This window comes from Phyllobates terribilis, unplaced genomic scaffold (genome assembly GCF_046119375.1).
Source record: "Phyllobates terribilis strain yellow unplaced genomic scaffold, ASM4611937v1 Scaffold_5__5_contigs__length_657084704, whole genome shotgun sequence".
Taxonomy (NCBI): Eukaryota; Metazoa; Chordata; class Amphibia; order Anura; family Dendrobatidae; genus Phyllobates; species Phyllobates terribilis.
In genome coordinates this window covers 50,235,193-50,438,304 of record NW_027362765.1, presented here as the reverse complement: position 1 = coordinate 50,438,304, position 203,112 = coordinate 50,235,193, and the positions used below count along the sequence as shown (strand labels likewise).

Here is a 203,112-nt window from a genome sequence, read left to right as displayed (position 1 = left end):
AAAATTACGGTACGCAATCCTTACCCACTGCCATTGATTCCTGATCTGTTTAACCAGTTATTGGGGGCCAAGTGGTTCTCTAAAATTGACCTTAAGGGGGCATACAATCTGTTGCGCATGAAGGAGGGTGATGAATGGAAGACTGCTTTTAACACTCCTGTGGGTCATTTTGAGAATCTGGTTATGCCTTTTGGTCTTACTAATGCTCCTGCATTTTTTCAGAATCTGATTAATGACATCCTTAGACCTTTGATCGGTAAAAATGTGGTTGTGTATTTGGATGACATTTTGATTTATTCGCCAGATCTGGAGTCTCATTGGCGGAGCGTGCGTGAGGTATTACAGTTATTAATGGACAATTCGCTTTTTGCTAAGCTGGAGAAATGTGAGTTCGCTGTACAGAGAATTAGTTTTTTGGGCTACATTATCTCCAGCAAAGGTTTTGAGATGGATCCGGTTAAGGTTCAGGCTGTGCAGGAATGGCCTAGGCCTATTGGTTTGAAATCGATACAGAGGTTTTTGGGTTTCGCCAATTACTATAGAAAATTCATAAAAAATTTTTCTAGTATTGTCAAACCTCTGACTGATCTCACCAGGAAAGGTGCTGATGCGGTTCAGTGGTCTTCTGAGGCCATTGAAGCTTTTGTGTATCTCAAGGAGAGGTTCACCTCTGCTCCCATCCTTATGCAGCCTGATGTTACTAGGCCGTTTTTGGTTGAGGTTGATGCTTCCTCTGTGGGGGTTGGCGCAGTATTGTCTCAGGATAACGGGGATGGATTACATCCCTGTGCCTTTTTTTCAAAAAAATTTTCGGAGACTGAATTGAATTACGATATTGGTAATCGGGAATTATTGGCTATTAAACTCGCATTTGAACACTGGCGCCACTTCTTGGAAGGTGCGGAATTTCCCGTTCAGGTTCTTACGGATCATAAAAATCTGATATATCTTGACGCTGCCAAGCGCCTGAATGCCCGTCAGGCTAGGTGGGCACTGTTTTTCTCGCGGTTTAATTTCTCCGTTACTTACATCCCTGGTACTAAGAATGTTAAGGCGGATGCCTTGTCTCGCAGTTTTTCTCCCATAGTTGGTGCTGAGAAAGAGGAAAACATCTTACAAGAAGGTGTTGTGATAGCTGCTTTAGACTCCGTTTTGGAAGATGAGATTCTTAAAGCTCAGGAGAATGCCCCATCTAACACTCCTCATGGGAGGTTGTTTGTGCCTGGGACCTTTAGGAGAGATTTGTTTGTTGAGTGTCACGAATCTCGGTTGGCAGGTCATCCCGGAATCTCTGAGACCAAGAGACTGGTGGGTCGCAGTTTTTGGTGGCCTGGATGGCAGAAGGAAGTCATTAAGTGGGTACGCCAATGTACTGTATGTGCTAGATCTAAGTCCTCACATACTCCTGCTGCGGGGTTGCTTTGTCCTTTGGAGGTCCCCAGTGCTCCTTGGACACATTTGGCTATGGACTTTATAACTGACCTTCCCCCCTCTGAGGGTTTTACTGTCATCTGGGTGGTCGTGGACCGTTTTAGCAAGATGTGTCACTTGGTTCCCTTCATCAAACTGCCCTGCGCTAAAACTCTCGCTAAGGCCTTTGTCAAGGAAATTGTCAGACTTCATGGCGTTCCTACTGACATTGTTTCTGATAGGGGTCCTCAGTTCGTGGCTCGTTTTTGGCGTGCCTTTTGTGACAGGTTGGGAATTCATTTGTCGTTTTCGTCCGGATATCATCCTGAATCTAATGGCCAGACAGAAAGGAAAAACCAGGATGTTGAGCAGTTCTTGCGTTGTTTTGTGGCAGACAATCAAGAGGGGTGGTCTGAGTTTCTGCCACTTGCCGAATTTGCTCTGAACAATCATACATCTTCTTCTGCTGGTTGTTCGCCTTTTTTTTGTTGTTCTGGGAGACATCCGTCGTTTGGGTCGTTCTCCAAGTTGGGATCTGCCGTGCCTGAGGAGGAGAATTTTTCCGGTGATTTGGAAAGAGTTTGGACGGATGTGCGTGGTAATCTTCAGGAGGCCAACAGAAAATCTAAAGACTACTTTGATAGGAAACGACAGGAGGTTTTGTTCGCTGTTGGTGACATGGTTTGGTTGTCCTCTAGGAATCTGCGGTTGAGGATTCCTTCTAAGAAATTGGGTCCCAAGTTTGTAGGGCCCTTTAAGGTGCTTCAGGTTGTCAACCAATCTGCTGTTAGGTTGGAGGTTCCTACCTCCTGGAGAATTAATCCGGTCTTTCATGTCTCTCTGTTAAAAAAAGCTGTTGTGACGGATGGTGACGCCTCTGCCTCTGTTCCTCCGGTGGTGGAGGACGGGGAATATGAAATTTCTCGCATCCTTGACTCTAGACGGTATAGAGGTAGTTTGCAGTATCTTGTGGCCTGGAAAGGTTTCGGACCCGAGGATAACTCTTGGGTGAGGTCAGATGATGTTTCCGCGTCCAGACTTATCAGAGCGTTTCACAGGAGATTTCCTGATAAGCCTGGTCCTAGGGGATCCGGAGGATCCTCTTAGAAGGGGGGGTACTGTTAGAACCTTGCTGTTAGGTTTTTTTTCCTTTGCTGGTCACATGACCTTGTTGGCCTATTTAATCCTGCTCCGCCCTTCTGGCTTTGCTGGACTTCATTGTATATCTACTTTCTAGCTAGCCTGTGCTCTGTGTCTTGCTCTGTTAGTTTGCTTGGTTTACTGACCTCTATGTTCTATATATTTTGTTTGTTCGTCTGTCTGCTACTATTTCTGTTAGGAGGTGTCCCATATTCCTCCCAGTCCTTAGTACTTGTAGGGATTCCTCCCCCACATCTATAGGTCTTCGTACAGACTAGCTTAGGACTTTAGCAGGTCTGATCGCAGGATCAGGTTCCCTGTTACATCGTAGGGATTCAGCTGAGTTCTATCGTAGGGACAGATCTCCTCTCTTTCCTTAGCTCTGGTAGCAGAACATAACACCTGCACAGTAACAGGACCTCCCATGGAAAACAGTTTCCTAAAAAGTAAATTATATTACAAAAGTAATAGTGTCCCTAATTGGACTCTAAAGTAATAATGTTCCCCACCATAAACTAATAAAGTATGTTCTTCAATCTGGCCCCCAAACAGTAATTATGTCCCTTGTCCAGCCTGGCCCCCCCATATATCCATCCTGCCCCACCTCACCCGCATATATATATATTCATCCTGCTACCCACCCCCCCATATATCATTTCTGGCCCCCATATGTCAAGCCTGGCCCCTCCACATATTTATCCTGGCCCATGTGTATCCAGCCTGCCCCCCCATATATCTATCCTGGCCCCCATATGTCCAGTCTGCCCCCTCATATATGCATCCTGGCCTCCATGTGTCCAGCCTGCCCCCCCACCATATATCCATCCTGGCCTCCATGTGTCCAGCCTGCCCCCTCATATATCCATCCTGGCCTTTCATGTGTTCATCTTCCCCCCTCATATATTCATCCTGGCCTCCATGTGCCCAGCTTGCCCCCTATATATCCATCCTGGCCTCCATGTATCCAGCATGCCCCCCCATATATCCATCCTGGCCTCCATGTGTCCAGCCTGCCCCCTACATATCCATCCTGGCCTCCATGTATCCAGCCTGCCCCCCCATATATCCATTCTGGCCTCCATGTGTCCAGCCTGGCCTCCATGTGTCCAGCCTGCCCCCCTATATATCCATCCTGACCTCCATGTGTCCAGCCTGCCCCCCATATATCGATCCTGGCCCCCATGTGTCCAGCCTGCCCCCCTTCAAATATCCATCCTGTCCCCCCATATATATCTATCCCGGCCCCCATGTGACCAGCCTCCCTCCCCCTCCATGTATTCAGCCTGCCCCCCCCATATATCCATCCAAGCCCCTATGTGTCCAACCTGCCTCCCCATAAATCCATCCAGGCCCCCATGTGTCCAGCCTGCCCCCCCATATACCCATCCTGCCCCCTCATATACCCAGCCAGGCCCCCCTCCCATGTGTCCAGCCAGGCCTCCCTCTCATGTGTCCAGCCAGGCCTCCCTCTCATGTGTCCATCCAGGCCCCCCTCCCATGTGTCCAGCCAGGCCCCCCTCCCATGCGACCAGCCGGGCCCCCCTCCCATGCGACCAGCCGGGCCCCCCTCTCATGTGTCCAGCCGGGCCCCCCTCTCATGTGTCCAGCCGGGCACCCCTCCCATGTGTCCAGTCAAGCTCCCTCCCATGTGTCCAGCCAGGCCCCTTTCCCATGTGTCCAGCCAGGCCCCTTTCCCATGTGTCCAGCCAGGCCCCCTTCCCATGTGTCCAGCCAGGCCCCCTTCCCATGTGTCCAGCCAGGCCCCCCCCATGTGTCCGGCCAGGCCACCCCTTATGTGTCCGGCCAGGCCACCCCTTATGTGTCCAGCCAGGCCACCCCTTATGTCTCCAGCTAGGCCCCCCTTATGTGTCCAGCCAAGCCCTCCTCCCATGTGTCCAGCCGGACCCCCCTCCCATGTGTCCAGCCGGGCCCCCCTCCCATGTGTCCAGCCAGGCCCCCCTCCCATGTGTCCAGCCAGGCCCCCCTTATGTGTCCATCCAGGCCCCCCTTATGTATCCAGCCAGGCCCCCCTTATGTGTCCAGCCTGCCCCCCCTTATGTGTCCAGCCAGGCCCCCCTCATGTGTCCAACCAGCCCCCCTTCCCATGTGTCCAGCCAGGCCCCCCCTTATGTTTCCAGCCAGGCCCCCCTTATGTGTCCATCCAGCCCCCCTTATGTGTCCAGTCAGGCATCCCTTATGTGTCCAGCCAGGCCCCCCTCCCATGTGTCCAGCCAGGCCCCCATCCCATTCTGCATTCACACACACACACAAAAAAATGCAGATTGGGCGTCTGCATTCCCATGTTGTTTCCCAGGCCTATGCTCCACCTGAAAACTAAAATCCTGTAGGACTAGGAACCACCTAGTTACTCAGGCATTGTTTCCCTTCTCTTGCATCCAAGAAATGCCCTGACCTGCTCGAGAGAGGCTGTGGCAGTTCTGGATTGCCTCCACCTTATTTATTTGTGGTTTAATTTTACCTCTACCAACCATGTAGCCCAAATACTTGGCTTCCTCCATCCCCATAGCACATTTCTTTGGGTTGATGGTAAGCCCGCCTTCCTTAGGGCATCAAGTACAGCTTGAACTTTGCCAAGATGACTTCCCCAGTCCTGGCTGAATATGACGATGTCATCTAGGTAGGCCGTTGCATACTTTCTATGGGGTGCTAAGATCTGGTCCATGGCTCTCTGGAAAGTGGCCAGAGCTCTCTGCAACCCAAACGGCATCCTGACGTACTGATGACATCCATCTGGTGTTGAGAAGGCCGTCTTCTCCTTGGCCTCTTTGAACAGGGGAATTTGCCTGTATCCTTTGGTGAGGTCCAGGATGGTGATGTACCGAGCAGGTCCTTGCCTCACAATAAGATTATCAACCCTAGGCATCGGGTAGGTGTTGAACTTCGAGATCTCATTCAGCGGCCCGTAGTCATTGCAAAACTGCCATTCTCCATCTGGTTTCAGCAACAAACACTATGGGACTGGACCAGCCACTCTTGGACTCTTCTATAACTCCCAGGCTAACCATCCGCTTCACCTCTTTCGAGATCACCTCTCGGTGGGCTTCAGGAATCCGATACAGCTTTAAGTTTACCCGGACATGAGACTCCGTAATAACCTGATGCTCTATGATCTGAGTACAATCCGGTAGTTCTGAGAACAACTCTCTTTTCCGACGTAGCAACTCTCTGCACTGTTGCTTTTGAGCACGTGACAGAAACTCTGCCACCTTGAGCTCTTTCTCGTTGGCTTCAGACTCAGCCACCAAACACGCAGCTTCCATGGGCTCTCTGTCTCGCCTTGGCTTAATCAAGTTGACGTGGTACACCTGGTAGGGCTTCCTCCTCCCTGGTTGGTGGACTTTATAGTTGACGTTGCCAACCTTTTCAACTATTTCATAGGGGAGGCTGCCACTTGGCCAGGAATTTGCTCTCCACTGTAGGTACCAGCACCAGCTCGACGATCTATTGTACACCCTAGATTGTGCCTATTGTGCTTTGAGGAAGTATTCTTTCATGGTGGGCATCACCTCAGCAATTCTCTCTTGCATCTGGGCCACGTGTTCGATTACAATCCTGTAGGGTGTAGACTCCACCTCCCAGGTCTCCTTCGCTACATTCAGGAGTCCACAGGGGTGTTGGCCATACAACAGTTCAAAAGGGGAGTATCCAGTAGAGGACTGTGGTACTTTTCTGATGCAGAACAGAAGGTATGGCAATAGGCAGTCCCAATCTCGGCCATCCTTCTCTACGACCTTCTTTAACATGGCCTTCAAGGTTTAATTGAACCTTTCCACCAAAGTCGTCTGTCTGTGGATGGTAGACTGAGGTCCATAGTTGTGTAATTTTCAGGGTTTTGCACAACTCCCTCATCGCCTTTGACATAAATGGGGTCTCTTGATCCGTTAAGATCTCTTTAGGCAACCCCATACTAGAAAATATATGAACCAACTCCCGGCCTATACACTTGGCGGAGGAGTTTCGTAGGGGTATGGCCTCTGGATATCATGTTGCGTAGTCCAGGACCACCAGGATATATTAATGCCCTCTAGTGGACTTGACCAGGGGTCCCACTAGATCCATGGCTATGCAATCAAATGGCACCTTAATGACAGGCAACGGCACTAAGGGGCTACAAAAGTGAGTCACCGGGGAGGTCAGCTGGCAGGTGGGACAGGACCTAGAACAATTAACGATTTCTTGGTGACAGCCAGGCCAATAGCACCTCTGGAGGATTCACTCCTGTGTTTTTTCTACCCCCAGATGACCACCTAACACATGTGCATGGGCCAGGTCTAGCGTCTGTATGTCCGTGGCACCAGTAACTGCTCAATGAGATCCTCTTTCAGCTTGGTGACTAGGTATAGCAACTCCCCATTGACAGCAAAATAAGGGTATCGAGTGTCACCCCCGGCTCTTGAGCAACACCATTAAGTACAGACACATTGTTAAAAGTCCCTGAGTTGGGCAGTTCCAGAGTTTCACTTGGACATCTCCAGCTCAGGGACCTTGACGTCAGGATATGCTACCTCATCCTCATCGCCCACAAGCACACCATGGGAAACTCATCCATTACAGCCTGCGGAAAGATTTATTCAGGGGTGATCTGACTGTTGTCCGAGCAACCAGGTGTCCCCCTGGGCTTTCCCTCACATGTCTCAGAATAATGCAAAGTCCTGTCCGATTATTATAGGGTGCAACAAGTCCTTGACGACCCCCACTTCCTGACATGTGATGCCACAGTCCATGTTTACATCCACCCGGGCCACAGGTTAGTTTTTAGCGTCCCCATGGATACATCGGACACCCACCACCTTCCCAGGGACCAGCCGATAAGGAAGTGTGTGCGGTTTTTGTCAGGGTCACCAAACTTCCTGAGTCCAACAGTCCAGTCATTCGCACCTTGTTTATGGACACTGAGCACGCCAGGTTGAAGAACAGCGTTGCAGGTGGGTTATGCCAAATAGGAGCAACGTCGGCCAAACTTGCAATTCATCGGCTAAGAGTTCATGGAACATCGGGGGGGCTATAGGGCCAGGGGCATGACACCTCCAACAGAGGATGGAATGGGATTGAATACCCGGCTGTGGCTCAGATGCCTCCTGGGACTTTGGACACCCCCCAGGGTGGATTTAGACCCCTTCTTTTGGGGGCCATCCCCCCTTTGGAAACCTTAGAAAGGTGACCTTACCCCTGCTTGACCACCCAGGGACCACTCAACCACCCGGTACCTCTCCACTAGGCCCACCAGTTCATCTGCATTTTGGGGATCTCCCTGGGCAACCCAGGACTGAATCGGCTTCGGCAGAAAGTGGATAAAACGATCCATGACCATTCTCTCGACCATCTGGGCTGGGGAACAAGTCTCTGGCTGCAGCCACTTCTGTACCAGGTGCAGATCAAACATTTGTGACCGAGGAGGTTTGTCCCTGTGAAAGTCCTAGAGGTGGACTCGTTGTGCCCTGACTGCCAGTGTTACGCCCAGCCACCCCAGGATTTCAGCCTTTTTTATTTTTTAAATCAAAAGTTTTTTTTATTGATTTTTACAAAGATTTTCACAAAGGTACAAATAAAAGAAACAACAACAACCAGACAAACATTGGAGAAACACAGTTCTCCACCCCCCAACCTTAAGAAGCATTAAACATGAGTTATTTATACATCTTGGCTCTGCAAAACCTGCATTATTAGATGAACAAATATTTGAATAAGTAACAATAGTCATCAAACCAATTACATATAACTTGTGGAAGTACTAATAACATTTTTATTAATTTTTTAAGAAGTTTCATTTGAGGCCTCATATAAGCGTAACTCAAAGCAAGCCGAGGCAAAATCTACACAGTTCCCTACATGTCAAACCAGAGCCATTAATCCATAGACCCCATATCTTGTCAAATTTAGAGAAAGCATCTCTTTTTAGGTATATGCCTTTTTCCAAATTTACTAGCCAGTTAACTTTATCAATAAATTGTGATATCATAGGCTCCTGATCTGCTATCCATTTTTGGGCTATCAATTTTCTTGCCATATATAGCATACGTGCCGCTGCATCATGTAGTCAGATCTTCAACATATCCCAGTATACATACTAATGGTGAAAGTGCTATGTCAATTGAATAAACCCTGTTAATCATTGCTACAACACTCTTCCAAAAGGACACCAAGTTAGGACAGTTCCACATCATATGAAGCATACCTGCTATGTTAGTTTTCCATCTAAGACAGTTGGGACTTGAACGAAATCCTATGTTAAATAAGAATTGAGGTGTCCCGTATACCTGGTTTATCACATATATATGGGACAGTCTATGGGACTAAAGACAGTTGTGGAACTCTTTCCAGTATATCTGACCAGTGATTTTCCTCTATGGGTCCCATTACACGCTCCCATTTCTCTTTTGATCGCATCGGCTGGTTTGTCAATATAATGTCTAAGAGAATGTTATAAGGAAATGAGATCAGTCCACGAGAGCTTAGATTAGCTATTCTCTGTATTATTGAGTTTCAGGGTATCCCCCCTTCCAGAACAATGCCTTCCGCCCAATATGTGTGCCTAAATTGCAACTATTTATTGAGTTCAGAGGGAGGTAACCCATATTCGTTTTGCAGCTGTGAGAATTCCTTAATCACATCACCTATCAGCACTTGATTAAATCTGTTTAAACTCTTCGAGCTCCAGGAGCCAAATCCCACCAGTTGGTATAGATTTGGAAGCCATGGAGTGTTTAATAATGAAGTAAATTGCAAAACACCTTCTATTCCTTGTAATTTTTTCACTGTCCCCCAAAATTTGTGACATAACAGCATAGTCGGTATTTTGCCTCCAAGTGTCGCAAACTTATGCGCCTCCAATACCTCATGGAGTTTATCTGGTTGGAAATAATGCTGTAGCAACATACACTGAGCTCCCCCTCCCCCCAGGGTCGTCCCATCCCCGAATATGTTGAAGCTGAGACGCCACATATATACTCATGGGTTAGGTACCGCAAGTCCTCCCATTAGTTTTGTTTCTTTGCAATGTTTCCAGTTTAATTCTCGGAGTCTGTTTGCCCCATATTAATTTTCTAAACTCCTGACTGACTTTAAAGAAAAATCTCTGATTTATCCATATTGGGCAGTTGTGTAGAACATACAGCAATTGTGGCATCCAGATCATTTTGACCAGGTGAGAACGGTAACTTAGACCAGGCGCCTAGTTTACCTCTAAATGTAATTAAGACTGGGTCAAGATTCAACTTCTCATAATCTGATATTTTTGCCGATATGCAGTATTGATGCCTAAATATTTAAACTCTGATACCACTTGTAAATCCGAATTAAAGGGGTTGTCTACTACTTTGACATTGATGCCCTATCAATTTATGATCGGCCGGGGTCCCACACGCGGCACCCCTGCCAAATAGTTGTTATCGGTGCCGGCGGCGGCCGCCGGCCGGAAGTCCTTTCCTGCCGGTCTTGGCCGTCAAGTTGTAGTGGCCAGCGCTTGTTAGGCTATGTGCGCATGGTCAGGATTTAAAGCAGAAATTTCCTGTGTGTTTCCGCATCTCCTTGGCAGGAAAAACGCATGCAGATTTTCCGCACGTTTTTTTCAAGCATTTTTTGAAGCGTTTTTGTACATCAATTAATGCTTTTTGGAGCTAAATAAAGTTATTTGGTGGGACATTGCTTTAAACCTTGGATTACCATCAGAACTGGGGTGAGTATATAATTTAAATGATTAAAGAATGTGTCTGTTGTATTTCAAATAAAGTGTTTACTCTGTGTCTGTGTGTTTATTTAACTCTTTACTTTAATTAGGTTTGGTCATGAAAAGGTCTGATTGACACCTTGTCATGACCAAACAAAAGAGCTAGGTTTCATCTAGTCCTATTCACCCAATCTTCGTTAGCATTTCTATTCATGTAATTTATGCGGCAGCTGTTAGCTGGTATTTTTAACCTGGGAAGGTGCCATTTGCAAACATGGTCCCTGGCCATTAATAACAGCTCACAGCTGGTTCGGTAGCCACTACGTCCCCCCACAACAAGCAGCGCTTTGGACACAGCGTAGTGTTCTAATGCCGCACTTTTGTGAATCCACCGCATATAATGACACTTCAATCGGTCAAAATCTGCAGCGGAGACTACCGTGTTCGCTACAGAAATTGACATGCTGCGGGTGAGTTTGTGTACGTGGCCATGGTCAGGAGCTGCTGCAGGTTTGACGCTGTGTGTTTATACAGCGTCAAACCCGCAGCGTTCAGATGTTACAGCATAATGGGTGGGATCTCTAGAAATCCCATATCCACTATGCATGCATCTGAGGCTGCAAATCACCCGTGGACACTGACATGCGGGGCGTCTTTCAGGACCTCAGCATGTCAAATTCTCTTGTGGAGTCGCTAGTCTCTGCAACAGAAATTTAACCATTGGAAAGTATGGAAAGCGGTAAATATGCATGGTTCAGTGAACACACGTGGATTTACCTACGTTCAATAGAATGCAACGTTTTGGAAGCAGGAAAAATATGCGTCCAAAGCACTGCTACGTTGGGATCATGGGTACAGAGCCTAAAATAAAATAAAAAAATGGTGTGGGCTCCTGCATCATTTTTATAACCAGCAGAGGGAAAGCAAACTACTGGGTTTACACCCCGCAGTATACCGCTGGTCACCGGGCAGAAAACATCGCCGGGTACCAGGAGGACACCGGGAGCCGTTGGACAGGTGAGTATAAAGGTTTTTTTTTATATCTTTACTTTATCTTTTCTTTTTTTTACACAGCGTAGTAGCTGGCTTGGCTGGGAAGACTACTGCTCCTCCCAGCCACGCCGCTCCCGCTGTTATCAGCGGGAGCGGTGATCGGATGAGAGGGGTTATAGTCCTCTACTCCAACCAGGGTACCACCCGCAGCACGTTTCCGCCACTAATTTGCGGCCATTGGCTTTAATTGAAATGCCGCAAATCCACATATACCTGCGGTTTTGCTGCGGTTCAATTCAAGTCAATGGGTGCGAATTTGCAGCGGAAACTCCTGCACAATGGTCATGCTGTGGTTTTTACCACAATAGTAATCCAGAGCGGAAATTTCCGCATGATGTGTACAGCACATCCGGACTATCATTGCTATGCCTGGCAGACCTATTAACAAGCGTTTTCGCAGTGTTTCCGCAGCGGTTTTAAATGCATCAAAAACGCTTTGTGTCCTCATAACCTTACTGCCCATCCGCCTTCCATTCAATTGAGTGGGAGGCGGATGTGCAGTACCCGGCGCATCGATAACAGCTGATCGGCAGAGGTGCCGTGGGGGGACCCCGGCCGCTCATACATTGATGCCCTAGCCTAAGGATAGGGTATCAATATCAAAGTAGTGGACAACTTCTTTAATGTAGTGGGAAGCATTCTCATCTGTATTATCCAATGGAAGTATGACTGATTTGCTCCAGTTTATCTTCAGACCAGAGTATTTTGCAACTGTTTCTGTCATTTCCATTGCTATAGGAAGGGGCTCAGAAGTTTTAGCCAGAAATAATGAAGTGTCGTCAGCGTATTAAGTGACCTTCTCTTCACTATTCCCTCTACGAAACCCAACCATTCCAGGATGTACCCTGATAACCGATGGGCACCCCTGCCGCATACCTCTACTCAGTCCAAAAGCCGGGAAGAGGTGTCCATTTACCCGTATTCTAGCCACCGGCCTACCATACAGAAATTTAACCCATGAAATAAAGCTAGGTCCTATACCAAACTTTTACAACAGCACCCATAAATATTCCCACTCAACAGGATTGAATACCTTAGCGGCATCCAGAGAACATACAGCCCTGTCCCCATCACCATCCACCGGCAATTGAAGATTAAGAAACAATCTCCGGATATTAACAGCTGTAGCTCTAGCAGGCATGAAGCCTGACTGATCAGTATGAATTACTGTAGAAATTACTATATCCAATCTAGACGCCAGAACCTTCACAATAATTTTAACATCAGTTAACAATAAAGATATGGGCCCTTTCCAACATCAGGGAAGGAGACCTCACTCGTCTCCTCTCCAAATCACACCTCAACACTTGTGCACTCGACCCCATTTCATCCCACCTCCTCCCCAACCTCACCCCCACACTCATCCCATCCCTAACCCATCTCTTCAACCTATCACTAACTTTTGGTACGTTCCCCGCTGCCTTCAAACATGCAACAATCACGCCCATCCTCAAAAAGCCATCCCTCGACCAAACCGTCTTGTCCAGCTACCGCCCCATATCGCTGCTCCCATTTTCCTCCAAACTGCTTGAGCAACACATTCCCGCTGAACTTTCCTCTCACTTCTTATCTGACTCTCTGACAACCAACAATCTGGCTTCCGCCCCCACCATTCCACCGAAACTGCCCTTACCAAAATTACTAATGACTTACTTAAAGCCAAAGCTAACAGACAATTCTCTGTACTCCTTCTTCTTGACCTGTCCTCTGCCTTTGGCACAGTTGAACACTGCATCCTACTACAGATCCTCTCTTCCTTTGGCGTCAAAGACCTTGCCCTATCTTGGATCTCCTCACACCTTTCAAACTGCACATTTAGCGTCTCCCACTCCCACATTACCTCCTCATCCTGCATCCTCTCTGTTGGAGTTCTTCAAGGCTCTGTCCTACGACCTCTACTCTTCTCAATCTATACCCTTGGCCTGGGACAGCTCATAAAATCCCATGACTTCCAGTGCCATCTGTATGCTGACGACACCCAGATCTATCGCTCTGGCCCAGATGTCACCTCTCTGCTGTCCAGAATCCCAGCATGTTTATCAGCCATATCCTCCTTCTTCTCCTCTCACTTCCTCAAGCTTAATGTGGACAAAACTGAACTCATCATCTTTCGTATCTTCCCCACCTGATCTTTCTATCACAATAAATGACATCGCACTTTCCCCTGTACCGGCAGTCCGCTGCCTCAGAGTAACCCTTGACTCTGCCCTGTCCTTCAAACCTCACATCCATGCTCTCGCCACCTCCTGTCACCTCCAGCTCAAAAATATTTCCAGAATCCGTCCTTTCCTCAACCCTCAATCTACTAATCTGCTTGTGCATGCCCTCATCATCTCCCGCCTCGACTACTGCAACATCCTCCTCTGTGGCCTACCTGCTAACACTCTCACACCCCTCCAGTTCATCCTCAACTCTGCTGCGCGACTGGTTCATCTCTCGCCTCGCTACTCCTCTGCTAAGCCCCTTTGCAAATCGCTTCACTGGCTCCCAATTACCCAGCATATCCAGTTCAAACTACTAACACTGACCTACAAAGCCATCCATAACCTTTCTTCTCTGTACATCCCTGAACTAATCTTCCGATATATTCCCTTACGTAATCTTCGGTCCTCCCAGACCTCCTTCTCTCCTCCACACTTATTTGCTCATCACCTCCAAGATTTCTCCCAAATATCTCCCATCCTATGGAATTCTGTGCCTTAACATGTCCGATTATCCACCACACTTGGATCCTTCAGACGAAACCTGAAAACCCATCTCTTCAAACAAGCTTACAGCCTGCCATAACCTTGCTTGCTGCCACCTTAACAACACCGGAGCTACTGCAACCCCTCCAACCTACTGTCTCCTTCCCCGTTCCTGTAGAATGTAAGCCCGCAAGGGCAGGGTCCTCTTCCCTCTGTACCAGTCTATAATTGTTAGTTTGTTTACTATAAGTGATATCTGTATTTGGTATATAACCCTTTCTTATGTACAGCACCATGGAATCAATGGCGCTATATAAATAAATAATAATAATATGAGTCAGGGATTAAAGGGTCTTTACCTGGCTTAGGTATAGTTACATAGTTACATAGTTAGTAAAGCCGAATAAAGACTTGCGTCCATCAAGTTCGACCTGTTAGTTCTGTAATTGCTAAAGTTGATCCAGAGGAGGGCAAAAACCCCAAATGATTTACCAATCTTCACCTGAGGAAAAATTCCCTCCCGACTCTGAAACCAGCAGTCAGAATAAATCCCTGTATCAACCTACTATTTTATTCTATTTTTAAGTATATGCAGAAATCTGCCTGGTATCTAGAAAAGCATCCAGTCCCCGCTTGAACTGGTTTAGTGAATCCGACATTACCGTCTCCTCACTCAGTGAATTCCATATTCTCACTGCTCTTACCGTAAAGAACCCCTTCCTATGCTGGTGCTGAAACCTTTTCTCTTCCAGTCTTAGTGAATGCCCTCTTGTTACCGTAATATCCCTCCTTTTGAACAAATCCCGGGCAAGGTCTCTATACTGTCCCCTAACATATTTGTACACATTTATTATGTCCCCCCTCAACCTTCTCTTTTCCAGGCTGAATAGTCCTAGTTTTGCCAACCTCTCTGGGTATTGCAGTCCCTCCATTCCCTTTATTAATTTTGTTGCCCTCCTTTGTACCTTTTCAAGCTCATTTATATCCTTTCTATATATTGGGGCCCATAACTGAGCACAGTATTCCAAGTGTGGTCTGACCAGTGCTTTGTACAGTGGAAGAACAATGTTCTCATCCTTTGCAGCTATACCTCTTCTGATACATCCCATTACCCTGTTTGCCCTTACAGCAGCGGCCTGACTTTGGGCACTCCAATTTAGTTTGCTATCAATCAAGATGCCCAAGTCCTTCTCCATCTCTGAATTCCCCAATGATTTCCCATTCAGTGAGTACTGGTGACTTCCATTTTTCCTTCCCATATGTATGACCTTACATTTCTCCTCGTTAAACCTCATTTGCCATTTAATGCTCCACCTACCCAGCTTATCCAAATCCCTCTGTAGGTCTTCACTATCCTCTTTTGTATTAATTGTTTTTCATAACTTTGTGTCATCTGCAAATATTGATATTTTACTATTTATCCCGTTGACTATGTCGTTAATAAAGATATTAAATAACATTGGGCCTAGTACAGACCCCTGTGGTACCCCACTAGTGACGCTTACCCAATCTGAGTATATTCCATTTATAACCACCCTCTGCCTTCTATCCTTTAGCCAGTTAGCTACCCACTTGCAGACATTTTCCCCCAGCCCCATCATTCTCATTTTGTATACCAACCTATTATGTGGCACGCTATCGAACGCTTTTGAGAAGTCGAGATACACGATATCCACTGGTTCCCCCTGATCTACTCGAGAGCTAACCTCCTCGTAGAAGTCAATCAGGTTTGTTTGGCAGGAGCGATTCCTCATGAATCCATGTTGGTTCGGGGTTAATAGATTATTAGCATCAAGATGCTCCATGATTGCCTCATTAATAAAGCCTTCAAAAATTTTGCCCACAACGGACGTCAGACTCACCGGCCGATAGTTTCCGGTGTTACTTTTTGCTCCCTTTTTGAATATTGGCACTACATTCGCCTGTCGCCAATCAAGTGGTACAGACCTAGTCTCAACAGAGTCCTTAAATATAAGATATAACGGTCTGTCTATCACATTACTTAGTTCCCTTAGTACCCGTGGGTGTATGCCATCAGGTCCTGGTGATTTGTTTATTTTAATGTTACTGAGGCGTTTCTGTACCCCAGCTTGGGTTAGATTTGTCATACTTAGTGGAGGATTAAGCTTGTCACTTCTCATTTCGCCTGTTAGTTCTTTTTCCTTTGTGAAAGTTGACGAAAAAAAATTATTTAATAGATTAGCTTTATCCTCATCTTTCTCTATGATTTTGCCTTCATCACTTTTTATCGGTCCAATATTATTCGATTTAATCCTTTTACTATTTATATACGTAAAGAACAGTTTGGGATTTGATCTACTTTCCCTAGCAATACGTCTCTCTGTTTCCTCCTTTGCTATTTTTATTTGTTTTTTGCAGGTTCTCGTTTTTTCCTTGTAACACATTAGTGCCTCCTTGCTGTTTTCCTGTTTTAATCTCTTGAATGCCTCTTTTTTGCTATTTAACGCCCCTTTTACGTTCTTATTCAACCATATTGGTTTCCTCTTATTTCTGGCCCTTTTATTCCCATACGGTATATACCTCTCGCACTGAGTATTCAGAATTCTTTTGAAGGTTTCCCATTTACTATTCGTATTTCCTTGATTAAGAACTTTGTCCCAGTCTATAAGTTGAAGGTTTTCTTTCAGCTGATCAAACTTCGCCCTCCTAAAGTTTAATGTTTTAGTTGTTCCCTTATTGATAACCCTACTGAAGGGCATTTTGAAATTGATAATATTATGATCACTATTACCTAGGTGCCCCCCTATCTGTACCTCAGTTATTCTATCAGGCCTATTAGTCAATATTAAGTCCAACACTGCCTTCCCTCTCGTTGGTTCCTGCACTAGTTGGGAGAGATAATTATCCTTGATATTTGTCAAGAACCTTTTTCCTTTCTGCGATCTACAGGTTTCTGTTTCCCAGTCAATATCCGGGTAGTTGAAATCCCCCATTACAATCACCTCATTATGTTTTGCTACTTTGTCTATTTGTCCTAATAGCAGTTTCTCATTCTCCTCTGTTATATTGGGTGGCTTATAGCAGACCCCCAGTAATATTTTATTATTATTTTTTGCCCCCTCTATCTCTACCCACATGGACTCGACCCCCTCTTCTCCCTCCCTTAGTCTGGGCTTTAGACGTGACTTTACATATAAGCAGACTCCTCCGCCCTTCCCCTGTTTCCGGTCCCTTCTAAATAAACTATAATCTGTTAAAATTACCGCCCAGTCGTAGCTATCGTCTAGCCAAGTCTCTGTTATACCTACGATGTCATACCTCTCCTCCGATATAAGCGCCCGCAGCTCATCCGCCTTATTGGTCAGGCTTCTTGCGTTGGTCAGCATGCAAGATAAAACTTTGGGGTTATTTAGCATCCTATTCTTCTCTAACGATCTAACTGTACTATCCCCTCCCCCCTCTCCACCCTCATTATATTCACTTCTCCCCTTCCCCCTTGCTTGCCTCACATCCCACCTATTTCCTTGGTTTCCCCCCGTCTCTAGTTTAAAAACTCTTCCAACCTATTAGCCATCTTCTTCCCCAGCACCGCTGCACCCTCCCCATTGAGGTGCAGCCCGTCCCTACGGTAGAGCCTGTAGCCGACAGCGAAGTCGGCCCAGTTCTCCATGAACCCAAACCCTTCTGCCTTGCACCAACTCTTTAGCCACTTATTCACCTCCCTAACCTCCCGTTGGCGCTCCTGTGTGGCTCGCGGGATTGGTAGTATTTCTGAGAAAACTACCTTGGAGGTCCTTGCCCTAAGCTTCCTACCTAGATCCCTGAAATCATTTTTAAGGACCCTCCATCTACCACTCACTTTGTCATTGGTGCCAATGTGGACCATGACCGCTGGGTCTTCGCCAGCCCCACCCAGTAACCTGTCAACCCGATCCGCGATGTGCCGGACTCGAGCGCCAGGGAGGCAGCACACCGTTCCGCGATCCCGGTCTTTGTGACAGATTGCCCTGTCTGTCCCCCTAATAATAGAGTCACCCACTACCAGGACCTGTCTAGCCTGCCCTACACTTCCCCCCTCCCCCTCATTACTGGAGCATACACTCCCCCGGCGGTCAGAGGATCTGTCGTGCTCCAATAATGCCGGTTCTGAACCAGCCTTCCTATACTTCTTCCCTCTATCCCTTCTAACTGTTACCCAGCTCCCTGCCTGTTTAGCCTGCGCTTCCCCACTAAGCTCCACCCCCAGTGTTGACCCATTGAGTGTCTGCTCGGTGAGCAGCAAACTCCGTTCCATGTTGTCGATGCTCCTCAGTACCGCTATCTGAGCACTTAGATCCAGGATTTGGGCTTCCAAGTGCACGATATGCTCACATCTCTCGCAGCAGTATGGATCCCTGAGCGGTAGCTCAGGGAATGCATACATTGCGCAAGATGTACACTGCACGGCTCCGGCCAACATGGACGTCATTCTAAATATGGGGATACAGTCAGTATATATGTACAAGTACAAAACACAATTATTTATATATAGGTGTATGGACGGGGATCAATTAGGGATGTGCAAGTGTATCGATTAGATATCGGCGCGGGATCAGTTAAGTATGGACGGGGGATCAATTAAGTATCAATTAAGTATGGACGGGGGATCAGCTGAGTGGGTCAGGTGGATTAATTAAGTATGGACGGTGTGTCAATTAACTATGGACTGGGATCAATAAGTATGGACTGGGGAAATAATTAATTGTGAACTAGGGAATCAATCAATTAATTATGGACAGGGGGTTTAATTAAATAGGATGGGGGGTAAAGCAAATAAATAGGTATGGACGGTGGGTCAATTAACTAAGGACTGGGGATCAATAAGTATCAATAATATCAATAAATATGGACTGGGGAAATAATTAATTGTGGTCTGGGGAATCAATCAATTAATTATGGACAGGGGTTAATTAAATATGGTGGGGGATAAGGCAAATAGATAGGGACTGGGGATGAGTAAAAGTGGACAAGGGGAATCTATTAAATAGGACAAGGGGGATCAATCAATTATGGGCTGGGGGGGTCAATCATTTAAATGTGGTCAGGGGGATCACTTTAATATGGACGGGGGGTGGTCGGGGATCAATTAAATGAGGACGGGGGGGTCAATTTAATGTGGTCAGAGGGATCAGTTAAATATGGACGGGGGTGTTCAGGGGAATCAATTTAAATATGGACGGGGGTGATCAATTAAATATGGACGGGGGGGTAATCAATTAAATATGGACTAGAGAATACAATACAATTACAATACAGATACAAATACAATACAGTACAGTACACACTTGGGTTCAGTAGGGCCGCTTATCGCGGCCTCCTGCCCCTCACTCACCTCCTCTAGGGACGCTGCACGCTATCACAGCGCGCTTGTCCCTCCGCTCGCCTCTTACCGGTCCTCCTGATCACCTCCTGGTCACCACCACCTGGCACCCTCCGCTGGCCGGCACTGCACGCTGCCACAGCGCTCTCTTGCGCTCGTCCCTCCGGTCGCCTCCTACTGGTCCTCCCGGTCCGCTCGGTCACCTCCGCCTGGCTCTCCTCCCTTCCCCTGGCTCTCCTCCCTAGTATGACTACTATCACTGCCTCTTGCATTGAATGGGGTAGGGTTCCCCTCCTCACCGCTTCCTCGAAGGTAGCCAGTAAGTGGGGAAGTAGAATATTTCCAAATTTCTTATATATTTCTATGGGAAGCCCGTCTAGTCCTGGCGATTTGTTATTAGCCATAGAGGCTACTGCCATTTGTAACTCCTCCAGCTGTAGGGGTCTATTTAAAAATTCTTGATCTTTGCTGCTGAATGTCTGTAGTTTGATTTCCCTCAAGTAGGATAAGATCTGTTCTCTATTATATTGCAGTTTGGATGTATATAGATCTTTATAAAATTCTAGCAGAGTGTTTGAGATCTGGTCAGTCTGGTTTACTACCACTCCTTCCTTGTCCTTCAAAGCACCAATAAAAGAACTCCCCATCTGGGCTCTTGCTATCACGGCCAGTAAGTGTCCTGCCTTCTCCCCCTCCTCAAAGAAGTGTGTCTTGGCAAACATGCGTTTATTTTTAGCTTTTTCCTTGATATGTGTGGTGTACGCTTCTTGTGCCTCTCCCCACTCCATCAGGTCCTCTTTTACACCGGTTAGTACAAATTTCTCTTCTGTAGATCTAACTATCCCGTAAAAACTCCCTGAACTGTTTTGTCTTAGTTTTGGATCGGTTAATGACCTGTATTGACTCCTCGTAACCACGCCTTCATGGCATCCCATAATGTGTTTTGCGACACTCGTTTGTCGTTTTCCTTAAAATAATGTTCTAAGGTAGATGTGATCAGTGGAATATCAATAATTTGAAGCCAGAATGGATTCATGGCCCACATAGTCAGAGAATCCAGCGGCCTGGGTGGAAAACAATGAGTACTCAGCAAGGGTGAATGATCTGATAGCGCTCTGGGCAAATAGTCCACTGTTCTTACCAAGGGGGAAATATGTTCTGTGCCCAATACCATATCAATACGTGATAATGTTTTATGTGTCTTAGAATAGCAAGAAAATTGTCTAATGTTAGGATATTTGAGACACCAGATGTCCACTAATGATAGTTCTGATAGTATTTCTCCAAACTTAGTTATGGGGGTAGTTTTTGTAGCAGTGTCTGGTTTATATCTATCCCAATATGGATAAACAACATTATTGAAATCTCCCATGCAAAGGACTGGAACTCCCGGTATTTTATTTATTAATGAAGCAATATTTTTCAAAGTAATGTTGTTATATGGAGGAGGAACATAGACTGCCACAAGTAGAATTTCTTTTGTGAATATTTTACAGTGGATGCCCACAAATCTGCCTTCTCCATCTATCTTGGAATCAATGTATTCAAACGGGATAGTCCTATGTACTAGGATGCTAACCCACCTAGAATATGTGGAGAAGGTAGAGAGGAAGCTGTGGCCTATCCATGAATATTTCATGCCCACAACACTCTTTTTCCCAAAGTGCGTTTCCTGCAGACACACCACTGCAGGCAGGTGATCCCGGATATGCTCCATAACCGCCGCTCTCTTTAAGGAGCCCCCAGACCTCTGACATTCCATGAAAGGAATTTTACTTTATCAGCCATTATATCTAGTTATATAGGGATTGAAAAATACAGATGACTTGTAAGGTATCCCACCTTTCTCTTCCCTTTTATAACCCTCTTTACAGTATTTTCACTTAGTCGGCTTGACCGCTAGTATTTGCAGAACCAGATAACAAGTTATAGAAAGAAAAACCCAACACAGACATTTAAACAAGTCAACATTAATCCATCCATTCAATCTGGAGGAAGAAAGGCACCAGTCTATCCTGTAGCCGTATACAAGGCAAGCGAACAATCAACCTAAAATGAAAATGGTTAAACACTTCCTGGGGGCTTGCAATATTCGGATATAGCTCAGGATAGTTGTGTCCACTGGGCTGTGGGCTAGGCAGTAAAGGATATGACCCCAATATTCAATCGGGAAACTCCGATGGTATATATCTTTAATTATCCAGGTTCAAAGTTACTGATTTTGACGGATCCTCTGCTCATTCAGATCAATCCAATGGAGTCCGTCTTTCAGATGTTCAAAAAAGAAAGTCTCTCCCAGAGCCGTCACTCTAAGTTTCGCAGGGTAAATCATGGAGTATGAGGTTTGCAGACTACGCAGCCTTCTTTTTACCTCAAGAAACTGCGCCCGGGGGTGTGGCCTGCAAGACAAGGTGGCAGCAGCTTAACTGCATAGCTCCAGCCAGCCAGGATTAAAACTAGCACAAAGCAGCACACAGCATCGTCCTACAGCCTATTACCTAACACCCGGTGGCGGCAGAACACCCAGGGCCCATGATGACCAGGGGAAGGTCTCAAAAAAGAGGATCCCCGGCGAGATTGGAGGCTTTCTTCCAGAGGGGACAATCAACAAGAACAGTGAGTAAGATGGCACCTGCTTCCCCTGCAACTTATTCACACTCCTCCAGAAGCTCAGGGGGAGGGGAAGCAGAGAATGTGAAACACAGCAGCAGGGATAATGAGCCCACAGCACCAATGACAAGAGCAGATATGCAAGAATTTCTGGCTGCAATTCGCTCCTCCATGAGGAAAGATATGCAGGCAATGTTGCAGGAGATAAAAGGGGAGATTACTTCCATTGGGGATCGCACTTCCCACATTGAAAACAAGATGGAAGAATATGCCAGAGTGATCAATGCCTTGGTAGATGAAAATGAGGCACTCAGGGAAGAGATGTCTCGGGTCACTCATAAAGTTTATGACTTAGAAGATAGATCCAGACGTAACAATGTGAGGCTTAAGCCCCCGTCTCACATAGCAAGATCGCTAACAAGATCGCTGCTGAGTCACGGTTTTGGTGACGCAACAGCGACCTCACCAGCGATGTCGCTATGTGTGACACTTTGCAGCGATCAGGCCCCTGCTGTGAGGTCGCTGATCGCTGCAAAATGTCCTGGACCATTTTTTGGTCTTTGCCCTCCCGCTGGTCAGCACACATCGCTGTGTGTGACCAGCGGGACCAACGATCAGGCTGGTAACCATGATAAACAGCGGGTAACTAGGGGCACATGCGCACTTAGTAACCCGCTGTTTATCATGGTTACCACTCTGCTACGGTGAGCGGTAACCTCCCGCTCACCGTAGCAGAGTGGTAACCATGATAAACAGCGGGTTACTAGGGGCACGTGTGCCCCTAGTAACCCGCTGTTTATCATGGTTACCACTCTGCTACGGTGAGCGGTAACCTCCTGCTCACCGTAGCAGAGTGGTAACCATGATAAACAGCGGGTTACTAGGTGCGCGTGTGCCCCTAGTAACCCGCTGTTTATCATGGTTACCAGCCTGCTCCTGCTTGAGCAGGCTGGTAACCAGGAGCAGGACATCGTGGAAAGATTCTTTCCACAATGTCGCTGCTCCCCTGATCGCTGGTGAGCCTGCCTGTTTGACAGCTCACCAGCGATCACATAGCGACGCAGCAACGATCCCTGACAGGTCGTATCGTTGTCGGGATCGTTGTAGCGTCGCTAAGTGTGACAGGGCCTTTAGGGGAATCCCTGAAGAAGTGCCAGATAAGGATCTCTCGGAGTTCATGAGACGTTTCTTGGTGGCTGTATTACCTGAGGTTGCCCCTAATGAATTACTGGTGGACAGGATTCATAGAACACCGAAGCCCAGACAAAAAAATTGGATTTTTGTATGCGACTTATAACAATTTCCTCCTTTATGTGTAATTATGAGTATACAATTTCTCTCGTTGAATGTGAAAGGGTTAAATTCACCTGCCAAACGCTCTATGTTGTGGAGGGAGGTGATGAAATCGAAGGCTGACATTGTGTGTCTGCAAGATACGCATTTATTGGCAGCTGATAATCATAGATTGCATCAGGCACAATTCCCCTATATATTCTTTGCAAATGCCCAGACTAAGACAGTAGGAATCTGTATTATGATAAAAAAATCGGTGGCCTTCCAGAACATTCAGATGTGTACAGACCCCATGGGTAGATACTTGGTGTTGGTGTGTACATTGAATGGGACCCCTCATACGATTTCAGCACTATACGCCCAAAATTCTGCCCAGCTCCCATTTGAGCGAAAAGTCCTCTCTACCATTTCAACACTTAAACAAGGGGAGGTTATTGTATGGGGGGATTTTAAAATGCCAATGGATGGTACTTTAGACTGCTCATCTAGATCGGGTCGCCCTCGGAGAGAATTGGGCTAGTTGGTCCATGAATTTGGTCTGCACGATTTTTGGAGATACTCTCACGCCAGTGAAAGGGACTATACTTTTCATTCTCTCCGACATGGGTCATATAGTAGGATTGACTTATTCCTAGTAGACAATAGAGCTCTCAATAGATGTATATCTGCGGAGGTTGGAACGATTACGTGGTCTGACCACGCACCGATCTACCTACGTGTACACCTTGCGCACCAATTCAACCCAACACCACACTGGCGACTAAACGCCTCTCTATTATTGAATGACTCTATAATGACAAAAGCAACAGCAGAATTGACATCTTATTTTGAATTAAACGACAATGGCAGTTTCCAACGAGACTTTATGGACAGCGCACAAAGCGGTGATACGGGGAGTCTTCTTACAACAAGCGTCACAATTGAAAAGAAAGAGGGATCAACACAGGACTGACCTCCTAACTGAGTTGAAAAAGCTATAAATATTAAATAAACCTCCCCCTCCACCGGCTACCACTGAGGCAAGATATCAGCTCCGATTTGCTCTGATCTGCTGGCAGTATATGAATATAACCTCTGCAAGTTCCAACTTAGTCACTATGCCATGGAAGATAGGCCGGGAGCCGTTTTGGCCAGGCGGGTCAAGAAAAGGGCGGCTAAATGCAGAATAGATCATCTACGGGACTCGAAAGAGTTGATAGCCAGAAGTCCGAAGGACATAGCTGCAGTCTTTGCTGCATACTATAAATCTTTATATAACTTAACAGATGATGTTGATACCCCACAGCCACAACAGTCAGATATTGATCAATATTTGAGTGATTTGAAGCTCCCGAAGGTTTCCCGGGAACAGTTACAATTATTGAATGCCCCCTTCACAGAAGTAGAATTGAAAGATGTTATTGATTCATCCAAATGTCATAAGACCCCTGGCCCAGACGGCATAGCTAACGAGTACTATCGTGGTTTCCAAAAAATTCTTACCCCATACCTTATCAGGTTATACAATACCTGGAGAGACTCAGGAAAGGTAGCAGTACCTAATTTGGAGGCTACGATCGTCACATTGCCTAAGCCTGGAAAGACCCCTGATTCTCCAGGTAATTTTAGACCAATAGCACTTTTGAATAGTGATGTAAAGATCTTTACCAAGCTCTTGGCTGTTAGACTAAATCGTGTCGTTCCTTCCCTGATATCCTCGGATCAAGTTGGTTTTGTAGCTGGTAGGGAAGCTAAAGATGGTACGAGGAGGATGTTGGATCTGATTAAAGTGGCAGAGTTGAGCGGCCTCCCCAGTGCACTCCTGTCGCTAGATGCTGAGAAAGTGTTTGATAGGGTGCACTGGGGATACCTTAAAAGTGTTTTGCTTAAATTTGGACTAAAAGGACCTATTCTGTCTGCGATTAACGCATTGTACTCCACTCCTTCCGCTAAGGTTTTGACGTCTGGTTTCTTCTCTGAATCCTTCCCCATAACAAACGGGACACGGCAGGGCTGCCCCTTATCTCCAGTCATATTTGCTTTATGTATGGAGCCCTTGGCTGAAAAGATTAGAAATAACTCAGAGATTTCGGGCATCTTGGTGGGGGGGGTCCTCCCACAAAATCGATCTATATGCAGACGATGTGGTTATCCCATGCACTGATCTGGACAGGTCCTTCTCTGCCATTATGTCTAATCTCAAAATGTTTACAAACATCTCGTATTATAAACTGAATGCAGCTAAGACGGTTGTCCTGCCGATTCTTGTTCCGTTGTCACTTAGGCAAAGACTGGAAGGAGCATACCCTTTTCAGTGGGCGCAGGAAGGAATGACGTATTTGGGTATCACCTTAACCCTTTCAAAACAATTGGTGGAAGTAAATTTTACTAGAATCATAAATACGGTGCAGGAGGAGCTGGCGGTATTACAAAACGTTGTTGCATCGTGGATAGCCAGGATAAATATTTTTAAAATGAAGGTCCTTCCAAAAATGTTATACTATTTTAGGTGTATCCCAATTAAAATCCCTTCTAAAATCATAAATACCCTTCAAAGACTGGCTAATAATTACGTTTGGGACAATAGGAGACCGAGGGTGTCTAGTAGACTTCTGTATTATCCATATGACATGGGAGGGATGGGCATGCCCAGTCTCATAGCCTACTATAGAGCAGCGGTCTTGATGGGAATCAGGGACTGGTGGAACATGGACAGCGGCCACAAATGGTTGCAAATAGAGTCCTTACTTGCCCGAAACCATTCTACCAGATTGATATTGGAGACAGAAGTAGTTAAGCGAATCACTATGGTCACCGAGTTACCAACATGGGAGGCTACTATGCATTGTTGGAGGAATTTGGCATCCAAACTGCTGTTACTCCCCAGGACTGAGATCTCTTTACGAGCTCTAGAATATCATATTCCATATATTAACCTTCAACGTTGGGTGACAGCTGGAGTTCAATCGCTAGCAGACCTGTTGGAGGACAATGTAATAATTCCTTTTGATAAACTAGTTATGAGATTCCCGGACCTACGGCCCTTGTTTTACCAGTATTTGCAAATAAGGCATTTACTCCACTCTACACAGACATCCCCCTTTTTTATTCTACCTAAGGATAAAAGAGCTATGGGTTACTTTCTCCACTCTAAGACTGGTTCTAAGGGGGTTTCTATACTTTATAGGGCTTTAAACGACCCAGATCTGGACGATAAATTGACGTATATGACTTGTTGAGAACGGGATCTAAGAATTTCGACGGACCCTCAGGACTGGCGGGATGGTTTGGATGAGGTCCAGCGAGTTTCGTCGTGTTTAAACCACCTAGTGCAGCTTAAAAAGACGCACATGAGATGGTACTACTACCCGGCACAGATGGTACACTTCGGGTCTGAATCATCATCTTTATGTTGGAGAGGATGCAATGGGGAAGGCTCGTTGGGCCACATGTGGTGGTTTTGTCCAAAACTTCAATCACTATGGGGGGCATTGGATAGTTTGATATGGGATGTACTGGGGACTCACCTAGAGATGACACCTAGTATGGGAATACTTCATGTAGGATGAATGGATGTCCCCTGGGAAATTAGAGGAATTTTGTCACATATTCTGATCGCAGTTAAATCAGCTATCGCGGCTAAATGGAAAGGAGTGGGCATCCCTACGGTGGGGGAGATAGTAACCAGACTGAACACGAACTGTCAATATGAAAGGGCTCTGGCACACACACTCAAGGCAAAGAAAACTGATAAAATATGGGAACCTTTGTTAAACAGCCCATTGTCTATACATGGGGAACGTTGAGGAAGCGGGATATTTTGTGTGCCGTTCTGAGTTTGGGTGACGCACGGGACGATTCTGGGCCCCTCTCCCTACCTTGCACCTCCGATCTTGCAATAGTGTAAATATGAGCCATGCGATATTCACAGCACTTACGGATATAAATTATTTCTCACAACCATCTAATATATGGGGAAATTAATGTAATTAATCCATTCTTTTTTCTTTTGTTTTCTTTTATGTATATGTATTTTCCTTTTATTTTATTTTTATACTGTTCATTTTGTACATTTTGTAAGCCCAGAGGTTGGGGCACAGTTTTGGGCATCTGTTGGCCCTATAGATTGTATGTTCTGATTTTTATGCAAAATTCAATAAACACATTGTTTAAAAAAAAAGAAACTGCGCCCTACGTTTTGAAACTTCAATGGAGTTATCTGGAAAAAGGAGATTCTTTGGCCGTTAATAGAGATGTCTCTTTTATCAGATGTCTCCTTAAGATTGGCATCTCTGTCTTTGTAGTGCAGCAGCTTTATTAATACTGGACATGGAGGAGCCCCTGATGGTAGTGGCTGGGTTGGCACCCTGTGCGCCCTTTCCACTGCAAAGAAGGTAGACAGGTAATCTGTCCCAAACAAAGAACGTAACCATGTCTCAAAGTACTCATTCAGATTATTGCTCTGTTTTTTCAGGGACACCAATCACTCATATTATTTCGCCTGAGTATGTTCTCCAAATCATGTTTTAGCTAATAGGGCCATAATCTGTTGGTCATGTCTCTGGCTGTCCCAGATTATCTGAGGCTGTTTATCTTTCAGATCACGCATTCTCCCCTCTGCTGCTGTAGTGCGGTCATTAACCTTTTGTAGCACTTGCCTCATATAAGAAAGTTCCTCTTTGATCTCTCCCATGACTGTTAAGTGAGGCTAAAGCAGATCCATACTGTGTTACAGCCATATACACATCCTTTATCGTGGGCTCATGAATGTGCTGATCTGTATTATGGTGGGAAGCAGTGATTTCTGGCTGAGGCTGCGGGGCACAGAAACTTTCAGAGTCATTTTCATCAGTGTTATTGAATTCCTTCGAGAGCGCAGAGAAATGATTAGACACCCCCATGATTTGTATATGTGCCTCATTGCCAGTGCAGGCTCCTGTGACTGAAACTGTAACAAAGCCAGCCAGCCTCAGTGCTGTGCCTGCAGCCACTGACTGCCCTGTTCTGATACCTATTGCAGAGGAGCCTGCGCCATCATGGATGCCTCCATTCCCTCCTGCCATGATCGCTCCTCCTATGCACACCGGTAAGTGATAGGACGTGTATAGACGGGCTTATACCGCTTTTTAGTTAGGGGCCCAGTGGATCCTCGCGCAGGCTACTTATCCCAGGAGTTCTTCTAACATACTTCCACTCACATGTCAGGCCAGGCTACGCCCCCAGGATCTGTCTTAAGTTTGCTATACTCTTTAGCGTCTTGCAGGGCCAGATGAAAGTATGCCTTCTGTGGCTCCCCTGTCAGATATGGCGCTAGAGCATTTAGCAAATGTGCACTGTGCCTTCAAGAATCTGCAAGTGTATGTGCACTAAGCATGCAGCCAGGAAACATGCACAGCAAGCAGAGGACAAGGAACACACTGCACACAGCAAGCAGAGGACAAGGAACACACTGCACACAGCAAGCAGAGGACAAGGAACACACTGCACACAGCAAGCAGAGGACAAGGAACACACTGCACACAGCAAGCAGAGGACAAGGAACACACTGCACACAGCAAGCAGAGGACAAGGAACACACTGCACAGCCTGGGGAGGTGAGTAAGTCAGTGTCCCTGCATGGTAGGGCATGGGAAGGACACAAGCGGTGGTGTTACATGGGATTATAAATACTTTTTAGAGTAAGTTGTTACAATTGTGCAATCATAATTATAAGCTTTAGTTGGAGACACCAAAGTATTTATTATTAGGGAATGTAGAAGAATTTACACTGGACACACATGGTAAAACTGCGGTAGGACATTTATTGTTTCTTGCACATGAACTGATAACATTTAGATGGATTCAAATGAACCCTCCTACAAAACGTGATTAACAAATTCATTACTACAGGACTGTATGAGAAGGTGATTTATTCTAAAAGAAATGCTAGAGATAAGAATTAGAGAATTCGGGCACTGTGGCTGGATACTTCAGGCCTGGCCTTCAGCGTGTTAGTACGAGACGGGGTCTTTGTCCCTGGAGCTTCTCTACTCTTTATAATGAGACTCACTGATCTTGTTGATATACAGAGCGTTTGAGTAAAATAGAAACTGCCTAAATACGAGGACCTTGTCTGATCTACATGTCATTGTATAAAGAACTATGGATATACCGCTATTCTTCTATATAAAATATGTGATGTTGCTGTAGCCCTAATATTTCCGTACATGAGGTCTCTGAATAGATAATCTTACCCCAGCATTACAAATTTAGATAAGGAGGTGCAGAGAGGGAGACATTTTATTTTAATTGGAATGGATAAAGGCCCCGTCACACTTAGCGACGCTGCAACGATCCCGACAACGATACGACCTGTCAGGGATCGTTGCTGCGTCGCTATGTGGTCGCTGGTGAGCTGTCAAACAGGCAGGCTCATCAACGATCAGGGGAGCAGCGACATCGTGGAAAGAATCTTTCCACGATGTCCTGCTCCTTGTTACGAGCCTGCTGAAGCAGGAGAAGGCTGGTAACTATGGTAAACATCACGTTACTAGGGGCACACGCGCTCCTAGTAACCCGTTGTTTATCATGGCTACCACTCTGCTACAGTGAGCGGGAGGTTACTGCTCACTTTAGCAGGCTCGTAACCATGATAAACAACGGGTTACTAGGTGCTCGTGTGCCCCTAGTAACCCGATGTTTACCATAGTTACCAGCCTGATCGCTGCTCGCGCTGGTCACACACAGCGATGTGTGCTGACCAGCGGGAGAGCAACGACTAAAAAATGGTCCAGGACACTTTGCAGCGATCAGCGACCTCACAGCAGGGGCCTGATCGTTGCAAAGTGTCACACATAGCGATATCGCTGGTGAGGTCACTGTTGCGTCACCAAAAACGTGACACAGCAGCGATCTCGCTATGTGAGACGGGGGCTTTACACCAAATGTTCCAACAAAGAAGGAATGGATCGTACATGTAAATAGTAATTTAGAATATGAACATGTTTATTATTGTAGTATAGAAAAGTTAAAGACTTTGTTGACACATGGAGATTGTGGATTGAAAAAGACTGATGAATGGCAGATCGCTCAGATTGGGAGTTAGGAAGAAGAGAGAGGAGGAAATATTGGGTATTTTTGGAAGGTTTAAGGGGAGGTGCTGCAATACTCTTGTCCATATAGTGAATATATAAATATGTAACTGAGAAATATTCAAATGAATATTGCATTTAATTTTTTTTTTAACATAACAGATGTATATTAATAACTTCATATGTTTTAATTCAAATGCAAGTTCTATCTTACTTTCTCATTTACTTCTTTGTCGTTTACATCTTTGTTGTTACTTTGAAACTCTGTTACAGTATGTGTACAGTTTGTCAAAATATATGATTTTCAAGTAAAACATTTCCCACCTTCTAGGTATGAGAATGGCTTCTCCCTTTGTGAGATATTTGATGTTTAGTAAGACTCCTTTTGTTGGTAAAACATTTCCCACATTCTGAACATGAAAAAGGCTTCTCTCCTGTGTGAGTTCTCTGATGTTTAACAAGATGTGATTTCTGTGCAAAACATTTCCCACATTCTGAACATGAAAATGGCTTCTCTCCTGTGTGAGTTCTCTGATGTGTAACAAGATGTGATTTATCTGTAAAAGATTTACAACATTCTGAACATGAAAATGGCTTCGCACCTTTGTGAGATCTCTGATGTTTAACAAGATGTGATTTATATCCAAAACATTTCCCACATTCTGAACATGAAAATGGCTTCTCACCTGTGTGAGATCTCTGATGTGTAACAAGATGTGATTTATGTGCAAAACATTTCCCACATTCTGAACATGAATACGGCTTCTCTCCTGTGTGAGTTCTCTGATGTGTAACAAATTGTGATTTATATCCAAAACATTTCCCACATTCTGAACATGAAAATGGCTTTTCACCTCTGTGAGATCTCTGATGTGTAACAAGATGTGATTTATGTGCAAAACATTTCCCACATTCTGAACATGAATACGGCTTCTCTCCTGTGTGAGTTCTCTGATGTGTAACAAATTGTGATTTATATGCAAAACATTTCCCACATTCTGAACATGAAAATGGCTTCGCACCTTTGTGAGATCTCTGATGTTTAACAAGATGTGATTTATATCCAAAACATTTCCCACATTCTGAACATGAAAATGGCTTCTCACCTGTGTGAGATCTCTGATGTGTAACAAGATGTGATTTATGTGCAAAACATTTCCCACATTCTGAACATGAATACGGCTTCTCTCCTGTGTGAGTTCTCTGATGTGTAACAAATTGTGATTTATATCCAAAACATTTCCCACATTCTGAACATGAAAATGGCTTTTCACCTCTGTGAGATCTCTGATGTGTAACAAGATGTGATTTATGTGCAAAACATTTCCCACATTCTAAACATGAAAACGGCTTCTCCCCTGTGTGAGTTCTCTGATGTGTAACAAGATGTGCTTTATGTGCAAAACATTTACCACATTCTGAACATGAAAACGGCTTCTCCACTGTGTGAACTCTTTTTTCACTACAAAGCTCTAATTTCTGGTTAAAATATTTCCAATACTCTGTATTAGACTGTATAGACTGCAGCATAGACTGTATTTCTGGAATCGTGGCATAAACGTCAGTTATATCTTGAGTGATATTAAGGTCATCTGATTTAAAAATTGAAGATGTCACTTGTCCCTCTGATCTCTTGATGCAGTCACCTGCCACGAATAAAGAATATTTTTAATAAATTATGCTAAATTATATTTTTATTACATTTATGTAGCAAATTATGTAGCAAAATTAAATTATTTACCAAGACAAAAACAATTAACAATTTAAGGCTATGTGCCCACGATGCAGAAATGAAGCAGAACATTTCTGCAGCATTTCTGCATCTCCCTGGCAGAAAAAAACGCATGCAGATTGTGCATGCGTTTTTCCTGCAGAATACATGCGGATCCACATGCGGATTCACATGCGTTTCTGCATGCAGATTGACAAGCGCTTTCCAGGCAATAGCATCACTTGGAAAGTGCTTGACAACTAGGTCACACTGTATAAATCCATGCAAACAGCATGGATTTATACAGTGTGAACCGTAAAAATTAAAACAAATAAAGCTATACTCACCCCGGAGGCCCCGGCGTGGCTGCAGAGCTCGTTACTGTCTGGTTCCTGGCTGCCGGCATCTCGCGAGACAGAGCGGTGAAGGGCCTGCGGTCACATGACTGTGACGTCACCGCAGGTCCTCAAGCGATGCCGGCATTCAGAGACAAGCCGCCGGACAGGTGAATATAAACTTTATTTGTTATTTTATTCTTTTTTTACAGGTACAATGGTACCCAGGTCTGGATGAGAGTCTCCTCTCCTCCAGAACTGGGTACCATCCGCACATAGAGACGCATAGAAGCCGCTTGTACAAATGTACAGTCGCGGTTTCTATGCGTCTCAATGCAAGTCAATGGCGGGAGTTAAGCTGCGCTTCCGCAAAATTAAATGACATGCTGCGGACTTTTGTACGCAGCATAAACGCTGCGGAAAAATCCGCAGCATGTGCATAGAACATGCGGAATCCCCTTGGGGACTATGGGGTGCGGATTACCTAGCGTTTAACAAGCGTTTCCGCTGCGGAAATTCCGCAGCATAAACGCTTGAAAAACGCTACGTGGGCACACAGTCTAATAGTAGACCTTGAAAAAAACATGGCTTCCATGAATCAATCCAGCAAAATCTGTGGTCCCAAAGCCAAATTTTTCCTCGCTTCTGAGTCCTGCTATGTGCCCAAATACTGCTACCATCCACATTTTTAAAATTGTTGTAGCAGGAAGAAGCCACTTAAAAATGTATGGTGGTCATGTCTACAGAAGCACAAGCCGGGCATCACTTATTGGGCACTAATATGGCATGTATACTATTTTCAATCTCCAGCACTCACTGCGTACTAGTTTCCAGAGATTACCTCTGGAGTCAAAATAGTCACTACTCTTAAAGATGAATTCCATGAGGGTAATACAGTCACTTTCTGCGGTTTTCAACTGTCCTGTTTTTCCACCGCTCTAACACCTTAGGTGATCTACAAATGATTCCTGTAAACTATTCGAGCAAAATCTGAATTCCCATAGCCAAATTGCGCTCCTTACCCTCTGAGTCCTGCCATGTACCTAAACAGTATGATACTGTCCTATTCAGGAGAAGTTGCAAAATATATTGTGGGGTCAATTTTTTTCCATTTCCCCTTGTAAAATTGAAAAAATTGGGCTAAAATCAACAATTTAATTAATTTTTTTTTACATTTCTGAATTCCAATTTTTGTTAATTATTGTGATACACCTCAAAGATTAAATTTCCTGAACGCTTCATAGTTTTAAGGTTGAAGGTAGACTTCAGTCCATCGAGTTCAAGCTATTGCCTAACATGTTGAGCCAGAGGAAGGCAAAATCCCAAAGGGCAGACACCAATGGTTCCATATTAAGGGAAAAATTCCTTCCCGACTCCACATACAGCAATCAGACTAGTTCCTTGGATCAACGTCTCATCACAGAATCTAGTATTCATAATCTGTAATATTATATTTTTCAAAAAATGCATCCACAGCCTTCTTGAATTTTAGCAATCAACCATTACAACATCATGTGTCTGAGAGTTCCTTGCTCTTACAGTAAAGGATCTGATCTGTGATTATGATTAAACCTTCTTTCCTCTAGACACAGGGGATGCCCCCTCATCCCCATTGCAGGTCCAGGTGTAAAAAGATCATTAGAAAGATCTCTGTACTGTTCCCTCATATATTTGTACATTATAATAAGATCAACTCTAAGCCTTCATTTTTCCAACCTGAATAACCTTAAGTATAATAACCAGTCTTAGTATTGTAGTCCACCCATTCCCTTAATAACCTTGGTTGCTCTTCTCTGCAACCGCTCTAGTTCAGCTATGTCCATCTTATTCACCGGAGACCAACATTTTCTGCAGTATTTTAAGTGAGGGATCACTAGTGACTTGTATAGAGGTAAAACTATGTTTTCGTCATGAATATCTATGCCTCTCTTAATGCATCATATTATTTTATTTGCCTTGGCAGCAGCTGCCAATGTAGTTTCTGATACTGAGGAGTGCAATTTTCGAAAATATTGTCCATCCAAATAACTCCAAAAGATTTGGTCCCCCAAAAAATAGGGTTTGTAAATTTCCTTGAACACATAATTGGTTGTTTAAGCCTTTTGAAGTCCTAAAAATATAAAAGGGTTTGAAAAATGCTGCCGATGTAAAGAAGAAATACGCTAAATGCTATTTATGAAATATTTTTTGTGGTGCCATTATTTGCTTTAAGAGCATACAAAATCAGTGTGAGAACTTTTTTAATTCTTCAAACTTTTTGGCTAATTTCAGATGTTTTCATAAAGAAACTCAAAAAATTACCAATAACTAGGAATGAGCGAACTCAAACTGTAAAATCTGGGGTCTGTACCGGACACTTACCGAACCCCGAACGCGGACTTTTGACAGGATGTCCGGTTTACTGTTCGGGTTTGTATGCCTAATAAAGTTTGCTGAAAGGCTCCAGCACAGCCAATCAACAAGCTTTTAGGGTGTGGGCACTTCCAGAACCATCACAGCCATGCCAATATTTTGCCGGCGCACAACATGAGTGTATAAATGCCAAATCACGGGTGCAGCTCTGCTTAGTGTAGGGACATGACGCAGCTGCAGCGAGGGACAGTGTTAGGTAGCACACTCTGCCACAAATCCGCTGTGTGTACTCGGCACTTGTCTCAGTGGGAGAACTGTGCCAAAAATCTGCTGTGTGTACTCTACAACCGATATCTGTGGGAGTACTGTGTCAAAAGAGATTGTGTTTACTCTGCAACCTTGCCTGTGGGAGTACTGTGCCAAAAGCCACTGTGTGTATTCTGCAACCCCGCCTGTGGGAATACTAAGTCAAAATACGCTAGGTATACTCTGCAACCTCGCCTGTGGGAGTACTGTGCCAAAAGCCGCTGTGTCTACTCTGCAACCCCGCCTGTGGGAGTACTGTGCATTTAACACCTTCACGACATATGACGTATAGATATGTCGTATGCTGTGTCTCTCCCTTTGATGCGGGCTCCAGCACATCCATATTGATAGAAAAATAAAAAAGTTTTGGCTCTGGGAAGAAGGGGAGCAAAAAAGGAAGAACGAAAAATGGCCCGGGGTGAAGGGTGTGGTAGATTGGCTCACTCGGCTGCACATAGAGGTAGACACAGGAACACTGTCTCTTTAAATCTTCCGCTGGTTTATTAAGAGTACTGCATAAACCACAGCAATGTTAGCAAAACAAACACAGCCTTCCTGGCCTAACAAGAAAAACAAATCATAGTGTACAGCACAGTCTGTGTTGCTACGGGAAACCGCCCACTTCAGCAACAAACAACACAAGGTTTAGCTTTCTTCACATGACAATACAACTCCAGAGTTTTCACCTCCAGGCCCACTCACACACACTTCTCTACACATCTGGGTATTTATCCTCTGGACTCCTCCCACTGTACAGTTGTTCAATCTTCCTAGCACTAAACATGGCAGATTAACCAGTCAGCAATTTGTGTGCTGGATCATTTTTCCTAGGTTTATATTACTGAAGCTAACAACCTCAGTGCTATACATCTCTTCTCTAGTACTTTGCCAATGAGTTTGTCAAAAGAGGTTAAGCTGCTGTGTTTACTGGGAGTACTGTGCCAAAAGCCACTGCTGGTACTCTGCAACCCTGCCTGTGGGAGTACTGTGCCAAAAAGCTGCTGTGTGTACTTTGCAGCCATGTCTGTATGAGCAGTGTGCATAAAAAATAATTCTGCTCTGCAGCCATCTCTTTGCCATTTGTAGGCCAAACAAATAATTTTACTGTACCGCTGTGTCTATGCGAGTGGTGCGGCAAAACAATAAATCTACTCTTCCACCATCTCTTTGCAAGTAGTGTGCATAAAAACCATTTCCAAATATGAGGAGAGCATCAAATAGGGAACGTGGACATGGTGGTGTAGCTGCTAATTGTGATAGTAGTATAGCTGCTTCAGGGAGAAGACTTGATCTTTCTGTGCCTGCTACTTACCCAAATATAACTCCTTCCTCTGGTGCATGCAGGCAACAGGACTTTATGCATATGGCCGAATACCATTGCTCAAATTGTGAGGCCACAAGATGTTAAAAAGGTGTTAGACTGGATTGCTGAGAGTGCCTCCAATTCCTTTGCAATATCTTTCACCCAGTTCACTGCAGAAAATGCAGAGTTGGCACCTGAAGACTATGGTCAGCCGGCATCTACCTCACCCCCTTACAAATCAACCAAGCAGTCTGAGCCCCAAGTCATGCAGCAGTCTCTTGTGCTCTTTGATGACTCCACTGGCTGAGGTTCCCATCAACCTGCCCAGAACTGGAAGAGACTGAGTGCACTGATGCACTTATTAGGTTGGAGAATGAGTACGTGGGAGGGCTAGTGAACATGGTCAGTGGACCATCGCAGCACATGTCGGAGGATGACGAAACAGTTGCCAACGGCAGCGTCTTTCTTCAGTGTGCTGATCGGCAAGGAGGGAAGGGGTGAGCAGTGGGTGGAAGATAATGAGTGTGATGATGAGGTCATAGACCCCATATGGAGCGGAGGCCATCCTAGTGACGTGCGCAGTTCGGAGGAAAAGGAGGTGACCACGTTCCTCTAGCAGCACAGCAAAAGAAGGAGCAGGGTGCAAAAACACAGCGGGCAGCCCCAGCTACTACATCAGCTGCTATTGGCCACCGTGCAGCCGAAATCAGCACAACAAAAGAGCTCCCTGGCATGGCATTTATTCAGGGAAAGTGCGGACAACAAGCAACAGGTGCTTTGCACGATGTGCAGTCAGCCTGAAGCGAGGCATAAACCTTCTGAACTTGAGCACCACCTGCATGACAAGGCATATGAATTCCAAGCAAAAGGTGTAGTGGAGTACACACATTAAAAAGCAGGACAGATCTGAGCCTCCTCCTGCTCCCTCTTCTGCTTCTGTCTCGGCCTCTTCCTCCCACTAACGATCAACAGGGCCACTTACCTGGCCGCAAAGAGAGAATGTGACAGCACCACCACTTGGGTCACTGAACATCTCCACACCGTCCCATGGAAGTGTTCAACGTTCCATCCCCCAAACCCTTGAGAAAGAGGAAAAACCCTCGAGAAAGAGGAAATACTCCCCTAGCCACTCACGAGTCATGGTCCTGAATGACAGCATTTCCAAGTTACTGGACCTTGAAATGCTACCATTCTGGCTGGCGGAGAAAGATAGTTTAAAAAAACCACTAAGTAAATGTAGTGGCGGCTGGGAGAGAGGCGAAAGATGTTCTAGCCAATGAGAATTGCTGGATGTTTCTCTGTCGAGGTTGCCTCCTCCTCCGCTTCCTCCACCGCCATCTCATCCAGTCACCGTAAGACCTGCACCACCAACTTCAGCACAGCCAGGGTAAACAACAGCAGGCTGTTATTAAACTCCTCTGTTTGGGCAGGGCTGTGGAGTTGGAGTTGTGGAGTTGGAATAAAATGGACCAACTCCTAAAATATATAATAAATTGGGTGCAGTAGTTCAATGCAGTTTGTGTGAAATATTTTTTCATAAGAATTTGGGAAAGTTTTGAAATGTCCTAAAAATGTCTGTCCTATTCCTGATCTAATGCTATGTGCCCACGATGCAGAAATGCTGCATATTTTTTCCGCTTCTCCCTGGCAGCAAACACACATGCGGTTTTTACATGCGTTTTTCCCGCCAGGTAGAAGCGTTTGACAAGCATTTTTGCATGCATTTCTGCATGCAGGTTATCAAGCGCTTATCCAAGCGATTTTAGCATCACTTGGAAAGTGCTTGACAACTTGTTCACACTATATAAATCCATGCAACCAAGAATAAGAATGGTAAAAAATAACGATTATACTTACCTTCCGATGTCCTCCCGGTGTTTTCTCCGCTACGTCCGGTGTCTTGGGCGGCTCGCGGTGGTGTGAAAAACCTGCGGTGACGTCATTGAGTCATGTGACACGTCACATGACTCAATGACGTCATGGCAGGTCCTTCACAACACCGCGACCCATACAGCAGACCAGATGGAGGGGAGAAAACACAGGGAGGACATCGGAAGGTAAGTATAATCTTTATTTTTTATTTTAAATTCTTTTTTTAACAGGTTCTATGGTACCCTGGTCTGGATAAGAGTCTCCTCTCCTACAGACCTGGGTACCATCCGCACATTGAACCGTGTGATATCCGCATGTGCAGATGCAGTGATGCGGATGTCATGCGGTCCAATGCAAGTCAATGGCGGCGATTACGCTGCATGTCCGCAAAATTAATGGACATGCTGCGGATTTTTCCGCAATGATAATCCGCAGTGGAAATTTCCGCAGCATGTGCACAGCAAATGCGGATTATCATTGGGGACCATGGGGCACGTGTTACCAAGCGTTTTTTAAGTGTTTTCGCTGCGAAAATTCCACGGCAAAAACGCTTGAAAAACGCACAGTGGGCACGCAGCCTAAGGGTCTAGACTTTTAGCTGAGATTAATCTGTGCTACAGTAAATTTATCACTTCAACATGAGCCATGTATGAGGGAGTTGGAATCGTGGAGTCAGAATTGGAGTCAGTGTCATGGAAATTGAGGAGTCGGAGGTTTGGCTTACCGACTCCACAGCCCTGTGTTTGGGGAACAAATCCCACACCACACAGGGACTGTGGACGGGGATCAAACAGCAGACAGATGAGTGGTTGGTGCTTGTGAACCTCAAGCCCGGTCTAGTGGTGTCTGTTAATGGGTGAAATCTTGTTGCAGCTCAGGGCCTAGTCAGTTTGACGCACATCCCTTGCCTGGTGCATGTGCTGAATTTGGAGGTGCAGAGCTTCCTGAAAAACTACCCATATATGTCAGAGCTGCTGCTGAAAGTTCGGGCAATGCTTTTGCCATTCTCACCCTCCTGCTGCTCACCTGTCTGCACTGCAGCGTCTCTTCTGCCTTCCCGCTCACCGGCTGATATGCAATGTACGCACAAGGTTGGACTCCACCTTGAATATGCTGGAGAGACTGTGTGAGCAGCAGCAGGCAATAGTGGAGTTTCAGCTGTAGCACACACAGGTGAGTCGCTTTGCAAAACACCACTTCACCACCAATGACTGGGCCTCCATGCAGGACGTGTATGCAGTGTTGCGCTGCTTTGAATATTCCACCAATATGGTGCTGGTGATGCCAACATCAGCGTTACTATACCACTTACATGTCTGCTGAAAAAAACAATTCAGGCAAGGCACTGATAATTTGGCTTGTTCAGTTTTGAAGACTGTCCATTTGTTTGGTAGAAAATTTATCTTCAAAAAGATCTTTAATAGGACTGATTGAACCAACGATTTTAATACAGTGGCGGAGAAAGAGGCCTTGCGGAACAAGTCACACAGAACAGAGTGAGTATCCAACTTCATTATTAACTAGATGAACTAAATTATCTAAAACGACAATCTTACTAAGCTATATCTTGCTCTTAAACAATTGAGGAACTTGAAGGAAATTGTGATAAAGCCTTCTGATAAAGTGTCATTCTAGGTATGGGAAGGACCCAGCGTACGACGATGGGAAAAGGGGGGAAGTGCAACAACTAGGGAAAGGGAGAATGGAGACCCCTAGGTAGATCTCACAACACCCCGACTCCCCTATCTTCCCTAAATAGGTTCCGCACCTATCGCTGAGCAGGATACCTAATCCCTGGCTGACCCTAGAGATAGGCCCTAGGTGGTGAGGGGGAGGGGTAAGCACTATTCAGCCCCACTGCAACTAAAGACAAACAAGGTAAACAGACAAGGGGATACACTTAGCTGTGAGAAGAAGACACCAGAGAGATCACGACTACAATCCACAAAGGAACTCCCAAGAAGAAACTAGCCGACTGCTAGAACTCCAAGCCTGAACAGAGGAATATACTTCTATCACCAGCGATTCTTTGGAGAAACTGGGTGTTATTTAAAGGTCCAGCAAGGGTGTGTTAATTAGCAGCAGAAAGTGGAGATCACCGCTGGGTCCTAGAGAGTGAGGGATGATGAAAGGATCAAGAAAGTGTCTGCAATGCCAAGTGCAGCGACCTTCTACCAAAACTGACACACCTGTGACATAAAGAAGGCAATGTGGTCATTTGGCCAATCGTTATGTATGAACACGAAATGTTCAAACAGTTACATAATCCAATGTGTTATAAAAAAAACGTATGTATAACCCACTGTCACGATACAGAGGCCAACTGCTTGCCATACTTGATATAGCTAAGGAAAAGGGGACACTTACTAAACATCAGATTGATGAACTTCCCATCAAAGAACTCACCATTGCAACTATTTATTTATTACCAAAAATACACAAGGATCCGCAGAATCCCACTGGGTGGCCGATAATATCAGGTAATAACAACTTATGTGAACCCATCTGCAAACTGATTTTCATTTGGTGGAAAACCTTTTGTCTTTCATTAAAAATACAATGTCTTGCTCAAATTGGATGTTAATCATTTGGAACCTGATATGCTTCTCGTAACTTGCGATGTGGAATCGTTGTACTCCATCAGGCACGAACAGGGATTACAAGTGGTAAGAACCTTTTGCCATATGAACAACTTTGATGTGGAGAAAAGTAATTTGATCTCAGATTTATTGTCATTTGCCCTCACACATAATTTCTCTCTCTTTAAACATTTATTTTACCTCCAACTCTGGGGAACCGCCATGGGGGCTGCGTGTGCACTCTCCTACGCATATTTATTTTGGAGGTTATGGGAGTGGGAAATTTTTCTTAACCACTTCACGCCAGAGCCTGTTTTCGCCTTCGCGACCAGGCCAATTTTTACAATTCTGACCACTGTCACTTTATGAAGTAATTACTCTGGAATGCTTCAACAGATTCCCCTGATTCTGAGATTGTTTTTTCGTGACTTATTGTACTTCATGATAGTGGTAAAATTTCTTCGATATCACTTGCATTTATTTGAGAAAAAATCAGAAATTTGGCGAAAATTTTGAAAATTTTGCAATTTTCAAACTTTGAATTTTCATGCCCTTAAATCAGAGAGATATGTCACACTAAATAGTTAATAAATAAAATTTCCCACATGTCTACTTTACATCAGCACAATTTTGGAACCAACCTTTTTTTTTGTTAGGAAGTTCTAAGGGTTAAAAGTTGACCAGCGATTTCTCATTTTTCCAACAAAATTTGCAAAAACATTTTTTTAGGGACCACATCTTATTTGAAGTGACTTTGAGGGGCCTTTATGACAGAAAATACCCAAAAGTGACACCATTCTAAAAACTGCACCCCTCAAGGTGCTCAAAACCACATTCAAGAAGTTTATTAACCCTTCAGGTTCTTCACGGAAATTTTGGGAATGTGGAAGAAAACAATGAACATCTAACTTTTTTTCACAAAAATGTTACTTTAGACACAATTTTTTTATTTTCACAAGGGTAACAGGAAAAAATGGACTACACAATTTGTAGTGCAATTTCTCTTGAGCGCGCTGATACCCCATATGTGGAGGAAAACCACTGTTTGGGCGCACGGCAGGGTTCGGAAGGGAAGGAGCGCCATTTGACTTTTTGAATGTAAAATTTGCTTGAATAATTAGCGGATGCCATGTAGCATTTGGGGAGCTCCTGATGTGCCTAAACAGTGGAAACCCCCCACAAGTGACACCATTTTGGAAACTAGACCCTTTAGGGAACTTATCTAGATGTGTGGTGAGCACCTTGAACCCCCAGGTGCTTCACAGAAGTTTATAATATTGAGGCGTAAAAATATAATTTTCACATTTTTCCCGCAAAAATGTTTTTCATCCCCTAATTTTGCATTATCATAAGGGTAACAGGATAAATTGCACCATGAAATTTGTTGCGCAATTTCTCATTACAAGGAATCTTCCGTCATGGGTTCCGTCTTAATCACGTTGTCAGTCGGCTTTTTGTCTCTGACATGCCAGGTCCTATCCTGTTTTCCTGCCTGTTTTCCAGTTCTGTGTCTGAACTGTGGTCTGTTCTTGTGAACACGCTTCTTGCCTGTTCTTTCACCTTCTAGGGGCCGTATTCCTAGATCTGCCTGTCTGTGCCTTGCGGTATCTGTTCCCGTCTGAACAGAGTCCTGTTTGTGTTCCTGCCTTGCTGTTTCTGTTCCCGTTCCTCTGTTCCCTGTTGTCTGTGCCTCGTTTCTACTTTAACCTTGTCTCCCTTTTCCCTCTGTCTGTTTTCTGCATCTTTCTGCAGAGTCGAACTCGCTCCTAGCCTGTTCCTTCCGCCTTCTAGGGGCCGATTACCTAGACCCGCTCCTGTATCTTGTCTGTCCTGTCTGAACACGCTCCTTGCCTGTTCGTCCCGCCTCTCTCGGGGCCGTATTCCCAGACCCGCTCCTGTATCCCGCTGCAGTGTCGGTCTCTTCCGTACACTCAGTTCCAGTCTGAACTCTCTCCTATCCTTTACCTGTTTTGCCTCTATGTCCGTTCCTTTCCTTTTTCTGCAGAGTCTGAACTCGTACCTAACTCCTGCTTGCTGTCTCTGTACTCCCGTTTGTGAGTTTGTGGTCCACTTGCTACTTCACTGCAAATACCCTGTGGGTATCTGGCTCTGCCTTTCCCTTCCTGTCTGTTCCGTGTGAACAGTGCCCTGTCCGTCCTGCTCTGACTCCTTGCTCACTGCTCCGGCAGCCTTGCTCCGCTTTGACCCCTTTGCTCACTGCTCCGGCAGCCTTGCTCCGCTCTGACCCTTTTGCTCACTGCTCCGGCAGTCCTGTCCTGCCCTGCTTCTGCCCGCTGCTCCGGCAGTCCTGTCCTGCCCTGCTTCTGCCCGCTGCTCCGGCAGTCCTGTCCTGCCCTGCTTCTGCCCGCCGCTCCGGCAGTCCTGTCCTGCCCTGCTTGTGCTCACTGCTCCTGCAGCCCCGTCCTGCTCTGTTCTTGCCCACCGCTTCGGGCGTTCCCTCTCTGCTGTGGTTGTCTACCGCATCTGCGGTTCTGTGACCCAGTCTGTACTGGGTCTTAACCTTTCTGTGCTCCAGCCCGTCCTTTCGGCCAGTACCTCCCTGCCTGCATACTCGCCTGTATCCACCCATCTGCATACCTGCCGTGTTTGCTTACATCCACCAGTCTGTGCCAGCCTAACCTGCCTGTTCCAGTAATCCCAGTGTGGGTCAACCCCCGTGTCCGGAGTTTGACCTGGAGTAGCACCTGGTCCCTCTGCCCGGTTTCTCCCTGGTGCACTGGCGTCGTATGCCGTCGTGCCACCTTGGTCGGATCGGCCAGATACTTAGTCACGCCCCTCCAGGCACTCTCCGGTCCATGGTCCAGTGGAACCACAACACCCGCACACGCCAGTCAGTCCGGGCGTGTGCATAACACACGTATTTCAGAGATTTACACGGAAACTCTGGTGTAAGTGCTCAGCGCAGAGCCATACTGCGATCTTTGGGAGACATAATAAACAAATCAGTAGCAGGTGAAGAATTGGTTTTATTTATTTTTTACGCCGTTCCTCGTGTGGTATAACTGATAAGATTACTTTATTCTTCGGATCGGTGCGATTACAGCGATACCAGATTTATATCGGGTTTTTATGATTGACAGCTGTCACACACTAAAAGACGCTTTTTTTTGCAAAATCTAGTTTTTGCATCGCCATATTTTGAGATCTATAATTTTTCCATATTTCGGCCGACAGAGTCATGTGATGGCTTGTTTTTTGCGGGACAAGTTGACGTTTTTATTGGTACCATTTTTGGGTACGTGACATTTTTTGATCGCTTTCTATTCCGTTTTTTGGGAGGTAAAATGAACAAAAAACAACAATTCAGGAATTGTTTTTTGAGGGTTTTTTTATGCCGTTCTGCGTGTGGTAAAAGTGATAAGGCAGCGTTATTCTTCGGGTTAGTACATTTACAGTGATACTACACTTACTGTATTTTTTTTAATGTTTTGGCGCTTTTACACAAAACAATTTCATAGAAAACACATTTTTTTTACATCGCTTTATTCTGAGAGCTATAACTTTTTTATTTTTCGGCTGATGGAGCTGTATGGCGGCTTTTCTTTTGCGGAACAAGATGACGTTTTCAGCAGTACCATTTTTATTTCTATTTTGCTTTTTGATCACATTTTATTCCACTTTTTGTTTGGCAATATGATGAAAAAGCATAGTTTTTTGCTCCGTTTTTTATTTATTTTTTTACGGTGTGCACAGAAGGAGTTAATTAGTGTGACAGTTTTATAGATCGGGTTGTTTCGGACGCGGCGATACCACATATGTGTACTTTTTTTTTTGTTGCATAAATATAAGGATTTATTGGTTTAATATTTATTTATTTTTATTTATTTTGTGATTTTTTTTTTAACAGTTTGAAAACATTTTTTAGACTTTTTTTTACATTTTTACTTAGTCCTGTATGGGACATTAATTTTTATTTTTCTAATCACTGTTCTCATGCAATGCAATATACATGTATTGCATTGCATGAGAGCTTAGCTGACAGTTTCATACTGTCTGTGTCTTCTGCTAGGCTTCAGCTGCAGGCTGAAGTCTAGCAGGACACCGTACATTGCAGACCCGGAGGCGGTCATGTGACCTACGGCAGCCATGACAAAAGCAGGTCCTGTCAGACATCAGGGGGCCATTGGAGAGGAAAGTGGACAAACCCCTCTCCTCTCACTATCTTCTAAATGCCGCGATCACTATAGATCGCGGCATATAGAAGATAGCAAAGGGTTAACATCATTGGGACCTGATCCAATCAGGTCCCGATGATGTCCCCTGTCAGAGCTGTCGCTCTGCACCGCACCCACAGCGCTTGCAGGACCACCGACCGTTTATAAACGTCGGTGCTGCACAGAGCCCAGCAAGCGCCAATGTTTATGTACAGTGGGCGGTCGGGAAGCAGTTAAGGACCCCATTCCAGTAATGCAACATGTACAATTTTGGGGCTGCAACACTGGCGATGTATAGATGATTTGGCAGGGTTCAATGGCAGATTTTGGGGATTTTTTTGCATCTCTAAATAACAATGATCAAATTTGAAACTTCCTTATCAAGCTAGTTCAACATTGATTCCTTGGATATTTATATCCAGGTGGGCGGTATGGGATCATTACAAATCGACATCCACCAGAAACCAACATCAGCCAATTCTCTTCTCTATTATTACTCATCTCCTCCTCAACATCTCATCTTAATATCCCAACAGGCCAATTTCTAAGAGCACCACGCATCTGCTCTAATTAGGTGAGCTATCATAATCAGGAAATTATACTGTTTAAAAATTTTCATGAAAGAGGTTACAGTAAGCGATGTCTTTATAACTCTATGGACAGTGCACGAAAAACAAGAAGGGTGGATCTTTTTCAATTCAAGAAAAGAATCTAAATACCACCAACGCTGATACACGTGTCATCCTTAATTATAACTCCCAACATAACGGAGTTCAAGTACTCCAAAGACATTGGTCTGTTTTATTATGTGATGATACTCTAAAAAAGTAGTTACCACCATCTCCATCTGTCTCCTATAGGTGACACATCATGCAGTAAATTACTAACGGTGTGATTAATCTCTATGAATATAAATATGCAGTCTATCATTACCTCTTGACAAAGCTAGGTGCGAAACGCGCGGTTCTCTCATGGCCTGGTGAGATTGCATTACGCCACTGGGATTGTTTACACTTCCCATTTATGGATTCTATTTTTTGGATCACTCTATAATCTCCTATCTTAACCTATTTGGTCTCTGCATAAACATTTTTTCATGATGCTCTTCTAACAATGGTATCTGTCCTCAATATCACGACTATAAATTATATATTATATTTTATATTATTATTGTATTCACTATTGTATTTACTTAACATTTACTTAATTGCAATTTACATATACAGTACAGACCAAAAGTTTGGACGCACCTTCTCATTTAAAGATTTTTCTGTATTTTCATGACTATGAAAATTGTACATTCACACTGAAGGCATCAAAACTATGAATTAACACATGTGGAATTATATAGTTAACAAAAAAGTGTGAAACAACTGAAAATATGTCTTATATTCTAGGTTATTCAAAGTAGCCCCTTTTGCTTTGATGACTGCTTTGCACACTCTTGGCATTTTCTTGATGAGCTTCAAGAGGTAGTCACCGGAAATGGTTTTCACTTCACAGGTGTGCCCTGTCAGGTTTAATAAGTGGGATTTCTTGCATTATAAATGGGGTTGGGACCATCAGTTGTGTTGTGCAGAAGTCTGGTGGATACACAGCTGATAGTCCTACTGAATAGACTGTTAGAATTTGTATTATGGCAAGAAAAAAGCAGCTAAGTAAAGAAAAACGAGTGGCCATCATTACTTTAAGAAATGAAGGTCACTCAGTCCGAAAAATTGGGCAAACTTTGAAAGTGTCCCCAAGTGCAGTTGCAAAAACCATCAAGCGCTACAAAGAAACTGGCTCACATGAGGACCACCCCAGGAAAGGAAGACCAAGAGTCACCTCTGCTTCTGAGGATAAATTTATCCGAGTCACCAGCCTCAGAAATCGCAGGTTAACAGCAGCTCAGATTAGAGACCAGGTCAATGCAACACACAGTTCTAGCAGCAGACACATCTCTTCAACAACTGTTAAGAAGAGACTTTGTGCAGCAAGCCTTCATGGTAAAATAGCTGCTAGGAAACCACTGCTAAGGACAGGCAACAAGCAGAAGAGACTTGTTTGGTCTAAAGAACACAAGGAATGGACATTAGACCAGTGGAAATCTGTGCTTTGGTCTGATGAGTCCAAATTTGAGATCTTTGGTTCCAACCACCATGTCTTTGTGCGACGCAGAAAAGGTGAACGGATGGACTCTACATGCCTGGTTCCCACCGTGAAGCATGGAGGAGGAGGTGTGATGGTGTGGGGGTGCTTTGCTGGTGACACTGTTGGGGATTTATTCAAAATAGAAGGCATACTGAACCAGCATGGCTACCACAGCATCTTGCAGCGGCATGCTATTCCATCCGGTTTGCGTTTAGTTGGACCATCATTTATTTTTCAACAGGACAATGACCCCAAACACACCTCCAGGCTGTGTAAGGGCTATTTGACCAAGAAGGAGAGTGATGGGGTGCTACGCCAGATGACCTGGCCTCTACAGTCACCAGACCTGAACCCAATCGAGATGGCTTGGGGTGAGCTGGACCGCAGAGTGAAGGTAAAAGGGCCAACAAGTGCTAAGTATCTCTGGGAACTCCTTCAAGATTGTTGGAAGACCATTTCCGGTGACTACCTCTTGAAGCTCATCAAGAGAATGCCAAGAGTGTGCAAAGCAGTCATCAAAGCAAAAGGTGGCTACTTTGAAGAACCTAGAATATAAGACATATTTTCAGTTGTTTCACACTTTTTTGTTAAGTATATAATTCCACATGTGTTAATTCATAGTTTTGATGCCTTCAGTGTGAATGTACAATTTTCATAGTCATGAAAATACAGAAAAATCTTTAAATGAGAAGGTGTGTCCAAACTTTTGGTCTGTACTGTAGATGTATTCTGAAACTTTGTATCATGCTTGTCACTATTGACATTTACTCACCAGCTATGTATGTCTTGTGCCTCATACTTTTTACCAATTTTTAATTTATTTTTTAATAGCTGTATACCCACAGTTTTTTTTTAGAACTACTTCACATCTATGTTACATAGAGTCAACCAACTTCTGGCACCTGTCAACTGTTATTCCAGCCCAGGATGCTTTGACTACATCCCACAATTTTTGGCATTTGTTGTCTTTGCCTCAGAAATGGCATTTTTAATGTCACCTCACAAGTGTTCTACCGGAGTAATGTCTGGGGATTTGGCTGGCCACTCCATAACTTCAATTTTGTTGGACCAAGATTTTGCTCATTTACTGGTGTGTTTAGGATCATTGTCTTGTTGAAACCCCCATTTCAAGGGCATATCCTCTTCAGCGTAAGGCAACATGACCTCTTCAAGTATTTTAATATATGTAAACTGGTTCATGATCCCTGGTATGCGGTAAATAGGTCTGGCACCATAGTTAAGAGAAACATGCCCATGTCATGATGCTTCTCCACCATGCTTCACTGTCTTCAGAGTGTACTGTGGCTTGAATGCAGAGTTTGGGGGTCATCTGACAAACTGTCTGCGGCCCTTGGACCCAAAAAGAACAATTTTACTTTCATCAGTCCACAAAACGTTTCTCCATTTCTCTTTAGGTCAGTTGATGTGTTCTTTTGCAAATTGTATCCGCTTCAGTACATGTCTTTAACCGTGGAACTTTGCGGGGACTTCTTGCTAAGAGATTAGCTTCACACAGGCGTCTTCTAACTGTCACAGTACTCACAGGTAACTTGAGACTGTCTTTGATCATCCTGATGCTGATCATTGGCTTTGCCATTCTGACTATTCTTAAATCCATTCGAATGGTAGTCTTCTGTTTTCTTTCACCTCTCTCTGGTTTTGCTTTCAATTTTAAAACATTGGAGATCATTTTAACTGAACAGCCTATCATTGTCTGCACTTCTTTATAAGTTTTGCCCTCTCCAAACAACTTTTTAATCAAAGTACGCTGTTTTTGTGAACAATGCCTCGAACGACCCATATTTCTCAGGCGTTCAAGGAGAAATGCATGTACAACATGTGCTGGCTTCACCGTTAAATAAGGGCCGCCTGATTCACACCTGTTTCTTCACAGAATGATTGACTTCACTAATTGAACTCCACACTGCTATTATTTTGAGCACGCCCCCTTTCAATTAATTATTTAAATAAACAGACTCAAAAACATGCAGATCATGAATGCTGAGTCTGTTGGTTTTTTTAGAATCTACTGCACCAACTGGTAAATTGTTTAACATGTGGTTATACAATTTATACCAAAAACCGTGATTAATTTGGTTAGTCATATTGGACTGCTATTATTTTGAACACTACTGTAATATCTGGTCCTTCCACGAAATCCTTCTCTCCTCCACAATTGTACGTTCCTCATCCAATCGCCTGCAATACTTCTCCCGGGTATCCCCATCCTGTAGAATTCTGGGGCCCAACACATCCGATTATCCCCTACATTTGGAACTTTGAAGCCAAACTTAAAAACCCATGTCTTCAGAACAGCTTACAGCCTGCAATGACCCCGCTGCCACCTCATCGAAACCAGAGGTACTGCAAGCCCCGAACCTACTGCCTCTTTCCCCTTAATCCTGCAGAATGTAAGGCCGCAAGGGTAGGGTCCTCTCCCCTCTGTACTTGTCTCTCACTATTAGTTTGTTCATTGTAATTTCTATTTGTGTTTTGTATGCAACCTCTCTTCATGTACAACACCATGGAATCAATGGTGCTCTAAAAATAAATAATAATATATTCCCCCGCATGATGTTCCAACCAGTCTTCACCTCTGCCCTCCTTCCGGTCTATACATAGCAGAAAGCTGCAGCACTTGTCACCTGTGTTTTGTCATGAGCATCATCAGAGATGTGCGGCAATGGTCTGCTGACCATTTGCACTTCACCTCCCATGTACTCATCCTCCAACAGAACAAGTGGTTGGGCATCAGTCCACTCAATCTCTTCAAATTGTGGGACAAGGCCAGGTGGATGACTCACGGGACCACAGCCAGCAGAGTCATCAAAAAGCAGAAGTGATTGCTGCATGACTTGGGGCTCAGACTGCTTGCCTGATGCGCAAGGGGGTGAGGAGGAAGACAAATACCCATGGGCCACAGGTTCAAACTCTGTGCTTTCAGCAGGGGACCGGGTGGAAGACAAATTAAAGGGACTGAAGCTACCCTCAGCCATCCAATCTAAAATCACCACTACTTGTTCTGGCCTCACCTTTCATCCAACGGTACTTGAGCCTACAAAATAACAATGAAACGTCCTATCGCCTGCTTTCACAAGAGGAAGGTGTTTCATTTGGGCGCGTAGTATACACAGATCGACCACGTCCTCTCTCTCCCTGCAGAAGCTACATCACCACCACAGGCAACATGGGCACATCTCCTATTTGATGCTCGGCTCATTGTTTTTAACCCAAAAAATTGCAGAGTATTATATGGCCCGTATACAGAGAGAGCGCGTCCAGCAAATTATTACACTGCCAGTTATCAGAGTACCCCCCAAAAAATCAATTAAAGCAAAACACAAAAACAGTGTTGGCAACATCCTCCTTCTTTTCCACCTACACCTCCTCCTCAACCTCCTGCTCCACTTGGACGTCCGCCTTCTGGTTCAAGATTATAATTTTTTCTTTTTTTATTCTATGTTATTTTAAGTCATTTCCCTATCCACATTTGTTTGCAGGGCATTTGTCCTGCCCTTACCACCATTTGGTTTCCTTTTGTAGACCTCCAGCCCTTACTATCAGCATTTTACAGTCAATTTAAAGCACCAAACTTCGGGTCCCCATTGACTTCTATTGAGTTCGGATCCAGGGTCAATTTCGGACCCGAAGCGAACTTTTAACTGTAGCTCAGCTGAAGCCGACGAACCCAAGCATCCACGGATGCACTCATCCCTACCACTAACTAAAAGTACAATGTATCGTAGAAAAAAACAAACCAACTTAAAATCACTTGGATCAGGTTAAGTATTTTAAAGTTATTTGCTATATAGAGGAACACATGTCAGATTTGAAATAAGGGGTAAAAAACTGGCAATGGCAGAAAGCTATTAACTGAGAGTAGTTCACACACGCGGGGAGCTGCAGGTCATAACGCATGCGCAGTGAAGCTGTGAACTACACAGCCTCACTGAGCACGCGCGGGGACCCGAAGCCGGACATATAAAGCTGCGCATGCACTCCACAAATGTCAGCGCTCGCCGGGAACAAATTGCAAATACGTGGGCGGCACCAGCAGTGACAGAATAGGACGCCCGCCTCTGACTGAATATGAGGCTCACACCCCTATGACTGAAAATGAGTAGGTAGGGTGTAAGTAATAAAATGTTATAGAATCATTATAATACCACCAATTTTAATGAGAAAAGCTTGTTAGTGATGAACATTGCATCACTAACAAAGCAATGGGGGCAGTGTAGAGAGGACATGACAGGTTCCTTTTAAGTACACATCCACAGGTTGGGGGGGGGGCAGCGCTCAGGTCTCAATGTTTGAGCATTTAATGAATTTGTCCTCTTGTCTTGTGAGTCAACAACCACAGTGTCCACACAAAGCTTAATCAGCATATTTAGCAAACATTCATTGTTTCCAAACCCAAGACGAGATAACAATCAGGGTTATACAAATACTGGTCTGTTCTTATTGACCAGGCACATAAATACACATACATTCACAAGTCAACAGAAGCACAATAGTGTATTTCTCTTGGATTAACAAATCTAAACGTCTGGCTTATTAGGATTATAGGCTATATCGTCACAGCTTCTTATGACGATATTGAAGTCGAAGCTTCTTCACCTTTTTTCGAGGTACCATTTCAGACTTGTGTAACATGTGTCGCAAGGTGCTTGCATGGACATCTGTGACCTCACTATTACGAAACATACGAGCCACCTACACTGCAGCTATTATGGAATGTAGGAACAAGTTGTATTTTGTAGTATACTGGAAGAAAAAGATTTTCCACCACTAAGACCAAAACAGTAACAATGCAGTGACAAGAATCTGCATAACTAATCATATGCTAAATAGTCGCAAGTCAAATTTATGTATGAGATAGCCAAGATGATTGTCTATAAAATGATGATAGTCTCACGTTTGAAGCAGTCATGAGTGGTGAGATATGGAGCCTGAAATTCAAAGTTCAAAACATTGTTATCCTGTTGCTAGTCACTGTATATATTCAGGGGTGCAACATGGGAGATATTTATATTTATGTGGCAGAATAATGATACTTTTATTTCTAAGGGCACGGTGTCGAGAAGTGCTGCTGCACACGGAGAAGATGGAAGTCTGCAGAGGCTAGCTCTGAGTGTGAAATCTCACCATGCTGTCTGTACTGCATAGAGACAAAAAGGATGGAAATGACAGAGAAGATGTCACCTATGAGGTACCTGAATGTAAATGTTTATTTGTGATCTTGCCTGCATCTCATCAGTACTGTAGTTCCTGTATGGTATGCAGTGTGATGGCAACAACTTCCAACATTTCCTTACCATTGTTAAGGATATACTGGGAATTATAGGTTCAAGCAATAAAATTATATATGGGGCAGACCTGACATTACCGTTGACTGCTGTTCTAAGCTTGGTGCTACACATATGTACTGATGGTGGTTCGGGCGCTGCATTCATGTACTGATGATGGTTCTGGCGCCACATACATGTGCTGATAGTGCTTCTGATCTTGTACATATGTAACAAACCATAATGTGCTTCATGGCTCTGTTAAACTTAAAAATCCTAAGAGATTTGAGATTATGAGGAGGATTTGGCAAGTTTCTGCTGCAAAAACATAGTTTAAGTTAGCGTGTGTCATACAGATTTTTTTTGGCAGCAGAACTTGGTTCTGGTGATGTATTCATGTTCTGATGGTGGTTCTAGTTATGTATTCATTTAAGTACCCCATTAAATTATTTTTTTGGCCCTTGGCATTGTTTCAGTATGGCAATGTGGAGCAAAAAATGTTGTACACCCCTGAATTAGAGTATGTGACATGGTAGTACTAGGCAATCCAAACTTTCGTAGGTAACAATATTTTCTGTTTGAGTTTGTTTAAGAAATATTAGACATTTAGAGAGAACTTTTCAACATAGTGCACTAAACCCGAGTTGCAATCATTTATGATGAACCATTGGAGCTATTATAAGTCCTGAATAGAAAGGTAGAAAAATTATTAGTGCTCCCCATTTTAGGAGAGAATGTTTAGTAATTTTCATTCCTTAGGATTGAAAACATGTCATGATAAAGGGAAACTCTGTTGTTATTGTACAGAAATTCACATTTGGCCAAGATTATCACATTCAATTTATTCTACTACTAAGTGGGAATTTTTATTTTCTGGCCTTGTAGATTCAACAATGGATGGCTCCAGTAAAATTTGTTATATAAATGCTCAAACTAATAGGGACAGTTTAGGGTGGAGGATAGGGATGAGCAAGCACTAAAATGCTTGAATGCTTATTACTCGAATCGAGCAATTCCCAATGCACGGATGATCGTTTCGAGTAACGAGTATAATGGGAGCCAATGGAAAATCTGAGCATTTTTCCAGCAGGCCCTACAAGGAGGTCTGGGGGGGAGCAATGATAATGTTGAAATGGATGGAAAAAGTGCTGAATGGAAGGAGAACAGCATGGGGAAGCCGCGTGTAAGTATCTCTGACTCCCAGATTGCTGCTGAGAACAATGGTGTCACAGAAATCAAAGAGGAGTTACAGGGAAAAAAAAGTTTGTTAAGAAACATTCTTTCCTGTATAATGCTTTGTATATAGGGCAAATTTTAAAAAGGATTTTAAAAATAATAATTTATTTAAACCATAATTGAAATTTTTATTAAAAAAAATTGTCATGTATTGGTACTCCTAGACTCATAAAGACTATGCACTAAGTGCAAAGCCTGCCAAAAATTACAACCAGGGTCCATAGACCCTTGAAGGCACCAACTCTAGTGCATCATTCAAAAATTGTGAACAAAGTGTAGTTGTGGTACTCCTACACTCATCACGCAGTGCAAAGACAAGCAAAAATTATAAGCAAACTCATCCATACACCCTTGAAGGCAACAACTGCAGGGCCTTATTAAAATATTAAGAAAGTGTAGTTGATGTGCTCCTACATTCATAAAGGCTCTGCACAAACTGAAAAGCCAGGAAAAAATTATAAGGAGGGTCATCCATAGACCATTGAAGGCAAAAACTGGAGGGCCTCATTAAAATATTGAAGATTAAAAACACTTTGTGCTGCTGTCATCTGGTGGTGTGGAAAAGTCGGGGCTAATCCAGGCTTTGTTCACCTTTAGTGAGCCTGTCAGCATTCTTTGTTGACAGGCGAAAGCGCCTATCTGTTATGACACCACACCCCCGGCGGCACTAAAAGTCAGCTCAGACACGACGCCAGTGGCAGGGCAACAACACCTCGAAGGCATAGAGGGACAGCTCATGCAGGTGTCCAGCTTTGAGACCCAATAGGTGAAAGTCTCAGAGGAATTAGGGAGTATGCTGGTTTGGTCGGCCAGGTATTGCTTTACCACAGTTAAAAACTTTTCTCTCCTTGTCAAAAATACTTGGTCTTTAGACCCTGGATGCTGGGAGGATGTCATGAAATTGGCCCAGGCCTTTGAAAATATACCCTAGCCTCTGGTACCTGGTGTGTGTCTCCCTCCCTTCTCCTCCTTGGTTGGGCAAGGAAGCTAGCCACCGGCTGCTAGCGTTGTCTGATGGGAATTTTTCCACATACTTTCCACAATGGCCTTCTGATATAGCACCATTTTAGTAGACCTCTTCAGGAAGGAGAGATGCAAAGTTCTCCTTGTAGTGTGGGTCTAGCAGGGTGAACAAACAGTATTGTTTTTTGGCCAAGATGAATACAATAGAGGGTCACAAAAAAGTCAGTACATAAATTCAGCCATATGAGCCACGCTCCCTACAGCCAACACTTTCCTGTCTCCATCATGATGATGACTCTCCTTCTCTCCCTCTTACTCTTCATTCCCCTCCTAAGCTCATCCACGTAGGAGAGACGGGACAAAGCTTGTGTGGGTACTAGCCTCTGTTGCACTAGCAGCCGGCACCCCTTCCTCCTCCTCCTCAACCTCCAGCTCCTCATTGTTACCAAATCCGCGCTGAGCAGATGAGCGTCATGCCAGGTGTGGGAAAGACTTAGTGCTACACAAAGGGAAGAGGGAAAGGGAGCCCAGACTCTAGGGAAAGGGGGAAGAGGATACCTCATAGTCTGGGCTTGTGTCACCCTGTCTCAACTACAGTCCCTATATTGGCTCTTCACCAATCGCCGCCCGCGTGCCTTGCCCTGACTTTCCCTGGCGTATGGCTAAGGCTAGGGAAGGGAGGAGATGAACACTAGTCGATCTCCACTAAACTCTATAGACAACAAGGGTAGACAAACAGGGGGGATTGCTTAGCTTTAGACAACTCCAGACAAATGCGCATATGGCCTCAAGCTTCAGAGAGGACGAAGTACTGCTCTTGCTAAAGCCTCACAAGTAGTAATGAATATCCCCGGAACCTCCTTCTCAGACACACCAGGTATTTATACACCCAGGCCATGGAGCTAATTAGCCAGAGGGAGGTAGCAACTGGGTCCTAGAGACAACCATCCTCTATGAAGATGTCTGTAATGCCAAACGTAGAGATCTCCTGCAACCAGCTGCAGGGCGACTGTCACCTCTGACACACCCGTGACAGTATCCCCCTCTAAGAGTGGCCTCCGGACACTCAGGACCGGGTTTCTCAGGAAAAGAGAAGTGAAATGAGCAAACCAATCTGGGAGCGTTCACCTCTGATGCTGAAACGCACATCCTCTCCTCTGGACTATAGTCTTTCTAGAGCACCAAGTATTGTAGAGAACGACGTTGGAGACGAGAATCTACAATCCTCGAAATCTGGAACTCCAGATTACCGTCAACCATTACTGGGGGTGGTGGTAGAGGTGAGGGCTTAAGAGGTTCCACATATTTTTTAAGTAAGGATCTATGGAACACGTTGTGGAGGGCCTGAGGAAGTTCAAGATGAAACGCTGCTGGGTTAATGACGGCGGTTATTTTAAAGGGACCAATAAATCTAGGTCCCAGCTTCCAAGAAGGAGCTTTCAATCTTATATTCTGGGTAGACAACCACATAGTCATTCACATTCAGGTCCAGACGTGGCAAGCGTTTTCTGTCAGCCATCCATTTATACCTGTCTCCCATGGTTTTTAAATTACTCAGCACACCCTGCCATACCGAGGAGAGCGACAAAGCAAACCGTTCCTCCTCAGGAACTCCTGAAGCTCCTCCCCCACTAAAAGGACCAATATGTGGGTGGTAACCGTATGCACCGAAGAATGGTGACGGTGACCTTCCAGTGGATTCTTGACTATGAAGTGAACCTTGGGTTCAGGCTGGGCAGGCCTACCTGCATAGACCCGTATATTGGCGACCTGAAGCCGCTGATGCTGCTATTGTACCTCACCGCGCAGGTCATCCACATCCAGAGACAGCCTGTGCAGCCGCTCTGCAAGCTCTGCAACTGAACCTATACCAAGGGAAAAAGGAAAAAAAAAGGTCCATGCCCAAAAACACAGAGTAAAAACACAACAAAATGTCAGGTTTTTTTTTTTCCCTTTTCAAAACATGCTCGGCCGGCAATAAAGTCACACCAGGTGTGGGAAAGACTTTAGGGAAAGGGGGAATAGGAGACTTCCTAGTCTGGTCTAGTGTCACCCTGTCTCAACTACCGTCCCTATATTCACCAATCGCTGCCCGCGTGCCTTGTCCTGACTTTCCCTGGCGTATGGCTAAGGCTAGGGAAGGGAGGAGATGAGCACTAGTCGATCTCCACTAAACTCTATAGACAACAAGGGTAGACAGGGGGGGGGGGTTGCTTAGGTTTAGATGACTCCAAACGGCTTCAAGTTCCAGAGAGGACGAAGTGCTGCTCTTGCTAAAGCCTCACAAGTAGTTATGAATATCGCCGACACCTCCATCTCAGACACATCAGGTATTTACACGCCCAGACCAGGGAGCTAATTAACCAGAAGGAGGTAGCCGCTGGGTCCCGGCAACCAGCTGCAGGGCGACTGTGTCACCTGTGACACACCCATGACAATGAGATTAGGCTGGGCTAGGTAGTATCTCCTTGTTTCATGTCTTCCTCCAAATCCACCTGGTCCACATGCATAGCTTCATGTTTAATTGTGAGCAGTGACTGTTTTAAGTAGACACAGAAGCGAGATCATTGCGCTGATTATGGCGTCATCGCCGCTCACCATCTTTGTGGACTCCACAAAGTCTCGGGGAACAGCACAAATGTCAGACATCCATGCCCACTCATCAGTTGGTATGTGTGGAGACTGACCAGAATAGCCATGGGCGTGTTTGAGCTAGTATTCCACAACTGGCCTCTGCTGCTCACAAAGGCTTGCCAGCATGAGCAATGTGGAGTTTCAGCGTGTGGTCACATCGCACACTAGTCGGTGAGCTGTCACTTGCATGCGCTGCTGCAGCACCGCCAGAGCAGCAGCAACTGTGGCTGATCTGTGGAAATGGGTGCTGACGCGGCGTACCTTGAGCAGAAGCTCTGGAAAATCTGGGTAGGTTTTCAAAAACCGCTGAACTACCAAGTTGAGCATGTGGGCCAAGCATCGTACGTGCATGAGCTTGTCAGGCTTCACAGCCGCCACCAGGTTTTGGCCATTATCACACACGACCATGACTTGTTGTAGCCAGGGCTGTGGAGCCAAACCTCCGACTCCTCAATTTCCATGACACCGACTCCACGACGCCTTCATACATGGCTCATGTTTAAGTGTATTACAGATTAATCTCAGCTAAAAGTCTAGACCCTTATATCAGGAATAGGACAGACATTTATAGGACATTTCATAACTTTCCCAAATTCTTATGAAAAAATATTCCCCAAAAACTGCATTGAACTACTGTACCCAAATTATTATATATTTTAGGAGTTGGTATAAAATTTTATACCGACTCCGACTCCACAGCCCTGGTTGTAGCTTCAGTGGCGAAAGACACACATCTGTCTGATCGGTTATTCCTTTCAATATCCCTGCTGTGGTGTGCAGTTTGTCTCCTAGACAAATTATCTTCAGCAGAGCCTGTAGCCATTTCGCTGAAGCAGTGCTGCAGAGCTTCCTGCTGATGTGGACGATGTGCTCGGAGATGAAAGATGAGGAGGAGGAGGAGGGGGTGCAGGAACAGGTGTAGGAGGTGGAGGAAACCCTAACAGAAGTAGGGCCAGCAATCCTCGGTGTCGGTAGAACATCTGTCGTGCCAGGGTGGGACTCAGCCCCAGCCTTCACAATGTTCACCCAGTGTGCCTTCAGAGAAATGTAGCGTCCCTAGCCACAAGTACTTGTCCACGTGTTGGTCATTACGTGGACAATCCCAGTAAGTGAGTTGGTATAGGCACGGGTGATGTTCCTGGATACATGTTAAGCGCATACCGCTAGGTCCAGAAAGGGGCAAGACAGATTTCATGAATTCTTTGGAATCCTGGGGGAACCGTTACTCAGGGCGACCATATGCTGCAGCTCTCTCAGGCACAAAAGGGGTTTGACTCCCAGACACACTTGACACGAGTCCTCATGAACAGTTGAACAATAGCATTTAATGAAGACGCACGGCCTGTGCAGTTTAAGTCTCTTGAGAAACAGGCTCCAACAAGTTTCTTCTTAAAGGCACATTAATAAACAGTCCTTCTTAGTAGCACAGTACAGCACAGATCAAGTCTCTTTAGCAGCACACTTCTATGCACTCACAAAAACAGGCTTTTCCTTCACAAAGGCACAGTAGTACACAGCATTCTTTATCCTGCATTGAGGTGGAGGGGGAGGGTTTGATGAGAGTTTCATTCCAGTCCTTATCTTCCTTCCCAATGATACCCTGCACTGCTACTTCAGGAAGTCTAACCTGTGCTCAGCTTCACTCTTGACTTGAATCCTGATCACTTGCTGGCACTTCTGTAAGATACAGATCACACACACACACACACACACACCACTTCTCCCTTCGGCTGCAGCCAGACTAATAAACAAGTTCCCCATAATACACCTGGGGCTTTGCTAACCACTCCCTGTCTCCTGTGACTGTGTTAACCCCTCTAGTTGCTGGATGCTTCTGAAGCACAACATTTCCTGTGTCCTGTGATTGTGGTAATTCTTATAGTTGCTGGATGATTTTGAAGCAACAGCACTACTTCTGCATGGCACACACGTGCTGGCACAAGGTGTATACGACACACCGGAAGAAACAGTGGCGGCTGGGGACAGAGTGCCGATGGAAGCCTGCTGCCATGAGTCGGTGGAAATCCTCTGTGTCCACAAGCCTAAATGGCAACATTTCCATGGCAACAGTTCTGGAAATGTGCCCATTTAGCGTCTGGGACTGTGGGTGGGAACTTTTTTTTTCATTCCAATGCCTGGGGTGAGGACAGCTAAATGCTGTGCTGGGAAAAGAATTCGGAAGTGCCTGATGATGTGCAAGGACAGGTGCAGGGCGGGAGGTCATTGACAGGGCATTGTGAAGCACCTAGCACATGGGAAGAGGTGGTGATGTCACCTGCTGACACCAATTGTGGACCCAAGCGTTCAGTCCAGCGAGTCGGGTGCTTAGATGATATGTGCCTGATCATGCTGGTAGTGGTTTGGCTTCTAGTGGTCAGGCTTCTGCTGATCTTGGCATTGCACAGGTTGCAAATGACCATTTTTTAGTCTTAGACCTCTCTTTAAAAAATTCCCAGACTGGGGAACACCTAACTCTTTGATGAAGAAATTCACAAGTGTCCATGCTCTGCGAAAATAGTTGCCTGCCCTCTCCCTCTTGTCACCCCACTGCCTCTTCTTGTTTGGTTGCAGCTGATCCCTCCCTCTCAGCGCTGCCAGCCTTGCTCTGCATGCAAGCTTTCAAGGTTGTGTCAGTGACATCCACCACCTTGTCTTTTATCGCTGCACACTGGTCCTCCAGACTTAACAACAACCTGACTCATCATCCATCTACCTAGATGAAAAAAAAATTGCCGTTCCCCACCGTCATCTTCTTGTGACCATGGCTTTTCTAAGTTTTCTGCATCACTTAACAGCATTATGTCCTCCTGTTCCTCTTGGAATATGCAGGGTGAGAGGCCACAATCAAGAAATTATGTTGTAAAGAGTTCCTCGGATTGTCCTTGTGTGGAGTCACGGGTCTCCTGGGACTTGACTGGTGGGAGGAAGGAGGATCAGGGTGAGGATTAAGTGATACAGACTCTTGGCTGGTGAAACTGGACCATGTGGAAGACTAGGAGTGCTGCCAAGCCTTCTGGAAGCAATATTTGTTATCCAACTGACCTCCTGTTCGCACTGGTGTGGCTTCAGATGTGGTTTCCCGTGCTTCCCTGCAATATGGGACAGGAAGCTATGTGTCGTGCATGGGCGTGTTTTTTGTACTCCAGCAATAGGCGCAGTCGCACCTGCACCACGTCCTCGGCATCTGCGTACATCATTATCAGCGCTTACACTTCCCCGTCTTTTACCACACACCTTACGCATTTTATAATTGCTAGGTCTCTGGAAACCAAGTTTCCTTGATTAATTGAAATTACATTTTTTTTACTAAAAAAAATGTGGTCACCTGTAGCAGGTCAAGCTTTTTAAAAATTTCAAACAACCATAATTTCACAAAAAACAGGTTAAGCTGTATGGATGACAATACAATAAATGTTTTCACCAAAAAAACAATTGATCACCTGCAGCAGCTATATACTTAGCAATGGACAGCAATGTCCTAAACCCTGCCTAGAGGTTGTATTCAGCCACTCTCCCTGCTCCTGCAGCTGCCCCTAGGCCAAATGTAGAATGTATTGCATAGAAACAGCAAAGCACCGGATTAGCCCTTACAAAGACTTTTAATATGATGGTTCAGCATCAGCATCAACAGTATCACCACTAGAGGGCTCTTATTTCTGAACCCGTGCACACACAGGCCTGGTCTCACGCAAGATGTGATAAATACTAAGTGCAACACAAAGGGAAAAGGAGCCCAGACTCTAGGGAAAGAGGGGAGTGGAGATCTCCTAGGCTGGTCTAGTGTCACCCTGTCTCCCCTAATGACCCTATATTGACTCTTCACCAATCGCCGCATGCATACCTAGCCCTGTCTTTCCCTGGCGTATGGCTAAGGCTAGGGACGGGAGGAGATGAGCACCAGTCGATCCCCACTGAACACTAAAGACAACAAGGGAGGACAAACGGGTAAATTGCTTAGCTTTAGATGACTCCAGACAAATGCGCACATGTCCTCAAGCTCCAGAGAGGAAGAAGTACTGCTCTTGCTAGAGACAGCCTCTAAGATGTCTGTAATGCCTAACATAGAGATCTCCTGCAACCAACTGCAGGACGACTGTCTGTAACTTCTGACACACCCGTGACACCTGGACAACTACTCTCTCCCTCCAATCACAACTGTCTCTGAACTGTGCAATGGAGTCAGTGTGCCGAGCGTGGAGGTACCTGTCCTTTCACAACTTCTAATGAGGTAATGTAGCCAGCCAATCACACTAATGCCACTATCAAGATGGCTATGGCATTACAGTGACTGGCAGGAAATTCCCGCATGTTTCTTGGCTGTGTAACAGGCACCAAACATGCAAGGCGAGAATACGAGCTTCAAATCCGGGCACCAGCTGATGCTCGCCGAGGGCCGAGCACATCTGAGCACCCAGATACTTGGGCGATATCCAAGTATCACTGTTAGAACCCTCCTGTTTGTTTTTTTCATCTTGTGTTTTGCGGTCACGTGACCATCTGCCTTTATATTCCAGCTCCGCCCTTTTGGCTGTGCTGGACTTCAGTGTTTGACTGTTTCTCTAGCCAGGTGCTTCGGTGCCTTCTCTGTCAGTTCGCTTGGTCCTTCTGGACCTCTAGTACCTTTTTGTCAGTTTGTCTTTTTGTGTTCTGCAACAACTTCTCTGTTTAGGAGGTGTCCCATTTTTATCCCAGTCCTTAGTTCTTTTAGGGAACAATCCCGTTATGCTATAGGTCTTCGTTCAGACTAGCCGAGGACTAAGGTGGGTCTGTTCGCTAGGAACAGGCAGCCCGCTACATCGTAGGGATTCAGCTTAGTCTTACTGTAGGGACAGCTTTCCCCTATCTTTCCTTAGTACTTGTTGCAGATCATAACAATCACAGGGCATGTTTGCTTATCATTAGTGGAGGAGCATGTAGTCGAATAGTGGCAATGGTCCCCTTTAATTGTGATGTGGTTGGACTACACCGCCGATAAAACAGTGACAGCCAGTGACTTTTCTACTTTTCTGCATTTAGTGGTTACTACTCACGTGGGCGGTCATCTGTAAGAATCTCCTCTTTACACCGCTCATCATCCCTCACATATGTCTCTGTAGTATTAATATGGGTCAGATCTTTACCCTGAAACAAATATTGTAAAAGTCACAGACAAATGGAGAAGTCCCATCTATGATCAGTTCTAATCCTGCCATCTCCACCGTTCTCATTACACAAGTATAAAACATATAACACCGGTGGATAAAACAAGACTGAACACAAGACCTTCACAGAAGTCTACACATCATAAGGGAGATCTCATGACACCTTCTCTCCATCTACCTGATGATCCTGAGGAACATCGGGATCTTCCTGTTTACAGTCCTGTGGAAGAAGAGGACGGGGACATCTCTCTCGTGTTGTCCTCTTACTGGATAGAACTGGAGGAAACACATAAAGGGACTGAATTCATTCTTTACATACAGATAATTATAGGCTGTGTGTATTTAGTCCTGTCTATTACCTGGTGATGTGAGGGGCTGGGGAACCTCCATCATGACATTCTTGTACAGGTGTTTGTGTCCTTCTAAATACTCCCACTCCTCCATGGAGAAATAGATGGTGACATCCTGACACCTTATAGGAACCTGACACATACAATGATATTGTCATCACCTTGATCCCTTCATAGTGTTACTGTATAATGTCCCATCATTCCCAGCAGTGTCACCTCTCCAGTCAGCAGCTCAATCATCTTGTAGGTGAGTTCTAGGATCTTCTGGTCATTGATGTCCTCATGTATCAGGGGGTGAGGTGGAGGCCCTGTGATTGGGCTCAGGGGTCTTCCCCATCCCTCAGGCACAGGGTCCTGACAGCTCTCACTAGAGGTCTTCTTCACTACTGTGTAATCCTGGTTATGGAGAGACACATTAATAAATCTCACTACAGACATTTCCAGAGTCCTCACCTCTCCAGTTCTGTCCATCTGTTATTCCCATAGATAAGAATGATGTAATGTGACGTCATCAGAATCTCTCACCTCTCCAGTAAGCCGGAAGAGGATCTCTAGGGTGAGGTGTAATATCCTCTCTGCCATCTTGTCCCTGACACTATCCATCCTTGATGGGTCAATCAGGAAAATTCTCTTATATAAAAGATCTCCACTGAGAATATTCACTATTGTAGGGACCTGAATGGGAAGAAGATGATGATGTTACATCATAAAGCTCCCATGTAATAACACAATTACAGGAGATAATAAAGGAACATATGAGCAGACAGAACATGTAGATGTTGTATTCTCAGATTGTATAAACTGGAATGTCATAAACATCACCCACTTGCTGCACTCGTGACTTGGATGTGATTGTACAGGGGAACTCCACTTCTCACAATCACTTGTCCATTCCACTACCACAATAGGTTGAAAATGAGCTAAGCACACCCCACAGTCATCTCACTTCCACACCACACTTCTCGCAGCCATCACTTGCCATTTTGATAGGCCACCAAGATGCCTGCCCTGGGTGGCACATTTGCTCACATGCATAGCTAACTTTCGAAAGCACCTGATAGGCACTTCTTGCACTTTGGCATACACTAGCTAAAAGCCAAGCTATACTTTTCCTCTTTGATGTGGGTGTGTTTAGAACAGCAAGCAACAAACCTATTAAACTTTAGATCTAATATATAAAAAATAAAGTACAGTGCTTAAAAAAATTACAAATAAATGAAAGATTTACACACAAGGGAAAAAAAAGTACAAAAATAAACGGGTTTAATACAGAAACGTCTTATGGATTCAGATCTTCACCCTGAAACAAATATTGTAAAAGTCACAGACAGATGGAGAAGTCACATCTATGATCAGCTCTAATCCGGTCATCTCCACCGTCCTCATTACACAAGTATAAAACATACAGGGTTGTCCAAAAGTAGGTGGACAGAAAGTGTAATAAGGTTATGAAGGGGGAGATTTATCAAACATGGTGTAAAGTGAAACTGGCTCAGTTGCCCTTAGCAACCAATCAGATTCCACTTTTCATTCCTCACAGACTCTTTGGAAAATGAAAGGTGGAATCTGATTGGTTGCTAAGGGCAACTTAGCCAGTTTCACAGATCTAGTTTTCACAGATAGATCTCCACCAAATCTGTTTTCTTTTCAGATAATTCAGATAACACATAATGGCAAATAATTTAAATACGGATCAAAGAAAATGGATTTTAACGGAGTATTGGAAATCTCAAAATGCTGAAACCGTTAGAGCAAATTAGGTTGAAACATTTGGTACTCAAGCCCCAAAGAGACAAACCATTTACCGCATTCGTGACAAATTCAATGCCACTGGCTCAATCCTTAATGGAAATAGCAAAAGGCAATGGTACTCACCAGCCAAGGTTTCAAGAAAAAATGCACACCAGGACACGGCCGGCCCCCTTTTGTTAGAAGGAGGTAACACAGGTGCAGAATGCTAATGAACAATTGCCCTCACTCACTCTCACTGGAGGGGCGACTACCCAGCATTAAAACTGCACACAGATGAAACTTGCAGTAGGGTGCAATTCACACACTCGCGGCACTGTGCCTAGCCAGCATCCTATTACACGCCCCTACTATTCGACTAGGCGGGATGCCCGGCACCCTATCCGTGCATCGCAGAGTTGTGAAGCCCCCACTCACAAGGTCACCATTACTGGGTCTGGCCGTGCCCTGGCAGATAAAAAAAGTGCAAAAAATATCATATGAGGTATTAGTTGATATTTTGGCCAAAATACGTAAGCTCGCAACCCATCGTCAAGGGTCCTCACGGTTTTGCGAGTCCCTACTCTAATATTAAAAACAGACAGCATAGCCAGAACAATAGACAGAATTTTTAGAAAATAGCAAAAGGCAATGGTACTCACCAGCCAAGGTTTCAAGAAAAAAAAGCCCCCACTCACAAGGTCACCATTACTGGGTCTGGCCGTGCCCTGGCGACCTTGTGAGTGGGGGCTTCACAACTCTGCGATGCACGGATAGGGTGCCGGGCATCCCGCCTAGTCGAATAGTAGGGGCGTGTAATAGGATGCTGGCTATGCACGGTGCCGCGAGTGTGTGAATTGCACCCTACTGCAAGTTTCATCTGTGTGCAGTTTTAATGCTGGGTAGTCGTCCCTCCAGTGAGAGTGAGTGAGGGCGATTGTTCATTAGCATTCTGCACCTGTGTTACCTCCTTCTAACAAAAGGGGGCCGACTGTGTCCTGGTGTGCATTTTTTCTTGAAACCTTGGCTGGTGAGTACCATTGCCTTTTGCTATTTTCTAAAAATTCTGTCTATTGTTCTGGCTATGCTGTCTGTTTTTAATATTAGAGTAGGGACTCGCAAAACCGTGAGGACCCTTGACGATGGGTTGCGAGCTTACGTATTTTGGCCAAAATATCAACTAATACCTCATATGATATTTTTTGCACTTTTTTTTATCTGCCAGGGCACGGCCAGACCCAGTAATGGTGACCTTGTGAGTGGGGGCTTCACAACTCTGCGATGCACGGATAGGGTGCCAGGCATCCCGCCTAGTCGAATAGTAGGGGCGTGTAATAGGATGCTGGCTAGGCACAGTGCCGCGAGTGTGTGAATTGCACCCTACTGCAAGTTTCATCTGTGTGCAGTTTTAATGCTGGGTAGTCGCCCCTCCAGTGAGAGTGAGTGAGGGCGATTGTTCATTAGCATTCTGCACCTGTGTTACCTCCTTCTAACAAAAGGGGGCCGGCCGTGTCCTGGTGTGCATTTTTTCTTGAAACCTTGGCTGGTGAGTACCATTGCCTTTTGCTATTTTCTAAAAATTCTGTCTATTCTGGCTATGCTGTCTGTTCTCAATCCTTAATGCTCAAAAAACTGGTCGACCCAAAACAGTCGGTACAGAACATAATAAACAACTTGTTGCTGAAACATTTGTTCAGAGTCCAAAAAAGTCCACCAGAAGAGCCTCTTTGGAATTGGGAATTTCACGAGCTTCTATCATGCGAATCCTGAAATCTATTGGGTGGAAAGCTTATCGTCCACGTCTAATTAATGGTTCATTGGAAGATGATCCAGACAGGCGGCTGCAATTTAGTGAGATTATGCTTAACGAAATTGAAGAAAATCCAGTAATTTTAGATAACATTATGTGGAGTGATGAAGCTTCTTTCAAATTATCCGGCCATATTAACAGACATAATTGTATTTACTGGTATAATGAGAACATGCATTTAACATTACAGCAACAACTAAATGAGCCTGGTGTCAATGTTTGGGGTGGTATTTCAAGTTTTGGTGTTTTAGGACCAATATTTTTTGATGGAACAGTCACAGGAGATAAGTATCTCGAAATTCTAATGAATCAAGTTGTTCCCCAGTTACAGCAACAGCCTAATTCAAATGACCTTTATTTCCAACAAGATGGGGCCCCTCCACATTATTCAAGAGTAGTCCGCGAGTATCTTGATGAAACATTTCCTAATAAATGGATTGGCCGAAGAGGCCCACTTGATTGGCCGGCACGTTCATCAGACTTGACCCCAATGGATTTTTTCTTTTGGGGAGTACTCCAGGACAAAGTTTATAGTCGAAAACCAAAAAGTGTCAGTGATTTGAAAAATTACATAAGAGATGCATTTCAAGAAATTAATAAATACCCAAAGAGACTTGTGCAAAAAAGTTTGTCGAAGCGTAAGAGGCGGCTTCAAAGCTGTGCAACTTGTAATGGAAAACAGTTTGAGCACCTGCGTTGATAAAATTTAAGGGCTTTTGTCTTATTGTTCAGAATAAAATTTAATTGTCATTGTTATGCTTGTGTTAGTAAATATAATTTTATATATAAATCAAAATAAATGTTATTATTTTCTGGCCACCTACTTTTGGACCACCCTGTATAATACTGGTAGACAAAAATAAAGTTTTTACTTACTGTAAAATCTGTTTTTCGTAGTCTTCATTGGAGGACACAGAACATTGGGATAGTCTGCTGCCACCTGGAGGCTGCCACTATTGTTGCAATTAAATAAAATTGGCTCATCCCCTGCAGACTATACTTCACCTGCTGGAGCCAGGTTTCCTCAGTTTTGTGACAAAGCATTGGGAGGAGAAAAGAAAAGAATTAAGGCGGTGTATCTCCCTGATTGCAGGGAAGTAATAATGAGGGCAATCTGTCCTGAGGCTCGGGGTGTCCTAAGGCCAGATTGCCCTCATCATAAGCGGCGTATCTGGCAGGGGGGGGGTGGGGCAGACATATTTCATACACAGGGGTCCCAAGCTGTCAGTGTCCACCCTTGGTCCAACCTGTGCAGGGGCTTCTCAATAGGATGAGATGGAGCTGGACAAAAATAAGGTAAAATAATATCTTCATTAAGGTGAAAATTTGAAACTACCTTCGGGAGAAAAGACAGAACGGGCCTCAAAACAACCTTATCCCGATGAAGTAAAGGGCGCAACAAAACAGAGCCGCAAGCTCAGAGTCCCTCCTAATAGAAGTGCTGGCTATAAGGAAAGCTACCTTATAAGAAAGAAAAAGTGTAGAGATCTCTCTGATAACCTCAAAATGCAGAGACTGAAGAACCTCTAAGGCTGTGTGCCCACTATGCATTTTTTAAGCGTTTCCGCAGTGGCAATTCCGCTGCAGAAACTCTTGGTAGAAGGCCTGCCATGTTCCCCAATGATAATCCGCATGTGCTGTGCACATGCTGCGGAAATTTCCGCTGCGGATTATCATTGCGGAAAAATCCGCAGCACTACCAATTATTTTGCGGAATCGCGGCGTTTTCGCCGCCATTGACTTGCATTAGATCGCATGGAATCCGAATCACTGCATCTGCAGATGCGGATTCCATGTGTTTCAATGTGCGGATGGTACCCGGGTTTGGAGAAGAGGAGACTCTCCTCCGGACCCGGGTACCATAGAACCTGTAAAAAAAGGAATAAAATAAAAAATAAATATACTTACCTTCTGATGGCCCCCGGTGTCCTTGTCTCGGCTTGCCGGCAGCTCGCGGTGGACTCAAGGACCTGTGGTGATGTCATTTAGTCATGTGACGGGTCACGCGACCGCTGACGTCGGTAGGTCCTTTAGTCTACCGTGAGCTGCCGGCAAGCCAAGACAAGGACACCGGGGCCATCAGAAGGTAAGTATATATTTATTTTTATTTTTTTTTTACCATTCTTTCAGTCACACTATATAAATCCATGCCGGTTGCATGGATTTATATAGTGTGACCAAGTTGTCAAGCACTTTCCAAGTGATGCTAAAATCGCTTGGAAAGCGCTTGACAACCCGCATGCGGAAATGCATGTGAAGAACGCTTCACTTACGCTTGTCCCTGGCAGGAAAAACGCATGTACAATCCGCATGTACAATCTGCATGCGTTTTTTCTGCCAGGGAGATGCAGAAACACTCAGGAAAAAATCCAGAGCATTTCTGCATCGTGGGCACACAGCCTAAAACAATATTTAGATCCCAAGAAAGCCCATTAGGGTCGCTTAATGTGTGCCACCACCTCGAGAAAAGTCTTAACCTGGGATACAGATACTAAATCCCTCTGACACCGAGCAGCCAAGGCAGATATCTGACCCATGAGGGAGTCAATTAAGATAGAAAAACGAACCTTGGGACAGAAGGTCCGGGCAGTCCGGAAGAGCCCATGGGACAACTGCCAGGAGATTGATCACATCTGAATAACTAGCCCTCTGAGGCCAATCTGGATCAATGAGAATGACTGGACACCCTCTGCCCTGATCTTCTTGAGAAGTCTGGGTAGAAGTGGTAGAGGTGAAAAGAGATAAGGCAGAGTGAATTGGAACCAAAGGATTACCAGGGTGTCAACTGCGAAAGCATGGAGGTCCCGGGATCTTGTAACAAATGTTGACACCTTGAGATTTAAGCCCCCGTCTCACATAGCGAGATCGCTAGCGAGATCGCTGCTGTGTCACGGTTTTGGTGACGCAACAGCGACCTCACCAGCGATGTCGCTATGTGCGACACTTTGCAACAATCAGGGCCCTGCTGTGAGGTCGCTGATCACTGCAAAGTGTCCTGGACCATTTTTTGGTCGTTGCGTTCCCGCTGGTCAGCACACATCGCTGTGTGTGACCAGCGGGAGCAACGATCAGGCTGGTAACCATGATAAACATTGGGTTACTAGGGGCACACGCGCACCTAGTAACCCGTTGTTTATCATTGTTACGAGCCTGCTAAAGTGAGCGGTAACTTCCCGCTCACTGTAGCAGAGTGGTAACCATGATAAACAACGGGTTACTAGGAGCGCGTGTGCCCCTAGTAACCCGATGTTTACCATAGTTACCAGCCTGCTCCTGCTTCAGCAGGCTCGTAACCAGGAGCAGGACATCGTGGAAAGATTCTTTCCACGATGTCGCTGCTCCCCTGATCGTTGGTGAGCCTGCCTGTTTGACAGCTCACCAGCGACCACATAGCGACGCAGCAACGATCCCTGACAGGTCGTATCGCTGTCGGGATCGTTGCAGCGTCGCTAAGTGTGACGGGGCCTTTAGTCTGGATGCCAATAGATATACATCTGGCGAACCCCACCGCAGACAAAACTGCCTGAACACGTCTGGGTGTAGAACCCACTCTACTGTGGGTAGCTGCTGGCAACTTAAAAAGTCAGCGTCCGAGTTGTCACCTCCTGGTGTATGAACTGAAGAGATTACATTGTTCTCTGCCCACTCCAGAATTCTTGCGACCTCCACGATAGCTGATCGGCTTTGTATGCAGTAGCATTGTCTGATTGAACTTTGATCGGTTACCCCTGGAGTGAGTTTTGCCAATGCAAAAGAGCCAGAATGACAGCTCTGAGCTCCAGCACATTGAGGCTATGTGCCCACGATGCAGAAATGCTCCGGATTTTTTCCTGAGCGTTTCTGCATCTGCCTGGCAGAAAAACGCATGCGGATTGTACATGCGTTTTTCCTGCCAGGGACATGCGGATGTGAAGCGTTCTTCACATGCATTTCCGCATGCGTGTTTACAAGCGCTTTCCAAGCGATTTTAGCATCACTTGGAAAGTGCTTGTCAACTTGATCACACAATATAAATCGATGCAAACGGCATGGATTTATATACTGTGACCTTAAAGAATGGTAAAAAATAAAAATCTATACTTACCTTCTGATGGCCCCCGGAGTCTTGCTTCGCTCCGTCCTGGCTTGCCGGCAGCTCGCGGTACACTACACTGCGTTTTTTCCGCAATTATAACCCGCAGCGGAAATTTCCGCAGCATGCGCACAGCACATGCGGATTATCATTGGGGAAAATGGCAGGCCTTCTACCATGCGTTTTTTAAGAGTTTCTGCAGCGTTTTTGCCGCTGCGGAAACGCTTAAAAAACGCATTGTGGGCACACAGCCTTAGAGGTTCTTCATTCTCTGCATTTTGAGTTGATCAGAGAGATCTCTACACTTTTTCTTTCCTGCCTGCTCCCTGAGTTAACAGGGGTGATGTCAACCACCACCTGAGAGACCCATGACAATGAAACGGGAGATGAATAGACCGATCCAGGGACTGCATTGATATCTCCCAAGAGGCAAACAGTGTGTTCTGTAGAGGCCTTGACTGAAATTAAGCAAACAGCACTGCATCGAAAGTCACCATCATCTTTCCCAGGATCTTCATTCAAAATCGAAGGAGATGCCTGCCCCGTCAAATTTCTGATGGAAGACTAAAGAAATCATCTCTTTTCCTTTGTGATAAACGCCGATGTCTGAACTGTGTTGACCACCATTTCCAGAAACCATAGCCATTGTGTTGGGATTAAAACAAACTTTATCCTGTTCACAATCCAACCGAATTGCTACAGAGTCTGAAGAACAATATGGAGGCTCAACAGATTTTGTGCAAAAGATGGTGTTAGAACAAGAATATCGTCCAGATAGGGGAAAACAATTATCCCCCTGGGCCGTAGCAATGACATAACCAAGGCCAGGATCTTTATGAATATGTTGGTCACTGTTGCCAGCCCGGATGGAAGAGCCCTGAACTGATAGTGATCTTGATTTACGGCATAGAAATTGCTGATGGGTTGGAAAAATTAGCACATGCAAATGAGTGTCTCGAATATCTACTGAAGAAAGAAATTTCCCAGCTTCCAGGGATGCCACTACTGACTGGGAAGACTCCATTCTGAAGTGACGAAGCCGAACCTATTTGTTCATGCGTCTTAAATCTAAAATATGCCGCACTGAGCCGTCCTTCTTGGGGATAACGAATAGGTTTGAATAAAACCTCTTGAAGCGCTCTGAAGTGGGAATATCTACAATCACCCCTGCCTGAAGGAGTACGCTATTCTGTAACCCGAAGAGATGACTTCCCTGACCCAAAGATCGCTTATTGCTTCCAGCCATGCCTCCTGAAAAAGAAGGAGGAGGCCACCCACCCGGGATGAGTCCTTGAGTGGGGGCCGCCAGTCAAGCATTGACCTTCCTGCCCTCTCTGGACATGGAGGAAGTGGCCTCTGATCCAAAAGGGTGTCTGGCGGGAGTTATTCTAAGGGTAGCTCTCCAGGGCTACTGCGAGACCTTTGGTCTAACCTATCGACCCAACTCATTTAGTGCAGGAAATTGACGAAACGGACGCCTCCGAAAAGGACTTAGTCACAAATGCTTAGCCCATGCCGTTACCCCCTCGGAAACCCAAGTGGCAGAAAAGACTAGACAAAGGGCAAGACCTGCTGCCTCAAAAGTGGACCCTGCCACAGACTATATATACAGTACATATCAAAAGTTTGGACACACCTTCTCATTTAAAGATTTTTCTGTATTTTCATGACTATGAAAATTGTACATTCACACTGAAGGCATCAAAACTATGAATTAACACATGTGGAATTATATACTTAACAAAAAAGTGTGAAACAACTGAAAATATGTTTTATATTCTAGGTTCTTCAAAGTAGCCACCTTTTGCTTTGATGACTGATTTGCACACTCTTGGCATTCTCTTGATGAGCTTCAAGAGGTAGTCACCGGAAATGGTTTTCACTTCACAGGTGTAACCTGTCAGGTTTAATAAGTGGGATTTCTTGCCTTATAAATGGGGATGGAACCATCAGTTGTGTTGTGCAGAAGTCTTGTGGATACACAGCTGATAGTCCTACTGAATAGACTGTTAGAATTTGTATTATGGCAAGAAAAAAGCAGCTAAGTAAAGAAAAACGAGTGGCCATCATTACTTTAAGAAATGAAGGTCAGTCAGTCCGAAAAATTGGGAAAACTTTGGAAGTGTCCCCAAGTGCAGTTGCAAAAACCATCAAGCGCTACAAAGAAACTGGCTCACATGAGGACCGCCCCAGGAAAGGAAGACCAATAGTCACCTCTGCTTCTGAGGATAAGTTTATCTGAGTCACCAGCCTCAGAAATCGCAGGTTAACAGCAGCTCAGATTAGAGACCAGGTCAATACCACACAGAGTTCTAGCAGCAGACACATCTCTTCAACAACTGTTAAGAGGAGACTTTGTGCAGCAGGCCTTCATGGTAAAATAGCAGCTAGGAAACCACTGCTAAGGACAGGCAACAAGCAGAAGAGACTTGTTTGGGCTAAAGAACACAAGGAATGGACATTAGACCAGTGGAAATCTGTGCTTTGGTCTGATGAGTCCAAATTTGAGATCTTTGGTTCCAACCACCGTGTCTTTGTGCGACGCAGAAAAGGTGAACGGATGGATTCTACATGCCTGGTTCCCACCGTGAAGCATGGAGGAGGAGGTGTGATGGTGTGGGGGTGGTTTGCTGGTGACACTGTTGGGGGTTTATTCAAAATTGAAGGCATACTGAACCAGCATGGTAACCACAGCATCTTGCAGCAGCATGCTATTCCATCCGGTTTGCGTTTAGTTGGACCATCATTTATTTTTCAACAGGACAATCACCCCAAACACACCTCCAGCCTCTTTGACCAAGAAGGGGAGTGATGGGGTGCTACACCAGATGACCTGGCCTCCACAGTCACCAGACCTGTTTGGGGTGAGCTGGACCGCAGAGTGAAGGCAAAAGGGCCAACAAGTGCTAAGCATCTCTGGGAACTCCTTCAAGATTGTTGGAAGACCATTTCCGGTGACTACCTCTTTAAGCTCATCAAGAGAATGCCAAGAGTGTGCAAAGCAGTCATCAAAGCAAAAGGTGGCTACTTTGAAGAACCTAGAATATAAGACATATTTTCAGATGTTTCACACTTTTTTGTTAAGTATATAACTCCACATGTGTTAATTCATAGTTTTGATGCCTTCAGTGTGAATGTACAATTTTCATAGTCCTGAAAATACAGAAAAATCTTTAAATCAGAAGGTGTGTCCAAACTTTTGGACTGTACTATATCTATCTATTTGTGGGGTTTCTAAGTGCCGCAACTCTAGATAAGCGGGACACTGCCCATCTACCACCGATGGAGTAGACCAAGCAGCCACAAGCTCTGCTGGGATGGGATATAACAGCTCCATAAGGCTACACTTTTGAATGCATTTGTCTGGATGTTCCCATGCCCTCTGTAACACATCAGTAAATTCCTCATGGTTAGAAAAAGATCTAGCCATGGACTTACCCTTCCCCAAAGAAATCTGTTTCGGTAATGGGAGGGGGCGGCACAGCTGTCACTCCCAGAGAGGCATCCACAGCCGACACCAAACTGTCCATTTCCCTCAGCTTCCCTATCTGATATGGATCTAGGACAAATTCTGCACTAGACCTGGATTCTGAGCACCGAAAGGAGCGAATCCACTGGGAAGGGGAAAAGTAATCTCCTCCCCTGCACTTCCCCTCCGAAGATGATCGGGACGAGAAGGTAACCCATGGCCATCTGGATGCTTTAATGACCACCTTTACTGGTACGGGGTGGCTGAAGGATCCGACTCACAGCAGCGATCAGAGCTGCTGGGGCGGAAGTACTCACCGGCAATCGTTCCACAACTCTAACCAGTGTCCTGGACATCCTGCTTAGTTCGGCTACAGATAGAGCAAAATCACGAGCCCAGGCATATTCTCGTCAGATGTCATAGAGGTTCCCTGTGCGGCTAGCAGCAAGGACGCAGGAAGGGTACAGAAGGTACAATAGGCTACAGACTGACTGGTGGAAAACTTACTATAACAAGACACACAAGCATAGTAAGTGACAAGTGAAGACTGCGCTAATGGGTGTGCATGGTCCTCTCTAGGCTCAGACATTTTGAGTGATAGAGAAAATGCAGAAAGAAAATAGAAAACGCCACTAAACAGTGACACAAAAAATGTTAGAGTGCCTAGTATCAGCCCCCAGTAGCCAACAGCCTACCACATCCACATTGTAGAAGGAATCTGTTCCCCAGGTGAGCCTGCTAACCTACAAAGAGGAAGACACAGAGGTGCTTCTGTGCTGGACACCATGTTAACAGTGCCGAATTGCATCCAGGAAGAGGAAGGGGTGGAGCAAGAGGAATAGTAACCCGAAGGGCCGAAACATCGCTACTGATTGGCTGCAAGACCAGCCATACTGATAGGCCGGGAGTAACCCGGTAGCCAATTGGTTGGAAACGTCCAGCCCAGTAATTGGCTGATATATCCCGTGAGCCACTTGGCCGCACACTCCTACTGTCCACCCTCACGCCCGGACCCCACCACTGCCTGAAGCTCCAGACCCCTTTAACTTCTGCTCTAGGTACATACGCTCTATGTGGGGCAGCGGGCAAGAACTAGTTGGCTTATGGACCTCCACACCAGTACCTGCACCAACTGTGTCAAGGTACCTTGGTCCAACCACACCGACATGAGAGGATATGGACTGAACAATTACAGTATGTATTCTCATTCGCAACGTGGGTAAAACCATTACATTCTGTTACCCTGAGACATTGATCAGAAAAATAAAAGCATAATGGTTAGCGCCTAACCTAAGACAAGTCTGAGTCAGACCTTGGCTTCAACTGACACTACAAAAAAATGAGGAAACCTGGCTCCAGCGGGCAGGGTATAGTCTGCTGGGGTGGAGCCAATTTTATTTAAATGCAATAAAAGTGTCAGCCTTCAGGTGACAGCAGACTCTCTTATGATTCTGTGTCCTCCAACAAGACGAACGAGAAAACAAGACTGAACCCAAGACCTTCCACAGCTGTCTACACATCATAGGGGAGACCTCATGACACCTTCTTTCCATCTACCTGATGATCCTGAGGAACATTGGGATTTTCTTGCTTACAGTCCTGTGGGAGAAGAGGACTGGGACATCCCTCTGGTGTTGTCCTCTTACTGGATAGAACTAGAGGAAACACATACAGGAACTGAATTCATTCTTTAATACAGATAATTATAGGCCATGTGTATTTAGTCCTGTCTATTACCTGGTGACGTGCAGGGCTGGGGAACCTCCATCATGACGTCCTTGTACAGATCTTTGTTTCCTTCAAAATACTCCCACTCTTCCATGGACAAATAGACAGCGACATTCTGATACCTTATAGGAACCTGACACATAAAATGATACCGTCATCTCCCTGATCCCTTCATAGCACTACTGTATAATGTCTCAGCAGTGTCACCTCTCCTGTGAGCAGCTCAATCATCTTGTAGGTGAGTTCTAGGATCTTCTGTTCATTGACATCCTCGTGTATCAGGGGGTGAGGTGAAGGGGTTCTTCCCCATCCCTCAGATACAAGGGCCTGACAACGCTCACTAGAGGTCTTCTTCAATACTGTGTAATCCTGGATATGGAGAGACACATTAATAAACCTCAATACAGACATTTCCAGAGTCCCCACCTCTCCAGTTCTGTCCATCTGTTATTCCCATAGATAAGAATGATGTAATGTAATATCATCAGAATCTCTCACCTCTCCAGTAAGCCGGAAGAGGATCTCTAGGATGAGGTGTAATATCCTCTCTGCCATCTTCTCCTTGTCCATATCAATCCTTGATGCATCAATCAGGAAAGTTCTCTTATATAGAAGAGGATTTACTATTATATGGACCTAAATGGAGAGAAGATGACGATGTAACATCATTAAGATGTAATAACACAATTACTGGAGATTATATGGGGAACATAGGTGGAGATAGAATATGTAGTTCAGTCTCATAACTTGAATCTGATGGGCCCTCGACGCAAGATTTGGACTGGGTCACCCCCCATCCTAATATATATATTTACTTTAGAAAGGCAATTTTAATGGACTCAGAAAGAGGGTGGGAAAGGTCCAATGATTGGATGTTCTGAAAGACAGAAATGTCCAAGGATGGGAGCTTTTGCTAAATGAAATTCTCACTGCACTATCAGTAACAATCCCGAAAATAAGGGAGAATTGGAATAATTTAAAGAGACCAGGATAGATGAACACAGAACTTAAACACTTGCTAAAAGGGAAAAAAGAGATGTATATCAAATGGAAAGAGGGGGCATATCTAATGAAGAATATAATGCTGTCTGCAGGGAATGCAGGGCAAGCGTTAGAGGTGCTAAAACCACTAATGTAGTGAGGCTTGCAAGGGAGACCAAAAGCAATAAAAAAGGATTTGGGGATATGTCAAAAGCAAAAGAAAAGTCAAAGATGCTATAGGATTTTTACAGGTTGAAAAGGGTGAAGTGTTCAAAAATTATGTTGAGAAGGTCGAACTTTTAAATTCCTATTTTGCATCTGTGTTCTCTAATTAAGCATATAACATCAACTGATCTTCACTGTGCTATCGAAGGAATAAAAGAATCCACACTATATATAAACAGAGAGATGGTGAGGGACCACTTAGCTAATTTAAATGAATTTCAATTTCCTGGTCTAGATGAATTACATCCTGGGCTCCTGAAAGAGATAGCAGAAGAAATTGCAAAACCACTAGCCAGAATCTTTGAAAATTCCAGAACAAATGTTGTCCTTATCTTCAAGAAAGGAAAGAAGATGGAGCCAGGAAATTACAGACCTGTGAGCATTACTTCTATACCAGGAAAGATCTTTGAACAAATTATTAAACAGCATGTATGTAAGTACTTGGATAAGAATTCAGTAATTAACCAGAGCCAGCATGGGTTTGTAGCAAACAGTCATGCCAGACTATTCACGCGCTCTAAGGTTTTGCATACCCGTCCATCTGGTACTCTTCTTCTGCTAGTTATCCCTAGTAGGCCATGGAGACACTTGTCCATGGATTTTATTACTGACCTACCGGTTTCTGCAGGCAAAACGGTGGTTTTGGTGGTAGTAGATAGGTTCAGTAAAATGGTTAATTTTGTCGCATTGCCTGCACTTCCAAATGACAAGACACTTGCTCAGGTGTTCATAAATGAGATCGTGAAGCTTCACGGGGCTACCTCCGATGTGGTGTCAGATCGTGGAACCCAGTTTGTTTATAAATTCTGGAAGGCATTCTGTTCTCGACTGAAGGTGCAGCTGTCCTTTTCCTCTGCCTTCCACCCTCAGTCGAATGGTCAGACCGAGCGTGTCAATCAGAATTTATAGACCTACCTCAGGTGTTTCGTCTCAGAAAATCAGGAGGATTGGGCATCCTACTTACCGCTGGCAGAATTTGCCATTAATAATCATCGACAGGAATCCACTGCAGGTCACCGTTCTTCGATGCATGCGGTTATCACCCACAGTTTGGTACCTTTAGTGGGAGAGGAGCTTCGGGAGTCCCTGAGGAGGAACGGTTTGCTTCATCGCTCTCCTCGGTATGGCAGGGTGTTCTGAGTAATTTAAAGATCATGGGAGACAGGTATAAATGTATGGCTGACAGAAAACGCTTGCCAGGTCCGGACGTGAATGTGAATGACTTTGTCTGGTTGTCTACCAGGAATATAAGATCAAAAGTTCCTTCTTGGAAGCTGGGACCTAGGTTTATTGGTGCCTATAAAATAACCGCCATCAGTAACCCAGCAGCGTTTAGTCTTGAACTTCCTCAGGCCCTTAAGGTCCACAAAGTGTTCCACAGGTCCTTACTCAAAAAGTATGTAGAACCTTTTGAGCCCTCACCTCTACCACCGACCCCAGTAATGTTTGATGGTAATCTGGAGTTACAGATTTCGAGGATTGTAGATTCTCGTCTCCATCGTTCTCTACAATACTTGGTGCACCGGAAAGACTTTGGTCCAGAGGAGAAGATGTGGGTTTCAGCGTCAGAGGTGAACGCTCCCAGGTTGGTTCGCTCATTCCACACCTCTTATCCTGAGAAACCCAGTCCACGGGTGTGTCAGAGGTGACAGACAGTCGCCCTGCAGTTGGTTGCAGGAGATCTCTACGTTGGGCATTACAGACATGTTCTTAGAGGCTGTCTCTAGGACCGAGCGGCTACCTCCCTCTGACTAATTAACACCCTGTCTGGGTGTATAAATACCTGCTGTGTTTCAGAGGGAGTTGCCGGCGATATTCATTACTACTTGTGAAGGCTTAGCAAGAGTAATAATTCATCTTCTCTGGAGCTTGAGGACATGTGTGCATTTGTCTGGAGTCATCTAAAGCTAAGCAATTTCCCCATTTGTCTACCCTTGTTGTCTATAGTGTTTAGTGAGATCGACAAGTGCTCATCTCCTCCCTTCCCTAGCCTTAGCCATATGCCACGGAAAGACAGGGCAAGGCACGCGTGCGGCGATTGGTGAAGAGCCAATATAGGGTCGATAGTTAAGACAGGGTGACACTAGACCAGACTAGGTGGTCTCCACTTCCCCCTTTCCCTAGAGTCTAGATTCCCTTTCCCCCTTCCCTTTGTGTTGCACTAGTCTTTCCCACAACTTGCATGACACCTTGCCCCAGTGACATTTAACATTTTTATAAATGATGTAATGATCTAGAAGGGAAGGAGGTAAACTAATCAAATTTGGAGACGATGCAAAGCTAGGAAGGGTAGCCAACACTAGAGAAGACAGAGAAAGGATTTAGAAGGATCTAGATAAGCTTGAACAATGGGCAGCAACTAATATAATGTTATTTAACAGGGAGAAATGCAATATTCTACATTTGGGCAAGAAGCGACAGCATGTGTGAAAAAGACTTGGGTATACTAATAGATCATAAACTGCACATGAGTCAACAGTCTGATGCAGCAGCAAAATAGGTAAACACAGTTCTGGGATGTATTAAGAGAATCATAGAGTCTAGATCACGTGAAGTAATTATCCCCCTCTTCTCCATTGTCAGACCTCATCTGGAATACTGTTTCCAGTTATTGGCACCACGTTTTAAAAAAGACATCGAAAAACTGGAGCAAGTTCAGAGAAGAACTACCATAATAGGGAGTGGACTACGAGGAATGGTTAAAGGATCTGAGAATGTTTAGCTTGCAAAAAAGATAGCTAAGAGGAGACTGAATAGCTGTCTATATGTAATAGTATAGAGGGATCATCCATATTCTCATTTGCACATGGAAATACGAGAAGCAATGGAATGAAACTGAAAAAGAAAATACAGATTATTGATTAGAAAAAAACTTTTTGACAGGGAGGGTGATCAATGAATGGAACAGGTAGCCACAAGAGGTGGCGAGTTCTCCTTCAATGGAAATCTTCAAACAGAGGCTGGACAGACATATGTCTGAGATCGTTTAGTGAATCCTGCATTGAGCAGGGGGTTGGATATGATGACCCTAAAGGTTCCTTCCAACTTTAATATTCTACGATTCTATGTAGTATAATACACAGCCCATAGTTATACATGTAGTAGTATGGCCACGGGCACCATGTACTCACTGATTTAAAAATGTAAATAAATATTCACCTTCCCTGCACTCCCCCGCCGCTCAGTGTCCGCTTCTGAAACCGGGAGCTACCTTAAGCGTGCAATCTACATGGATGTATTAATAATTGTGTCATTCAGGACATCGTAACTACATATTGGTCCTTATAGATCTTACATTTAGCACTATGCACTTAAATTACAAAGTAATCTATTGACCCTATTATACCTCTTATGTATGCTTCTATATATTTATAGTTTATCGTCTTGGCATGATGTAATTTGTATCCATGGCATCTTCCATATATGATTGTATGAATATAATGCATTATTAACTACACACACTTGGCTTTTGTTGTGACACTTTTCCCTCATATTTTATATCAATTAATGTATTTTATGTATATTAATAAATTTAACATTTTATGGCATCCTAGTTCCTGTGTCGTACATGTAGGTTATATTTAGGCTAAGTGCCCACGTTGCGGAACTGAAGCATATTTTTTACGCTTCTCCCTGGCGGTAAAATCGCATGCGGATTTTACATGCGGTTTTCCCGCCAGGTAGAAGCGTTTGTGAGGCGTCTTTGCATGCGGGTTATCAAGCACTTCTCCAAGTGATTTAAGCATCACTTGGAAAAGTGCTTGACAACTTGTTCACACTATATAAATCCATGCAACCGGCATGGATGTATATAGTGTGACCAAGTAATAGTTAAAAAAAAAGAATCAGAATGGTAAAAAAATAAAAAAATAAAGTTTATACTCACCTTCCGATGCATTCTCTGCCCCATCCGGAGTCTTGAGCGGCTCACGCTGTTGTGTGCAGGACCTGCGGTGAAGTCATTGAGTCATGTGATGGGTCACATGACTCAATGACGTGGCAGGTCCTTCACACAACAGCGCGACGGAGGGAAAACATCAGAAGATAAGTATAAACTTTATTTTATTCTTTTTTTTACAGGTTCTTTGGTACCCAGGTCTGGATGAGAGTCTCCTCTCATCCAGACTTGGGTACCATCCGCACATTGATTCCGCTGCGCTTCCGCAAAATTAATGAACATGCTGCGGATTTTTGACCGCAGCATATACGCTGCGGAAAAATCCGCAGCATGGGCATTGACATTGCGGAATGCCATTGGGGACCATGGGGTGCGGATATACATGCGTTTTACAAGCGTTTACGCTGCGGAAATTCCGCAGCATATACGCTTGTAATACGCAACGTGGGCACGCAGCCTTATTGTGGCAGACACACGAATGTCTGACTATATTTATTAATTTTTTTGAGTAATTTTCACATGCTATCTTTGTTACAAAAAGGTTCACTTGCCTGTTACAGAAGATGAAGTTACCCCGCTCCACGCTTCTTCTCGGCCTACAACCTCCAACAGAGACCCTATTCCCTCACATCTCTTCCAGTATCTCTCACCGTTAGTCAAAACTCAAATAACAAAAAATCTTTAACTTCTCTCTTTCTTCTGGTATCTTTCCCTTCTCATTTAAACATGTCATCATAACCCTTTTGCTTAAAAAAACTTCCCTCGACCAGAACGGCACTGCTAACTACAGACCTGTTTCCAATCTTCCCTTCATCTCTAAACTCCTGAAATGCTTGGTCTGCTCCCATCTAATCCGCTATCTCTCAGATAACTCTCTTTTTGACCCTCTACAATCTGGATTCTGCTCTTTACACTCTACTGAAACTACCCTCACTAAAGTCTCTAATGATCTGTTAACAGCTAAATCCAATAGTTAATGCTCCCTGCTGATTCTCCTGGATCTCTATTCTGCATTTGACCCTGTGGATCACCATCTCCTCTTCACTATGCTCAGCTCTATCAGGCTCAAGGACACTGTTTTCTCCTGGTTCTCCTCCACCTCTCTGACCGCTCCTAAACTGTATCGCTTGTCGGCTCGTATTCCTTTACTTGCCCCCTTACTATCGGGGTTCCTCAGGGCTCAGTCCTAGGCCCCCTCCTTCTCACTCTATATACAGCACCTATTGAACAATCAGTAGATTTGGGTTCCAGTATCATCTCTATGCTGACGACTCCCAATTCTACACTTCTTCCCCTGACATCACCTCCACCCTAATACAACATACCAATGATTGTTTGTCCGCTGTCTCTAACATCAAGTCCTCCCTCTATCAGAAACTGAATCTTTCCAAAACTGAACTTCTTGTGTTTCTTCTGTGGTAAGACACCTCACTTGGCTGCTTCCTGAAGTAGACTCAGGAACCGTGTTTTCTCTGCATGCTTTATTATGTGGCATAAAGCCTTGCAGCTTAAGCAAAAATAAACACAGCCTTACTGGCAAAACAACAAAACAAAAGATAAACGATAGCACAGTCCATAACAGTGTGGAGTTCGTGCCACAGGTTACAGTCCCAGCCATCAGCTCTTCTCTGAGCTGTGGCCTTCCAGTCTGAAGTCTTTGCCACTCCAAACTCAACAACAGAAAAAAAAATGGTGACTCAGCATTTAAACCTTGTTCAGCCACATCCTGAGGCGGAGGTATGGGGAATTACTTCCCTCCCATCTCTAAGTCATTCCCATAAAACCACACCCTTTAAAAGAGTTAACCCCAAGCATATAACATGCTGGCAGAAATTCAGTAGGTCTCAGTTCACACAGGAGAGAATCCTGAAAGACACATACCTCCCCTCGCATATAATACCAGTGACTCAGTCACATATTCCCCCCCTCTGCTCTAAGCCGGGGGTTTGGGCACCTTCAGACACCAAGCAGGGAATTCTGAAGAGGGCATCAGCATTAGCGTCTAAATTCCCGGGTCTATGCTCCACGTGAAAATTAAAGTCTTGGAGACCTAAGAACCACCTAGTTACTCAGGCATTCTTACCCTTCTTTTCTCTCAACCATCTCAAAGGGGCATGGTCTGACATCAATTTAAACTTACGGCCAAGTAGGTGATATCTTAGCCTGTCTATGGCCCATTTTATGGCTAAGCATTCTTTCTCAATAATGGCATAATTTTTCTTGCAGTACGAGAGCTTCCGGCTCATATACAGGATGGGATGCTCTTCCCATTTATCTCCTGCGATAGCACCTCTCCTAGGCCAACTTCCGAGGCATTGGTCTGGAGCACAAACCCTTTAGTAAAGCCTGGTGCGACCAGGATCGGCTGCTTACAGAGTGCCAGCTTCAGTTGTTGGAACGCTATCCCAGTTTCAACCGTCCATTTCGCCATCGTTGTTTTTGTGCTTTTCAGGAGGTCCGTCAGTGGTGCGGCAATCATGGCAAAATTTGGGATAAACCGCCGGTAATATCCCACCATTCTAAGAAACGCTCTCATCTGCTTCTTGGAGAGCGGTTGCGGCCAATTCTGAATTGCCTCGATCTTATTGATCTGTGGTTTAATTTCTCCTCTCCGGACGATGTAGCCTAAGTACTTGGCCTCCTCCTTCCCAATGGCACATTTTCTCTGATTTATCTTAAATCCTGCCTTCCTTAGAGCATCCAGAATCGCCTGTACATTTGGCAGATAACTAGCCCAGTCTGGGCTAAACACAACAATGTCATCAAGGTAGGCTGCGGCATACTTTTTATGTGGGCCGAGGATCCAATCCATGGCCCTATGGAAGGTGGCTGGTGCCCCCTGCAGTCCGAAAGGCATTTGGGTGTACTGGAAGCACCCATCAGGTGTTGAGAAAGCAGTTTTCTCCTGGGCCCTCTGGGACATAGGGATCTGTCAGTAGCCCTTCGTCAAGTCAAGAGTGGTAATATATCTCACAGGTCCAAGCCTCTCTATAAGTTCATCGACGCGGGGCATCGGGTATGCATCACACTTGGATACCACATTCAGCCTGCGGTAGTCGTTACAAAATCTCCACTCCCTGTCGGGCTTTGGTACGAGAACGACTGGACTTGACCATCCGCTCTTTGATTCCTCTATCACGCCGAGGTCCAGCATCCTCTTCAACTCGACTGAAATTACCTCAAGGCGGGCTTCAGGAATCCTATACGTTTTGAGATTAACCCTAACATGTGCTTCCGTCAGCATGTCATGCTCCACTACCTGCGTACGCCCCGGCAACTCCGAGAACAGGTCACGGTTCCGTTACAGCAACTCTCTACATTGTTGCTTCTGTTCCGGCGATAGAGTATCTGCTATCGTGATGACCTCGATTTTGGCTATCGGACTGGCTCCCAAACAAGAAGCCCCCAAAGTTTCCCAATCTCGCCATGGCCTGAGCAAGTTCACATGGTATACTTTCTTCGGCCAGGCTGGTGAACTTTGTAGTTCACTTCGATGAGTTTTTCCACCACCTCATACAGGCCTTGCCACTTGGTCAGGAACTTGCTCTCGACAGTTGGAATAAGCACCAGAACACGATCCCCAGGCTGGAACTGCCTCAGCCTTGCTGACCGGTTATAGACCCTTGCCTGGGCCTTTTGTGCCTGGAGGAGATGAGCCTTCACAATAGGCATCACTTTCGCCATTCTCGCCTGCATCTGGGCGACATGTTCTATTATGCTCCGGTGGGGCGTAACCTCGACTTCTCAGGTTTCCTTGGCAATATCCAGGAGCCCTCGCGGATGTCGTCCATACAGTAGCTCAAACGGGTAGAAACCTGTAGAGGCTTGTGGGACCTCTCTTACCAAGAAGAGCAGGAAGGGTAGCAGGTAGTCCCAGTCACGACCGTCCTTCTCTCCGACATTTTTGAGCATTACTTTTAAGGTTTTATTAAAGCGCCCCCCAGGCCGTCTGTCTGCGGATGGTAGACAGAGGTTCGCAACTGGGTAATCTGAAGGACTTTACACAGCTCCTTCATTACTTTGCTCATGAAAGGGGTCCCTTAGCCGGTTAGTATCTCCTTCGGCAGTCCGGTCCTGGCAAATATATGGACAAGTTCCCAGGCGATGCTCCTACTTGACGAGTTCCTCAGTGGTACCGCTTCCGGGTACCGGGTCGCATAGTCCATTACCACCATGATGTGTTGGAAGCCCTGGGCTGATTTGACTAAGGGCCTCACTAGGTCAATGGCAATCCTCTCAAAGGGGATTTCTATCACAGGGAGGGGGATTAAAGGACTACGGAAGTGGGAAGAGGGGGCAGTTATCCGGCAGGTGGGGCAGGACCTACAATAGTTCATGGATCTCCCGGTAACACTCTGGCCAATAAAACCTCCTCAATATCCTCTCCTGAGTATTCTCGACCCCCAGAACATGGGCCATATCTAATACCCTCTGTCGGTATGGCCCTGGAACTAAGCCTAAGTGCCCACGATGCAGAAATGCTCAGGATTTTTTCTCTGCATCTCCCTGGCATGCGGATTGTACATGAGTTTTTCCTGCCAGGGACAAGTGGATGTGAAACGTTCTTCACATGTATTTCCGCATGCGGGTTGACAAGCGCTTTCCAAGCGATTTTAGCATCACTTGGAAAGTGCTTGACAACTTGGTCACACTATATAAATCCATGCAAACGGCATGGATTTATATAGTGTGACCTTAAAGAATGGTAAAAAATAAATCTATACTTACCTTCTGATGGCCCCCGCAGTCTTGCTTCGCTCCGTCCTGGCTTGCCGGCAGCTCGTGGTACACTACACTGATGGACCTGCCGTCACATGACTGACGTCAGCGCAGGTCCTTCAGTCCATGGCGAGCTGCCGGCAAGGGAGGACGAGCGCAGCGGGGGCCATCAGAAGGTAAGTATGATATTTATTTTTTATTTTATTCTTTTTTTTACAGGTTCTGTGGTACCCGGGTCCACAGGAGAGTCTCCTCTCCTCCACACCCGGGTACCATCAGCACATTGAAACGTTTGGATTCCGCATGTACAGATCCAGTGATGCGGAATCCATGCGTTCCAATGAAAGTCAATGGCGGCGAACACGCAGCGCTTCCGCAAAATAATTGGTAGTGCTGCATTTATTTCCGCAATGATAACCCGCAGCGGAAATTTCCGCAGCATGTGCACAGCACATGCGGATTATCATTTGGGAACATGGCAGGGCTTCTACCATGCGTTTTTTAAGCGTTTCTGCAGCGTTTTTGCCGCTGCAGAAACGCTTAAAAAACGCATCGTAGGCACACAGCCTAATACTTGCACCATTATCTCATCACCCCTTAGTTTGGCCACCCGATACAATAACTCCCCCTGAACTGCAAAGTGTGGGTACCTGGTGTCTGCCCCCGGCTCTTGAGCTACCCCATTACAGACAGTAACATTGTCCCATGCCCCCTCCAAGCCAAGGTCAAGTCCCGAACTTGAGCAGACCCAAAGTTCTCTCCTGTCACTTCTAACTCAGGGAGGTCGGCCTCCTCGGTCACAGTCTCGTCCTCGTCTCCAGCAAGGACACACAATGAGAACTCATCCCCTTCAGATGTCGACGGGGGTATTTCCCTAGGGACCTGGATTTTGTCTATGCGACTCAGTCCATTTCCTTTCCCCCACAATTACCAGAATAATGGGAAATCGCGCCCCAATATGACGGGATGTATCAGGTCCTTAACCACCTCGACCTTGTGGGATTGGGCACCAAAGACGGTTCCAACTGTCACTCTGGCCACAGGATATTCCTTGGTGTCTTCTTGGCAGAGATCAGATTGTGGGGAAGGTTGGCACTGATTAGAGTCACTAGACTCCCTGAATCCAACACCATCACCCCATTAACGGACACGGCACATGCCTGCAGCCCTTCGCCGGGTCAGCAGTCCACACTGCAGGCTGGATAAGCATAATAGGAGACCCATCTGCCTAGGCGGCAGTTCATGGGCTCGGGGAACAATTGACACCTGGCGCCAACAGACTATATCTTTAACAACGGTCCTTGTGGCACCTTCAGTGGGAGTAGCACACCACCCAGTGGTGGCTCTAGACCCCTTCCGTGGTGAACCCACCCCTTTTTGGGTATCCCACTACGGAGAAGTGACTATATCCGGTTTCCCGAGGGATTTCTCAACCACCTGGTTCCTCTCTACCAGGCCGATGAAGTCATCTTCGTTCTGGGGATCACCCTGGGCAACCCAAGTATGTACAGGTTTGGGAAGGGAGTGCACAAATCTATCAATCACCACCCGCTCAACCATCTGGGCCGGAGTAGAGGACTCTGGCTGCAACCACTTCTGAACGAGATGCAGTAGATCAAACATCTGCGAGGAGGGGGTTTGTCGCTGGCATACGCCCAGTGGTAGACTCGTTGGGCTCTCACCGCCATATTCACTCCCGGGCGTGCCAAGATCTCTGTCTTTAGCTTGGCATATTCCTTGGCATCCTGCAGCGCCAAGTCGTAATACGCCTTTTGGGGTTCACCCGACAAATATGGCGCCAGAACCTCTGCCCACTGTTCTGGTGGAAGTCTCTGCCTATCAGCCACTCTCTCAAAGACTGTCAGAAATGCTTCTACATCATCCCCGGGGGTCATCTTCTGCATGGCCCGTCTTACCGCCTTCCTAATGTGGGAATCATCAGTCGGCCTTGGGGGTGGGGCGGTTGCCCTGCCCTGGATGGCATCCGCCAGAAGCTGTATCTGTTGTTGCTGCTCCTGCTGGTGCTACTGCTGCGCGTTTTGCTGTAACGGCTGGCGCATCTGTTGTTGGCTCTGCACCAGGTGCTTAATGAGCTCCTCCATGCTGCCGGACTTCTCTGGCTGGCTGCCGGCCTTCACCCAGGACATCCACCGGTCTCTGTGGTAGGTACACGTGTTCCTGGAATCTTGCACGCACTCTCTCACCAACTGTGGTAAGACGCCTCACTCGGTTGCTTCCGGAAGTAGACTTCTGGAAGAAGTGTTTGTTGTTTGGCCAGTAAGGCTGTGTTTATTTTTGCTGAAGCTGCAAGGCTTTATGCCACATAATAGCCTTGCAGCTTCAGCAAGAATAAACACAGCCTTACTGGCAAAACAACAAAACAAAAGATAAATGATAGCACAGTCCATAACAGTGTGGGATTCGCCACATGGGTTACAGTCCCAGTCTTCAGCTCCTCTCTGACCTGTGGCCTTCCAGTCTGGAGTCTTTGCCACTCCAAACTCAACAACAGAAAAAAAAATGGTGACTGAGCATTTAAACCTTGCTCAGCCACATCCTGAGGCGGAGGTATTGGGACTGATTTCCCTCCCATCTCTACATCATTCCCATAAAACCACACTCTTTAAAAGAGCTAATCTCCAGAATATAACAAGCTGGCAGAAATTCAGTAGGTCTCAGTTCACACAGGAGAGCATCCTGAGTGACACATACCTCCCCTCGCTTATAATACCAGTGGCTCTGTCACTCTACTAACCTAACTCTACCTGACATTGAAATTACCTTAGAGGGTTCAACAATAACTCCCAAGCAGCATGCCCGCTGCCTTGGGGTTATATTTCACACAGAACTTTCCTTTATTCCCTATATCCGATCACTCACTCACTCATGTCACCTGCACCTTAAAAACATCTCCAGGATCCAACCGTTTCTCATCATTGAAACTGCTAAAACTCTTACTGTCGCTCTTATTCATTCTCGTGTGGACTACTGCAACTTTCTTCTGATCAGTCTCCCTCTAACCAAACTCTCTCCTCTCCAATCCGTCCTGAATGCGGCAGCCATGGTTGTATTTCTTTCCAGCTGCTTGAGCCAGTCGTTACACAGGTTGCCCATTTGTTACAGGGTCCAATATGAACTCATCTCTCACCCACAAAGCTCTCCACAGTATTGCACCATCCTATCTCCTCCCTCATCTCTTTCTATCGCCCTACATGTGCCCTCCGTTCTGCAAATTACCTAAGACTAACATTCTCCATAATCCGAAACTCACACATCCGTGTCAAAGACTTCTCTCAAGCTGCACCAGCTCTCTGGAATGCACTACCCCAGACGATCCGATTGATACCTAGCCCCCACATTTTTAACCGTGCTTGAAAAGGCCATCACCTTAAACAAGCCTATCATCTCAACTCACTAACCTAACTCTCCTCTGTTCTCTCCTTCTAAATATTTTTCAGAATCTATTCCCTCCTATTCATCTGCATTTATTCCATGTGACATGAGAAATAACTACTTCATGATGAGGACGACATCTTCATTTCTTACAACGTCACTATAAACATATTTGGTCAGAGTGTTGGTGTGTATGAGGGAGTTGGGAGAGAAAGCCGTCAGCAGAATGATCGTTCAGCCAACAGATATCTCATGTTTATAGGGCCGTTAGTATTACTCTGACAGGCAGGGATAATACACCGCACTACAGTAGTGCAGTGCATCACCTGAGCAATATCATTGGTTTGCTGTATGAGTGTTAAGAAAGTTTAAAACAAGGTTTTAAGTGAAAAAATATCAGAGTTTTAACAAAACAAAAAAAGAACATCCCCAATCTTGATGGAGACAGAGAGAAGGCATCCTCTATACCTGAGTTAACGGAAAGACAGTGCTCTTTATTTTATCTGAGGCAGAAAGAGATAAATAGAGCCTCCTCCATCTTATCTCACAGGAAAAATATATCTTTGTACCATGTTATCCAGTAGATAGAAAAATCATAAAAACTGAGAGTCCTTAGTGGTTGATATTATTTAATGGCTGGCTGAAAAGATGGTAACAAATATAATATAAACTGATGAAGACAGGGCCGCCATCAGGGCATTACTACCCTTACTATTGAATTTGGCCTGGTGAGCAGAAGTAAAGAGGGGGATGCCCGGACCCAGTCCCCTCAGTTTGCCCCCACCTCTTGTGCTACTGCTCACCAGGCCCTGGGTATAATAAAGTATTGTGTGCCGATGGCGGAGCACATCTCAGCGAAGAGAGCCTTCCTTGAGCTCCATGGAACAGCCGTGCAGCTCCAAGGGAGTCCCTCTGCCTCTTCTTTGATGCGCTGGTGACAGCGCGTACACAATGACATCATCACGTACTCGCCGGCATGCACGCGCGCCATTCGCCAGGTAATAAAATTAACTAAATGGGCTTGGGGGGAACAAATGATGATGAATTGAGGGTGTGGGACGGGGGACAGTGAATGATGATTTACTGAAGTGGGGGAGCACAACAAATGATGAACTGGGAGTGGGGGGCAGCAAATGATGAATGGAGGGTGGGGAACAGCAAATGATGAATTAAGGGTGGGAGATGGGGGGCAGCAAATGACTTGAGGGTGGGGGGGTGTTGAGAGCAAATAATGATGAATTGAGGGTGGGGTACAGCAAATGATAATGAATTGAGGGTGGGGGAGAGCAAATGATGAATTGAGACTGGGGAATGGAGGACAGCAAATGATAATGAATTGAGGGTGGGGAGACTAAACAATGATGTATTGAGCCTGGGGGATGGAGGACAGTAAATGATGATGAATTGAGGGTGGTGGACAACAAATGATGATGAAGTGGGGAAGGGTAAATAACGTATTGAGGATGGGGAAGACCAAATGATGACGAGGGTGAGGGTTAGAAAGAGAGGGGACATGTAAATATAATGAATCGGGAGCATGAGTTACACAGTGGGGGTGTTGACAATGCAGGAGTGTGACTGGTAATGAATTGGGGGGGGGGGGGGGAGTACAGGTTCTAATTAATTTATATATTTATTGGGTGGGGAAAGTGGCTAGTGGGGGGACGGTGCTTGATTTAAATTTATATTTGGAATGGTGAGTTGTATAATAACTACTTATATATAAAGGTGGGTGCAAGTCTGTATTCAGCTGTGTAGTGTAGAAGTTAGGAAAAAAGTGGGGAATGTGCTCTGTAAGCAGTGCTTTAGATAACTGTGTACTATTTTCAGCAGAGATGAGTCCTAGCTGAAAGAAGTGATGGCGGTCTGCACTGGATGGAGAAGAAAAGCTAAAAAGAAGGATTTCAACTAGAGACATCACTGATGAGTAAATGTGTGTTATTTGTACACTTACACTACTGTATATACAAAGCTCCTGTATATAATGTCACTGGTGATCACGTCACTAACACTACTTACAGAGCTCCTTTGTATAATGTCACTGGTGATCCCTGAATTACCTGTACACTATATACAGAGCTCCTGTGTACAATGTCACCTCTGAGCCACTGCATTAACTATACACTGTATACTATATACAGAGCTCCTGTTTATAATGTCATCGGTGATCCCACTATACTATTGTAGAGTTTTGTACTCAGCCGCGTTAGAGGTAGCCACACGATACTGTTTCTTTAAAATGTTCAAGGCAGGTGAATTCAGGCTTCATAAACTGCACTTTCCAACTAAACAAAACACAGCCTTTTCTGGCACAAAGTAACAAAACAGAAAATAAACAAACAGTCCATATAGTGCTGCGGGTTCACCCGCTCACAGTCAGTGTCTTTTTATCACAGACACACTGGAGGTCTCCACACCTCCAGCCACAGACACTGAATGAGACACTCGGTCTCCATTTTATTTACAGGCCCTGGGGTGGGGATATGTGAGCACCCAATCCCTTCAGACTCTTATGACTGCTCGTAAAAAAAGGCACTGATACGCCCTATTATACAAAGAGGGAAAATGGAAAGGGAGAGTCAGCTCAGCAGTGGTAGAATCATTCTTTCTTCCCCGAAAATCCTCGCAAGGAGCCGCCCTGGTTTGGGTCGATTCAATAGAGGCACAAAAGGAAATATCTCCAACGAAGGATGGGTTAAAAGCTTGGGTCTTCCTTTATTAAATACAAGTTAAAAAAAATAATGTTCCAAAATGAATGAGTACAACCACCAGTTAATAATCCCAGAAAATGGGTATTATGAGTCTGATCGACGCGTTTCGACTCAGTAGGTCTTAATCATGATCTGAGTCTGAGAGACTCCTCGTACTCAGTGACGTCACGCAGCTTCCCAGCACACGCCGTTCAACAGAGGTTGGTAACCAGGGACGCTGCCGGCCGGAGCGCCCCTGGCTCTGCGATACCTACTTCCTCCTTTTCATGTACGCACATACAGGCCGTGCTGCAGGCTGCACAGAGTCTACTCCGCACTTCAGAGGGTGTAAATTACCCGCTACTTTCTACCGGACGCCAACGCTCCATGTGGATCAAGTAAGTAAGCACATCACACTACGTCTATCTACTATCAACCATCGGATGCACGCCCCATATCCTGTCAGCAGGATTTACCCATTACCCAGTGCTTTGAAAACTACTGACATTAAGTTCCCTTGCAATCCATGATTAACTCTTGTTTGCTGTTAGCTCCCAACAGAGGGATAGTTGCTACAGCAAGTAAACCTACTGTAGCGTCGGCGTCCCTGCCTCCTGCTAGGCAGGGACGCCGTTCCCCTCACCTCTCCGCTCCGTGCCCGGCGTCTTCCTCCCGCTCTGCTGGCAGCGCGCGCTGCTTCCCGGCCTCCATGCTTAGGGCGCGCGCGCGCTCCCCCTCTCTTAAAGGGGCCGCGCGCGCCGTCCTAAGGAGTCCCCGGCCAATGGCCGGAGGACCTCACCATATATAAGGCACCTCCTCCAAAATGGAGGTGCCCGAGCAATGTTGTTGCAAAGCCTTTCAACTCTGCTTCAGCCCTCAGGTCCCGTTACCAGTTACCTGCCAGTCACCTGCCAGATTCCTGCTTGATACCTGCTTGATACCTGCCTGATACCTGCCTGATACCTGCCTGATACCTGCTTACCTGCTTGCTATCCTGTGGTCCAACAGTCTGCCTACCAGCTCCTGCCAGTCTGTCTATGGGTCAGTCCGCCTGCGGACCAGGAAGTACCTGCCAGATACCTGCCCGCTAGCCTACCTGGAGGCTCTGCCGTCACTTGCTGTGACCACCTGCTTGTCCAGAGACTCTTGCCCGCTCACCTGGGAGCGCTCACCTGCTACCTGCCTGCTAGCCTACCTGGAGGCTCTGTCGTCACTTGCTGTGACCACCTGCTTGTCCAGAGACTCTTGCCCGCTCACCTGGGAGCGCTCACCTGCTACCTGCCTACCTGGAGGCTTAGCTGTCACTTGCTGTGACCACCTGCCTGTCCAGAGACTCTTGCCCGCTCACCTGGGAGCGCTCACCTGCTACCTGCCTGCTAGCCTACCTGGAGGCTCTGCCGTCACTTGCTGTGACCACCTGCTTGTCCAGAGACTCTTGCCCGCTCACCTGGGAGCGCTCACCTGCTACCTGCCAGCTAGCCTACCTGGAGGCTCTGCCGTCACTTGCCGTGACCACCTGCCTGTCCAGAGACTCTTGCCCGCTCACCTGGGAGCGCTCACCTGCTACCTGCCTGCTAGCCCCGTCTAGAGACTCTTACCCTGCTGTCACTTGCCGTGACCACCTGCCCGTCTAGAGACTCTTACCCTGCTGTCTTGCCGTGACCACCTGCCCGTCTAGAGACTCTTACCCTGCTGTCACTTGCCGTGACCACAAGCCTGTCAAGAGACTGTCCCTGTCACTTGCCGTGACTACCTGCCCGCCTTCCCTGGGAGCCACCCGCTTCCTTACAAGGACTGCCCCTTTGTATAGTTGCTCAGAGGTTCCACCTCCCAGACCCGTTACACCTACTATGGATGTTTGCTTTGGATTATCCACTCAGAAAATCAGAATAACAATTACAACTTAGTATCTCTCTAATTTCCAATTGGAAAACTTCAGTAGATTAAAGACTATTCATTCTTATGAAATATTCCTGTGAACTTTTTGTTTTCTCTGGTGTATTTATTTCACTTAAATATTGAGAAAACATTTATTTTGGAGAGTATCATTAGTTCTCTACTTGTATTTCTATTTTTGTTTTTTATTCACCCCTTGAAAATAGCGCAATAGATTTTCTATCTATTTTAATCTTTTGGGATTCACACGCAGATTTGTACCCAAGATCTGCATATCTATTTGCAGCTTCTTTTCTGGCAACCACTTTATCTTTATCTTGGGGGCGCTTGTGAAAGTAACATTTTTAGGTCGGGTATTTATTCCTTGTATGTGATATTATTCGGTCACTGTGTGGTGGTAATATTTGATCTGGTCAATGTATGGAATATTTCTCCCTTATACATGGTATTATTTGGTCATTATGTGGTGGGAATATGTGGTCTGGTCATGGTGTGACAGTATTTTACCCTTGTAAAAAGAGTATTGGATATTTCAAGAAATGTTTAAAAGGTTAGAGCAGAGTAGGGCCCTACCAGAAGAGTCTACCTTGTTATGGCTGGGGCTTAAAAAATCTTTTGGCCAAAACAAAAGCTGATGTCTGTGTGTGTGATCTTGTGTTCGATGGTAACTGTTAATGTGTGATTGGTGAGGACGTGGTGCAGAAGTGGAGTTTTTCCAAGAGTGAGCGTGGGACTGTGGAAGGTTCGGGGGTTGGAGGCGGAGCTAGGTGGAGTCTCAAGGGGACCTGAAAATTTTGCCATTATGGGGCCCTGAAATTCTTGGTGGCAGCCCTGGATGAAAAGACCGGAGGAGCCTGGATAGCGGTTATTTGTTCCCATCTTTTCAGTCATTAAAGGCATCAACTACTGAGGACTCAACTGTGATTATTTGTTATGTGATCGGAGGCGCACAGAGGAGGAGGCCTTTTCCCCATCAACACACCCCAATATATCGCCATGACAGCCGGGGCCTAACAATGGGGTCCTAGAACAGTGTCATTAAGAATATAAAGTGAAGAATGTGTGTGTGGTGTGCAAGCATGGCTCCAGGATTTCATGGGCCCCGGGCGAAAGAATCTCAGTGGGCCCCTTTAACACATACCACAATTCATGATGCACAGATACAGCAGAGAAATATAGGTATAGTAGAATGCAAAGATTTCACTTCTTACATTACATGAGCAATATCTATTGTAAATTCTACAACATCTCATAAATCGGCGAATTCTCGCAGCGCACAGTGCAGACCGGACAGTATAGTCCTCCACACAGTATTATGGGCCCCATATAATGCTCCATACAGAATGGACCTCATATAATGCTCCATACAGAATACTGGCCCCCATGTAATGCTCCATACAGGATACTGGCCCCCATATAATGCTCCATACAGGATACTGGCCCCCATGTAATGCTCCATACAGGATACTGGCCCCCATATAATGCTCCATACAGGATACTGGCCCTCATATAATGCTCCATGCTGTATGGCCCCCATATAATGCTGCAGGCTGTATGGAGCTGGCACCGGACTTCTCTGCTCACTCACCCCGACGGCGAGTGGACCCCGGCACTTGCCCGGGTGCTGACGCCGGGCCTGTGTAGGGGGATGGCGTAACTGTGGGGACACTATACTTGTGTGTGTCAGACAGGGGACGCTGTACTATGGGGGCAATATGTGTTTTCTGACTTCCGGTGTTTCATAGTTGGGTCGTATGTATCTATCAGAGGAGAGGGAGGAAAGCGTTATTATTCTTAGTAATGGGGAATCTCCACATACCTCCACCTGCAGAGCCGCCACCACATATATGGCTGTTCTGTGCGCACAGGACCTGTGATGAGGTCACAGGAGGGGAGGAGTCAGGAGTCACATGATCAGGGGCCTCAGTGGATGCAGGACTCTGCTGTGCTGGTTGTCATGGTGCTGGATGAGGTGAAGGTTATGTGTGGGGTCAGGAGGGGTTTACAGTGTGGATGTAGCAGAGCCGCGCGTGTACGAGGCGTACGGAGCGGAGCCGCGCGTCTACGAGGCGTACGGAGCGGAGCCGCGCGTGTACGAGGCGTACGGAGCGGAGCCGCGCGTGTACGAGGCGTACGGAGCGGAGCCGCGCGTGTACGAGGCGTACGGAGCGGAGCCGCGCGTGTACGAGGCGTACGGAGCGGAGCTGCGCGTGTACGAGGCGTACGGAGCGGAGCCGAGCGTGTACGAGGTGTACGGAGCCGAGCCGCGTGTGTACGAGGCGTACGGAGCGGAGCCGCGTGTACACAGTGGAGCCGCGTGTGTACGAGGTGTACGGAGCGGAGCCACGCGTGTACGGAGCGGAGCCGCGCGTGTACGAGGCGTACGGAGTGGAGCCGCGTGTACAATGTGGAGCCGCGCGTGTACGAGGTGTACGGAGCGGAGCCGCGCGTGTACGGAGCGGAGCCGAGCGTGTGTACGAGGCGTACGGAGCCGCGCGTGTACGAGGCGTACGGAGCGGGGCCGCGCGTGTCTACGAGGTGTACGGAGCCGAGCCGCGTGTGTACGAGGCGTACGGAGCGGAGCCGCGTGTACAGAGTGGAGCCGCGTGTGTACGAGTTGTACGGAGCGGAGCCGCGTGTACAAAATGGAGCCGCGTGTGTACGAGGTGTACGGAGCGGAGCCGCATGTGTACGCAGCCAAGCCGCGTGTGTACGAGGCGTACGGAGCGGAGCCGCGCGTGTACGAGGCGTACGGAGCCCTTAGATTCTGCTGCCTCCAATAATATATATCTGACAGGAGCCCATACATTCTGCTGCCTCCAATAATATATACCTGACAGGAGCGCATACATTCTGCTGCCTCCAATAATATATACCTGACAGGAGCCCTTAGATTCTGCTGCCTCCAATAATATATATCTGACAGGAGCCCATACATTCTGCTGCCTCCAATAATATATACCTGACAGAAGCCCATACATTCTGCTGCCTCCAATAATATATACCTGACAGGAGCCCATACATTCTGCTGCCTCCAATAATATATACCTGACAGAAGCCCATAGATTCTGCTGCCTCCAAGAATATATAACTGACAGGAGACCATAGATTCTGCTGCCTCCAATAATATATACCTGACAGGAGCCCATATATTCTCCTGCCTCCAATAATATATACCTGATAGGAGCTCATATATTCTGCTGACTCCAATAATATATACCTGACAGGAGCCCATAGATTCTGCTGCCTCCAATAATATATCTGACAGAAGCCCATACATTCTCCTGCCTCCAATAATATATACCTGACAGGAGCCCATAGATTCTGCTGGCTCCAATAATATATACCTGACAGGAGCCCATAGATTCTGCTGCCTCCAATAATATATACCTGACAGGAGCCCATAGATTCTCCTGCCTCCAATAATATATACCCGACAGGAGCCCATACATTCTGCTGCCTCCAATAATATATACCTGACAGGAGCCCATACATTCTGCTGGCTCCAATAATATATACCTGACAGGAGCCCATACATTCTGCTGCTTCCAATAATATCTACCTGACAGGAGCCCATACATTCTCCTGCCTCCAATAATATATACCTGACAGGAGCCCATAGATTCTCCTGCCTCCAATAATATATACCTGACAGGAGCCCATAGATTCTCCTGCCTCCAATAATATATAACCGACAGGAGCCCATACATTCTGCTGCCTCCAATAATATATACCTGAGAGGAGCCCATAGATTCTCCTGCCGCCACTAATATATACTTGACAGGAGCCCATACACTCTGCTGCCTCCAATAATATATACCTGACAGGAGCCCATAGATTCTCCTGCCTCCAATAATATATACCTGACAGGAGCCCATAGATTCTGCTGCCTCCAATAATATATACCTGACAGGAGCCCATACATTCTGCTGGCTCCAATAATATATACCTGACAGGAGCCCATAGATTCTCCTGCCTCCAATAATATATACCTGACAGGAGCCCATACATTCTCCTGCCTCCAATAATATACACCTGACAGGAGCCCATGGATTCTGCTGCCTCCAATACTACATACCTGACAGGAGCCCATAGATTCTCCTGCCTCCAATAATATATACCCGACAGGAGCCCATACATTCTGCTGCCTCCAATAATATATACCTGACAGGAGCCCATAGATTCTCCTGCCGCCACTAATATATACCCGACAGGAGCCCATACATTCTGCTGCCTCCAATAATATATACCTGACAGGAGCCCATACATTCTGCTGCCTCCAATAATATATACCTGACAGGAGCCCATAGATTCTGCTGCCTCCAATAATATATACCTGACAGGAGCCCATAGATTCTCCTGCCGCCACTAATATATACCTGACAGGAGCCCATACACTCTGCTGCCTCCAATAATATATACCTGACAGGAGCCCATAGATTCTCCTGCCTCCAATAATATATACCTGACAGGAGCCCATACACTCTCCAGCCTCCAATAATATATAACTGACAGGAGCCCATACATTCTCCTGCCTCCAACAATATATACCTGACAGGAGCCCATACATTCTGCTGCCTCCAATAATATATACCTGACAGGAGCCCATACATTCTGCTGCCTCCAATAATATATACCTGACAGGAGCCCATAGATTCTCCAGCCTCCAATAATATATACCCGACAGGAGCCCATACATTCTGCTGCCTCCAATAATATATACCTGACAGGAGCCCATAGATTCTCCTGCCGCCACTAATATATACCTGCCAGGAGCCCATACATTCTGCTGCCTCCAATAATATATACCTGACAGGAGCTCATAGATTCTCCTGCCTCCAATAATATATACCTGACAGGAGCCCATAGATTCTGCTGCCTCCAATAATATATACCTGACAGGAGCCCATACATTCTCCTGCCTCCAATAATATATACCTGACAGGAGCCCATACATTCTGCTGCCTCCAATAATATATACCTGACAGGAGCCCATACATTCTGCTGCCTCCAATAATATATACCTGACAGGAGCCCATACATTCTCCTGCCTCCAATAATATATACCTGACAGTAGCCCATACATTCTCCTGCCTCCAATAATATATACCTGACAGGAGCCCATAGATTCTCCTGCCTCCAATAATATACACCTGACAGGAGCCCATGGATTCTGCTGCCTCCAATAATACATACCTGACAGGAGCCCATAGATTCTCGTGCCTCCAATAATATATACCCGACAGGAGCCCATACATTCTGCTGCCTCCAATAATATATACCTGACAGGAGCCCATAGATTCTCCTGCCGCCACTAATATATACCCGACAGGAGCCCATACATTCTGCTGCCTCCAATAATATATACCTGACAGGAGCCCACACATTCTGCTGCCTCCAATAATATATACCTGACAGGAGCCCATACATTCTGCTGCTTCCAATAATATCTACCTGACAGGAGCCCATACATTCTCCTGCCTCCAATAATATATACCTGACAGGAGCCCATAGATTCTGCTGCCTCCAATAATATATACCTGACAGGAGCCCATAGATTCTCCTGCCGCCACTAATATATACCTGACAGGAGCCCATACACTCTGCTGCCTCCAATAATATATACCTGACAGGAGCCCATAGATTCTCCTGCCTCCAATAATATATACCTGACAGGAGCCCATACATTCTCCAGCCTCCAATAATATATAACTGACAGGAGCCCATACATTCTCCTGCCTCCAACAATATATACCTGACAGGAGCCCATACATTCTGCTGCCTCCAATAATATATACCTGACAGGAGCCCATACATTCTGCTGCCTCCAATAATATATACCTGACAGGAGCCCATAGATTCTCCAGCCTCCAATAATATATACCCGACAGGAGCCCATACATTCTGCTGCCTCCAATAATATATACCTGACAGGAGCCCATAGATTCTCCTGCCGCCACTAATATATACCTGCCAGGAGCCCATACATTCTGCTGCCTCCAATAATATATACCTGACAGGAGCTCATAGATTCTCCTGCCTCCAATAATATATACCTGACAGGAGCCCATAGATTCTGCTGCCTCCAATAATATATACCTGACAGGAGCCCATACATTCTCCTACCTCCAATAATATATAACTGACAGGAGCCCAAAGATTCTCCGGCCTCCAATAATATATACCTGACAGGAGCCCATACATTCTCCTGCCTCCAACAATATATACCTGACAGGAGCCCATACATTCTCCTGCCTCCAATAATATATACCTGACAGGAGCCCATACATTCTCCTGCCTCCAATAATATATACTTGATAGGAGCCCATACATTCTCCTGCCTCCAATAATATACACCTGACAGGAGCCCATAGATTCTGCTGCCTCCAATAATATATACCTGACAGGAGCCCATACATTCTGCTGCCTCCAATAATATATACCTGACAGGAGCCCATACATTTTCCTGCCTCCAATAATATATACCTGACAGGAGCCCATACATTCTGCTGCCTCCAATAATATATACCTGACAGGAGCCCATACATTCTCCTGCCTCCAATAATGTATACCTGACAGGAGCTCATACACTCTGCTGCCTCCAGTAGTATATAGCTGACAGGAGCTCATACACTCTGCTGCCTCCAATAATATATACCTGACAGGAGCCCATACATTCTCCTGCCTCCAATAAAATATACAAGACAGGAGCCCATACATTCTGCTGCCTCCAATAATCTATACCTGACAGGAGCTCATACACTCTGCTCCCTCCAATAATATATACCTGACAGGAGACCATACATTCTGCTGCCTCCAATAATATATTCCTGACAGGAGCCCATACATTCTCCTGCCTCCAATAATATATTCCTGACAGGAGCCCATACATTCTCCTGCGTCCAATAATATATACCTGACAGGAGCCCATACATTCTGCTGCCTCCAATAATATATACCTGACAGGAGCCCATAAATTCTGCTGCCTCCAATAATATATACTTGACAGGAGCCCATAGATTCTCCTGCCTCCAATAATATATACCTGACAGAAGCCAATACATTCTCCTGCCTACACTAATATATACCTGACAGGAGCCCATACATTCTCCTGCCTCCAATAATATATACCTGACAGGAGCCCATACATTCTGCTGCCTCCAATAATATATACCTGACAGGAGCCCATACATTCTGCTGCCTCCAATAATATATACCTGACAGGAGCCCATATATTCTCCTGCCTCCAATAATATATACCTGACAGGAACCCATAGATTCTCCTGCCTGCAATAGTATATACCTGACAGGAGCTCATACACTCTGCTGCCTCCAATAATATATACCTGACAGGAGACCATACATTCTGCTGCCTCCAATAATATATTCCTGACAGGAGCCCATACATTCTCTTGCCTCCAATAAAATATACCTGACAGGAGCCCAAACATTCTGCTGCCTCCAATAATATATACCTGACAGGAGCCCATACATTCTCCTGACTCCAATAATATATACCTGACAGGAGCCCATACATTCTGCTGCCTCCAATAATATATACCTGACAGGAGCCCATAGATTCTCCTGCCTCCAATAATATATACCTGACAGAAGCCCATACATTCTCCTGCCTCCAATAATATATACCTGACAGGAGTCCATAAATTCTCCTGCCTCCAATAATATATACCTGACAGGAACCCATGCATTCTCCTGCCTCCAATAATATATACCTGACAGGATCCTATACATTCTCCTGCCTCCAATAATATATACCTGACAGGAGCCCATACATTCTCCTGCCTCCAAAAATATATACCTGACAGGAGCCCATACATTCTTCTGCCTCCAATAATATATACCTGACAGGAGCCCATACACTCTCCTGCCTCCAATAATATATACCTGACAGGAGCCCATACAATCTCCTTCCTCCAATAATATATACCTGACAGGAGCCCATAGATTCTCCTGCCGCCACTAATATATACCTGCCAGGAGCCAATACATTCTGCTGCCTCCAATAATATATACCTGACAGGAGCTCATAGATTCTCCTGCCTCCAATAATATATACCTGACAGGAGCCCATAGATTCTGCTGCCTCCAATAATATATACCTGACAGGAGCCCATACATTCTCCTGCCTCCAATAATATATACCTGACAGGAGCCCATACATTCTGCTGCCTCCAATAATATATACCTGACAGGAGCCCATACATTCTGCTGCCTCCAATAATATATACCTGACAGGAGCCCATACATTCTCCTGCCTCCAATAATATATACCTGACAGTAGCCCATACATTCTCCTGCCTCCAATAATATATACCTGACAGGAGCCCATAGATTCTCCTGCCTCCAATAATATACACCTGACAGGAGCCCATGGATTCTGCTGCCTCCAATAATACATACCTGACAGGAGCCCATAGATTCTCGTGCCTCCAATAATATATACCCGACAGAAGCCCATACATTCTGCTGCCTCCAATAATATATACCTGACAGGAGCCCATAGATTCTCCTGCCGCCACTAATATATACCCGACAGGAGCCCATACATTCTGCTGCCTCCAATAATATATACCTGACAGGAGCCCACACATTCTGCTGCCTCCAATAATATATACCTGACAGGAGCCCATACATTCTGCTGCTTCCAATAATATCTACCTGACAGGAGCCCATACATTCTCCTGCCTCCAATAATATATACCTGACAGGAGCCCATAGATTCTGCTGCCTCCAATAATATATACCTGACAGGAGCCCATAGATTCTCCTGCCGCCACTAATATATACCTGACAGGAGCCCATACACTCTGCTGCCTCCAATAATATATACCTGACAGGAGCCCATAGATTCTCCTGCCTCCAATAATATATACCTGACAGGAGCCCATACATTCTCCAGCCTCCAATAATATATAACTGACAGGAGCCCATACATTCTCCTGCCTCCAACAATATATACCTGACAGGAGCCCATACATTCTGCTGCCTCCAATAATATATACCTGACAGGAGCCCATACATTCTGCTGCCTCCAATAATATATACCTGACAGGAGCCCATAGATTCTCCAGCCTCCAATAATATATACCCGACAGGAGCCCATACATTCTGCTGCCTCCAATAATATATACCTGACAGGAGCCCATAGATTCTCCTGCCGCCACTAATAGATACCTGCCAGGAGCCCATACATTCTGCTGCCTCCAATAATATATACCTGACAGGAGCTCATAGATTCTCCTGCCTCCAATAATATATACCTGACAGGAGCCCATAGATTCTGCTCCCTCCAATAATATATACCTGACAGGAGCCCATACATTCTCCTGCCTCCAACAATATATACCTGACAGGAGCCCATACATTCTCCTGCCTCCAATAATATATACCTGACAGGAGCCCATACATTCTCCTGCCTCCAATAATATATACTTGATAGGAGCCCATACATTCTCCTGCCTCCAATAATATACACCTGACAGGAGCCCATAGATTCTGCTGCCTCCAATAATATATACCTGACAGGAGCCCATACATTCTGCTGCCTCCAATAATATATACCTGACAGGAGCCCATACATTTTCCTGCCTCCAATAATATATACCTGACAGGAGCCCATACATTCTGCTGCCTCCAATAATATATACCTGACAGGAGCCCATACATTCTCCTGCCTCCAATAATATATACCTGACAGGAGCTCATACACTCTGCTGCCTCCAATAATATATACCTGACAGGAGCCCATACATTCTCCTGCCTCCAATAAAATATACAAGACAGGAGCCCATACATTCTGCTGCCTCCAATAATCTATACCTGACAGGAGCTCATACACTCTGCTCCCTCCAATAATATATACCTGACAGGAGACCATACATTCTGCTGCCTCCAATAATATATTCCTGACAGGAGCCCATACATTCTCCTGCCTCCAATAATATATTCCTGACAGGAGCCCATACATTCTCCTGCCTCCAATAATATATACCTGACAGGAGCCCATACATTCTGCTGCCTCCAATAATATATACCTGACAGGAGCCCATAAATTCTGCTGCCTCCAATAATATATACTTGACAGGAGCCCATAGATTCTCCTGCCTCCAATAATATATACCTGACAGAAGCCCATACATTCTCCTGCCTACACTAATATATACCTGACAGGAGCCCATACATTCTCCTGCCTCCAATAATATATACCTGACAGGAGCCCATACATTCTGCTGCCTCCAATAATATATACCTGACAGGAGCCCATACATTCTGCTGCCTCCAATAATATATACCTGACAGGAGCCCATATATTCTCCTGCCTCCAATAATATATACCTGACAGGAACCCATAGATTCTCCTGCCTGCAATAATATATACCTGACTGGAGCCCATACATTCTGCTGCCTCCAATAATATATACCTGACAGGAGCTCATACACTCTGCTGCCTCCAATAATATATACCTGACAGGAACCCATAGATTCTCCTGCCTCGAATAATATATACCTGACAGGAGCCCATACATTCTGCTGCCTCCAATAATATATACCTGAAAGGAGCCCATAGATTCTCCTGCCTCCAATAATATATACCTGACAGGAGCCCATACATTCTGCTGCCTCCAATAATATATACCTGACAGGAGCCCATACATTCTCCTGCCTCCAATAATATATACCTGACAGGAGCTCATACAGTCTGCTGCCTCCAATAATATATACCTGACAGGAGCCCATACAGTCTCCTGCCTCCAATAGTATATACCTGACAGGAGCCCATACATTCTGCTACCTCCAATAATATATACCTGACAGGAGCTCATACACTCTGCTGCCTCCAATAATATATACCTGACAGGAGACCATACATTCTGCTGCCTCCAATAATATATTCCTGACAGGAGCCCATACATTCTCTTGCCTCCAATAAAATATACCTGACAGGAGCCCAAACATTCTGCTGCCTCCAATAATATATACCTGACAGGAGCCCATACATTCTCCTGACTCCAATAATATATACCTGACAGGAGCCCATACATTCTGCTGCCTCCAATAATATATACCTGACAGGAGCCCATAGATTCTCCTGCCTCCAATAATATATATCTGACAGAAGCCCATACATTCTCCTGCCTCCAATAATATATACCTGACAGGAGCCCATACATTCTCCTGCCTCCAAAAATATATACCTGACAGGAGCCCATACATTCTTCTGCCTCCAATAATATGTACCTGACAGGAGCCCATACACTCTCCTGCCTCCAATAATATATACCTGACAGGAGCCCATACAATCTCCTTCCTCCAATAATATATACCTGACAGAAGCCCATAGATTCTGCTGCCTCCAATAATATATACATGACAGGAGGTCATAGATTCTGCTGCCTCCAATAATATATACCTGACAGGAGCCCATACATTCTCCACCCTCCAATAATATATACCTGACAGGAGCCCATACATTCTCCTGCCTCCAATAATATATAACTCACAGGAGCCCATACATTCAGCTGCCTCCAATGATATATACCTGACAGGAGCCCATACATTCTGCTGCCTCCAATGATATATACCTGACAGGAGCCCATAGATTCTGCTGCCTCCAATAATATATACCTGACAGGAGCCCATAAATTCTGCTGCCTTCAATAATATATACCTGACAGGAGCCCATACATTCTGCTGCCTCCAATAATATATACCTGACAGAAGCCCATACATTCTGCTGCCTCCAATAATATATACCTGACAGGAGTCCATACATTCTGCTGCCTCCAATAATATATACCTGACAGAAGCCCATACATTCTGCTGCCTCCAATAATATATACCTGACAGGAGCCCATACATTCTGCTGCCTCCAATAATATATACCTGACAGGAGCCCATACATTCTCCTGCCTCCAATAATATATACCTGACAGGAGCCCATACATTCTCCTACCTCCAATAATATATAACTGACAGGAGCCCAAAGATTCTCCGGCCTCCAATAATATATACCTGACAGGAGCCCATACATTCTCCTACCTCCAACAATATATACCTGACAGGAGCCCATACATTCTCCTGCCTCCAATAATATATACCTGACAGGAGCCCATACATTCTCCTGCCTCCAATAATATATACTTGATAGGAGCCCATACATTCTCCTGCCTCCAATAATATACACCTGACAGGAGCCCATAGATTCTGCTGCCTCCAATAATATATACCTGACAGGAGCCCATACATTCTCCTGCCTCCAATAATATATACCTGACAGGAGCCCATACATTCTCCTGCCTCCAATAATATATACCTGACAGGAGCCCATACATTCTGCTGCCTCCAATAATATATACCTGACAGGAGCCCATACATGCTCCTGCCTCCAATAATATATACCTGACAGGAGCTCATACACTCTGCTGCCTCCAGTAGTATATACCTGACAGGAGCTCATACACTCTGCTGCCTCCAATAATATATACCTGACAGGAGCCCATACATTCTCCTGCCTCCAATAAAATATACAAGACAGGAGCCCATACATTCTGCTGCCTCCAATAATCTATACCTGACAGGAGCTCATACACTCTGCTCCCTCCAATAATATATACCTGACAGGAGACCATACATTCTGCTGCCTCCAATAATATATTCCTGACAGGAGCCCATACATTCTCCTGCCTCCAATAATATATACCTGACAGGAGCCCATACATTCTGCTGCCTCCAATAATATATACCTGAAAGGAGCCCATAGATTCTCCTGCCTCCAATAATATATACCTGACAGGAGCCCATAGATTCTGCTGCCTCCAATAATATATACCTGACAGGAGCCCATACATTCTCCTGCCTCCAATAATATATACCTGACAGGAGCTCATACAGTCTGCTGCCTCCAATAATATATACCTGACAGGAGCCCATACAGTCTCCTGCCTCCAATAGTATATACCTGACAGGAGCCCATACATTCTGCTACCTCCAATAATATATACCTGACAGGAGCTCATACACTCTGCTGCCTCCAATAATATATACCTGACAGGAGACCATACATTCTGCTGCCTCCAATAATATATTCCTGACAGGAGCCCATACATTCTCTTGCCTCCAATAAAATATACCTGACAGGAGCCCAAACATTCTGCTGCCTCCAATAATATATACCTGACAGGAGCCCATACATTCTCCTGACTCCAATAATATATACCTGACAGGAGCCCATACATTCTGCTGCCTCCAATAATATATACCTGACAGGAGCCCATAGATTCTCCTGCCTCCAATAATATATACCTGACAGAAGCCCATACATTCTCCTGCCTCCAATAATATATACCTGACAGGAGTCCATAAATTCTCCTGCCTCCAATAATATATACCTGACAGGAACCCATGCATTCTCCTGCCTCCAATAATATATACCTGACAGGATCCCATACATTCTCCTGCCTCCAATAATATATACCTGACAGTAGCCCATACATTCTCCTGCCTCCAAAAATATATATCTGACAGGAGCCCATACATTCTTCTGCCTCCAATAATATATACCTGACAGGAGCCCATACACTCTCCTGCCTCCAATAATATATACCTGACAGGAGCCCATACAATCTACTTCCTCCAATAATATATACCTGACAGGAGCCCATAGATTCTGCTGCCTCCAATAATATATACATGACAGGAGGTCATAGATTCTGCTGCCTCCAATAATATATACCTGACAGGAGCCCATACATTCTCCAGCCTCCAATAATATATACCTGACAGGAGCCCATACATTCTCCTGCCTCCAATAATATATAACTGACAGGAGCCCATACATTCAGCTGCCTCCAATGATATATACCTGACAGGAGCCCATACATTCTGCTGCCTCCAATGATATATACCTGACAGGAGCCCATAGATTCTGCTGCCTCCAATAATATATACCTGACAGGAGCCCATAAATTCTGCTGCCTTCAATAATATATACCTGACAGGAGCCCATACATTCTGCTGCCTCCAATAATATATACCTGACAGAAGCCCATACATTCTGCTGCCTCCAATAATATATACCTGACAGGAGTCCATACATTCTGCTGCCTCCAATAATATATACCTGACAGAAGCCCATACATTCTGCTGCCTCCAATAATATATACCTGACAGGAGCCCATACATTCTGCTGCCTCCAATAATATATACCTGACAGGAGCCCATACATTCTCCTGCCTCCAATAATATATACCTGACAGGAGCCCATACATTCTCCTACCTCCAATAATATATAACTGACAGGAGCCCAAAGATTCTCCGGCCTCCAATAATATATACCTGACAGGAGCCCATACATTCTCCTACCTCCAACAATATATACCTGACAGGAGCCCATACATTCTCCTGCCTCCAATAATATATACCTGACAGGAGCCCATACATTCTCCTGCCTCCAATAATATATACTTGATAGGAGCCCATACATTCTCCTGCCTCCAATAATATACACCTGACAGGAGCCCATAGATTCTGCTGCCTCCAATAATATATACCTGACAGGAGCCCATACATTCTCCTGCCTCCAATAATATATACCTGACAGGAGCCCATACATTCTCCTGCCTCCAATAATATATACCTGACAGGAGCCCATACATTCTGCTGACTCCAATAATATATACCTGACAGGAGCCCATACATGCTCCTGCCTCCAATAATATATACCTGACAGGAGCTCATACACTCTGCTGCCTCCAGTAGTATATACCTGACAGGAGCTCATACACTCTGCTGCCTCCAATGATATATACCTGACAGGAGCCCATACATTCTCCTGCCTCCAATAAAATATACAAGACAGGAGCCCATACATTCTGCTGCCTCCAATAATCTATACCTGACATGAGCTCATACACTCTGCTGCCTCCAATAATATATACCTGACAGGAGACCATACATTCTGCTGCCTCCAATAATATATTCCTGACAGGAGCCCATACATTCTCCTGCCTCCAATAATATATACCTGACAGGAGCCCATACATTCTGCTGCCTCCAATAATATATACCTGACAGGAGCCCATAAATTCTGCTGCCTCCAATAATATATACTTGACAGGAGCCCATAGATTCTCCTGCCTCCAATAATATATACCTGACAGAAGCCAATACATTCTCCTGCCTACACTAATATATACCTGACAGGAGCCCATATATTCTCCTGCCTCCAATAATATATACCTGACAGGAACCCACAGATTCTCCTGCCTGCAATAATATATACCTGACTGGAGCCCATACATTCTGCTGCCTCCAATAATATATACCTGACAGGAACCCATAGATTCTCCTGCCTCCAATAATATATACCTGACAGGAGCCCATACATTCTCCTGCCTCGAATAATATATACCTGACAGGAGCCCATACATTCTGCTGCCTCCAATAATATATACCTGAAAGGAGCCCATAGATTCTCCTGCCTCCAATAATATATACCTGACAGGAGCCCATACATTCTCCTGCCTCGAATAATATATACCTGACAGGAGCCCATACATTCTGCTGCCTCCAATAATATATACCTGAAAGGAGCCCATAGATTCTCCTGCCTCCAATAATATATACCTGACAGGAGCCCATACATTCTGCTGCCTCCAATAATATATTCCTGACAGGAGCCCATACATTCTCCTGCCTCCAATAATATATTCCTGACAGGAGCCCATACATTCTCCTGCCTCCAATAATATATACCTGACAGGAGCCCATACATTCTGCTGCCTCCAATAATATATACCTGACAGGAGCCCATAAATTCTGCTGCCTCCAATAATATATACTTGACAGGAGCCCATAGATTCTCCTGCCTCCAATAATATATACCTGACAGAAGCCAATACATTCTCCTGCCTACACTAATATATACCTGACAGGAGCCCATACATTCTCCTGCCTCCAATAATATATACCTGACAGGAGCCCATACATTCTGCTGCCTCCAATAATATATACCTGACAGGAGCCCATATATTCTCCTGCCTCCAATAATATATACCTGACAGGAACCCATAGATTCTCCTGCCTGCAATAATATATACCTGACTGGAGCCCATACATTCTGCTGCCTCCAATAATATATACCTGACAGGAGCTCATACACTCTGCTGCCTCCAATAATATATACCTGACAGGAACCCATAGTTTCTCCTGCCTCGAATAATATATACCTGACAGGAGCCCATACATTCTGCTGCCTCCAATAATATATACCTGAAAGGAGCCCATAGATTCTCCTGCCTCCAATAATATATACCTGACAGGAGCCCATACATTCTGCTGCCTCCAATAATATATACCTGACAGGAGCCCATACATTCTCCTGCCTCCAATAATATATACCTGACAGGAGCTCATACAGTCTGCTGCCTCCAATAATATATACCTGACAGGAGCCCATACAGTCTCCTGCCTCCAATAGTATATACCTGACAGGAGCCCATACATTCTGCTACCTCCAATAATATATACCTGACAGGAGCTCATACACTCTGCTGCCTCCAATAATATATACCTGACAGGAGACCATACATTCTGCTGCCTCCAATAATATATTCCTGACAGGAGCCCATACATTCTCTTGCCTCCAATAAAATATACCTGACAGGAGCCCAAACATTCTGCTGCCTCCAATAATATATACCTGACAGGAGCCCATACATTCTCCTGACTCCAATAATATATACCTGACAGGAGCCCATACATTCTGCTGCCTCCAATAATATATACCTGACAGGAGCCCATAGATTCTCCTGCCTCCAATAATATATACCTGACAGAAGCCCATACATTCTCCTTCCTCCAATAATATATACCTGACAGGAGTCCATAAATTCTCCTGCCTCCAATAATATATACCTGACAGGAACCCATGCATTCTCCTGCCTCCAATAATATATACCTGACAGGATCCCATACATTCTCCTGCCTCCAATAATATATACCTGACAGGAGCCCATACATTCTCCTGCCTCCAAAAATATATACCTGACAGGAGCCCATACAATCTCCTTCCTCCAATAATATATACCTGACAGGAGCCCATAGATTCTGCTGCCTCCAATAATATATACATGACAGGAGGTCATAGATTCTGCTGCCTCCAATAATATATACCTGACAGGAGCCCATACATTCTCCAGCCTCCAATAATATATACCTGACAGGAGCCCATACATTCTCCTGCCTCCAATAATATATACCTGACAGGAGCCCATACATTCTGCTGCCTCCAATGATATATACCTGACAGGAGCCCATACATTCTGCTGCCTCCAATGATATATACCTGACAGGAGCCCATAGATTCTGCTGCCTCCAATAATATATACCTGACAGGAGCCCATAAATTCTGCTGCCTTCAATAATATATACCTGACAGGAGCCCATACATTCTGCTGCCTCCAATAATATATACCTGAGAGAAGCCCATACATTCTGCTGCCTCCAATAATATATACCTGACAGGAGTCCATACATTCTGCTGCCTCCAATAATATATACCTGACAGAAGCCCGTACATTCTGCTGCCTCCAATAATATATACCTGACAGGAGCCCATACATTCTGCTGCCTCCAATAATATATACCTGACAGGAGCCCATACATTCTCCTGCCTCCAATAATATATACCTGACAGGAGCCCATACATTCTCCTACCTCCAATAATATATAACTGACAGGAGCCCAAAGATTCTCCGGCCTCCAATAATATATACCTGACAGGAGCCCATACATTCTCCTGCCTCCAACAATATATACCTGACAGGAGCCCATACATTCTCCTGCCTCCAATAATATATACCTGACAGGAGCCCATACATTCTCCTGCCTCCAATAATATATACTTGATAGGACCCCATACATTCTCCTGCCTCCAATAATATACACCTGACAGGAGCCCATAGATTCTGCTGCCTCCAATAATATATACCTGACAGGAGCCCATACATTCTCCTGCCTCCAATAATATATACCTGACAGGAGCCCATACATTCTCCTGCCTCCAATAATATATACCTGACAGGAGCCCATACATTCTGCTGCCTCCAATAATATATACCTGACAGGAGCCCATACATGCTCCTGCCTCCAATAATATATACCTGACAGGAGCTCATACACTCTGCTGCCTCCAGTAGTATATACCTGACAGGAGCTCATACACTCTGCTGCCTCCAATAATATATACCTGACAGGAGCCCATACATTCTCCTGCCTCCAATAAAATATACAAGACAGGAGCCCATACATTCTCCTGCCTCCAATAATCTATACCTGACAGGAGCTCATACACTCTGCTCCCTCCAATAATATATACCTGACAGTAGACCATACATTCTGCTGCCTCCAATAATATATTCCTGACAGGAGCCCATACATTCTCCTGCCTCCAATAATATATACCTGACAGGAGCCCATACATTCTGCTGCCTCCAATAATATATAACTGACAGGAGCCCATAAATTCTGCTGCCTCCAATAATATATACTTGACAGGAGCCCATAGATACTCCTGCCTCCAATAATATATATCTGACAGAAGCCAATACATTCTCCTGCCTACACTAATATATACCTGACAGGAGCCCATACATTCTCCTGCCTCCAATAATATATACCTGACAGGAGCCCATACATTCTGCTGCCTCCAATAATATATACCTGACAGGAGCCCATATATTCTCCTGCCTCCAATAATATATACCTGACAGGAACCCACAGATTCTCCTGCCTGCAATAATATATCCCTGACTGGAGCCCATACATTCTGCTGCCTCCAATAATATATACCTGACAGGAACCCATAGATTCTCCTGCCTCGAATAATATATACCTGACAGGAGCCCATACATTCTGCTGCCTCCAATAATATATACCTGACAGGAGCTCATAGATTCTCCTGCCTCCAATAATATATACCTGACAGGAGCCCATAGATTCTGCTGCCTCCAATAATATATACCTGACAGGAGCCCATACATTCTCCTGCCTCCAATAATATATACCTGACAGGAGCCCATACATTCTCCTGCCTCCAATAATATATACCTGACAGGAGCCCATACATTCTCCTGCCTCCAATAATATATACCTGACAGGAGCCCATACATTCTCCTGCCTCCAATAATATATACCTGACAGGAGCCCATAGATTCTCCTGCCTCCAATAATATATACCTGACAGGAGCCCATAGATTCTGCGGCCTCCAAATATATATACCTGACAGGAGCCCATACATTCTCCAGCCTCCAATAATATATACCTGACAGGAGCCCATACATTCTCCTGCCTCCAATAATATATACCTGACAGGAGCCCATAAATTCTGCTGCCTCCAATAATATATACCTGACAGGAGCTCATACACTCTGCTGCCTCCAATAATATATACCTGACAGGAGACCATACATTCTGCTGCCTCCAATAATATATTCCTGACAGGAGCCCATACATTCTCCTGCATCCAATAATATATACCTGACAGGAGCCCATACATTCTCCTGCCTCCAATAATATATACCTGACAGGAGCCCATATATTCTGCTGCCTCCAATAATATATACCTGACAGGACCCCATACATTCTCCTGCCTCCAATAATATATACCTGACAGGAGCCCATAGATTCTGCGGCCTCCAATAATATATACCTGACAGGAGCCCATACATTCTCCAGCCTCCAATAATATATACCTGACAGGAGCCCATACATTCTGCTGCCTCCAATAATATATACCTGACAGGAGCCCATACATTCTCCTGCCTCCAATAATATATACCTGACAGGAGCTCATACACTCTGCTGCCTCCAATAATATATACCTGACAGGAGCCCATACATTCTCCTGCCTCCAATAATATATACCTGACAGGAGCCCATAAATTCTGCTGCCTCCAATAATATATACCTGACAGGAGCTCATACACTCTGCTGCCTCCAATAATATATACCTGACAGGAGACCATACATTCTGCTGCCTCCAATAATATATACCTGACAGGAGCCCATACATTCTCCTGCCTCCAATAATATATACCTGACAGGAGCCCATATATTCTGCTGCCTCCAATAATATATACCTGACAGGAGCCCATAGATTCTGCTGCCTCCAATAATATATACCTGACAGGAGCCCATACATTCTCCTGCCTCCAATAATATATACCTGACAGGAGCCCATACATTCTCCTGCCTCCAATAATATATACCTGACAGGAGCCCATACATTCTGCTGCCTCCAATAATATATACCTGACAGCAGTCCATACACTCTCCTGCCTCCAATAATATATACCTGACAGGAGCCCATACATTCTCCTGCCTCCAATAATATATACCTGACAGGAGCCCATACATTCTGCTGCCTCCAATAATATATACCTGACAGCAGTCCATACACTCTCCTGCCTCCAATAATATATACCTGACAGGAGCCCATACATTCTCCTGCCTCCAATAATATATACCTGACAGGAGCCCATACATTCTCCTACCTCCAATAATATATAACTGACAGGAGCCCAAAGATTCTCCGGCCTCCAATAATATATACCTGACAGGAGCCCATACATTCTCCTACCTCCAACAATATATACCTGACAGGAGCCCATACATTCTCCTGCCTCCAATAATATATACCTGACAGGAGCCCATACATTCTCCTGCCTCCAATAATATATACTTGATAGGAGCCCATACATTCTCCTGCCTCCAATAATATACACCTGACAGGAGCCCATAGATTCTGCTGCCTCCAATAATATATACCTGACAGGAGCCCATACATTCTCCTGCCTCCAATAATATATACCTGACAGGAGCCCATACATTCTCCTGCCTCCAATAATATATACCTGACAGGAGCCCATACATTCTGCTGCCTCCAATAATATATACCTGACAGGAGCCCATACATGCTCCTGCCTCCAATAATATATACCTGACAGGAGCTCATACACTCTGCTGCCTCCAGTAGTATATACCTGACAGGAGCTCATACACTCTGCTGCCTCCAATAATATATACCTGACAGGAGCCCATACATTCTCCTGCCTCCAATAAAATATACAAGACAGGAGCCCATACATTCTGCTGCCTCCAATAATCTATACCTGACAGGAGCTCATACACTCTGCTGCCTCCAATAATATATACCTGACAGGAGACCATACATTCTGCTGCCTCCAATAATATATTCCTGACAGGAGCCCATACATTCTCCTGCCTCCAATAATATATACCTGACAGGAGCCCATACATTCTGCTGCCTCCAATAATATATACCTGACAGGAGCCCATAAATTCTGCTGCCTCCAATAATATATACTTGACAGGAGCCCATAGATTCTCCTGCCTCCAATAATATATACCTGACAGAAGCCAATACATTCTCCTGCCTACACTAATATATACCTGACAGGAGCCCATACATTCTCCTGCCTCCAATAATATATACCTGACAGGAGCCCATACATTCTGCTGCCTCCAATAATATATACCTGACAGGAGCCCATATATTCTCCTGCCTCCAATAATATATACCTGACAGGAACCCACAGATTCTCCTGCCTGCAATAATATATACCTGACTGGAGCCCATACATTCTGCTGCCTCCAATAATATATACCTGACAGGAACCCATAGATTCTCCTGCCTCCAATAATATATACCTGACAGGAGCCCATACATTCTCCTGCCTCGAATAATATATACCTGACAGGAGCCCATACATTCTGCTGCCTCCAATAATATATACCTGAAAGGAGCCCATAGATTCTCCTGCCTCCAATAATATATACCTGACAGGAGCCCATACATTCTCCTGCCTCGAATAATATATACCTGACAGGAGCCCATACATTCTGCTGCCTCCAATAATATATACCTGAAAGGAGCCCATAGATTCTCCTGCCTCCAATAATATATACCTGACAGGAGCCCATAAATTCTGCTGCCTCCAATAATATATTCCTGACAGGAGCCCATACATTCTCCTGCCTCCAATAATATATTCCTGACAGGAGCCCATACATTCTCCTGCCTCCAATAATATATACCTGACAGGAGCCCATACATTCTGCTGCCTCCAATAATATATACCTGACAGGAGCCCATAAATTCTGCTGCCTCCAATAATATATACTTGACAGGAGCCCATAGATTCTCCTGCCTCCAATAATATATACCTGACAGAAGCCAATACATTCTCCTGCCTACACTAATATATACCTGACAGGAGCCCATACATTCTCCTGCCTCCAATAATATATACCTGACAGGAGCCCATACATTCTGCTGCCTCCAATAATATATACCTGACAGGAGCCCATATATTCTCGTGCCTCCAATAATATATACCTGACAGGAACCCATAGATTCTCCTGCCTGCAATAATATATACCTGACTGGAGCCCATACATTCTGCTGCCTCCAATAATATATACCTGACAGGAGCTCATACACTCTGCTGCCTCCAATAATATATACCTGACAGGAACCCATAGTTTCTCCTGCCTCGAATAATATATACCTGACAGGAGCCCATACATTCTGCTGCCTCCAATAATATATACCTGAAAGGAGCCCATAGATTCTCCTGCCTCCAATAATATATACCTGACAGGAGCCCATACATTCTGCTGCCTCCAATAATATATACCTGACAGGAGCCCATACATTCTCCTGCCTCCAATAATATATACCTGACAGGAGCTCATACAGTCTGCTGCCTCCAATAATATATACCTGACAGGAGCCCATACAGTCTCCTGCCTCCAATAGTATATACCTGACAGGAGCCCATACATTCTGCTACCTCCAATAATATATACCTGACAGGAGCTCATACACTCTGCTGCCTCCAATAATATATACCTGACAGGAGACCATACATTCTGCTGCCTCCAATAATATATTCCTGACAGGAGCCCATACATTCTCTTGCCTCCAATAAAATATACCTGACAGGAGCCCAAACATTCTGCTGCCTCCAATAATATATACCTGACAGGAGCCCATACATTCTCCTGACTCCAATAATATATACCTGACAGGAGCCCATACATTCTGCTGCCTCCAATAATATATACCTGACAGGAGCCCATAGATTCTCCTGCCTCCAATAATATATACCTGACAGAAGCCCATACATTCTCCTTCCTCCAATAATATATACCTGACAGGAGTCCATAAATTCTCCTGCCTCCAATAATATATACCTGACAGGATCCCATACATTCTCCTGCCTCCAATAATATATACCTGACAGGAGCCCATACATTCTCCTGCCTCCAAAAATATATACCTGACAGGAGCCCATACATTCTTCTGCCTCCAATAATATATACCTGACAGGAGCCCATACACTCTCCTGCCTCCAATAATATATACCTGACAGGAGCCCATACAATCTCCTTCCTCCAATAATATATACCTGACAGGAGCCCATAGATTCTGCTGCCTCCAATAATATATACATGACAGGAGGTCATAGATTCTGCTGCCTCCAATAATATATACCTGACAGGAGCCCATACATTCTCCAGCCTCCAATAATATATACCTGACAGGAGCCCATACATTCTCCTGCCTCCAATAATATATACCTGACAGGAGCCCATACATTCTGCTGCCTCCAATGATATATACCTGACAGGAGCCCATACATTCTGCTGCCTCCAATGATATATACCTGACAGGAGCCCATAGATTCTGCTGCCTCCAATAATATATACCTGACAGGAGCCCATAAATTCTGCTGCCTTCAATAATATATACCTGACAGGAGCCCATACATTCTGCTGCCTCCAATAATATATACCTGACAGAAGCCCATACATTCTCCTGCCTCCAATAATATATACCTGACAGGAGTCCATACATTCTGCTGCCTCCAATAATATATACCTGACAGAAGCCCGTACATTCTGCTGCCTCCAATAATATATACCTGACAGGAGCCCATACATTCTGCTGCCTCCAATAATATATACCTGACAGGAGCCCATACATTCTCCTGCCTCCAATAATATATACCTGACAGGAGCCCATACATTCTCCTACCTCCAATAATATATAACTGACAGGAGCCCAAAGATTCTCCGGCCTCCAATAATATATACCTGACAGGAGCCCATACATTCTCCTGCCTCCAACAATATATACCTGACAGGAGCCCATACATTCTCCTGCCTCCAATAATATATACCTGACAGGAGCCCATACATTCTCCTGCCTCCAATAATATATACTTGATAGGAGCCCATACATTCTCCTGCCTCCAATAATATACACCTGACAGGAGCCCATAGATTCTGCTGCCTCCAATAATATATACCTGACAGGATCCCATACATTCTCCTGCCTCCAATAATATATACCTGACAGGAGCCCATACATTCTCCTGCCTCCAATAATATATACCTGACAGGAGCCCATACATTCTGCTGCCTCCAATAATATATACCTGACAGGAGCCCATACATGCTCCTGCCTCCAATAATATATACCTGACAGGAGCTCATACACTCTGCTGCCTCCAGTAGTATATACCTGACAGGAGCTCATACACTCTGCTGCCTCCAATAATATATACCTGACAGGAGCCCATACATTCTCCTGCCTCCAATAAAATATACAAGACAGGAGCCCATACATTCTCCTGCCTCCAATAATCTATACCTGACAGGAGCCCATAAATTCTGCTGCCTCCAATAATATATACTTGACAGGAGCCCATAGATACTCCTGCCTCCAATAATATATATCTGACAGAAGCCAATACATTCTCCTGCCTACACTAATATATACCTGACAGGAGCCCATACATTCTCCTGCCTCCAATAATATATACCTGACAGGAGCCCATACATTCTGCTGCCTCCAATAATATATACCTGACAGGAGCCCATATATTCTCCTGCCTCCAATAATATATACCTGACAGGAACCCACAGATTCTCCTGCCTGCAATAATATATCCCTGACTGGAGCCCATACATTCTGCTGCCTCCAATAATATATACCTGACAGGAACCCATAGATTCTCCTGCCTCCAATAATATATACCTGACAGGAGCCCATACATTCTCCTGCCTCGAATAATATATACCTGACAGGAGCCCATACATTCTGCTGCCTCCAATAATATATACCTGAAAGGAGCCCATAGATTCTCCTGCCTCCAATAATATATACCTGACAGGAGCCCATACATTCTCCTGCCTCCAATAATATATACCTGACAGGAGTCCATAAATTCTCCTGCCTCCAATAATATATACCTGACAGGAACCCATACATTCTCCTGCCTCCAATAATATATACCTGACAGGATCCCATACATTCTCCTGCCTCCAATAATATATACCTGACAGGAGCCCATACATTCTCCTGCCTCCAAAAATATATACCTGACAGGAGCCCATACATTCTTCTGCCTCCAATAATATATACCTGACAGGAGCCCATACACTCTCCTGCCTCCAATAATATATACCTGACAGGAGCCCATACATTCTCCTTCCTCCAATAATATATACCTGACAGGAGCCCATACATTCTGCTGCCTCCAATAATATATACCTGACAGGAGCCCATACATGCTCCTGCCTCCAATAATATATACCTGACAGGAGCCCATACATGCTCCTGCCTCCAATAATATATACCTGACAGGAGCCCAAACATTCTGCTGCCTCCAATAATATATACCTGACAGGAGCCCATACACTCTGCTGCCTCCAATAATATATACCTGACAGGAGCCCATACATTCTCCTGCCTCCAATAATATATACCTGACAGGAGCCCATACATTCTGCTGCCTCCAATAATATATACCTGACAGGAGCCCATAGATTCTCCTGCCTCCAATAATATATACCTGACAGGAACCCATAGATTCTCCTGCCTGCAATAATATATACCTTTCTGGAGCCCATACATTCTGCTGCCTCCAATAATATATACCTGACAGGAACTCATAGATTCTCCTGCCTCCAATAATATATACCTGACAGGAGCCCATACATTCTCCTGCCTCCAATAATATATACCTGACAGGAGCCCATACATTCTCCTGCCTACAATAATATATACCTGACAGGAGCCCATGCATTCTGCTGCCTCCAATAATGTATACCTGACAGGAGCCCATACATTCTCCTGCCTCCAATAAAATATACCTGACAGGAGCCCATAGATTCTGCGGCCTCCAATAATATATACCTGACAGGAGCCCATACATTCTCCTGCCTCCAATAATATATACCTGACAGGAGCCCATACATTCTCTTGCCTCCAATAATATATACCTGACAGGAGCCCATACATTCTCCTGCCTCCAATAATATATACCTGACAGGAGCCCATACATTCTCTTGCCTCCAATAATATATACCTGACAGGAGCCCATACATTCTCCTGCCTCCAATAATATATACCTGACAGGAGCTCATACACTCTGCTGCCTCCAATAATATATACCTGACAGGAGCCCATGCATTCTCCTGCCTCCAATAATATATACCTGACAGGAGCCCATACATTCTCCTGCCTCCAATAATATATACCTGACAGGAGCTCATACACTCTGCTGCCTCCAATAATATATACCTGACAGGAGCCCATACATTCTCCTGCCTCCAATAATATATACCTGACAGGAGCTCATACACTCTGCTGCCTCCAATAATATATACCTGACAGGAGCCCATACATTCTCCTGCCTCCAATAATATATACCTGACAGGAGCCCATAAATTCTGCTGCCTCCAATAATATATACCTGACAGGAGCTCATACACTCTGCTGACTCCAATAATATATACCTGACAGGAGACCATACATTCTGCTGCCTCCAATAATATATTCCTCACAGGAGCCCATACATTCTCCTGCCTCCAATAATATATACCTGACAGGAGCCCATACATTCTCCTGCCTCCAATAATATATACCTGACAGGAGCCCATACATTCTGCAGCCTCCAATAATATATACCTGACAGGAGCCCATAGATTCTGCTGCCTCCAATAATATATACCTGACAGGAGCCCATACATTCTGCTGCCTCCAATAATATATACCTGACAGGAGCCCATACATTCTGCTGCCTCCAATAATATATACCTGACAGCAGTCCATACACTCTCCTGCCTCCAATAATATATACCTGACAGGAGCCCATACATTCTCCTGCCTCCAATAATATATACCTGACAGGAGCCCATACATTCTGCTGCCTCCAATAATATATACCTGACAGCAGTCCATACACTCTCCTGCCTCCAATAATATATACCTGACAGGAGCCCATACATTCTCCTGCCTCCAATAATATATACCTGACAGGAGCCCATACATTCTCCTGCCTCCAATAATATATACCTGACAGGAGCCCATACATTCTCCTGCCTCCAATAATATATACCTGACAGGAGCCCATACGTTCTCCTCCCTCCACTAATATATACCTGACAGGAGCCCATACGTTCTGCTGCCTCCAATAATATATACCTGACAGGAGCCCATACATTCTCCTGCCTCCAATAATATATACCTGACAGGAGCCCATACATTCTGCTGCCTCCAATAATATATACCTGACAGGAGCCCATACATTCTCCTGCCTCCAATAATATATACCTGACAGGAGCCCATACATTCTCCTGCCTCCAATAATATATACCTGACAGGAGCCCATAGATTCTGCGGCCTCCAAATATATATACCTGACAGGAGCCCATACATTCTCCAGCCTCCAATAATATATACCTGACAGGAGCCCATACATTCTCCTGCCTCCAATAATATATACCTGACAGGAGCCCATAAATTCTGCTGCCTCCAATAATATATACCTGACAGGAGCTCATACACTCTGCTGCCTCCAATAATATATACCTGACAGGAGACCATACATTCTGCTGCCTCCAATAATATATTCCTGACAGGAGCCCATACATTCTCCTGCATCCAATAATATATACCTGACAGGAGCCCATACATTCTCCTGCCTCCAATAATATATACCTGACAGGAACCCATATATTCTGCTGCCTCCAATAATATATACCTGACAGGAGCCCATACATTCTCCTGCCTCCAATAATATATACCTGACAGGAGCCCATAGATTCTGCGGCCTCCAATAATATATACCTGACAGGAGCCCATACATTCTCCAGCCTCCAATAATATATACCTGACAGGAGCCCATACATTCTGCTGCCTCCAATAATATATACCTGACAGGAGCCCATACATTCTCCTGCCTCCAATAATATATACCTGACAGGAGCTCATACACTCTGCTGCCTCCAATAATATATACCTGACAGGAGCCCATACATTCTCCTGCCTCCAATAATATATACCTGACAGGAGCCCATAAATTCTGCTGCCTCCAATAATATATACCTGACAGGAGCTCATACACTCTGCTGCCTCCAATAATATATACCTGACAGGAGACCATACATTCTGCTGCCTCCAATAATATATACCTGACAGGAGCCCATACATTCTCCTGCCTCCAATAATATATACCTGACAGGAGCCCATATATTCTGCTGCCTCCAATAATATATACCTGACAGGAGTCCATAGATTCTGCTGCCTCCAATAATATATACCTGACAGGAGCCCATACATTCTCCTGCCTCCAATAATATATACCTGACAGGAGCCCATACATTCTCCTGCCTCCAATAATATATACCTGACAGGAGCCCATACATTCTGCTGCCTCCAATAATATATACCTGACAGCAGTCCATACACTCTCCTGCCTCCAATAATATATACCTGACAGGAGCCCATACATTCTCCTGCCTCCAATAATATATACCTGACAGGAGCCCATACATTCTGCTGCCTCCAATAATATATACATGACAGCAGTCCATACACTCTCCGGCCTCCAATAATATATACCTGACAGGATCCCATACATTCTCCTGCCTCCAATATATACCTGACAGGAGCCCATACATTCTCCTGCCTCCAATAATATATACCTGACAGGAGCCCATACATTCTCCTGCCTCCAATAATATATACCTGACAGGAGCCCATACGTTCTCCTGCCTCCAATAATATATACCTGACAGGAGCCCATATATTCTGCTGCCTCCAATAATATATACCTGACAGGAGCCCATAGATTCTCCAGCCTCCACTAATATATACCTGACAGAAGCCCATACATTCTCCTGCCTCCAAAAATATATACCTGACAGGAACCCATAGATTCTCCTGCCTCCAGTAATATATACCTGACAGGAGCCCATACATTCTCCTGCCTCCAATAATATATACCTGACAGGAGCCCATACATTCTGCTGCCTCCAATAATATATACCTGACAGGAGCCCATACATTCTCCTGCCTCCAATAATATATACCTGACAGGAGCCCATAGATTCTGCTGCCTCCAATAATATATACCTGACAGGATCCCATACATTCTGCTGCCTCCAATAATATATACCTGACAGGAGCCCATACATTCTTCTGCGTCCAATGATATATACCTGACAGGAGCCCATACATTCTGCTGCCTCCAATAATACAAACCTGACAGGAGCCCATACATTCTCCTGCCTCCAATCATATATACCTGACAGGAACCCACAGATTCTCCTGCCTCCAATAATATATACCTGACAGGAGCCCATACATTCTCCTGCCTACAATAATATATACCTGACAGTAGCCCATACATTCTGCTGCCTCCAATAATATATACCTGACAGGAGCCCATACATTCTCCTGCCTCCAATAATATATACCTGACAGGAGCCCATAGATTCTGCGGCCTCCAATAATATATACCTGACAGGAGCCCATACATTCTCCTGCCTCCAATAATATATACCTGACAGGAGCCAATAAATTCTGCGGCCTCCAATAATATATACCTGACAGGAGCTCATACACTCTGCTGCCTCCAATAATATATACCTGACAGGAGCCCATACATTCTCCTGCCTCCAATAATATATACCTGACAGGAGCTCATACACTCTGCTGCCTCCAATAATATATACCTGACAGGAGCCCATGCATTCTCCTGCCTCCAATAATATATACCTGACAGGAGCCCATACATTCTGCAGCCTCCAATAATATATACCTGACAGGAGCTCATACACTCTGCTGCCTCCAATAATATATACCTGACAGGAGACCATACATTCTGCTGCCTCCAATAATATATTCCTGACAGGAGCCCATACATTCTCCTGCCTCCAATAATATATACCTGACAGGAGCCCATACATTCTCCTGCCTCCAATAATATATACCTGACAGGAGCCCATACATTCTGCCGCCTCCAATAATATATACCTGACAGGAGCCCATACATTCTGCCGCCTCCAATAATATATACGTGACAGGAGCCCATTTATTCTGCTGTCTCCAATAATATATACCTGACAGGAGCCCATAGATTCTGCTGCCTCCAATAATATATACCTGACAGGAGCCCATACATTCTCCTGCCTCCAATAATATATACCTGACAGGAGCCCATACATTCTCCTGTCTCCAATAATATATACCTGACAGGAGCCCATAGATTCTCCTGCCTCCAATAATATATACCAGACAGGAGCCCATAGATTCTCCAGCTTCCAATAATATATACCTGACAGGAGCCCATACATTCTCCTGCCTCCAATAATATATACCTGACAGGAGCCCATACATTCTCCTGTCTCCAATAATATATACCTGACAGGAGCCCATACATTCTGCTGCCTCCAATAATATATACCTGACAGGAGCCCATACATTCTCCTGCCTCCAATAATATATACCTGACAGGAGCCCATACATTTTCCTGCCTCCAATAATATATTCCTGACAGGAGCCCATACATTCTCCTGTCTCCAATAATATATACCTGACAGGAGCCCATACATTCTGCTGCCTCCAATAATATATACCTGACAGGAGCCCATACATTCTCCTGCCTCCAATAATATATACCTGACAGGAGCCCATACATTTTCCTGCCTCCAATAATATATACCTGACAGGAGCCCATACATTTTCCTGCCTCCAATAATATATACCTGACAGGAGCCCATACATTCTCCTGCCTCCAATAATATATACCTGACAGGAGCCCATACATTCTGCTGCCTCCAATAATATATACCTGACAGGAGCCCATACATTCTCCTGCCTCCAATAATATATACCTGACAGGAGCCCATACATTCTCCTGCCTCCAATAATATATACCTGACAGAAGCCCATAGATTCTGCGGCCTCCAATAATATATACCTGACAGGAGCCCATACATTCTCCTGCCTCCAATAATATATACCTGACAGGAGCCCATACATTCTGCTGCCTCCAATAATATATACCTGACAGGAGCCCATACATTCTCCTGCCTCCAATAATATATACCTGACAGGAGCTCATACACTCTGCTGCCTCCAATAATATATACCTGACAGGAGCCCATACATTCTCCAGCCTCCAATAATATATACCTGACAGGAGCCCATACATTCTGCTGCCTCCAATAATATATACCTGACAGGAGCTCATACACTCTGCTGCATCCAATAATATATACTTGACAGGAGACCATACATTCTGCTGCCTCCAATAATATATTCCTGACAGGAGCCCATAGATTCTCCTGCCTCCACTAATATATACCTGACAGAAGCCCATACATTCTCCTGCCTCCAATAATATATACCTGACAGAAGCCCATACATTCTCCTGCCTCCAATAATATATACCTGACAGGAGCCCATACATTCTGCTGCCTCCAATAATATATACCTGACAGGAGCCCATAAATTCTCCTGCCTCCAATATATACCTGACAGGAGCCCATACATTCTGCTACCTCCAATAATATATACCTGACAGGAGCCCATACATTCTGCTGCCTCCAATAATATATACCTGACAGGAGCCCATACATTCTGCTGCCTCCAATAATATATACCTGACAGGAGCCCATAGATTCTCCAGCCTCCACTAATATATACCTGACAGAAGCCCATACATTCTCCTGCCTCCAATAATATATACCTGACAGGATCCCATACATTCTCCTGCCTCCAATAATATATACCTGACAGGAGCCCATAGATTCTCCTGCCTTCAATAATATATACCTGACAGGAGCCCATACATTCTGCTGCCTCAATTAATATATACCTGACAGGAACCCATAGATTCTCCTGCCTCCAATAATATATACCTGACAGGAGCCCATACATTCTCCTGCCTCCAATAATATATACCTGACTGGAGCCCATACATTCTGCTGCCTCAATTAATATATACCTGACAGGAACCCATAGATTCTCCTGACTCCAATAATATATACCTGACAGGAGCCCATACATTCTCCTGCCTCCAATAATATATACCTGACAGGAAACAATACATTCTGCTGCCTCCAATAATATATACCTGACAGGAGCCCATACATTCTTCTGCCTCCAATAATATATACCTGACAGGAGCTCATACACTCTGCTGCCTCCAATAATATATACCTGACAGGAGCCCATACATTCTCCTGCCTCCAATAATATATACCTGACAGGAGCCCATACATTCTGCTGCCTCCAATAATATATACCTGACAGGAGCCCATAGATTCTCCTGCCTCCAATAATATATACCTGACAGGAACCCATAGATTCTCCTGCCTGCAATAATATATACCTTTCTGGAGCCCATACATTCTGCTGCCTCCAATAATATATACCTGACAGGAACTCATAGATTCTCCTGCCTCCAATAATATATGCCTGACAGGAGCCCATACATTCTCCTGCCTCCAATAATATATACCTGACAGGAGCCCATACATTCTCCTGCCTCCAATAATATATACCTGACAGGAGCTCATACACTCTGCTGCCTCCAATAATATATACCTGACAGGAGCCCATACATTCTCCTGCCTCCAATAATATATACCTGACAGGAGACCATAAATTCTGCTGCCTCCAATAATATATACCTGACAGGAGCTCATACACTCTGCTGACTCCAATAATATATACCTGACAGGAGACCATACATTCTGCTGCCTCCAATAATATATTCCTCACAGGAGCCCATACATTCTCCTGCCTCCAATAATATATACCTGACAGGAGCCCATACATTCTCCTGCCTCCAATAATATATACCTGACAGGAGCCCATACATTCTGCTGCCTCCAATAATATATACCTGACAGGAGCCCATAGATTCTGCTGCCTCCAATAATATATACCTGACAGGAGCCCATACATTCTGCTGCCTCCAATAATATATACCTGACAGGAGCCCATACATTCTGCTGCCTCCAATAATATATACCTGACAGCAGTCCATACACTCTCCTGCCTCCAATAATATATACCTGACAGGAGCCCACACATTCTCCTGCCTCCAATAATATATACCTGACAGGAGCCCATACATTCTGCTGCCTCCAATAATATATACCTGACAGCAGTCCATACACTCTCCTGCCTCCAATAATATATACCTGACAGGAGCCCATACATTCTCCTGCCTCCAATAATATATACCTGACAGGAGCCCATACATTCTCCTGCCTCCAATAATATATACCTGACAGGAGCCCATACATTCTCCTGCCTCCAATAATATATACCTGACAGGAGCCCATACGTTCTCCTCCCTCCAATAATATATACCTGACAGGAGCCCATACGTTCTGCTGCCTCCAATAATATATACCTGACAGGAGCCCATACATTCTCCTGCCTCCAATAATATATACCTGACAGGAGCCCATACATTCTGCTGCCTCCAATAATATATACCTGACAGGAGCCCATACATTCTCCTGCCTCCAATAATATATACCTGACAGGAGCCCATACATTCTCCTGCCTCCAATAATATATACCTGACAGGAGCCCATAAATTCTGCTGCCTCCAATAATATATACCTGACAGGAGCTCATACACTCTGCTGCCTCCAATAATATATACCTGACAGGAGACCATACATTCTGCTGCCTCCAATAATATATTCCTGACAGGAGCCCATACATTCTCCTGCATCCAATAATATATACCTGACAGGAGCCCATACATTCTCCTGCCTCCAATAATATATACCTGACAGGAGCCCATATATTCTGCTGCCTCCAATAATATATACCTGACAGGAGCCCATACATTCTCCTGCCTCCAATAATATATACCTGACAGGAGCCCATAGATTCTGCGGCCTCCAATAATATATACCTGACAGGAGCCCATACATTCTCCAGCCTCCAATAATATATACCTGACAGGAGCCCATACATTCTGCTGCCTCCAATAATATATACCTGACAGGAGCCCATACATTCTCCTGCCTCCAATAATATATACCTGACAGGAGCTCATACACTCTGCTGCCTCCAATAATATATACCTGACAGGAGCCCATACATTCTCCTGCCTCCAATAATATATACCTGACAGGAGCCCATAAATTCTGCTGCCTCCAATAATATATACCTGACAGGAGCTCATACACTCTGCTGCCTCCAATAATATATACCTGACAGGAGACCATACATTCTGCTGCCTCCAATAATATATACCTGACAGGAGCCCATACATTCTCCTGCCTCCAATAATATATACCTGACAGGAGCCCATATATTCTGCTGCCTCCAATAATATATACCTGACAGGAGCCCATAGATTCTGCTGCCTCCAATAATATATACCTGACAGGAGCCCATACATTCTCCTGCCTCCAATAATATATACCTGACAGGAGCCCATACATTCTCCTGCCTCCAATAATATATACCTGACAGGAGCCCATACATTCTGCTGCCTCCAATAATATATACCTGACAGCAGTCCATACACTCTCCTGCCTCCAATAATATATACCTGACAGGAGCCCATACATTCTCCTGCCTCCAATAATATATACCTGACAGGAGCCCATACATTCTCCTGCCTCCAATAATATATACCTGACAGGAGCCCATACATTCTGCTGCCTCCAATAATATATACATGACAGCAGTCCATACACTCTCCGGCCTCCAATAATATATACCTGACAGGAGCCCATACATTCTCCTGCCTCCAATAATATATACCTGACAGGAGCCCATACATTCTCCTGCCTCCAATAATATATACCTGACAGGAGCCCATACATTCTCCTGCCTCCAATAATATATACCTGACAGGAGCCCATACATTCTCCTGCCTCCAATAATATATACCTGACAGGAGCCCATACATTCTCCTGCCTCCAATAATATATACCTGACAGGAGCCCATACGTTCTCCTCCCTCCAATAATATATACCTGACAGGAGCCCATACGTTCTGCTGCCTCCAATAATATATACCTGACAGGAGCCCATACATTCTCCTGCCTCCAATAATATATACCTGACAGGAGCCCATACATTCTGCTGCCTCCAATAATATATACCTGACAGGAGCCCATACATTCTCCTGCCTCCAATAATATATACCTGACAGGAGCCCATACATTCTCCTGCCTCCAATAATATATACCTGACAGGAGCCCATAAATTCTGCTGCCTCCAATAATATATACCTGACAGGAGCTCATACACTCTGCTGCCTCCAATAATATATACCTGACAGGAGACCATACATTCTGCTGCCTCCAATAATATATTCCTGACAGGAGCCCATACATTCTCCTGCATCCAATAATATATACCTGACAGGAGCCCATACATTCTCCTGCCTCCAATAATATATACCTGACAGGAGCCCATATATTCTGCTGCCTCCAATAATATATACCTGACAGGAGCCCATACATTCTCCTGCCTCCAATAATATATACCTGACAGGAGCCCATAGATTCTGCGGCCTCCAATAATATATACCTGACAGGAGCCCATACATTCTCCAGCCTCCAATAATATATACCTGACAGGAGCCCATACATTCTGCTGCCTCCAATAATATATACCTGACAGGAGCCCATACATTCTCCTGCCTCCAATAATATATACCTGACAGGAGCTCATACACTCTGCTGCCTCCAATAATATATACCTGACAGGAGCCCATACATTCTCCTGCCTCCAATAATATATACCTGACAGGAGCCCATAAATTCTGCTGCCTCCAATAATATATACCTGACAGGAGCTCATACACTCTGCTGCCTCCAATAATATATACCTTACAGGAGACCATACATTCTGCTGCCTCCAATAATATATACCTGACAGGAGCCCATACATTCTCCTGCCTCCAATAATATATACCTGACAGGAGCCCATATATTCTGCTGCCTCCAATAATATATACCTGACAGGAGCCCATAGATTCTGCTGCCTCCAATAATATATACCTGACAGGAGCCCATACATTCTCCTGCCTCCAATAATATATACCTGACAGGAGCCCATACATTCTCCTGCCTCCAATAATATATACCTGACAGGAGCCCATACATTCTGCTGCCTCCAATAATATATACCTGACAGCAGTCCATACACTCTCCTGCCTCCAATAATATATACCTGACAGGAGCCCATACATTCTCCTGCCTCCAATAATATATACCTGACAGGAGCCCATACATTCTGCTGCCTCCAATAATATATACATGACAGCAGTCCATACACTCTCCGGCCTCCAATAATATATACCTGACAGGAGCCCATACATTCTCCTGCCTCCAATAATATATACCTGACAGGAGCCCATACATTCTCCTGCCTCCAATAATATATACCTGACAGGAGCCCATACATTCTCCTGCCTCCAATAATATATACCTGACAGGAGCCCATACGTTCTCCTGCCTCCAATAATATATACCTAACAGGAGCCCATATATTCTGCTGCCTCCAATAATATATACCTGACAGGAGCCCATAGATTCTCCAGCCTCCACTAATATATACCTGACAGAAGCCCATACATTCTCCTGCCTCCAAAAATATATACCTGACAGGAACCCATAGATTCTCCTGCCTCCAGTAATATATACCTGACAGGAGCCCATACATTCTCCTGCCTCCAATAATATATACCTGACAGGAGCCCATACATTCTGCTGCCTCCAATAATATATACCTGACAGGAGCCCATGCATTCTCCTGCCTCCAATAATATATACCTGACAGGAGCCCATAGATTCTGCTGCCTCCAATAATATATACCTGACAGGATCCCATACATTCTGCTGCCTCCAATAATATATACCTGACAGGAGCCCATACATTCTTCTGCCTCCAATGATATATACCTGACAGGAGCCCATACATTCTGCTGCCTCCAATAATACAAACCTGACAGGAGCCCATACATTCTCCTGCCTCCAATCATATATACCTGACAGGAACCCACAGATTCTCCTGCCTCCAATAATATATACCTGACAGGAGCCCATACATTCTCCTGCCTACAATAATATATACCTGACAGTAGCCCATACATTCTGCTGCCTCCAATAATATATACCTGACAGGAGCCCATAGATTCTGCGGCCTCCAATAATATATACCTGACAGGAGCCCATACATTCTCCTGCCTCCAATAATATATACCTGACAGGAGCCCATAAATTCTGCTGCCTCCAATAATATATACCTGACAGGAGCTCATACACTCTGCTGCCTCCAATAATATATACCTGACAGGAGCCCATACATTCTCCTGCCTCCAATAATATATACCTGACAGGAGCTCATACACTCTGCTGCCTCCAATAATATATACCTGACAGGAGCCCATGCATTCTCCTGCCTCCAATAATATATACCTGACAGGAGCCCATACATTCTGCTGCCTCCAATAATATATACCTGACAGGAGCTCATACACTCTGCTGCCTCCAATAATATATACCTGACAGGAGACCATACATTCTGCTGCCTCCAATAATATATTCCTGACAGGAGCCCATACATTCTCCTGCCTCCAATAATATATACCTGACAGGAGCCCATACATTCTCCTGCCTCCAATAATATATACCTGACAGGAGCCCATACATTCTGCCGCCTCCAATAATATATACGTGACAGGAGCCCATTTATTCTGCCGCCTCCAATAATATATACGTGACAGGAGCCCATTTATTCTGCTGTCTCCAATAATATATACCTGACAGGAGCCCATAGATTCTGCTGCCTCCAATAATATATACCTGACAGGAGCCCATACATTCTCCTGCCTCCAATAATATATACCTGACAGGAGCCCATACATTCTCCTGTCTCCAATAATATATACCTGACAGGAGCCCATAGATTCTCCTGCCTCCAATAATATATACCAGACAGGAGCCCATAAATTCTCCAGCTTCCAATAATATATACCTGACAGGAGCCCATAAATTCTCCTGTCTCCAATAATATATACCTGACAGGAGCCCATACATTCTGCTGCCTCCAATAATATATACCTGACAGGAGCCCATACATTCTCCTGCCTCCAATAATATATACCTGACAGGAGCCCATACATTTTCCTGCCTCCAATAATATATACCTGACAGGAGCCCATACATTTTCCTGCCTCCAATAATATATACCTGACAGGAGCCCATACATTCTCCTGCCTCCAATAATATATACCTGACAGGAGACCATACATTCTGCTGCCTCCAATAATATATACCTGACAGGAGCCCATACATTCTCCTGCCTCCAATAATATATACCTGACAGGAGCCCATACATTCTCCTGCCTCCAATAATATATACCTGACAGAAGCCCATAGATTCTGCGGCCTCCAATAATATATACCTGACAGGAGCCCATACATTCTCCTGCCTCCAATAATATATACCTGACAGGAGCCCATACATTCTGCTGCCTCCAATAATATATACCTGACAGGAGCCCATACATTCTCCTGCCTCCAATAATATATACCTGACAGGAGCTCATACACTCTGCTGCCTCCAATAATATATACCTGACAGGAGCCCATACATTCTCCAGCCTCCAATAATATATACCTGACAGGAGCCCATACATTCTCCTGCCTCCAATAATATATACCTGACAGGAGCCCATACATTCTCCTGCCTCCAATAATATATACCTGACAGAAGCCCATAGATTCTGCGGCCTCCAATAATATATACCTGACAGGAGCCCATACATTCTCCTGCCTCCAATAATATATACCTGACAGGAGCCCATACATTCTCCTGCCTCCAATAATATATACCTGACAGGAGCCCATACATTCTGCTGCCTCCAATAATATATACCTGACAGGAGCCCATAAATTCTCCTGCCTCCAATATATACCTGACAGGAGCCCATACATTCTGCTGCCTCCAATAATATATACCTGACAGGAGCCCATACATTCTGCTGCCTCCAATAATATATACCTGACAGGAGCCCATACATTCTGCTGCCTCCACTAATATATACCTGACAGGAGCCCATAGATTCTCCAGCCTCCACTAATATATACCTGACAGAAGCCCATACATTCTCCTGCCTCCAATAATATATAACTGACAGGATCCCATACATTCTCCTGCCTCCAATAATATATACCTGACAGGAGCCCATAGATTCTCCTGCCTTCAATAATATATACCTGACAGGAGCCCATACATTCTTCTGCCTCCAATAATATATACCTGACAGGAGCCTATACACTCTCCTGCCTCCAATAATATATACCTGACAGGAGCCCATACATTCTCCTGCCTCCAATAATATATACCTGACAGGAGCCCATACATTCTGCTGCCTCCAATAATATATACCTGACAGGAGCCCATACATTCTGCTGCCTCCAATAATATATACCTGACAGGAGCCCATACATTCTGCTGCCTCCAATAATACAAACCTGACAGGAGCCCATACATTCTGCTGCCTCCAATAATATATACCTGACAGGAGCCCATACATTCTCCTGCCTACAATAATATATACCTGACAGGAGCCCATACATTCTGCTGCCTCCAATAATATATACCTGACAGGAGCCCATACATTCTGCTGCCTCCAATAATATATACCTGACAGCAGTCCATACACTCTCCTGCCTCCAATAATATATACCTGACAGGAGCCCATACATTCTGCTGCCTCCAATAATATATACCTGACAGGAGCCCATACATTCTCCTGCCTCCAATAATATATACCTGACAGGAGCCCATAGATTCTGCTGCCTCCAATAATATATACCTGACAGGAGCCCATGAATTCTGCTGCCTCCAATAATATATACCTGACAGGAGCCCATACATTCTGCTGCCTCCAATAATATATACCTGACAGGAGCCCATACATTCTGCTGCCTCCAATAATACAAACCTGACAGGAGCCCATACATTCTCCTGCCTCCAATAATATATACCTGACAGGAACCCACAGATTCTCCTGCCTCCAATAATATATACCTGACAGGAGCCCATACATTCTCCTGCCTACAATAATATATACCTGACAGGAGCCCATACATTCTGCTGCCTCCAATAATATATACCTGACAGGAGCCCATACATTCTCCTGCCTCCAATAATATATACCTGACAGGAGCCCATAGATTCTGCAGCCTCCAATAATATATACCTGACAGGAGCCCATACATTCTCCTGCCTCCAATACTATATACCTGACAGGAGCCCATAGATTCTCCAGCTTCCAATAATATATACCTGACAGGAGCCCATAAATTCTCCTGCCTCCAATAATATATACCTGACAGGAGCCCATACATTCTCCTGTCTACAATAATATATACCTGACAGGAGCCCATACATGCTGCTGCCTCCAATAATATATACCTGACAGGAGCCCATACATTCTCCTGCCTCCAATAATATATACCTGACAGGAGCCCATACATTTTCCTGCCTCCAATAATATATTCCTGACAGGAGCCCATACATTCTCCTGCCTCCAATAATATATACCTGACAGGAGCCCATACATTTTCCTGCCTCCAATAATATATACCTGACAGGAGCCCATACATTCTCCTGCCTCCAATAATATATACCTGACAGGAGCCCTTACATTCTGCTGCCTCCAATAATATATACCTGACAGGAGCCCATACATTCTCCTGCCTCCAATAATATATACCTGACAGGAGCCCATACATTCTCCTGCCTCCAATGATATATACCTGAGAGGAGCCCATAGATTCTGCGGCCTCCAATAATATATACCTGACAGGAGCCCATACATTCTCCTGCCTCCAATAATATATACCTGATATGAGCCCATACATTCTACTGCCTCCAATAATATATACCTGACAGGAGCCCATACATTCTCCTGCCTCCAATAATATATACCTGACAGGAGCTCATACACTCTGCTGCCTCCAATAATATATACCTGACAGGATCCCATACATTCTCCAGCCTCCAATAATATATACCTGACAGGAGCCCATACATTCTGCTGCCTCCAATAATATATACCTGACAGGAGCTCATACACTCTGCTGCATCCAATAATATATACTTGACAGGAGACCATACATTCTGCTGCCTCCAATAATATATTCCTGACAGGAGCCCATACATTCTCCTGCCTCCAATAATATATACCTGACAGAAGCCCATACATTCTCCTGCCTCCAATAATATATACCTGACAGGAGCCCATACATTCTGCTGCCTCCAATAATATATACCTGACAGGAGCCCATAAATTCTCCTGCCTCCAATATATACCTGACAGGAGCCCATACATTCTGCTGCCTCCAATAATATATACCTGACAGGAGCCCATACATTCTGCTGCCTCCAATAATATATACCTGACAGGAGCCCATACATTCTGCTGCCTCCAATAATATATACCTTACAGGAGCCCATAGATTCTCCAGCCTCCACTAATATATACCTGACAGACGCCCATACATTCTCCTGCCTCCAATAATATATACCTGACAGGATCCCATACATTCTCCTGCCTCCAATAATATATACCTGACAGGAGCCCATAGATTCTCCTGCCTCCAATAATATATACCTGACAGGAGCCCATACATTCTTCTGCCTCCAATAATATATACCTGACAGGAGCCTATACACTCTCCTGCCTCCAATAATATATACCTGACAGGAGCCCATACATTCTCCTGCCTCCAATAATATATACCTGACAGGAGCCCATACATTCTGCTGCCTCCAATAATATATACCTGACAGGAGCCCATACATTCTGCTGCGTCCAATAATATATACCTGACAGGAGCCCATACATTCTCCTGCCTCCAATAATATATACCTGACAGGAGCCCATACATTCTGCTGCCTCCAATAATATATACCTGACAGGAGCCCATACATTCTGCTGCCTCCAATAATATATACCTGACAGGAGCCCATACATTCTGCTGCCTCCAATAATACAAACCTGACAGGAGCCCATACATTCTGCTGCCTCCAATAATATATACCTGACAGGAACCCACAGATTCTCCTGCCTCCAATAATATATACCTGATAGGAGCCCATACATTCTCCTGCCTACAATAATATATACCTGACAGGAGCCCATACATTCTGCTGCCTCCAATAATATATACCTGACAGGAGCCCATACATTCTCCTGCCTCCAATAATATATACCTGACAGGAGCCCATAGATTCTGCGGCCTCCAATAATATATACCTGACAGGAGCCCATACATTCTCCTGCCTCCAATAATATATACCTGACAGGAGCCCATACATTCTGCTGCCTCCAATAATATATACCTGACAGGAGCCCATACATTCTCCTGCCTCCAATAATATATACCTGACAGGAGCTCATACACTCTGCTGTCTCCAATAATATATACCTGACAGGAGCCCATGCATTCTCCTGCCTCCAATAATATATACCTGACAGGAGCCCATACATTCTGCTGCCTCCAATAATATATACCTGACAGGAGCTCATACACTCTGCTGCCTCCAATAATATATACCTGACAGGAGACCATACATTCTGCTGCCTCCAATAATATATTCCTGACAGGAGCCCATACATTCTCCTGTCTCCAATAATATATACCTGACAGGAGCCCATACATTCTCCTGTCTCCAATAATATATACCTGACAGGAGCCCATACATTCTCCTGCCTCCAATAATATATACCTGACAGGAGCCCATACATTCTCCTGCCTCCAATAATATATACCTGACAGGAGCCCATACATTCTGCCGCCTCCAATAATATATACCTGACAGGAGCCCATTTATTCTGCTGTCTCCAATAATATATACCTGACAGGAGCCCATAGATTCTGCTGCCTCCAATAATATATACCTGACAGGAGCCCATACATTCTCCTGCCTCCAATAATATATACCTGACAGGAGCCCATTTATTCTGCTGTCTCCAATAATATATACCTGACAGGAGCCCATAGATTCTGCTGCCTCCAATAATATATACCTGACAGGAGCCCATACATTCTCCTGCCTACAATAATATATACCTGACAGGAGCCCATACATTCTCCTGTCTCCAATAATATATACCTGACAGGAGCCCATAGATTCTCCTGCCTCCAATAATATATACCTGACAGGAGCCCATAGATTCTCCAGCTTCCAATAATATATACCTGACAGGAGCCCATACATTCTCCTGCCTCCAATAATATATACCTGACAGGAGCCCATACATTCTCCTGTCTCCAATAATATATACCTGACAGGAGCCCATACATTCTGCTGCCTCCAATAATATATACCTGACAGGAGCCCATACATTCTCCTGCCTCCAATAATATATACCTGACAGGAGCCCATACATTTTCCTGCCTCCAATAATATATTCCTGACAGGAGCCCATACATTCTCCTGCCTCCAATAATATATACCTGACAGGAGCCCATACATTTTCCTGCCTCCAATAATATATACCTGACAGGAGCCCATACATTCTCCTGCCTCCAATAATATTTACCTGACAGGAGCCCATACATTCTGCTGCCTCCAATAATATATACCTGACAGGAGCCCATACATTCTCCTGCCTCCAATAATATATACCTGACAGGAGCCCATACATTCTCCTGCCTCCAATAATATATACCTGACAGGAGCCCATAGATTCTGCGGCCTCCAATAATATATACCTGACAGGAGCCCATACATTCTCCTGCCTCCAATAATATATACCTGACAGGAGCCCATACATTCTGCTGCCTCCAATAATATATACCTGACAGGAGCCCATACATTCTCCTGCCTCCAATAATATATACCTGACAGGAGCTCATACACTCTGCTGCCTCCAATAATATATACCTGACAGGAGCCCATACATTCTCCAGCCTCCAATAATATATACCTGACAGGAGCCCATACATTCTCCTGCCTCCAATAATATATACCTGACAGGAGCTCATACACTCTGCTGCATCCAATAATATATACTTGACAGGAGACCATACATTCTGCTGCCTCCAATAATATATTCCTGACAGGAGCCCATAGATTCTCCTGCCTCCAATATATACCTGACAGGAGCCCATACATTCTGCTGCCTCCAATAATATATACCTGACAGGAGCCCATACATTCTGCTGCCTCCAATAATATATACCTGACAGGAGCCCATACATTCTGCTGCCTCCAATAATATATACCTGACAGGAGCCCATACATTCTGCTGCCTCCAATAATATATACCTGACAGAAGCCCATACATTCTCCTGCCTCCAATAATATATACCTGACAGGATCCCATACATTCTCCTGCCTCCAATAATATATACCTGACAGGAGCCCATAGATTCTCCTGCCTCCAATAATATATACCTGACAGGAGCCTATACACTCTTCTGCCTCCAATAATATATACCTGACAGGAGCCTATACACTCTCCTGCCTCCAATAATATATACCTGACAGGAGCCCATACATTCTCCTGCCTCCAATAATATATACCTAACAGGAGCCCATACATTCTGCTGCCTCCAATAATATATACCTGACAGGAGCCCACAGATTCTGCTGCCTCCAATAATATATACCTGACAGGAGCCCATAGATTCTGCTGCCTCCAATAATATATACCTGACAGGAGCCCATACATTCTCCTGCCTCCAATAATATATACCTGACAGGAGCCCATACATTCTGCCGCCTCCAATAATATATACCTGACAGGAGCCCATTTATTCTGCTGCCTCCAATAATATATACCTGACAGGAGCCCATACATTCTCCTGCCTACAATAATATATACCTGACAGGAGCCCATACATTCTCCTGTCTCCAATAATATATACCTGACAGGAGCCCATAGATTCTCCTGCCTCCAATAATATATACCTGACAGGAGCCCATAGATTCTCCAGCTTCCAATAATATATACCTGACAGGAGCCCATACATTCTCCTGCCTCCAATAATATATACCTGACAGGAGCCCATACATTCTCCTGTCTCCAATAATATATACCTGACAGGAGCCCATACATTCTGCTGCCTCCAATAATATATACCTGACAGGAGCCCATACATTCTCCTGCCTCCAATAATATATACCTGTCAGGAGCCCATACATTCTGCTGCCTCCAATAATATATACCTGACAGGAGCCCATACATTCTCCTGCCTCCAATAATATATACCTGACAGGAGCTCATACACTCTGCTGCCTCCAATAATATATACCTGACAGGAGCCCATACATTCTCCAGCCTCCAATAATATATACCTGACAGGAGCCCATACATTCTCCTGCCTCCAATAATATATACCTGACAGGAGCTCATACACTCTGCTGCATCCAATAATATATACTTGACAGGAGACCATACATTCTGCTGCCTCCAATAATATATTCCTGACAGGAGCCCATAGATTCTCCTGCCTCCAATATATACCTGACAGAAGCCCATACATTCTGCTGCCTCCAATAATATATACCTGACAGGAGCCCATACATTCTGCTGCCTCCAATAATATATACCTGACAGGAGCCCATACATTCTGCTGCCTCCAATAATATATACCTGACAGGAGCCCATACATTCTGCTGCCTCCAATAATATATACCTGACAGAAGCCCATACATTCTCCTGCCTCCAATAATATATACCTGACAGGATCCCATACATTCTCCTGCCTCCAATAATATATACCTGACAGGAGCCCATAGATTCTCCTGCCTCCAATAATATATACCTGACAGGAGCCTATACACTCTTCTGCCTCCAATAATATATACCTGACAGGAGCCTATACACTCTCCTGCCTCCAATAATATATACCTGACAGGAGCCCATACATTCTCCTGCCTCCAATAATATATACCTAACAGGAGCCCATACATTCTGCTGCCTCCAATAATATATACCTGACAGGAGCCCACAGATTCTGCTGCCTCCAATAATATATACCTGACAGGAGCCCATAGATTCTGCTGCCTCCAATAATATATACCTGACAGGAGCCCATACATTCTCCTGCCTACAATAATATATACCTGACAGGAGCCCATATATTCTCCTGCCTCCACTAATATATACATGATAGGAGCCCATAGATTCCGCTGCCTCCAATAATATATACCAGACAGGAGCCCATACATTCTCCTGCCTCCAATAATATATACCTGACAGGAGCCCATACATGCTCCTGCCTCCAATAATATATACCTGACAGGAGCCCATACATTCTGCTGCCTCCAATAATATATACCTGACAGGAGCCCATACATTCTGCTGCCTCCAATAATATATACCTGACAGGAGCCCATAGATTCTCCAGCCTCCACTAATATATACCTGACAGAAGCCCATACATTCTCCTGCCTCCAATAATATATACCTGACAGGAACCCATAGATTCTCCTGCCTCCAATAATATATACCTGACAGGAGCCCATAGATTCTGCTGCCTCCAATAATATATACCTGACAGGAGCCCATACATTCTGCTGCCTCCAACAATATATACCTGACAGGACCCCATACATTCTGCTGTCTCCAATAATATAAACCTGACAGGAGCCCATACATTCTCCTGCCTCCAATAATATATACCTGACAGGAACCCATAGATTCTCCTGCCTCCAATAATATATACCTGACAGGAGCCCATACATTCTCCTGCCTACAATAATATATACCTGACAGGAGCCCATACATTCTCCTGCCTCCAATAATATATACCTGACAGGAGCCCATACATTCTCCTGCCTCCAATAATATATACCTGACAGGAGCCCATACATTCTGCTGCCTCCAATAATATATACCTGACAGGAGCCCATACATTCTCCTGCCTCCAATAATATATACCTGACAGGAGCTCATACACTCTGCTGCCTCCAATAATATATACCTGACAGGAGCTCATACACTCTGCTGCCTCCAATAATATATACCTGACAGGAGCCCATACATTCTCCTGCCTCCAATAATATATACCTGACAGGAGCCCATACATTCTGCTGCCTCCAATAATATATACCTGACAGGAGCCCATACATTCTCCTGCCTCCAATAATATATACCTGACAGGAGCTCATACACTCTGCTGCCTCCAATAATATATACCTGACAGGAGCTCATACACTCTGCTGCCTCCAATAATATATACCTGACAGGAGCCCATACATTCTCCTGCCTCCAATAATATATACCTGACAGGAGCCCATACATTCTCCTGCCTCCAATAATATATACCTTACAGGAGCCCATAGATTCTGCGGCCTCCAATAATATATACCTGACAGGAGCTCATACATTCTCCTGCCTCCAATAATATATACCTGACAGGAGCCCATACATTCTCCTGCCTCCAATAATATATACCTGACAGGAGCTCATACACTCTGCTGCCTCCAATAATATATACCTGACAGGAGCCCATACATTCTCCTGCCTCCAATAATATATACCTGACAGGAGCTCATACACTCTGCTGCCTCCAATAATATATACCTGACAGGAGCCCATACATTCTCCTGCCTCCAATAATATATACCTGACAGGAGCCCATAAATTCTGCTGCCTCCAATAATATATACCTGACAGGAGCTCATACACTCTGCTGACTCCAATAATATATACCTGACAGGAGACCATACATTCTGCTGCCTCCAATAATATATTCCTCACAGGAGCCCATACATTCTCCTGCCTCCAATAATATATACCTGACAGGAGCCCATACATTCTCCTGTCTCCAATAATATATACCTGACAGGAGCCCATACATTCTGCTGCCTCCAATAATATATACCTGACAGGAGCCCATACATTCTCCTGCCTCCAATAATATATACCTGACAGGAGCCCATACATTTTCCTGCCTCCAATAATATATTCCTGACAGGAGCCCATACATTCTCCTGCCTCCAATAATATATACCTGACAGGAGCCCATACATTTTCCTGCCTCCAATAATATATACCTGACAGGAGCCCATACATTCTCCTGCCTCCAATAATATATACCTGACAGGAGCCCATACATTCTGCTGCCTCCAATAATATATACCTGACAGGAGCCCATACATTCTCCTGCCTCCAATAATATATACCTGACAGGAGCCCATACATTCTCCTGCCTCCAATAATATATACCTGACAGGAGCCCATAGATTCTGCGGCCTCCAATAATATATACCTGACAGGAGCCCATACATTCTCCTGCCTCCAATAATATATACCTGTCAGGAGCCCATACATTCTGCTGCCTCCAATAATATATACCTGACAGGAGCCCATACATTCTCCTGCCTCCAATAATATATACCTGACAGGAGCTCATACACTCTGCTGCCTCCAATAATATATACCTGACAGGAGCCCATACATTCTCCAGCCTCCAATAATATATACCTGACAGGAGCCCATACATTCTCCTGCCTCCAATAATATATACCTGACAGGAGCTCATACACTCTGCTGCATCCAATAATATATACTTGACAGGAGACCATACATTCTGCTGCCTCCAATAATATATTCCTGACAGGAGCCCATAGATTCTCCTGCCTCCAATATATACCTGACAGAAGCCCATACATTCTGCTGCCTCCAATAATATATACCTGACAGGAGCCCATACATTCTGCTGCCTCCAATAATATATACCTGACAGGAGCCCATACATTCTGCTGCCTCCAATAATATATACCTGACAGGAGCCCATACATTCTGCTGCCTCCAATAATATATACCTGACAGAAGCCCATACATTCTCCTGCCTCCAATAATATATACCTGACAGGATCCCATACATTCTCCTGCCTCCAATAATATATACCTGACAGGAGCCCATAGATTCTCCTGCCTCCAATAATATATACCTGACAGGAGCCTATACACTCTTCTGCCTCCAATAATATATACCTGACAGGAGCCTATACACTCTCCTGCCTCCAATAATATATACCTGACAGGAGCCCATACATTCTCCTGCCTCCAATAATATATACCTAACAGGAGCCCATACATTCTGCTGCCTCCAATAATATATACCTGACAGGAGCCCACAGATTCTGCTGCCTCCAATAATATATACCTGACAGGAGCCCATAGATTCTGCTGCCTCCAATAATATATACCTGACAGGAGCCCATACATTCTCCTGCCTACAATAATATATACCTGACAGGAGCCCATATATTCTCCTGCCTCCACTAATATATACATGATAGGAGCCCATAGATTCCGCTGCCTCCAATAATATATACCAGACAGGAGCCCATACATTCTCCTGCCTCCAATAATATATACCTGACAGGAGCCCATACATGCTCCTGCCTCCAATAATATATACCTGACAGGAGCCCATACATTCTGCTGCCTCCAATAATATATACCTGACAGGAGCCCATACATTCTGCTGCCTCCAATAATATATACCTGACAGGAGCCCATAGATTCTCCAGCCTCCACTAATATATACCTGACAGAAGCCCATACAGTCTCCTGCCTCCAATAATATATACCTGACAGGAACCCATAGATTCTCCTGCCTCCAATAATATATACCTGACAGGAGCCCATAGATTCTGCTGCCTCCAATAATATATACCTGACAGGAGCCCATACATTCTGCTGCCTCCAACAATATATACCTGACAGGACCCCATACATTCTGCTGTCTCCAATAATATAAACCTGACAGGAGCCCATACATTCTCCTGCCTCCAATAATATATACCTGACAGGAACCCATAGATTCTCCTGCCTCCAATAATATATACCTGACAGGAGCCCATACATTCTCCTGCCTACAATAATATATACCTGACAGGAGCCCATACATTCTGCTGCCTCCAATAATATATACCTGACAGGAGCCCATACATTCTCCTGCCTCCAATAATATATACCTGACAGGAGCCCATACATTCTCCTGCCTCCAATAATATATACCTGACAGGAGCCCATAGATTCTGCGGCCTCCAATAATATATACCTGACAGGAGCCCATACATTCTCCAGCCTCCAATAATATATACCTGACAGGAGCCCATACATTCTGCTGCCTCCAATAATATATACCTGACAGGAGCCCATACATTCTCCTGCCTCCAATAATATATACCTGACAGGAGCTCATACACTCTGCTGCCTCCAATAATATATACCTGACAGGAGCTCATACACTCTGCTGCCTCCAATAATATATACCTGACAGGAGCCCATACATTCTCCTGCCTCCAATAATATATACCTGACAGGAGCCCATACATTCTCCTGCCTCCAATAATATATACCTTACAGGAGCCCATAGATTCTGCGGCCTCCAATAATATATACCTGACAGGAGCTCATACATTCTCCTGCCTCCAATAATATATACCTGACAGGAGCCCATACATTCTCCTGCCTCCAATAATATATACCTGACAGGAGCTCATACACTCTGCTGCCTCCAATAATATATACCTGACAGGAGCCCATACATTCTCCTGCCTCCAATAAAATATACCTGACAGGAGCTCATACACTCTGCTGCCTCCAATAATATATACCTGACAGGAGCCCATACATTCTCCTGCCTCCAATAATATATACCTGACAGGAGCCCATAAATTCTGCTGCCTCCAATAATATATACCTGACAGGAGCTCATACACTCTGCTGACTCCAATAATATATACCTGACAGGAGACCATACATTCTGCTGCCTCCAATAATATATTCCTCACAGGAGCCCATACATTCTCCTGCCTCCAATAATATATACCTGACAGGAGCCCATACATTCTCCTGCCTCCAATAATATATACCTGACAGGAGCCCATACATTCTGCTGCCTCCAATAATATATACCTGACAGGAGCCCATAGATTCTGCTGCCTCCAATAATATATACCTGACAGGAGCCCATACATTCTGCTGCCTCCAATAATATATACCTGACAGGAGCCCATACATTCTGCTGCCTCCAATAATATATACCTGACAGCAGTCCATACACTCTCCTGCCTCCAATAATATATACCTGACAGGAGCCCATACATTCTCCTGCCTCCAATAATATATACCTGACAGGAGCCCATACATTCTGCTGCCTCCAATAATATATACCTGACAGCAGTCCATACACTCTCCTGCCTCCAATAATATATACCTGACAAGAGCCCATACATTCTCCTGCCTCCAATAATATATACCTGACAGGAGCCCATACATTCTCCTGCCTCCAATAATATATACCTGACAGGAGCCCATACATTCTCCTGCCTCCAATAATATATACCTGACAGGAGCCCATACGTTCTCCTCCCTCCAATAATATATACCTGACAGGAGCCCATACGTTCTGCTGCCTCCAATAATATATACCTGACAGGAGCCCATACATTCTCCTGCCTCCAATAATATATACCTGACAGGAGCCCATACATTCTGCTGCCTCCAATAATATATACCTGACAGGAGCCCATACATTCTCCTGCCTCCAATAATATATACCTGACAGGAGCCCATACATTCTCCTGCCTCCAATAATATATACCTGACAGGAGCCCATAGATTCTGCGGCCTCCAAATATATATACCTGACAGGAGCCCATACATTCTCCAGCCTCCAATAATATATACCTGACAGGAGCCCATACATTCTCCTGCCTCCAATAATATATACCTGACAGGAGCCCATAAATTCTGCTGCCTCCAATAATATATACCTGACAGGAGCTCATACACTCTGCTGCCTCCAATAATATATACCTGACAGGAGACCATACATTCTGCTGCCTCCAATAATATATTCCTGACAGGAGCCCATACATTCTCCTGCATCCAATAATATATACCTGACAGGAGCCCATACATTCTCCTGCCTCCAATAATATATACCTGACAGGAGCCCATATATTCTGCTGCCTCCAATAATATATACCTGACAGGAGCCCATACATTCTCCTGCCTCCAATAATATATACCTGACAGGAGCCCATAGATTCTGCGGCCTCCAATAATATATACCTGACAGGAGCCCATACATTCTCCAGCCTCCAATAATATATACCTGACAGGAGCCCATACATTCTGCTGCCTCCAATAATATATACCTGACAGGAGCCCATACATTCTCCTGCCTCCAATAATATATACCTGACAGGAGCTCATACACTCTGCTGCCTCCAATAATATATACCTGACAGGAGCCCATACATTCTCCTGCCTCCAATAATATATACCTGACAGGAGCCCATAAATTCTGCTGCCTCCAATAATATATACCTGACAGGAGCTCATACACTCTGCTGCCTCCAATAATATATACCTGACAGGAGACCATACATTCTGCTGCCTCCAATAATATATACCTGACAGGAGCCCATACATTCTCCTGCCTCCAATAATATATACCTGACAGGAGCCCATATATTCTGCTGCCTCCAATAATATATACCTGACAGGAGCCCATAGATTCTGCTGCCTCCAATAATATATACCTGACAGGAGCCCATACATTCTCCTGCCTCCAATAATATATACCTGACTGGAGCCCATACATTCTCCTGCCTCCAATAATATATACCTGACAGGAGCCCATACATTCTGCTGCCTCCAATAATATATACCTAACTGCAGTCCATACACTCTCCTGCCTCCAATAATATATACCTGACAGGAGCCCATACATTCTCCTGCCTCCAATAATATATACCTGACAGGAGCCCATACATTCTGCTGCCTCCAATAATATATACATGACAGCAGTCCATACACTCTCCGGCCTCCAATAATATATACCTGACAGGAGCCCATACATTCTCCTGCCTCCAATAATATATACCTGACAGGAGCCCATACATTCTCCTGCCTCCAATAATATATACCTGACAGGAGCCCATAGATTCTGCTGCCTCCAATAATATATACCTGACAGGATCCCATACATTCTGCTGCCTCCAATAATATATACCTGACAGGAGCCCATACATTCTTCTGCCTCCAATAATATATACCTGACAGGAGCCCATACATTCTGCTGCCTCCAATAATACAAACCTGACAGGAGCCCATACATTCTCCTGCCTCCAATCATATATACCTGACAGGAACCCACAGATTCTCCTGCCTCCAATAATATATACCTGACAGGAGCCCATACATTCTCCTGCCTACAATAATATATACCTGACAGTAGCCCATACATTCTGCTGCCTCCAATAATATATACCTGACAGGAGCCCATACATTCTCCTGCCTCCAATAATATATACCTGACAGGAGCCCATAGATTCTGCGGCCTCCAATAATATATACCTGACAGGAGCCCATACATTCTCCTGCCTCCAATAATATATACCTGACAGGAGCCCATAAATTCTGCTGCCTCCAATAATATATACCTGACAGGAGCTCATACACTCTGCTGCCTCCAATAATATATACCTGACAGGAGCCCATACATTCTCCTGCCTCCAATAATATATACCTGACAGGAGCTCATACACTCTGCTGCCTCCAATAATATATACCTGACAGAAGCCCATGCATTCTCCTGCCTCCAATAATATATACCTGACAGGAGCCCATACATTCTGCTGCCTCCAATAATATATACCTGACAGGAGCTCATACACTCTGCTGCCTCCAATAATATATACCTGACAGGAGACCATACATTCTGCTGCCTCCAATAATATATTCCTGACAGGAGCCGATACATTCTCCTGCCTCCAATAATATATACCTGACAGGAGCCCATACATTCTCCTGCCTCCAATAATATATACCTGACAGGAGCCCATACATTCTGCCGCCTCCAATAATATATACCTGACAGGAGCCCATACATTCTGCCGCCTCCAATAATATATACGTGACAGGAGCCCATTTATTCTGCTGTCTCCAATAATATATACCTGACAGGAGCCCATAGATTCTGCTGCCTCCAATAATATATACCTGACAGGAGCCCATACATTCTCCTGCCTCCAATAATATATACCTGACAGGAGCCCATACATTCTCCTGTCTCCAATAATATATACCTGACAGGAGCCCATAGATTCTCCTGCCTCCAATAATATATACCAGACAGGAGCCCATAGATTCTCCAGCTTCCAATAATATATACCTGACAGGAGCCCATACATTCTCCTGCCTCCAATAATATATACCTGACAGGAGCCCATACATTCTCCTGTCTCAAATAATATATACCTGACAGGAGCCCATACATTCTGCTGCCTCCAATAATATATACCTGACAGGAGCCCATACATTCTCCTGCCTCCAATAATATATACCTGACAGGAGCCCATACATTTTCCTGCCTCCAATAATATATTCCTGACAGGAGCCCATACATTCTCCTGCCTCCAATAATATATACCTGACAGGAGCCCATACATTTTCCTGCCTCCAATAATATATACCTGACAGGAGCCCATTCATTCTCCTGCCTCCAATATATACCTGACAGGAGCCCATACATTCTGCTGCCTCCAATAATATATACCTGACAGGAGCCCATACATTCTGCTGCCTCCAATAATATATACCTGACAGGAGCCCATACATTCTGCTGCCTCCAATAATATATACCTGACACGAGCCCATACATTCTGTTGCCTCCAATAATATATACCTGACAGAAGCCCATACATTCTCCTGCCTCCAATAATATATACCTGACAGGATCCCATACATTCTCCTGCCTCCAATAATATATACCTGACAGGAGCCCATAGATTCTCCTGCCTCCAATAATATATACCTGACAGGAGCCTATACACTCTTCTGCCTCCAATAATATATACCTGACAGGAGCCTATACACTCTCCTGCCTCCAATAATATATACCTGACAGGAGCCCATACATTCTCCTGCCTCCAATAATAAATACCTGACAGGAGCCCATACATTCTGCTGCCTCCAATAATATATACCTGACAGGAGCCCACAGATTCTGCTGCCTCCAATAATATATACCTGACAGGAGCCCATAGATTCTGCTGCCTCCAATAATATATACCTGACAGGAGCCCATACATTCTCCTGCCTACAATAATATATACCTGACAGGAGCCCATATATTCTCCTACCTCCACTAATATATACATGATAGGAGCCCATAGATTCCGCTGCCTCCAATAATATATACCAGACAGGAGCCCATACATTCTCCTGCCTCCAATAATATATACCTGACAGGAGCCCATACATGCTCCTGCCTCCAATAATATATACCTGACAGGAGCCCATACATTCTGCTGCCTTCAATAATATATACCTGACAGGAGCCCATACATTCTGCTGCCTCCAATAATATATATCTGACAGGAGCCCATAGATTCTCCAGCCTCCACTAATATATACCTGACAGAAGCCCATACATTCTCCTGCCTCCAATAATATATACCTGACAGGAACCCATAGATTCTCCTGCCTCCAATAATATATACCTGACAGGAGCCCATAGATTCTGCTGCCTCCAATAATATATACCTGACAGGAGCCCATACATTCTGCTGCCTCCAACAATATATACCTGACAGGACCCCATACATTCTGCTGTCTCCAATAATATAAACCTGACAGGAGCCCATACATTCTCCTGCCTCCAATAATATATACCTGACAGGAACCCATAGATTCTCCTGCCTCCAATAATATATACCTGACAGGAGCCCATACATTCTCCTGCCTACAATAATATATACCTGACAGGAGCCCATACATTCTGCTGCCTCCAATAATATATACCTGACAGGAGCCCATACATTCTCCTGCCTCCAATAATATATACCTGACAGGAGCCCATACATTCTCCTGCCTCCAATAATATATACCTGACAGGAGCCCATAGATTCTGCGGCCTCCAATAATATATACCTGACAGGAGCCCATACATTCTCCAGCCTCCAATAATATATACCTGACAGGAGCCCATACATTCTGCTGCCTCCAATAATATATACCTGACAGGAGCCCATACATTCTCCTGCCTCCAATAATATATACCTGACAGGAGCTCATACACTCTGCTGCCTCCAATAATATATACCTGACAGGAGCTCATACACTCTGCTGCCTCCAATAATATATACCTGACAGGAGCCCATACATTCTCCTGCCTCCAATAATATATACCTGACAGGAGCCCATACATTCTCCTGCCTCCAATAATATATACCTGACAGGAGCCCATAGATTCTGCGGCCTCCAATAATATATACCTGACAGGAGCTCATACATTCTCCTGCCTCCAATAATATATACCTGACAGGAGCCCATACATTCTCCTGCCTCCAATAATATATACCTGACAGGAGCTCATACACTCTGCTGCCTCCAATAATATATACCTGACAGGAGCCCATGCATTCTCCTGCCTCCAATAATATATACCTGACAGGAGCCCATACATTCTCCTGCCTCCAATAATATATACCTGACAGGAGCTCATACACTCTGCTGCCTCCAATAATATATACCTGACAGGAGCCCATACATTCTCCTGCCTCCAATAATATATACCTGACAGGAGCTCATACACTCTGCTGCCTCCAATAATATATACCTGACAGGAGCCCATACATTCTCCTGCCTCCAATAATATATACCTGACAGGAGCCCATAAATTCTGCTGCCTCCAATAATATATACCTGACAGGAGCTCATACACTCTGCTGACTCCAATAATATATACCTGACAGGAGACCATACATTCTGCTGCCTCCAATAATATATTCCTCACAGGAGCCCATACATTCTCCTGCCTCCAATAATATATACCTGACAGGAGCCCATACATTCTCCTGCCTCCAATAATATATACCTGACAGTAGCCCATACATTCTGCTGCCTCCAATAATATATACCTGACAGGAGCCCATAGATTCTGCTGCCTCCAATAATATATACCTGACAGGAGCCCATACATTCTGCTGCCTCCAATAATATATACCTGACAGGAGCCCATACATTCTGCTGCCTCCAATAATATATACCTGACAGCAGTCCATACACTCTCCTGCCTCCAATAATATATACCTGACAGGAGCCCATACATTCTCCTGCCTCCAAAAATATATACCTGACAGGAGCCCATACATTCTGCTGCCTCCAATAATATATACCTGACAGCAGTCCATACACTCTCCTGCCTCCAATAATATATACCTGACAGGAGCCCATACATTCTCCTGCCTCCAATAATATATACCTGACAGGAGCCCATACATTCTCCTGCCTCCAATAATATATACCTGACAGGAGCCCATACATTCTCCTGCCTCCAATAATATATACCTGACAGGAGCCCATACGTTCTCCTCCCTCCAATAATATATACCTGACAGGAGCCCATACGTTCTGCTGCCTCCAATAATATATACCTGACAGGAGCCCATACATTCTCCTGCTTCCAATAATATATACCTGACAGGAGCCCATACATTCTGCTGCCTCCAATAATATATACCTGACAGGAGCCCATACATTCTCCTGCCTCCAATAATATATACCTGAAAGGAGCCCATACATTCTCCTGCCTCCAATAATATATACCTGACAGGAGCCCATAGATTCTGCGGCCTCCAAATATATATACCTGACAGGAGCCCATACATTCTCCAGCCTCCAATAATATATACCTGACAGGAGCCCATACATTCTCCTGCCTCCAATAATATATACCTGACAGGAGCCCATAAATTCTGCTGCCTCCAATAATATATACCTGACAGGAGCTCATACACTCTGCTGCCTCCAATAATATATACCTGACAGGAGACCATACATTCTGCTGCCTCCAATAATATATTCCTGACAGGAGCCCATACATTCTCCTACATCCAATAATATATACCTGACAGGAGCCCATACATTCTCCTGCCTCCAATAATATATACCTGACAGGAGCCCATATATTCTGCTGCCTCCAATAATATATACCTGACAGGAGCCCATACATTCTCCTGCCTCCAATAATATATACCTGACAGGAGCCCATAGATTCTGCGGCCTCCAATAATATATACCTGACAGGAGCCCATACATTCTCCAGCCTCCAATAATATATACCTGACAGGAGCCCATACATTCTGCTGCCTCCAATAATATATACCTGACAGGAGCCCATACATTCTCCTGCCTCCAATAATATATACCTGACAGGAGCTCATACACTCTGCTGCCTCCAATAATATATACCTGACAGGAGCCCATACATTCTCCTGCCTCCAATAATATATACCTGACAGGAGCCCATAAATTCTGCTGCCTCCAATAATATATACCTGACAGGAGCTCATACACTCTGCTGCCTCCAATAATATATACCTGACAGGAGCCCATACATTCTGCTGCCTCCAATAATATATACCTGACAGGAGCCCATACATTCTCCTGCCTCCAATAATATATACCTGACAGGAGCCCATATATTCTGCTGCCTCCAATAATATATACCTGACAGGAGCCCATAGATTCTGCTGCCTCCAATAATATATACCTGACAGGAGCCCATACATTCTCCTGCCTCCAATAATATATACCTGACAGGAGCCCATACATTCTCCTGCCTCCAATAATATATACCTGACAGGAGCCCATACATTCTGCTGCCTCCAATAATATATACCTGACAGCAGTCCATACACTCTCCTGCCTCCAATAATATATACCTGACAGGAGCCCATACATTCTCCTGCCTCCAATAATATATACCTGACAGGAGCCCATACATTCTGCTGCCTCCAATAATATATACATGACAGCAGTCCATACACTCTCCGGCCTCCAATAATATATACCTGACAGGAGCCCATACATTCTCCTGCCTCCAATAATATATACCTGACAGGAGCCCATACATTCTCCTGCCTCCAATAATATATACCTGACAGGAGCCCATACATTCTCCTGCCTCCAATAATATATACCTGACAGGAGCCCATACGTTCTCCTGCCTCCAATAATATATACCTGACAGGAGCCCATATATTCTGCTGCCTCCAATAATATATACCTGACAGGAGCCCATAGATTCTCCAGCCTCCACTAATATATACCTGACAGAAGCCCATACATTCTCCTGCCTCCAAAAATATATACCTGACAGGAACCCATAGATTCTCCTGCCTCCAGTAATATATACCTGACAGGAGCCCATACATTCTCCTGCCTCCAATATTATATACCTGACAGGAGCCCATACATTCTGCTGCCTCCAATAATATATACCTGACAGGAGCCCATACATTCTCCTGCCTCCAATAATGTATACCTGACAGGAGCCCATAGATTCTGCTGCCTCCAATAATATATACCTGACAGGATCCCATACATTCTGCTGCCTCCAATAATATATACCTGACAGGAGCCCATACATTCTTCTGCCTCCAATAATATATACCTGACAGGAGCCCATACATTCTGCTGCCTCCAATAATACAAACCTGACAGGAGCCCATACATTCTCCTGCCTCCAATCATATATACCTGACAGGAACCCACAGATTCTCCTGCCTCCAATAATATATACCTGACAGGAGCCCATACATTCTCCTGCCTACAATAATATATACCTGACAGTAGCCCATACATTCTGCTGCCTCCAATAATATATACCTGACAGGAGCCCATACATTCTCCTGCCTCCAATAATATATACCTGACAGGAGCCCATAGATTCTGCGGCCTCCAATAATATATACCTGACAGGAGCCCATACATTCTCCTGCCTCCAATAATATATACCTGACAGGAGCCCATAAATTCTGCTGCCTCCAATAATATATACCTGACAGGAGCTCATACACTCTGCTGCCTCCAATAATATATACCTGACAGGAGCCCATACATTCTCCTGCCTCCAATAATATATACCTGACAGGAGCTCATACACTCTGCTGCCTCCAATAATATATACCTGACAGGAGCCCATGCATTCTCCTGCCTCCAATAATATATACCTGACAGGAGCCCATACATTCTGCTGCCTCCAATAATATATACCTGACAGGAGCTAATACACTCTGCTGCCTCCAATAATATATACCTGACAGGAGACCATACATTCTGCTGCCTCCAATAATATATTCCTGACAGGAGCCCATACATTCTCCTGCCTCCAATAATATATACCTGACAGGAGCCCATACATTCTCCTGCCTCCAATAATATATACCTGACAGGAGCCCATACATTCTGCCGCCTCCAATAATATATACCTGACAGGAGCCCATACATTCTGCCGCCTCCAATAATATATACGTGACAGGAGCCCATTTATTCTGCTGTCTCCAATAATATATACCTGACAGGAGCCCATAGATTCTGCTGCCTCCAATAATATATACCTGACAGGAGCCCATACATTCTCCTGCCTCCAATAATATATACCTGACAGGAGCCCATACATTCTCCTGTCTCCAATAATATATACCTGACAGGAGCCCATAGATTCTCCTGCCTCCAATAATATATACCAGACAGGAGCCCATAGATTCTCCAGCTTCCAATAATATATACCTGACAGGAGCCCATACATTCTCCTGCCTCCAATAATATATACCTGACAGGAGCCCATACATTCTCCTGTCTCCAATAATATATACCTGACAGGAGCCCATACATTCTGCTGCCTCCAATAATATATACCTGACAGGAGCCCATACATTCTCCTGCCTCCAATAATATATACCTGACAGGAGCCCATACATTTTCCTGCCTCCAATAATATATTCCTGACAGGAGCCCATACATTCTCCTGCCTCCAATAATATATACCTGACAGGAGCCCATACATTTTCCTGCCTCCAATAATATATACCTGACAGGAGCCCATACATTCTCCTGCCTCCAATAATATATACCTGACAGGAGCCCATACATTCTGCTGCCTCCAATAATATATACCTGACAGGAGCCCATACATTCTCCTGCCTCCAATAATATATACCTGACAGGAGCCCATACATTCTCCTGCCTCCAATAATATATACCTGACAGAAGCCCATAGATTCTGCGGCCTCCAATAATATATACCTGACAGGAGCCCATACATTCTCCTGCCTCCAATAATATATACCTGACAGGAGCCCATACATTCTGCTGCCTCCAATAATATATACCTGACAGGAGCCCATACATTCTCCTGCCTCCAATAATATATACCTGACAGGAGCTCATACACTCTGCTGCCTCCAAAAATATATACCTGACAAGAGCCCATACATTCTCCAGCCTCCAATAATATATACCTGACAGGAGCTCATACACTCTGCTGCATCCAAAAATATATACCTGACAGGAGCCCATACATTCTCCTGCCTCCAATAATATATACCTGACAGGAGCTCATACATTCTGCTGCCTCCAAAAATATATACCTGACAGGAGCCCATACATTCTCCAGCCTCCAATAATATATACCTGACAGGAGCTCATACACTCTGCTGCCTCCAAAAATATATACCTGACAGGAGCCCATACATTCTGCTGCCTCCAATAATATATACCTGACAGGAGCTCATACACTCTGCTGCATCCAATAATATATACTTGACAGGAGACCATACATTCTGCTGCCTCCAATAATATATTCCTGACAGGAGCCCATAGATTCTCCTGCCTCCACTAATATATACCTGACAGAAGCCCATACATTCTCCTGCCTCCAATAATATATACCTGACAGAAGCCCATACATTCTCCTGCCTCCAATAATATATACCTGACAGGAGCCCATACATTCTGCTGCCTCCAATAATATATACCTGACAGGAGCCCATAAATTCTCCTGCCTCCAATATATACCTGACAGGAGCCCATACATTCTGCTGCCTCCAATAATATATACCTGACAGGAGCCCATACATTCTGCTGCCTCCAATAATATATACCTGACAGGAGCCCATACATTCTGCTGCCTCCAATAATATATACCTGACAGGAGCCCATAGATTCTCCAGCCTCCACTAATATATACCTGACAGAAGCCCATACATTCTCCTGCCTCCAATAATATATACCTGACAGGATCCCATACATTCTCCTGCCTCCAATAATATATACCTGACAGGAGCCCATAGATTCTCCTGCCTTCAATAATATATACCTGACAGGAGCCCATACATTCTTCTGCCTCCAATAATATATACCTGACAGGAGCCTATACACTCTCCTGCCTCCAATAATATATACCTGACAGGAGCCCATACATTCTCCTGCCTCCAATAATATATACCTGACAGGAGCCCATACATTCTGCTGCCTCCAATAATATATACCTGACAGGAGCCCATACATTCTGCTGCCTCCAATAATATATACCTGACAGGAGCCCATACATTCTGCTGCCTCCAATAATACAAACCTGAAAGGAGCCCATACATTCTGCTGCCTCCAATAATATATACCTGACAGGAACCCACAGATTCTCCTGCCTCCAATAATATATACCTGACAGGAGCCCATACATTCTCCTGCCTACAATAATATATACCTGACAGGAGCCCATACATTCTGCTGCCTCCAATAATATATACCTGACAGGAGCCCATACATTCTGCTGCCTCCAATAATATATACCTGACAGCAGTCCACACACTCTCCTGCCTCCAATAATATATACCTGACAGGAGCCCATACATTCTCCAGCCTCCAATAATATATACCTGACAGGAGCCCATACATTCTGCTGCCTCCAATAATATATACCTGACAGGAGCCCATACATTCTCCTGCCTCCAATAATATATACCTGACAGGAGCTCATACACTCTGCTGCCTCCAATAATATATACCTGACAGGAGCTCATACACTCTGCTGCCTCCAATAATATATACCTGACAGGAGCCCATATATTCTCCTGCCTCCAATAATATATACCTGACAGGAGCCCATACATTCTCCTGCCTCCAATAATATATACCTGACAGGAGCTCATACACTCTGCTGTCTCCAATAATATATACCTGACAGGAGCCCATGCATTCTCCTGCCTCCAATAATATATACCTGACAGGAGCCCATACATTCTGCTGCCTCCAATAATATATACCTGACAGGAGCTCATACACTCTGCTGCCTCCAATAATATATACCTGACAGGAGACCATACATTCTGCTGCCTCCAATAATATATTCCTGACAGGAGCCCATACATTCTCCTGTCTCCAATAATATATACCTGACAGGAGCCCATACATTCTCCTGTCTCCAATAATATATACCTGACAGGAGCCCATACATTCTCCTGCCTCCAATAATATATACCTGACAGGAGCCCATACATTCTCCTGCCTCCAATAATATATACCTGACAGGAGCCCATACATTCTGCCGCCTCCAATAATATATACCTGACAGGAGCCCATTTATTCTGCTGTCTCCAATAATATATACCTGACAGGAGCCCATAGATTCTGCTGCCTCCAATAATATATACCTGACAGGAGCCCATACATTCTCCTGCCTACAATAATATATACCTGACAGGAGCCCATACATTCTCCTGTCTCCAATAATATATACCTGACAGGAGCCCATAGATTCTCCTGCCTCCAATAATATATACCTAACAGGAGCCCATAGATTCTCCAGCTTCCAATAATATATACCTGACAGGAGCCCATACATTCTCCTGCCTCCAATAATATATACCTGACAGGAGCCCATACATTCTCCTGTCTCCAATAATATATACCTGACAGGAGCCCATACATTCTGCTGCCTCCAATAATATATACCTGACAGGAGCCCATACATTCTCCTGCCTCCAATAATATATACCTGACAGGAGCCCATACATTTTCCTGCCTCCAATAATATATTCCTGACAGGAGCCCATACATTCTCCTGCCTCCAATAATATATACCTGACAGGAGCCCATACATTTTCCTGCCTCCAATAATATATACCTGACAGGAGCCCATACATTCTCCTGCCTCCAATAATATATACCTGACAGGAGCCCATACATTCTGCTGCCTCCAATAATATATACCTGACAGGAGCCCATACATTCTCCTGCCTCCAATAATATATACCTGACAGGAGCCCATACATTCTCCTGCCTCCAATAATATATACCTGACAGGAGCCCATAGATTCTGCGGCCTCCAATAATATATACCTGACAGGAGCCCATACATTCTCCTGCCTCCAATAATATATACCTGACAGGAGCCCATACATTCTGCTGCCTCCAATAATATATACCTGACAGGAGCCCATACATTCTCCTGCCTCCAATAATATATACCTGACAGGAGCTCATACACTCTGCTGCCTCCAATAATATATACCTGACGGGAGCCCATACATTCTCCAGCCTCCAATAATATATACCTGACAGGAGCCCATACATTCTCCTGCCTCCAATAATATATACCTGACAGGAGCTCATACACTCTGCTGCATCCAATAATATATACTTGACAGGAGACCATACATTCTGCTGCCTCCAATAATATATTCCTGACAGGAGCCCATAGATTCTCCTGCCTCCAATATATACCTGACAGAAGCCCATACATTCTGCTGCCTCCAATAATATATACCTGACAGGAGCCCATACATTCTGCTGCCTCCAATAATATATACCTGACAGGAGCCCATACATTCTGCTGCCTCCAATAATATATACCTGACAGGAGCCCATACATTCTGCTGCCTCCAATAATATATACCTGACAGAAGCCCATACATTCTCCTGCCTCCAATAATATATACCTGACAGGATCCCATACATTCTCCTGCCTCCAATAATATATACCTGACAGGAGCCCATAGATTCTCCTGCCTCCAATAATATATACCTGACAGGAGCCTATACACTCTTCTGCCTCCAATAATATATACCTGACAGGAGCCTATACACTCTCCTGCCTCCAATAATATATACCTGACAGGAGCCCATACATTCTCCTGCCTCCAATAATATATACCTAACAGGAGCCCATACATTCTGCTGCCTCCAATAATATATACCTGACAGGAGCCCACAGATTCTGCTGCCTCCAATAATATATACCTGACAGGAGCCCATAGATTCTGCTGCCTCCAATAATATATACCTGACAGGAGCCCATACATTCTCCTGCCTACAATAATATATACCTGACAGGAGCCCATATATTCTCCTGCCTCCACTAATATATACATGATAGGAGCCCATAGATTCCGCTGCCTCCAATAATATATACCAGACAGGAGCCCATACATTCTCCTGCCTCCAATAATATATACCTGACAGGAGCCCATACATGCTCCTGCCTCCAATAATATATACCTGACAGGAGCCCATACATTCTGCTGCCTCCAATAATATATACCTGACAGGAGCCCATACATTCTGCTGCCTCCAATAATATATACCTGACAGGAGCCCATAGATTCTCCAGCCTCCACTAATATATACCTGACAGAAGCCCATACATTCTCCTGCCTCCAATAATATATACCTGACAGGAACCCATAGATTCTCCTGCCTCCAATAATATATACCTGACAGGAGCCCATAGATTCTGCTGCCTCCAATAATATATACCTGACAGGAGCCCATACATTCTGCTGCCTCCAACAATATATACCTGACAGGACCCCATACATTCTGCTGTCTCCAATAATATAAACCTGACAGGAGCCCATACATTCTCCTGCCTCCAATAATATATACCTGACAGGAACCCATAGATTCTCCTGCCTCCAATAATATATACCTGACAGGAGCCCATACATTCTCCTGCCTACAATAATATATACCTGACAGGAGCCCATACATTCTGCTGCCTCCAATAATATATACCTGACAGGAGCCCATACATTCTCCTGCCTCCAATAATATATACCTGACAGGAGCCCATACATTCTCCTGCCTCCAATAATATATACCTGACAGGAGCCCATAGATTCTGCGGCCTCCAATAATATATACCTGACAGGAGCCCATACATTCTCCAGCCTCCAATAATATATACCTGACAGGAGCCCATACATTCTGCTGCCTCCAATAATATATACCTGACAGGAGCCCATACATTCTCCTGCCTCCAATAATATATACCTGACAGGAGCTCATACACTCTGCTGCCTCCAATAATATATACCTGACAGGAGCTCATACACTCTGCTGCCTCCAATAATATATACCTGACAGGAGCCCATACATTCTCCTGCCTCCAATAATATATACCTGACAGGAGCCCATACATTCTCCTGCCTCCAATAATATATACCTTACAGGAGCCCATAGATTCTGCGGCCTCCAATAATATATACCTGACAGGAGCTCATACATTCTCCTGCCTCCAATAATATATACCTGACAGGAGCCCATACATTCTCCTGCCTCCAATAATATATACCTGACAGGAGCTCATACACTCTGCTGCCTCCAATAATATATACCTGACAGGAGCCCATACATTCTCCTGCCTCCAATAATATATACCTGACAAGAGCTCATACACTCTGCTGCCTCCAATAATATATACCTGACAGGAGCCCATACATTCTCCTGCCTCCAATAATATATACCTGACAGGAGCCCATAAATTCTGCTGCCTCCAATAATATATACCTGACAGGAGCTCATACACTCTGCTGACTCCAATAATATATACCTGACAGGAGACCATACATTCTGCTGCCTCCAATAATATATTCCTCACAGGAGCCCATACATTCTCCTGCCTCCAATAATATATACCTGACAGGAGCCCATACATTCTCCTGCCTCCAATAATATATACCTGACAGGAGCCCATACATTCTGCTGCCTCCAATAATATATACCTGACAGGAGCCCATAGATTCTGCTGCCTCCAATAATATATACCTGACAGGAGCCCATACATTCTGCTGCCTCCAATAATATATACCTGACAGGAGCCCATACATTCTGCTGCCTCCAATAATATATACCTGACAGCAGTCCATACACTCTCCTGCCTCCAATAATATATACCTGACAGGAGCCCATACATTCTCCTGCCTCCAATAATATATACCTGACAGGAGCCCATACATTCTGCTGCCTCCAATAATATATACCTGACAGCAGTCCATACACTCTCCTGCCTCCAATAATATATACCTGACAAGAGCCCATACATTCTCCTGCCTCCAATAATATATACCTGACAGGAGCCCATACATTCTCCTGCCTCCAATAATATATACCTGACAGGAGCCCATACATTCTCCTGCCTCCAATAATATATACCTGACAGGAGCCCATACGTTCTCCTCCCTCCAATAATATATACCTGACAGGAGCCCATACGTTCTGCTGCCTCCAATAATATATACCTGACAGGAGCCCATACATTCTCCTGCCTCCAATAATATATACCTGACAGGAGCCCATACATTCTGCTGCCTCCAATAATATATACCTGACAGGAGCCCATACATTCTCCTGCCTCCAATAATATATACCTGACAGGAGCCCATATATTCTCCTGCCTCCAATAATATATACCTGACAGGAGCCCATAGATTCTGCGGCCTCCAAATATATATACCTGACAGGAGCCCATACATTCTCCAGCCTCCAATAATATATACCTGACAGGAGCCCATACATTCTCCTGCCTCCAATAATATATACCTGACAGGAGCCCATAAATTCTGCTGCCTCCAATAATATATACCTGACAGGAGCTCATACACTCTGCTGCCTCCAATAATATATACCTGACAGGAGACCATACATTCTGCTGCCTCCAATAATATATTCCTGACAGGAGCCCATACATTCTCCTGCATCCAATAATATATACCTGACAGGAGCCCATACATTCTCCTGCCTCCAATAATATATACCTGACAGGAGCCCATATATTCTGCTGCCTCCAATAATATATACCTGACAGGAGCCCATACATTCTCCTGCCTCCAATAATATATACCTGACAGGAGCCCATAGATTCTGCGGCCTCCAATAATATATACCTGACAGGAGCCCATACATTCTCCAGCCTCCAATAATATATACCTGACAGGAGCCCATACATTCTGCTGCCTCCAATAATATATACCTGACAGGAGCCCATACATTCTCCTGCCTCCAATAATATATACCTGACAGGAGCTCATACACTCTGCTGCCTCCAATAATATATACCTGACAGGAGCCCATACATTCTCCTGCCTCCAATAATATATACCTGACAGGAGCCCATAAATTCTGCTGCCTCCAATAATATATACCTGACAGGAGCTCATACACTCTGCTGCCTCCAATAATATATACCTGACAGGAGACCATACATTCTGCTGCCTCCAATAATATATACCTGACAGGAGCCCATACATTCTCCTGCCTCCAATAATATATACCTGACAGGAGCCCATATATTCTGCTGCCTCCAATAATATATACCTGACAGGAGCCCATAGATTCTGCTGCCTCCAATAATATATACCTGACAGGAGCCCATACATTCTCCTGCCTCCAATAATATATACCTGACAGGAGCCCATACATTCTCCTGCCTCCAATAATATATACCTGACAGGAGCCCATACATTCTGCTGCCTCCAATAATATATACCTAACTGCAGTCCATACACTCTCCTGCCTCCAATAATATATACCTGACAGGAGCCCATACATTCTCCTGCCTCCAATAATATATACCTGACAGGAGCCCATACATTCTGCTGCCTCCAATAATATATACATGACAGCAGTCCATACACTCTCCGGCCTCCAATAATATATACCTGACAGGAGCCCATACATTCTCCTGCCTCCAATAATATATACCTGACAGGAGCCCATACATTCTCCTGCCTCCAATAATATATACCTGACAGGAGCCCATACATTCTCCTGCCTCCAATAATATATACCTGACAGGAGCCCATACGTTCTCCTGCCTCCAATAATATATACCTGACAGGAGCCCATATATTCTGCTGCCTCCAATAATATATACCTGACAGGAGCCCATAGATTCTCCAGCCTCCACTAATATATACCTGACAGAAGCCCATACATTCTCCTGCCTCCAAAAATATATACCTGACAGGAACCCATAGATTCTCCTGCCTCCAGTAATATATACCTGACAGGAGCCCATACATTCTCCTGCCTCCAATAATATATACCTGACAGGAGCCCATACATTCTGCTGCCTCCAATAATATATACCTGACAGGAGCCCATACATTCTCCTGCCTCCAATAATATATACCTGACAGGAGCCCATAGATTCTGCTGCCTCCAATAATATATACCTGACAGGATCCCATACATTCTGCTGCCTCCAATAATATATACCTGACAGGAGCCCATACATTCTTCTGCCTCCAATAATATATACCTGACAGGAGCCCATACATTCTGCTGCCTCCAATAATACAAACCTGACAGGAGCCCATACATTCTCCTGCCTCCAATCATATATACCTGACAGGAACCCACAGATTCTCCTGCCTCCAATAATATATACCTGACAGGAGCCCATACATTCTCCTGCCTACAATAATATATACCTGACAGTAGCCCATACATTCTGCTGCCTCCAATAATATATACCTGACAGGAGCCCATACATTCTCCTGCCTCCAATAATATATACCTGACAGGAGCCCATAGATTCTGCGGCCTCCAATAATATATACCTGACAGGAGCCCATACATTCTCCTGCCTCCAATAATATATACCTGACAGGAGCCCATAAATTCTGCTGCCTCCAATAATATATACCTGACAGGAGCTCATACACTCTGCTGCCTCCAATAATATATACCTGACAGGAGCCCATACATTCTCCTGCCTCCAATAATATATACCTGACAGGAGCTCATACACTCTGCTGCCTCCAATAATATATACCTGACAGGAGCCCATGCATTCTCCTGCCTCCAATAATATATACCTGACAGGAGCCCATACATTCTGCTGCCTCCAATAATATATACCTGACAGGAGCTCATACACTCTGCTGCCTCCAATAATATATACCTGACAGGAGACCATACATTCTGCTGCCTCCAATAATATATTCCTGACAGGAGCCGATACATTCTCCTGCCTCCAATAATATATACCTGACAGGAGCCCATACATTCTCCTGCCTCCAATAATATATACCTGACAGGAGCCCATACATTCTGCCGCCTCCAATAATATATACCTGACAGGAGCCCATACATTCTGCCGCCTCCAATAATATATACGTGACAGGAGCCCATTTTATTCTGCTGTCTCCAATAATATATACCTGACAGGAGCCCATAGATTCTGCTGCCTCCAATAATATATACCTGACAGGAGCCCATACATTCTCCTGCCTCCAATAATATATACCTGACAGGAGCCCATACATTCTCCTGTCTCCAATAATATATACCTGACAGGAGCCCATAGATTCTCCTGCCTCCAATAATATATACCAGACAGGAGCCCATAGATTCTCCAGCTTCCAATAATATATACCTGACAGGAGCCCATACATTCTCCTGCCTCCAATAATATATACCTGACAGGAGCCCATACATTCTGCTGCCTCCAATAATATATACCTGACAGGAGCCCATACATTCTGCTGCCTCCAATAATATATACCTGACAGAAGCCCATGCATTCTCCTGCCTCCAATAATATATACCTGACAGGAGCCCATACATTTTCCTGCCTCCAATAATATATTCCTGACAGGAGCCCATACATTCTCCTGCCTCCAATAATATATACCTGACAGGAGCCCATACATTTTCCTGTCTCCAATAATATATACCAGACAGGAACCCATAGATTCTCCTGCCTCCAGTAATATATACCTGACAGGAGCCCATACATTCTCCTGCCTCCAATAATATATACCTGACAGGAGCCCATACATTCTGCTGCCTCCAATAATATATACCTGACAGGAGCCCATACATTCTCCTGCCTCCAATAATATATACCTGACAGGAGCCCATAGATTCTGCTGCCTCCAATAATATATACCTGACAGGATCCCATACATTCTGCTGCCTCCAATAATATATACCTGACAGGAGCCCATACATTCTTCTGCCTCCAATAATATATACCTGACAGGAGCCCATACATTCTGCTGCCTCCAATAATACAAACCTGACAGGAGCCCATACATTCTCCTGCCTCCAATCATATATACCTGACAGGAACCCACAGATTCTCCTGCCTCCAATAATATATACCTGACAGGAGCCCATACATTCTCCTGCCTACAATAATATATACCTGACAGTAGCCCATACATTCTGCTGCCTCCAATAATATATACCTGACAGGAGCCCATACATTCTCCTGCCTCCAATAATATATACCTGACAGGAGCCCATAGATTCTGCGGCCTCCAATAATATATACCTGACAGGAGCCCATACATTCTCCTGCCTCCAATAATATATACCTGACAGGAGCCCATAAATTCTGCTGCCTCCAATAATATATACCTGACAGGAGCTCATACACTCTGCTGCCTCCAATAATATATACCTGACAGGAGCCCATACATTCTCCTGCCTCCAATAATATATACCTGACAGGAGCTCATACACTCTGCTGCCTCCAATAATATATACCTGACAGGAGCCCATGCATTCTCCTGCCTCCAATAATATATACCTGACAGGAGCCCATACATTCTGCTGCCTCCAATAATATATACCTGACAGGAGCTCATACACTCTGCTGCCTCCAATAATATATACCTGACAGGAGACCATACATTCTGCTGCCTCCAATAATATATTCCTGACAGGAGCCGATACATTCTCCTGCCTCCAATAATATATACCTGACAGGAGCCCATACATTCTCCTGCCTCCAATAATATATACCTGACAGGAGCCCATACATTCTGCCGCCTCCAATAATATATACCTGACAGGAGCCCATACATTCTGCCGCCTCCAATAATATATACGTGACAGGAGCCCATTTTATTCTGCTGTCTCCAATAATATATACCTGACAGGAGCCCATAGATTCTGCTGCCTCCAATAATATATACCTGACAGGAGCCCATACATTCTCCTGCCTCCAATAATATATACCTGACAGGAGCCCATACATTCTCCTGTCTCCAATAATATATACCTGACAGGAGCCCATAGATTCTCCTGCCTCCAATAATATATACCAGACAGGAGCCCATAGATTCTCCAGCTTCCAATAATATATACCTGACAGGAGCCCATACATTCTCCTGCCTCCAATAATATATACCTGACAGGAGCCCATACATTCTCCTGTCTCCAATAATATATACCTGACAGGAGCCCATACATTCTGCTGCCTCCAATAATATATACCTGACAGAAGCCCATGCATTCTCCTGCCTCCAATAATATATACCTGACAGGAGCCCATACATTTTCCTGCCTCCAATAATATATTCCTGACAGGAGCCCATACATTCTCCTGCCTCCAATAATATATACCTGACAGGAGCCCATACATTTTCCTGCCTCCAATAATATATACCTGACAGGAGCCCATACATTCTCCTGCCTCCAATATATACCTGACAGGAGCCCATACATTCTGCTGCCTCCAATAATATATACCTGACAGGAGCCCATACATTCTGCTGCCTCCAATAATATATACCTGACAGGAGCCCATACATTCTGCTGCCTCCAATAATATATACCTGACAGGAGCCCATACATTCTGTTGCCTCCAATAATATATACCTGACAGAAGCCCATACATTCTCCTGCCTCCAATAATATATACCTGACAGGATCCCATACATTCTCCTGCCTCCAATAATATATACCTGACAGGAGCCCATAGATTCTCCTGCCTCCAATAATATATACCTGACAGGAGCCTATACACTCTTCTGCCTCCAATAATATATACCTGACAGGAGCCTATACACTCTCCTGCCTCCAATAATATATACCTGACAGGAGCCCATACATTCTCCTGCCTCCAATAATATATACCTGACAGGAGCCCATACATTCTGCTGCCTCCAATAATATATACCTGACAGGAGCCCACAGATTCTGCTGCCTCCAATAATATATACCTGACAGGAGCCCATAGATTCTGCTGCCTCCAATAATATATACCTGACAGGAGCCCATACATTCTCCTGCCTACAATAATATATACCTGACAGGAGCCCATATATTCTCCTGCCTCCACTAATATATACATGATAGGAGCCCATAGATTCCGCTGCCTCCAATAATATATACCAGACAGGAGCCCATACATTCTCCTGCCTCCAATAATATATACCTGACAGGAGCCCATACATGCTCCTGCCTCCAATAATATATACCTGACAGGAGCCCATACATTCTGCTGCCTCCAATAATATATACCTGACAGGAGCCCATACATTCTGCTGCCTCCAATAATATATACCTGACAGGAGCCCATAGATTCTCCAGCCTCCACTAATATATACCTGACAGAAGCCCATACATTCTCCTGCCTCCAATAATATATACCTGACAGGAACCCATAGATTCTCCTGCCTCCAATAATATATACCTGACAGGAGCCCATAGATTCTGCTGCCTCCAATAATATATACCTGACAGGAGCCCATACATTCTGCTGCCTCCAACAATATATACCTGACAGGACCCCATACATTCTGCTGTCTCCAATAATATAAACCTGACAGGAGCCCATACATTCTCCTGCCTCCAATAATATATACCTGACAGGAACCCATAGATTCTCCTGCCTCCAATAATATATACCTGACAGGAGCCCATACATTCTCCTGCCTACAATAATATATACCTGACAGGAGCCCATACATTCTGCTGCCTCCAATAATATATACCTGACAGGAGCCCATACATTCTCCTGCCTCCAATAATATATACCTGACAGGAGCCCATACATTCTCCTGCCTCCAATAATATATACCTGACAGGAGCCCATAGATTCTGCGGCCTCCAATAATATATACCTGACAGGAGCCCATACATTCTCCAGCCTCCAATAATATATACCTGACAGGAGCCCATACATTCTGCTGCCTCCAATAATATATACCTGACAGGAGCCCATACATTCTCCTGCCTCCAATAATATATACCTGACAGGAGCTCATACACTCTGCTGCCTCCAATAATATATACCTGACAGGAGCTCATACACTCTGCTGCCTGCAATAATATATACCTGACAGGAGCCCATACATTCTCCTGCCTCCAATAATATATACCTGACAGGAGCCCATACATTCTCCTGCCTCCAATAATATATACCTGACAGGAGCCCATAGATTCTGCGGCCTCCAATAATATATACCTGACAGGAGCTCATACATTCTCCTGCCTCCAATAATATATACCTGACAGGAGCCCATACATTCTCCTGCCTCCAATAATATATACCTGACAGGAGCTCATACACTCTGCTGCCTCCAATAATATATACCTGACAGGAGCCCATGCATTCTCCTGCCTCCAATAATATATACCTGACAGGAGCCCATACATTCTCCTGCCTCCAATAATATATACCTGACAGGAGCTCATACACTCTGCTGCCTCCAATAATATATACCTGACAGGAGCCCATACATTCTCCTGCCTCCAATAATATATACCTGACAGGAGCTCATACACTCTGCTGCCTCCAATAATATATACCTGACAGGAGCCCATACATTCTCCTGCCTCCAATAATATATACCTGACAGGAGCCCATAAATTCTGCTGCCTCCAATAATATATACCTGACAGGAGCTCATACACTCTGCTGACTCCAATAATATATACCTGACAGGAGACCATACATTCTGCTGCCTCCAATAATATATTCCTCACAGGAGCCCATACATTCTCCTGCCTCCAATAATATATACCTGACAGGAGCCCATACATTCTCCTGCCTCCAATAATATATACCTGACAGGAGCCCATACATTCTGCTGCCTCCAATAATATATACCTGACAGGAGCCCATAGATTCTGCTGCCTCCAATAATATATACCTGACAGGAGCCCATACATTCTGCTGCCTCCAATAATATATACCTGACAGGAGCCCATACATTCTGCTGCCTCCAATAATATATACCTGACAGCAGTCCATACACTCTCCTGCCTCCAATAATATATACCTGACAGGAGCCCATACATTCTCCTGCCTCCAATAATATATACCTGACAGGAGCCCATACATTCTGCTGCCTCCAATAATATATACCTGACAGCAGTCCATACACTCTCCTGCCTCCAATAATATATACCTGACAGGAGCCCATACATTCTCCTGCCTCCAATAATATATACCTGACAGGAGCCCATACATTCTCCTGCCTCCAATAATATATACCTGACAGGAGCCCATACATTCTCCTGCCTCCAATAATATATACCTGACAGGAGCCCATACGTTCTCCTCCCTCCAATAATATATACCTGACAGGAGCCCATACGTTCTGCTGCCTCCAATAATATATACCTGACAGGAGCCCATACATTCTGCTGCCTCCAATAATATATACCTGACAGGAGCCCATACATTCTCCTGCCTCCAATAATATATACCTGACAGGAGCCCATACATTCTCCTGCCTCCAATAATATATACCTGACAGGAGCCCATACATTCTGCTGCCTCCAATAATATATACCTGACAGGAGCCCATACATTCTCCTGCCTCCAATAATATATACCTGACAGGAGCCCATACATTCTGCTGCCTCCAATAATATATACCTGACAGGAGCCCATACATTCTGCTGTCTCCAATAATATAAACCTGACAGGAGCCCATACATTCTCCTGCCTCCAATAATATATACCTGACAGGAACCCATAGATTCTCCTGCCTCCAATAATATATACCTGACAGGAGCCCATACATTCTCCTGCCTACAATAATATATACCTGACAGGAGCCCATACATTCTGCTGCCTCCAATAATATATACCTGACAGGAGCCCATACATTCTCCTGCCTCCAATAATATATACCTGACAGGAGCCCATAGATTCTGCGGCCTCCAATAATATATACCTGACAGGAGCCCATAGATTCTGCGGCCTCCAATAATATATACCTGACAGGAGCCCATACATTCTCCAGCCTCCAATAATATATACCTGACAGGAGCCCATACATTCTGCTGCCTCCAATAATATATACCTGACAGGAGCCCATACATTCTCCTGCCTCCAATAATATATACCTGACAGGAGCTCATACACTCTGCTGCCTCCAATAATATATACCTGACAGGAGCTCATACACTCTGCTGCCTCCAATAATATATACCTGACAGGAGCCCATACATTCTCCTGCCTCCAATAATATATACCTGACAGGAGCCCATACATTCTCCTGCCTCCAATAATATATACCTGACAGGAGCCCATAGATTCTGCGGCCTCCAATAATATATACCTGACAGGAGCTCATACATTCTCCTGCCTCCAATAATATATACCTGACAGGAGCCCATACATTCTCCTGCCTCCAATAATATATACCTGACAGGAGCTCATACACTCTGCTGCCTCCAATAATATATACCTGACAGGAGCCCATGCATTCTCCTGCCTCCAATAATATATACCTGACAGGAGCCCATACATTCTCCTGCCTCCAATAATATATACCTGACAGGAGCTCATACACTCTGCTGCCTCCAACAATATATACCTGACAGGAGCCCATACATTCTCCTGCCTCCAATAATATATACCTGACAGGAGCTCATACACTCTGCTGCCTCCAATAATATATACCTGACAGGAGCCCATACATTCTCCTGCCTCCAATAATATATACCTGACAGGAGCCCATAAATTCTGCTGCCTCCAATAATATATACCTGACAGGAGCTCATACACTCTGCTGACTCCAATAATATATACCTGACAGGAGCCCATACATTCTGCTGTCTCCAATAATATAAACCTGACAGGAGCCCATACATTCTCCTGCCTCCAATAATATATACCTGACAGGAACCCATAGATTCTCCTGCCTCCAATAATATATACCTGACAGGAGCCCATACATTCTCCTGCCTACAATAATATATACCTGACAGGAGCCCATACATTCTGCTGCCTCCAATAATATATACCTGACAGGAGCCCATACATTCTCCTGCCTCCAATAATATATACCTGACAGGAGCCCATACATTCTCCTGCCTCCAATAATATATACCTGACAGGAGCCCATAGATTCTGCGGCCTCCAATAATATATACCTGACAGGAGCCCATACATTCTCCAGCCTCCAATAATATATACCTGACAGGAGCCCATACATTCTGCTGCCTCCAATAATATATACCTGACAGGAGCCCATACATTCTCCTGCCTCCAATAATATATACCTGACAGGAGCTCATACACTCTGCTGCCTCCAATAATATATACCTGACAGGAGCTCATACACTCTGCTGCCTCCAATAATATATACCTGACAGGAGCCCATACATTCTCCTGCCTCCAATAATATATACCTGACAGGAGCCCATACATTCTCCTGCCTCCAATAATATATACCTGACAGGAGCCCATAGATTCTGCGGCCTCCAATAATATATACCTGACAGGAGCTCATACATTCTCCTGCCTCCAATAATATATACCTGACAGGAGCCCATACATTCTCCTGCCTCCAATAATATATACCTGACAGGAGCTCATACACTCTGCTGCCTCCAATAATATATACCTGACAGGAGCCCATGCATTCTCCTGCCTCCAATAATATATACCTGACAGGAGCCCATACATTCTCCTGCCTCCAATAATATATACCTGACAGGAGCTCATACACTCTGCTGCCTCCAATAATATATACCTGACAGGAGCCCATACATTCTCCTGCCTCCAATAATATATACCTGACAGGAGCTCATACACTCTGCTGCCTCCAATAATATATACCTGACAGGAGCCCATACATTCTCCTGCCTCCAATAATATATACCTGACAGGAGCCCATAAATTCTGCTGCCTCCAATAATATATACCTGACAGGAGCTCATACACTCTGCTGACTCCAATAATATATACCTGACAGGAGACCATACATTCTGCTGCCTCCAATAATATATTCCTCACAGGAGCCCATACATTCTCCTGCCTCCAATAATATATACCTGACAGGAGCCCATACATTCTCCTGCCTCCAATAATATATACCTGACAGGAGCCCATACATTCTGCTGCCTCCAATAATATATACCTGACAGGAGCCCATAGATTCTGCTGCCTCCAATAATATATACCTGACAGGAGCCCATACATTCTCCTGCCTCCAATAATATATACCTGACAGGAGCCCATACATTCTGCTGCCTCCAATAATATATACCTGACAGCAGTCCATACACTCTCCTGCCTCCAATAATATATACCTGACAGGAGCCCATACATTCTCCTGCCTCCAATAATATATACCTGACAGCAGTCCATACACTCTCCTGCCTCCAATAATATATACCTGACAGGAGCCCATACATTCTCCTGCCTCCAATAATATATACCTGACAGGAGCCCATACATTCTCCTGCCTCCAATAATATATACCTGACAGGAGCCCATACATTCTCCTGCCTCCAATAATATATACCTGACAGGAGCCCATACATTCTCCTGCCTCCAATAATATATACCTGACAGGAGCCCATACATTCTCCTGCCTCCAATAATATATACCTGACAGGAGCCCATACGTTCTCCTCCCTCCAATAATATATACCTGACAGGAGCCCATACGTTCTGCTGCCTCCAATAATATATACCTGACAGGAGCCCATACATTCTGCTGCCTCCAATAATATATACCTGACAGGAGCCCATACATTCTGCTGCCTCCAATAATATATACCTGACAGGAGCCCATACATTCTCCTGCCTCCAATAATATATACCTGACAGGAGCCCATACATTCTCCTGCCTCCAATAATATATACCTGACAGGAGCCCATACATTCTGCTGCCTCCAATAATATATACCTGACAGGAGCCCATACATTCTCCTGCCTCCAATAATATATACCTGACAGGAGCCCATACATTCTGCTGCCTCCAATAATATATACCTGACAGGAGCCCATACGTTCTGCTGCCTCCAATAATATATACCTGACAGGAGCCCATACATTCTCCTGCCTCCAATAATATATACCTGACAGGAGCCCATACATTCTGCTGCCTCCAATAATATATACCTGACAGGAGCCCATACATTCTCCTGCCTCCAATAATATATACCTGACAGGAGCCCATAGATTCTGCGGCCTCCAAATATATATACCTGACAGGAGCCCATACATTCTCCAGCCTCCAATAATATATACCTGACAGGAGCCCATACATTCTCCTGCCTCCAATAATATATACCTGACAGGAGCCCATAAATTCTGCTGCCTCCAATAATATATACCTGACAGGATCTCATACACTCTGCTGCCTCCAATAATATATACCTGACAGGAGACCATACATTCTGCTGCCTCCAATAATATATTCCTGACAGGAGCCCATACATTCTCCTGCATCCAATAATATATACCTGACAGGAGCCCATACATTCTGCTGCCTCCAATAATATATACCTGACAGGAGCCCATATATTCTGCTGCCTCCAATAATATATACCTGACAGGAGCCCATACATTCTCCTGCCTCCAATAATATATACCTGACAGGAGCCCATAGATTCTGCGGCCTCCAATAATATATACCTGACAGGAGCCCATACATTCTCCAGCCTCCAATAATATATACCTGACAGGAGCCCATACATTCTGCTGCCTCCAATAATATATACCTGACAGGAGCCCATACATTCTCCTGCCTCCAATAATATATACCTGACAGGAGCTCATACACTCTGCTGCCTCCAATAATATATACCTGACAGGAGCCCATACATTCTCCTGCCTCCAATAATATATACCTGACAGGAGCCCATAAATTCTGCTGCCTCCAATAATATATACCTGACAGGAGCTCATACACTCTGCTGACTCCAATAATATATACCTGACAGGAGACCATACATTCTGCTGCCTCCAATAATATATTCCTCACAGGAGCCCATACATTCTCCTGCCTCCAATAATATATACCTGACAGGAGCCCATACATTCTCCTGCCTCCAATAATATATACCTGACAGGAGCCCATACATTCTGCTGCCTCCAATAATATATACCTGACAGGAGCCCATAGATTCTGCTGCCTCCAATAATATATACCTGACAGGAGCCCATACATTCTGCTGCCTCCAATAATATATACCTGACAGGAGCCCATACATTCTGCTGCCTCCAATAATATATACCTGACAGCAGTCCATACACTCTCCTGCCTCCAATAATATATACCTGACAGGAGCCCATACATTCTCCTGCCTCCAATAATATATACCTGACAGGAGCCCATACATTCTGCTGTCTCCAATAATATATACCTGACAGCAGTCCATACACTCTCCTGCCTCCAATAATATATACCTGACAGGAGCCCATACATTCTCCTGCCTCCAATAATATATACCTGACAGGAGCCCATACATTCTCCTGCCTCCAATAATATATACCTGACAGGAGCCCATACATTCTCCTGCCTCCAATAATATATACCTGACAGGAGCCCATACGTTCTCCTCCCTCCAATAATATATACCTGACAGGAGCCCATACGTTCTGCTGCCTCCAATAATATATACCTGACAGGAGCCCATACATTCTGCTGCCTCCAATAATATATACCTGACAGGAGCCCATACATTCTGCTGCCTCCAATAATATATACCTGACAGGAGCCCATACATTCTCCTGCCTCCAATAATATATACCTGACAGGAGCCCATACATTCTCCTGCCTCCAATAATATATACCTGACAGGAGCCCATACATTCTGCTGCCTCCAATAATATATACCTGACAGGAGCCCATACATTCTCCTGCCTCCAATAATATATACCTGACAGGAGCCCATACATTCTGCTGCCTCCAATAATATATACCTGACAGGAGCCCATACGTTCTGCTGCCTCCAATAATATATACCTGACAGGAGCCCATACATTCTCCTGCCTCCAATAATATATACCTGACAGGAGCCCATACATTCTGCTGCCTCCAATAATATATACCTGACAGGAGCCCATACATTCTCCTGCCTCCAATAATATATACCTGACAGGAGCCCATAGATTCTGCGGCCTCCAAATATATATACCTGACAGGAGCCCATACATTCTCCAGCCTCCAATAATATATACCTGACAGGAGCCCATACATTCTCCTGCCTCCAATAATATATACCTGACAGGAGCCCATAAATTCTGCTGCCTCCAATAATATATACCTGACAGGATCTCATACACTCTGCTGCCTCCAATAATATATACCTGACAGGAGACCATACATTCTGCTGCCTCCAATAATATATTCCTGACAGGAGCCCATACATTCTCCTGCATCCAATAATATATACCTGACAGGAGCCCATACATTCTGCTGCCTCCAATAATATATACCTGACAGGAGCCCATATATTCTGCTGCCTCCAATAATATATACCTGACAGGAGCCCATACATTCTCCTGCCTCCAATAATATATACCTGACAGGAGCCCATAGATTCTGCGGCCTCCAATAATATATACCTGACAGGAGCCCATACATTCTCCAGCCTCCAATAATATATACCTGACAGGAGCCCATACATTCTGCTGCCTCCAATAATATATACCTGACAGGAGCCCATACATTCTCCTGCCTCCAATAATATATACCTGACAGGAGCTCATACACTCTGCTGCCTCCAATAATATATACCTGACAGGAGCCCATACATTCTCCTGCCTCCAATAATATATACCTGACAGGAGCCCATAAATTCTGCTGCCTCCAATAATATATACCTGACAGGAGCTCATACACTCTGCTGCCTCCAATAATATATACCTGACAGGAGACCATACATTCTGCTGCCTCCAATAATATATACCTGACAGGAGCCCATACATTCTCCTGCCTCCAATAATATATACCTGACAGGAGCCCATATATTCTGCTGCCTCCAATAATATATACCTGACAGGAGCCCATAGATTCTGCTGCCTCCAATAATATATACCTGACAGCAGTCCATACACTCTCCTGCCTCCAATAATATATACCTGACAGGAGCCCATACATTCTCCTGCCTCCAATAATATATACCTGACAGGAGCCCATACATTCTGCTGCCTCCAATAATATATACATGACAGCAGTCCATACACTCTCCGGCCTCCAATAATATATACCTGACAGGAGCCCATACATTCTCCTGCCTCCAATAATATATACCTGACAGGAGCCCATACATTCTCCTGCCTCCAATAATATATACCTGACAGGAGCCCATACATTCTGCTGCCTCCAATAATATATACATGACAGCAGTCCATACACTCTCCGGCCTCCAATAATATATACCTGACAGGAGCCCATACATTCTCCTGCCTCCAATAATATATACCTGACAGGAGCCCATACATTCTCCTGCCTCCAATAATATATACCTGACAGGAGCCCATACATTCTCCTGCCTCCAATAATATATACCTGACAGGAGCCCATACGTTCTCCTGCCTCCAATAATATATACCTGACAGGAGCCCATATATTCTGCTGCCTCCAATAATATATACCTGACAGGAGCCCATAGATTCTCCAGCCTCCACTAATATATACCTGACAGAAGCCCATACATTCTCCTGCCTCCAAAAATATATACCTGACAGGAACCCATAGATTCTCCTGCCTCCAGTAATATATACCTGACAGGAGCCCATACATTCTCCTGCCTCCAATATTATATACCTGACAGGAGCCCATACATTCTGCTGCCTCCAATAATATATACCTGACAGGAGCCCATACATTCTCCTGCCTCCAATAATATATACCTGACAGGAGCCCATAGATTCTGCTGCCTCCAATAATATATACCTGACAGGATCCCATACATTCTGCTGCCTCCAATAATATATACCTGACAGGAGCCCATACATTCTTCTGCCTCCAATAATATATACCTGACAGGAGCCCATACATTCTGCTGCCTCCAATAATACAAACCTGACAGGAGCCCATACATTCTCCTGCCTCCAATCATATATACCTGACAGGAACCCACAGATTCTCCTGCCTCCAATAATATATACCTGACAGGAGCCCATACATTCTCCTGCCTACAATAATATATACCTGACAGTAGCCCATACATTCTGCTGCCTCCAATAATATATACCTGACAGGAGCCCATACATTCTCCTGCCTCCAATAATATATACCTGACAGGAGCCCATAGATTCTGCGGCCTCCAATAATATATACCTGACAGGAGCCCATACATTCTCCTGCCTCCAATAATATATACCTGACAGGAGCCCATAAATTCTGCTGCCTCCAATAATATATACCTGACAGGAGCTCATACACTCTGCTGCCTCCAATAATATATACCTGACAGGAGCCCATACATTCTCCTGCCTCCAATAATATATACCTGACAGGAGCTCATACACTCTGCTGCCTCCAATAATATATACCTGACAGGAGCCCATGCATTCTCCTGCCTCCAATAATATATACCTGACAGGAGCCCATACATTCTGCTGCCTCCAATAATATATACCTGACAGGAGCTAATACACTCTGCTGCCTCCAATAATATATACCTGAGAGGAGACCATACATTCTGCTGCCTCCAATAATATATTCCTGACAGGAGCCCATACATTCTCCTGCCTCCAATAATATATACCTGACAGGAGCCCATACATTCTCCTGCCTCCAATAATATATACCTGACAGGAGCCCATACATTCTGCCGCCTCCAATAATATATACCTGACAGGAGCCCATACATTCTGCCGCCTCCAATAATATATACGTGACAGGAGCCCATTTATTCTGCTGTCTCCAATAATATATACCTGACAGGAGCCCATAGATTCTGCTGCCTCCAATAATATATACCTGACAGGAGCCTATACATTCTCCTGCCTCCAATAATATATACCTGACAGGAGCCCATACATTCTCCTGTCTCCAATAATATATACCTGACAGGAGCCCATAGATTCTCCTGCCTCCAATAATATATACCAGACAGGAGCCCATAGATTCTCCAGCTTCCAATAATATATACCTGACAGGAGCCCATACATTCTCCTGCCTCCAATAATATATACCTGACAGGAGCCCATACATTCTCCTGTCTCCAATAATATATACCTGACAGGAGCCCATACATTCTCCTGCCTCCAATAATATATACCTGACAGGAGCCCATACATTTTCCTGCCTCCAATAATATATTCCTGACAGGAGCCCATACATTCTCCTGCCTCCAATAATATATACCTGACAGGAGCCCATACATTTTCCTGCCTCCAATAATATATACCTGACAGGAGCCCATACATTCTCCTGCCTCCAATAATATATACCTGACAGGAGCCCATACATTCTGCTGCCTCCAATAATATATACCTGACAGGAGCCCATACATTCTCCTGCCTCCAATAATATATACCTGACAGGAGCCCATACATTCTCCTGCCTCCAATAATATATACCTGACAGAAGCCCATAGATTCTGCGGCCTCCAATAATATATACCTGACAGGAGCCCATACATTCTCCTGCCTCCAATAATATATACCTGACAGGAGCCCATACATTCTGCTGCCTCCAATAATATATACCTGACAGGAGCCCATACATTCTCCTGCCTCCAATAATATATACCTGACAGGAGCTCATACACTCTGCTGCCTCCAATAATATATACCTGACAGGAGCCCATACATTCTCCAGCCTCCAATAATATATACCTGACAGGAGCCCATACATTCTGCTGCCTCCAATAATATATACCTGACAGGAGCTCATACACTCTGCTGCATCCAATAATATATACTTGACAGGAGACCATACATTCTGCTGCCTCCAATAATATATTCCTGACAGGAGCCCATAGATTCTCCTGCCTCCACTAATATATACCTGACAGAAGCCCATACATTCTCCTGCCTCCAAAAATATATACCTGACAGAAGCCCATACATTCTCCTGCCTCCAATAATATATACCTGACAGGAGCCCATACATTCTGCTGCCTCCAATAATATATACCTGACAGGAGCCCATAAATTCTCCTGCCTCCAATATATACCTGACAGGAGCCCATACATTCTGCTGCCTCCAATAATATATACCTGACAGGAGCCCATACATTCTGCTGCCTCCAATAATATATACCTGACAGGAGCCCATACATTCTGCTGCCTCCAATAATATATACCTGACAGGAGCCCATAGATTCTCCAGCCTCCACTAATATATACCTGACAGAAGCCCATACATTCTCCTGCCTCCAATAATATATACCTGACAGGATCCCATACATTCTCCTGCCTCCAATAATATATACCTGACAGGAGCCCATAGATTCTCCTGCCTTCAATAATATATACCTGACAGGAGCCCATACATTCTTCTGCCTCCAATAATATATACCTGACAGGAGCCTATACACTCTCCTGCCTCCAATAATATATACCTGACAGGAGCCCATACATTCTCCTGCCTCCAATAATATATACCTGACAGGAGCCCATACATTCTGCTGCCTCCAATAATATATACCTGACAGGAGCCCATACATTCTGCTGCCTCCAATAATATATACCTGACAGGAGCCCATACATTCTGCTGCCTCCAATAATACAAACCTGACAGGAGCCCATACATTCTGCTGCCTCCAATAATATATACCTGACAGGAACCCACAGATTCTCCTACCTCCAATAATATATACCTGACAGGAGCCCATACATTCTCCTGCCTACAATAATATATACCTGACAGGAGCCCATACATTCTGCTGCCTCCAATAATATATACCTGACAGGAGCCCATACATTCTGCTGCCTCCAATAATATATACCTGACAGCAGTCCATACACTCTCCTGCCTCCAATAATATATACCTGACAGGAGCCCATACATTCTGCTGCCTCCAATAATATATACCTGACAGCAGTCCATACACTCTCCTGCCTCCAATAATATATACCTGACAGGAGCCCATACATTCTCCTGCCTCCAATAATATATACCTGACAGGAGCCCATACATTCTGCTGCCTCCAATAATATATACCTGACAGGAGCCCATACATTCTCCTGCCTCCAATAATATATACCTGACAGGAGCCCATAGATTCTGCTGCCTCCAATAATATATACCTGACAGGAGCCCATAAATTCTGCTGCCTCCAATAATATATACCTGACAGGAGCCCATACATTCTGCTGCCTCCAATAATATATACCTGACAGGAGCCCATACATTCTGCTGCCTCCAATAATACAAACCTGACAGGAGCCCACACATTCTCCTGCCTCCAATAATATATACCTGACAGGAACCCACAGATTCTCCTGCCTCCAATAATATATACCTGACAGGAGCCCATACATTCTCCTGCCTACAATAATATATACCTGACAGGAGCCCATACATTCTGCTGCCTCCAATAATATATACCTGACAGGAGCCCATACATTCTCCTGCCTCCAATAATATATACCTGACAGGAGCCCATAGATTCTGCAGCCTCCAATAATATATACCTGACAGGAGCCCATACATTCTCCTGCCTCCAATAATATATACCTGACAGGAGCCCATACATTCTGCTGCCTCCAATAATATATACCTGACAGGAGCCCATACATTCTGCTGCCTCCAATAATATATACCTGACAGGAGCCCATACATTCTCCTGCCTCCAATAATATATACCTGACAGGAGCCCATACATTCTCCTGCCTCCAATAATATATATCTGACAGGAGCCCATACATTCTGCCGCCTCCAATAATATATACCTGACAGGAGCCCATACATTCTGCCGCCTCCAATAATATATACGTGACAGGAGGTCATTTATTCTGCTGTCTCCAATAATATATACCTGACAGGAGCCCATAGATTCTGCTGCCTCCAATAATATATACCTGACAGGAGCCCATACATTCTCCTGCCTCCAATAATATATACCTGACAGGAGCCCATACATTCTCCTGTCTCCAATAATATATACCTGACAGGAGCCCATAGATTCTCCTGCCTCCAATACTATATACCTGACAGGAGCCCATAGATTCTCCAGCTTCCAATAATATATACCTGACAGGAGCCCATAAATTCTCCTGCCTCCAATAATATATACCTGACAGGAGCCCATACATTCTCCTGTCTACAATAATATATACCTGACAGGAGCCCATACATGCTGCTGCCTCCAATAATATATACCTGACAGGAGCCCATACATTCTCCTGCCTCCAATAATATATACCTGACAGGAGCCCATACATTTTCCTGCCTCCAATAATATATTCCTGACAGGAGCCCATACATTCTCCTGCCTCCAATAATATATACCTGACAGGAGCCCATACATTTTCCTGCCTCCAATAATATATACCTGACAGGAGCCCATACATTCTCCTGCCTCCAATAATATATACCTGACAGGAGCCCATACATTCTGCTGCCTCCAATAATATATACCTGACAGGAGCCCATACATTCTCCTGCCTCCAATAATATATACCTGACAGGAGCCCATACATTCTCCTGCCTCCAATAATATATACCTGACAGGAGCCCATAGATTCTGCGGCCTCCAATAATATATACCTGACAGGAGCCCATACATTCTCCTGCCTCCAATAATATATACCTGATATAAGCCCATACATTCTGCTGCCTCCAATAATATATACCTGACAGGAGCCCATACATTCTCCTGCCTCCAATAATATATACCTGACAGGAGCTCATACACTCTGCTGCCTCCAATAATATATACCTGACAGGATCCCATACATTCTCCAGCCTCCAATAATATATACCTGACAGGAGCCCATACATTCTGCTGCCTCCAATAATATATACCTGACAGGAGCTCATACACTCTGCTGCATCCAATAATATATACTTGACAGGAGACCATACATTCTGCTGCCTCCAATAATATATTCCTGACAGGAGCCCATACATTCTCCTGCCTCCAATAATATATACCTGACAGGATCCCATACATTCTGCTGCCTCCAATAATATATACCTGACAGGAGCCCATACATTCTGCTGCCTCCAATAATACAAACCTGACAGGAGCCCATACATTCTGCTGCCTCCAATATATACCTGACAGGAGCCCATACATTCTGCTGCCTCCAATAATATATACCTGACAGGAGCCCATACATTCTGCTGCCTCCAATAATATATACCTGACAGGAGCCCATACATTCTGCTGCCTCCAATAATATATACCTTACAGGAGCCCAAAGATTCTCCAGCCTCCACTAATATATACCTGACAGACGCCCATACATTCTCCTGCCTCCAATAATATATACCTGACAGGATCCCATACATTCTCCTGCCTCCAATAATATATACCTGACAGGAGCCCATACATTCTGCTGCCTCCAATAATATATACCTGACAGGAGCCCATACATTCTTCTGCCTCCAATAATATATACCTGACAGGAGCCTATACACTCTCCTGCCTCCAATAATATATACCTGACAGGAGGCCATACATTCTCCTGCCTCCAATAATATATACCTGACAGGAGCCCATACATTCTGCTGCCTCCAATAATATATACCTGACAGGAGCCCATACATTCTGCTGCCTCCAATAATATATACCTGACAGGAGCCCATACATTCTGCTGCGTCCAATAATACAAACCTGACAGGAGCCCATACATTCTCCTGCCTCCAATAATATATACCTGACAGGAGCCCATACATTCTGCTGCCTCCAATAATATATACCTGACAGGAGCCCATACATTCTGCTGCCTCCAATAATATATACCTGACAGGAGCCCATACATTCTGCTGCCTCCAATAATATATACCTGACAGGAGCCCATACATTCTGCTGCCTCCAATAATACAAACCTGACAGGAGCCCATACATTCTGCCGCCTCCAATAATATATACCTGACAGGAGCCCATAGATTCTTCTGTCTCCAATAATATATACCTGACAGGAGCCCATAGATTCTGCTGCCTACAATAATATATACCTGACAGGAGCCCATACATTCTGCTGCCTCCAATAATATATACCTGACAGGAGCCCATACATTCTCCTGCCTCCAATAATATATACCTGACAGGAGCCCATAGATTCTGCGGCCTCCAATAATATATACCTGACAGGAGCCCATAGATTCTCCAGCTTCCAATAATATATACCTGACAGGAGCCCATACATTCTCCTGCCTCCAATAATATATACCTGACAGGAGCCCATACATTCTCCTGTCTCCAATAATATATACCTGACAGGAGCCCATACATTCTGCTGCCTCCAATAATATATACCTGACAGGAGCCCATACATTCTCCTGCCTCCAATAATATATACCTGACAGGAGCCCATACATTTTCCTGCCTCCAATAATATATTCCTGACAGGAGCCCATACATTCTCCTGCCTCCAATAATATATACCTGACAGGAGCCCATACATTTTCCTGCCTCCAATAATATATACCTGACAGGAGCCCATACATTCTCCTGCCTCCAATAATATATACCTGACAGGAGCCCATACATTCTGCTGCCTCCAATAATATATACCTGACAGGAGCCCATACATTCTCCTGCCTCCAATAATATATATGCCTGACAGGAGCCCATACATTCTCCTGCCTCCAATAATATATACCTGACAGGAGCCCATAGATTCTGCGGCCTCCAATAATATATACCTGACAGGAGCCCATACATTCTCCTGCCTCCAATAATATATACCTGACAGGAGCCCATACATTCTGCTGCCTCCAATAATATATACCTGACAGGAGCCCATACATTCTCCTGCCTCCAATAATATATACCTGACAGGAGCTCATACACTCTGCTGCCTCCAATAATATATACCTGACAGGAGCCCATACATTCTCCAGCCTCCAATAATATATACCTGACAGGAGCCCATACATTCTGCTGCCTCCAATAATATATACCTGACAGGAGCTCATACACTCTGCTGCATCCAATAATATATACTTGACAGGAGACCATACATTCTGCTGCCTCCAATAATATATTCCTGACAGGAGCCCATAGATTCTCCTGCCTCCAATATATACCTGACAGGAGCCCATACATTCTGCTGCCTCCAATAATATATACCTGACAGGAGCCCATACATTCTGCTGCCTCCAATAATATATACCTGACAGGAGCCCATACATTCTGCTGCCTCCAATAATATATACCTGACAGGAGCCCATACATTCTGCTGCCTCCAATAATATATACCTGACAGAAGCCCATACATTCTCCTGCCTCCAATAATATATACCTGACAGGATCCCATACATTCTCCTGCCTCCAATAATATATACCTGACAGGAGCCCATAGATTCTCCTGCCTCCAATAATATATACCTGACAGGAGCCTATACACTCTTCTGCCTCCAATAATATATACCTGACAGGAGCCTATACACTCTCCTGCCTCCAATAATATATACCTGACAGGAGCCCATACATTCTCCTGCCTCCAATAATATATACCTGACAGGAGCCCATACATTCTGCTGCCTCCAATAATATATACCTGACAGGAGCCCACAGATTCTGCTGCCTCCAATAATATATACCTGACAGGAGCCCATAGATTCTGCTGCCTCCAATAATATATACCTGACAGGAGCCCATACATTCTGCTGCCTCCAATAATATATACCTGACAGGAGCCCATACATTCTCCTGCCTACAATAATATATACCTGACAGGAGCCCATATATTCTCCTGCCTCCACTAATATATACATGATAGGAGCCCATACATTCTCCTGCCTCCAATAATATATACCAGACAGGAGCCCATACATTCTCCTGCCTCCAATAATATATACCTGACAGGAGCCCATACATGCTCCTGCCTCCAATAATATATACCTGACAGGAGCCCATACATTCTGCTGCCTCCAATAATATATACCTGACAGGAGCCCATACATTCTGCTGCCTCCAATAATATATACCTGACAGGAGCCCATAGATTCTCCAGCCTCCACTAATATATACCTGACAGAAGCCCATACATTCTCCTGCCTCCAATAATATATACCTGACAGGAACTCATAGATTCTCCTGCCTCCAATAATATATACCTGACAGGAGCCCATAGATTCTGCTGCCTCCAATAATATATACCTGACAGGAGCCCATACATTCTGCTGCCTCCAACAATATATACCTGACAGGACCCCATACATTCTGCTGTCTCCAATAATATAAACCTGACAGGAGCCCATACATTCTCCTGCCTCCAATAATATATACCTGACAGGAACCCATAGATTCTCCTGCCTCCAATAATATATACCTGACAGGAGCCCATACATTCTCCTGCCTACAATAATATATACCTGACAGTGAGCCCATACATTCTGCTGCCTCCAATAATATATACCTGACAGGAGCCCATACATTCTCCTGCCTCCAATAATATATACCTGACAGGAGCCCATACATTCTCCTGCCTCCAATAATATATACCTGACAGGATCCCATAGATTCTGCGGCCTCCAATAATATATACCTGACAGGAGCCCATACATTCTGCTGCCTCCAATAATATATACCTGACAGGAGCCCATACATTCTGCTGCCTCCAATAATATATACCTGACAGGAGCCCATACATTCTCCTGCCTCCAATAATATATACCTGACAGGAGCTCATACACTCTGCTGCCTCCAATAATATATACCTGACAGGAGCTCATACACTCTGCTGCCTCCAATAATATATACCTGACAGGAGCCCATACATTCTCCTGCCTCCAATAATATATACCTGACAGGAGCCCATACATTCTCCTGCCTCCAATAATATATACCTGACAGGAGCCCATAGATTCTGCGGCCTCCAATAATATATACCTGACAGGAGCTCATACATTCTCCTGCCTCCAATAATATATACCTGACAGGAGCCCATACATTCTGCTGCCTCCAATAATATATACCTGACAGGAGCCCATACATTCTCCTGCCTCCAATAATATATACCTGACAGGAGCTCATACACTCTGCTGCCTCCAATAATATATACCTGACAGGAGCCCATACATTCTCCTGCCTCCAATAATATATACCTGACAGGAGCCCATACATTCTGCTGCCTCCAATAATATATACCTGACAGGAGCTCATACACTCTGCTGCCTCCAATAATATATACCTGACAGGAGACCATACATTCTGCTGCCTCCAATAATATATTCCTGACAGGAGCCCATACATTCTCCTGCCTCCAATAATATATACCTGACAGGAGCCCATACATGCTCCTGCCTCCAATAATATATACCTGACAGGAGCCCATAGATTATGCTATCTTCCAGAATGTATGGTCTGTCTCCTTCCAGGTCCTGACTACAGCCCATACATTCTAGGCTCAACCCCACATATATGGCTGTTCTGTGCGCACAGGACCTGTGATGAGGTCACAGGAGGGGAGGAGTCAGGGGTCACATGATCAGGGGCCTCAGTGGATGCAGGACTCTGCTGTGCTTGTTGTCATTGTGCTGGATGAGGTGAAGGTTATGTGTGGGGTCAGGAGGGGTTTACAGTGTGGATGTAGCAGAGCCGCGTGTGTACGAGGTGTACGGAGCGGAGCCGTGCGTGTACGAGGTGTACGGAGCGGAGCCGTGCGTGTACGAGGTGTACGGAGCGGAGCCGCGCGTGTACGAGGTGTACGGAGCGGAGCCGCGTGTACAATGTGGAGCCGCGTGTGAACGAGGTGTACGGAGCGGAGCCGCGTGTGTACGAGGTGTACGGATCGGAGCCTCATGTGTACGAGGTGTACGGAGCGGAGCCGCGTGTGTACGAGGTGTACGGAGCGGAGCCGCGCGTGTACGAGGTGTACGGAGCGGAGCCGCGCGTGTACGCGGTGTACGGAGCGGAGCCGCGTGTGTGCGAGGTGTACGGAGCGGAGCCGCGTGTGTGCGAGGTGTACGGAGCGGAGCCGCGCGTGTACGCGGTGTACGGAGCGGAGCCGCGCGTGTACGCGGTGTACGGAGCTGAGCCGCGCGTGTACGCGGTGTACGGAGCTGAGCTGCGCGTGTACGCGGTGTACGGAGCGAAGCTGCGTGTGTACGATGTGTACGGGACTTCAACCTTCACTTTTATGATTTTTGGTTTAATAACCTGAAAACCAAAGAAATGAGCCAGACTATAAGCTGGTGTACGTGCAAAGTGTAAGAGCACGTTCCCACTGTAGCCGTTTCACAGACAAAACCCAAGAAAATAAAATAAGCATTTATTATTATAGCGCCATTTATTCCATGGCGCTTTACATGTGAAAAAAGGGGTATACATACAAGAACAATTACAATGATATTTAACAAAACGTGACAGTGACTGATACAGGAGCAGAGAGGACCCTGCCCACGAGGGCTCACAGTCTACAAAGAATGGATGAGGATACAGTAGGTGAGGGTAGAGCTGGTCGTGCAGCTATGGTGGAGCGGTGGTTACTGTAGTTTGTAGGCTTGTCGGAAGAGGTGGGTCTTCAGGTTCCCTTTGAAGGTTTCCACAGTAGGCGAGATTCTGATATGTTGGGGTAGAGAGTTCCAGAGTAGGGGGGACGCATGGGAGAAATCTTGTATGCGATTGTGGGAAGAGGACATAAGAGGGGAGTAGAGCAGGAGATCTTGTCAGGATCGGAGGTTGCGTGCAGGTATGTACCGGGAGACTAGGTCACAGATATAAGGAGGAGACAGGCTGTGGATGGCTTTGTATGCCATGGTTAGGGTTTTGAACTGGAGTCTCTGGGCAATGGGGAGCCAATGAAGGGATTGACAGAGAGGAGAGGCCGGGGAATAACATGGGGACAGGTGGATTAGTCAGGCAGCAGAGTTTAGGATAGATTGGAGGGGTGCGAGAGTGTTAGTGGGGAGGCCACAGAGCAGGAGGTTGCACTAGTCGAGGCTGGAGATGATGAGGGTGTGCACTATTGTTTTTGCAGATTCGTTTTTGAGGAATGTGTGGATCCAGGAGATATTTTTGAGTTGTAGTCGGCAGGGAGTGGAAAGGGCTTGGATATGTGGTTTGAAGGAGAGATCAGAGTCCAGGGTTACTCCAAGGCAGCGATCTTGAAGGACTGGGGAGAGTGAACAGCCATTGACGTTGATAGATAAGTCAGGTAGGGGGGATGAATGAGATGGTGGAAAGACAATGAATTCTGTTTTATCCATGTTAAGTTTTAGAAATCTAGCAGAGAAGAAGGATGAGTTAGCGGACAGACATTGTGGGATTTTAGTTAGTTAGTAGGGAGGAGATATTGGGTCCATAGAGGTAGATCTGTGTGTCATCAGCATAGAGGTGGTACTGAAAGACACTGAATGTCCTGTCTGTTAAACATGAGGAGATCCAATATAGGGCCAAGTCTTTGATGCCAAAAGATGAGAGAATCTGTAGTAAGAGGGAATGGTCCACTGTGTCGAAGGCAGATGACAGGTCAAGGAGGAGGAGTTAGTAGGTCATTGGTGACTTTAGTCAGGGCAGTTTCAGTAGAATGGTGCGGTCAGAAGCCAGATTGGAGGCAGTCAAAGAGAGAGCAGGAGGAGAGGTGGGAGGACAGTTCAAAGTGTTGTTTCAAAAGTTTTGAGGCGTAGGGGAGGAGTGATATGGGGCGATAGCTGGTCAGAGAGGATGGGTCAAGGGATGGCTTTTTGAGGATGGGTGTGATCGAGGCATGTTTGAAGCATGACGGGAAGACATCAGTTGTTAGGGACAGGTTAAAAAGGTGGGTTAGGGTTGGGATAAAAATAGTGGTAAGGTTGGGGATGAGGTGGGATGGGATTGGGTCAAGTTCACAGGTGGTGGTGGTGATTTAGAGAGTGAAGAGGAAAGTTGATCTTCCATAATGGTGGAGAAGTTGGTTTTGAAGGAGGAGGATTGAGTAAGTGTGAGGAGGGGCTGGTGGGACTTTAGGCAAAAGCTTTGTCTGATGGTGTCTATCTACTGCTTGAAGAATGAGGCAAAGTATTCGGCTGAAGTGAGAGGAGAGAGAGGAGGCACTGGGGGGATGGAGGAAAGAATTGAAAGTCTTGAATAGCTGTTTAGGGTTGTGTGACAGGGAGGATGTGAGAGATGAGAAGTATGTTTGCTTTGCTGCAGTGAGTGTGGACTTTAAAGTAGTGAGGGACTGTTTGAATGCGATGAAGTGCTCATTGGAGTGGGACCTTTTCCATCTATGCTCAGCAACCCTGAAAGCGCGTCGCAGCTCTTTGGTTAGGCTGGTATGACAGGGTTGCCTGTTGATTGTGCGAGCTTTGGTATATGTGAGGGGGGGCGACCGAATTGAGGGCTGCAGCTGTTTTAGTGTTATATAAAGCAGCAGCATCTGCATTGTGTAAGGAACTGATGTGTGTAAGAGGGAGGAGGGATTCAGAGAGTGAGTGAGTGTAGGTCAAGGTCTTTAAGATTTCTGCGAGGGTATGCAAGTTTGTGTAGTGGGGATTGTTGCCCTGGAGAGGAGAGGGTAGGGAATGTAAGTAGGTTGTGGTCAGAGAGAGGGAGAGGTGAGTTAGAGAGGTTAGATGGCAAACAGAGGTGGGTGAAGATGAGGTCCAGAGTGTGGCCATCTTTGCGAGTGGCTGCGGAAGACCATTGAGCAAGGCCGAAGGAGGAAGTGAGGGATAGAAGCTTAGAGGCTGCTGAGAGGGAAGTGTCAATGGGGATGTTGAAGTCACCCATGATGATGGTGGGGATGTCAGCGGAAAGGAAATGAAGTAGCCAGATGGTGAAATGATCTAAGAAGGTGATAGCTGGTTCTGGGGGACGGTAGATGACGGCCAGTTTGAGGTTTGTGGGGGGAGTAGATGCATACACAGTGCACCTCAAAAGAGGGGAGAGTAACGGAGGGTGGCAGTGGGATTTGGGTGAAGGAGCAGTTGTCTGACAGGAGAAAACCTACTCCTCCACCATGCTTGCCATCGGGGCGGGGGGTGTGGGAAAGGTGGAATCCACCATATGAAAGTGCTGCTGGAGAGGCAGTGTCAGAGAGGGTGAGCCAGATTTCGGTGATGCCGAGGAAGGAAAGTTTGTTAGTGATGAAAAGATCATGGATGTAGGAAAGTTTGTTGCAGACGGAGTGAGCGTTCGATAGAGCTCCTGTTAGTGGGGCTGGGGAAGCGGGGGCTGGGCGGATGTGTATGAGGTTAGAAGGGTTGTGACAGTTTGTGATAGATCGTGGATAGGAGGTGGAAGTGACTGTGGGGATGTGGTGAGGAGCACCAGAATTTGGGGAGATGTCGCCAGCAGTGAGGAGGAACAGAGAAAGTGTTAGTAGGTGGGAGCAGGTGAGAGCATGAGGTGGCTGTCTGTGCTTAGAGGCACAGGATTGAATGTTGAGAAACATCTGATGAGGAGGTGAGATGAATGGGGAGGATAGAGGGAGAGATGAAGAGTCCATTGCTGGGTATAGGGATTAGGGGTGGTTGTAAAAAGTGAAAGATTATAGAAGAGAGTGAAAACAAAGACTAACATTTTTTACAGTGTCCAAGTATCCAGTTACATTCAGTTCCCTTCAGGTTAAATTCAGGTATAATTCCTATTTCTCACACTTAAGCAATGGGACACTTAAGGCAATGCACTGCAGACTAACGTCTTTAGCAGACTCCTTGCTCATAATATATGGGCTACAGAATGCATTCAGCTGTGAACCATAGGGGAGTGGTCTGTGCTCATCTTGATCAGCTGATTAAAGCTAAGCCAGATGCAGGATATTCAAGGGCCAAGTAAACAAGGTCATAGAAAAGAGTGAGGGGTAGTAGTTAGTTAAAAAACGTACCAGGTGTATATAGAAGCAGAGGAAGGGAGAGATCAGCATGGGAAAGGTGGGTCACGTACCAGGTGTATATAGAAGCAGAGGAAGGGAGAGATCAGCATGGGAAAGCTGGGTCACGTATACCCAATAAGTTAATAGTAACAGTACATGTAAATAACATAGGGCAGGCCTGGATTGCTAATCTGACCAATCGAGCACTTTCCCAGTGGGCCGTGGTGCTTGCGGGGCCGCCAGCCCGTTATTAAGGCTGCCGGCCCCTTTAATTTTCCGAGTGCCTGCCCTGGTGGCTCGTCATCACCGGGGGAAGCATTCATAATTTGAACGCTGAGACGCTTGTGTGGCTGGACCGTGGGAACGCGCTGAGACTGCTATGTGTCATCTGCGGCCCCCAGCAACACAGCAGCCGCCCGCAGCCCAGCCGGAGCAGCAGGGAACAAGGTAGGTGAGTATCTTTTTTTTTTTTTTTTTTAATAATCAAACAGTACTATGTGGAAGCCATCATGTGCGTGGGGGCCATCATGTGTGTGTGGGGGCCATCATGTGTGTGTGTGGGGTCCATCAAGTGTGTGTGGGGTCCATCAAGTGTGTGTGGGGGCCATCATATGTGTGTGTGGGGGCCATTGTGTGTGTGTGGGCGCTATCGTGTGTGTGGGCGCTATCGTGTGTATGTGGGGGCCATCATGTGTGTGTGTGTGTGGGGGCTATCGTGTGTGTGGGGGGCCATCATGTGTGTGTGGGGAGGGGGGCATCATGTGTGTGGGGGCTATCATCATATGTGGGGGCCATTATACTATAGGTACCATTATATGTGGGAGTCATCATGCTATATGGGCCATTATATGTGGGGACCATTGTATGTGGGGCCATCTTATCTGCAGGACTGTATGTGGGGCCATCATACTATCTGCAGGACTGTATGTGGGGCCATCATACTATGTGCAGGACTGTATGTGGAGCCATCATACTATGTGCAGGACTATATGCGGGGCCATCATACTATGTGCAGGACTGTATGTGGGGCCGTCATACTATGTGCAGGACTATATGCGGGGCCATCATACTATGTGCAGGACTGTATGCGGGGCCATCATACTATGTGCAGGACTGTATGTGGGGCCATCATACTATGTGCAGCACTGTATGTGGGGCCATCATACTATGTGCAGGACTGTATGTGGAGCCATCATACTATGTGCAGGACTGTATGCGGAGCCATCATACTATGTGCAGGACTGTATGCGGGGCCATCATACTATGTGTAGCACTGTATGTGAGACCATCATATAATGTACAGGACTGTATGTAGGGCCATCATACAATGTGCAGGACTGTATGTAGGGCCATTATACTATGTGCAGGACTGTATGTGGGGCCATCATACTATGTGCAGGACTGTATGTGGGGCCATCATACTTTCTTCAGGACTGTATGTGAGACCATCATATTGTGTGCAGGACTGTATGTGGGGCCATCATACTATGTGCAGGACTGTATGTGGGGCCATCATACTATGTGCAGGACTGTATGTGGGGCCTTCATACTATGTGCAGGACTGTATGCGGGAACTTCATACTATATGCAGGACTGTATGCGGGGCCATCATACTATGTGCAGGACTGTATGTGAGGCCATCATACTATGTGCAGGACTGTATGTGAGGCCATCATACTATGTGCAGGACTGTATGCGGGGCCATCATACTGTGTGCAGGACTGTATGTGGGGCCATCATACTATGTGCAGGACTGTATGTGGGGCCATCTTACTATGTGCAGGACTGTGTGCGGGGCCATCATACTGTGTGCAGGACTGTATGTGAGACCATCATACTATGTGCAGGACTGTATGTGGGGCCATCATACTATGTGCAGGACTGTATGCAGGGCCATTATACTGTGTGCAGGACTGTATGTGAGGCCATCATATTGTGTGCAGGACTGTATGCGGGGCCATCATACTGTGTGCAGGACTGTATGTGAGACCATCATACTGTGTGCAGGACTGTATGCGGGGCCATTATACTATGTGCAGGACTGTATGTGGGGCCATCATACTATGTGCAGGACTGTATGTGAGACCATCATACTATGTGCAGAACTGTATGTGGGGCCATCATACTATGTGCACGACTGTATGCGCGGCCATCATACTGTGTGCAGGACTGTATGTGAGACCATCGTACTATGTGTAGGACTGTATGCGGGGCCATCATACTGTGTGCAGGACTGTATGTGAGACCATCATACTATGTGCAGGACTGTATGTGGGGCCATCATACTATGTGCAGGACTGTATGTGAGACCATCATACTATGTGCAGGACTGTATGTAGGGCCATCATACTATGTGCAGGACTGTATGCGGGACCATCATACTATATGCAGGACTGTATGTGGGGCCATCATACTATGTGCAGGACTGTATGTGAGACCATCATACTATGCGCAGGACTGTATGCGGAGCCATCATACTATGTGCAGGACTGTATGTGGGGCCATCATACTATGTGCAGGACTGTATGCGGGGCCATCATACTATATTCAGGACTGTATATGGGGCCATTATACTATGTGCAGGACTGTATGTGAGACCATCATACTATGCGCAGGACTGTATGCGGAGCCATCATGCTATGTGCAGGACTGTATGTGGGGCCATCATACTATGTGCAGGACTGTATGCGGGGCCATCATACTATATGCAGGACTGTATGCGAGACCATCATATTATATGCAGGACTGTATGCGGGGCCATCATACTATATGCAGGACTGTATGCGAGACCATCATATTATATGCAGGACTGTATGCTGGGCCATCATACTGTGTGCAGGACTGTATGTGGGGCCATCATACTATGTGCATGACTGTATGCGGGGCCATCATACTGTGTGCAGGACTGTATGTGAGACCATCGTACTATGTGCAGGACTGTATGTGGGGCCATCATACTATGTGCAGGACTGTATGCGGGGCCATCATACTGTGTGCAGGACTGTATGTGAGACCATCATACTATGTGCAGGACTGTATGTGGGGCCATCATACTATGTGCAGGACTGTATGTGAGACCATCATACTATATGCAGGACTGTATGTGGGGCCATCATACTATGTGCAGGACTGTATGTGAGACCATCATACTATATGCAGGACTGTATGTGGGGCCATCTTACTATGTGCAGGACTGTATGTGAGACCATCATACTATGTGCACAACTGTATGCGGGGCCATCATACTGTGTGCAGGACTGTATGTGAGACCATCGTACTATGTGCATGATGTAACATACCTGGCGGCGTCCTTGCATAGTGGTCCATCTCCCACTGTGCAAGAGCGCGCACTTGATCTCCAATCCAGAATGTCTCTCTGGCTTCCCTCCATGCTGTCTGTTTGCTTCTGTTTCTGCTGCTGAAGGGCGGCACCCGATCACTTCCTGCTTTTTGTACCTGCTGCAGGCACACCCCTTGTGCGTCCTCAGCCTATTGCTGTCTGTCACCTGGTATTTAAACCAGCTGCTCCAATTAACCCATGCCTGAGCATTGTGTTTCATTCAGTGTGCTCTTTCACTCTGAATGTGCCAGGTCCCCTTCTGTGTTTGCTTGCCTGCCCTTCCTGGAGGCTGTATTTCCAGGCCTGTCTGAACACGCTCCTTGCCTGTTCGTTCCGCCTTCTAGGGGCCGCATACCTAGACCCGCTACTGTATCTTGTCTGTCCTGTCTGAACACGCTCCTAGCCTGTTCCGCCCGCCTTCTAGGGGCTGCATACCTAGACCCGCTCCTGTATCTTGCTACTGTGTCTGTTCTTGTCTGTATACTCTTCTAGCCTGTTTCCTGTGTTTCTCTATGTCCGTACCTTTCCTTTTTCTGCAGAGTCTGAACTCGTACCTAACTCCTGCTCGTTGTCACTGTACTTCCGTTTGTGAGTTTGTGGTCCACTTGCTACTTCACTGTAAGTACCCTGTGGGTATCTGGTTCTGCCTTTCCCTTCCTGCCTGTTCCGTGTGTATAGAGCCCTGTCCCCCCTGCTCTGCCTTGCTCACCGCTCCGGCGGTTCTAGCCTGCTCTGCCTTGCTCACCGCTCCGGCGGTTCTAGCCTACTCTGCCTTGCTCACCGCTCCGGCGGTTCTAGCCTGCTCTGCCTTTGCTCACCGCTCCGGCGGTTCTAGCCTGCTCTGCCTTTGCTCACCGCTCCGGCGGTTCAGGCCTGCTCTGCCTTTGCTCACCGCTCCGGCGGTTCAGGCCTGCTCTGACCCTTTGCTCACTGCTCCGGCAGTCTTGCTCCGCTCTGACCCTTTGCTCACTGCTCCGGCAGTCTCGCTCCATTCTGACCCTTTGCTCACTGCTCCGGCAGTCTCGCTCCGCTCTGACCCTTTGCTCACTGCTCCGGCAGTCTCGCTCCGCTCTGACCCTTTGCTCACTGCTCCGGCAGTCTCGCTCCGCTGTGACCCTTTGCTCACTGCTCCGGCAGTCTCGCTCCGCTCTGACCCTTTGCACACTGCTCCGGCAGTCTCGCTCCGCTCTGACCCTTTTCTCACTGCTCTGGCAGTCTCGCTCCGCTCTGACCCTTTTCTCACTGCTCCGGCAGTCTCGCTCCGCTCTGACCCTTTTCTCACTGCTCCGGCAGTTTCGCTCCGCTCTGACCCTTTGCTCACTGCTCCGGCAGTCTCGCTCCGCTCTGACCCTTTGCTCACTGCTCCGGCAGTCTCGCTCCGCTCTGACCCTTTGCTCACTGCTCCGGCAGTCTCGCTCCGCTCTGACCCTTTGCTCACTGCTCCGGCAGTCTCGCTCCGCTCTGACCCTTTGCTCACTGCTCCGGCAGTTTCGCTCCGCTCTGACCCTTTGCTCACTGCTCCGGCAGTCTCGCTCCGCTCTGACCCTTTGCTCACTGCTCCGGCAGTCTCGCTCCGCTCTGACCCTTTTCTCACTGCTCCGGCAGTCTCGCTCCGCTCTGACCCTTTTCTCACTGCTCCGGCAGTCTCGCTCCGCTCTGACCCTTTTCTCACTGCTCCGGCAGTCTCGCTCCGCTCTGACCCTTTTCTCACTGCTCCGGCAGTCTCGCTCCGCTCTGACCCTTTTCTCACTGCTCCGGCAGTTTCGCTCCGCTCTGACCCTTTGCTCACTGCTCCGGCAGTTTCGCTCCGCTCTGACCCTTTGCTCACTGCTCTGGCAGTCTCGCTCCGCTCTGACCCTTTGCTCACTGCTCTGGCAGTCTCGCTCCGCTCTGACCCTTTGCTCACTGCTCTGGCAGTCTCGCTCCGCTCTGACCCTTTGCTCACTGCTCCGGCAGTCTCGCTCCGCTCTGACCCTTTGTTCACTGCTCCGGCAGTCTCGCTCCGCTCTGACCCTTTGCTCACTGCTCCGGCAGTCTCGCTCTGCTGACTACTCTTGCTCACTGCTCCAGGCGACCTCATCCTGCTCTACTCTTGCTCACCACTCCAGGCTGCCTCGTCTTGCCCTGCTCTCGCTCACCAGTCTGGGCGGCCTTACTCTGCTGTGTTTGTCTGCCACATCTGTGGTTCTGTTCCTGAGTCCCAGTGTGTACTGGGTCCTATCCCGCCTGTGTTCCTACCTGCTAGTGCCTCCCTGTCTGCACTCTAGCCGTGCTTGCCTGTACCCGCCTGCCTGCATACCAGTCGTGCCTGCCTATACTCACCAGTCTGTGTGCCAGCCTAACCTGTCTGTTACTGTATTCCCCTGTGTGGGTCAACAGCCGTGTCCGGGGTCTGTCCTGGAGTAGCACCTGGTCCCTCTGCTCGGTTCCTCCTTGGTGCACTGGCGTCGTATGCCGTCGTGCGACCCTGGTCAGATCGGGTGAATACCTAGTTACGCCCCTCCAGGCATTCACTCTCCGGCACGGTCCAGTGGAATCACACGCACACGCCGCTCAGCCCGGGCGTGTGCATTACACATGACTGTATGTGGGGCCATCATACTATGTGAAGGACTGTATGTGGGGCCATCATACTGTGTGCAGGACTGTATGTGGGGCCATCATACTATGTGCAGGACTGTATGCGGGGCCATCATACTGTGTGCAGGACTGTATGTGAGACCATCATACTGTGTGCAGGACTGTATGTGGGGCCATCATGCTATGTGCAGGACTGTATGTGAGACCATCATACTATGTGCAGGACTGTATGTGGGGCCATCATACTATGTGCAGGACTGTATGTGGGGCCATCATACTATGTGCAGGACTGTATGCGGGACCATCATACTATATGCAGGACTGTATGTGAGGCCATCATACTATGTGCAGGACTGTATGTGAGACCATTACACTATGTGCAAGACTGTATGTGGAGCCATCATACTGTGTGCAGGACTCTATGAGGGACCATCATATTATATGCAGGACTGTATGCGGGGCCATCACACTGTGTGCAGGACTGTATGTCGGGCCATCATACTATGTGCAGGACTGTATGTGGGGTCATCATACTATGTGCAGGACTGTATGCGGGGCCATCATACTGTGTGCAGGACTGTATGTGAGACCATCGTACTATGTGCAGGACTGTATGTGGGGCCATCATACTGTGTGCAGGACTGTATGTGGGGCCATCATACTGTGTGCAGGACTGTATGCGGGGCCATCATACTGTGTGCAGGACTGTATGTGGGGCCATTATACTATGTGCAGGACTGTATGTGGGGCCATCATACTATGTGCAGGACTGTATGTGAGACCATCATACTATGTGCAGAACCGTATGTGGGGCCATCATACTATGTGCACGACTGTATGCGGGGCCATCATACTGTGTGCAGGACCGTATGTGGGGCCATCGTACTGTGTGCAGGACTGTATGCGGGGCCATCATACTGTGTGCAGGACTGTATGCGGGGCCATCATACTGTGTGTAGGACTGTATGTGGGGCCATTATACTATGTGCAGGACTGTATGCAGAGCCATGATACTATGTGCAGGACTGTATGTGAGACCAGCATACTATGTGCAGGACTGTATGTGAGACCATCATACTATGTGCAGGACTGTATGCGGGGCCATCATACTGTGTGCAGGACTGTATGTGAGACCATCGTACTATGTGCAGGACTGTATGTGGGGCCATCATGCTATATGCAGTACTGTATGTGGGGCCATCATACTATGTGCAGGATTGTGTATGGGGCCATCATACTATGTGCAGGACTGTATGCGGGGCCATCATACTATGTGCAGGACTGTATGCGGGACCATCATACTATGTGCAGGACTGTATGCGGAGCCATCATACCATGTGCAGGACTGTATGCGGAGCCATCATACTATGTGCAGGACTGTATGCGGGGCCATCATACTATGTGCAGGACTGTATGCGGGACCAGCATACTATATGCAGGACTGTATGCGGGGCCATCATACTGTGTGCAGGACTGTATGCGGGGCCATCATACTGTGTGCAGGACTGTATGCGGGGCCATCATACTGTGTGCAGGACTGTATATGAGACCATCATACTATGTGCATGACTGTATGTGGGGCCTTCATACTATGTGCAGGACTGTATGTGAGGCCATCATACTGTGCGCAGGACTGTATGTGAGACCTTCAGACTATGTGCAGGACTGTATGTGAGACCATCAGACTATGTGCAGGACTGTATGTGGGGCCATCATACTATGTGCAGGACTGTATGCGGGGCCATCATACTATGTGCAGGACTGTATGCGGATCCATCATACCATGTGCAGGACTGTATGTGGAGCCATCATACTATGTGCAGGACTGTATGCGGGGCCATCATACTATGTGCAGGACTGTATGCGGGGCCATCATACTATGTGCAGGACTGTATGCGGGGCCATCATACTATGTGCAGGACTGTATGCGGGGCCATCATACTATGTGCAGGACTGTATGCGGGGCCATCATACTATGTGCAGGACTGTATGCGGGGCCATCATACTATGTGCAGGACTGTATGCGGGGCCATCATACTATGTGTAGGACTGTATGCGGGGCCATCATACTATGTGCAGGACTGTATGCGGGGCCATCATACTATGTGCAGGACTGTATGTGGAGCCGTCATACTATGTGCAGCACTCTATGCTGGGCCGTCATACTATGTGCAGGACTGTATGTGGGGCCATCATACTATGTGCAGGACTGTATGTGGGGCCATCATACTATGTGCAGGACTGTATGCGGGGCCTTCATACTATGTGCAGGGCCATTAGGACTTTTGCTATGGGGCCTCATGATTTCTTTGTACGCCCCCGGCCGCCATTTTTTCCGCTCCAGACCAGCTGTCAGCCGCAGTGTGTTGTTGTTCCTGTCCTAATCTGCAGCAGTCTGGGTCACTAGGTGAGTTTGTGTTCTATCATAGCCCAGAGACACATTTAGGAAATCTAAAGAGGTTGCCGACTGTTAACATTGATGACTTATCCTTAGGATAGGGCATCAATGTCTGATCTGTGTGGCTGTGACACCTGGCGCCCCTCGCAGACTTGCTTTTCTCACAGCGCAGTTATGTCACAGCACAGCTCCGCCTCCTGTATAGTGGCCACAGCCGGGTACTGAACATTCGTCACCTATTCAAATCAATAAGTGGCGGATGTTCAGTACCCGGTTGTGGCTACTATACAGTAGGTGGAGCTGGGCAGTTCTGTAACTGAGCGGTTCCTGCCGGGAAAAGAGAGCAACTGATCTGCGGGGGGCGCCAGGTGTCTCACCAACACCGATGAGACATTGATGACCTATCCTAAGGATAAAGTAGTGCATAACTCCTTTAAATATTCACGTTTCCCTCCTCTGGACCAGAACTAGCTGGTGGCTGACTTTTGGGGCTGATGATGATTACATTTTCTCCCTACTAAAAACAGACTGTTCTCCAGCCAGTTTTGAACTAGGAACTTATTTGTCCAAGAACATATGATTTCTATAAGTGCTGGACAATCAGTCCCTATATACTGTAGATCATATCTTCTTGGTCAAATAAGCTCCTGGTGCAAAATTGGCTGAAGGACTGGCCGTTTTTAGTAGGGGGACAACCCCTTTAGTTTTTTCTTTATGTGGTGATAAGGGCTCGTTCATAGGATCGATGTTTGACAGATAATCAGATCGATTATGGTAATGACATTGATCACACTCCGATCAGAGTTTGATCAGTGTCAGTTTACTGTGATCTGATTCTCTCACATAAGAATCGTATCTCAGGTGCGGAGAAGACGGAGAGCTGAATTTCTCCATGTCATCTATTGTCTGTGTCCGCTTACATCAGACTGTACTTGAATGACGTCTGAGCGCACTCCGATGTTTCAGACTTGTACCGGTGATCTGAATTTCAGAGCCACTCGCAGCATGCTGCAAATATCAGAATGATTTGGTCTATAGAGAACAACGCAGATCTGCACTGCTCATAGTTATAAACATTGGGCCAAGAACTATCCAATAAAACATCGGACAGCACTCAGCCGTGGAATACGCCTGTGTGAACGAGGCCTCACTGTGCCAAACACATTCTCATCTGTTCCCTCAATAGAAAAGGGAGGGATTATATGGTTGTGATCAGTACTGGCACAGATCCCAGCCATTGCAGCACCTTAATAAGTCACAATATTATTGTGCAACTCAGTAGACTATAGCGACATTTGGTGTTACAACAAGAAAGGGCAGGAGACCAATGTGAGACTGAAGGAGATGCTAACCTCATCCTCATTGTTACAGAGTAAGTGGTGCTCTGTCCACAGCAGCTGTCAGTGCACTTACAGCATATAGATCTCTTGGCTGGGAGACTTCGGTGAAGCTCCATTACATCTGCATTCTCTTACACTGCTATTCTATATGCGAGAGCGGAGAAAATGTCGGAATTCCACTTCCACTTGCTCCAAGCCAATTAAAATCTCTCTGCCTTCAGAGTATGGACTTAGGGAGGTCCGGGACCTTCCCTTCCCCCTGTCAAGCAGTACAGGGCCGCACCTCTCTGGGTAGAGGTCCCTCAGTCATCAGTCACTGTATCAGAGTTTGAAGGGGGGAGCTCAGCCTTCCCATCCCTTCCCTCTGTCAAGAAGTCCGGGGAAGAAACCTCTCAGGGTAGAGGTCCCTCAGCCAACCCCCAGCCTGTGCACCATCCACAATAATGCAGCATTCCTAGATGTGACGCCGCTTCCCTCCATGGTGGGCTATCAGCATTACCAGCTCCCACTGTTCTTCCAATGGAGTGGAGGCAGCACAGGTAAGTGCACGATGTAAATGTTGCTTCAAAGGGCTTGGCCTCTGGGCTGATACTGACCTTATGCCTCTATGCTGAAGCTGGGCCTAGGACATCGTGCTGAAGTTTGGCTTCAAATATGGAAGCTAGTTCTTGGACCTCTAGGCTAAAGTTACGCCACATGTCTGGGCCTACGTCTCATGATTTGACTTCAGTTACTCGCATATCATGGCTGCACAGGGTCTCATGATTCGGCTTCAGAGTTTCACTTATGCCGCGTATCTTATTCTCATTTTGTGGTTGAAAAAACAGATGTTTTCACTGTTGTCCACCAAACAACTTAACTACTCTGTCCGTAGGAGGGCACATGTAGAGTGTCCATTTTAGGACATGATCAGATATCAAAGTCAAACATCACAATAATGCCAGTTTGAGGCTAAATACCCTGTCTGAGAATTGACTTTGATATGTGGCTTTTGACATCTGACTTTGATATTTGACTTTTACAGCTGCTAATAATAATAAAAAATTCACTGTTCGCTCCTGGGCTCTATATCTAGAAGCTAGTGCATTTACCATAGTGCTGTATGTAATGCACACGCCCGGGCTGAGTGGCGTGTGCGTGTGTATGTAGTGATTCCACTGTGCCATGAACCGGAGAGTGCCTGGAGGGGCGTAACTAAGTATCTGCCCGATCCGACCAAGGTCGCACGACGGCATACGAGGCCAGTGCACCAGGGAGGAACCGAGCAGAGGGACCAGGGTCTACTCCAGGTCAGACTCCGGACACGGCTGTTGACCCACACCGGGGAATACAGGAACAGGCAGACTAGAGCGCAGGCTGGGTAGGGTCCAGTACAGACTGGGAGACAAATTCAGAGCCGCAGATGCGGTAAACAAACAGAGTAAAGCGAAACCGCAGGTGCGGTAGACAAGGCTGAGCAGAGCAGAACCGCAGACGCGGTAGACAAGGCTGAGCACAGCAGAACCGCAGACGCGGTGGACAGGGCTGAGCAAAGCGAAACCGCAGACGCGGTGGACAGGGCTGAGCAAAGCGAAACCGCAGACGCGGTGGACAGGGCTGAGCAAAGCGAAACCGCAGACGCGGTGGACAGGGCTGAGCGGGCAAGAACCGCCGGAGCGGTAAGCAAGGCAGAGCAGAGGGGACAGGGCTCTGTTCACACGGAACAGACTGGAAGGGAAAGGCAGAACCAGGTACACACAGGATACTTGCAATGAAGTAGCGAGTGGACTCTAAACTCACAAACGGGAGTACAGAGACAACGAGCTAGGAGCGTGTACACACAGGCCTGGAAATACAGCCTCCAGGATAGGCAGAAGACAACAGGCTAGAAGATAATACAGACAGGACACAGTTCAGACACGGGAACTGATACCGAAGGCAGGAAACATAAACGGGACCTGGCATATCAGTGACCAGAAGCCAACTGACAGAACACAATGCTCAGGCAGGGTTTCTTGGGAGGAGCTGGGTTAAATACCAGGTGACAGACAGCAATAGGCTGAGGACGCACAAGGGGTGTGTCTGCAGCAGGTACAAGAAACAGGAAATGATCGGGCGCCGCCCTTAAGCAGCAGAAACAGGCAAGCAGACAGCATGGAGGGAAGCCGGGCTAGCAGACTGGACTGGAGATCAAGTGCGCGCTCTTGCACAGTGGGAGATGGACCACTATGCAAGGACGCCGCCAGGTATGTTACACTGTACACTGAGTTGAAGAAACCTAGGCGTTCTATTTGGTTATGTGATTTTCAGTACAAACCTGATAGAAACTCATTGGGACTTTCACACAGACCTCCTCCAAGTCAAATTCAAATGATGTGTGACTCTGATATCTGACTTTTTTTCAAACATCAGAATCACAATAATTTTCTTTTAGACACCTTGTGTGTTATTATGGTTGATCTCATAAGCCAAGAAAAACTATTAGCCACTATCACTTAATCCTATGGCTGAATGGTAAAGCTTTAGACTCCTAGCATGGAGCTTTTGGGTTCAAATCCCAGGAGCAGAAGAATATATTTTTTTTAATTATGCTCTTTAGCACACAAACTACAGTGATGTTTTACTTTTAATATCTAACATTCTGATAGTCATCCAGCGGTACCATTTTTATTTATATTTGTCTTTTTGATCGCGTGTTATTCCATTTTTTGTTTGGCGGTATGATGATAAATCATTGTTTTTTGCTTCGTTTTTTATTTATTTTTTTTACCGTGTTCACTGAAGGGGTTAACTAGTTGGAC

At 45.2% G+C, this 203,112-nt stretch overlaps 1 protein-coding gene across 2 annotated transcripts; it reads right to left on the bottom strand.

Annotated features, from left to right (window-relative positions):
- Positions 1–30,139: 30,139 nt before the first annotated feature.
- On the bottom strand, positions 30,140–186,278 carry LOC141271907 (uncharacterized). 2 transcript variants are annotated; one of them, XM_073682133.1, is made up of 11 exons: positions 186,199–186,278; positions 75,930–76,067; positions 75,639–75,800; positions 75,441–75,564; positions 75,261–75,358; positions 63,150–63,299; positions 62,841–63,020; positions 62,634–62,757; positions 62,453–62,550; positions 62,164–62,254; positions 30,140–31,895 (listed from the first exon to the last, which is right to left on the bottom strand). In XM_073682133.1, exons 1-11 carry the CDS (start codon positions 186,211–186,213, stop codon positions 30,577–30,579), a joined length of 2,499 nt encoding a protein of 832 aa, XP_073538234.1. In that variant the 5' UTR covers positions 186,214–186,278; the 3' UTR covers positions 30,140–30,576. The 2 variants fall into 2 exon arrangements, with proteins under 2 accessions (XP_073538234.1, XP_073538235.1); XM_073682134.1 differs by lacking the exon at positions 186,199–186,278 and adding an exon at positions 95,053–95,137.
- Positions 186,279–203,112: the final 16,834 nt, after the last annotated feature.

Bases quoted from the DNA above. Each gene is read 5' to 3' on its own strand.
- LOC141271907 (XM_073682133.1), bottom strand. The intron at 75,801-75,929 runs GTGAGAGATTCT...CTCCATATCCAG, and splicing joins TCTTCCGGCTTACTGGAGAG to GATTACACAGTATTGAAGAA. The intron at 62,758-62,840 runs GTGACACTGCTG...TGTATGTGTCAG, and splicing joins TTGAGCTGCTGACTGGAGAG to GTTCCTATAAGGTGTCAGGA.